Source organism: Cnephaeus nilssonii (genome assembly GCF_951640355.1).
Source record: "Cnephaeus nilssonii genome assembly, chromosome: 7".
In the NCBI taxonomy this organism is placed as follows: Eukaryota; Metazoa; Chordata; class Mammalia; order Chiroptera; family Vespertilionidae; genus Cnephaeus; species Cnephaeus nilssonii.
Genome location: NC_137078.1, coordinates 94,351,981 through 94,593,091, shown reverse-complemented (window position 1 = coordinate 94,593,091; position 241,111 = coordinate 94,351,981). Strand labels below are relative to the sequence as shown.

Here is a 241,111-nt window from a genome sequence, read left to right as displayed (position 1 = left end):
TGAGAGGGGAGACAGGTACCCCTGATTGGGGTCCTAGGAAGGCTGGCCATGCAGCCTGCAAACCCAGGGAGATGTTGCCGGCTGACCTGGGCTACCGCGCACAGCCACTAGAGGGCAGCATGGGCTAGCGAACTGGGCATGCTCCGGATGCAAGAAGGGAATACTTCCTGCTCGCCTACTGTGCGCGATTGCAATGAGGGTGAGAGAAGAAAACAAACTGGAAAACTGTGGCCTTGTTGCAACCAGAATACACCCTCTTGGAAGGAGACCTGTGTTGGTCTGTCACCCCTCCCCAGAGCCCCCTTACCTGAGGCCACACCCAGGTGTTCGAAGGTGTAGTTCACGCCAGCATGTGCCAGCCCGTCCCGTCCGTGGCAACTGAATGCTGCTCCCCACACTGCTAGGAACACAGGGGACGGCAATGAGGGCTTGATGGGGGGCACACGGGGGACAGGAGAAGGCTGGGCTGATCTGAAAATATCCCAGTGACCACATTGTCAAAGAAATGGTTAGTCTGACCCATTTAAAATACACTTCTCATGAGGTGAATAGCTGCTCGTTAAAAACATTCCCAGTCTGTGATGTAGGTACTGTTACTGTCCCAATTCAGAGGCAGGGACAGTGCACATCAGAAAAGTGGTGTAACTGCCCAGTGAAAACTACAGGCCTCTGCCACCAACGCAGGTCACCAACACACATACGTTCTGGAATGTTCCAGGTGCCAACATCCAGCTGAAAAAACATCCTAACCGCCTTGCACCCTTCCTCTTAAATGCTGATGTTTTCAGGCCGTAGGCCTCCCGCATGCCCGTGAGATGAACTTCCCCAATTCCTTCGGAGAGGACTTTGCATTCAGAGTGTGAGTCACCCTGATCTCGTGACCGGTCATCAGGTTAGAGACCACGGAGGGCACCCTCTTCATGACCTTCCTGCTGCCGAGGAAGCGTGCACACCGGTGGAAAACTACACGCTGTCCACAGCGCACCTTCCTGGGTGCTGGGCCCCAGCCTGGCGCTGCCTCTGAGCTATGTCACAATGTAAACTGCGGGCCGCTGGTCGGTTCTGTCCCGTCCGGTAAACAGTCCTTCTCGGCCCCTTGTGGAGAAATCACTCCCGTCCCCTTGGCACGTTCATTTTGATATTCCTGACCTGTACACATGCGTGTTATCTGTCGCCCTTTGGAGCTAGTCATTTATAACATGTCCACCCGGTTCCCCTGGGACAGGGGTGGGGAACTTTTTCCTGCCAAGGACCATTTGGATCCTTACAACATCGTTCTTTTTTTAACATTTTTTTCTTTTTTTTAAAATATATATTTTATTGATTTCAGAGAGGAAGGGAGAGGGAGAGAGGGAGATAGAAACATCCATGAGGAGAGAGAATCATGGATCGGCTGCCTCCTGCACGCCCCCTACTGGGGATGGAGCCCGCAACCCGGGCATGTGCCCTTGACCAGGAATTGAACCTGGGACCCTTTCGTCCACAGGCCGACGCTCTATCCACTGAGCCACACCAGCTAAGGCCGTTCTTTTAACATAATTCACTTAATGTTCATGTTTGCTGCGATGAAAAACGCTCCTAGCTTTATTGAATTTCGAGTCCCGCCTGTGGTTGCCTTGGCAGGGCCAGACCCAATGATTTCGAGGGTCTTATATGGCCCTCGGGCCGGACGTTCCCCACCCCTGTCTCAGGAGCAAAAGGAAATGTGCAATGCGTGTTGATTTTATATCTGTATGGGGGTCATGGCTTTACCTCTTTTTTGAAAAATGTAATGCTTCCTTCATCGGGTGTGTATGAACGGCTCCTTTAGGCCAGAAGAGGTGGTGTTTAGGAGCCTGAAGAGGCAGCAGGCAGCCCGGTGGGCGTGGCTCAGTGGGTGAGCGTCGTCGACCTATGAACCAGGAGGTCAGGATTCCATTCCCAGGTTGTGGACTCCATCCCCAGTTGTGGGGCGTGCAGGAGGCAGCCAATCAATGCTTCTCTTTCATCATTGATGTTTCTACCTTTCCCTCTCCCTTCCTCTCTGAAATCAATACAAATATATTAAAAATAAAAAAGAAGCAGCAGGCAGGTAGCAGCGCCTCCCCCCCCCCCCCCCAGCAAACAGTCTCTGAATGAGGGGGAGGGTGGCTGTGCTCAGGTGGATGGGACAAGGTCTTAGCACATCCTAGGCGCTCCCTCTGATTGAGCCTCTCACCAGCTACTTGACCTTCAGACAACCCTTTAGGCCTGAGGACAGTAGAAACTGACTTTTATTTCCTGAGTTCTTGTGTGGGGTGAGGCTAGAGAGGTCGGGTGATTGATTCTTCCTGACAAGGAGCAAGTTTCAGCAGGGTTAGGTAGCTTGCCCGTTCAGGTAACCGTACTGCCTGCCGGGGGAGGCCCGGGCGAGCGGGCGGAGATCTGCCTGCCCCTCAGGGGGCCACGAGGGCCACACTCACAGCTGCGGGGGGCTGGTCCCCGGCTTCTCCGTGCCTGTCCCCTGGAATCCTCCCAACACCTCTGCGTGGGAGGCTCTGATCATCCCCATCTTGCAGGTGAGGAAACTGAGGCTCAGGGAGAGGCTCTGACTTGCCCGCAGCCAGTGGCCACAGTGGGATGCACCCTGGGATTCCTAACGCTCAGTCTTCAGGGGCTGGTCAAAGCGAGGTCTGTAATGGCCCGTCCTGCTCCCCAGCGAAGGTGCCGGGACGGGGAGTGGTGGGGGCTCATTCAAACATAACCCCTAAGCGATCTGGGCTCCTTAGTCATGGTGATGCCGACAGCAATGACCACAGCGACCATTTCGGGGGCAGGGAGATGCCCAGAGACATGATCTCATGTAGTCCTTGAAGAAATTACTTCTGATCCACCCTTCAGGCAGGGAGATGAGGGCTCGAGGTCACACCCCTCGTGCCTCTGGCCCTAGCCGATGGCAAGGCCCTCACCTCCCAGGCTCTTTCCTTCATCTGAGATAATTACCATTATCAACACACGGAAAGAGATTAAGGAGCATCTGACTAAGTGCAGCTGTGGGTGTCCTGTGTCCTTATGTAAGATGTCCCGGAAGGGGAACTGTGGAAGGATGTTAGGAAACCCTGTGTGATCTTTTGCAACGTTTCTGTAAATCTAAGACTATTCCAAAATTAAAAGTTTATTTTAATAAAAAGTAACGGGATAAAGGGGAGAGCCTGTGATCTCCAGGAGACGCTGTCTCTCACTGATTCGAAGACACAGGACTAGAGGAGGCCATCAGACACTTATCTGCAAACTGGGACGCGGGAGAGAACATGTCTGGGAACGGGGGAGGGGTCCACGGATGGAGGAGAGGGCAGAGAAGGGGAGATGCGGGGCCCAGCCAGTTTCTGCGGATTCCTGACTGTTCCCGGGAACTGGAGCGAGCCCCTGGTGGCCCCGATGGCCAAGGTCAGGCTGCCAGTGTACACCAGAGCTTTGGGGCTGGTGTTCCCTGACCCCGGTGGCCTCCTGAGCGTGGGAATGCCGCGGTGGGGGAAGTGCTGGGGCTCCCCCCGCACCCCCGCAACCCACAGACAAATGCCAAATAGGGGGTGGGTGGTGAAAGGGCTCAGAAAATCAGGGTGACTTTTAGCCAGGGTAGCTGGCCACTTTTCTCCCCTCGGTAAACAGAGAAAGGATTCCTGGGGAGAACATAATGCAGCCCAGGAATCTGGAGCTGGCCCTTTAAGCAGTGGGATCTTGGACGCTTCAAGCCCACAGGGAGAGACTGGCCCAGCTGGAGAGAAACCCGAGAGCCCTCAGCCCGCAGGCCCGACCAGCAGGCGGTTGTGCGAGGCCAGCGAGGGTTAAGAAAGCTGTTTGGGGCCTGTGAGTCATGGGCCAGGCAGCCTGGGGCTGTGGCATGGCGGGAGCCCAGCTGGAACCTCCTAGGAAATCTACACCCCGCCCACCAGCACCCCCTCCTCCGGAGGGCAGAGCTCAGGGGTGGCCTCACACCAGGGCCCGCGTGCGGGAAGCAAACCAGGGCTCGCTCCAGCTAGCCTGGGAGCTTCCACTTGGTCATTCATTCATCATTTATTTATTGACCCCTTCTGTGTGCCGGGCCCAGTCCGTGGCACAGCGCGTGGTTGAATGAGGAAGAGGAACAAAACGGCCTCTGCTGGGGGCGCACACGGCTGGCAGGTCAGGTCGGAAGAGGAAGGCAGTGGGGAAAGTGACGTCTAAGCTGGGCCCCACGGAGGATAGCGCTCAGCCGGCTGATGCACCGCGTGGACAGCACGCCGGGCTGTGCGCTCGGAGCCGGCACAGCTGAACGCTGCTGGGGGTGCGGGAATCACCGGGGATGAGGTGCAGGTGTGGCAGCAGCAAACCATCCAGGGCCTCTTAGGCTGTGGGACTGTTTCCCAGAGGGTGATGCGAGGTGAGGAACCCCAAGCTCTGGTAGAATTCCAGAGCCGAGGAGCCAGTAGGACGGGGAGTCGGGCTGCACGTTCTTGGAGAAGTGGAGACTGGAGCCCAGAGAGGGTGTGAGACCTGCCAGGCTCACACAGCGGTTAGTAACCACGACCCAGGTGTCCTGCCTTCAGAGCAGGGCTTCTCCCACCCCTGCCGCTCTCTCTCTCTCTCTCTCTGGTTTTCCAAGACCTACTTGTAGGCTCGGCCACCTGCAAACATCTCAACAGGTCTACACGGAGGTGGCGGCGGAACAGAGGGCGGGGCGGGCGGGTGAATCAGGTCAGGGTTATGAATAGACAGACCCAGGTCGGATGGTCCCGCCTGGTGCGGAGGCCGCGGCCGGCTGCCTGCAGGGGTGAGAGGTGACTCGCCCCAGATGGAAGAAGTGAGTCACTGGGGCTCACACTTCCTCCTTCCTCTGGGCTTTGATCTCAGCTCCCTGAGGGGGGTGCAGCCTGGATTCCTGGGGGCAGCCGTCCTGCTCTGCTCAGACTGCCATGCTGGCTGGCTGCACCCCGAGAGCCTCCCCACTCCCTTTTGGAGGCCCGGGTAACTTTCCGTTTGGGCCCTGTGGTCTGACTCAGGCTCGGCCCATCACACGGGACACTGGCTGCAGGAAGTCATAAGCTGCCCTGTCTTACCGCTGAGCGTGGCCATGCGCTTCACTGCCCTGTGCCACGTCCCCTCCGCACCCCATATGGCAGAGAACCCGGGGCCGCCCAGCCAGGGAACAAAACGGGTGACCGCAGGGTGGGTCTCCTCGGAGACCAGGTCACCAGGGAGCCCCTGGACTGAGGACCTGACGTGATAGTCCCAGTGACTATCAGTGACTGAGGGCCTACTGTGTGCCCAGGGCTAATGCAGCCAACAGCCCCAGGGTGCAGAAACATTGCTGTCCCATTTTACAGAGAGGAGAAGGGCGTGCCGCGTGGGGAGAGGGAATGACTGTGACATCCGGGCAGCATTAAGGACCCACTCGAGACGCATGTCGTGAATTTAAAGTGAGACGGTGGGCAAGGTGGAGTGTTTTTCTCCAGCCACATCCGGCCACCCAGGTGCAGGGGGAGGGCTGGCTTTGACCAGTGTGGGGGTTTCGTCAGGTGAGACCGGGGGTGCCAGGTGCGAGGAGGGCTGTGGCAGCGGCGAGCGACTGGGTGGAAGGGCGGTGAGGAATGAGGGGCTGGCGGACAGTGACAGCAGTGGGCCCCTGATTGCTGGAGGCGAGGTAGTAGAGGGAAGGAAGGAGGTGAGGGTCAGAGGTCAGGCGGTGCAGGTACTGGTCGTGGGGCTCTGAATATTGGGGTGCCATTGCGCTGAGGATGTGAGTTGTTTGTTTCATGTTGCTTGTGACTCCAGTGCATGGGCTACACGAGGCCCTCAGTGAATGGAGTAAATGAATGGGAAATCTGGGGTGGGGTGACTTAACGGATGTTTTATTTTCTTTCTTTTTAAAAAAAAAAATAACTTTATGGAGATATAATTCACATACCACAAAATTCAGCCTTTAAATTTTTTTTTTTTTTTTACCAGTAGTTTTTGGTAAATTCATAGAGTTGTACAGTCATCACTATATCTAATTTTAGGACATTTTTATCGACTCAAACAGAAACTCTAAACCCATGAGCGTCACTCCCCAGTTCCCCTTCCCCCAGCCCCTGGCAATCACTAATGCACTTCCTGTTTCTATGGATTTGCCTATTCTGGACATTTTTAGAAATGGAATCATACAATACCTGGTCTTTCGTGGCTGGCTTCTTTCACTTAATGCCTTTTCAATGTTCATCCATGCTGTAGCTTGTATCAGCTCTCCATTCCCTTTCATCATTGAATTCTATCCCATTGTCTGAAGCATCTTGCTTATCCGTTTGTCAGCGGATGGGCCCTGGGTGGTTTCCATTTGGGGGCTATTGTGAATAATGCTGCTGTGAACACTCCTGCTCAGGTTTTTGTGTGGACATATTATTTCTCTTGGGTATGTCATAAGAGTGGAATTGTTGGGTCAATATTTACATTGTTATGAATTGGAATGAATTTTTTACAATTAGCACATAACTATTTTACAATACACCCATTTTCTAATAAGTAATTTTTCTGAAAGGATCAGCAGAATCCATAGAAAACAAATAATGGCCCAGATGTTGAGATAGGGAAGAATAAGGACCAGCTAGGAGCCGGGACGGAGGAGGCCAGCACCCGGTTGGTCTGTGACTTTAAGCAAATTACCACCCTTCTCAGAGCCCCACCTGGAAGTGGAGACGGGGCCGGGTGGGCAGGGCAGCCGCTGAGGGCTGAGCTGGAATGAAGACCACTCGGGCCCCTCCCAGCCCTGAGAGCTCAGGCTGTGCAGGCAGGTGGGTCCCACACCTGCTTAGGGAGGCAGATTAAGGACATGATCTTGTCTTCTCTCCCTGAAGGGTAAATACCATAATATTTGTTGTCTAGGCAACAAGGCCAAATTAAACCCAGAATGCTTTAGGTCACACCCTCTCCGATCCCTAATAGAGATGAATCGCTATTTAACTCCATGGGCCATGTATCTCTCTCTCTCCACCTAATAGGTGCACACAGAATCCCGGGCACCTTGTTAATATGCAAATGTTGAACCGATAGGTCTGAAGTGGGCCCTGAGATTCCGTGATTCTAACAGCTGCCCCGTGGCGTCAATGCTGCTGGTGCCCAGACCAGAAATTTAAATAGCAGGGCTCCAGCTTGCCTCCCCAGGGGGTCCCCAGTTGCTGCCATTGTTTCTGAGGGAAATCTGACCCTCTTGGATGTATCTGGATGGACCTCTCTTAGTTGTTTGATGAGTAGATGGACGAAGCATGTGAGGAGAGACAGGGTCACTTACTCCTTTCAGTAGTCCCGTGAGGTGAGAAGGCTGCCCCCATGTTGCACATGGCGGTGTTGTGGTGTGCTCTGCAGTCTGACCCCGAACCCGGTGCTCGAGGCCCTGCTGCTCAGGGGAGCCACCCCTCAGCCGTGGCCATGGCAACAGTTGCGAGCCCAGGTGGAAAAAGGGTGTCAGATAGCGAAGCCCTAAGATCTGCTCCTGTAGACATGCAAATTTACGTGACTAAGATGTTCCTCGGAGCATCACTTATGACGGAGAAAAGCTGGAAACCCCATGGCACGCCTTGGAATGACTAAAAGATGACATAAAGCCATACACGCCGCCTTCCTGTTAACTTTGGTCACCTGCCATTTCTGTCTTGGTTTTCATTACTAGTTGTTGGTTTGTTTCTCCTCTCTGTCTGTCTCCTCCACCTGCATGTCAATCCTTTGAAGGCAAGAACATGGCTGGGTCCTTATCTCCTGAGAGCACTGCATTTGAAAGAATGGACCCAGCCGAAACTGGTTTGGCTCAGTGGATGGAGCGTCGGCCTGCGGACTGAGGGGTTCCGGGTTCGATTCTGGTCAGGGCACGTGCCTTGGTTGCGGGCACATCCCCAGTGGGGGGTGTGCAGGAGGCAGCTGATCGGTGTTTCTCTCTCATCGATGTTTCTGGCTCTCTATTCCTCTCCCTTCCTCTCTGTGGAAAATCAATAAAATATATTTAAAAAACAAAAAACAAAAAAGAATGGACCCAAATATTCTGAGAGCGCGAGTGAAAAAGCAAATTGCAGAATGGCATATACATGGAATGATTCTGTTTTTGTTTAAAATGTTGGAATGCAGGTAGAAAAGAGTTTGTAAGACCAGCTATTGATTCTCTCGGGCATTGGGACTGTCGATCAGGTGTGGTGATTCCCATTTTTCATTGTTTCATTCTGACTTTTTTACTATGTGCATGCATTTCTTTAGAAATAATAAAAATAAATGCTTTAAAATTGTTAAATTGAGTTTAGAGAGAAACATTGATTTGTGGTTCTATTTATGCATTCATTGGTTGATTTTTAAAAAATATATTTTTATTGATTTTAGAGAGAGGGGAAGAGTGAGAGAGAGAGAGAGAGAAACATGAACGTGAGAAACAGCAATCAGTTGCCTTTCATATGTGTGTTCCCAACCTGGGACTGAACCTGCAGCCCAGGTATGTGTCCTGACCTGGAATCAAACCAGCAACTTTTTGGTGCACGGGGTGACGCTCAACCAACTGAGCCACACCAGCCAGGCATTGGTTGATTCTGGTATATGCCCTGCCTTGGGGTACAGGGATGACACTCTACCCAATTGAGCTATCCAACCAGGACAAAAAAATAAACGCGGTTTAATCATCCAGATTCCTTTTGATGTATGCAAGGATGGGTATAAAAGGATGTTTATTGCAGCACTACTTATAGAGGCAAAAATAATTGGAGATTACCATTTGCCCACTTTAAAATATGTTTTAAATTTTTTGCAATGAACATTGCAATGGACTGAATGTGGTTGTTTTTTTTAAAATATGTTTTATTGATTTTTTTACAGAGAGGAAGGGAGAGGGATAGAGAGTCAGAAACATCGATCAGCTGCCTCCTGCACACCTCCCACTGGGGATGTGCCCGCAACCAAGGTACATGCCCTTGACCGGAATGGAACCTGGGACCCTTCAGTACGCAGACCGACGCTCTATCCACTGAGCCAAACCGGCCAGCTGGACTGAATGTTTATGTCCCCAATTCATATGTTGAAATCCTAACCGTCCCCGACAAGGTGATGGCATTTGGAGGTGGGGCCTTTGGGAGGTGATTAGTCGTGAGGGCGGAGCCCTCACACCATTGGGATTCTGCTCTTCTAAAGCAGACTCCAGAGAGCTCCCTCACCCCTTCCACCAGGTGAGGAACCTGGTCAGGCACCGAATCTGCCAGAGCCTTGATCTTGGATCTCTCAGTGTCCAGAACTATGAGAAAATGACTTTGTTTATAAGCCACCCAGGCTACGGTATTTTTTAATAGCAGCCCGAAGGGACCGAGACAAACATGTATTTGTTTAAATGAAACAAAGACAACAGGGCAATGTGTAGGCTGGCTGGCTTACAACACAGAGCGGCCAGCTGCAGCCTCCCTCTGGCCCACGGTCCAGGTGCCACAGCACCTGGATGAGCCTACTTAGTCTTTTCTTCTCCTACCACGACACGTGAGCAGTGGAAACAGTATCTGACAACTGTGACCGGAAGTGGAAAATAGGTGATCTGCTTTGAAGACCAAATGCCCAACTCTAGCCCTGGCCGGGTAGCTCAGTTGGTAAGAGATATACCAAGGTTTCTGGTCTGATCCCCATTCAGGGCACATACAAGAATCAATCAATGGCCTGGCTGGTATAGCTCAGTGGTTGAGCATTGACCTATGAACCAGGAGGTCATGGTTTGATTCCCAGTCAGGGCACATGCCTCGGTTTCGAGCTTGATCCCCAGTGTGGGGTATGCAGGAGGCAGCCAATCAATGATTCTCTTTCAACATTGATGTTTCTATCTCTCCCTCTCCCTTTCTGAAATAAATAAAAAAATACATTTTTTTTAAAAAAAGAATCAACCAATGAATGCATAAATAAGCAGAACAACAAATCAATGTTTCTCTCTCTCCCTTCCTCTCTAAAATCAATCAATAAATTTAAAAATATTTTTCGTAGCCCTAGCCAGTTTGGCTCAGTGGAAAGAGCATCAGCCTGCGGACTGAAGAGTCCCAGGTTCTATTCCAGTCAAGGGCACATGCCTAGGTTGCAGGCTCCATCCCCAGTGTGGGGCATGCGGGAGGCAGCCGATCAATGATTCTCTTTCATCGTTGATGTTTCTATCTTTCTCTCCTTCTCACTTCCTCTCTGAAATAAATAAAAATATATATATTTTAAAAATTTTTCAATAAGAGAATCATTGGTCAGTTGCCTCCTGCATGCCCTTACTGGGGATCGAGCCTGCAACCTGGGCATATGCCCTTGACTGGAATCGAACCTGGGAACCTTCAGTCCGCAGGCTGACGCTCTATCCACTGAGCCAAATCAGCCAGGACTATCAGTATATTCTTTTTAGATGAATGGCTGTCTACGTTAGTAAAAACAGACAAAGCACTAGACTCTGAACCCTAAAGACCTGAGTTTGAGCGCTGGGTCTGCTGCCCTCAGACCTTACTGGAAGTCCTCTTTTACAAAGTTACGGTAATGCTGCTTCCGTCAAAAAGTTCTAATGAGCCCAAACTGGTTTGGCTCAGTTGGATAGAGCGTCAGCCTGCGGAATGAAGGGTCCCAGGTTCGATTCCGGTCAGGGGCATGTACCTTGGTTGCGGGCACATCCCCAGTAGGGGATGTGCGGGAGGCAGCTGATCAATGTTTCTAACTCTCTATCCCTCTCCCTTCCTCTCTGTAAAAAATCAATAAAATATATTAAAAGCCCTGACTGGTGTGGCTCAGTGGATAGAGCGTCGGCCTGCAGACTGAAAGGTCCCAGGTTCGATTCTGGTCAAGGGCATGTACCTTGGTTGCGGGCACATCCCTGGTGGGGGGTGTGCAGGAGGCAGCTGATCGAAGTTTCTAACTCTAACTCTCTATCCCTCTCCCTTCCTCTCTGTAAAAAATCAATAAAATGTATTAAAAAAAATAAAATATATTTTTAAAAAAAGTTCTAATGAGCTGGATATTGGAAAGGGCTTTGTAAGCTGCAAAGCTCCTGTCAAATGTTTGCTCTATGGATGTCTGCCTAGCCCTCTACATGAATGGCATCCCAAATGGTTACTCTCCAGGGTCTTTCCAAAGGGAGGAAAAAAGACATATTTGAGTTTAAGTTTTATAACTCACTTACCCTAAATAACACTGGGCTGAGTCACAACACATGAATTACAGCCTGGACATAGCCCGTTGGAAGCATTCCGCAACATTTTTAGCCAAAAAGTTGTTCATTCCTCAGTGTTCTCCCTCTTCTGCATCCCGCCCCCAGCCAAGGGCTGGCTCAGTCTTAAGGGAGAAGGAGCGTGAATCCAACAACCTAGTATTTAGCATCTTCTTACATTCTTTTTTTAAAAAATATGTTTTATTGATTTTTTACAGAGAAGAAGGGACAGGGATAGAGTGTTAGAAACATCGATGAGGGAGAAACATCCATCAGCTGCCTCCTGCACACCCCCTACTGGGGATGTACATGCCCTTGACTGGAATTGAACCTGGGACCCTTCAGTCTGCAGGCCGACGCTTTATCCACTGAGTCAAACCGGTCAGGGCATCTTCTTTTTTTTAAAGATATTTTTATTGATTTCAGAGAGGAAGGGAGAGATAGAAACATCAATGGTGAGAGAGAATCATTGATTGGCTGCCTCCTGCACACCCCCCACTGGGGATCAAGCCCGCAACCCTGGGCATGTGCCCTTGACTGGAATCGAACCCAGGACCCTTTGGTTCACAGGCTGACGCTCTATCCACTGAGCCAAACCAGCTAGGGCCAGGGCACCTTCTTACATTCTTGCACTGAGCCAGGTTTCTTTAGGGAGGGAGAGCCCCACCACTGGAGGTCTTCAAGTGACCCAATCAGAAGTTGTCAGAGATGTCCTAAGTGGGACTCAGGCGTGAGATGAGAGGTTGGACTAGATAAACACCAAGATCCTCCCTAGTGTGAAGTTCTGTGTGGAAAGCTCCCTGCCCCCGAGAAGTGTGCCATCTAGTTAGGAAGGTAGACGTGAACAACAGGGACACGTGTAGGAAAAAGGCCAAGATGAGTGACATCGAGAAAATGCTATAGGACCTCAGAGACCCGTGGGGCTGGAGAGGGATGCTTTCTTGGAGGTGAATCTTGGAGGCGGAGCTGGCGGGGTGAGTAGGATTGGAAGGGGGAAGGGGAAGAGAAAATACATTGTGGGAAGTGGCAACAGACAACATCAGCAGGGACTAGGGATTCAATGCAACAACCATTTCCTGAGAGCATCTCTGGGGCAGATTTCTCCTTTTCCTGAAGACGTTCTGAAATACCATCTTGGTGCCAGTCCAGCGACTTCCTTCAAGAGGAAACTGGCTGGTTCTAGGGGCAATGACGTGGGCTGTTCTTTGTTCCAGGGCCGTGAGCCCCTGCAGTAAGTGGGAAACCTGACCCACGGGCGGCCCGTCAGCATCGTGACAAGAGTGGGCTTTTGGGTTCGCTCTTCCTTTTGTTCCTCGAGCCTTTTCAACCCTTTTGCAATCGATTGTCTACAGAATATCCACTTCTGTTTGAACTACTTAGATTATATTCTGGTTTCCCTAACGGTTCTGACTAATATAGCATCTAACAAATGCATAATTGAACACGTATATTGCATGGTGATAGAAGTAGTGACTGGGCACCCTGAAGAGGCCCGGCCCTACCCCAGGCACCCCCATTGGGGTAGCACTGAGACTGGTCTGGCTGGGGGAGGGAGGTGGCGAAGCTGAGAGAGTGAAGGCTGGCGAGACTCACTGAACTGGGTGCCTATTGCCAGACCTTCTAGGCACTGGAGCCTACGTTTCAGTGTGAGATGTAGACAAAAACAAGGAAATAAGAGGTTGCAGGCAGAAATGAGTACAAGGGCAAAAATAAATAAATAAATAAATAAATAAATAAATAAATAAATAAATAAATAATAAAGCAAGTGAAAGAAATTACGGGGGGGGGTGTCTTTTTTTGAGGGGGAGGGTGTTCTTGATGGTCACAAAGAGCCTAAGGAAGTGCTATTTGAGATTTGATCAATGTCAAGAAGTCGTCCATGTGCAAATCCTTTGTTTGTTTAATTTTGTTGTTGTTAATCCTCACCCTAGGCTAATTTTTCCATGCCTTTGACTGTGAATCCAACTCTCAACTCTTCCCTGCAAGGGCTGCCACTCTAGCCATTGAGCAACACCAGCCAGGCGCTATGCAAATCTTGAGGCAAAGCATTCATTACAGGCAGAGGACACAGCAAAGACCAAGTCCTGTGGTGGGAATAAGCATTGCATATTTGAATTACATTGCACGGTATGGTGACTGGAATGAGGTATGTGGGTTTAACCCATTGAGGCACTCCCTTGGAGCTGACGGTCAGATATGTTGTTCCACTTATTTATGTATTCATTGGTTGATTCTTGTATGTGCCCTGACTGGGGATCGAACCTGCAACCTCGCATATCGGGACAATGCTCTAACTACCTGGCCAAGGTGAGGCAAGGTATCTTCTAATGCCCCTCACATCACACTAGATAAGCATATTCTGGTCATTTGCCAAGGAAAGTTAATGAAAAGAACCTACAGTTAAATCAACTTGTAAAATTGTAGAGGATTACGTTAGAAGGGTTCTCTGAAATTATCTAGCCCAGAAGTGAACCAACTTCAGCCCTAGGCCATACCTGGCTCACTGCCTGTTTTTTTCTATAGTGTGAGAGCTAAAAATGTGTTTTTTTTCATTTTTTAATGGTTTTAAAAAACTGATAGGAGAATAATGTTTCATGGCATATGACTATTATATGAAATTCAAAATTCAGTGTCTGTAATAACATTTTATTGGAACGCCTCCACACTCTCTTATTACATTCTGTCTGTGGCTGCGTTTGAGTTACAGCAGCAGAGTTGAGTGGTTGCCATAGAGACGATATGGCCCACCATGGCCAAAATAGTATTATCTGGCCTCTTAAAGAAAAAGTTGGCTGAAGCCTGGACCAGCTCCCATTCAATGGGGGAATTGAAGCACAAAGAGAAAATGTCCTGAGATCACAGTCAGCCAGCGGCTGAAATGAGAACTCTGTGGTGCCCTGTGAGTGCTCTTTTCACTACACTATTGCATAGAAGCAGATAAACAAGTTTCTCAGTGTGTCCTGACAATGACCGCTTGGTCCTTTAATATGCTTTATCTCTGCTCATTCTCACACACAGGCCTAGCCTAGGTTTCAGTATGGGCGGCTGCGTCTGTAACCTGCAGAGGGCAGCACTGACGCGGGTTGACTCCAGAGTGCAACCTCTTTATCCGAGAGACAACCAAGATAGAATCAATAGACATATTGTCCTGTCCTAAAAGAAGAAAAAGAAATAAAGGGCCTGAATTGCTTCTTTTTGTTTTCTTTTTAAATAAGAGAAAGTTTATTTAGAAAGTCACTGAGGTAGAAGTAGTGAGTCATATTAGAAATGGGCTCAAGAAACAAATGACAGAGGCAAAAGCAGGGCCATTGGAACTTAGGAGAAAGGTAAGGGGAAGGCACTTGGTGGAAAGAGAATGGGGTCGGGCACGCTCCGGAGAGAGAGAGTGCTGGGCCTGAATTGCTTTTGATGTTTTGATGATCTGTGTAAACACTAGTGTAGATGTAAGATACTTTCTTTTTTTTTTTTGGATGCCAAAGGTGAATTCAAGCACAAAGCATCCCCACATCTAGCTAGAATGGGAGGTACAGAAGCCAAATCGGCAACAAAGAAAGCTGGTCATTTAAGACAGAAGCACCCACACCTTTAAAAACACACCTCTTTTCTGAGTATTGGGAGAACACGGAGAGGAAATTAGTTCTCCCAGACGCTAGGGACCGTCTTAAGTAGGTGAACTGGAGCTGTGCTCATGACCCAGATTTGCCCTTGTTCTGCGTGGGCTGGAGAAGGGGGTTCCATCTCTTCAATTTGGGGTGTCTAATAATAAAACGGGGCTAGTGGAGCTTGCAGCCTAGTATCAATGAGGTGACTTCTGAAGTATAATTAACGTTTGCAATGGGCTTTTGAGATCCTTCAGATTAAAAGGTGCTCAGTGCAAGATGCAAGGTGGACTGGTGTTACTGCGAGGGCAGATGTATTTTGTGGGTGTCACCACTGTTGTTGTTTACTGAGTCAGTGGGGGGAGGGGAGGAGTAAGTAGGTTAAGACCAGGTGGCACAATCCTTCAACGTGACCTAGAACTGGGCCCCAGGAAACCTGTATAGGCAAACTATCACATCAGCCAGTGAAGAGAAATTTCTCTGAGAATGCATACACCCGCCCCAGGCACAATAGCTATGTGAACAAAAGGGGCCACATGCTAACCTGACAAGCTCAGGGGCAGCCTGCATGGTGGTCTTGCAAACTCAGAGACCTAAAGGAACCACAAAGGATGGTCTGAAATGAAACTTTAACTAAAAGCAGTGATGGTGGGTAGTCAGTCCTAGGCTGGTATCTTTACTGACAAGGTCAACCTTTACCTTAACTGAGCCTATCGGTCTTTTTGCATCTATGATAACACACCCCTTGAAATGTCTGGGTAACTTGTAACTTCCCTATTTCTGGACCCCTTGGGGCACAACCTAATGTGCCTGGGCTCCAGGACAGATAACACAAATTCCTTCATTGTTATGTTAATTGTCCCTGCACCCACCTAAGTGTGTGCCTATCATTTTACTTTTTATCCAATCCCAGGGGTTTCCCTGCTTTGCTTTCTCCTGTCTCTCTAGTCTATCACCAGTGGATTTCATGTAACCCACCTAAGTCCCTTTCCTTTGATTGCAATGTGTAAATATAGATGTAACCCGCCATTCTCCGGAGCATTATCTCAATTCATTGTGGTTCTGCTTCCCGGCATACGTTGACAGTTTGGCTCAAATAAACTCACAAAAATTCTTTACAAATTTCAATGTTTTTTTACGTTAACATTTAGCTTCATGACACGTAATCACGCCTAGAAGAAATCTTGTGGGCCTAATTAGAAAAACACATATGGCATTTCCGGCCTTACCAGGAAGGGCACTGGGTTGCATGACTCAGCAAATTTCTTTCCTCAGCTTGAGCTTGACTTCTGAGGTTTTCTGAGATCTGGGTATTTTTCCTAAGTAATCCTAAAAGACCTGGTGCTGGGTAGCAGCAGGAACTAGGCTGGTTGCCTAATTAAGCGTCCCCATACTGCAACACTTAAAAACACTTATGGGAATCCCAATGCGCTCCTAATGTATAATTCCTAAATTTAATCCTAAATTGCTCCACCGAATCCTCTTGTATGACCTTGGTTAATTATGTACTATCTAACTGCCAGTGATAATGATGAAAACTTGAAAATGATGGCATGAGTGAGTAGATTCACTTCCTGTAGATATTCCACCAGGTCCAAAGATAAAGGTTTCTCCTAGGAATAAAACCTCAGCATATTGGAAATTGCTTTCAAACTCGAGCAATTAACTATATTAATTACTTTAGTCCCTGGAATGCTAAGAAAATAGAAATGCACTGAATGGGGTTTTTTTTCTTTTCTTTTTTCTAAATATATTTTTATTGATTTCAGAGAGGAAGGGAGAGGGAGAGAAAGATAGAAATATCAATGATGAGAATCATTGATTGGCTGCCCAGCATGTGCCCTTGACAGAAATCGAACCCGGGACCTTTCAGTCCTCAGGCTGATGCTCTATCCACTGAGCCAAACCGGCCAGGGCAGGTTTTGTTTTTCTTAGTTATTTTTTTCAGCCAGAACTTTGGTCCAAATCAGTCCTATATTATGTGGGAATACCATGTAGATGTATCATGAATATAATCCAGTATATTTGGGGTATGTTAAGAACTCCTGTCTTTGGGACCTCCAGGGAGGTGTAAAGTCAGCTACTTCCTGGGGCCACCCAACAAGAGCTACAGAAGATGCAGGTGGCTAGCTACTTGTATTGGGCTTGGAAGTGCCCAGGCGAGGCCAAGCTGTGAAGCAAGGCAGGCTGGTGCTAGTGCCAGGTATTGGGCCTCTTATAGATAGGTGTGGGACACGTTGATGCCAACTGCTGCTTGTTTGAGAGACTTTAGGAAAGTCTAAAGCCTGAGCAAGAACAGGCCATTTACTAGTATATGGAAAAGCCACTGTAAACAGCTGGGGTGGCGGGGAGTGGGGGGGGGAGAATTCCTCAGCAGCCCAGTTGCTGTTGCTCAGTGGTTGAGCATCAACCTATGAACCAGGAAATCACGGTTCGATTTCAGTCAGGGCACATACCCGGGTTGCGGGCTTGATCCTCAGTAGGGGGCGTGCAAGAGACAGTCAATCAATGATTCTCTTTCATCATTGCTGTTTCTCTCTCTTCCTCTCCCTTCCTCTCTCAAATCAATAAAAATACTTTTTAAAATTAAAATTAAGCCGAAACTGGTTTGGCTCAGTGGATAGAGCGTCGGCCTGCGGACTCAAGGGTCCCAGGTTCAATTCCGGTCAAGGGCATGTACCTTGGTTGCGGGCACATCCCCAGTGGGGGTGTGTGCAAGAGGCAGCTGATCGATGTTTCTCTCTCATCGATGTTTCTAACTCTCTATCCCTCTCTCTTCCTCTCTGTAAAAAATCAATAAAATATATTTTTTTAAAAAGATAAGTAAGTTCAAATATTTAGAGGACTTCTCATCAAAAACGGACAAATAAACAAAACTGGTTCTATTTTTCTTCAAAAGGCAGAGCTATGACCAATGGTTATAAACATCCAGCATATTTGTATAAATAATTTCAATTTGCCCAAATCCAATATAATGGATGCTTCACTTTTTCAAAGTAAGGGAGAGGATATTTTCTTTCAAAATGTAGCATTCTTGGACCTCCCAAGGAAGCTGAATTTTCACCACACTGGTAATTGATACACTCATACCATCAGAAATACATCTCAAGTCAGCTACCTGGCTTGTTAAGGAAAAGGTCTTTTGTTCCTCAGCTATATATATATATATATATATATATATATATATATATATATATATATATATTTAATATATTTTTACTGATTTCAGGGAGGAAAGGAGAGGGAGAGAGAGAAAGAAACATCAATGATGAGAGAGAATCATTGATTGGATGCCTCCTGCATGCCCCCTACTGGGGATCAAACCTGGAACCCAGGTACGTGACCTGGACCAGGAATTGAACTCCCGAACCTCTTGTGTGTAGGCCGTGCACTAACCCCTCAGAACACCTGGCAGGGCTCTCCTGGACTTCTGATACTCCATTCTGGGGAGAGTCTTCCTCAATCCTCAAAGGAATCACTACCAGTAAGACAGAGTAACTGATGGAAGTATAGTGAGTATTGAGACAACGGAAAAAGTTAGAGACTAGTCTAAAATTAGCTGGAGAGAGCAATATTTCATGAGTAATTAAAGTATATAAACTTAACTACATAATATGCAAGGCTTCATCCAAGTTGATATATAAAACAAAAATTGTTTCCATGTTTCAAGATAAAATACACGAGATACTCTATCTGTATTTTATCACATGCTCCATAAAGAATAAAGTCATACAATTGAAGATAAAAACTCTAACTTCTACATCAGTACACAGGATTCGGAGGTGGAGCTTGAACCCAGGGTGATAAGTACATTTTCAAATGAAGTATATAGGCAAACTAGTTACCCGATGTTCACTGGGGATCGGTGGCACTAGACCAGGCTGATAGTGACAAGTAATAAAAACCCGTCAAAAGGAAACATCCGGGCTCTTCACTCTTAGGGCATTACCTTTCTTGTGATGGAGTCAGTTTGCCATTATTGTTCTAATACATATATGTATATATTTGAGGGGGGATAACATATATTTTTAAATTTTATTTGTGTGTGAGAGATTTATTGTTCCATTTATTTATACATTCATTGGTTTCTTGTATGTGCCCTGACTGGGGATGGAACCTGCAACCTTGGTGTATCGGGACAACGCTCTAACCAACTGCGCTACCCAGCCAGGGCCCATTGTTCTAATGTTTTTGTAGGAAGTCCAACAAAAGCTGCAAAGTCCTCAGTGGTTACGGAGGTGTACATTTGAGAAACCGGGACAAAGTCTGCTTTGCTGCCTCTCGAAGCACGGCATGCCTGGCTGAGTCACCTCAGACCACTGGTGAGCATTGAGGGTTATTTCAATTCCAGGAGAATCTTTGTACTAGATTCTTTGTCCTACTGACCAAATTCTTCCAAGTACTGACCAAATTCCAAGATCCGAATTTGCAGGTTTCATAGGAAGTAGTATTCTTTTCCAAAGAAATTGTCTATTATTCATGTCATTATGGAACAGATACAAGACTGAAACAGACCATATCCTGAGGGTGTAACAGTTCTTCCAAGAAGCCTAAAGGTTTCAAGTTCCTGATTCCTGCACTGATCCAGGAACTTTAAAATATTTTTTAAATTATTTATTTATTATAACGAACAACATAAACTGATGAACAAAAACAGATCCAGAGACAGAGAAGCATCGATCAGATGCTCAAACCTCAGAGGGAAGGTGGGGGAGGGTGGGGGTAAGGGGGAGAGATCAACCAAAAGAATTGTATGCATGCATATAAGCATAACCAATGGACAGAGACACCAGGGGGGTGAGGGCATGTACGGGAGTGGGGGGTGGGGTGGGCAATGGGAGGATAAGAACACATATGTAATACCTTAATCAATAAAAAACTAAAGAAAAAAAAAGGGGGGGGATTATTTATTTATTTTAGAGAGAGAGGAAGGGGGAGAAAGAAAAACATTGTTGTTCTACCCACTCAAGCATTCATTGGTTGATTCCTGTATGTGCCTTGAACGGATATCAAATCTGCAACATTGGCAAATCCAGATCATGATCTCACCAGCTGAGCTACTACCCCATCAGGGCTGATCCAGAAACTTTCTCTTTATTTTTATTTAATATATTTTATTGAATTTTTACAGAGAGGAAGGGAAAGGGAGAGGGATAGAGAGTTAGAAACATCGATCAGCTGCCTCCTGCACACTCCCTACTGGGGATGTGCCCGAAACCAAGGTACATGCCCTTGACCGGAATCGAACCTGGGACCCTTCAGTCCGCAGGCCGACGCTCTATCCACTGAGCCAAACCAGTTAGGGCTTCTCTTTCTTTTTTTAAAGTTTTTATTTATTTATTTATTGTTGTTGTTGTTAATTCTCTTGTGAGGATATTTTTCCCATTGCTTTTCAGAAAGACAGTGGAAGGGAGAGAGGGAGGAGGAGGAGAGAGAGAGAAACATCCATGTGAGAAAGACACATCAACTGGTTGCCTCCCATACAGGCCCTGACCGGGAGTGGGGAGCAAACCTACAACCCAGGTACATGCCCTTGACCGGGAAATGAGCCCGGGACCCTTCGGTGCTTGGGCTGATGCTCTAACCACTGAACCACTGGTCAGGGCTTTTTTTGTTTGTTTTTAATCCTCACCCCCTAAGGAGGAGTTGAGGATATTTTTTCCATTGATTTTTATGGAGAGTGGGAGGGAAGGGAGAGGGAGGGAGAGAGAAATATCGATGTGAGAGAGTTGTGTCTCTCTCACATCGATTGGTTGCTTCACAGACATGCCCTGACCACAGGGCAGGGATCGAACCTGCAACCCTGTATGTGCCCTTGACCTGGAATGGAACCTGAGACCCTCTGGTGCGCAGGCCGGCGCTCTAACCACTGGCAATGCTAGCCAGTGGGGCTGATCCAGGAACTTTTAAAAAAAAAACACTTTTTATGTATCTTTATTGATTTCAGAGGGGAAGGGAGAGGAAGATAGAAACATCAATGATGATAAAGAATCATTGATCGGCTGCCTCCTGCACGTTCCCTATGGGAGATCGAGCCCGCAACCTGGGCATGTGCCCTTGACTAGAATCAAACCTGGGACCCTTCAGTCCACAGGCCAACACTCTATCCACTGAGCAAACGAGCTGGGCTGGCCCAGGAACTTTTTAAAACTGAAGGTACTTTCTACCATTACAGTTCCTGGCATCTTCCTCTTCAACTCCACTTTTCCAAAGACTCACATGTTTTTCTTCCACCAAGTCCAACCAAGTTTTTGTCCCCATCCTCCACCAAACTGCTCTTGTCGAAGTCACCAGTGACCTCCATGTTGCTCCAACAGTCAATTCTCAGGCCTCATCTTAACCTCTCAGCAGCAGTCCACAGTCACTCCCTCCTCCTTCAAACAGGTTCTTCACTTGCCTTGAGACACTGCTTGGTTTTCCTCCTACCTAACTGGTTTGCTCTTTCTGTTGCTTTGCAAGTTCCTAACTTCTGAGATAGTGTAAGTGTGAAGTGCCTCAGGGTTTTCCTGGTTCTTTCCTTCTGTATCTACACTAACTCTCCTGGTGATCTCATTCAGTTTGGACTTTTATATGCTGACAACTCACACACTATATATATATCCTATATAATAAAAGTGTAGTATGCAAATTGTCCCCTTTACTGGGAGTTGTCCGGCAGTTCGACCACTGGGCAGGGCTGGTTGGGGGGGGGGGGCCAGGAGAGGGAGAGAGTACTGGCTAGCAGCCAGTACCCCCTAGGGACCTCGAATTTCATGCACCGGGCCTCTAGTGTATATATATAAATGACATAGTCTGTATATAAAAAATATGTACCTAGCCCTAGCCGGCTTGGCTCAGTGGATAGAGCGTCGGCCTGTGGACTGTAGGGTTTCAGGTTCAATTCTAGTCAAGGGCCCATGCCTGGATTGTGGCTCGATCCTCAGTAGGGGGTGTGCAGGAGGCAGCCGATCAATGATTCTCTCTCATCATTGATGTTTCTCTCTCTCTCTCTCCCTCTTCCTTTCTCTCTGAAATGAATAAAAATGTATTAAAAATAAATAAAAAGTAAAATAAAAATATGTATCTTCAGTACTTCCTCCTGAACTCAAGACTCAAATCCAACAGCCTACCTAGTGAAAATCTAATAAATATCTCCATTTGAATATTTAATATCTCAAACTGAACTTCTCAAATCCCCCTGGAAAACTGTTCTATCCAATGTTCCCTACTTGATTAAAAATCCATCTTCTAGTTGCCCAGGTCAAAAACCTTGGCTCATCCTTGGCTCCTCTTCTTATCAACTCTACACTCAATCCACCAGAAAGTCCTCTTGGATTTACCTTCAAAATAAATAGCCAGGATCCCTGAGTCATGGAAGCCATCTTATTTTCCATCTGGATTACTGAAACAGTCTCCCTCGCTGAGCGCCTGCTTCTATTCGTGGCCTCTTATTCTCAATACCTCTCAAAACCAAAGTAATTTCACATTAATACCTTCATGCCAATGAAAAGCCAAAGTCCTCCTGCTGTGGCCTACCAGTTTCTATAGATTACAGTTTACATTCAGTATTATGTGAAACCTGTAAGTTTATAATGTTGGCATCATGGTTTAAATGGCTAGACAGACAATACATTGTCTCCCACGCCCTTACCTGACATCCATTGTCTTCTGTATTTTCCCCCTTGCTCTGGTACACCACACTGGTTTCCCTACTAGTTTTCATGTGCCAGTCATGCTCCTATCTGAGGACCTTTGCACTTGCTGTTCCTTCTCCCTGCCACCTCTTCCCTAGATACCCAGTTTGTGCCCTTAGCTCCTTCAAGTCTTCAAATATCTTCTTAATGAGGTGTACCCTGACCACATTGCAACATGTTTCATCTCTCTTCTCTGTCTTTTCACTATAGCATTTACTCCTATTCATTTCCTTTTTATTATATTTATTGTCTCTTCTCCCTCTCCCATCACAAACCCTGCCCCCCACCTCCCACGAGATAAGCTCCATGAGAACAGGGAACTGTTTTATTCATCGGTGTATCCCAAGTACTTGGAATACGATCTTGGCACAAGCTGTACACCTGAAAATAATACTGAATGTAAACTGTAATTGAAAAATAACATTTTAAGTTCTTTTTAAATAAAATTCTTTTTTTCCAGAAAAAAAAAAAAAAAGATCTGGCACAAGGTTCATGCTCAAAAATTACTTGTTAAACATACAAAGATCTTTACTTTAAGAAGTCTTTTTAATGTATTGTCTATCTAGCCATTTAAACCATGATGCCAAAATTATAAACTTACAGGTTTCACATAATCTGCACAATTGTCAGGATTAAATTTTGTTTTCGGGTAGACCATTTGTACTCTGGCAGGACAAACAAATGTTGGGTTGTTCCAGGAGTATTTTTTATTTTTATAGGTGTTTCTATTTTTTCCAAGAAACACCATTGGCTGCAAGGATTTGTTTTTTGAACTCCAATACTTCTGAAGTGCTGAACTTCTGAGTTTGGCTCAAAGGGGAAAAGACTATTACAGCATGTGGGAGTGCTTAGCTGCTGCCAAAAATATTTTGAAGGACTTCCCATATTACTAAAGTCTCTAAGGGAGCTCATTTATCTTTACCAGGAAAAGGTTACTGTTATCATTAAATTCCCTCCTATTACAGGGTTTGGCATGAAAAGCTGTCCTTTCCTGGAACAATGGAAAGATATTTATGATTTCTGTATGTTGTTTGGAAAAGGTGCATATAAGCCTCACCAAACACCAAAAAACTAAACAAACAAAATCAAAGGCAATAAAGAAAGAAAAAACACACACCACACACAAGGAAATCAAAGGCATGAGCCAAAGGGGCCCAGCACGTACCACTTCTATTTCACACTGGCTGCCTTAAGAATCTGGTGATAATTAAAGGTTTGGGTTAATACCTAATCTTTTTCAGGGAACACAAACTGGTACAAATGAATTCAGAACCTCAGTTTTAGAATAAGAAAAACTACTGCTAATCTTGGAATTCACTAGTCCTGCCTGGCTTGACAAACTGAAGAGACCTAGGACTCCATATACAAAAGCATTTTCACATCTGGGACAAATCTGAGATTGTGGTTATTTCAAAATCTATTTATTTGAACGTGGCTCTCTGCACATCTAAAGTCCACCTGTTTAAGTGTTTCGGCTTTTGGCCTAGAAGCTGGAAAATGTTTTGAGGCCAACATTAGGCTGGGGGAGGTGGGTTATTTACAAATTTCTGTTCAACTAGTTTGCAAATGTATGGCACTGGTCATAAGGGAGAGGTGAACTATGCAAAATACCACCTACACTTAAGAAAATACATATTGCAGACATTTTTGTGCAAAAAAAATGGTGTGTTTTTTGTGTGTTAAATGTAATAAAGGTGTGAATTAAGTATGCATTTTATAAATAAAAACAAATGCTAGTAATTAGAATTGTTTAAACAGATCCTTCTCCATCTGTACACAGTAAAAGAAAGATTGTGCAATCCTCTGAATTTCAAATGCCTGGCTAACTAGGGGCAAAATATTTTGTCTGCATTAGAATAACATCTCCTAATTTCCCAATAAAACTAATAGTTTCATTTAATTTTGGTTGTGCAGGCAAAAAAAGCACCTTTCACAAACTTTCACCACTAAAAGAATGCACAGTATTGTGCTTTACAGAATCTTGGGAGAGTACAAATATTAAAACTATGCAGTGCTTTTAGTCCAACTGAACTAAAACAAAATTTGGACTCCAACAGCCACTCCTCAGATGTTTTATCTAGAAGTCATTAAATCCTGATGTGTCCTCAACAACAAATATTTTTACATTTACATCCTATCATTATGAGTGTAACCCCCTCCATTACTGACACAACCAACCCCCAATAATTACACATAGTAAAACACCCTCCAAAACACACACAAAAGGCTAGCTCAATTATGAACACATGCTGCTGTGAGGAAAAAAACTAAAACAAAACAAAACAAAACAAAAAACACAACTTAAAATACCTTGCACAGAAAGCAAGGCTGGAAGACAAATTTAGCGGCATTACTCTAGAATTTCCTGGCTTTGTTGATTCCAGCTGCAAAGTTAACATTAAAATGCCAAGATTCACATTTAAATATTTCCCCTGAAGTCGGGAAAACAATAGCTCTTTCAGGATTTGAAATGACACTGGAAGGCAAATAGAGATTTTATTGAGTCCATTTGCTATTTACACACTCATAAGGGAATTAAAAAAGAATTTAAACCGAAGTCGTCCTCAACAGACAGAAATAAGATATCCTCCACTATTGTTCCAGTTTACGGCCGATATAAATAATGGACTATCAAACCCTATCTGAAAATAGTGGCGCAGTGCGAGCTTCACAGCCAGCCAATGAGAAGCCACCGCCTGATTCTCCTAGGGCTGACAGCACTTCAAAGGCACCGCTTTTTTTTTTTCTTTTTAAAGGGACCGACCTCTCGGTCCCGCCAGTGTTTAGCACCTTTGTTGGTCTCCCGCGGGCGAAGCTGCTTAGTGTGACTTCGGTGCAGAGCGCCATCATGGCTCAAGGCAGAGGACACAAAGGGCTGTGCGACTCCCACCAGCGCAGGGCTCCAGAGCGCGCCTTCCTTCTCAGGGTGACATTCCAGCTTCCCACGGTTGAGTTCCGAGCCCTCCCCCATAAAATGTATTCCTTTCACACAACCAGGGTGGGGCGGACAAACCCCACTTTGGGAGGGCTCAGAGGACGGAGGAGGTGGGGGGCCGTGCGCACGCCTCTCTGCGGCTTTTCCGGGGTCCCACTAGCGCACCTCCCGGGCGGGCCGCGGTCCAGCCCGGAGGCGAAGAACAAAGGGGACGCGCTCGCCGGTGCGCTCGGGGAGGGGAGCCCGGGCGCGGCCGCCGCCCCTCCCCCGTCGCCCCTCCCCCCTCGGCGGCGCGAAATGGCGGCCACGCCACAAAATGGCAGCCGGGCACGGTCACGAGCGGGCGCTCGCCGAGACAAAACAGGCGCCGCGGGCTCCTTCCCCCGGCGCGGCCATGGCAGCCCGGGCTCCCTGGTGGCGGCCGTCAGGTGGCCTCCTCCGGCTCTGCGCACCGTCCCAGCTCCCCGGCCGTACTCGGCCTTCCCACACCAGCCCCTTCAGTTCGCAGTGCAGCGGGCGCTGCCTTTCCTCTTCCAAGCACCCCATGTCCAGGAGGGCGCTTGCGAGAAGGTTAAAACTGTAAAGAACTGAGCCCAGAACCTCCCGTCCAGGCGGAAAAGGCGTGCCTCCTTAGGATCCCCACAGTCGCAGCTCCAGGTCACCAAGAAGACAGGAAAGGGGGAATCAAATTATCTACCCAAGTTAGAGGAAAGAAAACGGGGTCCAAGAGCCCAAAGGCCAGTACTTCGGCAGCCGCGTGGAATCCCAACGTCCTGAGGCCCCCACTCGGCGCGGCCGGAGCGCTGTGGCCTGGGAGCGCGCAAGCAGCTCCCAAGGGCGGATGCCGGCATTCACTCCACGCAAACATCCAGGGGTCGTTTCAGGCCTTTCAGCGCCACCCTCCCATCACCAACGCCCTCTCCCGGGGCTGAGGGGCCTGGGTACGGACAAAAGGAGGAGCGGCTGCCGAGGTCCCCATGCTTTTCCCTGTGGCGTGAGGCTCTTGATGGGCTTGAACTTTGCTTGGACCCGGGCTGGATGGCTGGAGGCAGGGCGGTGGCGGGTGTACTTGGATTTTTCGCTTTCTCTCGCTCAAATGCTGCTTCCCTGCGCTGCCCATCCCCCAGCTTCCCTAGGGCTCCGTCTTTCTAGAAACTTGTCAGAGAAACTCAGCAAAAAGCCTCAAGCGCTCCGCCACCGCCTTCCTCCCAGAGCATGCGCGAGGGGACTGGGCGGCAAGCTCAGCGCGCGCGCGCGGGTGAGAGTGGTACGTGTGCGCGCGTGCGCGCTCGCCGTGAGGGGCGGGCGGTTTGGTCACAATGAAGGGAACAGGTTTTTCTCCCCTCCCCCAGCTTTCCGTCGTTGCGCAAGCGCACTGGGGCAACTCCCCTCGCCTTTGAGAGAAGCGGGGAGGGGCGGGCCCCAAGCGCCCGTCGTTTCTCCGCGCACCTGCGCACTAGGTTCGTCTTCGCCCGGCGGTCTTTTCCACGGTGTGTGCGGTAGCGTCTTCGATGTGCCGGGCGTCTGACCGTCTCCGTAGTTGCCCTAGTTATTGGTTCCTCATCTCCCACTCGCGCAATCTGCAGCTTCTCGAGGGGTGGCTCATTCTCCCGCGGGTTTCCTGGAGATGAGCCCGCCCTTTGTGCCTCAGGGCTGAGGTTGGACCGAGTCTCGCCGGCCCCCTTCCCCGCGTCATATTTGGAAGGCTCCTGGCGGGGTTCGGTGTCTGTCTGGACTCTGGAGTGTGGAGAAGCTTTCTCCTGTGGCCGAAGGACTGCGTGGTGGGGGCAAGGCTGGCTCCCGTGAGGCGTTGCCTGCAGCTCTCAGCCGAAAGAAAGGTGTCCTTTTTTTTTGGAAAGCTGCCCTTGGTCCTCCGCTCGGGTTGGCGGGGCTGGCCGCTGGGTTTGTCCTCAGTGTGTGGATGCGGACAAAGAAAGGGCCTCAGCGACCGTTCTGTCTCCCTTAGCAGAACTGAGCTTGAAGAGTGGTAACCATAGTAACCGTGTTTCCTCTTTTTTATTCCTCCTTCCTTCAGGGACTGCGGTGGGCATTATTGCCAGGGAGTGGGTTCTTATAACACCCCCCACCCCTTCCCCAAAGCTCTTTACCTTGCCAAGTAACTCACTGCTCTCCTACCCTGTTTGTGAAATGCAGCAGGTTAATTGAGGTTCCTTTGGCAGGGCACTGCAGCTGGCCTCTTCTCCAGTCTGAGCTTTGTTTCCTTGCCACCCTTCCTTTAAAAAAATAATAAAATATATATGGGTTGAGCCACTCCTAAGGAAGGGAGATCTTCCTGGTGGGAATTTTGAGTTGGTGCTCGATTCAGCAGGATCTCTCAGTATATAAAAAGCTATCTGGAGGCCGTTGAAGTACAAGCAAGCACTAGAATTCTCCCCCTGCCAACAGGACTATAATTTGAAGCTTGGAAATGACCATATCAACTGTTCCTTGAATTGACAGAATTTCTGTTAGAGAGTGTCTTAACAAATTATGGTTAACGAGAGTCTTTAAAGTCAAAGTTCCAACAGCAAGGATAACACTACTAGGTAAGGGAAAGAAAATATAGAGTGTGTACGTTTTATAATTTTGAATAGACATAAAATCAGAGTTCTTAAAAAAAAAAAAAGAAAAAAATCAGAGTTCTTATGTGCTAATAGACTCTATGGAAACTGATTTTGAGGGAAACAAATTGAAAATTATGAAGGACAAAAGTGTCCTGGCCTAAAGCCACTTTTTCAGTTGAATTTTTTTTAAGTAAAAGGTTTATGTTAGGGTGTGTTTATCTTGGGGGGGGGGAACAAATCCATCTCACCATGCCCCTCTCACCAGCTAACATTATATAGTGAATCTTTTTATTTTTATTTTATTTTTTAAAATATTTATTTATTTATTTATTTATTTATTACAGTGAGGAAGAGAGAGGGATAGAGAGTTAGAAACATCAATGAGAGTGAAACATCGACCAGCTGCCTCCTGCACACCTCCTACTGGGGATGTGCCCGTAACCAAGGTACATGCCCCTGACCGGAATCGAACCTGGGACCCTTCAGTCCGCAGGCCGACACTCTATCCACTGAGCCAAACCGGTTTCGGCAATATAGTGAATCTTTTTAAAAATATATATTTTATTGATTTTTTACAGAGAGGAAGGGAGAGGGATAGAGAGTTAGAAACATTGATGAGAGAGAAACATCGATCAGCTGCCTCCTGCACACCCCTCACTGGGGATGTGCCTGAAACCAAGGTACATGCCCTTGACTGGAATCGAACCTGGGACCCTTCAGTCCGCAGGCTGACGCTCCATCCACCGAGCCAAACCAGCTAGGGCTATAGTGAATCTTTAGTTATGACTTTTGCTGGTTTTGTTTTCTTAGAAAAACCATTTTAAGTTAATCCAGCATCTTTATAGAGAGTTATCTTGTGACAGTCTACCTTTTCAGCCAAAATATTTTCAAAATAGTGTAAGGGACATTCCCAACCCTTTGTAATATATGACATAAAAAAACTCTATCTCCTCTATCAAAATACTGAATTTAACTGCCTAAAGCCTTAAAAATAATTCCAGTATTTAATTCAGAAATGCATCATATTCTACATAGTCTTTAAATAAAATGTGGCTTTATTTTAAGCCAAAGGGTTCAAGTGTCTAATTATAGAGTATTATATAAAATTAGCCGCCGAAACCGGTTTGGCTCAGTGGATAGAGCGTCAGCCTGCGGACTGAAGGGTCCCAGGTTCGATTTCGGTCAAGGGCATGTACCTTGGTTGCGGGTACATCCCCAGTGGGGAGTGTGCAGGAGGCAGCTGATGGATGTTTCTCTCTCATCGATGTTTCTAACTCTCTATCCCTCTCCCTTCCTCTCTGTAAAAAAATCAATAAAATATATTTAAAAAAATAAAATTAGCCATCATTACTATCCTGAAGATTAATGTCAAATATTGAGGCAGTTATGTGATTTAAATAAGCATTACTGGCCGAGCCAGTGTGGCCCAGTGGTTTAGCATTGGCCCATGAACCTAGAGGTTGCTGGTCCAATTCCCATCAGGGCACAAGCCTGGTTTCTGGCTCTGTCCCCAGCAGGGGGCATGCAGGAAGCAGCCAATTGATGATGTTTCTCATGGATGTTTCTATCTATCTATTTGTCTTCCTTCCTCTCTCTCTAAAAAGCAATAAAAACATTTAAAAAAATAAAGAAGCATTACTATTAAATAGCAATAACTGAATTAAAATGGAGATAGTTTTAAAACATATTTCGAATGAGTACATAAATAATTTTTTGTTTGCATTTTCTACTTCAAACTAGAGCCAGGCCTTTGAAAGGAATGGTAGGGGAACTTAAAATTCTAAATCTTATTACACCATAATTGGTAGGAATAAAAGCAAAGTAACATAAATAAAAAAGAAAAAACTCTTAAATCTGAAAATTTCAATGCAAATGTAACAAGTTACCAAACAGATTCCATCAAGTGCACTTTGATAGTCTTCTCTGAATTAACCAGTAGCCTTGACTTATATTATTTATATTCTGCTTCCTGGTGTTTAAAAGTTATAATCATCAAAATAAAATAAAAGTTATAATCACCTAGACCTGGAATGTTTTGGCTAATGTATATGACTTAGAGTGAAGAGGTTTTTTTCACATGAGAATTAGCAATATAGTTTTAAAAGTTTCAATGAAATATCTGAGTTAACCTAGAGAATAATAACATTTTGTTCATGTGGGATCAGTTAACATAAATGTGCTAATTTAATGTAGTCAAGTAGCAACATTTCAAAGGAATCCTTAATTAAAGTAATGCAGATACTGACTTCTAAAAGTTACTTTATTATAACTTTTTCTAATTATAAAAGCAATCCATGTTAAAGAAAAGCTTAGAAAATACTGATGAATAAAAACTTTTAGCCCAGTCAGCGTGGCTGTGCCTCAGTGGTTGAGCATGGACCTGTGAACCAGGAGGTCGGTCACAGTTTGATTCTCAGTCAGGGCACATGCCTAGGTTGAGGGCTCGATCCCCAGTAGGCGGTGTGCAGGAGGCAGCCACTCAATGATTCTCTCTCATCATTGATGTTTCTATCTCTCTCTCCTTTTCCCTTCCTTTTTGAGATCAATTAAAAATATATATGTATTAAAAACTTAAAAAAATATATCTATATTCTCCCTGGCTGGTGTAACTCAGTTGGTGTGGCTCATTTGGTTGACCGGCCAGGGAGAGGCTTTGATCATTTTAGAACTAGTTAATATATTTTTACATAATGCCTTTAAGAGCAAGTGCCTATATTTTATTTTATTATTATTATTATTATTTTTGTTTAGGTGCCTATATTTTTAAGTATGTTTTCTCATGAAACAGCTTAATTTTAGTAGCGTGGGACTTGATCTGTAACCACATTCATGTTCAGTATTTGGTAATTATTCTCTTCTCCTGTTTAAATGGTGATATTGATTTATTTGCTCTATTGGCTAGGTTAGCATCCAAAGCCCGAGTTAGAGGCTCCAGTGCCGTCCCCAACTGGGCTTCCATCACCCATGACGGAACTCTAGCATGCTAAATATGGGAGCTCCTCACAGCCTGAAAATAAGACCTAACTAAAAGCACACGCACTTTAATTCTCCTTTGCAAATGGTTTTGCTTTAATGTCACCTTTCTGAGTTATCTTTAATACTCAAATGAGAAAATTCACTTCAACATCTATTTATAATAGATGGAAAAAAAGAGATCACACCCTACTTTTTTAATCTTTTTCAATTTATCTTTTAAAATTAAAAATCAGAGAATAACAGAGTTGCTTTTCTATTGGAAACATACAAAGATAAATGCTTATGAAGAAATTCTGCCCTTGTAAATATTTTTGTAACAAGGTCAGAAATAGAAAAAGCTTCTCCAGTATTTCCTGATACATTGCCAATAAAAATGAAAATCACTGAGAAAAATCAAACACTTGATTTGGGGCTGTGCAAAAAGCATATACTTTATAACCTTGTTGTTATTAAGACTAATAACTTGTTATTAAGAGCTTTGCAATAGAAGTAAGCAAAATTGCAAGAAACTGTATTTGACATGCAATCATTGCATACGAATTTGACCATAGAACCTGGTTATAATCGTGAAAATATTATAAATTGATAATGGTATGTTGTTGTTTTTTAATATACTTTTATTGATTTCAGAGAGGAAGGGAGAGGGGAGAGAGAGATAGAAACATTAGTGATGAGAGAGAATCATTGATTGGCTGCCTCCTGCACGTCCCCTACTGGGGATCAAACCCACAACCCAGGCATTTGCCCTTCACTGGAATTGAACCTGGGACCCTTCAGTTCGCAGGCTGAGGCTCTATCCACTAGAGCCAAACCAGCTAGGGCGATAATGGTATGTTTTTAATTTCAATGGATACTTTTGATATTAATATGAAATTAGTAGTCAACTTAATATTATTCATGATATTTTTATGGTGTTACTTCCAAATATTTTAACATATATTATCTTTTTTGAAAAATATTTTTAAAATTTATTTCAGAGAGAGAGAAAGGGAGAGGGAGAAATAGAAACATTCATGAGAGGGGCATTGATCTGCTACCCCCTCTGGGGACAGAGCCTGCAACCCAGCTTGTGTCCTGACCAGGGACCAGGAATTGAACCGGTATGGGTTGACCCTCAACCACTGAGCCATACCAGCTGGGCTACATATATTATCTTATTCAATACTTCTAGCAACCATACTAGGTAGAGAAAACAGATTTTTTATCCTCATTTTGCAGATAAGGATATTGAGACTTTGGGGGATTTAATTGATTTGCCTGGCCATATAGCCAGTGACAAAAGTGGAACTGGAATTTTTGACTCTTAACCCAGGGTTACTTCCATTATACTAAATGTTTTTCATTCCCACAGTTAGTGTTTTTCAGTGTCCCCCAAAGTTCAAGGACAAATAGTGTTTATTATGCTGAAAGAATCAGGAGGATGGACATTTTTTTTAACCTGCAAATATTATCCTTTATAGAGATGGATAGAATTCCCACCTGAATTGCTCTTTTGAACCCAGCATTTGTATGTGAGCTATTTTCAAATGAATCTGCTATAACAATATTAGAGTAATATTTTTTGGCATTATAGGAGCACATTAAGATTTGAACAGAAGTACATACTATTTGATTATTTTGTTCTAGTTTATCCTTTTATTGTTCCATGGGAGTCACAGACAGATACCAAATACCATATTTAACTATAACTCTAATTAGTCTCTCCTAATAATTTTGCTTCTAAAAGGATCCCCCCCCCCTTTTCTTCCCCCAGCTCTTGAGGTTTTTTTTCAGCATGATTTTAACTGACGGCTGCATTCAAGTGAGATTCACTCTTTATTTCTCTAACTGCAAGATATGTTTTTCTGGTCCTCTTTTGTCAGTTGCCCCTTTTAATGCAATTGAGCCGAGCCTCTTCTGTTCTTCATGGTGACATTTTGGTCTTTCCCAAATGGCTTCAGCTAATTCAGGTTTTAAATAAGTAATTTATATCATAATTTAAAATGTGTTTCATATCGTGGTTACTTATTTTGAAATTCATGCTGCCCAGCCAGATAGCTCAGTTGGTTAGCGCATCCTCTGGATATGCCAAAGTTTCGGGTCCATCCCCAGTCAGGGCACATACAAGAATCAACCAATGAATGCATAAATAATTGGAACAACAAATCCATGTGCTCTGACCAGGAATCAAACCAGTGATCTCCTGGTTCATGGGTTGACACTGAACCACTAAGCCACACCAGCCGTGCTGTGTTTCTGCCTCTTACTAGAGTTCTCAAAACAATTAAAAAAAAAAAAAGGTGTGTTGAAATGGATAGGATGAACATAAATGAGGAATACAGCATAGAATACAAACTAAATTACCTGGGTAAATTCAGAATCTATAATTTTTAGAAGTAACTTGTCAAAATCCCAAAAAGCATTTCAAAGGATGGTAAGATTACACATCTTGTACTGCAATTGTTACAACTGTCTAGGTTGGGGGCTTGCTTGGCCTTCTGAAAGTACTGAGAGAGGAGGAAAGAGAGAATCACAACTGATCAGATTTGCTGAGATCATTTATTAAGTACAGTGTAGAGACTATTAAACCAAATACAAGAAAAATTGATGTGACTCTCAGACTTACACAATCATTAAGAAACTTAACACAGACTATAATAGAAAACAAAAAACAAAAACTACTTGGAGCTTTACCACCTGCAACAAAAGGAACAATTATGCAGAGGTGATCCCATGTATTAGTGCTATTGATTATGGTGATCATATTTTCCAATTCAAGTTTGGTAAGATGATTTGTATTTAAGAGACAGTGAATGAGACCAAATGTTTAAAATATGGAAGCACCACACCTCTGCTATTTTATTTATATAGATAAAAAATGGAAAAGAAAATGGAGTTGCTGTTTTAAACAATTACATTTTTCTCAACTCAATACAGTTGTCTTAATTTTGTGTGTTTTCCCCAGGGTTCTGTAAACTAGCCTTTATATAAAAGTTCAACTGTAGGCTTTAAAAACCCTTAGGCCTGGAAAGACCAGAGGTCCAGTCCCTTACTCCGCTTAAATATTAAATTATAGTAAATCCTGAGGGGAACAATATTAAACATGTGACCGTCTCATTTCCCTTTTATTCCTGGTATACCATAATGACCAGCAAGATCTTGCAGAAAGTTTCGCAAGATCCTATGTCAAATAAAGTTGCTTAATATTCCAAGCTAATGATTCTTGGGAGGGATGGGTTTCTGCAGTCGTCATTGTTTAACTGGGCGGTGAGAAGGGCGGCCTTGTTCTGACACTTTCCCAAGCAGGCGGGGACCCAAGAGCCGGGGAACCGCCAGGAGCCGGCCTAAGGGGGAGCGGGGTAGGTGTCCTAGCTCCTCCAAGGAGAGAGGCCTGGCGGCCGCTTTGATACCTATTCCTGTCAAAACCAACCCCCTTTCTCTCTCTTCTTCTTCCAGCCCGGCGCCTGGGACCTCTGCTGGAGGGGCTGGAGGCCGCCTGTGCAGCTGCAGGGGCGGAGCCCAGGGCCTGACTGACTGAGCGCCCGCCTCGCGGCTGCGGCGGTCTCCTCACGCGTCTGCGCACTTGCGCCTCGGGCCCGAGCGCTCGAGCGTTCTTCCCTCCCTCGCGCGCCTGCGCGCCGGCTGAGAGGAACTCGGCGTCTCCGCCTCGGCCGGCGGGCGGACGCGCGCGTGCTCGCGGTAAGGAGGCGGGCCGCGCGCGCCGGTGGGAAGCGTCCGGCTGCCACAGCGCCAGCTCCGTCCTACTCGCTGCCGTCCGGGTCCCGCTCGCCCCTCCTCCCCACTCCCCCGCCCGCCGCCGCCCGGGCGCATGCGCCGCCGGAGCGCGAGGGTCGGCTTCGGGTGTGTGGTGGCGGCAGAGCGGAGCTGCGAGCCCGGAGAGTCAGAACCTGGGGGAGAGGGATGGTCTCTGCACGGGGAGGAGCCGGAGGAGCCGCCGCCGCTGCCGACGCCACCGCCGCAGCCGCCGCCGCCGCCGCCTCGGCGCCCGCCTCCCGGCGCTGACGGGCTCACACGAAGCCGGCGAGGGAGAACCCGCACCAGCGGTCGCCGGCACACCGCCCAGCATGGTCCGAGAAACCAGGCACCTCTGGGTGGGCAACTTACCGGAGAATGTGCGGGAAGAGAAGATCATCGAGCATTTCAAACGGTGAGTGACACGAGGCCCGGGCGCCGCTGCCCGCTCCGGCCCGTTGCCGGCCCCTCCTCGTGCGCGGAACTGGTGAGGGGACCCGGGCCAGACCCACGGACGGGCGCGGGGTCGCGCGGATGCCTGGCCGTCTCGGTCGGCGTCGGGCCTCGGCGGAGCGGGCGCGGCTGCTGCTGCTCTTCCTTCCCAATAAGGAGGAGGCTGTCGCTCGGCCTCCGCGAAGCCGGCGCTGGGAAGGTGCCCTCCCGCTGGCGAGGCAGCGGTGGGACGCGTCCTTGCGTGCCGCTGTCCCGGCTCCGAGGGGCTGGCGGGTCGGGCCCGGAACCCTACCCAGCCGCCAGCCCCTCACGGCCAGCGCCGGAGTTCCGCAGCAAGTCCCGCTCCTCAGCTCGGACGCTCGGAAATGTCGGACCTAGAGAGGGTTTTGTGCGAAAGGGCAGGTTCTACAAAAATAAGTCTTGGTAGGTGATGTCGGAACATCTTGGAACTGGGAAGACGCCAGATTCTAGGGGCCTCATGGAAGGTGTACAATGCACAGTTTTTGTTGTGCGAGGTTGGGTAGAGGACCGTGTCCGGTAACGAGTTGGTGCGCCCGTTTCGGCTCTTTCGCCTCCTTTCAGCTCCGGGTCTCTGGACGAGGCGGCTGGTGAGGACGGGAGCGTGCAGCGGCAGGTCCACCTCTAGTGGCCGGGTCCCCGCCTCGCAGGCGCTCGGGAGCCCGGGACCCCTGCTCCCGCGGCCGCGCCGGCACCACTGGGGGAGCCGCCTTTGAAGGAACGTTTTTCCCTCCCACCCAGAATTCGCTAGTGAATGGTTAGGAAAATGCAAGCCTTTTAAAATTAGAAGATGTGGCTTAAAACAAACAAACACTTGGCTAGAATATTTTTGTGTGTGTCTATGGAATGTTGGAATAAGTGTTGTTCTTGACACTTCTTAGTTGTTCAGTAGTATTTAGCGCTTGTCTTTGTGAAATATGTGCGTACCATAACAGTCTTAAATACAAAACGCCGAAATGACGTTTTACTTACACTTGGTGCACATTGAGAAGGACTGCAGCACATCTGTGATTGTCCTCCCAAATTGCCGTTTATTCCGATATTCAGGATCCTGAAAGGTTTTAAGTTTGTTTTACTCTTAAATCCTCTTACTATCTAGTCAGTGAAGGAAATTATGGAGCGCCCTTACTAGTGAGTCACCCTGGGAAAAATAGATTGCGTTGCTTGCTCGGGAGCAGCCTGCTGAAGGAAATGGAAGCGGCGGCGGCAGAGCTCCGCTGTCTTTTAAATGGAGGACCATTGATTCTGTTGGTGGTTGCTGTTACTGGGGCATTAAATCTTCACCTCTGGAGCGCGCGTCTGCGCGTGTCCGCGTGTGAAAAGGAGCCGGGAATAGTGAGGCCATTCATAACCTGCTGTCCTCGGCAGGACTGGGGGAGGCGCGCTTCCAGGGACTCTCCGGGTGTTTACTACGCTGTGCTGGGAAACCAGGCGAGGGAAGGCCGCTAGCGAAAGCTCGCCTCTGACCCTAGTGATAATGGAGATACCTCGGGCTCAGTAGAGAAGCAGATGGGAACTTTCCCTGGAGCTGCTCCGCCCCTTGCTTCCCCACCCTTCACTGTTTTGGTCGAAAAATAATTTAGGTGCAGATTGTTGGGAGTGGAAAAACCACGTAACGTGGTCACTTTATCTCTTTGTGGACGTTCTCTCTGCCTGGGAAATTTGTATGCACCGACGTGCAAACACGTGCATTGCAGCATTCACTTCGCAGTGTTCTGTGGCCAGAGGTGTCATTTTGCATTATGCAGATTCTAGAGACATTGCATGCCTATCGCGGGGAGTTTGACCCCTCTGCAAGATGAGATGTTAGGGAGAGGAAAGAGGAAATCGTCCAGGGGAATTTTGGAAGGTTTTAACTGGACGGTGCTGCGGTCCGGCTTGTGTGAATGACTTTCTAAAATGGCGGCCAGGACCCACTTTATGTGGGAATCAGCCGAGCAGATCTCAGAATGCACAGAGGGAGGAGGGGGCAGAGGAGGCGAGCTGCCTTGAAAAGCGGCGGTCTGGAGGAACGTTACTGTATTAAAGAGGGATTAGCTGGCACAGTGCTCACGACTGCACTTAAAGGAGTATTTTACCTTTTGCAGAGCTAAAGCAGATGCTACTGATAAAAGCAGATTATCTTAAAACTAAGCAGACCGTGTGTCCCTGAAACTCCTTTGTTTTAAAAGCGAGTTACAATTTTTTGAGTGGATAGTATATTCTTATGAGTTTAAAGAGTGTAACCCAGACACTAGGATTTCCATTTCCCATCCTCCCCTTCTCACCTCCACCCACAACAGGTAATCTCTATTTCTGGTTTCTTGTTTATCCTTAAACATGAACAAGAAATGTTTTTGCTGATCCAACTATGGAGCTAAATGGACCTTGTTTGGAGGAATTCATGGCCTTTTGTCTCTGTTGTAGAAAATGTTTTGTAAAACGTGTGATTGTTACTGGGCGGGCAACTAAACCTGAATAATTTAAGTGAAAGGGATAAAAATGTACTTGTACCAGAATGATAGCTGTGCAAGAAAATTTAAGGATAGTCACTTTTGGTGTCTTCTAGAAATCCGGATGAGAAAAACATGCAATATCTAAATTAAAGCTGAGGCTATATTGCCTACTTTTACCCTTTTCCCTAGTTGATTACATTAACTAATAACTGTTTTATAGGATTAAGAGGTGTACACTGGGAATACATTATTTAAAACGTTTTCAAAATGAATATTCTCATAACGGTGATTAGGCCTTTGTAGTAAGTATTTGGATTTTTTTTTTTTAAAAAAAGGTTAAACCAGACAGCTTTGGGAGCAGGGGCAGCTTAGAGGCATTTTGGTGTTAGGGTGGGGGTGGAAGGTCAGAGCCAGTTTTATTTATTTATTTATTTTTATTTTTTACTATTTGTATTTTGATTCGTGTTTTTGGTAGGAAATAGATTGAGGGAAGGATGCTGATTTGGCTTTTTCGTTTGTGCCAGAGAAAAAACAAATCTTTAAATCGTAATCAGAGTATTTCCAAAATTTGGCTTTACCTTCTTGCAATAAGAATTCATCTATTGTGTTCACTACCTTTACAGCTTTCAGTATGCCAGTTGAAAAAATTAAATGACAACTATTTCTGAATTAGATTTTATTTAACAAAGATCCATTTCAGCAACTGGATTTGCACAATAGAGAAAGTCCTTTCCTTTGTATGTAAGCTGGGTTTAAGGGGGAAGGGAGGAGTTATACAACAATTGCTTGCTGTCTTTTAGTTGTCAGAGGGAGAGAGGTGTGTGCAAAGGGGACTCCCTGTATTAGAATGAGTAAATGAATAGAACCCTCCAAAGAACATAAAATTGTCTGTATTTTATTTTCAGATTTTAAGTAAATCACATATTTAGGTTCTTCCCATACATTTCCCAGGTTGGAGAATAGGTTAAAGATTATGCAGAGGTTGAGCAAGGTAGCAGCTTGTGTAAAATTTTGTCAAAGAATGAGACCCATTTAAAAAATGTATTTTGTTTTTGCTAATTTTCAATGCCTTATTTCAGTGGTTTTCCTGAGTTTAAATACTTGGAATATACCTTATGTGTTACATGTATTTGGATATCGTTACTTTTGGAACACAATATAAAATATGGAGGAGTTTCCTTGTTCTTACATACTCTTATGACCAGAGATATTTTTAGACTTAAACAAAATTGACTCATAGTAGCCTACACCATTGCCACATCATTTCTTTTGAGCCCAGTCAGTTTCTATGTTTTGAAACCTCTGGTTTTGAATGTTACAATTTTGAATGTTTTCATGGTAGGCTTTTGTATACTTCAACAATAAAATTTAAAAAATTCAGTTATCTTGAAAAATAGCATTAAAAATTAATACAGATGCTTGAAATGTTATTTTATTTCCTGAGTAGAATGCCTCTGGCAAGCAGATTGGAGGAAAGCATAGGGCTCAGTGCCAGAAAGAAGGATGGTGTTTGACTTTTTGTGTAGCGGCCACCTATTCCCAGCTACCTTCATTGTGGACTCTTGATTATTGGAGCGTTGTGTTGTTTGGTACGCTTATGAGGAAATTTCAAGCTTGATTTATGAAACATTTTTAATCCTGCAAGCTAATGCTTTGGGAATACTTATTTTGAAATGGTAAAGATAGCAGTATTGTAAAAGTTATTTCAAATATTTCAAGTCTCACTTTCCCCTTCATTTGAAATTTTGCTTACATTAGAAAAAGTTTGCAATATTTTGTGAAAACTAGTATATTTAATTGGAGACTATATATTTCTCTGATTTTACTTTTAAGAAAGAATCTGTAGTGTTTGGTCTGTAGTTAACTAGTATACAGTATTTAGAGTAAACATTGTAGTCGGAAAATACCTTCAGTTTTATTAAAACTGGGCTCCTAAATTTCATTATTGGGTTATTTGAAATAAAAGTTCAGCACCTTGAAACAGACATGTAACCTGGTGAACAAGGAGACTAAATACAGTAACATTTTTCTATAGTTAAATTTCTAACTTTTACTATTTGTTTTCTTTATTTTTGTGTTTAATTATTATTTGCCTTATATCTACTCATAATTTGAATGAAAATGGCATATACTATTGTGGGAACCAATTAGAATGTTTAATCATTTTATTAGAAGCCATATACATTTTGTGTAATATCTAGCTAGTTTTAGTATGTGGAAATATGCTTTGAAATATTTTCTTGGTGTAATTTGAAAGTATTGCAATATTCAGATTTTCCCTTCTACATGTGTCTCTGTCTGCCAAGTTGAAAATTATAAACATATAAAAAAATCTCACAATAGAATGTCTATAAAACTGTAACTTAAATTTAGTGAATTTTTAGACTTGCTTACTTAAGATTTCATTTTGAGTGTAGAGATGAATTTAAATCTAGCATATTTAAGGTATTTATTATATAACAAACTGCTCCAGTTCTTTCAGTTAAGGGATATTTGTGGGAAAATTCAAAGGGGAAACAGTTATTGTTTGTCCTATATACCTGGTGCTAGGTTTTTAGTCCAGCATTAAACTCTGGGAGTATGTGTACCAATATGTTTTTGTGTCTATGTATTAGATGCTGAGTTTGGGTTACTTGAGAACATTGACAAATGAAATGAAGATTTTTCTCATTATATGTTATATTGACTTTGTTACATTTCTATCCTGTTTACACATAGTACATATACCTTTACATATAATACATTTATAGATTCTTAAAATAGGTTAAAAGTGATTTTTTTTAAAACATTCACCCATTATTTTATTCCTTTGATTTAAAAATTAGGACACTTGTACTTTTCTTTAAAACATTTTGTGTTTTACAAAACTACATGTGGCATATAGTGATTTGTGTCCTTTATAAATCAATAATTTGGTAGGTGGTAGATTTTTCTTGGGTCTCAACCATTAATTTTTACAAATTATGCTGTCTGCAGTAAAGGCTCTTTTGCATTCAATATTATTTTAAAATTCACCTTGGATTAAAATAAAGATGAAGAAGTTTATCACTTTATTATCTCAAAGGATGTTATAATCTCCAATGAAAATTATTTATAGTTAGACCAGAATTTAGGAGGAGATACTTAAACTTGGATAGGAAAATATTATATCATTATTTTCACTGACCTGTTATCAGTATTTCCTTCTATTACAAGATAGTAGTATCATGGTAGTACCAAAATGGTAGATAGTATGAGTAATACCTGTAATTTCATTATTAACACAAATCCAGATGTACTTTCATATTACAGTTGTTGCAATCTCATTTATGCTCATCACAATTTAGAAATTACAGTAATTTTTAATTCTGCTGCTAGATACTTTAATGCATTAATGAAGATGCATATACATATATTACTATGTGACTGATATTTGCTGTAGATATATTTTTAAAATTCTATCTCAGAGAATTCGCAAACGTAGAAAAAAAATAAATGAATTCTGTGTACCCATCATTTAGCTCCAACCACTATCAACCATGGCTGATCCTTTTATGTGAACAAAATAAAGCAAAGAAGGGGATAGAGAGTAATGGGGATAGGGGTGATGAGGAAGGCTTCTTTGAAAAGATGGTATTTGCTACCCCAGAATAAAGTCCTCTTCACACTTACAGACTCACTTCTTTCCTTCCTGTATTATGTTTTCTCCATTTAACATTAATTTTGAAATAGTTCAGGAATAGTACAAAGAATTTCCACATCCCCTTCACCCAAATTCCCCCATTAACATTTTGTCACATTTGCTCCATTACTCTGTCTTGTCTTTTTCTGCCATGGTGTCCTATTACCCTTAAAATTTCTAATGTATACCTTCCCGAAATGACCCTCTCCTGCAATATACTATAGAGTCTTCCCCGTCAAGAAATCAGCATTGCCACAACATTGCTACCCAATCCATAGACCCCTTTGATATGATGCCAAACATTCCAACAATGTCTCTTTTTTCCTTTTTGGTCTAGGATCCTAGCCAGTACCACATGTTGCCTTTGGTTGTTGTTTTTTATCAGTCTGGACAGTATTTCATTCTTACCCTAATTCTCGTGCATGTGCCGGATAGTCTTAAAGAGCATTGGTCTTTCATTTTGCAGGATGACCCTCCACCTGGGTCTGTCTAGTATTACCTCATGACTAGATCAGGTCATGTATTCTTGGCAAGAATACCACAGAGAGTATCATATAAGGAGGCAAACTAGATTGATACATTCTACTGCTGGTAATTTGAACTTTGATTGCTTCATCAAGTTTGTGTCTTCATTATTTCCCCCTTCAATTTGATTAGCATTTTATAGGGAGATATATTAATATTACACTGATAGTCTCTTACATCATCAAACCTACACCCACCAGCATTCATTGATAACTGTTGCCTGATTTATCTATTATTGCCAAATGATTGTCTATTATTGTTATTCCTTCTACATTCTATTGTAGATAAGAAATCTCATGATTTATATTTTTTTCTTTCTTTAAAAAATTGTCTTTAATCCTCACCCAAGGATATGTTTTTATTTTTATTTATTTTTTTATGATTATTTTTAAAAATATATTTTATTGATTTTTTGCAGAGAGGAAGGGAGAGGGATAGAGAGTTAGAAACATCGATGAGGGAGAAACATCGATCAGCTGCCTCCTGCACACCTCCTACTGGGGATGTGCCCGCAACCAAGGTATATGCCCTTGACCGGAATCGAACCTGGGACCCTTGAGTCCGCAGGCCGACGCTCTATCCACTGAGCCAAACCAGTTTTGGCTGTTTTTATTGATTTTAAAGAGAGAGGAAAGGAGAGAGAGAGAAACATCCATGTGGGAGAGAAACATCAATTGGCTGTCTCCTGCATGTGCCTCAACTTGTATCAAATTTACAATCTGGGCCTGTGCCCTGACTGGGAATCAAACCCGCGACCCTTTGGTGCACGGGATAACGTTCCAACCAATGAGCCACATCAGCCAGGGCTCTTTTTTCTTTTCTTTCTTTTTAAAAATTTATTGATTTTTAGGGAGAGAGAGTAATATCAACTTGTTCCACACATCCATGCACTCGTTTTCTTCTTGCATGTGCCCTGACCTGAGATCGAACCCTCAACCTTAGCATATCAGGTTGATGCTCTAACCAGTTGAGCTAGGGTGATTTCTAACTTTTTTTCAGTGGGCTTTAGTCCAGGTCTTATTTTGCATTGCAGACCATCCTGTCTCCCCATTATTCTTTAAGCATTTCTCTTTAAAAAAAACCCATATTTTTATTAATTTCAGAGAGGAAGGGAGAGGGAGAGATAGAAACATCAATGATGAGAGAATCATTGACTGGCTGCCTCCCACACGTCCCCCACTGTGGACGGAGCCCTCAACGCTCAGACTGAGAATTGAACGGTGACCTCCTAGTTCATAGGTCGATGTTCAACCACATTGGCTGGGCTAAGCATTTATTTATTTATGGCACAACATAGGCTCTCATATTGTGCTTTCCCTGCCCCACTCCTGCAATCAGCAGTTTTTGTAAGTCCTGGTTCCTTTTATTGTAGGATGGTATTTACAAACCAAAATCTGGGTGCTCAGTTTAGTCATTGCTACAAGCTAAGATATGTGGACACATGATATACATGTACCTCTATGTCATATATTTAAAAACTCAGCCCTAGCCGGTTTGGCTCAGTGGATAGAGCGTCGGCCTGCGGACTGAAGGGTCCCAGGTTCGATTCCAGTCAAGGGCATGTACCTTGGTTGCGGGCACATCCCCAGTAGGGAGTGTGCAAGAGTCAGCTGATTGATGTTTCTCTCTCATCGATGTTTCTAACTCTCTATCCCTCTCCCTTCCTCTCTGTAAAAAATCAATAAAATATGTTAAAAAAAATAAAAACTCGTGTTTGAATACATGAAGAGTCTCTATAACCTTTATTTCCATGTGTGTAAATCACTTCTTTGACTGAGAATTCTGACTCCCATTATTCAAATTGTATTTACTCATTTGCCCAGTCAGTTATGTTCTCAATGTAACTAATATCCCAACCTCTCTGCCTCCCCCACCTCTGAACACATTGTCCTGCTGCCTCTGTATCCAATCCCCTCCCTCTCAACTACTCTCTTATTTGGAAACCGGCAATCTGGGGCGAGGGAGGGCAGGCAAGGCAAGGAAAGGAAGGTGAGACTGGAAGTGATTTGCATGTTTTGCTTTTAATTTTTTCTCTCACAGGAGACAACTTTCGGATAAATGATCACTTATCTCTGGTGCAATTTTTTAAGCAGATTAAAGCTACCCCACTCTTAAAATTTTAGTTTTCGTTCTACTTCTACCACTGACTGTTGTGATCTGAGTTTCATTACTGGATCATTGTGATTGTTACATGCTGAGTCACACAGAAGAGAGGAGGTAATGAGAAGGGAGTTTGTTTCTTAGGAATAATATTAGGAATCATCATTGCTCCATTTGTTTGGGTTTCAGGTACTCACTTTATGTGGTATCTCAGCAAAAATTTGCCCTGGCCCTACCTTCTCCCAAACCTTATTGATCTCATCCTTATTTATTTTTTTTAAAAATACGTTTTTTTTTACATTAATTTGAGAGGAAGGGAGAGGAAGAGAGAGAGAAACATCAGTGATGAGAGAAAATAATTGATCGGCTGCCTCCTGCATGTTGCATCCCCATTGGGGATCAAGTCCTCAACCTGGGCATGTGCCCTGGCTGAGAATTGAACCGTGACCTCCTGGTTCATAGGTTGATAGATGCTCAACCACTGACCCATACTGGCTGGGCTATTTCTTCCTCTTAAAAAAAAATTTTTTTTTTAAATTAAGGTATTATATGTGTACATATCTTCCTCTTCCTCTTTATTTTTAAAAAATTATTTTTAATATTGACATATGATGTATTAGTTTCAGTTACACAACATGATTTAATATTTATATACTGCAAAGTGATCACCATAAGTCTAGTTAATATCTATCACCAGTTAACAAAAAAATTTTTTTCTCATAATGAGGACTTTGAAGATTTATTCTCAGCAACTTTCAGATATTGCAATACAGTATTATTAACTACTAGTAGCCCTGCGCACGCATCTGTGCACCAGTAACTCTCTGCGGGGCCTGGCCGCTCCACGCTGGCTGCCCAGAAGCTCTCCGCGGCCCAGAGACCCATCTGCAGCCGGGCTTGTCGCCGTGGGGACGAAGCAAGCATTCCGCCAGGCCGCTCATGCTGCCTGCTCTCAGTGGCCGCCCCCCCCCGGCGGGGGGGGGGGGACTCTGGTGGGGCTGAGAGGACTGGGTGCCGTCATCTTGTGGCCATGGGTGCCACCATCTTTGTGATGGAGTGATGGTTAATTTGCATATTACTCTTTATTAGATGGGATAGTCACCATGATGTACATTAAAATCCTCATGACTTACTGATTTTATAACTGGAAGTTTGTACCTTTTGATCCCCTTTCATCCATTTCACCCACACTCATCTCCAATCTGTTTCATGAGCTTTTTTTCCCCCTAAAGATTTCACATAGCCCTAGCTGGTTTGGCTCAGTGGATACAGCGTCGGCCTGCGGACTGAAGGGTCCCAGGTTCGATTCCAGTCAAGGACACATGCCTGGGTTGCGGGCTCAGTCCCCAGTGTGGGGGCGATCAGTGGTTCTCTCTCAACATTGATGTTTCTCCCCCTTCCTCTTTGAAATCAATAAAAATACATTAAAAAAAAAAGATTTCATATATAAGTGAGATCATATGATATTTGTTTTTCTCTGACTTATTTCACTTAACATAATGCCCTCAAGGTCCATCATGTGTTCACAATGGCAAGATTTCCTTCTTTTTTATGGCTGAATAATATTCCATTATATATCACATCTTTATCCATGCATACTAGTAAGTAGATGGACCACTTACATTGTTTTCATATCTTGGCTATTGTAAGTAATGCTGCAATGAATGAATATGGGAGGCATGTATTTTTTCCAAGTAGCATTTTCATTTTATTCAGATACTCAGAAGTGGGATTGCTGGATCATATAGTAGTACTATTTCCGATTAAAAAAAATATTTTATTGATTCTTTACAGAGAGGAAGGGAGAGGGATAGAGAGTTAGAAACATCGATGAGAGAGAAAGATCGATTAGCTGCCTCCTGCACACCCCCCACTGGGGATGTGCCCGCAACCCAGGTACATGCCCTTGACCGGAATCGAACCTGGGACCTTTCAGTCCGCAGGCCGACGCTCTATCCACTGAGCCAAACTGGTTTCGGCTGGCCGGTACTTCTGATGCACACTGACCGGGGGCAGATGCTTAACGCAGTAGCTGCCGTGCTGCAGTAACTTGGCAGCGGCGGTTCTCGGGTGATGCACCCTGGAACCAGAGAGGAGGGAACCCAATTCCTTGCGGGGCTGTGTGGTTCCACCTTTGGCCGTGGCGTGGGTTATGTTGTTGCTGGGGCACTGTCGGCCCCGAATCTGGTTTACTGCCAAGCTGCAGTGACCGCAGACACCCTTTGAGCCACAGTGCTGCCCCAGGTGCAGTCAGCCGGGGAGTGACTGTGGGAGGTTGGCTCCAGGGCGTGTCCGGCCCATCTCGCCCAGTCCCACCCCACTGTCCACCTTCTAGTTAATTTCCTTTCAATGTGCATGAATCTGTGCACCCAGCCACTAGTATTATCCATAATTATTCAGTATTTATCTCCAGATGACAAGCACCTTTTAAAGATATACCACAATGCAAAAAATGAATGTGAACATTATGATAATAAACTAGACACTAGACTTTCTCCAAAAAAAAAAAAAAGAAAAAAAGATATACCACAATACTGTGGTGTATCCTTATTTCAAATACCCAGTCAGTATTAAAGTTTGTAATTGTTTTAAGAATCTTTCATTTAAAAACCCAGACTCTAAATAAGGTACACAAATTGTAATTGGTGATATATATACATACATACATACATACATACATACACACACATATGTATGTATGTATGTTATATGTACATGTAAAGTTTTTATTGAGGTATAATTGCTTACAGTGAAATAAATGTGCCTATTTTAAGTTAGGTTTTGTTGAATTTTTAAAAATATAGGTTTTATATCTTTAAATTTTTAAATCTATAGGTTTTAAACACTCTCTCTCTGTTTTTCTCTCTCTCTCTCTATCTCTGTCCCCTTACAACTTAATTTGATTGTTCTATAGAGTTTCTCCTAGTATGGGTTTTGCTGATTATATTATTGTCCTGTGGCAATATTAACATTGCCTTTTGTCCTCTGTATTTCCTGTAAGTTAATAAGTAGATATATTTCTAAATATTTATTTATTTATTTATTTAAAATATATTTTATTGATTTTTTACAGAGAGGAAGAGAGAGGGATAGAGAGTTAGAAACATCGATGAGAGAGAAACATCGATCAGCTGCCTCTTGCACACCCCCTACTGGGGATGTGCCCGCAACCAAGGTACATGCCCTTGACCGGAATCGAACCTGGGACCCTTGAGTCCGCAGGCCGACGCTCTATCCACTGAGCCAAACCGGTTTCGGCTATTTCTAAATATTTAAAAATATTTTATTTATTTGAGAGTGAGTAAGAGAGAAATATCGATTTTTCTCCCACTTATTTGTGCATTTGTTGGTTGATTTTTGTATGTGCTCTGGCTGGGGATTGAACCCACAACCTTGTCATATCAGGATGACATTCTAAACAACTGAGGGCCCTATTTTAAAATATTTTTATAATTGTATTTCAGTATAATTAAGTTTTCTTTGTAATCCTGTATATTTTATTTTATTAATGGTATTCTTACAAAGGGTTTATAGGTTTCACCAGACTGTAATAGCAGTCTGTGGTATAAAAGGTAAAAAACCTTTGGTTTAGGCAAACCCTTAGGTTAAGAATAGAATGCTAGCAGCATATTTAAGTACTAATTTTAGCTTTGACATAAAAAGGTTGAGGTAAAAAAGTTAAAATTACCAAACTTTAAGACTAGAAAATACAACAAAGGTGGTGTCCTGTGACTCTCCTCCCCCCCACCCCTTTTTCCTTATTGTAAATTGACATGATTAGAACTGCTGTTTTTGTCATGGGGATTTTTTCTGTTTTTAGATTCCTTCCCTTTCCTCCAGTTTTATCCTAGAAATCATGGAATCTTTAGAATTTAAGGTTGTTTCTTTTAGTCTACTTGAATTTTTTAAAAATATATTTTTTATTGATTTCAGAGAGGAAAGGAGAGTGTGTAAGAGAGAGAAACATCAATGATGAAAGAGAATCATTGATCAGCTGCCTCCTGCATACCCCAGGCATGTGCCCTTGATCAGAATGGAACCCAGGACCCTTCTGTCTGTAGGCCGACGCTCTATCCACTGAGCAAAACTGGCTAGGGCTGCTTGAATTCTTGCAATGAAATGAATTTCAAGCACATCCATAATTAGAATTAAATGCCATAATGCATATTAATTTCGGTTATATAGGTGGGCCCAGGTTTAATCAAAGGAAACAAGATTTGTGAAAATCTCAAGTTTATAGAGAGCTCCTAAAATTCATTTACTATATGATGGTATATATAAAATATGACACTTTAACTCTTCAGGAGCACATTTATTATGTAAAGGGAGTAGATTTAATTTTTCCCATACATTGGGTTGGATTATAAGATTTCTAAGGTTTTTTCAGTTTAGGAAATCTTGTTAATAGCTATCATCCTTCATAGCACATAAAGATCATTGGAATGCTATGAAGATTTAAAAGTATATATTAATGATCAGTTGGATTATAAAAAAGCTTAACATGTAGACATACCATGTGTCCATTATAAAAAATATTGGTATATCAGTTACTTTGAAATGAAACATTCTGCTAATCATCTATGGTCTTCCATGAAAAATAGACTTCCTGGGTCAAGACTTATTTGTAAAGTTTCAAATAGTTTTTAAAATTATATTGCAGTTAATGTTTAAAAATGGTGTGTGCTTTGTTATACTAAGTGTGTAAGTATATAAAGTGTACAATTCAGCTGTTTTTTGTGTATTCGCAGAGTTTTGCAAACATCACCACTAATTTCAGAACATTTTCATCATTGCAGAATGAAACCCCCATACCCATTAGCTCTCCATTCTCTCTTCTCCCCAGCTTGTAGCAACCAGTAATTTGCTTTTTATTTCTGTGAATTTGCCTGTTTGGAACCTTTCATACATATGGAATTATATAATATGTGACTGGCTTCTTTCATTTAGCATAATAAAGGTTCATCCATGTTGTATAGCATATATTATTCATTCTTTTGTATTACTGAACAATTCCATTATATGGACATACCACATTTTAAAAATCCATTAATCAGTTGTTCATTTGGATTGTTTCCTTTTTTGGCTTTTATGAATAATGCTATGAGCATTTCTGTACCATTTTTATGTGGATGTACATTTTTAATTCTCTTGGGTATATATGTAGGAGTTGGAGTTGCTAGCTTATATGGTAATTTCTAAGTTTAACATTTTGAGGAACTGATAAACTGTTTTCTAAAGTGGCTGCACCACTTTGCAATCTCACCAGCAATGTATTAGGTTTAGATATTTCCTTATCCTCATCACTTACTATCTTTTTTTTATTTTCGCTATCCTAGTGGATGTGAAATGCTATGTCATTGTGGTTTTGGTTTGTATTTCCCTAAAGACTAAGTTGTTGAATAAATTTTCATATGCTTATTGGCCATTTGTATATTGTCTTTGGAGAAATGTGCATTTTTATCCTTTGCTCAGTTTTATTTTTATTTTTAAATATTTTTTTATTGATTTCAGAGAGTAAGGGAAAGGGAGAAAAAAGTAGAAAAATCAATGATGAGAGAGTATCGTTGATTGGTTGACTCTTGCATGCCCCACACTAGGGATGGAGCCTGCAACCTGGGCATTTGCCCTGACCGGGAATCAAACCGTGACCTCCTGGTTCATAGGTTGATGCTCAACCACTGAACTATGCTGGCGAGGCGATATCATTTGCTCATTTTAAAATTGCATTATATCTTTTTCATTGTTGAGTTGTAAAAGTTATCATTACATAATTTGCAAATATTTCCCCCAGTTTTCCATGGGTTTATATCAATTTTTGATATTTGTCTTTACATAAAATGAAACCGTTAACTTTTAATTTATCATTGTCATGCTAACAATTTAAATTTTAAATCCATCATTGCCATTCTAGATCAGTGATTTCCAACTGGTGTGCTGTGGTGCAAGAATTTTTAAAACATGTAATACCTGACTATTTAGTCAGGGGCCCTGATCTCTTTTTCCTTAGATTATATATTAAAAAAAAAAAAATGACAATAGCCACCACAACAGTAGCGGTCTGGTGAGAATGAATCAAAAGTATACCTTGGTGTGTTTTTTGTCAGATTGACAAAAAATATATTTTTTGGTGTGTCTCAGAATTTTAGTAATCTTATCTATATCATATAAGGCCTTAAGAACATCACAACCAAATGAGCAGCGGCTCTTGTGGTGGGCGGGGTGCCGGCAGTGTCCGTGGAGTGTGCGAGGCATCGCGGGGTGGCGGACATGGCCCTGATGGCAGGCTAGGCCTAGGGGACCCTAACATGTGCATGATTTAATTGTGCGCTAGGCCTCTAGTTCTATATAATATAGAGGTAATATGCAAATTGACCGCTACACCCTCACAAATGGCTGCCTACGACCAGGCGGGCAGGGGGGTTAGTGAGGGACAACCAAACGACTGAACAAGCAGGCTGCCTGTGGTGACCAGGCCAGCAGGGGGGGCAGTTTGGGGTGATTAGGCTGCAGGGGGGGGCAGTTAGGGGCGATCAGGCCAGCATGCAGAGGCAGTGAGGGGCGATCAGGTGTGGGGGAGCAATTAGGGGCAACCAGGCAGGCAGGCAGGTGAGCGATTAGGAGCCAGCAGTCCAGGATTGTGAGAGGGATGTCCGACTGCCGGTTTAGGCCTGATCCCTGGGATCGGGCCTAAATCGGCAGTTGGACACCCCCCGAGGGGGTCCCAAATTGGAGAGGGTGCAGGCTGGGCTGACCCCCCCCCCCATGCAGGAATTTCTACACCGGGCCTCGTGTGTGTGTGTGTGTGTGTGTGTGTGTGTGTGTGTGTGTGTAGCTAATATGCAAAGTGTCCCATCGGGAGTTAGACTGGGAGACCAGGAGTTCAGTTGCTCTCTATGACGTGTGCTGACCACTAGGGGGCAGCATGTAACGAAGGAAGGCCCCAGCCGGCAGTGAGGGAAGGAAGGCCCTGGTCGGCAGACAGAAGTCCCCAGCCGGCAGCTGGAAGTCCCCGATTGGCCCTGATCACTGGTCAGGCCTCGGGACCCTACCTGTGACGAATTTTGTGCACTGGGCCTCTAGTTAGTTTATGTGTGCCATGGGATGAAAAGGGTTGAAAAGCACTGTTGTAGATAATTGTTAATACTGAAGTTTAACTTTTGTTTTTAACATTTTAACAGTTATATTGAGACTTATGACATACTAGAGGCCCAGTGCACAAATTTGTGCATGGGTGGGATCCCTTGGCCTAAACTCCAATTGGGGTCTATCGAGGCCTTCTCGCCCAGTCCTGATCTGGGACGATCGGGGCCAGCTGGCCAGGGGGAGGGACTGTGGGAGGTTAATCGGCTGTGCGAGGTTGGCTGTGGGAGTGTACTGACCACCAGGGGGCAGCTCCTGCGTTTGAGTGTCTGCCCCTGGTGGTCAGTATGCGCCATAGCGACTGGTTGTTCAGTTGTTCGGTCGTTTGGTCATTTGGTTGCTTAGGCTTTTATATATAGAGATTACAAATATTGCCACCTTACTTGGTTATGTCCAAATCGTGAGAGTTTTGCAATCTATGTATCTGATTCTGCCTTTTAGCATATTTGAAGCATTTCTAGTTGCTGGTGTAGAAAGTAAAATAAAGGTCTGATACAAAGGAGAAGCCAGTTTGTTGATAGAAATGTAATGAGTGGGTTGATTTATTGGTAATTCTTTCATAAATTTTTTTTTGTATACAGAGTTAATTTAAGTGTTGATGTTGCTGCATTATTCCAGATAGTTTGGTGTTGTAATGGATACATTTATAATCTGTCTTGAGTTCAAAAATGAAATGATTTTAAGTACATTTATAATGTTATATAAGCATCACTATTTTTAGAATGTTTTTCATCTCATACAGAAATTCTGTACCCATTAAGCAGTAGCTACTCATTTCTCCCTACCCCAAACCCCTGGTAACCTATATTCTACTTAATGTCTCTGTGAATTTGCCTATTCTAAATAACACTTATAAGTGAAATCATAAACTGTCCTTTTGTGTCTGGATTTTCAAAATTTAGTATGATTTTTCAAGGTTTATCTATGTTGTAGCATGTATCAAAACTTCATTTCTTTTTTTTTAAAAAATATATTTTTTATTGATTTCAGAGAGGAAGGGAGGGAGAGAGAGATAGAAACATCAATGATGAGAATCACTGATCAGCTGCCTCTTGCATGCCCCACACTGGGAATTGAGCTTGCAACTTGGGCATATGCCCTGACCGGGAATTGAACCCTGACCTACTGGTTCATAGGTTGACGCTCAACCACTGAGCCACACCGGATGGGCAAAACTTCATTTCTTTTTATGTCTTTTTAAAAAATATATATTTTATTAATCTTTTACAGAGAGGAAGGGAGAGGGATAGAGAGTCAGAAACATCGATGAGAGAGACACATCGATCAGCTGCTTCCTGCACACCCCCCCACTGGGGATGTGCCTGCAACCAAGGTACATGCCCTTGACCGGAATCGAACCTGGGACCTTTCAGTCCGCAGGCCGACGCTCTATCCACTGAGCCAAACCGGTTTCGGCTCTTTTTTATGTCTTAGTATATAATATTCCATTTATGTATATACCACATTTTGTTTTATCTATTCATCTGTTAATGGACACTTGGGGTTTACGTCTTTTGGCAATTGGGAAATTGTGAATACTGCCACGAACATGGTGTTACATATATGTGTTTGAGTCCCAGTTTGCAGTTCTTTTGGGTATGTGCCTATGATTGGAATTGCTGGATCATATGGTAATTCTATGCTTAACTTTTTGAGAAAATGCCAACCCTTTCCACAGCGGCTGTACCATTTTTATAGTTCACAAGGTTTCAAATTTCTCCATATCCTAGCTAACACTTGTTCTTTTCTTTGTTTTCTCTTTTTCTGTAAATACTAGCCATCCTAGTGCCTGTGAAGTGGTATGTCATCTTGGTTTTGATTTGCATTTCCCTAACAGCTGATGATTTTGAGCATCTTTTCCTGTGCTTTATCTGCCATCTGTATATCTTTGGTGAAGTGTTTTGCCCATTAAAAAAAATTAAGTGGCTGTAAGATTTTTTGTATTCTAGATACAGATCCTTTGTCTGTATCTACATTGGAAGGTATTCTAGATACAGATCCTTTGTCTGTATCTACATTGAAAGGTATTTTTAATGTTTGTATGGAATGATCTATTTCAATTTCTGTCATCCCCCCCCCTCCAAGTTAAAAAGATTCTTTCATCAATTCATTTATACCAAATAATTTTGTTCCTTCTAGTTCAATTGCTTTTTGAAACTGGATTTTATGATTGTATTTTCCCTATGAGAGGAAATAATTTAAACTATATTAGAATATATAAAAAGAAAAGTTCTGTTTTCTGATAATGTCAGCTTTTTCAGATTAAGTGTAAAATTATGCTCTTCAATTGTCCAGGAATAAGAGGTCTGTATTTTTTTTAAAAATATATATATATTTTATTGATGTTTTTACAGAGAAGAAGGGAGAGGGAGAGAGAGTTAGAAACACTGATAAGAGAGAAACATCAATCAGCCACCTCCTCCACACCCCCTACTGGGGATGTGCCCACAACCAAGGTACATGCCCTCAACTGGAATCAAACCTGGGACCCTTCAGTCCACAGGTCGACACTCTATCCACTGAGCCAAACTGGTCAGGGCCCAAGAGGTCTGTATTTAAAAGTGCTATACCTACCGGATTGGTGTGGCTCAGTGGTTCAGCATCAACCTATGAATGAACCAGGAGGTAATGGTTCAATTCCAGGTCTGGGCACATGGAATTGCGGGCTCGGTCCCCAGTCGGGGGTGTGCAGGAGGCAGCCGATCAGTGATTTTCTTTCATCATTGATGTTTCTGTCTCTCTCCCTCTCACTTTCTCTCTGAAATCAATAAAATATATTTAAAAGATAATACAAGTGCTGTACCTGCCTTTCTAAAAGGCCAAATTGCAAGTAGATAAAATATAATTCACTCCTACTGAAATCTGTAGAATTTTCATGAATTTTTTATTCCAAATAATTATATTTCTTTCATAACATATATGCTTCAAAATATAAAAGGTGCCCTAAAATTTTTCTTTACACACATAGTAAGCAGTTTTTGGGAATAAAAATGGGAACATATGGTTAATCCAAAGATTTTCTTAGATTTATTAACTTATATGAAATAATTTTAATTATATCTAAATTATAAATTTTAGAAATTTTTTCTTTTAGCCCTTTGGAAAAGAAAATTAAATAGCAAAAAATTACATTAAAAGAATTAGACTGTCATTGGTAAATAGACATATAAAATATTTGGGTTATTTTGCCTTTAAGTAAGGAATATTTGAAATCACCTCACTTTTCAGTAAGATCATTTTCACTTAAAGAATTAAGTTAAAATGAAATCTGTAGAATAACTTATTTTTAGTTACAGGTTTCGTGTTTTTTTTTGTTGTTGTTGTTGTTAATCCTTACCCGGGGATATTTTTCTATTGATTTTTAGGGAGAGTGGAAGAGAGAGGGAAAGACAAAAACATTGATGTGAGAGAAACACATCGATTGGTTGCCTCCTGCATGCCCCGGGACAGGGCCTGGGCCATGGGAGGAGCCTGCAACCGAGGTATGTGCCCTTGACCGGAATCGAACCCGGGACCCATTGGTCCCCAGGCCAACAACCGGATGGGCTACAGTTTTTAATAAAAATCTCTTAAGGTTTCTAAGTTACTTTGATCAATGTTAGGTCCAATATCCCTTTGTAGAATGTACAACTTCCTAAAATCTTCTGAGAGATGTGTTTCAGCTAAGTGTTCTAGAAAGGTAAAAGGTAGTTTAGTAAATACTATATTTAAGGAGTGAGAGTAATAATGTGGTAAAAACATTTCTAAATATTTTCCCCAAGAAAAAAAAAAAGTGAGTGTAAAAGTCATTTAAAAAGTCACTTCGGTCCGGCTGGTGTGGTTCAGTGGTTGAGCATTGACCCATGAACAAGGATATCACAGTTCGATTCTCAGTCAGGTCTGGGCACATGCCCGGGTTGTGGGCTTGATTCCCAATGGGGGCATGCAGGAGGCAGCTGATTGATGATTCTCTCATCAATGATGTTTCTCTCTCCCTTCCTCTCTCTGAAAAAAAAAAAAAAAAAGTCAGTTTGTAACCTGCCCCCCTACATAAATAATGTAAATTTTCTAAAAATAAGAAACAAATTAAAAAACCTATTTTTGGAAAATAATTGATGTGCAACAATAATGTTGACTTTATTTTTTTTCCAGATATGGCCGCGTGGAAAGTGTCAAAATTCTCCCTAAAAGGGGATCTGAAGGAGGAGTGGCTGCCTTTGTGGATTTTGTGGACATCAAAAGTGCACAGAAAGCTCACAACTCAGTCAACAAAATGGGAGATAGAGACCTACGCACGGATTATAATGAACCAGGCACCATTCCAAGTGCTGCTCGGGGATTGGATGATACAGTTTCCATAACATCTCGTAGTAGAGAGGTTTCTGGGTTCAGAGGAGGTGGTGGAGGGCCTGCTTATGGCCCCCCACCATCACTTCATGCACGAGAAGGACGTTATGAGCGGAGACTTGATGGGTAAGTTCCAAGGTTTCTGTAGGCAGGTATTTTGTATTTGATATGGTGAGAAACAGAAACTCATATTTAGGGGCCCCAGATGGATTTAAAGTTTTGGGCATTCTCAATGTTTCCTATTTTGGGTTGGAAACGGAAGTAATTTCTATCCCAGTGGCTGGTATTATGGAATCGTAGAGGATATTTCCTGCAGCTGGTTGGATATCTACTCCTGAGATATGAAGTGGTGGAAGATTTTGTATGGCAGCATTTTTGGAGTTACCTGTCTTCTAGATTTAATTATTTCATTTCTTCTCTTGGATGATGATAAGGCCTTCCTTGGATATATTCCTTTTACCTGACGGAGCTATTTGGCTACAGATTTTGTGGTTATACTATATGGAATATTTCTGGAATATTAGAGCCTACAGATTCTTTTAGAAGTTAATATCTTCTCTCAATTTTCACTACATAAAGTGTACAAATGAATTGGATTGTCATCAAAAAACCTAGCACATCATAATGATTCAATCCCTTGGATTCTACAAACAATACTTTAACCTGGAAATGTGTAACTTGGAGGAAGAAGAATGAAGGCAATGTTTGATTTTCCCATTTTGGATCTACACAATTTCCATGTTGGAATTATACTCCTGGATGGAATGGGGAAAGTTTGAGATGATGGACGTTCTTAAATCCTGGAATATAGCCATTGTTTCCTAATTTCTGGAATCTATGGGATGTCATGCAGTCAGAATTCCATTAGCCCAGGAGAAGAGGATTACTATCTTCTTTTTGAAGCAAGTTGCTGCCCAATTAAAGGTACTTTAGTTTGAACACATGGTGATGATCAGTTGTGGATACTGCAATCAAAATTGACTGTGCTGGATGGCTACAAAGGTGAACTATTGGCAAGCAACTGTGCCTTCCTCATTTGGTGGAATCATTTCCTCTTCTGTCAGCTGCCTGATTCATACTTAGGGCCGGAAATTTTTATGAATGTGGATCAATTTATAATTGTCTACTATCTCAAGAAAGAAGTCTGGGGGTTTGAGAGTTACAGTTTGTCTGGGACAACTTGCTTCCAGTGGAATTATTTTATCTGATCACTAAGATTTTTTTTTCCTTGTGGTTCATCTAAATATCATTTGACACCCTTGCCCATTAAGAAGGTGGATTACCCCCATAAGAGGGGCCAAAATTGGGGAAGTTATGTTCACAATTCTCTCCCTAGATTTAATTGGGATTATAGGTCGTGTTTCCACACTTGGAAAAGGTTGGTATGTCCTGACCTGTGTATATTAGTCCCTCTCCTAACCCAAGTCAAACTCTCTCTTTTTCCCCCACTAACTCTAGAAGTATTTAGTACTAATAGATGAATCAAAAAATAGCTATTAGATTTCAGCTCTGCTAGCTCTTGTGCCTGCCTTCTGTATTTTCCTAATGGATAAGAACTTTGCATAGTTATAAACTATCAGCTGTAGCAGTAATTCTCCTAGAACTGTTGCTTATTATATCAGTAATAACAGCTCTCACTGATTAATATTTGATAGGGTACTAATAGAATTATTTATTAAATTTTCTCTTAAGTCTGAAAGGAAAGTCTCTTGTTTGTTAGACATTGAAATACAAGTTCCAGAAATGTAGTGAATAAAAAAGGAAAAAGTCATTTAAGTAGGAAAGATATTATTATTGAATTTTTTGTCATGCCAGTTGCTTTTCATATGGCTGCAAAAAACAAATGCAGCATAGGAAGGTATATTTGCTACTAAGTGAAATGGTGGATGAGATGAAGATTAGTGGAGGGATTTGGAATCCAGGCATGTAGTGGGGACATAGTATCGTAATATTTTTGCCAGATATTCTTCATTTGAGAGATTCTAATTCTTCTATATCTTTCATGATTCCTAATCTCTTTTGATAGAAAGTAGTTCCAAATATAACATTGAGAAGAAACTCAATCTTAAGTTGAAATTCAAGTGAAATGGTCTTTTTAGAGACTCAGGAAATGAGTTCTGGTTTCCTACCAAAGTAGAGAATATAAGATTTCTTTATAGGATTAGACTTAGTTTTAAGTACTAACACTTAATTGCATCTGTGTAATTATACATGCAACAATTTTTGCACTCTTAGGTTGACAGATATGTCCTACAGAAATTTTTTTTTTAAGTTAAACCCTTGCTAATAGTAACCTTAGAGACTCTTAAAATTCCAAAAGTGGCCTAATTTCATCATAGTCAAATTGAGTATAGCTAAAACTTAAGTGAACATATTTCCTGTAACCTTTAAGTACATATATTAACAAATTGAATCGTGGAATAGACATTTTAAAAATTATGTGGAATTTGATAGCACAAGGATGTAAAATATTCTTTAATTAGCTAAAATTACCATAGAATAGTATGTAGCAATCCAATATTTTAATATCCTAAGTATTGTTTTTTTTTAAAGAGTCCACTTTTTTAAAAATTAAATGTGATTGGGCACAGCAGTTTGTATAATCTTGTAATTTTTATAATTACCTAAGAAGTCGAAAGTTAATGAGAAAAAGTTATAGTTGAAGTTTTTTCTGGACTTCTTTGAAAATGCCCTCCTACAGCTGGGACATACATCACAATAGGGCTTTCATGACTGTGTTAGAAATGTGTCATGGAAATTCTGCCTAAAAAAAAATTTACATAGTAAATAAAAGTTTGGTATATATTTTAATGAGATGAAAGTATAGGAAACTTTCATATTAAAATGACAGTTTCTTCTTGTTCCATTAAACTTAAAATGAAAAGGAGATAGCATATGTCTATTTCTGTATATAAACCAGAAAATCCCTAATAAAAAGAGTAACTGACTTGCAGAACACTAGTCATGAAAGCCCAATATACAATTAAAACAATGATTACTCAGCTTTGAAAATAAGTTTTGGAGTCAAGTAAAATGTTAAGCTTGTTATTATTTGCTTTTAGTATTTGCTTAATAAGTAGGTTAATGTTGTTTAGAAAATGATCAGTTGTAAAGACAGACAATGTTGAAGTGAATGTTTGCATGACTTATTTTTAGTTTTGCTTGTCCCTTTCTGATTGATTAAATATTTTTCCCCCTCCTAAAATGCAGGGCTTCAGATAACAGGGAGCGTGCTTATGAACATAGTGCCTATGGACACCATGAACGGGGGACGGGAGGATTTGATCGGACAAGACATTACGATCAGGATTACTATAGAGATCCTCGCGAACGGACTTTACAACATGGGCTCTATTATTCTTCTCGAAGTCGAAGTCCAAACCGTTTTGATGCTCATGACCCCCGATACGAACCTAGGGCTCGGGAGCAGTTTACGCTGCCCAGTGTGGTACACAGGGATATCTACAGGGATGATATTACCCGGGAGGTACGAGGCAGAAGGCCTGAGCGGAATTACCAGCACAGCAGGAGTCGGTCACCACATTCATCCCAATCTAGAAATCAGTCTCCTCAGAGGCTGGCTAGCCAAGCATCTAGACTCACAAGGTCCCCTAGCGGCAGCGGCTCTAGGAGTAGATCCTCCAGTAGTGATTCAATCAGCAGCAGCAGTAGTACCAGCAGTGACAGGTAGGTTAACAGCCTTTTGTTACAATAGACGAGCTGTTGAATAAATTGTCATAAATTCTCCATGATCAATGCTAATGATTTTTAGAATAGTAATATTTTTAAAAGAGAATAATCTTGGATCATGTATATAATGAGTAAAGAAACTGATGCACCCGAAACTGATGATTTGCAAATACTGTTTTATCCTCCAGATGCTCAATATTAAAATTGCCAAAAAGGAAGAAAAGTGGCAAGTTTAGCTGTGTGAAGCAGATCTGGTGCCACTGAAAATTATTTCTTTTAAGTTTTTAATTTCCTAGGTATATAATATTAACCTACTTCTGTTCTGGTTCAAAATTTGTAAAAACTATTTTTAAAGGTGTATTGATGAAATATTATGGTTGACATTTATTATCAATGACTAAATCAATTTAAGAATACATTTCAACTAATTTTAACATAGGGAGGTAGCCAATTTATAAAGCAAGTAGGAAAGCTTTCTTTAAATGCAGGTTGTAACTTGGCTATTCACTAAGGCTGAGTAAACTGACTTCATTAGTTGGAAGTTTTTTTTTTACAAAGGCATTTTATTTTAAAGATGAAAATAATGTAGGTAGTCTTAACAGGAAATAGCTTAGAGGTTAGGTATTTGGGTTTTAAAAACACAGATCTGGGTAGACGGTATAGTTTGCTACTTTCATAATCTTGGAAAAGTTATTTAAGCTGTCTAGGCCTTAGCTTCCTCATCTTTTAAAAGACCATGCTTTATAAAGTTACTGTGAAGATGAAAATGAAAAAAAAAGTGTCATATGCTTAGCTTGATACCCATATGTGTTAAATAGACTGTCTTTAATAATTGCTAGCTATTATTATTACTACTTCAAATGTTGTAAGTCTTTGAGCATTTCCCATTTCTAGTCATTGTTATTTAACCTGTTAATCCTAGATATCCTAGTGTTAAATTTAGATGGTGTGTATTTTATGTTGATTTTAAAAAATTTATTTATCTTCATTGTTGAGGGTATTACAGATGTCCTCCATTGCCCCCCTCCACTGGGTTCCCACCCCACCCCAGGCCTTCACCACACACTGTGTCCATGGATTATGCATACAAATTCTTTGGTTATTCTCTGCCTGCCTCTCTCCCCTCTTCCCTTTGAGAACCCTCAGTCTCTGCCATGCTTTGATGGTGTGCATTTTAAAATTACAGGATACAGATTATTTGACCTGATTAAATGCTCAGATTAATTTAAAAAATATATATATTTTATTGATTTTTTACAGAGAGGAAGAGAGAGGGACAGAGAGTAAGAAACATCGATGAGAGAGAAACATCGATCAGCTGCCTCTTGCACACCCCCTACTGGGGATGTGCCCGCAACCAAGGTACATGCCCCTGACCGGAATCGAACCCGGGACCCCCGAGTCCCCAGGCCGACGACGCTCTATCCACTGAGCCAAACCGGCTTCGGCAATTTTTTTTTTTTTTTTTAATATTGCTTGCTTAGAATTAATTTAAGAAAAGTAAATGCCCAGCCAGTCGGTATGAATCAGTGGTTGAACGTTAACCCATGAACCTGGTGGTCATGGTTCGATTCCTGGTTAGGGCAGGACTCGATCTCCAGTTGGGGGGGTGTATACTGGTGGCAGCCGATCCATGATTCTCTCTCATCATTGATGTTCTATTTCTCCCTTTTCCTTTATATCTCCGGAAAAAAAAAAGGTAAATGATCATGTAATTGATGAATGCCTCCTTTTAGGCCTCCTAAATGTTTTAATTCAAAATAATAAATGGAAACATTTTATACATTTAACTATAGCTAATTAAAACATTTTTGAAGATACAGCATATTACAATGAAGCAAGCTCTTAGTTTATGAAATCAGGAGAGTTAGGTTCTGGCTTTAGCTTTGTAGCTCTGTGACATGGATGAGAATCCTCAACTACTCTTGATTTCAATTGGTATCTTGTCGAGACAAATGATTGACAAGCTTCATTTGAGCTCTATAAACTGATTATAAAATTTTGTTATGCCTCATTTTCTTCTACATAGAATTGTCTAAGATACTTAAGTTTTAGTCATTTTCCCCAAACCTACCTCATTAAAGAGATGCCACTGCATTCCATTGGATGAAAATTTATTGAAAAGCCCACATATTGTGGAGGTATTGAAGTTAGAGGAGAAACATGATACACAAGTCATTGTATTTGGGTGGGGAAGTTACCATGTTTTGGGATTTGGCCCTTAGCATTGTAGGCTCAAAAGTTTGAACCCACAGGTGATATGATGAATTGGATATGTCCTGTTCACATAATCAAAAGAATAGTTATATACCTTTTTTAATATTTACAGTCAGAAAGATAACTGCCACAAAGGCAAAGGTAGGATGAACTTAGAAAATCTACATGGGGACTAAAGAACTAAATTAAAGGATATTTCCTCTTCTGTCAGCTGCCTGATTCATACTTAGGTCTGGAAATTTTTCTGATTTAGGGCTATGGAAGATATGTAGGATTTTAGCAAAAAGAAAAAGGAGTTTTAGGCTAGACATTGGAACATTGTGGGTGGAAGGAACAACTTGAAGAGATACAAGTGAGTGGAAGAATGTTTTGAGAATAGCAGATAATTTAGAATGACTTAACCACACTAATGATTTTGGGTTTTATTCTTTATGCAGAGATGAACTGTTGAGGGATTTTGAGAAGGGAGATGACTTGTTGAGATCTGTGCTTTAGAAAAGGTATCTGGCCTGGCCGGCGTGACTCAGTGGTTGAATGTCGACCTATGAACCAGGAGGTCACGGTTTGATTCCTGGTCAAGGGCACATGCTGGGTTGTGGGCTCGATCCTGACAAAGCCGACCAGTGATTCTCTCTCATCATTGGTGTTTCTATCTCTCTTTCCCTCTCCTGTCTTCTCTGAAATCAATGAAAAATATATTTTGAAAAATAATAATGATAAAAAAGGCATAGAATAGGAAAGACAGAGATTCTGGTTAAGAGGCTATTTTAGTTCTTGGAGAAGGAAAACTTGGACTGTGAGAGTGCCTAACTAGGGACAGGTGGGAGAGACATGGTATTAAGAATCTGATGATGTTGACTTATGAAAACTAGAATGAACTTTAATGATGGGCATTTCAATACTACCCTGTAACAACAGGACCAGGTCTTGGCACATTGTCTTACTCAGAGTATATGTTCAACAAATAGTTGAAGTACTGAGATATGATTCTTAGTTAATATGAGGGATAAAGCAAAATTGATATAAATAGCTAAAAGATTTGGTCATGATATTGTGATTAAAGCAAGTGCATAGAAATATTCTTTGGCATTCAGAGCATATCCGTCATCCTTGGGGGTCAGCCTCCCTTTTATCAAGATGTCCTCTTTTCCTCTAATTATATTGACTTCAAAGTATATTTTGAGATGTCACGTAGATTCAGAATGTTCAATATCCTGTTGGAAGTAATAAGTTCCTTTTGTAATCTTTAAAACCTTATGATTGTGAAGCTGTCACATTCTAAGTCCTTTAAAATTGTTTAAAATTGTCTTGGCTGGTGCATTCAGTAGTTAGAGCATTGACCCCACATACTGAAGGTTCATGGTTTGATTCCCAGTCAAGGGTACATATCTGGGTTTCGGGTACATTCCCTGTCCCAGGATTGAGACTCGTGAGGGAGGCAGCCAGTCCATGTGTCTCTCTCACTTCGATGTTTCTCTTTCTTGCTCTCTCTCTTCCCCTTTATCCCCCTTCCTTCCTTTCACTCTTTCTGAAAAGCAATGGAAAAAATAATCCTCAGGTGAGGATTAACAAAGGAAAAAATGTTTAAAACTAACATTTTATAGTAGACAAAATATAGTTTGGTTTTATCTATAGAAACAAGTTTCTATACTGTCTGCAAGGACTGACTAGGAAATTAACGCGCCCCCCCCACCCCCTCAATTGTTACAGCTTTGGTGAATAGAATCCTAGCAATGCATTTCTTTCTTTTTTCTAGTATGTTTTTAGTGATTTCAGAGAGAGGAAGGGAGAAGGATAGAGATAGAAATGTCAATGACGAGAGAATCCTCAATCAGCTGCTACCACCAACCCTCCCCCTGCGTGTCCCCCACTGGAGATTGAGCCCACAACCCGGTCATGTGCCCTGACTGGGAATCAAACTCCAGGTTCATTGGTCAAATACTGGCCTGGCCTAGCAATGCATTTCAAATGAGTAAACATGGGATTAATGGCAGTCTAGTTTCGAAGTCCTTATACACTTACTATCTTTGCAAAACTATTCACAGTATTTGGTGAGAACTATTGCTTCATGAACTTTCCTGTGTACAGTCCTGTGTTGCTATATGTCTCTTTCTTTCTCTGTCATGGTCATTTAGGGAGTCACTTTCCTTTCAGCAGAAAAATTTAAATACATGAATTTCCCAAAAGCATTTATTTTAAAAGCCCTTGATTGAAGTTGAATGTACTTTATTTCTGTAGTTTTCTATCATTTGATCCCCTCCCCCCATTATGTTGTAAGACTTTTCTTTAATACAAGCCAAAAAAATTGGATGGAGGTTGTAAAGGGCATAGCGGGGATAAAAGGTGATAGAAATTTATAAACTTTCCTAATATCTCAAAGTAAAATTTTTTAAAAATATATTTTATTGATTTTTTACAGAGAGGAAGAGAGAGGGATAGAGAGTTAGAAACATCGATGAGAGAGAAACATCGATCAGCTGCCTCTTGCACACCCCCCACTGGGAATGTGCCCGCAACCAAGGTACATGCCCCTGACCGGAATCGAACCTGGGACCCTTGAGTCCGAAGGTCGACGCTCTATCCACTGAGCCAAACCGGTTTCGGCAAATTTTTTAAAAATATATATTTTATTGATTTTTTACAGAGAGGAAGGGAAAGGGATAGAGAGTTAGAAACATCAATGAGAGAGAAACATCAATCAGCTGCCTCCTGCACACCTACTGGGGATGTGCCTGCAACCAAGGTACATGCCCTTGACCGGAATCGAACCTGGGACCTTTCAGTCCGCAGGCCGACGCTCTATCCACTGAGCCAAACCGGTTAGGGCCAAAGTAAATTTTTTTAATGAGTTGGGCGGGAGTGGGGGGGCATTGACTTGTTATTCCACCAATCCATGTACTCTCATTGGTTGTTTCTTGTATGTGCCCTGACTGGGGATCGAATCAGCAACCATGGTGTATCAGGACAATGCTATAACCAACTGAGCTACCTGGTCAGAGCTCAAAGTACTTGAGACTGAGCTTTGTTTCCTAGTTGTTTACCTTGGTCACAGCCAAAGATGATTGGCTGTCTTAGAGTCTGAACTTGGATGGGGGGAAAATTATATCTTTTTCCTAACCTATAACTGAAATTAAGCATTGCCTCCCATTGTGAAAGTCGGCAAAACAAAACAGTAGTATTAACAGTGTGAGTTACTTTGTTACCAATCAGAATCCACAGGTAATTTATTATTGTTGCAGATATCTCAAAATTTGGCTTATATTAATCTTTACTGGGATATTGTTATTAAACTCAGTGGTAGGTGTTTTTATTTAATGTTAATAAAGACATTATATCACATAATTTAAATATTTTAACAATTGTGTCAATATAATTGGTTTCCTTTTATTCCTATATATTTTACTTTATGCTTTTAGAAACATTATTCTGAAAAGTGGTCCAGAGACTGCCAGATTGTTGAAAAGGATTTTTGGCACCTAAGTAGCTGCAGTTAGCCTTTGATTCTACATCCTGTGAAGGTTTCACTTAATGATGGGCGGGAGAGGTTTGAATAAAAGGGTAATAGGAAAGAGTTGAGATTTGGATGACCCCAAACCTTTTCTTGCTCCATCTCCTCCCCCTCAATAGATTACTTCCCTAAATCTCTTTTAAGGTAAAAGTTCACATTTAGCCATCTATTTAACAAATACCACTATTTTTGTGCACCAAATTTATGGAATAAGATAACATGCTGTACCCTGGCTGATGTTGTGTAGTGGTTAGAACAGCATCCGGGGCACGAAAAAGTTTTGTGTTAGATTCCTGGTCAAGGGCATGCACCTGGGTTGCAAGTCAATCCCCAGCCTGGATTGGGGCGGGTGTGAGAGGCAACCAATTGATGTCTCTCTCACACCGATGTTTCTTCCTCCCTCCCTCTCTTAAAAAACAAAAACAAAAACAATGGCCTGGCTGGTGTGGTTCAGTGGTTAAGCATCGGCCTATGAACCAGGACCATGGTCGGCAAACTGCAGCTCTCGAGCCACATGCGGCTCTTTGGCCCCTTGAGTGTGGCTCTTCCACAAAATACCACAGCCTGGGCGAGTCTATTTTGAAGAAGTGGCGTTAGAAGAAGTTTAAGTTTAAAAAATGTGGCTCTCAAAAGAAATTTCAATCGTTGTACTGTGGATATTTGGCTCTGTTGACTAATGAGTTTGCCGACCACTGAACCAGGAGGTCATGGTTAGATTCCCAGTCAGGGCACATGCCCTGGCTGTGGACTCGATCCCCAGTAGGGGGTGTGCAGGAGGCAGCCGATTAATGATTCTCTCTCATCATTGAAATTTCTCTCTCCCTTTTCCTTCGTGGAACCTGTGATCTATTTAAAAAATAAACCAATGGAAAAAATATCCAGTTTGGATTAAACATTGACTAATCCAAAATAGAAAATCTACATTGTCTAAGAGTTACCAAAAGGACAGTGCAATATAAATTCACTATCTGATATCATTGGTTTTCTTGGCTTTGTGCATGTTAAACCTGGTATTTTTATTGAGGCATTATTCCTATAGTTTCTTACTGTTCAGTTAGACATAATTAATCTTCAAAGGAACTAATGCTTGCCTTTTTCTAGAAAAAAAAGTTACCATGTAATTAAATTAATCTGGATATCTGTGGCTCGGTACATCTTTCCAGCTTTATTAAAGGCAGCCCCATCTTCTGCTTCCTTAAAATTTTGGGAGGCTTTTTAAAAAAAAATTGGGGGGAGGCTTTTGGTTAACCTTTTTTTTTTGTTTCTCTGAACCCTATTGGTTTGTCTAAAGAAAAATATATCAAGTAACTACAAACTTACTTTTATAAATCACAAAAATAGACATTTAGGTGAAAACTCTTAAAATGAATACAATAAGCAAGTATAACTGCATGAAAACAACTGTTATAGGTGACTTCTCATTGTATTTTGTCTCTGTGGCTTTCGGTAAACCATGTGGCCTTAAATGTGATTAGTTCACTGAAGAAATCAGAATTTTAGAGCAGTCTTTCTTCTTAAATATATTTTAAAAATTAAAATAAGATGCCTGGCCTGCATGGCGCAGTAGTTGAGCATTGACCTATGAACCAGGTCATTGTTTGAGTCTCAGTCAGGGCACATATCTGGGTTGTGGGCTTGATCCCCAGTGGTGGGTGTGCAGGAGGCAGCCGATCAATGATTCTCATCATTGATGTTTCTATCTTTCCCTCTCCCTTCCTCTCTGAAATCAGTAAAAAAATATTTTTTTAAAAATTGGAATAAGATTATTTAAATAATGTATTTGAGGAAATTTTCTTTGTATAGTTGTTACATTATTAGAATTATTTTTGAACTGTCATAAGTTGGAAGATACACAAGGAAGAAAATGGGGAATCAGTATGGGGAAAAGAGAGACACAAAGTCAATTCTGAAAACTGGAATATGAAGTAGACTTTGTGATGTTTGTTTACAGTAACAATGAAGCATATAGAACTTTGAGTAATTAGACTTTTCAACTCTGATGTTATATTAAGATATGGCATGCTTTTTGCCCCTTCCCTTGTCCAATGTTAGTTTTGCATTAGAATAATTCACTTTTTATTGAAAGGGAAATGAAAAAATGTTTCTTTTTTAAAAAAAATATATTTTATTGATTTTTTACAGAGAGGAAGAGAGAGGGATAGAGAGTTAGAAACATCGATGAGAGAGAATCATCGATCAGCTGCCTCTTGCACACCCCCTACTGGGGATGTGCCCGCAATCAAGGTACATGCCCTTGACCGGAATCGAACCTGGGACCTTTCAGTCTGCAGGCCGACGCTCTATCCACTGAGCCAAACCGGTTTTGGCGAAAAAATGTTTCTTACTAGAGGTCTAGTGCACGAGATTTGTGTACTGAGCGGGGGAGAGGGGTGCGGGGGTGGGGGGAGAGTCCCTCAGCCCAGCCCAGCCCTGTCATGGTCTGGCACCCCTCGGGGGATGTCCACCTGATATTCCTCTCGCAGTCCAGGACCCCTTACTCCTTACTGCCTGCCTGCAGTGGAGGTGGGAGAGGCTCCTGCCACCACCGCTGCACTTGCCAGCCATGAGCCCGGCTTCTGGCTGAGCCGCGCTCCCCCTGTGGGAACACACTGACCACCAGGGGGCAGCTCCTGCATTGAGCATCTGCACCCTGGTGGTCAGTGCGCATAATAGTGACCTATCGTTCTGCCATTCGGTTGATTTGCATATTACACTTTTATTATATAGGACTGTTGGTATTATTTTATACACACACACACACACACACACACACACACACACACACACTAGAGGCCCAGTGCATAATTGAATCATGCACGTGTATGGTCCCCTACACGCTTTCGCTTTCGATCACGGGGGAGCTGGGTGCCTGTCCGCTGGTGCACCAGGCCTTTCAGAAGCCTCCGGTGCGGCGAAGGCTTCTGAAAGGCCTGGTGCCTGAGCGGACAGGCACCCAGCTCCCCCGCTTTTGATGGTTCGTGGTGGGACATGAGCTCGTTGCCCCAGAGGCCCCTTCTGTGCTGCAGCACAGCCATGGCACAGAGGCTGAGCTCGAGCTGCTGCTGGCGACGCGAGCTCAGCATCCCGCCGGCCCAATCGGCCACCCCGAGTCCCGCCCCCCCATGCCTCCTGGCCAATCGCGGGCATAGCGAAGGTACGGTCGATTTGCATATTTGTCTATTATTAGGTAGGATACACACACACACACACACACACACACACACACACACACACACACACAATTGATTTCAGAGAGGAAGGAAGAGGGAGAGAGATAGAAACATCAATGATGAGAAAGAATCATTGATCAGCTGCCTCCTGCACACCCACTACTGGGGATTGAGCCTACAACCTGGGCATATGCTCTTGACTGGAATTGAAACAGGGACCCTTCAGTCTGCAGGCCGACACTCTTTCCACTGAGCCAAACCTGCTAGGGCTTATTGTTGGTATTATTTGTAGAACTTGTTTGTATATTTCTTTAAAATTTTTTTAATTTTATGTGCCCTGACTGGAGATCAAACCCACAATCTTGGCATATCCAGATGATGCTCTAACTCAGTGGTCGGCAAACTCATTAGCCAACAGAGCCAAATATCAACAGTACAACGATTGAAATTTCTTTTGAGAGCCACATTTTTTAAACTTAAACTTCTTCTAACGCCACTTCTTCAAAATAGACTCGCCCAGGCCGTGGTATTTTATGGAAGAGCCACACTCAAGGGGCCAAAGAGCCGCATGTGGCTCGCAAGCCACAGTTTGCCGACCATGGCTCTAACCAATTCAGCTACCTGACCAAGGCTATATATTTCATTTATTAATTATTAAATTTATTGGGGATGACATTGGTTAATGTTTTGAGTAAATTCTATCAAGGGCTTTCTATAACACTACTCATTTTTACTATTAGGAATTTTAAGATTATTTTGCCTAATTATAAATAGTAATTAGAATATTGAACAAATTCTGGATTTTTATAGCAGATACAGTTAAAAGGAATGTGACACTTTTAACTAATAAAGTATTAGCATGAGAGTTCCTAATCTAATAAGCATTTTTTATTCTTTTATTTATTTATTTTAAATAAGCATTTAAAAAAATAAAGACCAATTCTCCTAATCATTTTGTGAACAATCTAGATGGTATAGATTATAGTTTCTCAGAGGAGGAATTTTATTAAAATGTTCTTTGTGATTTGTTGAGGAACTTTTGCAATTTGTTTATTTTGGTTATGAGAGAGAATTCCTCTAGTCATGTAGGAAATTTTCCAGAATTGCTGTCATCTTGTAGCCTTGTGAAAGAATATGATGAGGCTGAAAAGGTGAGAAGGAAACCGCTGGGAATGGTGCTATTGTGTGTATCAAAGTGATTTTGACAGTGTACTTTTTTCCTCTTATTTTATAAGTATGCTCATTTAGAACGTTGATTGAAGAAAGAATGCTCATTTTGTTTTTATTTATTTATTTAAAAATATTTTTATTGATTTCAGAGAGGAGGGGAAAGGGAGCGAGAGATTGAAACATCAATGCTGAGAGAGAATCATTAATTGGATGCCTCCTGCACGCCCCCCACTTGGGATCGAGTCCAGAACCCAATCACGTGCCCTTGACCGGAACTGAACCTGGGACCCTTCAGTCTGCAGGCCGATGCTCTATCCACTGAGCCAAACAGGCTAGGGCAGAATGCTCATTTCATTAACTGGCTATACAATTTCCTATGACAATGTCAGATATGGCAGTAGTTTAAATACATATGTGAAGTAAAAGTTAGTTTCTTAAAATGTTAAAGTAATTAATAAAGGGTTTTTCGTGATTATTAACAATGTTTAATCATAAAAACGTTAGTCTGAATTTTTATCATCTACAGTGATCTTATCTATAGTATTGAATAGGCAGATAATTTCTGCATTCAGTTGGAGATAAAAAATTTTCATTTTGGGGACGAAATGGTTTGTATTCTTTTTTTATTTTTTAATCAGAAAAAAGTCTGATAAAATAATGCCTTTAGTTTCAGGACAAAAAGTTATAAGTGATATTAAACCATATTTAGGGAATTGGTGATTAGAAACCATGTTTTCTTTTTCCTCCCTCCTGGCTGTTCTGTTTGTAGCTGCATAGGATTGAAGTGAGAGTCTAAATTAATTATATTGTTTTTATTACATAATACCGACCTTTGTCTTCTTTGCCACTCTGTTTATACCTGTCATTTGATTTGGTGGGATAACAAGAAGTTTTGGGAGCCTTCAGGACTTTCAAGGAGGAACAGTAAAGGTTTATCTAAGCCTTTAAGAAGCCAAAGTTAAGGGTAATAAATACTCTTAAGGGTGTTTCTTTATCTTTTGCCCCTTATTTTCATTTAAAAGGGAAATATTTGAACTCTTTATTTTTTTAAAATATATTTTCATTGATTTCAGAGAGGAAGGGAGAGAGAGGGAGAGATAGAAACATCAATGCTGAGAGAGAATCATTGATTGGCTGCCTCCTGCACAACCCCCACGGGATTGAGCCCAGAACCCGATCATGTGCCCTTGACTGAAATTGAACCTGGGACCCTTCAGTCTGCAGGCCAACACTCTATCTACTGAGCCAAACCGGTTAGGGCCATGCTCTTATTTTAACCTAAGTAAAACATCATTTGTTGGTTTAAATAGCTAATTTATTATTTTTATTTGACAACCATTTTTTGCCTGTTTTATTAAAATTTTGTCCTGCCTCATTTTTACCATTTTAGATAGTTGAAATTATGCCGAAAATCAATATTATGAATAAAATGTATTAATTGTCCTGGACCTTTCTGGCTACTACATGAAGTTTTTTGTTTTTTTGTTTTTTAATATTTTTATTATTTCAGATAGAAAGGGAGAGAGAAACACCAATGATGAGAGAGAATCAATGATTGGCTGTCTCCTATACACCCCACACTGGGGATCAAGCCTGCAACCCAGGCATGTGCCCTGACCCAGATTCAAACTGTGACCTCCTGGTTCATAGGCTGACGCTCAACCACTGAGCCAGGCAGGCTGAAATTTGCAACTTTAAAAAATATATATATTTTATTGATTTTTTTTTACAGAGAGGAATTGAGAGGGATAGAGAGTTAGAAACATCGATGAGAGAGAAACATTGATCAGCTGCCTCCCGCACACCTCCCACTGGGGATGTGCCCGCAACCAAGGTACGTGCCCTTGACCGGAATCGAACCTGGGACCTTTCAGTCCGCAGGCCGACGCTCTATCCACTGAGCCAAACTGGTTTCGGCTGAAATTTGCAGCTTTTATTTGTGATGGAATTCAGTGAAAGCCAACTAGTGGTTTTATTGATTGAGTATTCTCTCTCCTTGAACTATTGGTATCTAAGTTTTTAAAAAAGTCACCTACTTGGAGGAAGAAGGGTTGGTGGAAAAAAAGAAAAACAGGCATATTAGTGTGTCTGCAATTCTGGAGAAAATGGTTAGATTTAAAATGCACATTAAGTTTACCTCCCTTTGAGTAGCTGCCTTATTAAATACCTATTACTGTCTCCCAAAATAAGCATTTGCTCATTCTCTCCTTAATGCAATTTAGTGCTTGTTTAGAAGCATGGAATAACTATTTAACAGTGTGTGCTTTGGAGAAAAGTACACCAAATATAAAAAATACATATTAAAAAATTTTATTAATATTTTTTCCATCCCCATCAGTAGCAGGCAAATTGCAGAGATCACTTGCAGAGCCTACATCTTTGAAACACATTCCTTTCTAGGCTGCTGTATAATTTGTTATTGGGCAATAAGCTACTAGTATACTCAACCTATAGACAAGCCTTTTTGTTCTAAATATGGAAAATGGAAGTGTTTGCTTCTTTAAAAACATTTTTTTTATCATTGATTTCATAGGGTAAGGGAGAGAGAGAAACATCAATGATAAGAGATAATCATTGATTGGCTGCCTCCTATGAGTCCCCTACTGGGGATAAGCCTGCAACCTGGGCATGTGCTCTGACTGGGAATTGAAATGTAACCTCCTGGTTCATAGGTTGATACTCAACCACTTAGCCACATGGGCCTGGCTGAAGTGTTTGCTTCTAATTGCTCTGGTGGACTTAACTTATATTATTGAGATCTATAAATAGATCAATTTCATTTATGGTTTTCCTTTTTTGTCAAGTATAGGTGTAGGTGTTATCAATGTTAGGGTTATATGGAATAGGCAGTCAGTTTTGGAAACAAGTGTTGGAGTCACCCATATTTACTCTTAAATTAGGAACCCTGCTTTCATTTAAGATTCTCTGCTGCTAGGGAGATGAGAACAAGGTAGACTTAGCTCTGAGAGCAAATGAGGAGAGTTCATTGTGTGCTGCCTGGGCAGCCAGGGTGTCTAAATATTGTGGGGAAAGCTAGGAACTGCTTGTTTGTGACTCAACCAGCCTAAACTGGAATCATCCAGTTTAAGTTGGCTGCTTGCCACATTCCAGAGGCTTTCTTATTCTGTCAGAGTTTCTGTCCCAGCTTCTCTGCTGTGACTGGGCAGCCTGCAGGGAGGAGCAGCTGGAATTAGCTGCCAGTTAATCCACGTTTGTTCCTAGGGAGGAGGCATTTCAGACACAGTAAGGAGCTGAAGACTAGAACGCTGGTGTGAATTCTCATTCTTTTCTTAAAAAATAAAAATAAAAATCCTTACATGAGGATATTTTTTCATTGCTTTTAGATAGAGTGGAAAGGAGCGGGGGGGGGGGGGGGGGGGGAAGGGGAGAAACATAGATGTGTGAGAGAGATACATCAATTGGTTGCTTCCCCCATGCGCCTGGACCAGGCTGGGGATCAAATCTGCAACCCAGGTACATGCCCCTGAGCGGGAATGGAACCTAAGACCCTTTGGTTTACGGGCCGACGCTCTCTAACAAATGAGCAACACTGGCCAGGGCAAATTCTCATTATTTTCCATATGTCTTTTCTTATTACTCACTTGCTTTAACTGTAACTTTTAATCTTCTGCCTTTTAGTACCTAAGGCTTGAAAACTAGCTTCTGCCATACCACTGTTTGGGTACATCACAACATGGTCTACATTCAGTGATAAAGAATTTGACCAGAATGTTATTTTGTTAATTAACTAGTAGCCCTGCGCTCTCCTCCTGTAACTCCCCAACCCCACCCCCCCTCATAGCTTGCTGCCCTGCCCCCTCCTGTAGCTCTCTGCTGCCCGCCCACTTGTAGCTTGTAGTTTGCTGCCCCACCCTCCTGCAGATCCGTGATCCAGTGGTTATGCCTCAGGGCTTAACGGATAATTAGCATATTCCTCTCTTATTATATAGGTTACCAAAGTTCCCCAAGAACTTGCTTATAGTTAAGTCAGTCTAAAGTAAAGAACTCTCTCTCTCATAGCCCTTTTCTTTCTTTATATGTGGGTTTTGCTGGGTTTATTTGATTTGATTGACAAGTAGAAGAAATAAAAATAGAGTAAACTTGTGACTGGTATCTTGTGGATTTTAATTAACATTTTTTTTAATTAAAAATTTTTTGACTGATTCTATTTTACTTTTTAAAAAATATTTTTATTCAGAGAGGAAGGGAGCAGGAGAGAGAGATTGAAACATCAATGATGACAGAGAATCATTCATCAGCTGCCTCCTGCACACCCCCTACTGGGGATCGAGCCCGCAATTGGGCCATGTGCCCTTGACTGGAATCAAACCCGGGACCCTTCAGTCCACAGGCCAACGTTCTATCCACTGAGCCAAACTGGCTAGGGTAATTTGTTTTTAAAATATATCTTTGTTGATTTCAGAGAGGAAGGGAAGAGGAAAAGAGAGATAGAAACATCAATGATGAGAGAGAATCATTGATTGGCTGCCACCTGCATGTCCCCTAATGGGAATCAAGCCCGAAACCCAGGCATGTGCCCTTGACTAGAATCGAACCTGGGACTCTAGTCCGAAGGCTGATGCTCTATCCACTGAGCCAAACCAGCTAGGGCTAGCTAGGGTAATTTTGACTGATTTCAGAGAGAGGAAGGGAGAGAAGAGAGAGAAACATCAGTGAGAGAGATAAACATAGATCCGTTGTCTCCCATACACATCCAGACTTGGGAATCGAACCCGAAACCTGGCTATGTGACCTGCCTGGGAATTGAATCAGCCACATTTTGGTGTATAGGACGATGCTCCAACTAACTGAGCCACACTGGCCAGGGCTAATTTAATCTTGATGTAATTTTTCTAAACATTGCTTTAAAAATTAACAAAAAGTAATCCAGATTAAAGCCTCAAATAACTTTTAAAATTAAAAATACTATGCCAAATTGCATTTGTTTGACTTGGAAATAAATTCTTAAAAAACAACAATATTGTGCCTTAATTACAAATTTTTAGCCTCTTTCTCAGTTTGCCTCTTTGAGAAAAAAGTGAGTTAAGTGATTAAACATGGCCTAATTCTTGATCTGAGAACACCCAGAAGTCACTAAGAAATATTAAAGCCACAGGTCCCAACCACTGAGGAGTGGTTAGAGTGTTAGCCTATACACCAAAGCAGTGGTCGGCAAACCGCAGCTCGCGAGCCACATGTGGCTCTTTGGCCCTTTGAGTGTGGCTCTTCCACAAAATACCATACGTACAGTGCGATTGAAACTTCGTGGCCCATGCGCAGAAGTCGGTTTTCGGCCTGGGCGAGTCTATTTTGAAGAAGTGGCGTTACAACACTCAAGGGGCCAAAGAGCCGCATGTGGCTCGCGAGCCGCGGTTTGCCGACACTGCACCAAAGGATCTCAGATTCCATTCTTTTTTTTTTTTTAATTTCTTTATTGACTAAGGTGTCACATATTTGTCCTCATCCCCCCCCCCCCCCCCCCCAGCCAGTTTGGCTCAGTAGATAGGCGTTGGCCTGCGGACTGAAGAGTCCCGGGTTCAATTCCAGTCAAGGGCACATACCCAGTGAGGGGTGTGCAGGAGGCAGCCAATCAATGACTCTAATCATTAGTATTTCTATCTCTCTCCCTGTCTCTCCTCTCTGAAATCAATAAAAATCTCTCTATATAAAAACCTAAGCAACCGGCTGGCTGACTGGCAGCCATGACGCACACTGACCACCAGGGGGCAGACGCTCAATGCAGGAGATGCCAAGCAACAGCGACTTTGCAGAGTGCCCTCTTGCACTCCGGGACCCCTCGGGGGATGTCAGACTGCCGGTTTTGCCCCGATCCACGAACCTTGCAGGCCAGGCCGAGGGACCCCACTGGTGCACAAATCCGTGCACTGGGCCTCTAGTGTATTTAAAATAAAAATAAAAAAAGAAAGAAATATTAAAGCTACAAATAAGTACATTTATTTTTTTGTCTTTCTGGATGCCAGGGTTATATAGAAAATGTAAATTTCTACAGCCTTGCTTATGTTTAAAATTTTTGGTATGAGATTGAAACCTCTGTTAGTATTTTTTACTTATGGTAAAAGTTTACTCAGCAATTTGAGTGATGATGCTCTTCTCTTTTATCTTGTTTGGGTTGTTTTTACTTGGAGGCTTTCTGTGGGCATTCTCAGAAGCTATGGTATCATTTTGCCCTGAATAAGGAATCATCTATGCACAGAAATCAAGGAAAATGTGGTATTTTTATTTTTTAATATTTTTAAATTGATTTATAGAGAGGGAGGAAGGGGAGAGAGATAGAAACATCAATGATGAAAGAGAATCATTGATTGGCTGCCTCCTGCACACCCCCACACTGGGGATCGATAGAGGTTTAAAATGTGTCTGGTAACATACAGTGGAATTCTGATGTTATAATTAGAATAAGAGACACATTTAATAGACACCTGGCTTCTAGACATGATTTTTATAACCAATATGATTCTTTGGATGTTATTTTCAATGGTGAAGGGAGGGTCAGACTACCCTGGTGAATGTTCTGTGTCATATGGTGGTTAGAACTATTTGGACTGTAGCTTTGTGTTTGTTTCTTTTGGAAGAAACTGCAAAGGAGTTGTTTAAGCAGAAGGATTTTAGGTTGGAGTTTCTTAGTAATTTGAAGTCTTTTACAAATAAATAAACAAGTTCACTACATAGTAGATGGCTTTAGACTTCCTTATAGGGAGTTTGTTGTCCTTATAACCTCTTGGGTCTGGCACTTCCTTAATAGAGAGTTCAGAAGTGGAAAATAGCAAACTTTTTAAAAACTCTGAATAGGAAGAAGATGAATTAGTACTAAAATTAAATTGGAAAAAGGCAAAACTCAAAGTTCAGATTTATTTTTGGGTTTGGTAAAGGCTATAGCAGTTGTAGGTAATCATTTGGAATAAAACACGTTTTCACTTGATCTGTATGCTTTCTTGGTTTAAGCCTTTTAAAAAAATTACTTTTTGTTAATCCTCACCTGAGGATATTTTTTTTCATTGATTTTTATTTATTTATTTATTTTTCATTGATTTTTAGAGAGAGTAGAAGGAAGGGGGGGGAGGCGGAGGAGAGAGTGAGAGAGGGAGGGAGAGGGAGAGGGAGGGAGCGCGAGAGAGAGGGCGAGAGAGCAGTGTGAAAGATACACATCAGTTGGTTGCCTCCCGCACTTGCCTCCACCAGGGGATGGGGCCTGCAACCCAAGTACATGCCCTTGACCCTTTGGTGCTCTGGCTGATGCTGTAACTACTGAGCCATGCCAGCCAGGGCGGTTTAAGTCTTTGAGACATTTTATTGTTCATACAAGAAATATATATGGTTTTGTATACCCTGTTCAGTTAAAGGAATGAGAAAATCTCACTGTGTTATAATTGACAGTTTAGTTTTCTCCTTAGTTTGTCCTTTGAGTAAGGCATCCCATAGATGTTCTAAAGGCTGTGCTGCTACACAGAAGGATTTCTTGTTCCTTAGGCAGAGTAGTTATATCTGCTTATTACTTTCAGAGAGCATGTGTGTTTGATGCTTTTTGCTTTGTGTTACTTGAGTAGCAGGTTTTCTGAGTCTTAGAGATTGCTAAGACTGTAATGACTCTGTGGGCCCAGGCTCTTTGGAATTTATACTAGAAGTACTCTGGGCTGTGCTTGCTTTGGCAGCACATATACTAAAATTGGAATGATACAGAGAAGATTAGTATACTAGGTAGCCCCTGTGCAGGAATGACATGCAAATATGTAAAGCATTCCATATTTAAAAAACAAATAAAAAATACAAGTACTCTGGGCCAAGGTTCTTTTGGATGAAGAATATGTAGAAAAATAATTTTTCACTATGAATTTTGTTCTTAGCAAATCAGTCTGTAGCAAAATCTGATCACATATCTGTTCCCCCAAAATTTGAACTTAAATGATAAGTAGCACTTTGTGACTAGGTCTCTCTTAGTTCATCATCCTATCATTCTTAAAGCTAACTAGGGAATTTTAGGGCTCCATAAAGCCCACCAGAAAATAAGCCTCAATATTCTTAGTAATAGATTAGCAAGAGCATAATCTCCTTTCATTTTTGCTATTGTTATTAGAATAATATGTTTTGAAACCACCAAATTGTGTTTTTAATGCTAAAACTTGTAAGGCTTCATTTAAAAAAAATTGTGACAAAATATATATAACAAAGAAATTACTATTTTTACTTTTTTTAAGTGTACAGTTAGTGACATTAAGTACATTTACTTTGTTGTCTAACTATCATTACCAGCTATTTCCAGAACTTTTTCATCTTCCTAGACTGACACTGCATTCATTAAACAATTTTCCATTCTTCTATCCCCCAGTTCCTGGTAGCCACCCCTTCTATGTTCTGTCTCTATGAACTTGACTACTATAGGTACATCATAAATGGAATTATACAATATTTGTCCTTTTGTGTCTGGCTTATTTTATTTAGCATAATCTTTTAAAGATTCATCCATGCTATAGCAAATGTCAGAATTCTTTTCCTTTTTTTTTTTAATCCTCACCTGAGGATATGTTTTTTTATTGATTTTAGAGAGAGGAAGGGAAGGTGGGAGGTCGGGGTGGGGGGGGGGGAGAGAGAGAGAGGGAGAAAGAGAAATATTGATGTGAGAGAGAAACATCCATCAGTTGCCTCCTGTATGCACCCTGACTGGGGATCAAATCCACAACTTGGGTGTGTGCCCTGATTGGAATTGAACCCGACACCTTTTGGTATATGGGATGACGCTCCAACCAACTGAGCCACATTGGCCAGGCAGAATTTTTTTTTTCTGTGTAAGACTGAATACTACTACTTAAGGTTTTGGGGTGTTGGCTTTAATTATCCAGCCGATCATCCTGTGGATTAACTATTTTCATATTCCTTTTTTTTAACCCCACCCAAAGACTGTAATAAGCTTAAAAACATAAACTGCACTGTAATTGCATCCCAAACAGTTACTTGTACTTAATCTTTTGTGAGGAAGTTAACTTTATGTAGCATATTTATGCTTAATTTTAATATTTTTATTCTTTATTTTTTGAAATATGTTTTTATTGATTTCAGAGAGGAAGGGAGAGGGTGAGAGAGAGAGAAACATTAATGGTGAGAGAGAATCATTTTTTTAAAACATATTTTATTGATTTTTTACAGAGAGGAAGGGAGAGAGATAGAGAGTTAGAAACATCCATCAGCTGCCTCTTGCACACCCCCTACTGGGGATGTGCCCGCAACCAAGGTACATGCCCTTGACCGGAATCGAACCTGGGACCTTTCAGTCCGCAGGCTGACACTCTATCCACTGAGCCAAACCGGTTTCAGCGAGAGAGAATCATTGATCGGCTGCCTCCTGCACACCCCACATGGGATCGAGCTGGCATGTGCCCTGACCGGAAGTCAAATCCAGATCTTGTGGTTCATAGGTTGATGCTCAACCACTGAGCCACATAGACTGGGCTTTAAGCTCAATTTTAATCGTTATTCTCTGTCAAAATAAGATACCCATTAAAAAGTAGTCTTTCCCTAGCCAGTTTGGCTCACTGGATAGAGCATCGACCTGTGGACTGAAGGGTCCTGGGTTTGATTCTGGTCAAGGGCACTTACCTCGGTTGCAGGCTACTTCCCAGCCCAGGCCCTGGTCAGGGCGCGTGCAGGAGGGCGCGTTCATGTGTTTCTCTCACATCGATTTTTCTCTCTGTCTTTTCCTCTTTCACTCTCTAAAAATCGATGGAAAAATATCCTTGGGTGAGGATTTAAAAATAAATAAACAAACAAACAAACAAAATAAATAATAGTCTTTAGCCCTGGCTGGTGTGGCTCAGTTGGTTGAGCATCATCCCATGCAACAAAAGATCATCAGTTCAATTCCCAGTCAGGGCACATGCCTGGGTTGTGGGCTCTATCCCCAGTAGGGGGCATGCAGGAGGCAACCAATCTATCAATGTTTCTCTGTGTTCCTTTCTCTCTCTAAAATCAATAAAAACATATTAAAAAAAATAATGTTTAGCCCGGCCAGCATGGCCCAGTGGTTGAGCATGGACCTATGAACCAGGAGGACGAGGTTCGGTTCCTGGTCAGGGCACATGCCTGGGTTGTGAGCTTGATCCTCAGTAGGGAGCGTACAGAAGGCAAGACAATCGGTGATTCTCTCATCATTGATGTTTCTCTCTCTCCCTGTCCCTTCCTCTTTGAAATGAATATACCTACACTAATAAAAGAGTAAGATGCAAATTGACCATACCTTTATGATGCCCACCAGCCAAGCAGGAGTGAATATGCAAATTAACCCAACAAATAGGCAAATTAACCCACGATATTTGTTGGGTTAATTTGCATATGCAGGTGCCTCTCTGGGCTTCTGGGCAGCATGGGAAGGCAGAAAGGCAGCTCAGGGCCAGAGCAAAGGTGGTGCCGGCAGCCAGGGGAAGGAAGGCCCATTCTTGTACTAATCTTCATGCATTGGGCCTTTTGTGTGTGTGTGTGTGTGTGTGTGTGTGTGTGTGTGTGTGTGTAATAAAAAAAGTAGTCTTTACTAATTTTGTTTTTCCCATTTATATAAACCATTGGGCTTCAGAATAGGAAGAGAAATAGAACCAACTATTTTAATTACTGTGGTTGAATTTACCACTACTTTGGTGACCATGAACACTAAACCTATTTTCTCTTAATCTTACCTAACTATAAAGTAGAGCCAGTACCTGTCTAAGGTTTAGAAATGTTTGATAATTTAAAATACTTATTAGGTGAAAGCTAGATGGAAATTAGGACTCAAGAAAAAGATAATTTCTGAAGTCTAGATTTTCTACTGTACTTAGAAATCCTTAGGAAATAAATTAATTTTGTATATCAGCAATAAAAGCTGATGACAGCAAAAAGAAAAATTATTGCTGATGGATTATGATTCTCTTTTCTGCTTCTACCTTTGTGTAAAAGAGAAAGCTTTTCTCTTTTGTCAGTTTCACTCTGTTAATTCAGTTAATTAATTTAAAAAAAAAAAGTTTCCTCCCTTCCTCCCTCCCTTCCTCACTCCTCACTCCTCACTCCTCACTCCTTTCTACTCTCTAAAAATCAATGGAAAAAATATCCTTGGGTAAGGATAACAACAATAACAAAAAAATAGATTTTAAAAAATCGATCTTTTCCATTAGAAGTCTTTGTAGTTTCTAATGATAGAAGAAATCTGTGGACCAAAACAAAATAGAAATTAAAGTACAGGGAATATAATAAAAATACATTTTTTCTTTTTAATACATTAATACAGTTTTTCTAGGTATACTAAATTTGAAGAATTTAGACCACTTTTCATTAACTTTGGCTCTGAAGATCTAATTTGTCATTTATACAGTTGAGTCCTATAGTGCTTTCCCATATCTTTTGCAATATTTGGAGAATCACCAGTTAGAGATGAATCATTTCTGAAGAACTTTTACCTGGGTAAATTGGGTTGAGAGACCCCTTGATTCAGTAGAACCTCATTGAGACAAAGCAGCAGGTAGCCTGTTACATTGACTGGTTTGGAATCTCTCATCTTTTCCTAAGGAACAAAGAATCACTCACTTTATATTTTGCATCTTAGGTCATCTTTGTGTGTATGTGTGTGTGTGTTAAAATAACACACAATTAACCATTTTTTAAGTATATAGTTCAGTGATTTTAAGTACATTCTCATTGTTGTGCAACCATCACCACCATCCGTCCCTAGAACCTTTTCATCTTTCCAAACTGATGCTGTCTGTATCCATTTAACAACTCTCCATTCTTTTCCCCAAACCCTTAGCAGCCAGCATTTGACTTTCTGTCTGTATAATTTGACTTCTTTAGTTACCTCATATAAATTGAATCATACAGTGTTTGTCCTTTTGTGATTGGCTTATTTCACTTAGCATAATATACTCAAGATTCATCCAACTTTTGTAGCATATGTCAGGATATCCTTCTACTTTTAATATTCCACTGTATGTTGATACCACATTTTGTTTATGCGGTCATCTGTTGATGGCTACTTGGGTTGTTTCTACCTTTTGGCTATTACACATGCTATGAATGTGGATGTGCAATTGTCTATTCCAGTTCCTGCTTTCAGTTCTTTTTGTTATATACTCAGAAATGGAATTACTGAATCATATGGTACTTCTAATTTTTTGAGGAGCTGCTATACTGTTTCCATTTTACTGTCCTGCCAGCAATGCACAAGGAATCCAGTTTCTTTACATACTTGTTATATTCTGTTTTTTGATAGTAGCCATCCTCAGTGTGAAATGGTATCTCGTGGTTTTTATTTAAATTTCCCTAACAAGTATTCATGTTGAGCATCTTTTTGTGTGTGTTTTGGGCCATTTGTATATTTTCTTTGGAGAAATGTCTATTCAAGTTCAAAGGTGCCCATTTGCATCTGGTTTTGTGTGTGTGTTTTTTTGGCTATTGAGTCATATATTCTTTTTTTAAAAAAATACCCAAGGATATGTGTGGTGTTTTTGTTGTTATTTAAAAAAAAAAATTGATTTGGGAGAAAATGAAAAGGAGGAGGGGGAGGGAGGGAGAGAGGGGCAGAGAGAAAGAGAAAAACATCACTGTTAGAAACATGAATCTGTTGCCTCCTGTACATGCCCCAACTGGGGATTTGAACCAGCAACATGGGTGTGTGTCCTGATCAAAATCGAAACCAAAACATTTTTGGTGTAAATTTAAAATGTCACAAACAAACAAAAAAACCCATTAAGCTCTTTTTGCAAAATAGAAGTTTTACTAATTTCTTCTAAACATGGTACTTTGGTGAGGAAAAATTTGTGATTCTAAACTACCACCTTAAATCCCTGTGTTGAGAGTAAAGAAAGCTGTTATTGTGCTAAGAACCACTTGAATATGAATGGAATACTTTTCATTGATGTAAACCTCACTAGAAGAGGAGTAGCATTACTGATTATTTCATCCATCATTTGTTGAAAATTATAAAACAGTTTTGTTCACAAGTACTTTGACCTTGCAATTGAAGTGGCGAAGCACACATGATAAAAAAGTTATTTGGTGTTTTCTTTTTTGCTGTGTTTTTCAAAATTGAGTGATACCAGAATGTTTCAGATTCCAGTTTCCTCTTGAGTGTAATTTTCACAAGTGGGTTTTTTTTCACTCTTTCCCCCTGAGTTTCAGAGTTATTCAAAGATTTTTATAAAGTGGTACATTACTAATAAGGAAGAACAGTCACTTTAAGGGTCTCATGTTTGAATTGCCACTTAAAATGAGCATGTTGGGTTTTCATGTTGGGAAAGCAGTCAAGGAAATAATGTAGGTGTCAACTTTGGCACTAATTGACATTTGAGGCCAGAGAATTCTTTGTTGTGAGGACTGTCCGGTACATTGTAGGATGTTTAGCAGCACCCCTGGCCTCTATTCACTAGATGGCAGTAAGCCTTATCCCCACTCACAGTTGTGACAGCCAAAAATGTCCATTGGGGAGCAATCACCCCTATTAAGAGCTACTGATGTAGGTATTCCAGTGATAGGATTTGTGAATGAAAGAGAATAGTGTATCCAAAGACTCTGGACTTGGTTAGACATTTAATTTGGGGGAGGAGGGGAGTGTATATATTTTAATTTTGCTTTTGCTTCCATCCTAGAAAATGGTTCTTTTTTGTTTTTGTTTGTGTGTTTAAATCCTCTTCCACAAAGTTCTAGATAACAGGATCCATGAAGTGATTTTGTTTTTATAGATATCTGATTATTTTAGTCAGCTTATTAATATGTCTGTTATAGTTCTAGAACCTTAGTTAGAAGTCATTATATTTCTTGATAATTAAGTAATTAAAGAAGAAATACTTTGCAGTTTTCATTTCATGCTTAGATACTGAGTTTAGTTGATACCTATTTTACTGAGCTTGGTGTACTTTTCAGGGCATTAATTTCAATTGCTTGCACAATTCAAATCAATAATTTTTTTGGAGGTATCTCCATTACATATCAGACACCCTATCAGCCTCTGTGTTTACAAAGATGAATCCAGTGTTGAGCTTTCAAATGAGTAGCTTTGATACAGAGTGAAGAGATTTGAGATAGACACTGTAGTAAATGAGGCTCAGGAATATATAGCTAAAAAACCAATGCATGCTGTAGGTGGGGTGTAGATGTCAGGAACAGCTACAGAACAGGAGGTTAACATTAGAACTAATTCCTTGAAGTTAAGGCAGGCAAGGATGGACAGAAAGATGCCTTCAACAGGAATAGGTTTGGACAAGAGCCCTCATGTTTGTTATATGCTAGGCAGGGTGCTAATAAGCATTTTACAATCATAACTCACCACAGCCCTTCACAAGTGGTAGGTGTTATCACCATTTACATATAAGAAAATTAAGGATTAGAGAGGAAGTAAATTTAACCAAGGACTTATATCTAATAACTAGAGGCCTGTTGCACGAAGATTCGTGCAATAGACCTTCCTTCCCCTGGCTGTTGGCACTGGTTTTCCTCCGGCACCTGGGACCCAGGCCTTCGCTCTGGCTGCCGCCTTCCATCTTCGCTCTGGCCGGAGCCTTCAGTTTTCTCCGCCCCTCACCCTCTCCCTCATAGCAGGTGCCTGTGTATGCAAATTAACCCGCCATCTTTGTTGGGTTAATTTGCATAATCACCCTGATTGGCTGGTGGGCATCATGGAGGCATGACCAATTTGCATATTTCTCTTTTATTAGTGTAGATTTTTAAAAAGGCACCTGATTAGAAACTGGTTTAATGTTCTTATGTGAATAGATGATTACATTAGTGGATAGGGTAACAGGGTCATGACAAAGGAATGAGAAGGAGCAGCTAGTAAATTAGTTTGGGGTTATGCTGTAAAAGATCTCTCTCGATGAGGAATGTGGATTTTATCCTATAAGTATGTACTTGAGAAATGGATGGTAGGTATGAGGTAGGTGGAGAGTCAGAGAACCCTAGAGTTAGCAGGACCTTTGAAGGAAGGTCATGAAATCTGGTAACCCACTAGGGAAATTAAGTTTAGAGAGGCAAAATGAGGTGCCTTACTAGACCACACAGTTGAGTATTTCCTTCTTCATTTTCTTATAAAACACAGAGCCTTAGTCCAGGTTACATCACAAGTGGCAGAGTTGAAAATGGAATTGGAATCACATCAGGCTGTCTACAAACTGGTGGTTTGCTTTGTAACTTTCTGGGCTCAGGACACTTATATTCTTAAATTATTGAGTTCTTGTTTATTTTAGGTAATATCTATTGACATTTACCATACTAGAAACTAAAACATAAAAAAAATTATTGATTTTTTTAGGGAGAGAAACATTGATTTGTTCTACTTATTTATGTATTCATTGATTGATTCTTTTTTTAAAAAATATATATTTCATTGAGTTTTTTACAGAGAGGAAGGGAGAGGGATAGAGAGTTAGAAACATTGATGAGAGAGAAACACCGATCAGCTGCCTTCAGCACAACCCCCCCACTGGGGATGTGCCCGCAACCAAGGTACATGCCCCCGACTGGAATCGAACCTGGGACCCTTCAGTCCGCAGTCTGACGCTCTATCCACTGAGCCAAACCGGTTTTGGCTGGTTGATTCTTGTATGTGCTTTGACCAGGGATGGAACCCTCAACCTTGGCGTATCAAAACAATACTCTAACCCAATGGTCGGCAAACTCAGTCAACAGAGCCAAATATCAACAGTACAATGATTGAAATTTCTTTTGAGAGCCAGATTTTTTAAACTTAAACTTCTTCTAACGCCACTTCAAAAATAGACTTGCCCAGGCTGTGATATTTTGTGCAAGAGCCACAGTCAAGGGGCCAAAGAGCCGCATGTGGCTCACGAGCCGCAGTTTGCCGACCACGGCTCTAACCAACTGAGCTACTTGGCCATAGCTAGAAATTAAAACTTTAAAAAAATATACATTTTTATTGATTTGAGAGAGAGAGGGAGAAAAGGAGAGGGGGAGAGAGAGAAACATCAATAACAGAACCATTGATCAGCTACCTCCTACAATCCCCCTACTGAGGATCGAGCCTACAACCCTGGAATGCTGACCTCTTTGTGCATGGGATGAAGCTCAACCAACTGAGCCACACCAGCCAGGCAGAAATTAAAACTGTTAGGTTGAAATTTTTATTTAATTTATTTGACATGACTCTTTCTTTTTTAAAATTTTAATAGTTTATTTGATCAAAACTTAATTTGAATTGGGCAGTGCCAAAGCAGAAGTGATTAGAATATTCTACCAACAGGATATAGGGATTAGAGTTTTATAGAGAAAAGGTGGAAGCAAAGCAAGAAAATTATTTGTTTGGTTATAGCATAAGTGGCTGCCTAATTTGAAAAGTTCTAATAAGCTGTTTGTGACTGGCTATCCATAGGTTTGATATCTTAACCTTGAGGCATTTACAGTCTTAGGTCTTGATTTGCTTACATAGGCTGCTAAGGTATTAGAACCACCTCAGTCTAATGGTCTCCTTGTTTAATTTAAGAACTCCCCTTTTTGGTCATCTTCTCATACGTGAAATAATAACTAAAAATTGATATTAGTGCCACTCTTGTTCACTATTAGTTAAGTTGTTGAAATTTTTGTCTTCTTGTGAAACTCATACCTTTGAGAGGATATAGCCCACCAGGCATACTACAGTGATGACTTATCAGTTGGATAATACCAAGAGACAAGTATGTTCCTTTGTCAGGGTTTCCTGTGAATCAAACCAGTTGGTATCAAATAAATCAAAGAATGTACGTGAAGGAGCATCAACCTGTTTTAGCTTGTTCATTAGTTTCTTGTTTGCTATAGTACCAAAGGTGTTGATTCGGGTATTTGCTTATGGCACAGATTTATGGCTTGTTCAGCCAATAAGTAATCTAAAGCAATTCTATTATTTAAAACCACTTTGGCAAGAAATTCTAGAGACTTTAGTTGTGCAGCTATGGCCTTAGTGGTAGGTTTAGTGACAGTTGCCAGAGTTAAGGAGCATTGTCTACCTGTGCATTAACAGAGAGAACAAGCAAGTAGTGAAAAGGCAAAAGGCATAAAAATTTCATATGGAGATGAAGATCTTCATCCATAATCTTGGGAGAGCTGTCCTTTTTAAGATGTTGTCTGCGTCTGGGGAGGAACTTTCCTAATCAATTTTAATTTTAGATCTCTAGCTGGTATGATATAACCATTTAAAAATATATTTTTATTGGTTTTTGAAGAGAAGAAGGGAGAAGGAGAGACGTGACATTGATGTGAGAGTGGAACATCAATTGGCTGCGTCCTGCATGCACACTACCAGGAATTGAGCCTACAACCCAGGCATGTGCCCTGGCCAGGAATCAAACTGGTGACCTCTTGGTGCATGGGTCAACATTCAATCAACTGAGCCACACTGGCCATGGCATATACTAGTATATAACTATTTTTTAAAACAAAAGATAATGAGATGAGTGGCATTATCTTGTCTTTTTTTTTTTTTGGCAAATCTCTTTAATGCCTGATTCAATAAGATACCTAGATTCTCATAACCACTGTTGTATTCACACTGTGATTATACGTGTGTGTGTGAAGTCTACACAGAAAATCTGACCTCACATAGATATGTAATTGAAATAAGAAGAACCTTACAGACCCCTTAAAATGATCTTATGCCCCCCACCCCCATAGGTCCTCAAACCACATTTAGAGAACTGCTGCACTAAAAAGATAAGATCGTCTTGAAAATTTGGACATGTAAAAGAATGGATGTAGAGAGATTCTTACCTGGGGTAGGGATACATTGCATTTATGAAATTACATGGTTTCCCCTCCACATTTGATGGAAGTACCAAGGGCAGTGGGCACATTTGGATTTGCCCAAACCTGATGGAAAATCTGCATTTTGCATCTTTTCCCTCTTGACTCAAGCTTACTATTGATTATGTAGAGATAAAAAAAATTATTAGCTGCCTGATGGAAGAGAAGAGAGGTTTTGGCAAATTGTCACTTGAGATTATATCTGATTTTCATAAATGGATCCTCTTAACTGTTTTAAATGCAAAGTTTTCTAGTTGTTTTAATTGCTCCTCTTAAAAAAAAAGCCATTTATGCCAGATTTTCCCCTACTTAATTAGAGTAGTTGCTTTTTAATCTTCCAGTTGTAAAAACCAACATAGCTCTGGCCAGTGTTCTCGGTGTTTAGTGTCAGCCTACACACCAAAGGGTTGTGGGTTCGATTCCTGGTCAAATGCATGTACCTGGGTTGCAGGCTCGATCCCTGGCCCTGGTTAGGGCGAGTTCAGGAGGCAACCAATTGATGTCTCTCTCTCACATCGATGTGTCTCTCTTTTCCCCCTTCTTTCCCACTCTCTCCCTCCCACTCTCTCAAAAAATGAATGGGAAAAATGTCCTCCGGTGAGGATAAAAAAGAATAAAGAAGAACAACAAAAACATCCTACCTAATAATAGACAAATATGCAAATTGACCGCACAGTTGCTATGCCCAAGCCACGCCCACCAACCAATCAGGAAGAGTATGCAAATCACCCCAACCAAGATGGCAGTTAATTTGCATATCAAGACAGCATAGAAAAGAAGCCAAGAGCTGCAGAAGGGAGCAAAGCTGCGGAGAAGCAAGCAAGCCCGGGGGGGGGGGGGGAGGAGAAGGGAGGAGCCGGGGCGGGGGCGGGGGCGGGGGAGAAGGGAGAAAAGCAGGCGGGGCGGGGTAGAGTGCAGCAGGAAACCCTATTGCAGGATTCTTCCTGCAACGGGAACGCTAGTATTTATCATAATCAAATGTTTATAAATATTATAGGGATACAGATACAGAAGTCAGCCATTGGATGCTACTCTTGTATGTGAACAAATTTAGTCCTGAATTATCTTATAACTAGAGGCCCAATGCATGAAATTTGTGCAAGAGTAGGCCTTCCTTCCCCTGGCTGCTGGCACCGGCTTCCCTCTGGCACCCAGGACCCAGGCTTCCTTTGCAGCTCCGGCTTCATCCGGAAGGATGTCCAGTCTAATTAGCATATTATGCTTTTATTCTTATAGATTAGTATACCCAGTGCCTTGACATTTTCCATGTTAAGAGTCAACTGTTCACTGTAGTTCTGTGTATAAAATGGCTGTAGGGACAGGAATAGTTGATTATTTAACACCATAATTGTGTTTAAGAGAGTCCTGGCATCCCATATTCCGTTTGATTATCAATAACTAGAGGCCCGGTGCATGAAATTTCAGCCCGGCCTGACCACCAGGGGGCAGCCCGGCCTGTGCCCTCTCGCTCCCCATGGGGAGCGGGCCTAAGCCGGCAGTCGGACATCCCTTTCATAGTCCAGGACCCCTTGCTCCTTACTGCCCTCCTGCAACAGAGGTGTGAGAGGCTCCTGCCACCACTGCTGCACTTGCCCGCCATGAGCCCAGCTTCTGGCTGAGCGGCGCTCCCCCTGTGGGAGTGCACTGACCACCAGGGGGCAGTTCCTGTGTTGAGCGTCTGCTCCCTGGTGGTCAGTGCGCGTCATAGTGACCAGTCGTTCTGTCATTCGGTCAATTGCAGATTAGCTTTTTATTATATAGGACTAGAGGCCCGGTGCATGAAAATTCATGCACTGGAGGGGGGGTCCCTCAGCCTGGCCTGCCCCCTCTCACAGTCCGGGAGCCCTCGGGCGGGAGGCGACCTGGTGATCAGGGGAAGGCGATGCCCTCATCACACCTCTGCTGCTGCCACTGCTGGCAGCGCAAGCCTCAGCCGGCCCTGGTTACCTGAGCCTCGGGTGGCCCTGGGCGGCTGGGCAGCTGCCATCTTGGGCACCGCCATCTTTGAGGGCATGGCAGTCAATTAGCATATTCCCTCCTTATTGGCTGTGGGCACCACCATCTTTGTGAGGGCATGATGGTTAATTAGCATATTCCCTCTATATTAGATAGAATAATTATGCAGCCTGGCCAGTGTGGCTCAGTGGTTGAATGTTGGGAGATTGAACCTGCAATCTTGGTGTATCAGGAGGACACTCTAACCAACTGAGCTACCTGGCCAGGGCTCAGTAGTTGTATATCATTTTATCATTTGGCAATTCATTTTAAAGCCTTTCCCCCTTTCTAGTTATCACTTTAGATTGGTCAGCAGATAATTCTACCAGTTAAGTCTTACATCTTGTTTCAAAATTGGTGTGGTAGCAGGGAATTCACCAAGATTGTGATGATATTTATAGCAAATCTATTATCTATGACAATTTTGTGTTGTTTTTTTAAATTTTTTTATTGATATCAGAGAGAGGAAGGGAGAGGGAGAGAGATAGAGACATCAGTGATGAGAGAGAATCATTGATCGGCTGTCTGCATGCCCCTGACTGGAGATTGAGCCTACAACTCAGGCATGTACCCTTGACTGGAATCAAACCCGGGACTCTTCAGTCCACAGGCTGATGCTTTACTCACTGAGCAAAACCAGCTAGGACTATGACAATTTTGTCCTCAAAAATTATTGTTATCGTTGATTGATCACCTTCCTCCATTACTTTTTGTTAATATATTTTTATTGATTTTAGAGAGGAAGGGGAGGGAGAGAGAGATGGAAACATCAGTAATGAGAGAGAATCATCGATTGGCTACCTCCTGCACGCCCCTTATTGAGGACTGAGCCCGCAACCTGGGCATGTGCTCTGACTGGGAATCGAAATGTGACCTTCTGATTCATAGGTTGACGCTCAACCACTGAGCCGCACAGGCCGGGCTTCCTCCATTTTTATATTACAGACTTTTACCGAACTTTGTTTTTGTTGTCTCATTAATCATATCAAAAGCCAGAAATTTTGCTCTTATTTGTTTGTTTATTTATCCACTATTGCTAAGGGATTTTGATGTATATAATATTGGTACCATTGTTATTAAAGAAATTTCCTTAATGGTTATTTTATTCATTGGAATTAAGTATAACATTCTATACTGTAGTCATTTGGTGGCCTTGTGAATAATCTTGTATTGGTTGAAGTACTTAGTACATATAACAAACATTTTCTCCTGTATTAAAACAGAATATTAATTTTGTTAACCTTTAATTTGAATGAAAATATAGTATTCTATTCACTTAGTACTAGTAACACTACTTTTGTTGAATGATCCAGGAAAAAAATTTTTTATATAGAAGGGAAAATTGAAGCCCTTTCATTTATAGGAGGCCTGTCAGTGATTTGTTCTATCTGGAGGCTTTTATTCCTAGTAGTTTGTATTTAGGAGCTCACATACCTCCTTTTGCCCTCACTGGCATAGGTTTATTTCCCTATGTTTCAAACTGCAGAAAGATCTGATAACCTCATTAAGTTTTTATTTTTATGTCTTAGCACGTGAAAGCTAAATAAAAATGCTATGTGAGTGCTCAGTTATAACACCTTGTGTTCTTAAAATATTTATTTTTTTAAAAAAGCAGTAGCAAATTTGTCTCAGATCCTAGGGTTGGATTTATTAATCAGACTGGCTTAAAGATGGTCTTGGATATGAGAGCTGTAGTCTTAGTACCAATGATAAAACTATCAAGTCTTTTCTCTACCAAGTGTGTTTAAGCACCTGGCTGGTATGACTCAGTGGTTGAGCGTCAACCCATGAACCCTGTTATTTTCTGGTCAGGGCACATGCCCGGGTTGCGGGCTTGATCCCTGGTGGGGGATGTACGGGAGGCAGCTGATCCATGTCTCTCTTTCATCAATGTTTCTATCTCTATATTCCTCTCTCTTCCTTTCTCTCTAAAATCAATATATTTGAAACCAAACATATTTTTAAGAAATGGGTTAACCTTTCAGAGTTATATAGAGATAAGTCTTCCACAACAGGAAGGTGTGAGTATGAAGCAAAATTTCAGAAACCTGTAAATAGCTTTTTATTAATCTATTTGAGAAGGCTATGAAAGAACTTAAAACCACTGCAGTCATGCACATCCAGCACTAAAGAGAATTTTATTATTTATTTATTTTAAATATATTTTTATTGATTTCAGAGAGCAGGGGAGAGGGAGAGAGAAACATCAATGATGAGAGTCATTGATCAGCTGCCTCCTGCCTACTGGGGATTGAGCCTGCAACCTGGGCATGTGCCCTTGACCAGAATCGAACCTAGGACCCTTCAGTCCACAGACTGACACTGTATCCACTGAGCCAAACTAGCTAGGGCCTAAAGAGAATTTTATATTCCTCATTTAGTTTTTAGGCATAATAAGCTTGCTTAAATAGCTCTCTCTTGATCTGACCATGTTGGTAATATTTTTTCTTTGTCTTTCAGTTGTCTTCCCATTTGAGGATTGTATTAAATTGAAGAGAGTAATCAATTTCATTGACTTTGATTTTTCACATTATTCACAAAGATCCTAAACTAGTAAGACTCAAGTAACTCACATAATATTTCTTTATTACACCTTCAAAAATTTTTAAAATTAAAATTACCTGGGAAATTATTTTGGATATTTTCCTAAAAATTAATTTATGCATGAGGTGTAGTGGTAGTAGTAATAGTAATAGAGCAGTGCTACTTCATTATTGAATGCTGTCATATTCCAAACTCTCTAAGCCTATGGGTTATTACTTTTATTTTATTTTTGTTAATCCTCACCCGAGGATATTTTTCCCATTGATTTTTATTTTTAGAAAGAGTGGAAAGGAGGGAGGGAGAGAGGGAGAGAGAGAGAGAAAGAGGGAGAGAGAGAAACATTGATGTGAGACACATCGATTGGTTGTCTCCAGTATGCACCCCAACTGGGGCTGAGGATGGAACCTGCAACCCAGCTATGTGCCCTTGCTTGTCTGGGAATCGAACCCAAGACCCTTTGTGTGTGTGCCGATGCTCTAACCACCGACCCATGCCAGCCAGGGCAACCTGTGGGTTATTTTATTTAATTCCTAACTATGAGATAGATACTATTATTATTATTTCTGTTTTACAGATGTGTAAACTGAGGCTTTAGTAAGAGCTTAAATGACTTGTCCAAGAGTACCTGCTGTATGTCTAAGCTAAGATTTGGAATTGATGTCTCTGAATCAATAACCCATATATCCCCTATTCTATTATTATTATGACGCTTAAGTGAATTGTGTTCATTAGTCTTATTTACTTGGAAAAATTATTCAAATTTTGCACTCAAGAATGAAACATTTGCCTTTAGGTGGCATGTGGTAGTGTAAAAGATTGTTTATTTTGCCTCCACATTGCCAGGCCACTGTTTGCTGTGTTCTGCTATCTCTGAAGGTACAGTATGAAATGGATGTGGATAAGGTAGGGCATCCTAAAGTCTCAGACCTAAAGTTTAGACCTTTTAATTGTTGCCACTTGTTGATTCTAAGAAGTTTTATATGCTACAGGATTTTGTTTCTCTTCTCACTGAAGTTTTTTTTGCCCTTCTGCAGCACTGATTCTAGCAGTAGTTCAAGTGATGACTCTCCAGCCCGGTCAGTTCAATCTGCAGCAGTCCCCGCACCCACTTCCCAGTTGCTTTCATCCCTGGAAAAAGATGAGCCCCGTAAAAGTTTTGGGATCAAAGTTCAGAATCTTCCAGTACGCTCTACAGGTAAAAACTATACTTTTCTCTCTGTTGCTGTTGGGGAATGAGAGACTAAGCAACTTGAATTCTATACTTCGTTGTGACAACAAGCTTTTTTTTTATGGTGGTTTTTTAAAAAATTGATTTCAGAGAGCGGAAGGGAGAGAGAGAGAGGGAGAAACATAAACGATGAGAGAGTATCTTTGATTGGCTGCCTCCTGCATGCCTCCTACCGGGGACTGTGCGAGAAACCCCAGCATGTGCCCTGACTGAGAATCATACATGACCTCCTGGTTCATGGGTCAGTGTGCAACCACTGAGCAACAATGGCCAGGCATAGCAAGCTTTTTAAAAAAATTTTGTTTTTCATCACCATTTATTTCCGCTATGCCCTCTTACTCCACTCCCCCCTCCCAATCATTACATTGTTGTCCATGTCCATGAGTTCTCTCTCTCTCTCTTTTTTTTTTTTTTTTACTTTGCTCCATCCCTCTAACTCTTCCCCTCCTGCACACAAGCTTTATTCTTGTGGTTCATTAACATCTAATGCCATGTAAGAAAAAGCAAGTGATTATTATAATTTTATGTAGTGTCTAGGTTGTTACATATTTAATCCAGCCTAGTGTCTAGGCTGGATTAAATATTTTAATATTAGGGGAAATTTGTTATGATGAAAATGTAGAAATACTATTTTTAGTTAGATTTATTATATTGCTCTGGAGTCCTATGTTATGTGAAATAACTTTAGACATAAAATTATGATAGGAAACCCATTTCAAAAAATTAAGAGTTTGCCTGGCTGGCATGGCTCAGTGATTGAGAGTCAACCTATGAACCAGGAAGTTACAGTTCAATTCTCGGTCAGCACATATGCCTGGGTTGCTGTCTTGATCCCCAGTAGGGGCGTGCAGGAGGCAGCCAATCAATGGTTCTCTCTCATCATCATCAATGTTTCTATCTCTCTGCCTCTCTCTTCCTCTCTGAAATCAACAAAAATATATTTTAAAAAATATTAAGAGTTTAAATGAGGAAAATCATGAATAATGGAAAAGTCTAGTGAAAAGCTATACTGTAGTCTTTCCTTTACTCCTGGTATTTTAAATTGACAATAATAATACTGTTACTCCTACATTAGGCATATTACCTATGTAAACAACATATGTATGGTCAAAACGAAAAAGACCAAACTAAGTATTTCTTGGCTAAGTGCATTTCAGTGATTACTTAAATTACTTATTAAAACAGCCTATAGCCCCACTGGTGTGGCTTAGTGTCGAACTATGAACCAGGTCGTCACAGTTCGATTCCTGGTCAGGTCATGTGCCTGGGTTGCTGGCTTGATCCCCAGTGTGGGCATGCATGAGGCAGCCAATCAGTGATTCTCTCTCATCATTATTGTTTCTATCTCTCTGTCCTCCTCCCTTCCTCTAAAAAATAAAATAAAATAAAACAGCCTATAAAATCTGCATACCAGGTTTGTGAATAGAGATATTGAGACACAAATGTTGATCTTTTGATTTAGATTACTTGGTAATTTAGGAATAGACAAGGATAAAATTGGCTTGTCTTTTTATATAATCTTGATTCTTCTGATGAAGCAAATTAACACAGGACCCCCAGATGGCATGATTCATCTGTAAAATGCCTGAAAGTTGTTTAGGATGTTGCATGCCACTTCCCACACATTTTTTATCATTGACACGATGCTTGGGAAGCTAGAAGTATGGTTTTCTTTTTAAAATCTTTAAAAGTTTTATATGTTGTTTTCATGTATGTAAAGTTTTTATTATGAAAGTTTTAAAAATATTTTTTATTGATTTCAGAGAGGGAGGGAGAAATAGATCAATGAGGAATGGAAAGGGAGAGAGAAATAGAAAGATCAATGATAAAAAAGAATCATTGCTTGGCTACCTCCTGTATGCACCCCACTGGGGATCGACCCTGCAACCCAGGCATGTGCCGTGAGTAGGAATTGAACTGTGACCTCCTGGCTCATAGGTTGATGCTCAATCACTGAGCCACACCAGCCGGGCGAAAGTTTTAAACATAACCAAAAGTAGGAGTAGCAAAATGAACTCTTCTTACACTATACTCCAGATTAAAAAAAAAAAAAATCTTCTAATACTCAGTTTATTTCAGAATTTTACAGTAATCTCCAAAATGCTTTTTAGAGTTATTGTGTTTGAAAACATAATGTTTTAATGCTAACAAAACTTAGGTTAAAAATCAGGCTAATAATTTAGTATCTTACTTAATGAGTTGTAACTAAATTAGAAAAATAAGCAACTTGTTTTTATTTGGGGATTTAGATACAAGCCTTAAAGATGGCCTTTTCCATGAATTTAAGAAATTTGGAAAGGTGACTTCAGTGCAAATACATGGAGCTTCAGAAGAGAGGTATGGCCTGGTATTCTTTCGACAGCAAGAGGACCAAGAAAAAGCATTGACTGCATCAAAAGGAAAACTTTTTTTTGGCATGCAGATTGAAGTAACAGCATGGATAGGGCCAGGTAAGAGAAAAGGAATTTGTGTAATTTGTATTCCAGCCCATGAAACAGCAGCATACTATCCTAAATGTGGATACTAATCCAGCTTTATTTATTGTTCAGCTTAATAAACTATGTTGTTTTAGTTAGGGAGGGTAAAAATTGTTGTTTCTATAAGGGAGGAATGCTGACTTAAATTTTTTTTTTTGGACTGATTTATTGGTTGCTTCTTGTATGTGCCCTGACCAGGGATTGAACCCACAATCTTGCATGTCAGGACAACGCTCTTACCAATTGAGCTAGCCAGCCAGGGCAGAAATGCTGACTTTTAACAGGAGTGACTGAAAGGCAGAGTTTAGCCCCTTATTGCGTCCTGCTTTCCCAAAAGGATTAACTTGATTGAGATAAGGAAATAGTTCCTAGGAGAATAACAACAGAATTATCCTAAATTAAATTTGAAAATAAACTACTTGTTGTATGGATTTGAGGGGCTAGTTAGACCAGTTTTATTTCCATTATGCCCAGCACAATTGGATCTGTTATTCTATCTTCCACGACCTTAAAGATAGTGACAGAAAAGCAGGGCTTAGTGTGACCCATTGAGAATTTCAAGGGGTCATTTTATTAGCTTGAACTTACCTGAAAGGCCTATTGTAGGGCAGGAAGTCTTCTCAGGCATGGCTGGGGCCAATGTTTCTCCAGTTTAGAATCACCTGCAGTGCTTGTTTAAAATGCAGACTCTTGGACCCTACACCAGCTTGCTGGTTCAGAATTCACATATGCATGTTTGGGAACCCCTAATTTAAGGCATCTTGTGAGTAAATTTGTAAAGGAATGAATAGAAATGTTAAAATTATACAGTCCTATTATGTAGCTGAGATGAACTTTAAGACTAAACTTTGAGCTTTGAATTTATAAGGTAAACATAGCTCATTTTCTTAGTTACTTACTTTATTAGACAATTAAGAGGAAAAATAATATTCCTGAAAAGAATGTTATTTGTGTATTAAAACAGGCACAGAGGTGTTAGAGTGAATAATGTAAAATGTGCATAATTTTGTGATAAAACACTAATTCAGAGGAATATTATCTTTTCAAGAGATTTATAGGTTATGTCTTCATGTTCCCACTTCTCTGCCAGTTTTGAGATACTGCCCTAAGTTATACTGGGTTAAGAGCAGTTCTTATTTAACACATTTGGAACTATATTTAGAATGTCATCTATTCTTGAGGAACTGACATATATAATTAGTGAGGATCTTATATAAGTAGTGAGGATCTAATTTAGGGTCATTATTGAGAGCTGATTAACTGATATCCAAGTGGTGGGACTGGCTCGAGATTTTTACAGTAAAAAAATATTTTATCTAAAACATTTACCTAAAACCCAGGATGTAATTGGGTTTTAATCACCTACCAGTGAAGATTTTGAGAAGTTTGGTTAATTTCAAGCATAGGAAAGCTGAAGCTACCTTTTCAAGATGGGACAACATGAAACACCTGTTTAATGGGATATTTGAAAGCAATCAAATTTGAGTATAGAGACTTGGTTGGAATTCTGCTGTTGGATGATTTGTCATAAATGTTTTGTATTGAAATGTATGGAGCTGATTTCTTCTTTAGGTCAAGCACCTCTTGGAATTGGACATTAAATAAGGGCTTTTGATCATAAGAAATAGAAACCTGAAGAGTCATTTAGTCTTTTTCTAGTTGTCATTGAGGTCTGTACAACACCAAAAGAAGATATTTCATAAGTGTTGTTTCAGTCCGTTACCATGCAAGTATTATTCTTGTATCTAAAATTTGCTGCATTGAGACAGGCATTTGGGTTGTGTTGATTATGATTAGTATGACAAATGTAAAATCTTAAGTATTTCATAAAATGTTGAAAGTAAATTAAATAATGAAGCTGGACTGATTTCAGCTGATTTTTATGTATAGTTTATACTCCACATTGAGAGCCTGCAACATAATTTTGGAACTTAAGATTAGGCTAAAATAATTATCATTTTTCCTGGGGTTTAAAATATATTTCTGTGTTAAGCGATTATTTTTTCAAACAAATCAACTTGCAGATTGAAATTCCGTCCACTTTCCTATTTGAAAAATCAAAGTGTTACTTCCCCCTACTTTTGGGACAAGTTCGTTAGCCTTTGTATTCTTCTTTTACTTTGGCGTTAATAAGAGCCATTTCTGAAGGTGTGTATAATTTTTCAGATTGTATGAGTACCCAAGCCCAATGTTTCAGAGATTTATTTTCTTAAATGTAGATTTCCCCCTATGATATATAAATACACATCAAAACACTCTCTTCTCTTTTTACTCTGCCCCCATCCCACTTATAGAAACAGAAAGTGAAAATGAATTTCGCCCTTTGGATGAAAGGATAGATGAATTTCATCCCAAAGCAACAAGAACCCTCTTTATTGGCAACCTTGAAAAAACCACTACTTACCATGATCTGCGAAACATCTTCCAGCGCTTTGGTGAAATTGTGGTATGTTGCTTTTTACAATAAAAACAGTTTTAGGTCTTTTTCATAAGACAAAGCAAAGTTACAGATTTATATTTGGAAAGATAATATTTAGATGGTGTAATGAATGTTTTTTTAATTTGTCCTATGTGTTTTTAACTCTTGCTAAAACATGATCTAGCAAAACCCATTGGAGAGTATTTATGTATGTATGTAAAAATGCGTAATGTATATTTCTCTTTATTTTGTTTACATATATATTTTCCTATCCAGTTTTTCTATCTTCCTTTTTCTATTGGGTGCTGTTTCAGTGTCATCTCTAGTCCTGTGGATTGAAAGGGAAATCTGGAAGAGAAAATATATTTGTAAGAAAGAATCAGAATAGTGTATGATTATTGTGTTACTACGGTGCTCATCAGAAAGTACCTTGGGATTACTAGAACATGGATATCATGCTGGAAGCTCATTTCTATTTTGAAATTTTAATTAGAATCACTTTTTATATTAGGCAAGTCATAGCTAGGTTTAGGAGTAGAAGGGTTTTTCTGTTCCCTATGGCTCAAAACTTGAGTCAGTTTATAGTGAAAATAGTTTGGCCTGGCTGGTGTGGCTCAGTGGTTGAGCATCGGCCCATGAACCAGGAGGTCACGGTTTGATTTGGTTTGATTTCCCGTCAGGACACATGCCTGGGTTTCGAGCTTGATCCCCAGTGTGGGGCGTGCAAGAGGCAGCTGATCAATGATTCTCTGTCATCATTGATGTTTCTATTTCTCTTTCCCTCTCCCTTCCTCTCTCTGAAATCAATAAAAACCTATTTTAAAAAAAATTTTGATTATTAAAAACATAGTTTGGTTACAGCTCTTGGGATATACTGTTTTTTGTTTTTAATTTTATTAAAAAATTTTAAAAATCTGCATTGTTTAAAGTATTACATATGTCCCTTTTTCCCCCCCATTGTTCCCTTATAGGGGGATGTACTTTTGTGTTTTGTGATTGAAAAAATAGGGAAGTTACTTCTAAAAATTTTTAGACTTTCTTTATATTAATAATAAAGAAGTTGCCCTAGTGTATTTGTACTTTGCAGAGTTTAAAAATGTTATAGGTAGGAATAGCTCTTACTGATCTTTCAGATGTGTGTGTGTCCTTTTGTCTGTCTATCCATCTATCTTATATACCAGCAATTTTTAACCTTTTTCATCTCATGGAATCCATAAACTAATTACTAAAATTCTGCAGCACACAAAAAAATAATTTTGATTCATTCACACCAAACAACTATTGTATTAGCTGTTGTCATTTTTTAATTTGACAATCTGAAGGAAAAGAGGTCAGTGCCGCTCACTAAATAGGCAGGTATTGCATGTTTTAAAAACTGTATGGCAGCCCTGGCCAGTGTGGCTCACTTGATTAAGTGTCCTCCCATGTACCAAAAGGTCACCGGTTGGATTCCTCACATGTTTGGGTCATGGGATAGAGATCTAGTAAGGGTTCGCTAGAGGCAGAATTGATGTTTCTCTCTCTCCCTTCCTCTCTCTCTCTCTCTCAAATCAATAAAAAACATATAAAAAAAATTCTTGCAGCACACTAATTGTGCCTCTTATAACACACCAATTGAAAAAATAACTGTTATACACTAATGCGCTAAGCAAAGGATCCATTTATTTACTTATTCATTCATTCATTCATTCATTTATTTTCCTCACCTGAAGATATTTTTTCCATTGATTTCTAGAGAGAGTGTGAGGGAGGTAGGAGAGGGAGAGAGAGAGAAACATCAATGTGAGAGAGATATATATCATTTGGCTGCCTCCTGCATATACCCCTACGGAGGCAACCGAGGTACATACCCTTGACTGGGAATGAAACCCACGGCTCTTCTGTCCACAGGCCAATGTTCTAACCACTGAGCAAATTGGCCAGAGGGAGGGGTCCCCCCTTTTTTTAAATGGCATAATCTAGTCCTGTGATTAAAACATTATTTGTGCCTATGGCTGATTTAAACCTCATTTTACTCGAGGTGAGGGGGTGGGGCAAGAGAATGAAGTGGTTGGTAGAAAGTAAAGAAAAAGCAGAGATAATATATTTAGAGAAATATGCCAGCAAAATATTCATCTTACTCTTTCTCTAAATTATTTTGATTTTTAAAGTTCTTTTATTTTTTTATGTGTGTAGTGTTGTACTCTAATTCTATTTCTATTGCCTATCTAGATGAGTGACTTGGAGTTCACATTCCTATCTGAACTTCAGCTTTTTCTGCCTTGGCATTCATGAGTCTATGAATTGATAAAGCTTTCAGATATACTTTTATTCAAATGTAGATGCTACTTTAAATTTTGGAGGGGTATAAAAACTTTTATTTGGACACATGGGCACATTTTTATCACCAAGGTTGCTAAAATTAGAATAGTTGTGTTTGAGAGCTATGCTTCTCACTAAGGAGGACATATCAGTATTCTTTTTGGAAACCATAATATCATCATGTTTGCAATTGCTCTTGGTTATCACTATTTTAATGAAACACAAACTTTGGGGAAATAGTCTGATAATAGATTATGCTATAGCCAGAAAGAACCTAGTAGTTAGTAAGTCTACCCACCATATTCTTTGGAGATTGTTTCTCTTCAATAGAGTTATCCTGGGTTATTATTGCATTCTACTTAATAGTGAAAATCAAAGTGAATGCTTACCATTACTTACAATGATTTTGAGTATAAATTATTGTGTGTTTTTTTTTTTTAAAGGACCCACCATACAGCTTTTAAATACATTCATTTTGCTGTTTCAGGTTTTGATTATTGATTTGTGACTGTTAAGGAGGCTTAGATAATCATAATACTTACTCTGCAATATATGGTCCAGGTGATTATTGTTTAAGTCAATGTTTTGCCCTCCAAGTGTCTGGTTTCTCTGGACCATTCTCCTGTGTAAGCTAGGTTCTTTTTCATTACCTTCTCTAGGCAGGATCAGTCTGAATGGGACTATAGGTTTTGAGCATTCCAAAGAGATGTGGTGTTCCTTTATAGAGTTTTTCTTTAATCCAGGGATGGTGTTCTGATGCATTTTCACAAAGTAATTTAGTTATTTATATATCTACTAGAGGCCCAGTGCACAAAATTCCTACATAGGGGTGGGGTGTGTGTGTCCCTCAGCCCAGCCTGCACCCTCTCCAGTCTGGGACCCCTTGAGGGATGTCTGACTGCCCGTTTAGGCCCAATCCCACCAGATTGGGCCTAAACGGGCAGTCAGACATCCCTCTTACAATCCAGGACTGCTGGCTCCCAACCGCTGTCTGCCTGATTATCCCTAACCACTTCTGCCTGCCAGCCTGATCAACACCTAACTGCTCCCCTGTCAGCCCGATTGCCCCTTACTGCCCTCCCTTGCCAGCCTGGTTGCCCCTAACTGCCCTCCCCTGCTGGCCTGGGTGCCCCCAACTGCCCTCCCCTGTAGGCCTGGTCTCCCCCCTGATTACCCCTCCCCTGCAGGCCTGGTCGCTCCCAACTTTCCTCCCCTGCTGGCCTGATTGCCCACAACTGCCCTCCCCTGCCGGCCATCTTGTGGCGGCCATCTTGTGTCCACATGGGGCGGCCATCTTTGACCACATGGGGGCGGCCTTCTTGTGTGTTGGAGTGATGGTTAATTTGCATATTATCTCTTTTTATATAGGATTCATATTGGATATGAGAGATCATTACCATATTTATCAATCACCAGGCTTGGTTCAGTGAGATATACTGATAGAATGAGACTTCTATTTTAGAATTGCATATTTTAAATCACTTTTGAAAACTTGATTTCTTTGTTATTTTTACTCTTCTCAAATATTATTAATATTATTTTAGCTTTTATTTTTATTTATTCCATCACCATTATCCCCTCTGTGCCCTCTTTCACCTCCATCACCCCTCTGCCTCTTCATCCCACAATCATCACACTGTTGTCCATGTCCATGAGTTCTCTCTTTTATTTTTTCCTTTTTTGCTCAATTCCTCCACCCACCCCCAACACAGATAGTATTTATTTATTTATTTAATATATATTGATTTTAGAGGAAGGGAGAGATAAAAACATCAATGATGAGAGAGAATCATTGATTGGCTTCCTCCTGCATGCCCCCCACTGGGGATCAAGCCCGCAACCTAGGCATGTGCCCTTGACCAGAATTGAACCTGTGACCCTTCAGTCCACAGGCTGATCCACTGAGCCAAACCAGCAAGGGCCAGATAGTATATTTTAAATGGCCTGTCCCTAGTAAGTCCTTCAGATACTGCAGAATTATTTTTTAGGTTTTCATAAAATAGGCTGACTTTTCTTCACTATCATACATTTTTCTTAAAACAGGTAGTATAAATTTCAAATTTTGAGTTGTAGTGCAGTTGGTCTTCTGCAGAGAGATTCATGGGAAAGATTTCGTGGTTTGTGATTACAAATGCTGTTATATAGGTTTTTAGACTAATTTATAGTTTCATGAAGATGTACAATTTTAACTAATAAAATTATTTTTGAGAATATGACTATTTAGAGAAATATATACCTCATATGGACTTGGTTTATTTTGATTTATTTTCTTGTTGAAAATAAATTTCTGATTACTTTTTTGTATTATTAAGTGGTATCCATTGGCCTTTTCAGGATATTGATATTAAAAAAGTTAATGGAGTTCCTCAGTATGCATTTTTGCAATACTGTGATATTGCCAGCGTTTGTAAGGCTATTAAGAAGATGGATGGGGAATACCTTGGAAATAACCGCCTTAAGGTAAAGAAATTTGCGTAAGTTATTGTACTGTTATGATTTTTAAGATTTGGAGGTGTTTTGGTTTTTTTGCATATGTCTCATTAAGTTTTCAGTAATACTGTTAGATAACCTAAAGGTGGTACATTTCTGCATTCTCATTCTGTTATACTATAATCTAAATTAAGACTTGCTTCTTTAGGCAGGATTACTTTTTTTGTAAGTTTTTACTTGATATAACCCAATGGTTTCCACTTGAGATGTTGCTTTGACGAGATTCCTACAGAAGACAGGTTTTCTCAGAATTCTGTAGTTGAATAATTGGTGACTTTACTGACAGAAATTTCGCCTTTTATATTCAGCTGGGTTTTGGAAAGAGCATGCCTACAAACTGCGTGTGGTTAGATGGGCTTTCTGCAAATGTGTCGGATCAATATTTAACACGACATTTCTGCCGATATGGGCCTGTGATAAAGGTAGGTGGGAGGTTTTGGTATGTAGTTTAAAGCTACTTCTGACTCTTTTTCTGGATTTTCTGTCCTTTCATTCTCAATTTCTAGTGCCAACTTTTTCTTTTCTTTAATAACTCATACATTAAAATTCTCTTTTCTAAAATTTGGCCTAGAAGGGCAGCTCATCTATATTAGCTTATGATATGAATATTTTGAAAAACTATTTTGAACCAGCTGAGATGATTAATTTTGAAACTAATGTACACACTACTGTTAAATAGAATGTTTCTTAGAGATTTTTATAATTTATCTCACAGTAAAATTAAGACAGTCTTTTTAAAAAAATATATTTTTATTGATTTCAGAGAGGAAGGGAAGGGAGAGAGAGCTAGAAACATCAATGATGAGAGAGAATCATTGATCGGCTGCCTCCTGCACGCCCCCCACTGGGGACTGAGCCTGCAACCCGGGCATGTGCCCTTGACCAAGAATCAAACCCGGGACCCTTCAGCCCATAGGCCGACGCTCTATCCACTGAGCCAAACCGTCTAGGGCTTTTTTTTTTTTTTTTTAATGTATATTTTTATTGATTTCAGAGAGGAATGGAGAGAGAGAGAAATGTCAATGAAGAGAGAGAATCATTGATCGGCTGCCTCCTGCATGACCCACACTGGGGATTGAGCCCACAACCTGGGCATGTTCCTTGATCAGGAATCGAACCGTGACTTCCTGGTTCATAGGTCAATGCTCAACCACTGACATTGCCAGCTGGGCAAAATTAGACAGTCTTATTACATAACTAGAGGCTCGGTGCACGAAATTCATGAATGCGTAGGGTCCCTAGGCCTGGCCTGCGATCAGGGCCAATCAGGGCCTTCCTTCCCCTGGCTGCTAGCTGGGGCCTTCCTTTGTTCCACGCTACCCCCTCGTGGTCAGCGCACGTCATAGCGAGTGGTTGAACTCCCGGTCAGTCAAACTCCCAAGAGGACAATTTGCATATTAGCTGTTTATTATATAGGATTGTTCATATTCACACTAATATGTAATTAGACTTGATTTTTTTTAAATGATGATAACTTTATCGAGACAGTCACACAACAGAATATTCATCTAATCAATGTTTATGTAACAGACCCACAAACAAAACAAGAAAACGATCTCTGGCCTCATTCCATTATGTAAAGGTAAAGCTTTTCAAAAAGCAGATTTACACTGTGGTGGACATGATGCATAATTTTGACATTTCTTTAAATGTAGCTTTTGTTGATTGGAGAAATACACGTTAAAGACTGCTAGTTTAAATAAAAATCCAACAGCTAAGATGGTAGTGGCACTTATGACTAAGAGTCACTAAAATTTTTTGTTGATCCAGTACTCTTTACATTTTTTTCTCTCTGCCAAGAGTATTGATATATTTTTTTGATTTTTTTTTTTTTAGCTAAAACTAGAATGCTTACTTAAATGTAGCAGGTTTTCAAATAACATTGTTTTGTTCCATGTCATTTCATTATAATGTTGATGAGATGATGTTGGAACTCTTGCTTAGCCTGTGGTAAAATTTGTTTTATTATATGTCATTTTGCTTAAAGTCACAGAATCTATAACGATGTTAAAGTGGACAGTATTCAGTCAATGTGGAAAATAAAGTAAAATACAGAAAAACAAAATAAAGGAATACCTCAAGCCACAGTAGCCATGATTCTACACAACTTCTTATTGTTTTCACAACAATATGCATCATCAGGAAAAGCCTGAAATTTTTTATAGAATAAAATGTGTATAAGTAGCCCTAGCTGGTTTGGTTCAGTGGATAGAACTTCAGCCTGCTGACTGAAGGATCCCAGGTTCAATTCAGGTCAAGAACATGTATCTTAGTTGCAGGCTTGATCCCCATGCACGAGGCAGCCAATCAATGTGTCTCTCTTTCTGTCTCTTCCCCTCCACTCTCTCTAAAAATCAATGGGAAAATATCATTGAGTGAGGATTAACAAATAAAATAAGTAAGTAAATAAAATGTATGTAAGTATATTTTATCTTGACAGTGTCCTTGTGACTTTAGGAGTTTGGGACTCATACTACGTCTAGTGGATGAGGCTCTTTTTTGTTGTGTTTTTTTTACAGGTGGTTTTTGACCGCTTAAAAGGCATGGCCCTGATTATCTACAATGAAATTGAATATGCACAAGCAGCTGTAAAAGAGACCAAGGGGAGGAAAATCGGTGGGAATAAAATTAAGGTATGCAGAAGGAAGGTAAACAGAAGCAAAACAAAGTCATATTCAGATCCTGCCCTCTTTTTTTGTTTTAAATGTCTTCTTTTTATTGATTTCAGAGAGAGGAAGGAAAAGGAAGAGATAGAAACATCAATGATGAGAGAGAATCATTGATGATAATTAGATTGAAATAAGTCTTTTCCAAATAATATATCGATTTAAAAAAAAGGTATTGATAGATGATGGATATTATATGCTTTTTAGTGACTCAGAGGCCCAGCTGTGAGTAAAGTTTAAATGTTCTTCCATAGTTTATTTTATATTCTTACTATGCTTCCAGCAAATTTATGCACAACAGAGATTGCTGGATTTAGTTGTTCTGATTATTTAATTGACAACCTAGAATCCTGCTAGGTATCATTTCAGTTTTTCATTTTGCTTATCCCGCTCCTTCTAGAACCTTATTATTCTTTATCAAGATTTATGTAGAATTTGAGAGATTTCAGAATAACAAAATACAGTTTGTTATGAGGGCTATTTCACTTAATTAAGAAAGATTGCTCTTTCTTGAAATAGTCTTGAGGACTATTTTGGGAAGAATTTAAAAATTTGGTAACACTTTTCATTTTTTAAATCTGAAACTTGCAGCATATACCTGCTGTTCTTTTTTCTTTAAGGTGGATTTTGCAAATCGGGAAAGTCAGCTGGCATTTTATCACTGTATGGAAAAATCTGGTCAAGATATCAGAGACTTTTATGAAATGTTAATGGAAAGAAGGTATGTTTTTTAAAGTTATCAGCATAGCTTGATTTTTAAAAATTTTAATACATAAAATTTAGATGGGATTAAATTTTATTTTTCATCTCTTATTTCTACTCTTATTCCAAGAAACCTTTTTCCTTCATACAGAAATGGGTTTATTTTTATGAATCCCGTTTTCATGTGGCTCATGGGAGTTGGGTAACCTATCTGTATTTCTCACTGACTACTCCTACCTTTTGCCACATTAGTATAGATCATCCTGCTGTATAGTTTTGAATTACATATAACAACATATTGAAGTACATTATAAATTATTAAATGCCCTGTATATTTAGAAATGAGAACATCCAGGTTGTCGACATACATGTGCTTATACAATTAATTTAAAAAAAAAAACTTTCAAAAGACTAAAGAGCTTTGTTTTAAATTCATATCTCTTAAATTATTTGTGAGTCAGTAATCTAAAATATATATAAACTAGAAGCCCAGTGCATGATTTAATCATGCACGTGTAAGCTGTCTGTCCGCTGGTCGGCAGCTCTGAAGTCCCTGGGCCCCTAGGGTGAGGCGGGGCGGGGCGTGGTCCTCCTGCGGCCGGAGCCCAGGCTGGGGTCTTGCCTTTGCCTCCCGCCCAGGAAGGCTGGGGCTGCCGCCACGTGCTCCTGCGGCCCAACTGCCGCCAGACTCCTCCCCGGGGAGCCGCCTCCGCCTCCAAACCTCCAAAACGCCAGCTCGCTGCCCCAGAGGCCTGTCTGTGCTGCAGCACAGCCATGGCGCAGACGCTGAGCTCGCGTCTCCGCTGGCAACGCGAGCTCAGTGTCCTGCCGGCCCAATCACCACCCCAGCCACCCCAAGTCCCGCCCCCTGTGTCTCCCACTGGCCCAATCATGGGCGTAGCGGAGTGATGGTAATTTAAATATTACCTTTTTATTATGTAAGATTGCTAACTTTAGCAATGTAAAAAATAAACCTTATTTCTCTCGTTAATTTTTTCAATCAATCATGGTATGTAGTTTTTGGTATTTTTTTCTGCTGCTTGTACGAACCAATACAGTTCAGAATAATTTAAGATCTTACTGTTTGAATCATGTTATTCCTGTTAGCTTAAAACTGCCCCCAAACGGATGATTCTTTTTTAGACTGACTGAATATATTAAAATATCCTAACGTAATGTCACCACATTCAATAGCTGATCATGTTTGAAATTGGAAGCTATCATCCATATGATCAAGCTGGTTGTCCAAACATGTCTATGAGATTAAGTCTTCTGGAATGTTACCACTAGATCTCCACCCCTATACATGTGTTAGACAAAAGGCTATGTGTGAAAAATGTCTTTAGACATTCTAGTTTAAGTATAAAAGGCTCTTTGACAAGAATGAGCCAAATCCTGATCAAGTGGCTAAAAACCTGTTGAATGCATTCTTTTTTTACTGTCTCTTGTCACTTCATTATTATTTAAATCATAGAAGGTATATATTTCTTTGAGTCATTTCCATGTGGAATATTGTGTAGTGGTCATTGAATAACTTGGAAAGTATTTCTTTTTTAAAATATATTTCTTTTGATTTCAGAGAGAAGGGAGAGGGAAAGAGAGAAACATCAATGATGAAAGGGAATCATTGATTGGTTGCCTCCTGCATTCCCCCTACTGGGGATCGAGCCTGCAATTCTAGCATGTGCCCTGACCAGAAATCGAACCGTGACCTCCTGGTTCATAGGTTGATGCTCCACCACTGAGTCACACCAGCCAGGCAACTTGGAAGGTTTTTAATCCTCACCCTAGGATATGTTTTTTTATTGGTTTTGTAGAGAGAGAGAAACATTGGTGTGAGAGAGAAACATTGATCGGTTGCCTCTTGTATGTGCCCCAACCAGGGATCAAACCTGCAACCTAGGTATGTGCAATTTTTTTGGTATATGGAACAATGCTCCAACCAACTGAACCACCCAGGTGGGGCCTTAACTTGGAAAGCTTTTAAATGCAAAATGTCTCCCACAGCCAAATTCCCAAAAGTTCAACCTTCTGCATGCCCTCTACCGGGGATTGAGTCCTCCACCTGGGCATATGCCCTGACCTGGAATTGAACCCATCACCTTCAGGGGCAAGGGACCATGCCCAACCAACTGAGCCACACCAGCCAGGGCAAAGCTTAACCTTCTTGATGGTTTTTCACTAGTAGTTTGGAATCTACATTCCAAAAGATAAAAAATCAACAGTCCTCCAGAACCTTAGTGTTGATACAACGCTTTTCTTTGTCAGGTGTGTGTGTGTGTGTGTGTGTGTGTGTGTGTGTGTGTGTGTGTGTGTGTGTGAGAGAGAGAGAGAGAGAGAGAGAGAGAGAGAGAGAGAGAGAGAGAGAGAGAGAGAAAACGCATAGGCACACACGCATGTATACATATGCAAGAGAATGTATGTATATGTAGAAACAGAGAAAAGTTTTTTATCCTGGCTCAGTTTGCAGTTATCATTAATACTTTAAGTTCTAACAGGGATTCTTACCCATAATTGAGTGGAAAGTGTTGGTGGTCTACTGGTACCTAACACACAAAAAAATCCATTAAGATCCTCTGTGTGTATATTAAATATTTTTCAAAGAACAGTATCTTTTGAGGTTGGATAATATTGTGTGGATGTTAATTTTTATTTTATTTTTAAAATATATTTTTATTGATTATAGAGAGGAAGGGAGAGGGAAAAGAGAGATAGAAACATCAATGATGAAAACCACTGATAGGCTGCCTCCTGCATGCCCCCCACTATGGATCGAGCCCATAACCCGGGCATGTGCCCTTGACCCGAATCGAACCCGAGTCCCTTCAGTCTGCTAGCTGACACTCTATCCACTGAGCCAAACCAGCTAGGACTGGATGTTAATTTTTATATATTACTACTTAAATTCACTTATTTTACTGATGATCTGATTCCAGCTTTTTTCTTTGATTCTTACCCATGGTTATTTAATCCCTGTTGAATGGAGTTTATAGTATCTACCAAAGTAGGAAATGGGAGGGTGTGGGACTTCACTGTGAACTAGTTTTGCCTCATTTGGTTTCAGATGGTAGTGCTTATGGAAAATTAGAAGTCAAGAAAAGTAGTCCACAGGTGGAGGATGCTTGAGTAGAACTTAGTGGTCTGCTTTTGCCATAGAGCTGAAGGTAGTCATCTCACTGAATAGTTGATGCATGAAATGAAAAAAATGCTTTACCTCTAATGATAGTTCAGCTCAGGAATGCAAATGACGTCCCATTTGCATAAGGGCTTGCAGTTTAAAATAGTATTTCATTTATTCCATCAAATACTATGTCAAAAACATAATGTATTTGTTTCTCAAGTTGTGGTAGGAATATCTTTTGGCAGAAAAGTAATTATAAAAGACTTAGAAATCTGGGGACGTGATACCCCTTAATGCTGGTGCTTATTAAAAGCCACAGTACCAAATACTAAAGGAGTAAAATGGGTTGAACTACTGCTATTCAATAGAAATATAATGTAAGCTACATCTGTGGTTTTAAATTTTCTAATAGCCACATTAAAAAGTAAAAAGTGAATTTTTATTTAACTCAGTATATCTAAAATATCATTTCAACATATAATCAAGTTAAAAATTACTGAAGTATCTTTTTTTTTTTTTTAAGCTAAATCTACCAATTCCAGTGTATATTTTACACTCCCATGTCAATTCAGGCTAGCCACATTCCAAGTTCTCAGTAGTCAGATGTGGCTAGTGCCTACAGTATTGGACATTCCAGGTCTAACGACTAAATAATGGCAAAGATTTTTAGAAGCATTTTTGTATTCTTATATGTATGATTTAATGTATAAATGACAAGGAAACAAAAGAATGAAATATTTTTTGTTTGTTTTTGCCAGAGAGGAACGAAGGGGATCTTATGATTATAGCCAAGATCGCACATATTATGAGAATGTTCGTACTCCAGGCACATATGCTGAGGACTCTAGACGGGACTATCCAGCTCGAGGGAGAGAATTTTATTCAGAATGGGAAACTTACCAAGGAGACTATTATGAATCTCGATATTATGATGATCCTCGGGAATACAGGGATTACAGAAGTGATCCTTATGAACAAGATATTCGGGAATACAGTTACAGGCAACGGGAACGAGAAAGAGAACGTGAAAGATTTGACCCTGACCGGGACAGAGACCATGAGAGGAGGCCAATTGAACGCAGTCAGAGTCCGGTGCACCTGCGGCGCCCACAGAGTCCTGGAACATCTCCCTCGCAGTCAGAGAGATTACCAAGTGATTCGGAGAGGAGGGTTTATAGCCGGTCCTCAGACCGGAGTGGAAGCTGTAGCTCACTTTCCCCTCCAAGATACGATAAACTTGACAAACCTCGTTTGGAACGCTATACAAAAAATGATAAGACAGATAAAGAACGAACTTTTGATCCTGAGAGAGTGGAAAGAGAGAGACGCTTAATAAGGAAGGAGAAAGTGGAAAAGGACAAAACTGACAAGCAGAAACGAAAAGGAAAAGTTCATTCCCCTAGTTCCCAGTCTTCAGAAACAGACCAAGAAAATGAAAGAGAACAGAGCCCTGAAAAATCAAGGAGTTTTAGTAAACTGAGCAGAGAGAAAGCTGACAAAGAAGGAATAGCAAAAAACCGCTTAGAACTCATGCCTTGTGTGGTTTTGACTCGAGTGAAAGAAAAAGAGGGGAAGGTGATTGACCACACTCCATTGGAAAAGCTGAAAGCCAAGCTTGATAATGACACTGTTAAGTCTTCTGCCGTAGATCAGAAACTGCAAGTTTCTCACATGGAGCCTGCAAAATCTGACTTATCTAAACTGGAATCTGTCAGAATGAAAGTGCCAAAGGAAAAGGCACTTTCAAGCCACATAGAAGTGGTAGATAAGGAATGCAGGCTTAAAACCAGGAAGCACCTAAAACCAGAGCAGTCTGCTGATGGGGTAAGTGCTGTGGATTTGGAGAAGCTGGAAGCAAGGAAAAGGCGTTTTGCAGATTCCAATTTGAAAGCAGAAAGGCAAAAATCAGAAGTCAAGAAAAGTAGTCCAGAGATGGAGGATGCTCGGGTACTTTTAAAAAAGCAGCCTGACATGCCATCTAAAGATGTCATTCTGCTGAGGGAAGGAGAGTCTGAGAGAAAGCCCATGAGGAAAGAAATTCTTAAAAGAGACTCTAAAAAGATCAAACTAGACAGACTTAATGCTGTTCCCAGCCCCAAAGACTGTCAGGAACTTGTCAGTATTTCTGTTGGGACTGGCTCAAGACCCATCTCAGACCTGCAAGCAAGGCTGGCAGAACCAGTAGGTGAATCTGCGGAAAACCAAGAAATCCAGTCAAAAAAACCTACTCCCTCCAAACCACAGCTCAAACAGCTGCAGTTATTAGATGAGCAAGGACCAGAGAGAGAAGATATTAGGAAAAACTATTGCAGTCTTCGTGATGAAGCACTTGAATGTAAATCAGGCCAAGAGAAACCACATTCAGTAAATACTGAAGAAAAAATTGGCATTGATATTGATTACACGCAGAGTTACCGAAAACAAATGGAGCAGAGTCGTAGAAAACAGCAGATGGAGATGGAAATAGCCAAGTCTGAGAAGTTTGGCAGTCCTAAAAAAGATGTAGATGACTATGAAAGGCGTAGTCTTGTTCATGAGGTAGGTAAACCCCCTCAAGATGTCACTGATGACTCTCCTCCCAGCAAAAAGAAAAGGATGGATCATGTTGATTTTGATATCTGCACCAAGAGAGAGAGGAATTACAGAAGTTCACGCCAAATCAGTGAAGATTCTGAAAGGACTGGTTGTTCTCCCAGTATCCGACATGGTTCCTTGCATGAGGAAGATGACCCCATAGGCTCTCCTAGGCTAATGTCAGTAAAAGGATCTCCTAAAGTAGATGAAAAGGGACTTCCTTATTCTAATATGACAGTCAGAGAAGAATCCTTAAAATTTAATCCTTACGATTCCAGCAAGAGAGAACAGATGGCAGACATGGCCAAAATAAAACTAACTGTCTTGAATTCTGAAGATGAACTAAATCAGTGGGACTCTCAAATGAAGCAAGATGCCAGCAGATTTGATGTGAGTTTCCCAAACAGCATAATTAAGAGGGACAGCCTTCGAAAGAGGTCTGTACGTGACTTGGAACCTGGTGAGGTGCCTTCTGATTCTGATGAAGATGTTGAACACAAATCCCACTCACCCAGAGCATCAGCTTTATATGAAAGTTCTCGATTATCTTTTTTATTGAGGGATAGAGAAGACAAACTACGGGAGCGAGATGAAAGACTCTCTAGTTCCTTAGAAAGGAACAAATTTTATTCTTTTGCATTGGATAAGACAATCACTCCAGACACTAAGGCTTTGCTTGAAAGAGCTAAATCCCTCTCTTCATCTCGAGAAGAAAATTGGTCCTTTCTCGATTGGGACTCTCGATTTGCTAATTTTCGAAACAACAAAGATAAAGAAAAAGTTGACTCTGCTCCAAGACCTATTCCATCTTGGTACATGAAAAAGAAGAAAATTCGGACTGATTCAGAAGGAAAAATTGATGATAAAAAAGATGATCATAAAGAAGAAGAACAGGAAAGGCAAGAATTATTTGCTTCTCGTTTTTTACACAGCTCAATCTTTGAACAAGATTCTAAGCGCTTGCAGCACCTAGAGAGAAAAGATGAGGAATCTGACTTCATTTCTGGTAGGTTATATGGGAGGCAGACATCTGATGGAGTGAACAGCACAACTGATTTGATTCAAGAGCCAGTAGTTCTTTTCCATAGCAAATTTATGGAACTCACACGAATGCAACAGAAAGAAAAAGAAAAAGAACAAAAACCTAAAGAGGCTGAGAAACAGGAAGATACAGAGGATCATCCGAAGACCCCAGAATCTGCTTCTGAGAATAAAGAGTCAGAACTGAAAACCCCATCTTCTATTGGGCCTCCTTGTGTCACTGTTTTAACTCCAGCGTCGGCATCATTACCACTGGAGAAGACAGCCGGTGATAAAACAGGAGAGCTGCTTTCGGTGACAGAAGAGAAGACCATGGAGCCAGCCTCTGTCTCAGAAGAAGCAAAACCTGCATCTGAACTGGCTCCCCTTGCTGTGGAACAACCTGAACAGGCAGACTTGCCCCCAGGAGTGGATGCCGAGAAGGATGCTGCCGGGACTCCTTTAGCTGTTGGAGAAAGTTCATCAGTTGACCAGCTGCCTTATCTGGATGCCAAGCCTCCAACTCCTGGGGCCTCATTTTCCCATGTAGAGATCAGTGGGGACCCAGAACCTGAAAATACCCAACCACTTTCAAAACTGACTCAGAAGCCTAAGGAAGCTGATGAGCCAAAAGTGGATAAGCCAGACCCAGATGCTAGTGTTGAGCCCATTGCAAATCAGAAAGCTGAAGTTGTTGCTGAGGTTCAGCCTCAAGCTTCCGAAGGTGTAGAGGTTGATCCTCCAGTTGCTACAAAAGATAAAAAGCCAAATAAAAGTAAACGTTCCAAGACCCCCATGCAGGCAGCTGCAGCAAGTATTGTGGAGAAGCCCGTCACAAGGAAGAGTGAGAGGATAGACCGGGAAAAACTCAAGCGGTCCAATTCTCCTCGGGGAGAAGCCCAGAAGCTCTTAGAGTTGAAGATGGAGGCCGAAAAGATTACAAGGGCTGCCTCTAAAAACTCAGCCACGGACACTGAACACCCTGAGCCAAGTTTGCCCCTCAGCCGAACCAGGCGCCGGAATGTAAGGAGTGTCTATGCAACCATGGGTGACCACGAAAGCCGCTCTCCAATCAAGGAGCCCATCGAGCAACCGAGAGTGACCAGAAAGAGACTGGAGCGGGAGCTTCAGGAGGCCGTGGCCGTTCCTACTACCCCTCGGAGGGGAAGGCCTCCAAAAACACGCCGTCGAGCTGAAGAAGAAGATGAGACCGAGGTGAAAGAGCCAGTTGAAACACTTAAACCAGCTGAGGGATGGAGATCCCCACGGTCCCAAAAATCAGTAGCTGCTAGTGGCCCACATGCGAAAAGGGGGAAAAATGAACCTAAAGTTGATGTTGAACGTCCTGAGACCACCACTGAGGTGAGCCCCCAAGTAAATGTGAAAGAAAATAATACAAAATCTAAGACTGATAAAGAAGCAGCAGGAAGTGAACCAAAAAGAGACAAAAAGGAAATGGGCACAGACAGAAACCCCCCTGAAACCCCCCCAGTTGAAGTGGTAGAGAAAAAAACACCCCCTGAAAAAAATTCCAAGTCAAAGAGAGGAAGATCTCGAAACGCTAGGTCAGCAGTGGACAAATCTGCAAATCTGAAAACCGCGGATGCCAGTGTTAGTCCCACTGTGGCTCTGGGCCCTGCAGCGCTGGCTGTGGAGAAAGAAGCTGGGGTTGTGGCAGTCTCCCCAGAAAAGAGCAGGACTCCACCAAAGGAGGGCCTTTCATCCCAGGTGAACAGTGATCCAGCTGGTCCCGACAAGGAGCCAGAGAAGGAAGACCTGTCTGCCTCTAAGGTGTCCCCAGAAGCAAACCAGTTAGCCAAGCAGATGGAGCTTGAGCAGGCCGTGGAGAACATCGAAAAGCTCACTGAAACCTCTGCCTCAGCGGCTTTCAAGGCAGCAGCCACAGATGCACCAGAGGGCCTTTCCACAGAGGACAGGGACAAGCCTGCACACCAAGCGAGTGAAACAGAACTGGCTGCGGCCATTGGCTCCATCATCAATGATATTTCTGGGGAGCCAGAAAACTTCCCAGCACCTCCACCTTACCCTGCAGAATCTCAGACAGATCTGCAGCCCCATTCACAAGGGCTGCAGACACCTGAGGAGGGAATGGAGCCTGAGACCAATGAGGCTGTGTCTGGCATCTTGGAGACTGAGGCTACTACAGAATCTTCTGGCCCACCAGTCAGTGCCCCTAACCCCTCAGCAGGCCCAGCAGATACCAAGGAAGCTGGAGGGAACAGCAGCGAAACCTCCCACCCAGTGCTGGAAACTAAGGGATCAAAAGAAGCTGAAGTGGCTCTCCCTCGGAAAGACAAAGGGCGCCATAAAACAACTAGATCACGCCGCAAACGGAATACAAACAAGAAAACGGGGGCTACTGCAGAGACCCGTGTCTCACAACCCAACCAAGTTCAAAGCAATAATCCTGCCACAAATGAGGGGACAATGGTACAACCCCCAGAAACTCCACAAGAAGAAAAGCAGAGTGAAAAACCCCAGGTCACTCCTCCGGAGACATGTGCTTCTGACCCAAGCGAGACTCCATCCAGGGAAAATTTGTCCCAAGAAACCAGTGTTGAAGAAAAGACTCCAACCAAAAGGACTGTGCTCCCAGACCCTCTCCCTCCCTCACAGCCAGTATTGGTGGACAATGAGCCCCAAGCCAGGTTCAAGGTGCATTCCATCATTGAAAGTGATCCAGTGACCCCACCCAGTGATTCAAGCATACCTACCCCCACAATTCCTTCTGTAACTCCAGCAAAGCTCCCACCCCCAATGACCTCTGGGGGGACTCCACACCAGAGTCCCCCTCCTAAGGTGACAGAGTGGATCACAAGACAGGAGGAACCTCTGGCTCAGTCCACCCCATCTCCAGCTCTTCCCCCAGACACAAAAGCCTCTGACATTGACACCAGCTCTAGTACGCTGAGAAAGATTCTCATGGACCCCAAATATGTATCTGCCACAGGCATCACTTCCACGAGTGTCACTGCTGCCATTGCAGAGCCTGTCAGTGCCGCCCCTTGTCTGCATGAGACACCAACCCCTCCAGCTGAACCTAAACAGCCTCTTTTAGAAGAAAAACCAGGAGCTCCAGTAACTAGTGCCTCTGACACACAGGCCTCAGAGGTTCCAGTAGCCACTGACAAAGAAAAGGTGGCTCCAGTTATTGCTCCCAAAATTACTTCTGTTATTAGCCGGATGCCTGTCAGCATTGATTTGGAGAATTCGCAAAAGATAACTCTGGCAAAACCGGCTCCTCAAACCCTGACTGGCCTGGTGAGCGCCCTGACCGGCCTGGTAAATGTCTCCTTGGTCCCAGTGAATGCACTGACTGGCCCAGTGAATGCCCTGAAAGGCCCCGTGAAGGGCTCAGTGACGACACTGAAAGGTTTGGTGAACACTCCTGCTGGCCCCGTCAACGTCCTAAAGGGGCCAGTAAATGTTCTGACAGGGCCAGTGAACGTTCTCACCACTCCGGTGAATGCTACTGTGGGCACAGTGAACACTGCCACAGGCGTGGTGAATGCAGCTTCGGCTGCAGTGAGCGCTACAGCGGCTGCAGTGAGTGCTTCAGCGGGTACAGTGACAGTCACAGCAGGTGCAGTGACTGCTGCATCTGGTGTTGTGACTGCCACAACAACAGGTGCATTGACTGTGGCGGGTGCAGTGATTGCACCACCAGCAAAGTGCAAGCAGAGATCAAGCACTAATGAAAACAGTCGGTTCCACCCAGGGTCTATGTCCGTGATTGACGAGCGTCCAGCAGACTCAGGCTCTGGAGCTGGGCTGCGTGTGAACACTTCTGAAGGAGTTGTGCTCCTGAGCTATTCGGGGCAGAAGACTGAAGGCCCACAGCGGATCAGCGCGAAGATTAGCCAGATTCCCCCAGCGAGTGCCATGGACATTGAATTTCAACAGTCGGTATCCAAGTCCCAGGTCAAACCTGATTCTGTTACACCATCACAGCCACCACCCAAAGGCCCTCAAACTCCTTCAGGCTATGCAAATGTGGCCACCCACTCTACTCTAGTGCTAACTGCCCAGACATATAATGCATCTCCGGTGATTTCATCTGTTAAAGCAGACCGTCCTTCCTTGGAGAAGCCTGAGCCCCTTCACCTCTCTGTGTCCACACCTGTCACGCAGGGTGGCACAGTGAAGGTTCTCACCCAGGGCATAAACACATCCCCAGTGCTGGTTCACAACCAGTTGGTTCTCACCCCCAGCATAGTTACCACTAATAAAAAGCTTGCTGACCCCGTCACTCTCAAAATAGAGACTAAGGTCCTTCAGCCGGCTAACCTGGGGTCTGCTCTCACTCCCCACCACCCTCCTGCTCTGCCCAGCAAACTGCCTGCAGAAGCAAACCACATCACCTCAGGGCCCAGCACCCCAACAGATCGAACTGTCTCCCATTTGGCAACCACAAAGCCAGACGCGCATTCTCCTCGACCCAGTGGGCCTGCTCCATCTCTTTTCCCAAGGGCATGCCACCCCAGCAGGACCACATCCACTGCGCTGTCCACTAATGCCACAGTCATGCTGGCTGCAGGCATTCCTGTGCCTCAGTTCATCTCCAGCATACACCCAGAGCAGTCTGTCATCATGCCACCCCACAGCATCACCCAGACTGTCTCCCTTAGTCATCTGTCCCAGGGTGAAGTGAGAATGAACACGCCCACACTGCCTAGCATCACCTACAGCATCCGGCCAGAGGCACTTCACTCACCTCGGGCCCCTCTGCAACCCCAGCAAATAGAGGTCAGGGCCCCACAGCGGGCAGGCACGCCCCAGCCAGCCACAGCTGGTGTGTCCTCCCTGGCCTCCCAACACGCTCCAGAGGAAGAAGTGCATTATCACCTCCCTGTTGCTCGAGCCGCAGCCCCTGTGCAGTCGGAAGTACTGGTCATGCAGTCAGAGTACCGACTGCACCCATACACTGTGCCCCGGGACGTGAGGATCATGGTGCACCCTCATGTGACAGCAGTCAGTGAGCAGCCCCGGGCAGCAGACGGTATAGTGAAGGTTTCACCAGCCAGCAAGGCCCCTCAGCAGCCAGGGAAAGAAGCTGCCAAGATGACAGATGCCAAAGCAGCCCCTGCCCCTGCCCCTCACAGCGAGGCCCGAATCCTTACAGTCACCCCCAGCAACCAGCTCCAGGGGCTGCCTCTGAGCCCGCCTGTGGTGGTGACCCATGGGGTGCAGATCGTACACTCCAGTGGCGGGGAGCTGTTTCAGGAGTACAGGTGCGGGGATATCCGCACCTACCACGGCCCGGCTCAGCTCACTCACACTCAGTTTCCTGCCACTGCCTCCATTGGCCTGCCTTCCCGGACCAAGGTTCCCACTCAGGTGAGAGCACTACAAATCAGCCTGCTAGTGCAAATAGTGATTGAGGTGCCAGTGTGGTTCCTAAAGTGTGTCATTCTTTTCGTGGGTTTAAAGAGAAACTACCTAAATTTCAGAGATCAGATCACAGCACAGAGCTTAAGGACATGGGAAGGAGCTCTTGGTCGGGAGGGAGGGAACATGTTACCTCCTCTTACCAGAACCCTCAATCTTGAGTCCCAGAATGCATCACCAACTGGTTAAAGTGCCTCCCCCCCCCGCCCCCTGCCCCGCCGGGGAGCGGCCTAGCTGAGAGATGCCCATAGGTGACTCTTGGTGGGGCCAAGGGCCAGTAAGTTGGGGGCTGGGTGTTGTTCATAACAGACTCTGACCATGTCCCTATCTCTTCCTGCCCAACTCTAGGGTCCCCCTCCTGAAAGTGAGCCTTTGCAGCCCACTCAACCTGTGCAGTCTACACAGCCTGCCCAGCAGCCCGTGCAGTCTACACAGCCTGTCCAGCCCACGCAGCCCTCACAGCTTAGCCAGCCACCAAGCAGCAAGATGCCTCAGGTCTCCCAAGAGGCAAAAGGGACCCAGACAGGAGTAGAACAGCCTCGCCTCCCAACCGTACCTGCAAACAGACCAGCTGAGCCTCATGTCCCGGTTCAGAGGACCCAGACAGAAACAAGCCAGATCTCCTATCCCTCCCCTGTATCTGTCTCCATGAAGCCTGACCTTCCAGGCGCTCTCCCTGCTCAGGCTGCCCCAAAGCAGCCATTGTTTGTCTCCACAACCTCGGGCCCTAGCACCCCTCCAGGATTGGCTCTGCTGCACACTGAAGCCCAGCCCTCCCCCAAACAAGATTCTTCTCCACACTTGACTTCCCAGAGACCTGTGGATATGGTTCAGCTTCTGAAGGTAAGTCTGGGAGGGGTCCCCCACTACTCGCCAAGCGTGGTGCCATTAAAATGTCCTAAGATCCCCACTTGATTTAGCACAGTAAGCCTGCTGCCTAGGGCCATGTCCAGTCATGAGCTCACTTCCTGTTTGTTTCCCCTTGAACAGAAGTACCCCATTGTGTGGCAGGGCCTCCTGGCCCTCAAGAACGACACAGCTGCTGTGCAGCTCCACTTTGTCTCTGGCAACAATGTCCTGGCCCATCGGTCTCTGCCCCTCTCGGAAGGAGGTCCCCCACTGAGGATCGCCCAGAGGATGCGGCTAGAGGCCTCACAGCTGGAAGGGGTTACCCGAAGGATGACGGTAAGATGGGGCCCAGGTGAGCAGCTGCCCCACCCAGGGATATAAGGTGTGGGTGGCCCCCAGCTGCCTATCTCCTTGTTATGGGCTGCAGCAATGGCATTCTTAGTGTGGATGACAATAGGCATGTTCTTTCCCCTCAGAGTGTAAAATGCCTCTAGACATAAAACGGCTTTTTTTTTTCATTCAACAAATTTAGGGGTGGACTTTGAGGTCATTTCAGAGGTAGGAGCTTTTGTGGATGTGGGAGCCAAACCCCCTGGGTTGGACAGGCCTCTGTGTTGTGAGGAGGCCCCTGACAGTTGCCTCTGTCCCAGGTGGAGTCAGAGTATTGTCTGCTGCTGGCTCTGCCCTGTGGCCGTGACCAAGAGGATGTCGTGAGCCAGACTGAATCCCTCCAGGCTGCCTTCATCACCTATCTACAGGCCAAGCAGGCGGCAGGGATCATCAATGTTCCCAACCCTGGCTCCAATCAGGTCAGCCCCCTGCCATGTCTTTCCTCAGTGCACACAGGTGGGGCTGGTCATGCAATTTGACTAATCTGGTGGCATGGCCCACTAGTGCAGGCAGAGCAGTTCAGGAGTTTCTTAGAGGTGGGCAAAGGGCATTCTGGGTAGAGGAAATAGGCAGTGTCTGGGTGGGGCCACCATTGCCCATCCTGGAGACAATCAGGGGACAGCTGATACAGCAGGCTTTTCTTTAGCCTAATGATAAAGAAGAGGGTCGCAGGAAATTGGTTCATGATAGTTTTCTGACAAAGCCACGGAGACTTAGCTGGTTGGGAAACTGACTCAACCTGGCTCTTTGCGTTGGGCCTGTTCAGAGGAATGGCAGTGGGGTTGGTGATGTGAAGACAAGGGGTCCCACTTATCGCTCGTCCTCTTCTCCAGCCCGCCTATGTGCTGCAGATCTTCCCACCCTGCGAGTTCTCGGAGAGTCACCTGTCCCGTCTGGCCCCTGACCTTCTGGCCAGCATTTCCAACATTTCTCCCCACCTCATGATTGTCATTGCCTCTGTGTGAGCCACTGGTCGGTCAACGACTCGGTGTATTTTCCCGAGGCTCTGCAGAAAAAACACACAGGACAACCCAGCCAAGTGGAGGAAGAAGCTGCCGAAGGGGACAGACTCCACTGCCAGACGGCCAGCCTTGCCCTCCTGGCCTGCCGGCCCAGCTCAGGCGGACAGACCCTTCTGGGCAGTGGTGCTGCTACTATGTATGTTTACAAGACATTTAGCCCAAGGACAGACCACCAACCGATGGACTTGCAGACACCTTGGGGCTGGGTTTCTCCTTTTTGGAGAAAAGGAACAGGGCAGTGGAATTAAATTTTTTTGTTTTTGTTTTTAAGAAACAAGAAAACAGAACTGCCTTTGCACTAAATTAGTGACTTGGACTTTTGCATAGTGAAGACAGGCTGTGGCACTCTGGACATCTTGGTGTATGTGAACACATGTCACAGACTCAACGCAGGACTTCAAACTGCTGCTGAAACCTTGGGGTCAAGGAACATTTCATTGGGTTTGTCCCCATCTCCTCCCTTCTCCTTGCTCATCTGGCTGTCATCTTGTCTTAATTCTCTTGCCACCACCATGATTCACCCAGGATGTACAGCTTACAATCGAAAAAAAAAAAGAGCAAACCGAAGGATTTTCTGTCGGTGGGATATGCAGAACTTGGGATGTGTGTATATATAAATATATAATATATATAAATATATATAATACTGACTTAAAAAATCAAATCCCCCTGACATACATTTTTTTTAATCTGTGCCAAAAATGTGTTTTAAGAGAAAATCTTATTTTCATACTCAGACTTTGTATTGTCACTCATTTGTATAAGTGCGCTTCGTTACGGCCCGGGCCCTGCCCCTGCAATCTGAAAGTGTGTCTGTCTCTCTCACTCTCTCTCTCTCTCTCACACACACACACAAACACACACACTGCAAAAAGACTGGCTTTCCTCTTCCTATGTGACCTTGACCTCTCCCCACAACTTCCTAACACTTATTAATTTATGAAACTGTTTTTCTCAGCGCAGTTTTGTTTTGTGTGTCCATTGGATTACAAACTTTATTAAAAAATACAAAACATGTCAAGTGTGGATGTAATTGTCACTTGGGTAGGAGGACCAAGTAAATGTCCTTGGCTTATGGGAGTAGCTAGCCCTCATCCCACTTTTGCTTTCTTTCCGTCTGTATAGGGGACCTATTTCTGATCTACCACTTAAACCCCCCCAAGGATCATTTATCTTGTATAAAACAGAGCTTTGTCACAGACCGAACTTTTCTCAATGCTGTGGTGCTGTAAAGACCTGGGATACTTCAAGGCTCTGATTGGTTCTTGGATAATGTGGAAGGCACTACAGGTAAAACCAACCCCATGCACACTCGGACATCTTGAGCAAGCTTTGGTGTCCTGATTCTTCACCCTTCCTCCTGGGTGTGGTGCAGGCCAGCCCTGCAGCAGCAGTGGCGCAGCCTGGTGGAACGGATTCCTGACAGGAAGATGGGGTGGTGGGCCAGGCTTCCCCTGCAGCTGGAAGTACAAGCTGAAGAATTGGGCAGGGACGGGAACACGGAACGCAGCGTTGGTGGTCTCACTTGCAATATCCCTGGGGCTCCTCCAAAGACCTATACTTTTGGTGCAAGAAGCTACTATCTCTGAGTAAGGGATTACGGCTGCTGGGGGAAAATGGTACGGAAAAGGGGCAGAGACGGCATCTCACATTCCCCTGCCCCACCAGCCTCTGCATCTGCTCCTAGTTTAAGCCCTGCTGTGTCTCCCATCTCCCCATCAAAGCTCCTAGCTGCTCATTGTCCCTCCAGGCCCTCACCTGGTGGGAGAGACTCCATTGATTCAAGGCAAGTAAATGTTCCCAAAAGATGGTACTGGCTTGGCCATGATCCTCAGGCCAAGGTTACTGTGAAATCAGTGTAGAGCCCTTCTGCTTCCCCAAACACAACAAGACGGGGATATGGCCTGTCGGGCCTGGTTCTCTCTGCCTACCTTGTTGCTCTGGCTAAATGGCCCCTGAGCTGGGTTCTCTGGGTTGCCTGGATCCTGGTAAGCAGTGTGGCCAGAGGCCCAGCTCCCAACCCCCAGGCAGAGGGGGAGCAGGGTCACAACAGCTCCATGGCAGAGAGGAGAGTTGGGGTCCTCATGGTGAATGGGTGAGAAGCCTCCAAAGAGAAGATTGGTTGAGGGGATGGGGTGTATGGAGCCCTGCACCCTGACTTGGGCAAAGCAGCCAGCTTGCTTCTAAACAGGTCCCAGGGCTCCAGTCCCATTCCGCAGAAGGGACAGCCTGGCTTTCCCAAGAAGCAGGTCTGTGCCGACTGGTTCTTGGGTAGAGCAGCTGCCAGCTCCCCACCCCACACCCCCACAGGGAGCTGTAGGCAGCATTAGAAAATAATCAAATTTATTCTCTCTAGGGAACGGGCCACCCATCCTTAAATAAACAGTCAGGAGGAGGGATGCCTGCTCACTCAGCAGGCGGTGGACATTCTGGGGCTGTGTGGGGTGTCTCTGCCAGAGCAGGCTGGCCATCAGCCCCATCCCGAGGGCGGAAGACCAGTTCCCCAGTCTGTAACACCTGCCCAGCCGGCCACGTGCTGCCTGACCCGTACTGCTGGTAGAAGTCCGTATCCGTCTGGAACATAACCAGTGCCTGTGCTGTGTGGATCCGCACATGCTGGGCCAGGCTGTTGGCATCCAGGAACTTGTCCCCGCAGGAGTCACAGGCATAGAGGATATGGGTGTTGGGGTCTGTGGGAGGTGGGGGCCACAGTCAGGCTGCGAAGGACCCTTGAGCTCCACCAGCTTTCACCCCTGGTCAGCCCTTCTCACTCACCTTCTTCCTGCACTTGCTTCACAGCTTTGCTGATCTCGGCTTTAAGCACTTCCGTCTCGTCAGCAGTCACTGCAGCCCCCACTGGTACCACTGTGGGCAGAATCAGCAGGGCCTAAGGCCAGAGGCACCTGCCCCTTCATTGCCACCCCAGAGGCAAGCTGCTTGTGACCACCCTCTGCTGCCCACAGCCCGCACCTGTGAGCTGAGTGACGGCTGTTGCCGCCAGTGCCTCGGTGGCCAGCGTAACCATGTCATCCACAGTGACTACGCTGACCTCACCACCCTCCTCTGGCTCCAGGATTTTGATGCCTGCCTTGCCCTGGTGCACAGTCTTCACATGGGAACGAAGGTTGTCCACCCGGTTGAAGCCGCGACCGCACTTGTCACAGAGGTAAGGCTTCTCTCCTGGGGGGGGAGGCAAGGTTCTCTCCTGCCATTGGGGGAGGGGGGAGGACCTCAGTGGCCTCCAGCTTCCCCAGCAGCCCTGCATTTTCCAGTAGGAAGTGCTCGGGGGCAGCCACCAGAGCTGCACAGGAGCCTCCAGTGGCCCCTGCACCTTCTAGAAGCTCTTAAGAAAATGGGGTCCTCACTTGAATTGAACTCCTTCACAGCCACCTGTTCCAAGTGCCAGTACCCAGGCTGCAATCTGGGGATACCCACCCCTTCCCCCAGCAAGATCGGCATGGGACAGGCCGGCCTGGCAGGCGGGCACACACTCACCAGTGTGGATGATGATGTGCTTGGATAGGTCCCCCACGTTCACGAAGGCCTTGCTGCACACGCTGCACTTGTGGGGGCGGATGTTGTCATGGTGGCGAATGTGATTGGCCAACTGGCTGGACTGGACAAATCTGCAGGGCCGCAGAGGGAGGGGCTGGCCTGAACTGCCCAAGCCTGGTCAGGGGAGCTGGGCTGGCCGCCTGCCTCTTTCTAGACTGGAGGGACCACTGGACTGGGCTCGGGCAGCAGCCAGCCCAGTTCGCAACTGAGCCCTAGTGTGTTTCCTGAACCCCTTCACCCTGCCAAGTGTGGGGACCCCAGAGCACCCTGGGCATGGGTGGGGCAGGACCTCTTGCCGCAGCGCTCGCAGACGTAGGGCTTCTCCCCAGTGTGCTGGCGCACGTGGGCGATGAGGGAGCTGGCCTGGGTGAAGGCTTTGCCGCACATCACGCACTGGCATGGCTTCTCGCCTGGGGACGGGCAGCAAAAGATGTTAGCGCCAACTTCTCCTCCTTCCTGTGTGCCCCCCAGCCCCCAGCCCCCAGCTCCCAGGCTCCCACCGCTGGGCTTGCTCACCCACCCGTGTGGATGCGGACGTGCCGCTGCAGAGCGCCGGGGTCAGCGAACTGCCGCTGGCAGTGGTTGCACACGTAGGGTTTCTCCCCGCTATGGATCCGAAGGTGCCGCTTTAGGTTCCCTGTGGAGATGGACAGAGGGCCTGGCATGAGGCATCAGGAGGTGGCTGAGGAGGGGAGGGTGTGGGGCAGCCAGGCAGCCTGGCCCTACCTGAGGTGGTGAACTGCTTCCCACACTCTCGGCACTTGAGGGGTCCGTCCGCGATGTGGATCTTTAGGTGGGCCTTCAGATTCCCCACCTGTGCCAGGCAGGGGTCAGCAAGGCCACCCCACACAACGTGGCCTTGGCCCCATCCGCAGCCCCTCCGCCAGGGAACAACTGATTCTGGGTCCTCCCAGGAGCCGGTGGATGGCTCCATCTTTGCTCAAGGCCAATGGAATGTCCCAGATCCTAGCAGTGAGAGGGAAGCCATGCCCACTCCACTTCTTTCTGGTCTGAACCCCATCCTGACTTCACCCGCCTTCTCACTTTCCCCGGCAGAGCTCTGTCCTGGGGAGTGTCACGCTCTACTCAGCACCTACTTTTCCCACTAAGCCTGTCTTCGAGGGCCCCAGCCCGAGGCGGGAGCTCCCTCAGCCCAGGGGCCCCCTCTGCCCGTCAGTGTGCAGGGTGGAGGCGCCCCAGGGGGTGCCCACACACCTGGTTGAACTTCTTGTCACAATGAGGGCACTTGTGCTCCTTGTCAGTGTCGTGAGTCTCCAGGTGGCGCATCTTGGAGGTGGGGTCGGAGAAGGAGCGGCCGCAGTAGTCGCACTGGTAGGGCTTCTCGCCGCTGTGCACCAGCTGGTGCCGCTTGAGGTTGCCGGACGTGGTGAAGAGCTTGCCGCAGTCCTCGCAGCGGTAGCGCGCCTCGCCCGAGTGCCGCTTCTTGTGCAGGTTCAGCAGGCTGATGAGCCGGTAGCTCTTGCCGCACTCCTCGCAGCCGTAGGGCTTCAGCGGGCTGGTGGTCAGAAGGGAGAGGAGGGGTCGCTGGGGTCCTACCAGGGCTGAGCCAGCGGGGACAAGCAGCAGGCCGGGCACTGCACCTGTGCGTCTTCTCGTGGGCCTTGCAGGCGGCTGGATCAGAGAAGGCCTTGCTGCACTCCCGGCACGAGAAGGGCTTCTCGCCTGTGTGGATGCGGATGTGCCGCTTGAAGTTCCCCGTGTGTGTGAACTCCTTCCCACAGTCCTGCAGGGCGCGGGAATCGGGTGTGAGGGGGGTGCTGGGTGGAGGATGGGGCTGGGCAGGGCAGGTGGTGCCACCTGTTGGCCGCACCTCGCATTTGTGGATGATGGAGCCATAGGCCTTGGACTCGGTACGGTCGCCATAGGTGCTTGGGCGCAGGCCCCGGGCCTCTGCGCCCAGCTCCTGGCCCGAGTCCGTGCTGGCCGACTCCTCACTCTCCTCGGGGGCGTCCCCCTTGTCCAGCTGCGGCCCTTCTTCCTTGACCCCAGAAGGCATGGCGTCCTCCTCTCCCTCTTCTCCTTTCCTGGCTGGCTCCACCTGCATTTCTGAGATGAGGAGGGCAGGCACTGAGGGGCCAGGGAGGCAGAGGGGCTCCCAAAGGGACGTGACCTCAGAGTTAGACAAATGCCAGGAGGCCGACCTGACGTTGGACCACAGGCCCCTCTCTCTGCCTGGGCACCTGGCAGAGCCTGGTAACGTCTGGGCACCACCAATAAATGGTCCCAGCCCGGGCCAAGGCAGCGCCAGGGGAGCTGCTGACCGGGACATTGGCTGCTTGGAGGATGGAGGCAGCCTCAGGGCATGGGCACCCTGGTGGGCTGCAGGGCAGCAAGGGCATTGTCAGCCAACAAGCACTGGGGGTTGTGGGGTGTGGGTATAAGGCTCCCCTTGGTGCTCGGCCCTGGGTGTCAGCAATGCTTCTGTCCCAGGGAAGCACAGCCAGGTAACACAACCAAGAGATTGATGTCCAAATTCAAGAATGAGAAAAGATGTCGCCCCAAAGCTGAAGTGGGTGGGAGGAGGAGAGGGACTGGGGGAACTGCATGAGAGGGAGGCGTGCGAGTGAAGGCAGGCCAGGCTGGGTGGCGGTACCTTGCTCTGAGCTCTCCGACAAGGCGGCCTCGGCCTCAGCAGCAGCCATGCCACCGGTGGGGTCGGGCTTGGGCTCTGCTGGCGGTGGCTCCCGGGGGGCATCGGCCTTCTCCGTCTGCTCTGCACCTGGGGGTGGGGAGGCGGGACTGAGACTCTATCCAGGGGACCAAATGGCTCCCCTGGACCAGGCCCCTGTAGTAGCTGTGGCTCAAGGGTGGGTGGGGTCTGGGCAGGGCCAGCACATCCAAGCTCAGGCTGTTTGGCCTCTGCTCTGGCTGGACCAGACACCCCAGATCAACAGTGGTTCCTTCGGGGTAACCTGAGCTCAAGGGTGCCACTCTATCCCAGCCCCAGGAGCCTCCTGAGGAAGCCCCTCACTGTCCAGGGGCCCAGGGAGATGGTGGAACAGTTGGCTTCAGCGTCACAACTCACCGCTGGCCGCACTCTCTGCCTGCCCGCCTCGCTCCTCCTTGGGCTCCCTGCCTGGGCCCCTGGGTGGACTGCCTCCAGCAGGGTTCAGCTCACTCAGCGTGGTGGCCACAGCCTTCTCTTTGGCTCTCCTGTCCCCTCCTGGAGATGGAACCAGATAGACCTGCTGTTTCCCATCAAGTGCCACCCCTTGGAGAGGTGAGGGTTCCCAGAACTCGCCAGCTCTTCTGGATCCTCCCTGGAGGTACATCTAAGTAGTGGTTTCTTCATTCAACAAATTATGCACAAGGCACCTACTGTGCACCTGGCTGCCAGCAGACCTGGACATACCAACCACAGCTGCTGCTTCTGGGGGCTCACAGACCGGCCGGGACACAGACCTCACAGGGGAAATATCAATGCTGCCAGAGTCAGTGGAGAGGAGCGGGTTCTCTGAAAGTGTCTCACCAGGGACCTGGCCCAAACCAGGTGTCGGGGCTTTTCTGAGAAGTGAGGGGAACAGAGGAAGGGCACGGAGAGGAGCGCGCCATGTGCGCGGCCTTGAACCAGGCCCACCGCCAGTTCTCAGCAGCAAAGCACAAGGGAAGCTGGAGGAAGGGGGGGCATGGTAGGTAAAGGGCGCCTCCGAGAGGCCTTTCTCAGACTTTACTGCAGCTAACCCTCACCAGCACCCCACAACACAGGCAAGGCCAGACGAGGAAACTGAGACCCAGAGAGGTGACGCAGAGGCAGAGCCCCCATCAGAAGCCACCTGCTCAGGAAAGCCTGCCGACAATCTTACCTTCCATGGCCACGGCCTCCGTATTCTCCCCAGGGCTGGTGGCCGGCTCGGCGAGTGACTTGAGGGCATGGCAGGCCGTGATGATGTCCTGCATCTGCAGGAAGCTGGCCACGGCCAGCACATCGTCCACATTCTCGGAGCTCAGGCTGAGCTTGGCCGTGTAAATAAACTCCAGTACCTGCCCCAGGCCTGCCAAGGACACAGACAGCCATCACAGACCCGCCTCCAGGCCTGGCACCAGCAGGTGCCACTCGGCGGCAGGATCCAGGGATTTGTAAAGAGCAAGGTGACAGGCCGTCCTCTCCCCATCTCCTGTGCTGGCAGAGAGGCAAGCAACTGGGGGAGTCTCAGCCCAGATAACAGCCTCCAAATGGAGGTACAACCAGAGGGCAGAGGGTGTGAACGCCCACCCTACACAGAAAACAGGTGTGACTACTCGCCCTACACCGAGGACAGAGGGTGGGAAAGCCCAGCCTGACAGAGGATTCAACAGAGGACAGAGGATGTGAACACCTGCCTTGCACAGAAGACAGGAGGTGTGAACGCCTGCTCTGCACAGAAGATAGAAGGTGTGAACACCTGCCCTGCATGAAGGACAGACGGTGTAAATGCCCACCCTGGACATACTCTACCCAGCCGCTACTCCTCACCGCCAGAAGGCAATCCAACCAAAGTGATAGTAATGACTTTCATCGGCGCTCTGCCACAAACTCTCTCGCTGACCTCCAGGCCAGTCACCTGACCTCTTTGGGTCTCAGTTTCCGCATCTATAAAATGGGGGAACATGACCTTGCCCTGACCTTCTCATAGCACATCATGCCATGCTGAGTTGGGAGACCAAATCTGACCAGTTCCTTCTTCAATCCCAAGGCCTTCCTGATCCCCTGCCCCAGCCCCCACCCTTGCCATCCTCCTCATGGTTAGCCCTGGAATAGGGGGTTCAGGACTCAGAGCCCACCTGTTGTCTGTGTTCACTCCGGCCTGGAGCTCATGGTGAGCCCTTCCTGCCAGTTCCCCCTCACCACCTGCTCCCAGTCTAAACAGGCCCCCAAAATGTGGTAGAAACTTGGTACCCACACACTCATGGGTCCTGTATGGGAGGCCTGGTGCACCCCACACCCTGAAGGTATTGCTCCCAGGAGGACAGGGACTGTGTTAGGAGGGCACAGAGTCAGCCAGAGCTTCTGGCCCTCAACAAACTTGCCCCTGGACCTAACAGGGTACCTGCTGCGTTACTGATGTCCAGTTGCACCACATCCTTCTGGTCCACGAAGAGCATCTTGAAGTACTCGCTGCAGGCGGCCAGCACTGCTTTATGGGCCTTAAAATCAACACCGTCCACCACAAAAGTGCAGTCACACAAAAGCCCCTGCTGCCGCTGCTGGTTCAGCTGCTCCAAGACGTGCTGGCTGTGCTGAGGGAAATCCATGGCTGGGGAGAGGCAAAGGGCCTTCATGTCAGTGTGGACAGAGGATGCCAAGCAGCCTCAGCACGGCCCGAAACTCCCAGGTGAGAAATGTGGGAGACGGAGAATTTAAACAAGTCCATGAAGGGCAAACAACTCCAGACGACCCGGGGTTCCTGGATTCCTGGGTTTACTGGCAGGAAAGTTTCAAAACCCAAAAAGTATCAGGGAACCAACAAGAAATAGCCACCTCGTGTCTTGCCAGGTAACGACTTTTTAAAAAGTAAAAAGACACACACAAAACACTGTCAGCATTGCAAAAAAAAGACAAGGTCAGTTTAATATTTTTTACAAACCTTAGCATAAAGGGCAGATGTTTCAAGTGGGTACACCTGCCTCTATGAAAACCGTTCGACTTTGCTCTAAGCTTTCTGTCTGTCATGCAAGGTGAACGTGTGGGAAGGCAGACGCTTCATCACCCAGGCTCTTGGGAATCGGCCCCTTCCCTGCTGCACCCACAGGGCTCTGCCAGCTCCCTCTGGGCCGCTCCCTGTCTCTCCCATTCATTCAGGGGCTCAGGGAACTACAGAAAGCTGGACAGTCCTCTGCCGCCAGAAACCTCCCCAGGCTGTCCCTGGAGAGAGAATAAACTCTGACCCTGACCCCAAGAGCTGCTGGTCTGGCTGCAGTTTCTCTGTCAAAGGCCTCACTTAATGCCTGGAAATCCCACAAGTGTCTCCAGTAAAAATGCTCAGAGCAATTCCATGGCCTGGTGCCAAGTGAGCCTGCACCGCACCAGCCATGACTAAATAAGTATCTAAACTTGCTCTCCTCTCCCTCAAGACCACACCAGTCGATTTCAAGATTAGCATTTTCTAGGGAAAATAAGCAGGTCCTCCTCTCAAGAAAGAACCAATTTGATACTAAAGTCAATGCCCACTCCTAGGACCACATTACAGAGAAGCGACAGGGCCAGGCCCAGAATCTGACAAGTGGCAGCGGCTTCTCTTCCGGCTCTTCTGGAACCCCTTCTCGGAGGCTAGTCTATGCAGAGCTGCCCCAGACTGTTTCTGGGCAGGTGACAGTAACACTCGGGGCTCTCAGCCCCCAGGGTTCAGCAGCCCTTCACTAGCTCTGGCTGTTCCCGTTCCATCAGCCTCTTGGGGGTGAGTCACCGGGCCACAGCCCTGGAGCTGCAGTGACCATGTATGGCTGTTTGGCTGTGATGAGCCACAACAAAAGCCACACCCCCAGCCCTTCACCCTTGGCTTAACCAGCAAATCCACCCACCCCGTGATGTCTGGAAACTTTCCACAAGTGGGGCTATGTGTTTGCTGAGCTGAGGGAAGTCACCTGGCAGGTGGGTGGGGCTCCATTCAGTAAGGGGGAATGTGGCATTGGCAACAGGCCCCGTGTCACAGGGCGCCAGCCTCTGAGCTGTAGTTCAGAGTTGCTGCTGACCCGGAAACACTCTTTCCCTCCCTCCAACATCCCCAGGGCTGTCCTTCGGTCCCGGCCTCCACCTACAAGCTCCCAGACAGAGGACAGCTTCTTGGATCTGTCAGTAATATCATAACTGCCTGTGACGAGAGCGCCTAAATGTAAGCAGGGAAGAGCCAGAAGCCAGCCCAGAGGCAAGAAGTGAGGTACGAGCGGAAGAGCCGGCTGCTGAGCCAAACCAGCCACAGCAGCACGGGCCGCACTGACACAGGAACTCCTGCTCCCACTTGTGACCCGAGGACTGTAAGCGAGAACTCTGGCCGCTCTGTTCCTGAGCTGGGAAAAGCTAAAGCAGAGCGGTGACTGGAGAAGAACTGATGGTCAGCCCAGGGGTTAAACACCCAGGCAGGCCTGGGATCGGAAGGGAGTGCACACCGGGCAGCGATGGAGCAAAGGCAGGTGGCAAGGAGAGGCCTGGGCCAGATCATCCCAGAGCCGTCTTCTCTGCTGTGGAAAAAGCCACACGAGCAAACAGGCGTGTGCATGTGTGCGTGGGCAGCCCGAATCCCAGTCACCAGTCACCCTCCGTGTCCGCGGGAGCCCCAGGTGAAATACCTCCCAAGCGCAGAAAGGGAGGAACCAGTAGGCCCACAGGGCCAAATCCTCCACCAGCTTCAGAATGAGCCCCTGCGAGACAGGTCCAAACCCTTCCCTCCTGGCGGTGGGTCTGACTCCCTCACCTTCACCAAGAGCCAACCCAAAAACTGAGCTGGGAGGACGTCTCTCCCAGGCTCAGAAACGACCAGAGAGCATCAGCTGGACCCCTCGAAGTACAGTTGTTCCCGGCCCTTGCAGGAGCCTGCAGAAAACAGAACCCTCCAGCCGGAAAGGGACCTGACTGCTGGGAAGACAAACGTGAGAAAAACTCCTGACCAACAGGGTGAAGGGGCCTGCCGGCCCACAGGTCAGGGGACTGGTTGGCCTTGCCTGCGACAAGCCTTGATGCTGCCCCCTACTCCAGAGCTTCCAGGGAAGGGCGGCAAAGCCCAGCTCCTCTGGGGCTGGACATATTGAGCGGCGGGGGTGGGGGTGGGGGAGGGAGGGGTGCTCTCATTTTCAGAGGCCTTGCAGGAAGGTGAAGGTCCCTGGGACGGCGTGGATGGTGGCCCAGCACCTCTAGTTCCCCACCCGCCCCCACACAGAGGAGAGCAGCTGTGTGCCATGAGTAATGTTCGCCACCCAATGCCAACCACCCTCTTCCGAAGCGAGATGCCTGCCCACAACTGGCCGCTCCCCAAGTGTGGGTGTCGTTGGAGAAAACCAGAGCCCCTGAATTCCTGAGGCAGCCTGCAAAGCTGTTCCAACAGAGAAATACTCCTAAGAGCATCTGTTCTGACAAATCTAAGACAGAAAACGGGGAGAGGATAAAGGGAAGGAGGGAGAAGCAAAGGGGAAGGAGAGGGGGAAAAAGAAAAAGGCGGAGCCTGTAAATAGCTAAACTGCACTTAAACATATGCTCAGGAGCCCAATCCTGTGATCAGCCCCAGGGAGTGTGAGTGCAGCCGCAGGGGTTTGCCAAGCTCTAAATGGTGTCCCCCACAGCAATGCTGCCAGTGTCGCTGTGGATTCGATGACTGCGCCCAGGCAGGGGCAGGTGGAGCTCAGAGGCCCCAGGCTGCCTTCTAGCTCTCACTGCACCAGCTGGCCGCGGGCTACAAAGCTCAGACTGCCCCTCTCCCCCCAGGATGCTGTGCTGAGCAGGGGAGGGGCCAGCTGGCTTGGTCCTCTCTCAGAGGGCTGAGCTAGAATTAGGCACTGCCCCCCTCCCAACCTATGTGAAATGCTTGGGAATGGCCACTGCAAAGGAGACTCCAACTGTCTCCTGTTTCCTCCTTCACAGCCACAGGAATCCACCAGGTTCCGGCCAAGCTTAGAGGAGGGGTCCAGGAAAATGATGCACCCGCCTGGGCTACCCAGTGGGACATGCGGTGCCTCAGGCAGGGAGGTGCGAACTGCCTGGTCTGCCTGCACACTGTCTGGGAGACTTGAAACCCTGTCATGAGATCAGCTTCTCCTGACCAAAGTGCTGTTCCCACCAGCCCATCACCCAAGCATAAGTGAGGGGTCCCTCCCTCCTTACTTCATCTTGCCTAAAGGATGATAAACGGGAGCCTTAAAGTTACTTCGACTTTAAGTGAGACCCTAAAAACTCAGAACTACAGAAAGAAACGGAACAAGACCGCACAGCCCACTGAACCCCAAGTCCTCGTGCCACATGCCAAAAATTAAAGCGCCAAACTGGCACAAGAGACAGGCCTGACCTTCCAACAGACTCCTGGCTGCAACCGGCACCTTCCCCGTGACAGCGCCAGGCGCTCGGCTGCTGCCCTGGATTAATGGGCCAGACCGCAGTGTCAGAGCTGGACTGCTCTCCTGATGGCCCTCAGCCTGGCTGGACACATGGCCTGGGCCCGCCTCACAAGAGATTCCTTTGGGAAAGAAGAAGTGAGGGACCTGGGCCCCCTGCAGTGTGGTTCAAACAGGCACAACTAAGCAATCTGGACATGGATGGCGTGGGTACCAGCCTCCAAGGCAGGCAGCCAACAGAGCCTCCCCTCCTGTCGGTGCTGACGGCAGCTGCTATGGGCTTCCAATGGGAACTGCGTGTCCCTGTAACAACTCTGATCGACCAGGCGCAGTGACTGGCCCGTACGATCTGGAAGATTATGCTTTGTTCCCTTGGAACCCAGCTGCCCTGCTTCAGGGGTGTCTAGGCCCTCCTGGTGGAGAGAGGGGACATGCGGAGGGCCCCGGAGGAGACCCTGACTGCAGAGGCCACGTGACGCAGCACCGCAGTGCCACTGCGGACAGCGCCCAGGCTCCGGGGTGACATGCTTTCTTGGACCTTCCAGCCCAGCTACCAGGTGAATGCTGTCACAGGAATGACCTCAACATCACACAGAGTCAACTGCCCAGTCAGCCCACAAAAATGGGAAAAATAATAAACTGCTGATGGTTTAAGCCCCGAAGCTTGGAGATGGCCTGCTTATAGCAAGAGAGAACTGGCACAAATGGTAAACTAGACAGAGAAAGGTACAAGGAACAAAAAATTCGGGATAATGGTTCTCTCTGGATGGGAGGAAGGGCAATCAGAATACTGGGAATGTTCTATTTCTTTACTTGGATATACCTAGATCGATTATTTAAACTAAATGTATACATTTCATATACTTTTGTAGGGGAACACTTCCCAAAATGTGTATTTATATCCTTTGCTCATTTTTAGAAAAAAATATATTTTATTGATTTTTTAGAGAGGAAGGGAAAGGGATAGAGAGTTAGAAACATGGATGAGAGAGAAACATCGATTCAGCTGCCTTCTGCACACCCCCTACTGGGTATGTGCCTGCAACCAAGGTACATGCCCTTGACCGGAATCGAACCTGGGACCCTTGAGTCTGCAGGCCGACGCTCTATCCACTGAGCCAAACCGGTTAGGGCTCCTTTGCTCATTTTTTAAAATATATTTTTATTGATTTCAGAGAGGAAGGGAGAAGGAGAAAGAGATTAGAAACATCAATGATGACAGAGAATCATTGATCAGCTGCCTCCTGCACACCCCACATTGGGGATCGAGCCTGCAACCCAGGCATGTGCCCTGTGACCTCCTGGTTCATAGGTCGACATTCAACCACTGAGCCATTTCCCAAAATTTGGCTAAATCCTATATAATAAAGAGGTAATATGAAAATTGACCCTCACGCCCTCACATCACAAGATGGCTGCCCCCACATTGTCACAAGATGGCCAGTGGGGGAGGGCAGTTGTGAGCGACCAAGCCTGCAGGGGAGGGCAGTTGGGAGCGACCAGGCCTGCAGGGGAGGGCAGTTGGGGGTGATCGGGCAGGCAGGGGAGCAGTTAGGTGTCAATCATGCCAGCAGGGGAGCAGTTAAGGTGTCAATCAGGCCGGCAGGAGAGTGGTTAGGGGGCAATCAGGCAGGCAGGCAGGCGAGTTGTTAGGAGCCAGCAGTCCCGGATTGTGAGAGGGCTGTCCCAGATTGGAGAGGGTGCAGGCTGGGCTGAGGGACAACCCCCCCACCCCGTGCACGATTTTCGTGCACTGGGCCTCCAGTTTTTAGTAAGAAAAAGTGAGTACAGGTGCCACACTCAATCCACGCAGACAGGTTGTTTCCAACATGCTCACCGCCACTCTTGCCAGGCTGGTGAGGCCCGGGCCACAGGCTTCAGTGGAGGTAAACAAGCCACACAGGCTCAAGAGGAGTGGGGTTTGGGGGAGAGGGGCCGGCCACCTCATTTGTTCTTCAGTTCCCAAACATCCATAAACACACTGCTGACAAAAGAAAGGCTTCTCCTTGGGTCATAAAAGCCACTCTGCTCAATTCAACAAAACCCAAACCCCAAGTCCCTCCAGTAACAATAAACAATGAAATGGCATTGACGGAGTCTCTTCAATATGCCAAGCAACATGGTGCCAGGCATGCGTGGCACAGCCCGATCACCTAAAAACTAAGAACATGGCTACTCTGGGCACCAAGTTTGCACTGCTGCTTCCAAGGTAGGGATTCGAGAGGCCGATCAGTACCGTGGGGGCAACAGAACCTCAGAGGTCAGCCCAGGGGGGACCTGAATCCAGGTTCTGCCACCTGCCATGCTAGCAGGTGAGCTCCAGCAAAGCTTCTCCTCTCGGGGAGTATTTGAGACCTTGATCTTGAGCATATGTCGTTAGTTTAGCTCAAATAAACTCTTATGAAAACCTAAGAAAAAGCACTCAAAAAACCTAAAAAAAGTTTGTCCTCTGGCAAAATGGGGCCAATGGGACTACTTGCCTCATCCGGAACAGGATTAAATTAGACACCGTATGTAAAGGGCCCACACAGTGCCTGGCACGTGGTAAGCACTCAACACACTACTGTTACCAGGAAACAGAGATGCAGATTAGTGTGGGTTTTTTTAGGCCAAAGATCGTATCAGACAGTTTCTAAATATCCTTTTATGCTGGGCACCTCGGATGCACTCAGTAACTATTTGGTGACTTGACCTTGTTAAGAAGTTGTAATCATAACCCATTATTCCTTCTAAATGCAGTCTGGAAAAACCCCAGAGCCCAACCAACATTCTGAGAGGGAGAGAGTGAAGGGAGGGGCACCGAGCGAGAATCAATCAGAGCGATTTTCTCTGCCAGGGAAGCACTTTATATTGAATAACTGTCCTGTTAAACCCCAAGGGTGCCCCCTGGTTAGGGCTGAAGCGTCTGCCCAGAGCTCTAAGTGGGCCCACAGAGACCTGCTCCATCTCAGAGTCAAATGGGCACTTGTCAAACATGAAATAGTTATTATTATCAGGTTATTAGCACGCACTCAACTGCAGGCATTTTCCAAGGCAGAATGACTGTGTCTACCACAAGGAGACACTGGGCATGACAAACAACACTCCCTGGCCCCCAGAACATGCTGCGCCCGCTACGGGCCTGGACATGACACAGCCACTGCCTGTCCAGGGGTCTTGTGTAACCCGAAGCAGGTGAGATGGAACACAATTTGGCTTCCACTGCTCAGAGTTCCTGATTTTCTAGAAATACAGGTGACTCTTGCATAGCTCAGCACACCTGAACTCAGGCCAAGGAAGTGGAAGTTCAGAGCAGGCCAGCCTTGCAGACAGAAACCTACCTACCCCACCCCTTTCAGTGCTATGTGGCAAGAGGCAAATATCAACAAGACCAGCCCTCCCAGCACTTTCTTCCTCACCCAGAAAACATAGTTCTTCTATTAAGCTTGTGTTTCTCAAACTTTTAAAATCCATTTCCCCTTTAGATAAACATACAAACCTGACTCGGCCCTTCCCAACAGCCCCAAATTCTGGCTTCATCTGTTTTTTATTTTTACTTATTATTTGAGAGAGAAACATCGAGTTGTTGTTCCACATATCTATGCATTCATTGACTGATTTTTGTATGTGCCCTGACTGGGGATCGAACCCATAACCTTGGCATATGAGGACGATGCTCTAACCAATTGAGCACCCAGCCAGGGCCTCTGACTTCATCTTCTACTGGACAGTAGCCCCCACACTGAAAGTCACGGCTACCACCTATATAATCTTACCAGCCAAGATCGGTAGTATTTTCTTTACTGAAGTTTGTGTGATAAAAAAATTATTATTTTTATTTTTTTTAATCTAAAAAGAATATGTAGCCCAACTGGTGTGGCTCAGTGGTTGAGCATCAACCTATGACCCAGGAGATCAAGGTTCGATTCCTGGTCAGGGCACATGCCTGGGTTGTGGGCTCCATCCCCAGTGGGGGAGGGGGGTACAGGAGACAGCCGATTGATGATTCTCTCTCATCATTGATGTTTCTATCTCACCCTCTTCCTTCCTCTAAAAAGATTTTTAAAAAAGAATATCTAAATATAAAGTTAAATTGTGATACTGAATTTGCTTTTCAAATTATACCACTTTCACTGCACTTCTGAAGAGGGAGAGGGCATCCCTGCCCCGGACCCCATGAACCCCACTGCTCTAGGAAGGTGGCCGAATGGGAAGGCTGGCGGCCCTGAGGAAGGCGCTGTCCTCATCCCCGCGCAACAGGCCAGTTTAGAATCCATTATGCCAAGACTTGCTCTGTGAGCTCTTGAAGTGTGACACAGGGTAAATTAAGGGCCTTGCTACCAAAAAGACAAAATCAGAACATGTGGGACTTGTGTGGTGTCTGATCATTCTCCCGACACCCTCCCAAACCCCATCTCAATACTTCTGAGCGGTGGCGGCAAACGGACACAGCCTGAAATTACACGGTAGGAGTCTACTAGGTGTACCGGTTAATAACGCGGATTATGTAATCAAAGGAAACAAGATGATTTCAAGAGAAACATCAAAAGTGCTCTATTCAAAGTAATGTCCATCGCTAGCTACACATTTCCCCCATCCTTCAGGTAATTTGTGGATACCGTCCCAATAGAACTTTTCTTGTTTTGAAGCAAACCAGAGTCCCAATTTTCCACTTCTTTGTACATTTTGAAGTGCTGCTCAGAAAGTGTGTGTGCCATCGATGGGAACAAGTGGTAATCCGAAGGAGCAAGGTCTGGTGAATACAGCGGGTGGGTTAATACTTCCCAGGTAAGATCTTTTAACGTGTCTTTATCTGGTTTTGAAGTGTGTGATGGTGCGTCATCATGAAGCAAAATTACTTTGCCGTGTTTTCTGGCACATTCTGGTCCTTTCACGATCAAAGCGTGGTTCAAATTGATTATTTGCTGTCGGTAGTGATCAGTATTAACGGTTTCACCTGGTTTTAGAAACTCATGATACACCACACCTTCCTGATCCCACCAAACACAGAGCATTGTCTTCTTTCCGAAGCAATTTGGTCTTGCAGTCGATGTTGATGGTTGACCTGGATCAACCCATGATTTTGTGCATTTGGGATTCTCAAAATAAATCCACTTTTAATCGCCAGTCACAATTCGATGCAAAAAAGACTTTCTTTCATGCCGCTGAAACAATGTTTTACTGATGACTTTTTGGTTTTCCATTTGTCTTTCATTCAGTTGATGTGGCACCCATTTTCTGTCCTTTAAAATCTTTCCCACTGCTTGTAAACGATCGGAAATTGTTTGCTGAGCAACGTTTAATCTTTCTGCAAGTTGTTTGTGAGTTTGACATGCATCTTCATCCAATAATGCTTGTAATTGTTGGTCTTCAAACTTTTTCGGGTGATCTGGACGTTTTTTGTCTTTCACATCGAAATTGTCACTTTTAAAGCGTTTAAACCAGCGTTCACAAGTATTTTGAGATGGAGCATGTTCACCATAAGCTTCCTGAAGTATATGATAACTTTTTCTTCAAAATAAAGTAATGAATTAAAACTTCCCGCAAATGCTCTTTTTTTGGCACGAAATTTGACATTTTTAAGCGTAAAAATATCTGTGATGTTAACACCTTCAGAAAATTTGACATATGAAGTTTTGAAGCTTGCTGTCAATACAACAAAATCGCATACATATCAAATCGCATATATATCAACATATTGTGTAGCTCCATCTATTGAAAAAATCCGCATTATTAACTGGTACACCTAGTATTAAGTCCTGCCAAGCTTAATAGACTCATTGCCTGTGGGTCTACTCGTTCCTTCTTCCTTACCGCTGCTCAAGGCACCTGCTCCAGGACCTTGCTCTCATACGGTCACAAATCAAGTTGGGGAACAAGCCTGGTACAGAGTGATGATTCCTGGCCTTATTGAATATGATTAACTCAAGGTCAAAATATTCTGTGGACCCTTACAAAATAATTGTACTTTTGGTGCTTATTAACTGAGAAAATAATAGACAAAGACCACTATGGAAAATGAACTTCATTCTATCAATCACAATAGCATCTATATTTACTTGAGAAACAACTCTGTACATGAATGAGAAATCTCCCCTAATACACAGAAACCTGTGGTGATGCAGCTGCAGACGACTCCTAATTACCCTAATTACTGCATTCCCCTCTGGGGTCCCCTGCCCATAAATCAGGAAGCAGGCGGAGAAGAGGCTAATGAACTTCACAAACATTAGTGAGTGCTCATTGTGTGCTGTCTCAGGTACTGAATTAGAGCTCTGAGCCTGGTGGAGAAGACATGTAATAAATCAACGTAATCCTCGATGTCAGGTAGTAAGTGCTGTGAAGAAAACTAAAGTAAGCGGGGAGACAGAGAGGCAGAGGCTAGCTGCTATTCGGGAAAAGACACCTGAAACCAATACAAAACAGCATTGAAAGTAAACTGTAATGGAAAAATAAATAAACAAAATGTAGGAAGAACTATTTAGGAGAAGGCTCAAAGAAGACCTATCTGAGGTGACATGTAAGAGAGACCTGACCTGAATGAAGTGCTAGAGTGACCCATGCCGCCCTAAGCCCCGGGATCAGGACAGACACACGGAAGAGCACGTGCAAAGGCCCAGAGCCAGCGTGACGTGGCCAAGGGGCCAGCGCGCCTCTAGGGGAGGACACGAGTGGAGCGTGAGGGTGGCCGAGCTGGCAGCGGCGATTCTGACATCGCTAGGGTCTCAGAGGTAAGCTAGGCGTTGGGGTTTCTCCTAAGTGCACTGGGACGCCCTAGGGGAGCTGAGAGCAGAGCAGGAGAGATTGGGGGGGGGGGGCGGGAGTGGACCCGGGGGCACCAGCAGAGAAGCGAGAGATGGAGGTGCCTCCACCACGGCGGGCGTGGGAAGGGCGGCAGACGCGGGAGTATTCTGCCGGCCATCACCGGTGATCAAAGTGTGGGCTGTGGGCAAAAGCAAGGAGTCCAGGATGACACCAACATCTCTTGTCTGAAAAACAGGCCGAGAGGTGGTGCCATTTATGTTTAGGGAGGTGAGGAATGACGGCGGGGCAGATTAGTGGGGGGAAGCTTTGGCCTATTCCAGCTGAGATGCCTGCAGCAGAACTGGGGATCAAGGCCACAGATGGGATGGGGTCTCCACAGGAGCGAATACGGGGTAAAGAAGAGGCAAGACCAATGGACTCAGATTCAAAGAACGTGATTTGAACCCTGGCTCCCACCTTACTGGGGTGGCCTCATGCAAGCTTCTCTGAGATTTAGACTGCTCACCCATTAAACAGGGAAACCACCGTATAAACAATGACTGTGCGGATTAAGAAGATAAATAACAGGAAGCATTGCACAAATACTGGCAAAAATGGAATTAGATATTAGTTCTCTAACACAAGTCACTAACCGATACCCGGTTGAACAGAAAGGGGAAATATGGAGTAATGAGAACAGGACAAAGCCGGTTACCCCAAGTGAGCCCCCTTCACCAGCGAAGCGCACGGCGCCTCTCCAGGCAGCAGGTCAGAGCCTCGGGCAGTCAGTCGGTGGAGACCGGAGGAGCCCCAGCCTGGTCCAACGTGACAAAAAGCACACGGACCGGTTCCCACCAGGCTCCGCACGTCTGCGGCCAGGCCTCTGCCACTGTGGACTTCCGGCACAAAGCCCAGGAAGCACTGCCCACTCGAGGTAAACACGAACGGATCTGGGGATCTAACCTTTGTATGCGGTGGGCTGAGGGGTAGTGTAGCGAACATGTACTTCAAAGTCAAGTGCAGAGCACTGCCTGGTGCAGGTGCCCTGTGGGACTGGCAGCTCCACTGGGAATAAGGCCAGGGAGAAAGGCCGAGACTCACTCCCCTCTGATGAGCAATGCAGAGGGGCCAGGCGGGGCCCAGCCCGCCACCCCAGGACTCAACGTTCATCCTCAGCAGGCCATGGTTAGGCGCACATTTCTGAAGGTTACTCGAACAGACTGAAAGGGGGAGCTCAGAAGCAGACAAATGTTAGGAGGTCCCACAGCACTGGACCCTCGGGGTGTGAAAAAGGGGACACTGTCACCCCTTGCTGGCCCTGGGAGGGTGAGCTGGTGCCCAGAATCCAATACACATGGATCTTTCTGCGCAGCCTGTGCAAGTGGCCCTCCCACTAAATATTGTAACATCCTCTGAAAGTTCCAAGTACCTCTTCTCAGAGTGGCCCAAAGTCCCTTAACACTCAGCACCTGACCCTCCCTAGGGAAGCTGGACTATGTTGTTTGTCCAAAACCATAAACAACAAAAAAAAAAGAAAAGAAAAAACCATAAACCCAGGCGGGGAATTCCTCTTACTCACATGTCTCTGGAGGAATGTACAAGACACTGGTTAGGGGACTCCTTTGGGAGAGGGGAAGGGGGAAAGAACTTATACTTTTCACTGTATATCCTTTCTGTGTGTGTGTGTATGCATATGTATGTCAATATATATGTGTATTTTAATATATATATATGTTTTTTTATTCATTTTTGGAGGGAAGAGAGAGGAAGGGAGAGGGAAAGACAGAAACATCAATGAGAGAGAAACATCGATTGGCTGCCTTCTGCACACATCCTACTGGGGATGGACCCCGCAACCTGGGCACGTGCCCTGCCCAGGAATCGAATCAGAGACCTTCTTCCTGATGCATAGGATGACCCTCAATCCACTGAGCCACAGCGGCCGGCTCCTTTCTGTATTTTTTGTTTTACCATTTGTAATATTATCTACTAAAAAATTAAAACAGAAAAAAAAGGAAGAAAATGTCCACAAAGTCAGAACACCTTTGTTTCTATTTACCATAAAACCTTTAAGACATTTTCCACAAGACTTGGTGACTAAGCACTTCTCAACAGGAAAGAAAAACTCACAAGGGAAATGGAAAATTATGGTAATTTCCAAAAAGAATGTGTCACTCGGGAAAACTTTATGAGCAAAAATTCCTTAAGGGGACAAAACTGAAAATCCCCTGGAAGAGCAGCTGGTAGCCCTCTGCAGAGAACCTCAGCCCTGGGGCGAAGCTGAACACCGCCCGGGGGGCCACCCAGCAGCTCCGCAGGCGACTTCAGGGAGTTCACTGGCTCCCCGGGCCCAGTTAAAACTCCTGCCTGGGAATGGAGCCAAGCTGGTGAAGTACTTTGGGCACAAGTACTTAAATCTCAGCACCTCAATGTCCTTTCTGTAAAACGGGGCTGGGCCTTCACCATTACTATTACATATTAACCCGTGCCAGCAATATGGGTAAGTTGGTGAAGAAAGGGGAACAGAATGCTCTAATCCTCGCCCTATCTTCTGAAAATAGATGCAAAAATCTCACCAATCACCCAAGCACCCATCACAGAAAAGCTTTCTACCTGAAAAAAGGCCAGGAAAGGCCCTGCAAACTGCAATGCTTACTCCACTCAACCACAGCTGTGCGAGTGCAAGGCAGAGGTAGGTGCTCATACTCGACGGCAAGAGCCACCTTCTTCCTACCCAGAACACAGCGCTTCTGAAGGAGCCATGAGAACGAAGGAAGAGTTAGCTATTGCGTGAGCCAAGCCAGATGAAAAGGTCCGCGGAGGCCAGCTGTCTGGAGGGGGCTGCATTCTGACTCAGTGCAGCACATGCTTTTCCCGTGACTTCTCCGCGTGTTTCCTCATGAGGATTAGTGACTGCGAGGGGCCCTTCTAGTGTTAAGATCTAATAACTGTTGAGTAAATGATTTAATTAACAAGACTGCTAGGTTACAAATGCATGCCCTTTAAGTATAATAGATACTGTGTGAACAACAATAAAAATGAGATATTCATCTAGCATTTAGCAGATTATTTTTTCATTTAAAACTTTCCCTATATTGAAAACCTTAAGATTTCCAAGTAGGAACATGAACTATGTTGGACATGAACATCAACTATGAATATATAAGAATATATGTAAACTACATAAGCCAACATCAGGTTATATATTTACTATTCCAAAAAGAACTAAACTAAAGTTAATATTTTGTAAAACTTTTTTAAAAAATATGTTTTTATTGATTCTTATAGAGGAAGGGAGAGGGAGATAGAAACATTGGTGAAAGAGACACATTGATGAAAGAGGCACATCGATTGGCTGCCTCCTACACACCCCCTACTGGGGATTGAGCCCGCAACCTGGGTATGTGCCCTGACCAAGAATCGAACCCGGGACCTCTTGGTCCATGGGATGACTCTCAATCCACTGAGCCACATCAGTGGGCCAATATTTTATAAAACTTGACTGGGAAAGACAAAATGAGCAAGAGGATATTTTAGAGGAATGTTTTGGGGGATCTCAAAAGCTTCCATTAGGCCCCGGATAAAGCATGGTCAAGAATACATGTCTCAGTTTCCACTGGTTTTTAAAAACTGTCAGGCTCGCCCTGGCTGGTCTGCCTCAGTGGATAGAGCCTCGGTGGACTAAAGGGTCTCAGGTTCGATTCCGGTCAGGGGCACATGCCAGGTTCGATCCCCAGTAGGGCATGTGCAGGAGGCAGCCAATTAATGATTCTCTCATCATTGATGTTTCTATCTCTCTGTCCCTCTCCCTTCCTCTCTGAAATCAAGAAAAATATCCTATATAATAAAAGGGTAATATGTAAATTGTCCCCTGAACCAGGAGTTGTTTGACCAGGCATTTGACCAGGCGGCGGGGCCGGCCCACCAACCACCCAGGGCCCCTCCCCCCACCCCCCCACCCCAGCCAGCCCCACCCCCAATTAGCCAGTACACCCGGATTGGGAGTGGGGCCAGCTGGCCAACCTCCCGCTTCCCCTCCCCATGACTGGCCTGGCTGAATCACACCCCCCCAATCGGGGCAGACCGGCCAGACCCCACCTGTGCACGAATTCATGCACCAGGCCTCTAGTTTTAAATAAATACATAAAATAAAAACTTTTGGGCTCCTGAGCCCAGGCCTGAGTGCTGCTCTAGAAGACAGCTTTGGCCAGCAGCCCTGGGATTAGGAGGCCTGAGCCCCAGCTTGCCTCCAAGAAGCAGTGCTGCCGACCTCCTGGCCCTCAAATCCCCTCCACCAGCCGGAGGGGCTTTCGCAGGGACCTTTTGCATCCTTGGCGGTTTTTCAGCCAGCCACTCTGAAGTACAAGCTTAGCTTCAAGAGAAACTTAGAAACCGCCCCAGGTGCTGCCTGGTTCCTTCCTGGTCCTAAGGCAGGCAGCCTGAGAGAAGCAGACGCAGAGGCACAGAGAGATGGACACAGAGACAGACACACAGAGACAGAGCCAGCACTTGCAACGCCATGACTGCTCTGCAGGTTCTGCAGGCCGGTCCCAAGGCCGATTAGGAGGGCCGTAGTGGGGAAGGGAGGGTCCACAAACTAAAGTCTTAGGGGTATGAAAGATTGGCCAGAAATATCAATGTTCTGTTTCATTCCTATTACCCTTATTTTCTCAATGCCCCAAATGCAAATACAAACTGGGGGGAAATATCTACAACCAAATGATAAATAAGAGCTACTAGTCCTGATATACAAAAGACTCTTTAAAAAGTAATCAACAATGAAAGTATGACACACAAAAGCTTGTAGACAAATGTTCATAGCAGCATTATTCATAACTAGAGGCCCAGTGCACGGATTTATGCACTAGTGGGGGTCCCTCGGCCTGGCTTGCAGGGATCGGGCTGAAACCAGCTCTCCGACATCCCCCGAGGGGTTCCGGATTGCAAGAGGGCACAGGCCAGGCCGAGGGACCCCCACCGGTGCATGATCGGGGAGGGACTGCAGGAGGGCTCCAGGGCATGTCCGGCCCGTCTCTCGCCCAATCCTGATCAGCTGGACCCCAGCAGCAAGCTAACCTACTGGTCGGAGCATTTGTCCCCTGGTGGTCAGTGCACATCAAAGCTACTGGTCAAATGGTTGCCTAGGCTTTTATAGATTGTTGAAAGGTGGAAACAACCCAAATGTCCATTAACTGAATAAATAAAGTGTGGTATGTCCATACAATAGAATATCATTTGACAATAAAAAAGTGTTCATACATTCTACAACATGAATGAACTTTAAAAGGGTGAATTATATGCTAAGTGAAAATCTTACCGAAGTTATTATAGAAATGAATCAATAGTCTCCCAACAGAAAAATGAGTCAAAGAAATGAACAAGCAGCAATTCACAAAAGAAGAAATACAATAAGTAAAAAAAGAAAGAAAGAAATACAAGTGGATATACTCTATACAGAAAAAAAAAAAAAAAAAAAGAAGATGTTTCCCCTGGCTGGCTGGGTAGCTTAGTTGGTTAGAGCATTATACCAATACGCCAAGGTTGCGAGTTCAATCCCCTGTCAGGGCACATGCAAGAATCAACCAAAGAATGCATAAATAAGAACTACAAATCAAAGAAAATAAAAAAATAAAAATAAAAAAAGAAAGAACTACAAATCAATGTTTCTCTCTCTCATTCAACCTCACTAATAGAGAAATCTTTTATAATAAAAGCCTAATATGCTAAGTGTCTGGCCATCCGGTTGTTCAACCAATCAAAACATGATATGCTAATGATATGCTAAGGAACTCAACTGCTCACTATGAAGTGCACTGACCACCAGGGTGCAGACGCTTGGACCGGTAGGTTAGCTTGCTGCTGGGGTCCGGCCGAACGAGACTGAGCTAGATGGGCCAGACATACCTTGGAGCCCTCCTACGGTCCCACCCCGGCTGGCCAACCTCCTATGTCCCTCCCCGGCCCCAATCATGCACCGGTGGGGTCCCTCAGCCTGGCCTGTGCCCTCTTGCAATCCGGGACCCCTCAGGGGATGTCGGAGAGCCAGTTTCAGCCCAATCCCGCAGGCCAGGCCGAGGGAACCCACTGGTGCACAAATTCATGCACCGGGGCTCTAGTATAAATATAAATAAGCACAAGGTACCACTTCCAGTATCAGACTGACAAAAAGTGGAAAGACGGCCAGTTTCCACTGTGGCCAGGACACGTCCCAGTGAGCAGGAGCAGAAAACGGTCCTCTCTGGACGGCATCCTGCCAACACTGAAGCAAATGTTTAATGCACTCACTGGCTGGGTAAAAATTAATGTTTGGAAGTGAGTAACTGGTCAGAGAGCCACGGAGCATATGCTGCAATTTCCCACTCTGACAGGGCATTTCACCAGCTGTAAGGAAACTGTGAGTCCTGGTAAAGGACTGTGCCCAGAGCAAACCCAGCCTTGCTAATAAGCTCTACATACTAAGCACTAAGCACTCGGTGGGGGGAGGGGGAGAAGAGGGTGCTGGCAAGAGAAATCATGGACTCGTTGTTTCCAGAGGGCAGAGGCACGTGGCATGACCACCACAGGGGCATGAGGTAAATAACTGAACAGCTCCTATGGCAACCTCCCTGCAAAGTCTGGTAACACCATTGTTGGGGGGACGTGAAGCAGAGTGAACTGTCAGTGAGTGTACACTGGGGAGACCACTTGGTCAAAATGAAAATGCACACGCCCTGTGAGTCAGTCCCACACCTGGGGGTGTATCCTGGACAGGCTGTGCCTGTGTGTCCCACAAACGCTGGCAGCACTGTTTGTCTCAGCAAAACATTGGAAACAAACCAAATGTCCACCAGCAATAGAAAGATCGATAAGTTCTCATACAATGGAACACAATTCATCAATGAAAAAGAAATACAACTATACACCATGGGTTAATAATCCCAAGAACAAATGTTAAGCCAAAACTTCAAGCCATTGAAGAAAACAGCATGACTATATATATCAAGTTCAAAAACCTGGAAAATTAAACAATACATTGTTTAGCAATGCAAACACGTGGTAAAACTATAAGACAGGCAAGAGAATAACAAAAGCTAAATTCAGTGATTATCTGGGGGGTCAGGAAGGTATCATTCCTTTTAGTAAACTGAGTGATGGGTACAAGTATGTTCCTTGAATCTTGTTCTTTACACTGTCTATACTTTATACTTTGTATCTACTCAATGTTTCCCAAATAAACTTTTACAAATTTCACAATGTTCTTTCTGACTTTAAAAAATGTTTTGAAGCATGAACTTGGGCAGTTGAGTGAATGACAGGAAACCAGGAAAGTCCCTGACGGGGCCCAGTCAGCCTGAGAGACTGAAATGAGAAGTGCTCACCCACCTGGCCGGTGAGCCGGGAGCAGCTTCCCACCGGCAGCCGGGCCTTGCACTCAGGACAGGAAAGAGACTGCGTATGAATAGTTCCAGGACAGGAAGTGCTAAGGGCGGGTGGGGAGGGCAGGTTCTGCTGCCAGACCCTTCGAAAGACCCGAAGTGGAATGTTTTTGATGTTACAGTGAGCCCACCAAGCCTGCTCTCTGGCCTGGTCCCCACTGTGCTGGAATGCCACCTCTGAGCCGCTGCTGTTTCAATGTGTGCGCAACCCTCAATTCCACCCATGCCCGCTGCTTCCTTCCTTTGAAGCTCAAGGCTTCTCTCCCTCCAATTTCCTAACAAGCGGGTTTGAATTCAAGAGCCCGAGCCCTGGTTTTCTGTGCGTGTTGGTGGTGATTACATTATTAAGGTCGACCTCAACTAGCTATTAATACCCAGGTGGACCTGAGAGAGTGCCAGGAACCTATGCAGACACTCAACACACACGCACACGCATGTACACACACACACACACACACACACACACACACACACACACACACCTGTAGCAAAGGCTGAAATCACTGTGCAGAAATGCTTACTTTTTGACCTCTATTGTTTCAATCATTATAAAACTGTAGCCAACAGCGGCCTCACACCCCCCCCCCCCCCCAGCACGCCCACGCCTTTCCCTTCCCCCTCCTCTTCCCCACAGGCCAGTTACCTCTACCTTTCTCTCTAAGCTCCCAGGGCCCCTTCTTGTGCCTCTGTACCTTTCTAAGTAAACTTTCTCATACAAAAAATAATAAAATAAAATTGTGCCCAGTAACAGAAGTAGACTACCTCATCAATCATTCCACCTATTAAAGTTATGTGCGAGGTCATCAATATCCCCCGTTTTACAACTGAGGAAACTGAGGCTTAAAGAGGTGGAGTACTTTGCCCAACGGCACACATCTGGTAAGCAAAAGGAAGCGAACACGCCCAGGTGTGTCTAACTTAGTTCTTGCTCTACCCCTAACCCTCCAGTGCAGTTCTTGGGTGGGGGCCATTTTGCCCCAGGAGATGTTTGGCAACGCTGGACCTTTTCGGTAGCCACAGCTGGAGTTTGGCAGGTACTGCTGGCATCTGTGTGCAGAGGGCAGCGATGCTGCTTAACATCCACAAGTGCACAGGGAGCCCCCCACAAACTTACCCAGTCCCCAATGTCAACAATGTCAAGGTTGAGAAACCCTGTTCTACTGGGAAAAGACAGACAGAGAAACTATCTTCTAACCTAAACTCTCACAGTTCTCCATGGTTACTTCCCATGTTACAGCCAGATACCAAATAAACCACCAGGTCCTCCCCTCTATTCAATCAACGGCATGCCAACCCCACACCACACACACCGCACTGAGGTTCTCTCCAACCCCAACTGCCAGTTCCTCTTCAGTCAATCAAAGCCAACATCCATCCATCCAACAGCGTTTACTGAGCACTAGCTATGTGCCAGGAAATGAGCTACACAGTGGGAACACCAGGAGAAGCCAGACCCTGTCCCTGCAGGGAAACCTATGATTATGACATGAGCATACTAAGAAGTCAGAGGAGGGGCTCCAAACTCAGCCGTGGTGGGGCTGGGCAGGGCTCAGGGAAGGTTTCCTAGAAGCCTTTGAGTTTGGAAGGAACCCTTGCCTTCCAAGTACCCCTCACCAGACTTTTCGGAGTATGGTCTCTGAGAAGCCACAGATTGACAACTATAATTTTTTAAAATTGATTTTATTTTTAAAAAACATTTTTATTGATTTCAGAGAGGAAGGGAGAGGGAGAGATAGAAACATCAATGATGAGAGAGAATTATTGATTGGCTGCCTCCTGCACGCCCCCTACTGGGGGTAGAGCCCGCAACCCAGGCATGTGCCCTTGACCGGAATCGAACTCGGGACCCTTCGGTCCACAGGCCGACGCTCTATCCACTGAGCCAAACCAGCTAGGACTTAAATTGATTTGAGATTTCTACAATGGAATACCACGCAGCTGTAAAAAAGAAAGAACTCTTACCACTTGGAGAGTATTATGTTAAGCGAAATAAGCCAGTCAGAGAAAGGTAAGTATCACATGATCTCACTCATATGTGGAATCTAATGAACAAAATGAACTGATGAATAAAATAGAACCAGAGACATAAAAAAGAGAATAAATTGATTTTAGGAAGAGAGAGAGAGAAACATCAATGTGAGAGAGAAACATCAATCGGTTACCTCATGAATATACCCCGACCCGGGATCGAACCCACAACCTGGATATGAGCCCTGACTGGGAATTGAACCCGCCATCTTTTGCTGTGGATGACACTCCAACCCACTGAGCCACACCAGCCAGGGCCAGATTGACAACATTAGGAAGCTCGGTGGGACTCCCGAGGAAACAGGGAGGGCAGTCCTTGTACAACCTGGATAATCCCTGCCTCCAGGGAGGTCAGCAACCTGGTTTCCCCATAGGATTAGCCCTTCTTCTATTGCACACCTAACTGCCCTCTCTGGCTTGGAACCACCCTGCACCTTGCAGCAGGAGGTAACTAACATTTGCACATCAGACCTTGTGAATTACATGCCTGACCTCACATAACTCTCAAAACAATTCTGAGGTAGAGATTGTTATCCCTATTTTACAGATGAAGAAACTGAGGCACAGGGATGAAGGAACTGGACCTTAGGACACAGCCACTAAACAGGGAAGCAAGGATTCACACCAATCAATACCTGAGTCACTGCTGCCTCTCTCCGAGGGGACTTTTACAGCTACCAATCCAAGACAGGCTGTTCACGAAATCCTCACCACCTCAGCAGAGCATTCCAACAGTCACCCTGTGCACCACTCACTTCTGAATATGGTGCTTCTAACAAATACTGTGATTATCCATATAGCTAAGAGTTCCAGTCTTCCCCAGGTCCACACCCCTGGCACCTAGCACAGTCTCTGACACGCTGGGCACAGAAAATGCTAAATGCAAAATCAAGCCTGGACTCCCTGGGCACAAGCAACATAAACCTACCCAAGCCAGACCAGCCTGCCTGGGAAGCATGCCCAGCCCTCTCTCACCAATGCAGTGGACTTCCCCGCAGGCTGGGCCCAAGACCCAAAGTCAGCAATCTAGTCACACAGGGGACCAAGCAGGTTCTCAGTATTGGAACAGTCATGAGTCATTCTTTGTACACAAGATGCTTATGTTTGGGGACATGTTGTTCACAAAGTATGTATCTTTAAACATCAGAACCGTAAAAGGAATGAGCGTGTGCTCCCCACTGTCTTGTCCTTTCTGCCAAAGGGAGTGCATGCCTGAAGCAGGAGCCGGAGCAGCCAGCTTAGACCATGAGATGGAAGCTCAGGTTTTAGGAAGGAGAGCCACATGACCAGTGGAACCCGGCTCCTGGATGACGTCACAAAACAGAGGGCGCTGCTCTACCAGCTCCGGACTCCCTACTTCCAGACGAATAAGGGGCAAGGAATAAATTTCCCTTTTGTTTCAGCCACTATATTCTGGGGTTGCTATGCTGCAGCTTTTTAAGAATTAAAACAAGGTGTGATCACTACCCCAATGCTGAGGCTGGTCTTTGTTGGTAAAACAACAATATCAATAATTTCCCCTAAACTAGGATTTTGTCGTTTGTATAACTTTAAAGAAAAGCCTATCTTGCCCTAGCTGATTTGGCTCAGTGGATAGACCGTCTTGACTGCGGACTGAAGGGTCCCAGGTTTGATCCCAGTCAAGGGCACATGCCCAGGTTGTGGGCTCGATCCCCAGTGGGTGCAGGAGGCAACCAATCAGTGATTCTCTCTCATCATTGATGTTTCTCTCTCTCTCTCTCTCTCTCTCTCTCTCTCTCTCTCTCTCTCTTCCTCTCAGAAATCAATAAAAATAATATATATTTAAAAAAATAGGTTATCTTGCCCTAACCATTTTGGCTCAGTGGATAGAGCGTCAGCCTTCAGACTCAAGGGTCTCAGGTTTGATTCCGGTCAAGGGCGTGTATCTTGGTTGCGGGGCACATCCCCGGTGGGGAGTGTGCAGGAGGCAGCTGATCGATGTTTCTAACTCTCTGTCCCTCTCCCTTCCTCTCTGTAAAAAAATCAATAAAAATATATATATTTAAAAAAATAGGCTGCCGAAACCGGTTTGGCTCAGTGGATAGAGCGTCGGCCTGCGGACTGAAAGGTCCCAGGTTCGATTCCGGTCAAGGGCATGTACCTTGGTTGTGGGCACATCCCCAGTAGGGGGTGTGCAGGAGGCAGCTGATCGATGTTTCTCTCTCATCGATGTTTCTAACTCTCTGTCCCTCTCCCTTCCTCTCTGTAAAAAAATCAATAATATATATATATATATATATATATATATATATATATATATATATATAAAAAATAGGCTATCTTGAAAGGGTGATCTCAATCACAATGAGCCTTGAGAAGGACACAAACCGGCCTGCTGGTTTTGTTCCGTCCTTGAGTAGTTCAGTCATACCTCCGATTTCCAAGTGGCCCAGGCTACCCTTAATGAGTCTGTCTGGGTAAACTCCAGCTTGACTCTCCTCCTCCCACTCATTACCTGAATCCAAGTCACCCACGTGCAAAATGTGATGGGAACCCAAAGGGTACCTGCTTCTTTAAGAGCTGCCCTTTCACCCACCCATCAAACAGGCAAAAGCAGAGCACTGGACACAGAGCCTGGCACAAAGGAAGTGCTCAATAAATGTTAGCTTGCGTCATTTTGGTCTGCTGTGGCCACGGGCACTTCTCACCTGAAATATTCTAGCAGACTCTTACCTGACCTCCAGGGTCACTCCCTTTAATACATTCTTCACATAGCCACAAATCTGATTCTTTTTTAAAAAAATATATTTTTTATTGACTTTAGATAGGAAGATAGAGGGAAAGAGAGATGGAAACATCAATGATGAGAGAGAATCATTGATTGGCTGCCTCCTGCATGCCCCACACTGGTGATTGAGCCCGAAACCTGGGCATGTGCGAACTGTGACCTCCTGGTTCATAGGTCAATGTCAACCACTGAGCCATGCCAGCCGGGCCACAAATCTGATTCTTAAACGACTTCCTGTCAACCTAAAATGTAAACTCCATAACTAGCTTTAAAAGGCCCCCCGGAGGGCAGACCATACCCTGCTTCCTTAGTCTTTTTTTTTTTTTTGTATTGGTTTCAGAGAGGGAGAGAGAGAGAGAAACACCAATGATGAGAGAGAATCATAGATAGGCTGCCTCCCGCATTGCATTCCCCACCCTGGAGAATGCGCCTGCAACCCAGACATGTGCCCTGACCTGAATCCAACCCGTGACCTCCTGGTTCATAGGTCAAGGCTCAACCACTGGGTCACGCGGCCGGTGGGCTTCCTTAGTCTTTCTTAACTCTCATCTTCACTCGAATCTCCGAGAGGAAGAACCTAACTTGCTTAAGGCCACGGTTGGCAAACACAGAGACGGAAGCCAGGCTGCCTGGCTCCCCCGTTCACTTTTAACCACTATGCCAGTCTTGGGTCACTCGCTCTCACGTCAGAGCCCATCGGGGGACGAACCACCGTCTGTGGAACGAATGAATGAATGAAGTAACTGTACCCAGGGACAGTCTCGCCGCCTACTCTGCCAGAACCTCCAGACCCCCGGCCGGCCTGCGCCTCTGCCCCAGCCGGAGAGAGTGAGCTGCCCCGGCACCCGCCACCTCGTGGCCACAGGACACCCACCCGCGGCGGCGCGGGGGCTCCGGGGGCGGTGACAGCTGCGCGGCGGGGGCGGAGATGCTACCAGCTGGGGTGACACCAGCCCGGGAGGCGACCCGCGCTCCCCAGCCGGGACTGCCGGCCCGCCCGCCCACGGCCGGCCCGCTCCCCACGCGGCGAACCCCGCCCCGCCGCCCCTCGGCTTCCTGCCCCGCGGGGTCCACTCGGGCCGGGTTCCCTGGCCACCCCACTGCCTCCCCTCCCCCACACAACCGTCCCGGCGCCCCGGCGCGCCCCGACTTCCGCCGCCTCCGCCCGGATCGCGGGGCTCCCCCGGCGCCCGGCGCCTGCGGACCCTCACCTGCCATGTCCCGGACCCCGCCGCTGAGGGAGGTGCATCACGACCGCGAGCAGGCCGGGGTCGGCACTTCCAGGCAGACAAAGGGCGCCGCCATGTTAGAGTCGGGCGGAACCGACCTCGCCGGCTTCCCGGCTGCCACTTCCGCCGCAAACACGGCGCCCGCGCCAGACCCGGCGGCGGCCCGGCGCATGCGCCCGGCTGCCCAGCGGTTGACCTGAACTTGTGCGATTAGAGGGGATCTCAGTGTACCCTTTCCTTGGCTTTCTGTCCCAAATTCGACAGTCACGGCTTTTACCGGCCCAGCGCTGACCGTGTGCCAGGCCCTGTGTTCCCTCACCAGCCTGAGCCAAGCATTTGTCTCCCCTTTCGGAGAAGGGAAAAGCCAGGCGCGGAGGGGCGGGCACAGGTGTGAACTCAGGGCGGTTCCGAAGCCACAGGTACCGGATTGTGTTCTGTCCGCTGAGCCGACCGGTACCCTCTCTCGCTCAGTTTCCTTCCTTAGCCTGGCTGCGATGACGGCGGCCTCTCCAACTTCCAGCACCTCCAGGCCACTGACTTCTCTATTTTCTCACAGTTCGTGGGCTTTCTCTTTTTTTCACTTCTTTTTTTAAAATATATTTTTATTGATTTCAGAAAGGAAGGAAGAGGGAGAGAGAGAGAGAAACATTCATGATGAAAACAACAACATTTGCCGAAACCGGTTTGGCTCAGTGGATAGAGCGTCAGCCTGCGGACTCAAGGGTCCCAGGTTCGATTCCGGTCAAGGGCATGTACCTTGGTTGCGGGCACATCCCCAGTAGGGGTTGTGCAAGAGGCAGCTGATCGATGTTTCTCTCTCATCAATGTTTCTAACTCTCCATCCCTCTCCCTTCCTCTCTGTAAAAAATCAATAAAATATATTTTAAAAAAACAACAACATTCATGATGAGAGAATCATGGATTGGCTTCCTCCTGCAAGTCCTCCACAGGGGATGGAGCCCACAACCCAGGCATGTATGTGCCCTTGACCGGAATCCAACCTGGGCCCTTTCAGTTCGCAGGCCGACGCTCTATCCACTGAGCCAAACCGGCTAAAAGGGCTCCTTTTTTCACTTCTGATCTTGTGTATGTTACATGATTCTTAATTTTAACAACACTCTTGCCACTAGTGCTGGGGGTGGAGGGGGGAGTGAACCTCAAACCCAGGAATGTGCCCTTGACTGGGAATCCAACCTGCGACCCTTCTGGGCGGGGCAACTCTGTTTTAGAATAGTAAGAAGCTAGGAAAATTCCAGGACAAGTGGAATGGGGAAGCTGAGACAGATAGTTAAACACCAGTTTGTGTCTTATCTACTAAATCCTATCTTCCTTAAACTAAGGACACTTAAAAGTAAATGGTTTGCATTTCTCCTCCCCAACCAGGGGGAAAACAGTTTAAATCACCCTATTCCCGGAGACAGATAACAGAAATCCAATTAAGTGCCATTTGCCAACCACACCCAAGGACAGACAGATTAAGAGAATAAATCTCATTTTGGTCCATCAGCATAAAGCTAATGAATATTTTTATCGATCTTCCCCTAAGACCTCTCCCAAATCTCGCTTTAAAACCCCCTGAAACCCAAGTTCCAAGCGCGCTCTCCACGCACCACACCTGTAACATTCCCTTTCCCTTCTCCTTCCCCCACAGGCATGTACCCCCTAACCTCTAAGGGACCCCAACAGACTCGAAACCAAGGGGTCAATGGACAGCGGGGATGATGCTCAACCGACTGAGCAACACTGGCCAGGGCCATCATCACCCCTCTTGCTAACCCAGCCAGGAAATGTTCTCAACTTTAAGGACTAGTGTGATTAGAGTATGCTCACCCAGATAATCCAGGATGATCTCCCCATGTCAATGTCCACACCTGTGATATTATGACTTATAATACATGTAAATATACGGTATATATTTGGTTCTTAGTCCAGGTTCCTGGCACCCTCAGAATTTCCAAATGAGAAGAGAGATCAAGGCATCTTTGTTATGTTAATGAAGTGGGTTTTGCCCCTAGGTCACCTGAGGATGGGGAACGGATAACCAATCAAGTGATTACTGAGTTGGAATTTTCCTCTGGGAGGACAGAGGGGCTAGGGATTGAGTTCAATCTGTGACCAATAATGTAATCAATAATTCCTTCAGGAAAACCCAAAGAAATGGGGTTCGGGAGCATCCAATTGGTGAACACGTAGAGAGTTGGGGAGAGCGGTGTGCTCAGAGCTTTGAAGCTCCTCGTCCCTTTGTTAGGGTCAAAAAATAGAATATTGGGGACTCGCCCTAATTGTAAGAAACATAAATCCTGCTCTGGTAACGGTGATTATTCTGATCAGAGAAAGCACATTCTCACCTGGCTGAGAGCTGTGCGCCCTGGGACCTGGGAGCTCACATCAGAATGCAGTCCATCCAAGATTTACAACCTCGTGGCTGAAATCGAGTCCCGGAGGCGCCCGCCCTCTGCACCCCCTCCCCCCAGCCCGCATGACTTGTAACCTTTAGCAGGGGTCCTCAAACTTTTTAAACAGGGGGCCAGTTCACTGTCCCTCAGACCGTTGGAGGGCCGGACTATAGTTTTAAAAAAACTATGAACAAATTCCTATGCACACTGCACATATCTTATTTTGAAGTAAAAAAACAAAACAGCAAAAACACCCGCATGTGGCCCGCAGGCCGTAGTTTGAGGACGCCTGCTTTAAGGATTGTACCCTGACTACTTTCCCAGGCCTGTAATTCCTACTCTCTCATGTAATCTTTGTTCTTCTACCCGATATTAGGATTTGGCTTATGGAGAGAGGCAGAGCGGATGTTTGTGGGTGACCTGCTGCTCCCCCATACTGCCGGCAGTATTGGAATAAACGCTCATGTCTGAGTCAACCCTGTCTCTGCTTAATTGGCTCCAGTAGTGACAGGCAGCACGGACCCCTGGGTTGTCCGGTTTTACCTTCCCACATACCTTGCCCTATGCATCTCTTTCATCCGGCTGGTCCCGAGTTACTAGTATATTCTTTGTCAAATCAAATCAGGAGGCTTTGGCTAGAAATGAATGACAAAGATTTAGTCAAGGGATGTGCAAATAGGAAACACAACTAGGCAATGCCCAGCGTGTTCCAAAGAACCAGGTCTGCATTCTCAGCCTCTGGATTGGTGTGAGGTGCTGATCTTCCAGAAGTCTGTGGTCTTTCCAGATAATAGATGTAGATGACCAGATCACCTTGTGGGTCTGATCATAAATTCCTAACTGGGCAGGTCATGGTGGGTAGTCAATCCCTAGGCCTATAACATTTTTTTAAAATATATTTTATTGATTTTTTACAGAGAGGAAGGGAGAGGGAGAGAGAGTTAGAAACATCAATGAGAGAGAAACATCAATGAGAGAGAAACATCAATCAGCTGCCTCCTGCACCCCCCCCCCCCCACACACACACACACACTGGGGATGTGCCCGCAACCAAGGTACATGCCCCTGACTGGAATCAAACCTGGGAGCCTCGAGTCCACAGGCCGACTCTCTATCCACTGAGCCAAACCGGTTTCGGCTAGGCCTATAACTTTTTAGTAAAAGGTTTATCTTGCCATAAGCAATCCCATTTGTCCATTGTTTCTGTGCATCTAGATTAACTCAACTTTGAAATAAACCGAAAGCACCCTTAAACAGGGCTGGTGTGGCTCAGTGGCTGAGCATTGACCTATGAACCAAAAGATCATGGTTCGATTCCTGGTGGCGGCACATGCAATGCCCGGGTTGCAGGCTCCGTCTCCAGTGTGGGGTGTGCAGGAGGCAGCCGATCAATGATTCTCTCTCATCATCGATGTTTCTCTCTCTCTCTCTCTCTCTCTCTCTCTCTCTCTCTCTCTCTCTCTCTGATGAAACCCAATCCCCACCCTGCTCTCTTCCATCTTCATGCATTCTTCCTTACATTCCCTTCTTAATTTCAAATGCATATAAGAAATTGCAAAACTGTTGTTCTCCGGAGCATTTGAGACCTTGCTCCCATGCATCTGTTGTCAGTTTGCCTCAAATAAACCGTTACAAAAATTCTCTACAGGTTTGGACGTTTCTTACGTCAACACGGGTGTCTGGTGGTGTGGACAAGAGACCATTCTTTCCTGATTCTTCAGAAGGTTGTCTATAGGATTTATATATCTCTCCAGTCATTGATGTACAGCTGAGAAGTTCAAAAGTTTAACTCCTCAGGCTCCTTAGAGTAAAATTAAATCTGTTCCTCATGCTTCAGCCCATTTGGTCTAAACTGGTTTTGTGAGCTTGACTATACAGACTCCATTTTCAGTCAGCTTAGCTGGACTGACTTCGTCTTGTTTTCTTACTCATTCTTCACCTTTAATAAGAAACTGGCCACCTAAGAAGTAACATGCTTCTCTGAATTCTGTGAGCTGCTCTAGCAAATTAATCGAGCCCAAGGAGAGGGTTGTGGGAACCTCTAAGCTATAGAAGCTCGATGACAACCTGGACTTTTTTTTTTTAATATATTTTTATTGATTTCAGAGAGGGAGAGAGATAGAAACACCAATGATGAGAGAAAATCATGGATCGGCAGCCTCCTACGCGCCCACTTGTGGGGATCAGGCCTGCGACCCAGGCTTGTGCCCTTGACCAGAATGATACCTGGCACCCTTCGTTCCTCAGGCTGACGTTCTATCCACTGAGCCAACCGGCTAGGGCACAACCTGGACTTTTGATTGGCATCTGCGGTGTGGGAGTGGGGGTGGGGGTAGTAGTCTTGTAGGAGAGCCCATAACCTATGGGGTCTGACACTGCCTCCAGGTCCTATCTCCAGGGAGACAGTGTCTGAACTGAGTTAATTGCTTGGTTGAGTGGGGGGAAAACACACCTCGAATTGATGTCAGAATCAGAATACAGTACTCTTTTTTTGCTTTTAATTGATTTTATTATTATTATTTTTTAAATTTCTTTATTGATTAAGGTGTCACATATTTGTCCTCATCCCCCCACTCCCATCCCACACCCCTCCCCACGGATGCCCCAACCCCCTGTTGAACTCAACCATTGGTTAGGCTCATATGCATGCACACAAGTCCTTTGGTTGATCTCTCCCCCCTCCCCCCACCCTCCCCTATCCTCCCTCTGAGGCCCGATAGTCTGATCGATGCCTCCTTGTTTCTGGTTCTGTTCTTGTTCATCAGTCTATGTTGTTCATCATTTCCCCTAGATGAGCGAGATCATGTGTCGCTAGAGATATACTTATATGAACTGAATGTGAGATGAGCAATAATAGTTATGCTGACAGGCAAATGAATCAGTCTGTAGTGAGTTTCTTTCTGGACCAACAGTTCTTTTGAGACCCAATATCAATGTCCACCAGTTCCTTATGTGTACATGTCAGCACTGACCCCTCAGCTCTGGATGGTGGACAAATGGTGGTAATGCAGGTCCGACTCCCTCTGGTTTGGTCTCGGCCGGACCCAGGGGCACGGCTTCATCCGGACCCAGGGGCACGTGGCCTCACCCGGACCCAGGGGGTGCGTGGCCTCACCTGGACCCAGGGGGTGCGTGGCCTCACCCGGACCCAGGTGCGCGCGGCTTCCCCCGGACCCGGGATCTAGCCTCACCCGGATCCAGGGGCACACAGCCTCGCCCGGACCCGGGATCTAGCTTCCCCTGGACCCAGGGGCGCGTGGCCTCACCCGGACCCAGGGGCGCGTGGCCTCTCCCAGACCCAGGGTCGCGTGGCCTCACCCGGATCCAGGGGCACACAGCCTCGCCCGGACCCGGGATCTAGCTTCCCCTGGACCCAGGGGCGCGTGGCCTCACCCGGACCCAGGGGCGCGTGGCCTCTCCCAGACCCAGGGTCGCGTGGCCTCACCCGGATCCAGGGGCCCACGGCCTCACCCGGACCCGGGACCCAGCCTCACCCGGATCCAGGGGCACACGGCCTCACCCGGACCCGGGATCTAGCTTCCCCCGGACCCAGGGGCGCGTGGCCTCACCCGGACCTAGGGGCGCATGGCCTCTGCTTTTAATTGATTTTAGAGAGAGAGAGAGGAAGGGAGAGGGGGAGAGAGAGAGACATCAATGGGCTGCCTCCTGCATGCCCCCTGCTGGGGATTGAGCCTGCAACCGGGCAAGTGCCCTGACCCCTGACGGAGAATCGAACCCGTGACCTTTGGTGCGTGGGATGATGCTTAACCAACTGAGCCACACCAGCAGAGTTACTTCTTACGCATAATAGTAACACTATTTCCATTTAATGAAACAATATCAATTTTCTTTGTTAAGTATTTTTCTTTTTCAGTTGATTGGACTTAAAGGATGCTGTAGACTGTGTCCTCCCCAAATTCCTATTCTGAAACCTGCCCCCAGTGTGATGATATTAGGTGTGTGTGTGTGGGGGGGTCTTTGGGAGGTGATCAGATCATGAGGTGGGAGCCTTATAACAGAGCCCCCCAAAGAGCCCCCTTGTCCCAGGAAAAGAAGACAAGAAGAAGCTTCTACAAACCAGTAAGCAGGTCTTCGCCAGAAACCAAATCTGCAGACGCCTTGACCTCGGACTTTCCAACATCCAGAACTGTGAGAAAAAAATGTTTTTGTTTAGGTCCCCCAGACCAAGGGCATGTTCCATAAATAGCTTTCCCTGAATGCTTCGGTAGGAAAAAACGTAACGCAGCAAAGCTGGTGGTGGGGACGGAGGCTTGGGAAGCGGAGGCCTGGATGAGGAGGTTCTAAGGCCTGTCCCGAGACAGGAAGCCGCTGCCGTCGGGAGAAATGGTGTCTGTTTGGTAGAAGGCCTGCCTCCCTCAGACCCAACAACCACCTTGTTGACATAACCCTGCGGATCAAAGTAATCCCCCAGCTGCCCCAGGCCAGTTCCTGTGGTTCCGGGAGCCAGGACATCACTCAGGCGATCCGGATCCGGTAAATAAGAAGGCCTGGTCCTTGGATGGGGAACGACATCCGGGAAGAGGCTGCCAGAAACGGCTCCTCCTGCCTCCGCTCAGCGACCAGGCTAGACCTGGTGCCGGGCAGCAGCGGTGGCCTCATCAGAAGACCCCATGGGCCGGAGAGCCAGCCCCGAAACCATGGGCCCCGGGACAGAGCTGGGCCCCAGTTCAGGTAAGAGGTGGCAGAGACTGCCTCGGCCCCGGAGGTGCTGGGAGGTGAGGGCAGAGCACAGCTACCCTCCCTTGGGGCTGCAGGATTTGCAAGCCAGGGGTGGACTTCACATTGTTTCTTGTATTAACCGACCGAGCCGCACGGAAGCTCCCTGTAGCCTGCGCCTGGCGACAAGCACACAGTTCAGACAGTGGCTGTGTTTATTAGGAGGGAAACTCTAAACATCACTGTTTGAAGAGCCCCGGCTTTTGCCTCAGAGTCACCTGCTCTGGCACCTGCTCCCCTGATACACGGACAGACGGGCTGGCTCACAGCTGCTCCTCCCTGCGCTGGGCTCTGAGTTGGGAGGGAAGCACAGAGGAGGAATCCTCGGGGCAAAGGGGCCGGGGCGCTAAAGGTGTTCTCTGAGGTTCTGGTCTGATGTGGGGACGGGGAGAGCCACAAGGTGCTCCCTGAGGGCCCCAGGCCCCACCCCAGGCCCACGCTTCCAGAATCGGCGTGTTGACAAGGTGCCGGGCCATCCGTGTGCCCAGGAAGGACGAGAAGCTCCCAGGACGTGGTCCCTGCTTCTGGGAGGCAGGTGGCCGAGCAGGGGAAGCAGGATGTGCGGTCCGGTCTCTCTGCGGCTGAGGTCCAGGCCCTGAGACCCTGCCCTTTCCACGTGTGGAATGAATGAGCACGTGGTTCAACCAATGAATGAACAGAACCACGTCCCTTGTGCTAACACAGCCTTTGGTCTGTGCCTTCCTTCTAGGTGGGAAGCCGGCCCACCGTCAGAAGGCCACGCCCACAGCTCACCTAACTTTCGTCATCGACTGTGCTAGTGGGAAACAGCTCTCCCTGGCAGCACCCGCTGTGCCACCCCAAGCCCCCGGTCCTTACCTAGGACTTGTCACCCCTCCAGTGAAGACCTATATCTTGTTCTGTGGGGACAGCCAGCCTCATCTGACTCAGGAGGCCTCCCTGGGCGGGGGGCCCCTTGCCCAGGCCAGGGGCACCCCGCCACCCTGCAGAGGGACTGTGGCCCCAGCTTCCTCCCCGCTCAGCCCACTGTGCGCCCAGGAGGCCCCTGAAGCCAAGGGGAGCCCCTTAAAGACAATGCCTGCAAGGTATTCAGCCTGGGAAACAGTCAGGGGCTCAAAGCTTTCTCCTCCTGTGCCTGTGGGCAGGCAGATTGACTGGAACAGCCTGATCATGGGAGGAGGGGGTTGGCCCATCAGTAGATGAGGGGATAGAAAAACTGTGGTACATTTACACCATGGAATTCTATGCGGCAGTAAAAAAAAGAAGAAGGATCTCTTACCCTTTGAGACAGCATGGAGGGACCTGGAGAGTATTACGCTAAGCGAAATAAGCCAGTCAGAGAAAGACAAGTATCACATGATCTCACTCATATGTGGAATCTAATGAACAAAATAAACGGATGAACAAAATAGATCCAGAGACGTAGAAGCATGGAACGGACTGCGGAATTTCAGAGGGAAGGCGGGGTGGGAAGGTGGATGGGAAGAGATCAACCAAAGAACTTGTATGTATATGTATAACCCACGGACACAGACAATAGGGTGGTGAAGGCCTGGGCGGGGCACTGGGTCCGTAGGGGGACGAGGGGGACATATGTAATACTTTCCACATTAAAGATGTAATTAAAAAATAAATAAAAAGTTCCCTAGCTGGTTTAGCTCAGTGGATAGAGCGTTGGCCTGCGGACTGAAGGGTCCTGGGTTTGGTTCCGGCCAAGGGCACATGCCCGAGTTGCGGGCCCGATCCCCAGTGGGGGGCATGCAGGAGGCAGCCAGTTAATGATTCTCTCTCATCATTGATGTTTCTCTCTCTCTCTCCCTCTCCCTTCCTCTCTGAAATCAATAAAGAAATATATTTTATAAACAAACAAACAAACAAACAAATAAATAAATAAAAAGTGGGAAGGAGCGAGCACTGTGAGCCACCCTCCCGGGGCCATTGCAGGGCAAACCAGAATGGCGTCAGGACGCCCCAGCACACACGCTGGCTGCTGCCGTCTCGGCTCACATGCAAGTGTATAGGTCACCCAAGGGCACGAGACCCAGCGGAACTGAGGTGGGATCTGGCCACCCAAGTGATAAAGGGAACTGGCTCCTCAAGAGGGAGCGGAAGTGTGCAGAAGGGAATAGAGTGTCCTATCTGAACAAATAAAATAAGAGATATTACTTATTGAGCATCTACTGCATGCCAGGTTCATGCGGCCCCCCTAGAAACACAAAAAGGGGGGCTTCTGCTCCATAGGGCAGTCAGGTTCCCCAGCGGGAAGTGTGGTCACAGGTGTGAGGGAGGGTGTATGTAGGTCTAAGAGATGCACAGTGTGTGCGAAACACTAAATCAACCCACCTGAGGAAGGTGTCAGGGCTCTCAGATTAAAGTTATTTATTCATTGACTGTTTTTACCAGGTTCCTACAAACATTAGTAGCCAACATGTATTGATCATTTGCTCTGTGCCAGGGAAACAACATCCTTGTTGTGCCAGTATGGGGACGCACTATTTTTGTACCCATTTCACAGATTAGGGAACTGAGGCACAGAAAGGTTGAGGCACCCACTTAAGTCCCCATGGACTAGTACAGTTGGGATTAGAACCTGTGTTTCTCTCTCTCTTCCTCTCCCTTCCTGTCTCTAGAATCAATAATTAATAATAATAATAATAACCCCAAAATTATACCAATTTAAAATAAAAAAGCCTGGTGCTCAAGTTCTTGCTCCTAACCATAGGGTCAATGGCCTCTCATCCTAGTAAGGTCTCTTAAGCCGAGGGGATTCAGAGAGAACAGACATAACCCTGTCTTTGAGCTCACAGCCTGGTGGGAAAGTTGAGAAAGGTGACTACTAATTGCCATAGCTCCTGACAAATGCAACAATAGGGCACACAGAATGCTGTTGGGGCTGGAGGAGGGTGCCCAGCTCACTTTGGGAGAGGAAATCAGGGAAGGCTTCCTGCAGGAAGTGACATCTAAGCTACAATCTGACCAGTGAGTGAAACATACAAAGGCAAGGTGGCAGGGGTGGGGAGTGTTCCAGGAAGAAGGACCTGGAACATACAATCAGTCTGGCTGGGGCATTCATTCATTCATTCACCAAGTATTTATTGGGCATCTACTGGGTGCCAGGCTCTGCTAGAAGCTGGGACGGAGCAGTGATAAAACAGATGGGGCCCCACCACCAAGGTGCTTATTCTCCAGCAAAGCACACACATGAAACGAGCAGACAGGCCAGAGAAGTGGCAGGGGCCACGTTATGTGGGTCCTTGCAGGTCACAATGAGGTCTTTCGATTTTATTCTGAGATGGGACACTGGAAATTGTGAGCAGAGTGACATGACCAGACCTACCTTTTAAAAAATGCCCTCTAGCCCCACCAGTGTGGCTCAGTGGTTTAGCGCTGACCCAGAAACCAAGAGGTCGCTGGTTCGATTACTGGTCAGGGCACATGCCCTGGTTGCAGGCTTGATCCCCAGTAGGGGGCATGTAAGGAGGCAGCCAATCTATGATGTTCCTCTCTCATCGATGTTTCTACCTCTCTATCCCTTCCCCTTCCCCTGTTTCTGAAAATCAATAAAAACATAGTTTAAAAATAAAAAATTGAATAAAAATTTCCTCTAGTTCTTGTGCTGGGATCAGAAGCTTGAGGAAGCTGCCCCTTAATTCAGGCAAGGAGGGGATGGTTTGACCTAGAGAGGTGGTGACAGAATAATCTGGACAACATAGGTGCCTTCCTCTCTTCTCCTCGCTAAGAACCAGTGGGCCAAAATAAAAGGAAACAAAGCAAAACAAAAACAACAAACAAGAATCACGGGGCTAGAAGAGCCCAAAGACAACTGACAAAAGGAATTTGAGGAAAAGCGTGCAGCCTTTGGCTGCACATCTACCTTTTCACCAGCAGGTGTCGCCCTATCATCAGACTGGAGGGCACCCTGGCCCTGTTTGGCTGGGGAAGGTGGGAAGGTGCTGGGCACGGAGCCAGAGCCCAGGGGCCAGTGGCTCAGTGGGGGGTCCATGTATTCAGAAGCCAAACTTTCATTCTAACCAATACCGCTTTCATCTGCAATAATGACTGCTGGTGTTTTTAGGTGCACCACCCGCCTCAAGTTCCTTTCACACCAGACCTGTGAGGTGGGTGCAATTTTTATTGCCATTATACAGATGAGGAAACTGAGGCACAGAGAGATGAAGTGATGTGCTCAAGGTCGCCGACTCAGAAAGAGGCAGAGCCCAAATCCAAACCCCAGGCAGTGTGACCACACACCTGTTGTCACAGTATCATAACCCCATGCTATGCTGTAGGCACTCGGTCCACATGTGTTGAATGAGCGAACGAAGGAAGAATGAAGAATTTCCAAGGACCCAGCCCAGGGCCTGGCAGCATGTAGGGAGTGTCTGGGAGGCTGAACAGGTGAGTGGGGCCCTCACTGAGATGGGGCACAGGGATGGAGGAGAAAAGCTCAGTTAGTCTCTTCAGCACAGTCCTATGAGGTGCTATACCATTTTACAGGTGAGGAAACTGAGGCTCTGGTAGGTTAATCAACTGGTCACACAGCTAGTAAGTGGCAGATCCAGGCTGGAAATGGAAGTAATTTGGACCTCAGAGCTTTAGCAACAGACCATACTGTATGGATTTACCGAAAACCTGTTGAGGGAATGAATCAATGAATTAATGATAGACTTTAACCCAGCCGGCGTGGCTCAGAGGTTGAGTATCAACCTATGAACCAGGAGGTCACAGTTTGGTTCTCCATCAGGGCACATGCCCAGGTTTTGGGCTCAATCCCCAATGTGGGGCGTGCAGGAGGCAGCTGGTCGGTGATTCTCTCTCATCATTGATGTTTCTATCTTTCCCTTTCTCTCTGAAATCATAAAAATATATTTAAAAAATAATAATAACCCTAACCGGTTTGGCTCAATGGATAGAGCGTCGGCCTGCGGATTCAAGGGTCCCAGGTTCGATTCCGGTCAAGGGCATGTACCTTGGTTTCGGGCACATCCCCAGTAGGGGGTGTGCAGGAGGCAGCTGACCGATGTTTCTCTCTCATCAATGTTTCTAACTCCCTATCCCTCTCCTTTCCTCTCTGTAAAAAAATCAATAAAATATATATTAAAAAAAAATAAATGATAGACTTTATTGAACCAATGAGTGAAAGGGTGAATAAGTGAATGTGTCCCTAGGTTGGCAGCCATGCTTAATTCAGGACCATGTCCCGTCAAAAAGAAATAAAGTAAATGAGGACATTTTATGTATGTATTTAGAGAATGTTTATAAGAGTTTATTTGAGCCAAACTGATGACATTGCTGAGAAGCAAGATCTCAAATGTTCCAATGAGATAATTTTATTGTTTAAAAGTATGTTTTTAAAAAAATAAAAGTATATTTTTATTGATTTATGGGGAGGGAGAGAGAGAAAAACATTGATGAGAGAGAATAATTGATTGGCTGCCTCCTACATGCCCCCTACTAGGGATCAAACCTGAAACCTGGACATGTGCCCTGCCCTGGAATCGAAATAAATACCTGTTGCCTCTCACTTCAAAAGGCCTTTTTAATTTAAGTTAGCAGTCCGCAGCCTTAACGTGCCTGGGGTGGTAGATGGTCAAGAGTTGTGTGAGAAGGGAGGGAGGGAGGAAAGAGCAGATCTACCATCCTGCCCTCTCTCTCTGGCTCCCTGGGGCCAGCAGCCCTGCTTTTGTCCTTCAGGGAGGCACCCAGAGGGCCCCCACCCAGTCGAGCAGCCCCCACGCTCTCCTGGAGGGCTGTCCCTGGATCCAGGCGCTGGGGGACTGGCCTGGCTGATGCTGGCAGTGAGCCCCGGGCCAGCTGTGCTGACAGTAAACAGCCCCCCTCCCCTGCCCAGGGCCCCTGGCCTTGCTCCCCCATCCAGCCGGCTGAAGACACCCAGCCCCTCAGGACCCTGCCGCGTTGGAGGGCAGAGCCAGTGTGGGTGGAACCTTTGATTTCCTTGTTGGGAAAACAACAATTTTAACAAGAGCTTAGCATTTATTGAGCTTATACTAAAACATCACCTCTCTCAGCTTCCTCACAGCTGCCCTGGGAGGGCGCCATCTGATCTTTGTTTATTGCTGAGAGGACTAAGGCTTGGGAGGTTCCCTCCCCACCTCCACACCTGCCCCTCCCCCCCCCCCCCCCCCCCCACACACACACACACAGGCTCTGTGAGAGGCCAGGGGACCTTTCCCTCTGCCCTCACCTGCTTTTCCTGGAGAGAAGACCCAGGTACTAGGGCAGCTCCTCTGACACCCGCCCCCCCCCCCCCGCCCCGCCCCGTCTTGGTCCCAATGGCACCAGGGAGAGTGTGGGTGAGACTGGGGATATAAGGATCCAAATCTCTATGAAATATGGGTATCTGCGCCCTACCGGGCCTTCCAGTGCATGGCATACGTGAGCTATGCCGCTACCAAGTGCCAAAGGTTTTACACGTGGACGAAAAGGGGCCCCGTGCTAACCTGACTGGCTCAGGAAAGGCCTGCATGGCGGCCTTGCAAACTCAGGAGACCTAAAGGAACCACAAAGCATGGTCTGAAATTAAAACCTTTAATCAACAAGCAGTGTCTATGGGTAGTCATGTCCTAGGCCAGTATCTTCCCTGACAAAGGCCAGGTTCCATCTTTACTGAGCCTACTGTTGTTTTGCGTCTGAGATAACATACCTGTGGAGTGTTAGGGCAACGGTAACTTCCCTTTTCCCGGACCCTCAGAGCACAGCCCTGGCTGAGCCCACAGATCCCTCTTGTTATTGTTACCGTGTTAATTGTTGACTGTTAACTATCTTATGCCCACCTGTGTAAAAGAAGCATGTACCTATCATTTTACTTTTTTTAAAAAAAACAAACACATATTTTTATTGATTTCATTGATTTCAGAGAGGAAGGAAGAGGGAGAGAGAGATAGAAACATCAATGATGAGAGAGAATCATTGATCAGCTGCCTCCTGCACGCCCCCCACTGGGGACCGAGCCTGCAACCCGGGCACGTGCCCTTGACCGGAATCAAACTTGGGACCCTTCAGTCCGTAGGCCAACGCTCTATCCACCGAGCCAAACTGGCTAGGGCTTACTTTTTATCCAATCCCAGAGGTTTCCCCAATTTGCTTTCTCCCACCTCCCTAATCTGTCACCAATGGATTTCATATAACCCACTTACGTCTTCTCCTTTGATGGTAATGTATAAAACAAGATGAAAAACTGCCCTTCTCCGGAGCACTATCTCAGTACCTTGAGATTCTGCTCCCTGGCAGTTGTCAACAGTTTGGCTCAAATAAACTGACAGAAATTCTTTACAGGTTTGAATGTTTTGTTGTTGTTGTTGTTGTTTTACATTAACACATGCATTACAAAACAATTCTAACAGGTAGACCCTATTAGCACCATTTTATTTCAGCACAGAGAGGTTAAGGTACTTGCTCAAGATCACACAGTTCAGAAAAAGTAGAGCCAAAATTTGACCCCAGGTCATGTGGCTCCAGAGTTTGTGACTGACCCTCCACTCTTTACTGAAGCTTGTTAGCTTTTTTAAAAATTTATTTAATATATTTTTATTGATTTCAGAGAGGAAGGGAGTGGGAGAGATAGAAACATCAATGATGAGAGAGAATCATTGATGGGCTGCCTCCTGCACCCCCCCACCCCCCACTGGGGATCAAGCCCACAACCTGGGCATGTGCCCTTGACCAGAATCAAACCTGGGACTTTCAGTCTGCAGGCCAAGGCTCTATCCATAAGCCAAACCAGCCAGGGCAAAAATATGTGTTTTATTGATTTTTTTAATATATGTTTTTTAAAAATATTTTTATTGATTTCAGAGAGGAAGGAAAAGGGAGAGAGAAACATCAATGATGAGAGAGAATCGATTGGCCACCTCTTGCACGCCCCCCACTGGGGATCAAGCCTGCAACCCAGGCATGTGCCCTTGACTAGAATCAAACCCAGGACCCTTCAGTCCGTAGGCCGATGCTCTATCCACTGAGCCAAACAAACTAGGGCTATTGGTTTTTCAGAGGGAGAGGGAGAGAGAGAGAAACATCAGTCAGCTGCCTCCTGCATGCCCTCTGCTGGGGATCAAGGAGGAGACTTGGGCATGTGCCTCAACCTGGGATCCACTGATGACCTCTCAGTGCATGGGGCAACATTCGACCAACTGAGCCACAGGGCCAGGCTGCAGAGGACTAGAGCCGCAGCCAAGGATTCAAATCCCGGCCATGCCACTTCCAAACTGGGTGACCTTGGGCCTGTTGCTTGACCTCTTTGAACCTGCCTGTCCTCCTTGGTACCCACCTGGCAGGGTTTTTGTAGGGATGAGCAGTGTGCTTGGCACACTCTGGGCTCTCAATGAATGGGGCTGCTATAATTATTCTGCGCAGGGTGGGGGGTGGGGCGCAGGGCCCTCAGCCAGGCCTATATTTAGCCTGGAAAGGGTGGGGGGCCCTAGGAGACAAAGGGTTGCCGCCAGTCCCGGGCCTAGGGGCGGAGCCGAGGGGCGGAGCCGATGAAAGTCCGCCGCCGGCATCCCCTCCTCCTGGCCCTCCTCTTCCATAGGGTCACCTTGGCTGGAAGGCTCCTCAGCCGGGGCGTGTCCTCGGCACGACCCTCATCCCCCAACCGCAGTCTGGGGAGGGGGCTGCTGGGGCCTGGGGGTTGGGGGTGGAAAGTATTCGGCCCCATTGGCCACAAGGAGAGCTGACCCCTTTTCCTGCCATGGCTGCCGGCGATGGCCCAGCTCACTCCAGCCCCACCCAAGATGCGGGGGGGGGGGGGGGGGGGGGGCTTTGCTGGGGTCCCCACACCAAGGTGAGCCTGACCCTGCAGGTGGGAGCTGAGGGAGGGTGGGGGCTGGTCGGGCTCCTCCCCCAAACCCCGGGCTGATGAGTGTCGGGGCTGCAAATAGCCCAGCGGAATCCGTGAGTCACCTCTGCTGGAAATACCGCGCCCACTCTCCCTCCCTCCTCCTGCTCGCAGCTCCAGCTGCAGGGGCCAGCGCCTGGCCGTGATTTCAGTATCACCTGGTAGGGTGTGGGGTGGGTAAGGCGGGCGTCTCTCCAGAGAGCACCCAGACTCCTCCACTAGCCAACACCCCAGCCAGGTTTCAGCTGTGTGACCCTGGGCCAGTCACTCAGCCTCTCTGGTCCTCCATGGCCATCTGGTACAAGAGAGGCTTCAAGAAGGCAGGGACTGCCGAAACCGGTTTGGCTCAGTGGATAGAGCGTCGGCCTGCGGATTCAAGGGTCCCAGGTTCGATTCCGGTCAAGGGCATGTACCTTGGTTGCGGGCACATCCCCAGTAGGAGGTGTGCAAGAGGCAGCTGATCGATGTTTCTAACTCTCTATCCCTCTCCCTCTCTGTAAAAAATCAATAAAAAATATATATAAAAAAAAAAAAAAAAAAAAAAAAAAAAAAGAAGGCAGGGACTCGGTGCAGCTGACCGGCCTCTGGTGTTCCTGCACCTGGGGCTGTGCCTGGCCCGAGCAGCGGGTGCTGGCTGGCAGTGGGAAGAGAAGGCACTACGGAAATAATGGCACCTCTTGCCCAGGTGGGTCTGGAAGCCAAGGGAGGAGGCCAAAGGGCACCCACATTTCTGGAAGGTCTCGAGCTTTGCTTGAGTTGCCACCCCCACCCCAACATTTCAAGGAAGGCATGCCGGTTTACCCTGGGGTTTCCCACCCCAGCTGCCTCCAAACCCTCCCCCAATGTGAGAACTTCAGGCAGGTGGTCTCCAGAAGTCTGTGATTCTGTCGTTTATTATGTGTGCAGGGTACAACGCCAGGACCCTCCCCTGCCCTTCTCCCCCCGAATTGTCCCCTAAAGACCCCAGAATGGCAGGGTGAGAGGCCACCCTACACTGTGAACCACCCTCCCCGGACCCCTGGTTTTGTGTGTGGAGACGGAGCCAGGGTCATCGCAGGCAGCGGAGGCTCCCCAAGATGAAGGCTGCCTGAGCCCCTCCCTGGCCTGGGGACTAGGAGGGACCTGGCTCGGGGGCTTTCTCCAGCAGAAAGGTGTGGGGACAGCGGCAAAGGCCAAGAGAGGCAGAGGGGGAACTACTTCCCGGCACCCAGAGGAGGGGGGGGGGGGGCGCTTTGAGAGTAGCCTTGGACTTCCTGGGTTCATGTTCATGGGCAAGTTGGGCAGTCACCTGCTCAGAGACTCAGTTTCCCCCCTGATGAATATGGAGATTGAGTCTGACTTTAGAATGGGCTGAATTTGGGCTCAACCAATGGTAATGCTTAGGGTTTGAAGGACGGCAGGTGTGTGTGTCCCCGGGCGGTAAACACACACCAAACCTGTAGATTCGTAGCTTGAAGAGGGGGAAGGACTGGCCGTGGCCAAGGTTGGCCAGACACTGTCTGACCTGGAGACCCACAGCCCCGCCCATGGTCTCTCTCCCACATGGGCTCGGTGATCCATCTGCATGGAGGCAGCCCCAGGAGGCCGGGCCTGGGGGCCGGGGGGAGGACCAGCCGCACCCCTCAGCCTGGCCTGGCCTGGGGACATGAGCAGGTAACAGATGGCAGGAGGGTCACACAGTTTGTCACGAACCAGCTGTATTGGAAAAACCCCGGCTGTATACAAACGCCACGTGGCCCTGCCCGGGCCCGGCTGGCTGGCTGGGGCTCCAGGTGGGCAGGCAGCTGGTTTGGGGCTTCGAGAGTGGAAAAGGGGAGGTTTCCATCCTGGCTGTCTCCTGGCCTCCCTCTGCGCCCGGGGACCTGCCTCTCCTGCTCCCCTTGCCCAGGGGGTGCCACCGCCCTCCCCGCCCCTGCCCCTGCCCGGCAGAGACCCCGTGGGGCAGCGGAGCTGCTCGGCCGGCCGTCTGTCCTGCAGATGACTTGCCCAGAGACCCTGCCCCTCCTCAGCTTCCTTCCCCAAGTGGGTTCTCTGGGTCTCCTTCCCCCACCCCCACCCCTTTGTTCTGCACGAAGCGAGAGGCCACCTCTGGAAAGAGAGGGGGCCCCTGGCCTGGCCTGGGCAGAGCAGAGGCCTCCGTTTTGGGGTGGGGATGACCCACCTGGGGTCTTGGGGGTGTCAGGGCTGGAACCCGGGCTGAGATGTCCTGGCAGCTGTTATGAGGGGTTAGGAAAAGTCTGGCAGGCCGGGGGGGGGGGGGGGGGGGGTGGGGGGGTGGGGCGGGAGGGGGAGGAGGGGAGGGCGGCCCTCAGATTTTGATCTCTGTCCGGAAGGTCTGCTGGACATGCTCTGTGTGCGGGTGTCGCCGCGCCCGGATGGTGAGGCTGCCGTCCTCCCTCAGGGCTGAGGTCACGGAGGTGGGGTCCACGTCCTCGGGCAGCTGGCATTTGTGAGCGAAGGTGTTCATGACCGTGCCATCAGCTGCCAGCTGGGGGGAGAGAGAGGGGTCAGGGCAGGCGCCCCTGCGCCCCTGTCCGGCTCATGCCAAGCCCCCGCCCCTTCTCCCCAATCCAAGTCCAGCGGGGCCCCTCCCGCTGAGGGGTCTGCGCTCAGGCTGGTGCGGGGTCTGGCCAGGATGATGGTGGCCACAGGCCCAGGGCTATGCAGGGACAGGTGCACAGGTAGGCAAGGGGCTTGGGGGGGGGTGTCAGAAACAGGGGGCTTGGTGGCAGAGTCAGGGGTTCCTGAGCACCGAGGAGGTGGCACAGAGCCGAGTCGAGCCCTCCGGGGCACCCAGAGGCATTGGGTCTCCACTGTCAGGGCTGGGCCGGTGGCCCTCCCCCCACGGCTTGGTCAGCACATAGTGTCCAGAGGAGCCTGGGCTGGCTGAGTCACTGGCGGGAGTGGCAGGGCTGGCACATGCTGCCCCCTGGTCCTGGTGCCCACAGGCCTTGGCTTCCCTGACAGGGTGCCCAGGCACCTAGCATCCTGTGCTCAGGGAGGGAGCCGGGCCCTGGGGGCTCTGGCAGAAGCCGCGGGCAGCCCCTCTCCTTTACGGGGCACCTGTGGCTGTGGCCCACTGGGGGCAGCATCCAGGTTCAGGTGGCGGCACACCCTCCTCCGAGGGCGAGCCTGCTGGGAGCTGGGACTCAGAGACCCTAGTGACCCAGTGACCCTGAGAGCCGCGGGTAGAGGGAGCGTGGGGTTTGGGGTGTGGGATCCTGAATGGCAGGGGCTCTAATTCAGGGGTCCCAGGTTGGAGCCCAGAGGGAAGAGGGCTTGAGGGGTGTCATGTGGGGGAACTCTTCCCGCAGCTGTCCAGGTGAGTCCCCACCTACCCACATGCCTGCCAACTCAGCTGTCCTCACTCAACCACCACCTCCCTCTCTCGCCTCACGGCTCAGGTGCCCCCTGCCTGCATCCCTCCGCCCTCCCATTCCCCTGTGGCCCTCTCAGCTGCCCAGGCTCCTGGAAAACGGATCTCGGGGCAGAGAGAGAGAGAGGCCGTAACGGGGATCCTGTGGCCCACGAGCTACAAGAGCAAGGTCTCCAATGTGCCCTGGGGACTTGGAGGGACGTTGGATAGAGTCTGGGGCCCCAGGATGAGACATGGGAGTAGGGACACGGGGCAGAGGGTACAGGTGCGGAACCTGGGGTCCGGGCGGGCGGGCGGCTCACCTTCTCAGCGCGCACCTCGATGTGGTTGTTGGACGTGGTGACGATGATGTCCTCGGGGGAGAAGTCGCTCACGTCCACGGCAAACTCATAGGCATCGCCAAGGGTCTTGATGTTGCCCGGCCCCCCAGTGCGGGCTGTGGGGAGCACAGAGCAGGCTTGCACCCAGAACTCAGGCTTCTGGCTCCTTCTCCTGGGGACAGGGGAGGCCCCCCAGGCCTGACTTCCCTCTCAGCTATTGCCCCTAACCTCCCTGCCCGCCCTCCTCACCTCTTGCAGCCTGCCTTTTCCGTGGCAGGGCTGGAGCCTCACCAGGCACAGGTGTGTGTGTGTGTGTGTGTGTGTGTGTGTGTGTGTGTGTGTAGCAACCTGCCTCACACCTAGAGTAGGGGGTGCATCCCCCGTCCTCAACCTCATGCAGCCCCTCAGAACTCCAGCTCCCTGTGTGGCCATCAGAACCATTGCTGACCCCTGGCCACACCTGTTCCTTGAAGGCCTGCCTGTTCCCATGGCCACATCTGTCCGGGTGGCCACATCTGTCCGGGTGGCCACATGTAGCTGCAGCCACAAAGCACCTGCTCCTGGCAGCTCGGCAGCCACAGCCACGTTCAGAGGTGCCCGGAGCAGGTGTCCCCGCCCGAGTGTCTCCCACCCCGCAGAGCCCTGAGCACTTGCCTGGGAAGGTCAGGGGCTCCGAGCGGGGCCGCATGAAGCTGCCAAAATCCTCGGAAAACATGCTCAAGGCCTTCTCCATGGGTGGGTCCTGGGCTGGGAGGGCTCGGGCGGCTGAGGAGGCCGAGGCCGAGGCCGAGGAGGAGGAGGAGTGGAAGCTTCTCTCGGCTCTGAAGCTGGAGGAGGTCCTGTGGCTCATCCACAGCGGGCAGCCGGGCCCGGCCAGGCGGCAGGGTGGACGCAGGGGTGTGGGCGGCAGGCTCTGGGGGAGTGTGCCGGGCCCGGCTGCCGGCGCTTTATAAGGCCCGGCCGTCCCGGGCGCGGGGCCAGCCCCTTGTCTACCGGCTAAATTTAGGCCTCGCCGCGGCCCAGAGGGGCTGGAAATCTTCTCCAGTGAGACGGTCCTGCTGACAGTCCAACGCACGCAGGCCCGTGAGGCTGAGCTCATAGCCTGGCATTCCAGGCCGATAACTCCAGCCCCGGGGCCGCACAGCAGCGGGGAGGGCGCCAGAGCTGTCCCCATGCCACTCAGACCCCGCGCCCAGGGCCTGTGTGTGTGTGTGTGTGGGGGGGTGTTGGGGGGGGCATGTCTCTGTCTTCCCCATCAGCCAGGGGCTCTTAAGGACTCTGCCTCCCCTGTTGGATTGCCTTCTCCTTGTGGCCCCGCTTTCCTATTTCCTGTCCCCTCTCCCCCGAAGGCGCAGCCGGGGTAAGAGGGGATCTGAGTGGTAAGGGATCACGGACCAGGAGATGCCTGGCCAGGAGGTCAGGGTGGCTGCAGGACCCCCACCTGCTGGACCCCTGTGTGAAGTGAGGGGCTCCTTCCCTTGGGGCAGACAATGTTTATAGCCGTCTCTTAGGGATGGGGGTTGGGGGGTGAGACTGTGCAGCTGTGCCCCTGCCAGCTCCCCCTGGGACCCAGACTTGGCCCTCCCCACCCCCCCACATACTCTGGAACATTTCGGGGGCCCCAAGAGGAGAAAGCTAGCAGCCTGAGGCAGGGCTGGGGGTTGGGCCCCACGCAGGGAATTGGTAATTGCCCCTAAAGATCTGGAGGTTGTATTTCTGCGAACTGCTTGACCTCCGCTTGAGGAGGCCTGGGACGGCAGCGGGCAGGCGTTCTGGAGGCAGAGAACCGGAGACAGTCCTTCTAGCTCCGGCTTCGGAGGCCTGCGGGATCCTGGGAGGAGCTTTCAGGAAGGTCCATTTGCTCCCCACTCAGCTCTGAAAGGAGGCGTCACCCCCATGTTATAGATGGGCAACAGCCGCTCAGGGCGGGCCATTTGCACAGGGCAAGCGGCACAGCTGGATTCAAACCCGGACATTTGTGATCCAAAGCCTCCTAGGAGGCCGGGTGACCTGAACACGCACGTGCGGAGATGGGCTGGCCCGGACGCCCCCAGAAGCCCCTGTCTGCTCCCTACAGCTCAGCAGAGCCAGGACTGACCTGGGGGGGAGGGGGGCCAAGGAAAGGCCATTCTGAGAAGGGAGTGGGCCCTTCGCATCTGCCCAGGCTGCAGTGTGGGGCCTCCGCTCTCCGCTCCAAGCCCTGCCTTCCTCCCCCACGGAGGCCTCTCTGATTGCTGCCGTCCACACGATGCCCACAGTGCCACCTGTCTGCCCACCCCAGCTCCTGGCAGTGTAGCCTGGCCGTCCTGGGTCTATGAGACTGACAGCTCCTCCAGGGCAGGGGTTCCTGGGGGTGGGGGCTGTTTCTCTTTTTTCTGGCTCCCACAGAACTTCCTTCTTGGGGGCTCCGTCTATAGGGGTGGTCCCTGAAGGTGGGCCAAGGCAGTGGCTGGGGAAAGAGGGGTCCTTCACTCCAGGGGAGATTCCTGCCTGGAATTCCTGCCCATGTCACCCATCCTGGCCCAGGGGGCTGCCAGGAAGTCGCCAGCACTGAGGCAAGATGGAAAGAAGGTGGGGGAGGGGTGGGGGGGCCCAGAAGCCTGCCGCCCGCCAGGGAAACAGGAGCCAGTGGCTAAATGCAGACACACTGTCATGTTGCTGAGGGCCTGAGTCACTGCTCCTGGACGTCAGATCTCATTCCCCACCCCTGCCCACCGTCCCTCCCCCCTCCCCCCTCCCCGAGGCATCGCCCACACATATACTGCATCCACTGGCTTCAGTGGCCAGGAGGGACCCTGAAGGTCATCGAGGCCATCGCCCTGTCTCTGGGCCTGCCTCTCCCTTCAGATCGCAGGGACAGAAGGAGCTTCAGAGATGATCAAATGCCCTGAATCCCAAGCCTGCCAGGGCATCCAATCACCTGAGGGGATTTTTGACAAACCCAGAGCCTTCACCTGCACCCCAAGATTCTAATTTGGGGCCCTGGGAAAGGACCAGGAATCTGTTCCCATCAGCTCTCCACACAGCCAGCCCACAGGCCAGTGCTTGGAAACCACCCACCACTCAGTAGGTTTATGGAACACCTACTATGTACCAGGCACTGTTCCAGGCTCTGGGGGGACTGGTGTGAATGAGGCAGAGGTAAGCCCCGCCCCACAGCTCCCAGGCTCCCCTGATTGGACAGAAGAGGAAACCCAGGCTCCGAGTGGTGGAGGACCAGTTGGGGGTGGAGGAGCTGCTGTGGCTTTAATTAAGCCCGTTCTCCCTCCACTGCTGCTGGGGCTCGATGAGGAACGGGGGGGAAGTTGAGGGGCTGGCATGTGGGGGTACAGAGCTTTGGGAGGGACTTGCCACAGCCACCCCCCCCCCCTCGCTGCCCTCTTCCCAGCTTCCTGGTGCTCACAGGCCAGGGGGTGAGGTGTGGACATGCGGGGCCTGCTGGCGGGCTGACCCTGGCTGTGAGGTTGTAGCCAGCGGCTGCTGGAGGCCAGAGATGGGTTTGGGATGTCGACGGGGCAGCCAGTCGACAGGGAGGGGGGGCCAAGGTGAGGGTGGGCCCCCACCCCACCTCCCACACACAACACACACAGGCTCCTGTTTTGGATTGACTTGACCCGGCATCTAGGGGCAGAGGGTGGCTCAGGCTCCCAGGATTTTAACAAGTCATTGAAGGGCCATCATGATTTTTGGGTGGCGGGGGGTGGGGGGGGGCTTTACCTGGGGGAGGGTGGGGGCAGTGGTTCCAGATCTCTTGCCTAAATCTCTCAAAAGTGGCATCAAGACAAAAATCCTCTGCTCTGTGCCCAAACCTTGCCCTGATTGTGTCAGTCACCGGAGTTTGAGGAGCTCCGGGTAGGGGAAAAGGCGCACAGTCTAGGTCTGGGCTCAGCCTCTGCTGTGTGACTTCAGGTGAGTGACTGCACCTCTCTGATCCTCCGTTTATCATCTGCAAAATGGTGGTGCTGTCCCGGAGTCACAGGGTAATGGGAGGATGAACTGAGTTGCAGACTTAAGGGCCTGGCACGTAGCCAGGGTGTAACATGTGCTTAGTCCCTCACCATGCCCCCCATGCCCTGGCTCCTACCCTCTGTTTGGGGTGCGACAAAGTCTGGGCATTTACCCAGAAGCCTTGTGGTTTGAGAGGCAGTTTTCTGAGACTGGAGGGGCTAGTCAGACACCAGGATCAAGTCTAAGTTCATCCCCAGGCCCTGGCCACTGGATTCACTACCCCTGCTCCCCTGTGGGCCTCCGCCCAGCTCTGAGCGAGGTGGGCTGTCAGGGCAGGACCATGGGGTGCTGTACAGGCTTTGGAGACAGGCAAACCTGGGGGGAGTCCCAGCTCTGCCCTTGGCCTCTGTGACCTTGACAGGCAGCCGCACCTCTTTGAGACTCCATTTGTTTAAATGGAAATAATGCCGCCCCCCTGGTTGGGTCCCAGGGGCACTCACTGATGGGGGGGGGGTTGTTGGCACACAGCAAGGGGGCAGCGATGACAGTGCCCTCTCCTTTGCCCCAGCCCTTCCTCCTGCTCTGCCGTCTTCCTCCCCTCACCTTTCTCTGCTCTTTCAGATTCCTTCCATACCCAGCTCTGAGAGTCCAGGGCCCGACCCTCAGCCCCACAGGTGACCCCTCACCGCCCCGCTGTGTGTGTGAGGTCCGCCACCAAAGCCCCGGATGCCCTTGCCTGCGGCACGGCTTCGTGGCTACGCAAGGTTGAGGGGAGTCCTGCTCCCGGCTCCTTTTGGCTGCTCCGGGCTGCACGGCCCAGCGGGCCTGGGCAGTTCCGGTCTGTTTGTCAAGGACATTCTTAATAGCCACAGCAAACCCCGGCAGGCGGGGTGGGGAGGGGGGGGGCAGGGTGCTGATTGGTGGAACACACACCTGTGCAGGGACACCTGCGCTGCAGGCAAAGGCGTCTCTGTTAGAGGGCCGTCCGGGGCCACAGCAGGGCGGACGGACACAGGTGAGGGGCTGCTGGGTGCAGAGCTGGGGATGGACTTGGATGGGGTTGGCCAGGCCCCGGTCAAGCCGGGCAGGAGCAGCAGGGTGGGGGGCAGGGAGCCAGCATCTCCTTGCGGCCTCTCCTTATGGGCCTGGGGTTTTGCTGCCTCTGTGGCCTGAGCCGAAGGGGAGGGGGCTCGGGGATGGGCTCAGGGAGTCAGAGCCGCCGGTGGGGAAGCAGACAAGTGTCCAGGGAGGGTAGGAGCGGTGGCCACGGGAGGGGGACGGGGCTCTGAGGCTCGGACACCTGCTTTGGCCAATCTGCTGCTGGACGCGAAGGGCACAGATAGGAACCCCACCTCACACTTGGCACACACACGCACACCCTCGCTGACGCCCCAGCACACGCTAGACTTACGTCCCTCCCGGTAGCTACACACACACACACACACACACACACACACACACACACACACACACGCAGGGGAACGCCACCTTTTCTCTGACAGGGAAGCAGCAATATTGGAAGGGCCGAGGGCCAGTGCGAGGGCATTGGGGCAGCTCACGAGGGTCCACCCGCCTGTCGGCTGCCTCAGGGACCGGATGGAGGAGCTGGTAGGGCTGCGAGAGGGCTCCTCGGGGAACCCTGTGACTCTGCAGGAGCTGTGGGGCCCGTGTCCCCGCCTCCGCCGACGCATCGGAGGTGAGAGCTGGGTCCCCTTCCCCTCCCCTTCAGGGGCCCCTCAGGACATCACCCCCTACCAGGCTGCACCTCCCGCCCACCTGAAAGCCCAGAGCTGCCCTCCCCCTTGATCTGCCCCAACAGCACTGCCAGCGCCTCCTGGTGGCAGGGAGGGAAGAGACCTGTCTGTCCATCTGTTTATGGGATTGCGGCCTTTTGGGATTGCAGCCCTGATGCCTGATCACTGTGCCAGGGGCTTGCTAAGGGCCCAGGGGGTGCTCTCTGGCCCAAAGCCAGCCCCGCAGGTCCTGGGACAACACAGGAGGGTTGCTAGACCCTCGTGCTGTCTAAGCTGCGGACCCTGTGGTGATTACAGAGAGAGCTGTAGCTCCCAGCACTGCTCCTCACCCCTGAGCCTTGATTGTTCTTCCAAAAGTACCCCAGTGTGGAGCAGGGGTGGGGGGCAGGCCCATCAGAGGCCCCTGCGCTGCCACCACCACCACCCCAAATCCCACTCCGCCCCACGTGAGGCAGTGCCCCGCAGGCGACCCTGGACTGGACCACCTCCCCAGCCCCACACTGCCCTACCCTTCCTGCCCTGAGGGGAAGGGCTGCTCATGCCCACCGGGCTCTGGGCTGTGACCCCGTGCCCCTGCGCCAGGTGGCTTGGAGTGGTTGAAGCAGAAGCTGTTCCGTGTGGGTGAGGACTGGTACTTCCTGACGACCCTCGGGGTGCTCATGGCCCTGATCAGCTACACCATGAGCTTCACCGTGGGGCGAGTGGTCCGAGGTAAGCCCTCCCTGGCACACACGCCTGCTCTGGACCCAGGGCGTCTGAGCGCGCTCTCAGGAGGCCAGATGCACCACCAGATGCAGCGGGGGTGGGGTGGGGGGTCTGGGTGGGGAGGAGACCTGGTCTGGTCCTGGCATTGCTCTTTTTGTTGTTGTTAATTCTCACCCGAGGACATTTTTCCATTGATTTTTACAGAAAGTGGAAAGGAGGGAGGAGCGGGGAGAGAGAGGGAGCTGTGGGGGGAGAGAAACATCAATGTGAGAGAGACACATTGATGGGTTGTCTCCCACATGTGCCCCAACCAAGGCTGGGGATTGAACCTGCAGCCCAGGTATGTGCCCTTGACCGGGGATTGAGCTCGAGACTCTTTGGTCTGAGGGCCAACGCTCTAACCACTGAGAGCACAGGCCAGGGCCTGGCATTGCTCTTGGCTTGCTGTGTGACCCTGGAAAGCTCCTGCCCGTCTCTGAGCATCCGTCTCCTCATCTGCACAAGGAGTGAGAGAGCCCTGAATGTTCTAGAGCCCTTTTGTCTGAGCCCTATGTTCCCCTCAGCCTGCTGCTGGGCTCCCTCTCCTCCCTCCCTCTTTGCTCTCAACTCAGTAGCTGGGGGAGGGCACTTGCTTAGACCATCATGGGTCAGCAGGCTCTCTCCACCCTGAGGGCTCCCTGGAAGAGGGGGCGGGGCAGGAAGAGGGTAACACCTTCTCTGGGAGACTTGCTCTGGTGCCATCTGAGCCCCTGCCCTGCACCAGACATCCATTGTCTGAGGAGCTTCACAATGACCTGTTGGGGAGGTACCATCTCTAGCCCATTTGACAGACAGGAAAACAGAGGCTCTGAGAGGTTGAGTCACTGGCCAAGGCCCCTCAGCGAGGGAGTAGCAAACCTGGGTGGGGACCCAGGGTCCGGCTCCTGCTCCTCTTGGGGATCGGCTGCTCCCTGGTGGCCTGGGCCTCCCCTCTCCAGGCCTGTGTTTCCTGGTCAGTAGGTGGGCACCCGAGGGCTGCAGAGCCTGTGGGTGCTCCCTGATCCCCGACTCCTGGCTGTCCCCAGCACACAAGTGGCTGTACCGGGAGATTGGAGACAGCCACCTGCTTCGGTATCTCTCCTGGACGGTGTACCCCATGGCCTTGGTCTCCTTCTCCTCGGGCTTCTCACAGAGCATCACGCCCTTCTCAGGAGGTGAGGCCAGCCTGGCATCGCAGTCCCCGCTGGTTCATCCCCTCAGGCTTCTGGTGGGTGGGGGCAGGAAGCAGTACCCCTACTTCATGGTCGGAGAAATCAGGCTCAGAGGAGTCGTGTCACTTGCCCCAAGTCACACAGCACGAAGACCAGGTCTTGACTCCTGGGTCGCTGACGGCTCCGGTCCCTTTCGGAGAGTTTTTCCGGGTGGTGATGGCAGGTTCTCCTGCAGGGCTGATGCCCAAGAGTATTCCCAGGCAGGGGCTGATGGGGGGCACAGCTCCCCTCCCCCCAGGTCTCTCAGCTCTGCCTCCAGCTCCCGGCCAGCCGGTGGGAACTCCAGGGGTGCATGCAGGGTGGCCAGGGGCCCCCCCAGTCTGCCACAGCCACCTGCCAGGCCCTGCTGGAAGGACATGGCTATTGGCGTCTCCTTTCTGATCCTCGGCTTCCTCCTCTGAAAAATGGGTTTATGAAACCTATTCCTAGGGCTTTAAAGGGCCCGACCAGAGGGAGGTGTGAAACGCTCTGCAGGGTCAGGTGTTTCCAAAGAGTTTAACCCAGAGTCTGTCCCTCCTGCTGCCAAGGTTCTGGACTCCCGGAGCTGAAGACCATCCTGTCCGGGGTGGTCTTGGAGGACTACCTGGACATCAAGAACTTCGGGGCCAAGGTGGTGGGCCTCACTTGCACCCTGGCCACCGGCAGCACCATCTTCCTGGGCAAAGTGGTATGAGCAAGCGAGAGAGCACCCCCCCTCCCTCCCTGCTCTCCCCACGCCTGCCTTTTCCCTACCACCCACCCACCCCAGCGGGGTCAGGCGGGACTCGGGCCAATGCCGGCCTTCTGGGGCTCAGTCTTGGGGAGGTGGCAGGCCGGGCCCCCAGAGTGTGACAAGGGGCTGGGGAGACGGAAGAGGTGGGTGTGGTGGGGCAACCAGGCTGTGTCTGGATGAGGTTCCCTCTGTCCCCCAACCCCGGGCCCTGAGGGGGAGGAGCAGGGGCCCGGCTCCCCTCAGAGGTCCCTGCTCCCCTCAGGGCCCCTTCGTGCACCTGAGTGTGATGATCGCTGCCTACCTGGGCCGCGTGCGCACCAAGACCATTGGGGAGCCCGAGGTAAGGGGCTCAGGGAGGGCCCCCCTTGGAGGGAATGAGAGGGAGGGGGCTGCCTCTGAGCCCAGGACTCGGGATCCCCCAGAACAAGAGCAAGCAAAACGAAATGCTGGTGGCGGCAGCGGCGGTGGGCGTGGCCACAGTCTTCGCAGCGCCCTTCAGCGGTGAGACCCCCCTTCACCCTCCCCTTGCACCCTGGGGCTCCCCACCGCCCTCCCGTCCCCTGGAGGGGCCCGGCTGAGGGGCCGGAGGAGGGATGGGGACTAATTTTGGTCTTGGCTCTTACAGCAGTCTTGCCCGCACAGGGTGGGGGTGAGTGAGTGGGTGTCAGGCGCTTTGGGGTCACCGTAGACAGACTTGGTGTGAGATCCAGCTGTCTGTGTGGCCCTCCCGGAGCCTCACTTCCTCATCTGTGCAATGGGACCATAGCAGTGCCGTCCCCCAGGGATGGAGGTGGCGGAGAGAGAGCCCGGGGCCTGTTCCCTGGAGGCGGAGTGCCTGCCCCCCCCCCATTTCCGCTCAGAACCAGAGAGAAGGGAGGCCCTGTCTCAGGCCAGGGGGGCAGGACCAGGGGTCAGGGTGCCAGGATGGTGGGCTCTGTCTGAGCTCAGCGCGCCCCCAGGCGTCCTGTTCAGCATCGAGGTCATGTCCTCCCACTTCTCCGTCTGGGATTACTGGCGGGGCTTCTTCGCTGCCACCTGCGGGGCCTTCATGTTCCGCCTCCTGGCCGTCTTCAACAGCGAGCAGGGTGAGTCCCAGGGCTCACCGCCCCCTCTCCTTCCTCCTCTTCCTCCTCCTCCTCCTCTTCTTCCTCCTCTCCTTCCTCTTCCTCCTCCTCTTCTTCCTCTTCCTTCTCCTCTTCTTCCTCTTCCTTCTCCTCTCCTTCCTCTTCCTCCTCCTCTTCTTCCTCTTCCTTCTCCTCTTCTTCCTCTTCCTTCTCCTCTCCTTCCTCTCCCTCTTTCCCTCCTTCCTCTCCCTCCTCCCCACTCTTCCTCCCATCCCCTCTCCTTCCTCTTCCATCCCCATCTCCTTCGAGGTGGGAGGAGGGAGCTGACCTGTATTGGCCGGGAAGGATGGGGCCCTGAGGGCAGAAGGGACAAAGCTGGGCCGGGAGCAGGGGCCAGGGCTGGGGTGTGAGTGCGACCCCCACGCCCCTCCCCCCAGAGACCATCACCTCCCTCTTCAAGACCAGCTTCCGGGTGGACGTCCCCTTCGACCTGCCCGAGATCTTCTTTTTCGTGGCGCTGGGGTGAGTGCCCCCTCGGGTCCCTGCAGCCCCACACGGGCTTCCCCGGGAGGAGCGGCTGCCCTCGGCTCACCCCAGCCCCCCGCAGGGCCATCTGTGGCGTCCTGAGCTGCGCTTACCTCTTCTGTCAGCGCAATTTCCTCATCTTCGTCAAGACGAACCCGCTCACCTCCAAACTCCTGGCCACCAGGTGGGCTCTGGGCCGCGGCTGGGGCCTCTCAGGGAGACCCCCACCCCCAGGGACTCAGCCTCCTGAGTCCACAACTCCTACTGACTGCACCCCATCTTCCTACTGAGCCTCCCAAACCTCCCTAGCCACCACCCCACTTAAGGAGCCCCCATTCCCTCATAACACCCCTCTCAGGTCCTCACTCCCTCACTGAACCCCACTCCCCCACGGAGCCCCAAGCCCGTTACTGAGCCCCCTCTCCTCGGCACCTCAAAGTCAGCCCCCATCTGCCCTTGACTGGCCACGCACTGGCCCCCCCCCGGGCCTGGCTGGCCTCAGTCCTGGTCCCAGCGGGCCTCTGTCCCAAACTCTCCCATCAGCCCTGCCCCTTGTCACACTGCGACTGGGGGACGGACCCTCGGCCTGTTCCTGCCTCAGTGCCAGCCCCCAGGGTGGTGGGGCCGTGAGGTGGGGGCGAAGGGGAGAGTGGCCCTGGAGCTTCCCCCCCTGCACCCCCCACAGCAAGCCTCTGTACTCTGCCCTGGCCGCCCTGATTCTCGCCTCCATCACCTACCCCCCTGGCGTGGGCCGCTTCATGGCTTCTCGGGTAAGGGGCCCTGAGCTGGGGCAGTGGGAGTGGGGACCCCGATTTGTTTCCACTTAGTTCCTGTCATCTCCCTTAATCCCCACGAAGGGGAGGTTCCGAGCAGCTCCAAGTCCCCTACACTGGGAAGTGGGGGGGAGGGTGGGAGGCAGGGTCAGGCAGTGGGGGGTGGGGGGACGGCTGCCTGGGAGGGGTGGCAGGGGCCCTCATGCAGATTTCTGAGCCCCCCACCCCCACCACCCGCTCCAGCTGTCCATGAAGCAGCACCTGGACACACTGTTTGACAACAACTCGTGGGCACTGATGACCCGGAACTCGTCCCCACCCTGGCCCGCTGAGCCCGACCCCCAGAACCTGTGGTTCGAGTGGTACCACCCACGGTTCACCATCTTTGGGACCCTTGCCTTCTTCCTGGTTATGAAGGTGGGCGCCCCGGGGGCCCCCACGGGTGTGCCTACAGCCGAGACCAGTCATGGGGGGGTTGGGGTGCCTCCCCCGGCACGCAGCACAGCACCTGGGCCTTCTGCCCACACCCCCTGGCCTGACCCTTGCCCGCTGTGTGTCCGAGCCTAGCCGCTCCGGCTCTCTGAGCCTTGGTTTCCCTGCCTTTAAAACGGGATAGTCATTGTGCCCACCTCAAAGGGAAGGTTGAGAGGGAAGGAAGGAGAGCCCCTGGAACACAGTAGGCACTTTGTCAGGGTCAGGCTCCTTCTGCTGGCCAACGCCTTCTCTGGCACCAGACCTCGGCAATGCGCCCGAGCACCCTCTTTCTCTCTGGGACACGCCCTGTCCCCAGTCCTGGCCCTCCCTTGCCCACTCTGGCCCAGCTGCCTCTAGCCTCTGCCCCTCTGGGTTCCCCGCCCGCAGTTCTGGATGCTGATCCTGGCCACCACCATCCCCATGCCCGCTGGCTACTTTATGCCCATATTCATCTTCGGTGAGTCTGGGGTCCTGAGGGTCTTAGTGGTTCAGGGTGATGGGGAGGCCATGGCTCCTGGTCCGCCCCTCCCTCCCCAGCGTGGTACTGAGGTTCGTCCCCAAGGATGGAGGGCTGAGGGGCCGGGTCAGCCCTGCTCACCCGAGTCTGTGGCTAGGAGCTGCTGTTGGGCGCCTCATCGGGGAGGCCCTCTCTGTTGCCTTCCCCGAGGGCATCGTGGCCGGAGGGGTCACCAACCCCATCATGCCTGGGGGGTATGCCCTGGCAGGTAAGTGGGCCAGGGCCCCACTGGGTGGGCTGGACCTGGAGGACCAGCCAGCGGTTCTGCAGGGCAGAGGGTGGTCTCAGAGCCCCCCAATGAGCCTCCACCCTTCCCTGTGCCCCCATTACCCTCTCCAGCGCCTGTCTTGTCCCTGATCCCCCACCCCCTCCCTCACTGCTCTCCCCCTCACCGAGCCCAGGCTGTGGGTGCTCCCACAGTGGCCAGGGTGTGGCCTCTGGACAACTGCCACCCAGCCCATGGCCACAGCCGCACCAGCCTCGCCCTCTGCGGGGAGCGGGCCCCCGGCCTGAGCCCCCTGCCCTGGCTCTGCCCCCTGCAGGGGCCGCGGCCTTCTCGGGGGCCGTGACCCACACCATCTCCACGGCGCTGCTGGCCTTCGAGCTGACCGGCCAGATCGTGCACGCGCTGCCCGTGCTGATGGCGGTGCTGGCGGCCAACGCCATTGCCCAGAGCTGCCAGCCCTCCTTCTACGACGGCACCATCATTGTCAAGAAGCTGCCGTATCTCCCGTGGATCCGGGGCCGGAAGATCAGGTGCGCGGCACCTGCCTCAGGCTGGCTCATAGGGTGGGGTTAAAAGCTCCCCCCAGTGCCTCACTGCGGCTGACCTTGGACCTGGGTGGTGTGGGAGGGGCCGACACACTGCTGCCTCTTGTCTCCGCTCTCCCCAGCTCCCTGCGTGACCCTGGGCAAGTCCTCGGCCTCCTGGGCCTCCGTGTCTTACTAGTCGTTAGTCTGTCTTCACAACTGGACAGATACCGCCCACGTGTTGGAAACGGGCTCAGGGAGGTGCCGTGTCTTGCTCCGGGTCACACAGAGTCAGCAGCAGGCCTGGGGGGCCCTGCCGCCCCCACAGTGCTGTGTGGAAGTGGTCCAAGCAGGCTTGGAGGTCCTCACGCAACCAGGCAGGACCAGAGCAGCCCTGCCCCCCACCCCCCCAGAGGCAGGACTGAGAGGCTGAGAGCGCAGGGTCCTGGGCCCAGCTCCAAATGCATGCACGCTGCCACCTTGTTCTAAACCTCAGTTCCCCCAGCTGTAAAATGGGGGTGTTTTCAAACTTTAAAGCTCCCCCCCCCCCCCCCCCCGTTTTTTGCCATCAAACTTTTCTTCAAATGACATTCTCTAAGGAAGGCTCCTCAGTGAAACAGCCCGCAGCTGGTCTGCGGGGAGCTAGGGGCCGGGGGACTGAGAATTCAGAGCCAGACCATAGGTGAGCCGATCCCCAGGTGCCTCTCGACCTCGGGGCTCCAGGAGTTGCTCATTCCGGGAACCTCTCAGTCGGTGCCCACACTGGAGAACCAGCGACTCTCCCTCTGGGGTTCCCCGCCTCGTGCCCTCACCCCAGGACCTGACGGGAGCACCCCTCTCTGCCTCCAGCTCTCACCGCGTCATTGTGGAGCACTTTATGAACTGTAGCATCACCGCGCTGGCCAAGGACATGCCCCTGGAGGAGGTGGTCAAGGTCATAACCTCCACCGACAAGGCGGAGTACCCCCTGGAGGAGAGCACAGGTGCTCAGCGGAAGGGGGAGGGGGAGGGGCCTTCCCTCTGCCTCCTGTTGGCAGGCGCAGGCCCAGGAGAGGGAAAGCGGGGCCCTGGCCCTACATCTGGATCCAGGCTCTGTAACTGGGTGCCTTTGGGGGAATCACTTCTATCTCTTGAGCCTGATTCCTCCTCGTCGTTAAGATGGAGAGTGTGACCAGCCTGCTGGGGGTGGTTTCTGTGCTTCCCTGAGAGATGAGAGGGCGCTTACGAAGCTCTCCCGGGCAGACCTGGGGGTGCTAGAGGCCAGGCCTGGTGTGCTGGGCGTGGGGGTAGGATGGTGGGGCGCTACCAGGGTCTCGAAGGGCTCCTTCATCAGCCTCCCCTTCAAAGATTGCCCCGCTGAGTCCCCGCCACAATCCCCGAGGCCATGACAAACAGCTTTGTCAAGAACAATGAATGGGGCCCTTGTTAAAAGACACAGAAGCGGAGTCTTGGGGAAGCCTCTGCCTAGAGCAGTGGTCGGCAAACCGCAGCTCGTGAGCCACATGCGGCTCTTTGGCCCCTGGAGTGTGGCTCTTCCACAAAATACCACGGCCTGGGCGAGTCTATTTTGAAGAAGTGGTGTTAGAAGAAGTTTAAGTTTAAAAAATGTGGCTCTCAAAAGAAATTTCAATCGTTGTACTGTTGATATTTGGCTCTGCAGACTAATGAGTTTGCCGACCACTGGGCTAGAGCATCGTTCTCCACGGGCAAGTGCAGTGAGTGGGGAAGGGAAGTGGGGGGAGTACAGCCATGTCCACCCACGGCCACGGTCACCTGTATGTCCCCCTGCACCTGAGGCATGGGGCACACCTGGCAGGCGTGGCACAGCTGGGCTTTGGTCCCCGCTTGTCCTTTGGGCAGGTACCTTATGGAGTGAGCAACCTGCACCACCATACGGGTCCTAACCGCCCCCGTAGCCACCCTAAGAGCCTCAGGCCACGGGTGAGCAGCAGCGCCGGGGGTACACCGAGCTACGGCCTGCGGTTTCCCCACCCAAACTGGGACAGCCCCCCATTATCCCACAGAACACGCCCAGGCCCCCCTCGAACATGTTTGCAGATGAGACCCCCTCCGAGAGGCCTCCCCTCCTGGGACAAAGACAGAACTGGCCTCCGGACAAAGTCCACTCCACCTTCAGAGCCACGGGAGGCAAAAGCTCCCAACCCGCAGCCCCGTGGGACCCTGCTGCTCACTCGAGAAACAGCTTTCAGCGTTTGTTTCTAGAGGGGAAGCACATACAGGCCTAGGTGTAAAGTTTTTACTTTACTGGGTAAGAGGCCAAAACATCAGGCTGTTGCCTCAAAACCGAGTGCCTGCCAAGTCCAGTGATAGCCTGGACTGAGACTTGCCAAGCCCCCGGCACACAGTAGGACCTCAGAACATGGTGGGCTCCCAGGTGAATGCCTTCACTGGGCTGAACCAGATGTGAATCTTCCTGGGGCGGGGGGGGGGGGGGGGACAAAACCCCGCCCTATGGCACAGGTGTCCCAAAGCTGCTCTTGCTTTGAGGCCTGCCACCTGGGGGGCCTCAGGGTGAGCAGACTCCCTCCTGGCCCCCAGCAGCCTCAGCCTCCTTTGGCTACCACACCTCCGTGTCAGAAGCTGAGTGACCTCGGGCGAGACAATTAGCCTCTTGGTGCTGCTGAGCCTCAGTTTCCTCGTCTATAAAATGGGTGATAATAGTTCCTGACCCACAGGCTGCTGTAGGTTCCTGAGAGACACAAGAACACCTAGCACAGTATTGGCACATAGTAGGTGCCCAGGAAATGCAAATTCCTTCCTCATAATTCATCTCTCTCTCTCTCTCTCTCTCTCTCTCCCTCGCCCTCTCTCTCTCTTTTTCTTTCTCTCTCTCTCCCCCTCTCCCTCTCCACTTGTCCAGAGTCTCAGATCCTGGTGGGCACCGTGCGAAGGGCCCACTTGCTGCAGGCCCTCCAGGCTGAGCCACCTTCCTGGGCTCCAGGACACCAAGTGGTACTCCTGTGGGGTGTTGGGGGAGTTGGGGAGTCAGCAGGGTGGGAGTGGAGGGGACAGCTGGTCTGTGGGAGAGGGAGGAGGATTGAGTGGGGCAGCCTGGGGGAGAGCACCCAAAACCCTTCCCTGTCCCCAGCGGTATCTCCAGGACGTCTTGGCTGGGGGCTGCCCCATGGAGCCAGTGACCCTGCAGCTGTCTCCAGAGACCTCCCTGCACGAGGTAATGGGGAGGATTCAGGCATGGGGCACAAGGCCCCGGGGGTAGGGCGGAAGACCGGAGAGGTTAACTTCAGCTCCACCTTCCCTGCACACAGCGTGGCTCTGTCCCTCCAGGGCCGCCTCCTTATCGGCAGAACGGGCAGAGCGGCTCCTGCCCTCTCCGAACCCCACGCCCGGAGTTGTTGGGATGATGCAGAGACCAGGGAAGCGAGAGGGTTTACACAATAGAAGCCTCTGGGTGGAGAGAGGCAGTGCTTACTAGTCAATTATGTCTTTGGGTTTCAATTTCAGATCCACTGCCTTCTCCCCGCGTGATCTTGGAATTATTTAATTATTTAATCACTTTGATTAAATCACCCTCCCTCTGCCCCACACAAGCACAGAGCCTGGAACACGGGGTCAGGGAGGGGAAGCAGCAGGTTGGGGATTTGGGGGTGGTCCCAACCCCTCTGTGACACTGTTGCTGGATAACAGGTTTTTCCCATTGGTTCCTTGTGTGGACTCTGGCGACCCCTCGTGGTCGTGCTGGACATTGCAGGCTCAGGTCCTGGTCTTCCACCCACCATCACATTTGTCCCTCAACCCCTGCCCGGGTGGGCGACATGGAAGCGTGGGTACCGCTCCTCCACCTCTGCTCAAAGCCTCAGGTCAGGGATACATTGAAGCCAGAGGGTGGTGTGGGTGCCCCCTGGCCTCCAGCATCTCCTACCAACCCCTCCTCCAGGCACACAACCTCTTCGAGCTGCTGAACCTTCAGTCCCTCTTCGTGACGTCCAGAGGCAGGGCCGTGGGCAGCGTGTCTTGGGTGGAGGTACCAGGGTCCCCAGGGTGGAGCAGAGTGGAGGGGCCACGCTCGAGCAGGCTGGGGAGGTGGAAGGCACCAATATTCTCCCATCCAGATTTGGAGGGGCCTCGTGGGATTCTGCTGAGCCCCACTTCCTGGCCCAAAGTGGCCACTGGGCCTGGCTACCCCTACCTTATTTTATGACCAGTGGCCAGCCCTGCCGGTCTCTAGGCCTCAGTGATCCCATCGGTGCAATGGGGAGGCACTGACTCGAACACTCACCCCGGAATCAACCCTTAGGGGAGTCAAACAACAATGGAGCCCCCATTCGCAACCTCCTCTACATCCTTCCCCCCCCAAACCCCTCTTTCTCTGTTTTAGTTGAAGAAAGCAATTTCCAACGTGACAAACCCACCGGCCCCAAAGTGAGCCAGCCTGGCAAGATGAACCGGGGCACCGCGTGCCCTGGCGAAGCAGATGGGGCAGGCATCCTGCCTCCCTGCCCCACCACAGCTCGCCCTCCCCCCAGCCCCGCTCAGCTCCTCAGCGAGACAGGCGGCTCTGACCTGCTCCTAAGAGGGCTCCATATTCTCCATGTCACATCCTGGATGGGAAACGTGCCACATGCCTTGAAGGACAAATCCCGCCGTGGACCGAGCTCAGAACGCAAGACAGCAGAAAACCAGCACACAGTGGGCACTCACTCTCGTCCGTCAAATTCGCCAATGACGGACGAGATGGATGTACGCTGTCACCAAGGGCAGGCAAGATCCCCTCTGGGGTCGACTCCCAACCAGAGGCTCCTGAGAGAAATAAAGCCATTTCCCAGAGCCGCCATGCGTCCCCCATCTCTGCTCCAAGGGCACTCACGTGGCACCTCAGCTTCCTCCCGTGCTGGCTCTGAGCAAGCTCTTGGGGCTGCTCGTGGTCAGGTGGGCAGTGCAGACCTGGGGTCCTGGTCTCCCACTCCTCATGCCCCCTCCTGGCAGGGAGATTTGGGGAGAGTGGGTCCCTCACCAAGTCTCATGCTGCTCATCCTCACGGATAAGCAGGACCCTGTGGCCCAGCTGCCTTCCTCCCAGCCCCCGCCTCCTCCTTGGCGGAGCCAGGGCTGCTAGCGCAGGCCCCAGGAGCGGCTCCTCGGGCAGTCTGCAGAACCTCGGCCTCTCCTGTGAGTGAGGACTCCCCCCGCTGGGGGGCAGAAACCTGACCAGCTGTATGTGTGTTGAGGGGCAGGGGCCCTCCCCCGAGTCCCTCTAGACCCTCGGCCCAGGAGCCCCAAGGACACGGTTTCCCCAGCAGAGACCAGGCCAAGTCCATCCAGGGTGAATCCGCCACTTTAATGTCTTCAGAGAGCTTTCAGGGAGATGGCAGGAGGGTGCCAGGAGGGGGAGCAGGGCCACCAGGGTCAGCGGGTGAGGGACAGACAGTCCAGGGAGACGGGTGTCCTCGGATAACCGCTTAGGAGCAGATGCTTAGCTACCAGAAGAGGCTACCCCACCTCTGTGGGGCAGAAGCACAGAGGGAGACGGGAGGGACTGGCTCTGGGACCAGGCAGGGTCCCCAGGCCCCACTGCAAGTGGGTCTCCCAGGCCCTTTGAGGTTGTCTGCCTGGGGCCTGCCCTGGTGTCTGCTGAGTCCTTGAGCTCGCGGGTGGCAGAACCCTGGGGGGGGGGGGGGGAGGGGCCCACATGAGCCGAGAAGGGCCAGAGGGATGATGGCGCCCACTGCGGGCAGGTCCGCGGAGGCACGGAAGTGGTCCACGCGAGTGCCAGCCCCGCCCCCTGCCTCCCCGCCCCGTGCCTGCCCTGAAGGGTCCAGAGGCCCAGCCTGACCCCACGTCCTGAGACGCCTGGGCTGCCCACAGGCGAGATGGCGGTGTGCTTGGGCCTCAGTTATAGAACACGTCGTCCTCCTCCTCCGAGAGGGAGCCGCTGTCCACCGAGGGGAGGGAGCCCTGCAGGCAGGCCCCACCCTCGGGCCCCGGGCCCCCGGGCAGCCGGGGCCGGTGCTGCTGCTGCTCAGGGCTGGGGGGCTGGGGGACAGCAGCTGTGATGGGGGGCTCCTCGGGTGAGGGCCAGCCGTCAGGGGAGAGGCCGGGGGAGGAGAAGGCCAGGAGACTATCGTCCTGCGAGGGGCCGCTCAGATGACTGTCCTGAAGGTAGATGCTGTCCAGGTCTGGAAAACCAAAGGGAGGTGGGGTGAGGGGCAGAGTCTGGGACCGCTCCTCAGCCTCCCCTGGTGTGTGAGTGTGGGCAAGAGGCGGAAGACCGGCCTCCAAATCCTGCTTTGTCACTGCCAAGCTGTGTGACCTTAGGCAAGGCACTGAACCTCTCTGAGCCCGTTTCTCACTGCGGCAGTGCGTGTAGTTGGGAGCAGGCTCTGCTTGAGTCCTGCGCTCTGAGAAATGGGATGACCAGTGTTCTCCCTGAGCCTCCCGCCCCTCCAGCCAGAGGAGGGTTAAATGAGATAACAGGTATGTTGGCTTCACCCAGGACCCAGGCTCATCGAAGCCCTCAGGAGTAACCCTGGGTTCTAGCACAGAAAGCTCTTAATTCCCATTACTTATTATTATTACTACTACTGTTTTCTCCTTTATGCTCATGGCACCCCTTGGCGATGGGCAGGGCAAGGATCCCCAACCCCATTTTTCAGATGAAGAAACTGAGACCGAGGGAAGAAAGGGCTTATCTGAGGTCACAGTGCATTTGGTGACAGGGCGGCATGCAGCGCCAACTCTGCCCCCGCCCCCCTTCCCTCCCCCCCGCCCCGTGCCCGCTCGGGCGGTACCCTGCAGCTGGATGACGTCCTGGGGGCTGTTCTCGGGGTGCAGCTCCTCGTCGTCCAGTGAGGACCAGGCGCTCAGGGTGGCCTCAGTGATGGCGAACTGCTCAGCGACCCCTGTGGGGACAGCGGGACCAGCTCAGAGAGGGCACAGCAGGAGGATGCGGAGGGGGGGGGGGCACTGCTTGGAAGGCCTGGCACCCACAGCCGGGCGGAGGGGGGCTGGGCTGTCCATGCAGGCCCTGGTGACCAGAGTGCCCACCGAATGCCCTGGCCACCCCAGGCCCCTGCTCTCCCTGCCCAGACAATGCCCCTGTGGTGACGCGGCGTCCCCTGAGGCCCAGAGCCCTGGCCAGTGCGGTCCGAGCTCCGCCCCCCACTGACCGGCGGCGAAGCGGGCCTCGCGCAGCTCGTCCGGGAGGCAGCAGTAGTGCTCGTCCTCGGCCGGGGACGGCTCCCAGCCCGAGCGCTGGGTCCTCCAGCCCTTCCACTCGATGAGGTGGGCCACGCGGCCACGCGCCATGGCCGTGGGCTTCGTGATGTGGTCCTTGATGCTCTGCACCACCCCTGGGGACAGGGAGAGCAGCCGAGTGACTGCCCAGCTCAGAGCCCCCCCCCAACACCCCCGGCCCCCCCAGCGCAGGCCCCTCCAATGCCCTGTACCCCACATCCACTCAATGCCTTGTACCCAACCAATGCTCGGCATCCTCAAAGCTCCATCCCCGCAACGCCCTGTACCTACCCGATTCCTATGCCCGGCCAGAGCCCGTGCCCCTCCCTGCCCACGCCCTCCCGGTGCCCTGCTCCCAGCCAGCGTCCCTGTCCACGGGGAGCTTCCTGCCCAGCCTTGCCACACCCCTCATTCTCTCTCCGACCAAGTTCAGACCCTTCTGCCCAAGATCTGCTCAAGGATGCACTCAAGACGCCCCCCCCCCAGCCCTCCCCCTTTCCATGAATAAAGTTCTGAGGGAGCATCCCTGTGCCTGGGCCAGTGCCAGCTCTGTGGCGGGTGAGACCTGTGTGGGGCGCAGCAGGCAGGGAAGGCTTCCTGGAAGAGGTGGACTGGATTGGGGCTTTGAAGGAGGTTGGGTTAGATGGACAGATCGAGGCTGTTTCAGAGATGAGATGATGAAGGCATGGAGGAGGCGGGTGTGGCTCCAGGGTTACCAGGACTGGGGTGGCAGAGAGGCTGGGGGGCCTACCAGGGGCCAGACTGGGGGCTGAGAGCCAGGCTGAGGGCACCGATGTCCTCCTGAGAGCAGCGAGGAGCCACAGCAGGGTGATGGGCAGGAGGGGAGCGGGTTAGATCTGGAGTCGAGGAAGAGCATCCTAATTATGGGCTTAGGGTCCCAGGGTGGAGACAGGGGGACATTAGGGGCCACTGAAGGGACCCAGCAGGAGACGGGACAAGGGCTGGGCAGATGGGAGAGCGGGGGAGGGCCTGTGGGGTTCCTAGGAGTAGACGTTGGATGTGGAAGCTGTCAGAGAGGGCTGTCAAGAATGATTCAGCATCTCCTTTAACCAAGGCCGACAATAGATCTGGGAGTCACCGGGCTCCAGGGCCATGACGTAAAGAACAGCAACACTTAAAAAAGACAGTGTCGCCCTAGCTGGTTTGGCTCAGTGGATAGAGCGTCGGCCTGCGGACTGAAGGGTCCCAGGTTCAATTCCGGTCAAGGGCACACGCCCAAGTTGTGGGCTTGATCCCCAGTGGGGGGCGTGCAAGAGGTGGCCAATCAACAATTCTCTCTCATCATTGATGTTTCTGTCTCTCTCTTCCTCTCCCTTCCTCTCTGAAGTCAATGAAAATATATTTTAAAAAAGACAATAATAAAAAAATAAAGACAGTATCCACAAAGGAAACAAGAGGAAAACCACAGGGAGGAGGGAGGGGGAGAGGGAGGGGAGAGCCCTCCCCCAAGTAGGGGAGTGTTGGCACCGAGGAGGCTGTGGGAGGAGGTGTCTAAGTGGCCCCTGAAGGGCAGGGGAGGTGGAGGGAAGGGGTTCAGGTGGAGGGAACAGCACAGGCTGATGTGTGTGTGTGTGGGGGGGGGGGGTTGAGGGGGAGGGCAGCAGGGGCCCGGGGGAGCCAGGGAGGCCTGAGGGAGGAGGGACTAATGAAAGGCTAGCGCAAGGTACACTGAGCAAAGTGGTGGGCAAGGAGAGCGCTGAGAATGGCCCAGAGGCTGTGCTGGGAGACAGGCAGGTGCTGGGATGGCCCTCTGAGACCCCTTTCCTGGCCTGCGTGCCCATCCCCCACTGGCACACTCTTCTCTGGAGACTCGCCCTTAGCTATGGCAGCTGCCCCACCCAGAGGTGCCCGAGGGGCAGGGTCCTCCCCAGGGGCAGCCGAGCCAGCCAACTGGCCTAAGTGCCAGACATTCTGCCTGCGATTCATGGTCCTGGGCTCCCATGGATGGGGCTGGGGGAGGGGAGACGCCTGCCACCAGGCTTTGCCAAGCTCCTCCCCTGCCCTGTCCCTGCCCTCACTCCTACAGGTTGCCCTAGAGCAAGTCCCTCCGTTAGCCACTCACACAGCAAGTCCTATCTCGGTGACAGGCAGACGTCATCCGCTGCAGGGCGGGCGGCGGGGAAGGCCACACCGGGCACACAGCTGAAAACCTGGGCGGTGCCCCCCGAGCTGCTGGAGGCCCCGACAATCCCACCCGTGGGGGCGGGAACCCCTCTCACTGCTCCCTGCAGACCCAGCTCTTGGAGCCCGGCATTTGGAAAGTGGTGAATCCATGGGGCCCAATCCTTCCAGCTGCAATTCAGCTTTGCCCTCCCCGCCCCGCCCGCCCCCCCTGCAAACACACACACAAACACACACACAAACACACAGCTGGTGTCGGGTGGGCCGTGCAAACTCCAAGGGCAGGGGAGGGCAGCTGCCGCCTACCCACAAGGGACGAGGTGGCCAGGGCTGCCACGTGGTAGCTGCTGGAGCAGGATCTGGAGTCGGACAGGTAGCCGTTGGTGGTCTGGAAGCATCTCTGCACGGGGGGGAGGGGGAGCAGGTGGGTAGAAGTCCCCCCACCACTACCACCCCCATTACCCACCTCCCCAGGGCTGCTGAGCAGTGGGCAGGGCCAGGGCGGTCCTGCCAACGCCCACAGGACCATCCACCCCAGCATTTTCATCGCCCTCCCCTCCCCCCGGCCCCAGGGATGGCAGAACCGAACGCCCACGCTGGGCCCCGTGGAAGGAGGGCAATAGCTAGACTGGGGGGTGAGCGAGTGCACTGACCTGCCAAGGATCCCAACAGAAATCCATCTGTTTGTCCTAAAACAAAAGGAGAAAGAGGATCAGGAGGGCCTGGCATGTTGCCAGCAGATGCCAGGCGTCCTAGAGCTCTGGATGGCGATGTGGGTCACCTTCTGGTGCTCCCTGAGGTGGGGGTCTGCCTACTCCTGTGTCGTGCCCTGCTGTCCCCTGGCATGCAGAGGAAGAAGTGTGTGTGTGTGTGGGGGGGGGGTGGGGGGGGCAGCGGTGGCTCTGCCAGGAGAGGCAGTTGGTGCAGGGGGTAGATCAGACCTGGCTTCGAGTTCTGGCTCTGCCCCTTAGCCTGGGCATCCTTAGACTAATGACATAACATCTCAGAACCTCAGTTCCTTCACCTGCAAAATGGGACGATGCCATGTACCCCTCGGTCGTGGGGCAGCAGAAATGAGATAATGTGCACGCGGTGCCTGGCACAGTGCTTAGCATGTGGTACGTGCTCAAACAACAACGAAAAGGTAGTTGTATCAATTGGTAAGTTCAAGGTCATGACCTCTGGGGCAAGGGCAGAAATTATGCACCAGGATGTGAGGCCCCTCACGAGATCTAAGAATCCTACCCCCTTTGTTCTTCCGTGGGCAGTGCAGGCTGCTGAGGTGTCCTGGGCTGGTAACAAAACTTGTTATTTGCAAGGCTGAGTTAATGGGGGGTAGGGGGGTCGGTGGGGTTGGGGGAGGAAGCCCTTCTGGGTGGGGCTCTCTATTCTAAAGAAGCCTGGTCCACGTTTGGCCGGGAGGGGAGGAGCTCCCTGTGGGAGCCGCAGGGATCAGCCCAGGGACCAGGGCGGAGGCAGGGGTGAAGGTGGGGTGATGCGTGACCAGTTTACCTTGCCAGTGACATAGTCCGGAATGAAGGTGGGTGGGCAGCTGGAGGGCAGTGGGCTCAGGGGGCCTGTGCCCGGGGGCATGGGGCAATCCTTGTGGACACCTGTGAAGAGATCTGGAAATAAGAGCGACAGGAGTGTCCTCCCAGAGGCCTGGTCAGGCCAGCCCTGAGAGGCGGGCGTGACTTTATCAGCACCATCGGCATTTTGTAGAAAACAGACCCAATGCCACAGCAGCCGGAGTCCGGCCTGGTCCCCGCAGTGGGAATTACTGGCCCGTCCGCTTGTGACTCCATTTCCCCTAATTCTACACCCACACGCTGGCATCTTTTGGCCGCAAGGAGACCTCCAATTCATGTACCTACTTCCACTGGCCCCATGGCCTACCTCTCTCCCGGCCCAGCTAAGACTCCCGCATAGCCTATGAGCTCTCCGTCAACGACGCCCTTGACCCCTCAACCCTCTGCCCTGCCCCTGCACCCGCTCTGGGCCTGCTCTTCCTCTTACGGGACTCTGCCCGGGAGTCCCCCCACGCGTCTCTAATTCCCGCCAGTCTGCTTCTCACCAGGTTGACCACCTCACCCTCCTTTCCTCCTCCAACCTCCGTCCCTGGCACCCACCTCCGTGGCCCTGCCTCGGGTTCTCTGTCCTGCCTCTCCGCTCCTTCTCCCCATTCCTTGCTGAGATCCAGAGCCTTCGAAAAGCACCACCCTCTCTTTTCACCTCGAAGGCCTGCCTGCATTGATGCTCACACCATCTGCTTTCCCTCCTGTGACAGAAACCTGTCCCTGCTCCCCGCGCCCCCGGGGGCTGGGTCCCGTCCCTGCCCGCACCCAGGGCTCTGCTCTCTCTCCGGTGTGGTTGTGTCTCCCACGCCATCGAATTGGTCCACCCGTGGGGCACCTGCTTGGCGCCTCCTGCTCAGGGACTCGGGCCAGCATTCCGACTCCTCTCCCTGCCTCACCCAGTCCCTCACCACGGGCCCGCCCCCAGCATCCTAGCAGCCCAAGCACTCCCATCCTTTAAAGACCTTCTTAGAGCGGCTTCCGTCCAGCGACTGCCCTCCCCCCCCCCCCCCCCCCCCAGGAAGCACTGTGTCCACCTCCACTTCCTGGCCTCCTGAGTCCCCTCCACTGTGCCAAGCAGCCTTGCATGGGCGGCCCTTTGCAAGGGCCAGCACCTCCATGTGGCCAAGCTCAGCAGTGGCTTCTCCCTGGCCTCAAGGGGCACCCAGGACACAGGCCATCCCTCCCTCGGAGCCGCACCCTCCTCCTGGCTCCCCTCCACCTCCCTGGCTGCTCCTCTCAGTCCTTCCTTGCTCCGCCCTGTGCCCCCGGCTCCATCCTGGGCCCTTCTCGCCTCCTGCCTCCCAGGACGGCCCAGGGGGTGCGGCTGAGCCACATTACACATCCAGCCCCACGCTGCTTGAGCTCTAACAGGATTCCCAGGTCCCTACACGGGTGCCCAAAAGGCACCGCGAGCAAACCAGGGCAAAATGGAAGCCGCAAACCCGCGTTCGTCCTTCTCCACAATTTCAGAAAATGACGCGACCGTCCTCCCAGCGGAACCGACAAAAACTCCAGGCATTGCGTGGAGTCCTGCCCTCCCTATGCCCTGCCCCCAACCCGTCTAAGCACCCAGCAAGTCCTCTGCTCTCCCACCTCCAGGAGATGGGGCCCTCGCTGGGAGGCGTCAGGCAACCCCAGAGACTGTGGGAGCGGCTGAGCTGAGGCTGAGACGCTTGCACTGGTGTGGACAGGGAGGGGCAGGGGTGGGCCTAGAGCCGGTGGGGGACCTTTTCTCTGCCCAGGGCCATTGGGATATTTATAACATCATTCGAGGGTCATTCAAAATCATCAACTTAAACATTAGCCTGCCGTATTTGGTCAGACATTTAATGAACTCACCCCTAAGGCCTTGCTAGGGCCAGACCAAATGACTTCAGAGCCTTATACGGCCCAGGGGCTGGACCTTCCCCTCCCCTGCCTAGGAGATAGTGTGGGTGCTCCAGCCGACCCCCGGATCCTTCTGGCTCTCTCTGCCGGGTTGTGCATCCACACGCTGCCCCCCGCCCCCCCCCCCCCCCCATGTGCTTTGCTTCCAAGGGGTAGCACCTGTTGCTCTTCCTAGGTGGGCTGCCCTCAGGCAACTGGAGCTGAAACTATCTGAGAATTGATGTCTTCCCCCCGCCCCCCCCCACCCCACCACCTGAGTGGCCCTTAGCCAGTGACTGGAAGTGCAGATCCCAGCACCTCTGTTTGGGGTCAGAACACTCTGCGGGCCCAGGATGAGGTCACCCCCTGCAGGATGACAGACACCCTTTCCTGGCTCCGGGTCCTCTGTCCTGCCTCTCCAGTCCTTCGTGTATCAGCTGTACCCAGATCCCCGTGCCAGGGTCTGCTCCAGAGAGAGCCGCGGAGGCTCCGGTGCCGCACTGCCCGGTTCAAATCCCAGCCCTGCCCTTTACCATCCGTGGGACCTTGAGCAAGTGCCTTTGGCTCTCCGAGCCTCTGTTTTCCTCATCTGTAAAATGGGCAGTTGAGGGAGCTTGTTCTAGAGAAATTGTCTACTAGGATCCCAAACGGATAACGAAGAGGCACTTTTCTGAAGAACGCCACTGTCGGGGTGGGGAACACAGACACCCTCCGCAAGGGCGCGGACGCAGGCTCTGCTGCCCCTGCCTCAACCACCCTTCTCACTCTGGCCACCTAATGGAACGAGGGCGGGGTCAGACACCTGCAGACATTTGGGATGCTTGCAAAGGAGAGGCCAGCCCGGCCAGCGTGGCTCAGTGGTTGAGCGTCAACCTATGAACCAGGAGGTCACGGTTCGATTCCCAATCAGGGCCTATGCCCCGGTTGCGGGCTCAACCCCCCAATGGGGGGCATGCAGGAGGCAGCCTATCAATGATTCTCTCTCATTGATGTTTCTCTCTCTCTCTCTTCCTCTCTGAAATCAATAAAAATATAGTTTAAAAAAAAACAAAGGAGCCCTAACAGGTTTGGCTCAGTGGATAGAGTGTCGGCCTGTGGACTCAAGGGTCCCAGGTTCGATTCCAATCAAGGGCATGTACCTTGGTTGCGGGCACATCCCCAGTAGGGGGTGTGCAGGAGGCAGCTGATTGATGTTTCTCTCTCATCGATGTTTCTAACTCTCCCTTCCTCTCTGTAAAAAATCAATAAAATATATTAAAAAACAAAGGAGAGGCCAGCTTCTCACCCTCCCCTCCCAACTCCCGTTGGATGTCCGCATAACTGGGGAGGGATGGCCGCAGCGGGGCTGGGCGGGGCTGAATACGGTAAGAACTTTCTCTGTGTATGAGGTCATGATGCAAAATATGTCTATTCTGATGGGTGCCAGTCACAAAGGTTAGAAAGTGACCTGCTTAAGGCTCCAGAGAGCACAAGCCGGGCTGCCAAGTGCAGTTCAAGGTGGCACTGCCTACAGGCGGCCCCGGGGACTCTGAAAGGGGCTGGAAGAGTGCTAGGCCCCCTGGCCATCGCCCGAGCCACAGACACGGGAGTAAGGGGGGCCGAGCACAGAGGAAGCTGGGAGGTGAGGTCCAAGGCCTGGAGGAGACACGACTTGAACAAGGTCATTCGTCAAGGAGGTGGTGGTGACGCGAAGGGCTCCGGCCCCCAGCCTCTCCCCAGCCTTCCTGCCCCCACCTGAGGTGAGGGGCGGGCGCCTCTGCCAAAGCTGCCATCTCCCCCTGAGGACTTTGGCCCCATGAGGGCACAGGCTGGTTGCCATGGAGACATCAGGTAATGAACCAGCCCAGGGTGAAATCACAGGCTGCTCATGGCCCAGCTGGGACCACGGCCACGTCACCACCGGCAACTGGAAAAACACAGCATTTCATGGGGGGTTGGGGGCTGGGGTTCTGCCTGAGGGGCCCCCAGCCACAGTTCTTGTGGGCACCTCTCTCCCCCAAGGGAGCGGTGGGAGGCACCTCCTTCCTTTCTCAGTCCACACCCTAGTCCCCTGACCTCCAGGTCTGAGGCCCCTTCGCAGGCCTGCTTCCTCCCCTACCTCCCCTGGCCACAGAAGTGACAGGCCTCTGGTTTCCATGGCAACCTGGAGGGGACCATTTTGATCCTTCAAGGAGAGGGGTGTCATGCAGATGTCTCCTTCAGAAGACGAGCCTCGCCTCGGCTCACTAAGGGTGCTTCCGGCCTCCCCACACCAGCACCTCATCTGCTTTGGAGTCCAACCACCCAGCCGGTTCCTCCTGCTGTCTAACCTAACCCTCTCCTGCTGCGAAGCTCCCAGCCTGGGTTTCTCTGCTTGTTTCTGTGGTGAGTGTGCACCATAACCGCTCAGACTCCTCACACCTGCTTCCGAGTCGCCCAGCCCCTTCAGCTGCTCGTTGGCACTCTGTGTTCGTGTCCCAGGTCCCAGCCCACTCATCACCGTGGCCGCCGTCCGCCCCACCACAGAGGGAGGGCAGGAGGCCCCTGGTGAACCCAGCAGCCCAGAGAGGGTAAACCTCTTCTTGAAACCACACAGTCACTGAGCCGGTGTGCAAAGCCCCTGGCGAAGCCCCTCCCCGGGCAGCCACTGGCTTCCCCTCTAAGCTGCTTGGGATCCCAGCAGCTGGCGGCATGGAGCAGTCCCTCCAGCCAGCCCCTGCCCAGGTGTGTACAGCGGGCTGTCCTGTGCCAGGCTCTGGCCTTGGCTCTGAAGAGAACACAGTGGGCCAGGCATTTCGTTCACAGCTCCTGCCCTGGGCTTAAGTCCCGGCTCTTCAGTGCCAGCTCCAGGGCGTGGGCTTATGGCACAGCCTCTGGGAGCCTCAGGGTTCCCGTCTGTGAAATGGGCACACTGACTCCTCTGGAAAGGGTGAGGCTGGGGCACCTGCCACGGACGCACTCTGTCCCTCCCCGCTCCAGACCTCACCTCCTCTGTCTGGACCAAGGAACGGATCTCGGTCACCACCAGGCCTCTGGTCCTGCCCCCAGGGCTGACGTGTGCCTTGGGGGCTCTGCAGAGGGAGGCCACCCAAGGTGAGCCCTCAGCCTCTCTGCCGGTGAGTCACTGCCTGGCAGCAGGCCATCCTCCAAGCTTGGCAGAGGCTCAGCCTCGAGTACACAGAGTGCCCCCCATCCCCCAGGACACTTATTTACGGGTCACCCGGGCCACCCTGGTAGCTTTCTCAGTGGGTTGGTGCAGCTCAGAGCTGCCGAAGGGGGTCCCTTTCCATGCCCAACCAAGGACAGAGAGAGCTAACAGGCTCCTCTCCAGGACCTTCTAGACACCCCAGTTCCTTTCTACTTCCGCTAACACTTACGAGTGCCTACTATGTGCCAGGTACTGGTCCCAGTGCCTGACATGAGTTAAGTCATTTAATCCTCTCCAGCAACCACAGGCCATCAAAACTGCTACTATCCCCACGTTAGAGACGCTAACACTGAGACGCACACACCAAGTTAGGAACTGCTGAGGTCACAGAGCTGGGTGTGTGAGCGAGGCTGGCCGGCCCCGGAGTCCGCACCCCTGACCTCTCTCTGCTGCCTGGTGCTGAGGGGGGCGGCTGTCCCAGGTGCGGCCTGTACCTGGGGTTTAGGGTTTGACTGGGGAGGTCCCAGCATGAGGCTCCAATCCCTGGCCTGGCTTCAGGCTGCACATCTGGCTCAGGGAAGGACTTGGAGTCAGAGGGCCGTTGTTAGCAGCTGGCGCAGGCGTGGAAACCAGGCTCTGGGGCGCCGAAGCCCGCGGAAGCAGGGCAGGTGCCGGCCCAGGACGGAGGGCTGGCGGGGTGGTGCAGAGCTAAGGGCCCAGGCTCTGGAGTCAGCCGGTCTGGATTCACATCCTGCCTCTGCCTCTGCTATTTCTTATACGCAGCCTCTGGGCAGGTCACTCAACGCCTCTCTGCTCAGTTTCCCCATCTGTAAAGTGGGAGCATGTGCTCCTCAAAAGTGTGTGGGGCCTGAAAGATCCCAACCGGTGCTTGGTACGCTGTAAGCACTCAGCATTAGTGACAAGCAGAGGGGTGCAAGGCCTCCACGCAGTGGCTCAGCCACCCAGCGTCTCTGGGACGATGGCTGAGGGTCCCCATCCCGTCGGAGGACCTGGGCCCCGTCCTGACGCTGCGTTGAGTGACCTTGGCAGGTGCCCCTTCTGCCCTGGCCTCTGAAGTGTGCTCAGCTGGTCTGCAGCTCATAGCAAGTGCCCAGCCTCTGACATGGGGTGGCCAAGTGGTGGGGAAGAGACAGTCACCAAGGAAAACACCAGATCCCAGATCCCCCAACACCCAGAGTAGGGGTTCTGGAGAGACATGGAGACCCTGTCATTCCTAAAGCACCCTAGACATTCCTCACTCCTAAAACCACCTTCTGACCGGACAGCGGGGCTCAGTGGTTGAGCATCGACCTATGAACCAGGAGGTCACGGTTGATTCCTGGTTGGGGCTCATGCCCGGGTTTCGGGCTCAATCCCCAGGGTGGGACGTGCAGGAGGCAGCCGATCAATGATTCTCTCTCATCGTTGATGTTTCTATCTCTCTCTCCTGCTCCCTTCCTCTCTGAAATAAATAAAAATAAATTTCAAAATAAAAAAACACCTTCCCGCTCTGGCCAGGCTGTAAGTGCTGTGCTTGTCAACACTGGATGCCCATGTGTGCACCGTGCCTGGCACACAGTAGGTGTCATGCTCGTATCAGCTTAATGATTAAGTGAATGACCCTCACACAGCCCAACCCCCACCATGACCCCAGCCCTGACACCCCCCTGAGACATCCTGAGCCTCTTACCTGAATGTCCCACGTGGACCGGTGAGCAGAGCCCCTGGGAGGCCACGGGATGAAGACAGAGGTGCTGTGTCCCCCAGACAAGGACAAGGCCCTCCCCAGGTCCTGTTTACCCCTCTGCACCTGGAAAAGCTACTGGGGGTGATGCACGGGTGGCAGCCCCAAGGCCCTGTGGTCGGGGTCAGTGGGTCTGGCCAGTCACCTCCACCCCAGCCCCGCCCCCTGCCCCTGTCGGGTGAAGGCCAGTGGTGGGCGAATGGCCCTGTAAACCGCTCCTGAAGTGCTGCCCAGCAGCTGTTGGAAAGCTGGTGGCAGGGAGGGTTCCAAAGGCCAACCTGCCACCCCCCAGGGAAGCTCACTCCCACTCCTGATGCCACCTCGGGAAGCAGGGGGCGAGGCACAGGCCGGGGAGCCAGGGGGCCCGCTCAGGGTGGCCTTTAAAGCTCAGAGACAGAGACAGGCCCAGGGGCTCCTGGGAACATCAGCTGCCTCTGTCCCTTCCCATCCCCTGACCAAGGATGGCGGTGGGGGTGCGGGTGAGGACCGAACCTTCTCTGTAACCTGTTCACCTCCATTACCCCTTGATGCCCGTGACCCTGAGACAGGGGCGTGGCAGAAGGGGACAGACGGGGTGCTGAGTTAGTAAGGCCTGTGTCTTGGGGGTGGGTGGGAGGGAGGGTGTTCTGGTGCCCCCAGCCCCGAAGTCCCTCCAGCACAGTCAGGAGCACCCAGACGCCTCCTGCCCCTTCCGGACACGCGGCGGGGGGTGTGTGGCTGCTGGGAAGAAAGCGACCCAGCTCCAGGCCACCTGCCGGGGTGTGGGTCCGAGCGGGGCTGGGGCTTGGGGACCTCCCAGCGCGCTCTCTCTATGCTGCACCCCATCCTCCCACGCCCTGTCCCCGGGGGGTTCGGGGGGCGAGTCTCCCGGGCTCAGCCGGGCTGGGGTGGGGATGCAGCTGGTCGGGATGTTTCCCGGGAGCGGCCCCAGGGAGTGTGCGCGCATCCTCGGCGCGGGGCCCGGACCCCTAACCCCCCAGCCCGCGGCCCCCTCACCTCGCGACACGCAGGAGCCCATCACGGGGCCGCGGGGCCGGGCCGCTGCGCCTCGGGTGCGTCGGGCCGCCGGGGGCTCATGTCTCCGCGGCCGGGGGGCTCACGCGGCGCGGGCGCAGCTGCAGGCGGGAGCGAAGGGGCCGGGGCTCCTGCGGGCTCTGCCGCCTCCGCCGGGTCGTCCCGCCGCCGCCGCCTCCACCGCCTCCACCGCCTCCACCGCCTCCGCCGCCGCCGCCGCCTCCCCCGCCAGCTCCGCCTGCACCGCGTTGGGGGCGGGGCCGGGCCGCTCGCCCCTCCCCGCGCCGCGCCGCCCCGCGCACCTGTTGCCGCAGCCCGGCAGGGGGTGGGCGGGAGGCGGGGTTGGGGCATTTGGGGCGCACGGGTGGGGGCACATCGGGCCCTCACCTCGCTCCGCCTGGTGACCCGGCTGAAGGTCAGGGAAGGGGCGTGGGGGCGGGGACATTCCCGGCATTCGGGGCACGAAGTGCACAGCCACGTTCATTCAACAGTCAGGCCAGACGCCGGGCTGAGCGCAGGGACAGCAGCTCCTGACATGCCCGTTCGCAGGGGAAGAAACGGGCTCACCGAAGCCAGACAGATGCCTGGCCTGAGGCCCCTTAGCGGCGAGGGGTGCGGGCCAGGGTGGAGGTGGGGGCGGGGGGGGGGGCGGCAGTGTGCTAGTGGCAACATTCCACGGGGTCTCCCGCAGCGCCGGGAGGGGGCGGCACCCGCCTCTCTGGACTTTGCTAGGACACTGGGGACCCAGGCCCAAGGGTGTTCTCAGCCCTGGTCTCCTGTCTGATGAGCGACAGTGTGAGTCTAATCACTCACCCTCACGTGCCTCCACACGGACACGCTCCCACACCTATACAGGCTCACACATGCGAATGCTTGCACACCCACACTCGTGTACACACGCACTAGCACACACCACACACTAACAGCCGTACTCTTTCTCACCTTTAGACAGTCGCACACCCAGCCCCGCAGCAAACCTCCCCGGCCCCCAGCTCGGCAGCGGCCACAGCTCTCTCTCTCCCACGCCCACCTTGTCTCTCTGCATCCTGGCACCTACCTGAGTGCCAGGAAGGGCCGGTAATTGCGTCCCTTTTACACAGGCAGGTGAGCAAGACGGGTTCGCTGGTTTCTTTAAAAAACATGGTGAGATGCCGAAACCGGTTTGGCTCAGTGGATAGAGCGTCGGCCTGTGGACTGAAGGGTCCCAGGTTTGATTCCGGCCAAGGACATGTACCTTGGTTGCGGGCACATACCCAGTAGGGGGTGTGCAGGAGGCAGCTGATCGATGTTTCTCTCTCATCGATGTTTCTAACTCTCTATCCCTCTCCCTTTCCCTCTGTAAAAAATCAATAAAAACATACTTAAAAAACAACAACAACAACAAAAACCTGGTGAGGAACCTGCAGGGTTTTGAAGGATGAATAGGGTTTGAGGCAGGGCCATGGGTTGGAGCTAAAGGCCTCTTCAGGGCAGGATCTGAACCCGTGGGGCTGCCGGGAGTGGAAGTGGGGTACGGGTCGGGGACGGGTGCTGCTCTTTTTCTCTTTCCGCAGGCCTGGTACCCTCCTGGAGTAAAGTCCAGGCGGAGAGTGGCTTTGGCCACCGGTGTCAGCAGACCTGGTATGAATGTGGACTCAGCTCACACAAGCTGTGTGTCCTTGGGCAAGTTGCTTCACCTCCCTGAGCCTCCCTGTTTTCATCTGTTAACTGGGGGCAAAAATCTCACCTCACAGGTTGCTGTAAGGATTAATATGCTTTAAAAAGATTGGCACAGCCCTAGCCGGTTTGGCTCAGTGGATAGAGCATCAGCTTGTGGACTGAAGTGTCTAGGTTTAATTCTGGTCAAGGGCACATGCCCGGGTTGCGGGCTCGATCCCCAGTAGGGGTCATGCAGGAGGCAGCTGATCAATGATTCTCTGTCATCACTGATGTTTCTCTCTCTCCCTCTTCTTTCCTCTCTGAAATAAATTTTAAAAATATATAAAATGATTGGCACATACTATGTACTTAACTTAGGGCTAAAAATAAATAATGGTGATTGAACAAGGTATGATGATTTATTACCTCACCCAGCTTCCCCACACCCATGGGAAACCTGAAGGAACTCCATTTAATGGATGTGTATGAAGCACCTACTATGTGCCCGTATGAGCAGGACAGATGTGCCAGTCCTGGAGTCAGTACCGTATTTAGCTGGGTGCTCAGGTACCCCCATGCTCCGTCCCCATCAGAGCAGCCCTGCCTCCTGCGTCTGGCTGGGGGAGGGGTGGTTCTGAGGGGACAGTCTGTCCTGATCACCATGGGTGCCCAGTGCCCTGCAGGGCCGGCCGTGTGCCTGCCTGGTGTGGAGGAGGAAAGACGGGTCTGCCTGTGGCCAGGCTCCGGGTCCTGGGCTGCGAACGCCCGGGCTGGGAGGCAGAGGTGGCCTTTCTCTCTTCCTTCAGTGGAGGAACTCGATCCGGCTTGGACGGAGGGCTCTGACTCACCATGACGCAGGGTGCTCGTCACAGCTGCCGAAGCTCCCAGCTGGCAGCCTGGCAGCTCTGGGGGCAGAGGGGACAGCGAGGGGGACCCCTGCAGAGAGGATGGGACAGGTCACAGGGGAGAGAGAGGATGCTGGGGAGCTCACTGTGCCCCCTTCAGCCTAACACAGGGACAGATGGATGAGGCTGGGCAGTGGCCCCACCCAGATCCACTTGGTCACCAACTCAGAGGGGTCCCTGGGGCAGGGTGAGGGGTTCCGGCAATCCCGGCCTCTGGCATTCGTGCTGGTCATTTCCACACGGACTCAAGTCTCTCATTGTCCGGACTGGCACTCAGAGAGGGACAGGGGCTTGCCCAAGGGCACACAGCAAATTGAGCGCAGAGTGGAGACTGAGCCCAGGTCTCCTGCCTGGCTGCCCGGCCCTGGCACTGGTTTGAGACTGGGCCATGCAGGGGTGGGCAGCTCCTCCTTGGATGCCCACAGTCACCTTCCCAGTCCTTGGAATTCTGCTGAAGCAGACGATTCCCAGATTCCCAGACAGCTCAAGATGTGTGGTTGTCTTCCCCCGGGCAGGCTGTCCTTCCCCAGCTCAGCCCATAGCCGATCTGCCCTGACCTTGCACCACCCTCCCCCAGCATGCTCCTTGCCCCACCCACCCATGGGGGACAGGAGAGAGAGGCCCTCTGGTGGGTGAAGGGGTCAGAGGAGAGAGTGCCCAGGCTGTGCCCTTCACACCCTAAATCCCATTCTCCTGTCATGATTTGGGGGATCCAGGCAGAGCCCCCAGTCCTGTGGTCTGCCCCCACTCTCCTACCCAATGGCAGACACTCGTCCTGAGTGCCCAGCCCCGAGCGGGGCACTGGAGCATGCAGAGCAGATGTTCGGCGTCTGATCGGAGAAAGATTAATCAACAGAGCCGTTCCAGTGAATCACACTCAGTCCTGCCCGGGCAGTCCTGGGAGGGGAGCAGTGTGGGGGAGCCCTGGTATAAGGAACTCGGGTCATGGCTGACAGCGGAGCCTCCCATGCCAGCCACATGCAGTGAGAGGAGAGTTGCTTCTGCTTCAAGACGATGGTGCCCCTGCAGTGGCATTTTGAAGGTTGAGTGGGATGTGCAGGCAGAGATGGTGGAGGGCTCCTCCTACACAGAGGTCGGAAGGCAGGGGGGTGGGGGGCACCAGGGGACTGGCATCTATGACTTCTGGGGGACCAGTGGGAGAGGACGAGACTTCAGACGGGGATTGCCACCTCCAGGCCTCTAGCATCTCCTCGGCACTGGCGCTCCCAGGAGAGGCAGAGCTGGGTGTGCAGGACAGGGTGGGAGCCAGACAGATCTGGGTTTGACTCCATACGTAGTAGACGCTCAATGAATATTTGTTGACTGAATGGAAGAAAGTGAGACGTGCCCAAGGTCACACATCTAGATAGTGGTTATAGCCAGGACTAACGGATTCAGTCTTTCATTCATCCAGCTAATGCTAATTGAGCACCCACTGTATGCCTGGCACTGAGACAGACAAGGTCCCCGGGGGAGGAAGGCATTAACCCAGCAATGGCCCAGGTAAGCTGAGAGTCACAGCCCTGAGAAGCACGGGAAAAGCACTGGGGAGTGTGGGAGAGAAGGCCTTGATCTGCTCTTGGGTGTGGAGGGAGCATCCAGGGGAAGTGACAATGACGGAGTCCACAGCTGACAGATGAGCGGGACTTGGCTTGGCAGAGAGAACAGCATGGCTGGGGTCTGGAGGTGGGAGGAAGGGATTAATTCCCAGGAGGAAGGGGGCCGAGATGGCCAGAGCACAGAGGACGAGAGGAAGGAGGTGGCAGCTGCAGTCTCTCATAGGCAAGCAGCTGGACTGGGGGGTTGGGGAGGGGGGAGACAGAGGGTGAGCCCCAGTCTGATGGAGGAGACACACCATGGTGATACACACAGGGGACCCTGAGGTAAGGCCAGCCCCTGCCCTGGGGAAGCGTCCAGCCTGGTGAGTAAGCAGGTGCATTGAGTTAGTCTCTAAAATGCCTGGCCAAAGAGACATATGAAAAAATGCTCCAAGTCACTGATCATCAGAGAGATGTAAATTAAAACGACAGTGAGGTATCACCTCACACCTGTCAGAATGGCTGCCATCAATCAATGACAAGTGCTGTTGAGGATGTGGAGAAAAAGGAACCCTCGTGCACTGCTGGTGGAATGCAGACTGGTGCAGCTATGATGGAAACCAGTATGGAGTTTCCTCAAAAAATGAAATATGGGACTGCCATTTGACCCAGTGATCCCACTTTTAGGAATATATCCTAAGAAACCCGAAACACCAATCAGAAAGAATGTACCTGGTATGCACCCCCTATGTTCATAGCGGCACAATTTACAATCGCTAAGATCTGGAAACAGCCCAAGTGCCCATCAGTAGATGAGGGGATAAAAAAGCTGTGGCACATTTGTACCATGGAATACTGTGCAGCAGTAAAAAAGAAGAATCTCTTATTCTTTGAGACAGCCTGGAGGGACCTGGAGAGTATCATGCTCAGTGAAATAAGTCCTCAGAGAAAGACAAGTATCACATGATCTCACTCATATGTGGAATTTAAGTAACAAAATAAACTGATGAACGGAGTGCATCCAGAGACATGGACTCATGGAACAAAGTGCGGAATCTCGGAGGGAGGGCGGGGCAGGGTGGGTGGGCAGGGGGTAATCCACCAAAGACCTTGTATGCATATATGCATAACCTATGGACACAGACAATAGGGTGCTGAAGGCCTGGGGAGGGAGGCAGGGTGGGCTGGAGGGGGTTAATGGCAGGGAGAAAAGAGGGACATATGTAATACTTTCAACAATAAAGATTTATTTTTAAAAAGTAAATAAAATAAAATGTTTCGCCAGGCCTGGTCCACTGTGGTTCTTCAGGACAGAATCCCCTTCTCAGGGTTCAGAGGCTGTATCCCTGGGCAGGGAGGAGACCCCCCTGCTAGGACTAAGGCACAGACACAAGTTAAGACTCACCTGAGCTGCTTTTCCTGAGCCGTGAGTGTCATGCAGCATCTGGCCACCAGGGGGCAGCCTGAGACAGCGCTATTCTTCACTGTTTTCCTTTTCCTTTCTCCCTCAGCCAAGTGACCCAGAAAGTACCATGCCACTGTTCTGGGCACTGAGAGACTAGGGAAGACCTGCCCCTGCTCCCTGCCCTGGGAAGCTGCCAGCTTGCTGAGCAAACAGGGGTGGGGTGTCCCCAGCACAGACAGAAATCTGCAGCTCCTCGAGGGGCAGGCTTTCTGGCGGTCACCATAGGCCCATCCTCAGCAGGGGAGAGCCCTCCTGGCCCAGTTGTGGCCATTGGTGGGGGGTTGGGGGGAAGTTTCAGGTGTTTGTGTTAAAAACAGCAACAATAATGATCATGGCAGCTGAGACCTTCCCATGTGCCAGCTGCTGAGCCGAGACCCATCCTGCCCTGTTTAATTCTCCCAGGAACCCGAGGACGTGGGCCCAACTGCTGGCCACACCGGGGCAGCCCTTAGTCTCCCAGCACCCCCTCTATCTTGACCTCTGGGGTGATGCTGAGCCTGGTCGCTCTGGGGACAGGCACATCGCTCCATTCCTGCCTCTGGCTGTTTGCACAGGCTGTGCACTCCCCCTCCATCCATCCACCTCACACGTGTCCCATGAGTCCCATCCACAGAGGTCCTCCCTGTTTCACTCCCTCATTCATCAAACATGGATGGAATCGGCCCCGCTGTGTGCTGTCTGCCCAAACAACGGGATACAGTTGAGAATAATCAGACAAGTCCCAGCTATCTTGGTAGTCAGAGTAGGTGGCAGCAAACTCTGACCCATGGGTCAAATCCAGACCTTAGCATGTTTTTGTAAATCAAGTTTTTAAAAAATATGTATTTTATTGATTTTTTTTTACAGAGAGGAAGGGAGAGGGATAGAGAGTTAGAAACATCGATGAGAAAGAAACATCAAACAGCTGCCTCCTGCACACTCCTTACTGGGGATGTGCCCGCAACCAAGCTACATGCCCTTGACCGGAATCGAACCTGGGACCCTTGAGTTGGCAGGCCAACGCTCTGTCCACTGAGCCAAACCGGTTAGGGCATGTAAATAAAGTTTTATTGAAACATATCCATGCTCATTTTTTTACTTACCGTCTCTGGCCACTTCACCTTCCAATGGCAGAGTTGTATAATTTCAACAGAAATAATATGGGCCTGAAGGATGAAAATATTTACGATCTCACCCTTGGCAAAAAAAAAAGTCTGCCAACACCTGGCTTCCAGTCAGTCAGAGAGAACACAGGTATTAACAAGTCACTGGAATAAATAAATGAATCAACAAATTGCGAGGAATGCCAGGAGGGAGGGACACGACAGCAAGCGGGAACTGAGACTTAGGGTTAGACTGGTCACCACTTCTTCTCACCTCCCACTCCTGAGCCTGACAACATGCTGGCCCATCTGGCCAGGCCCTGGGCTGGAGTGGCCTCCTGGGTTGTGTTCATGGCAGGCAGGGGTGAGGTCCTGCTGAAACCTGCGGCTTTGGCCACTGTTCTCATTCTCCCACTGCCTGACCGCACCTGGCTTCCCAGGTCCACCGTCTCCTAGCCCCCCGGGAGGCGGGCCTCGAGGAAAGTGCTTTTTACAGAAAGGACAACAGAGGCTCGTTGTGCTGACTGACGTGGCCAAGCCTTGCTGAGCTGCAGGCAGAGACCATGATGTCGTGGGAAAGCCCCAGATTGTATTTAGGACCCTACGGTTCAAGCCCAGGACTCATCTGAGCAAATCTGTTCCCCTCTGGGCCTCAGTGTGCTCATCGGTCACTGAGACGGTGGGAGGAACGGACCGGTAAACCCTTTTCTGGATCTGCCCGCACGCTGGGGCTCGCCCGTCTCTCTCCAGGCCTCAGGTTGGATCTGTAAAATGGGGAGAGAAATGCTCAGCCCTCCCACACTCCTGGGCCCCAGCCCAGGGAGATCACAGATGGGAACGCGCTTTGAGCTCCGTGGAAGAAAGTAGCTCTATAAACCCAGGGGATCATTAGGGTGATGAGGATCCAGGCTTGGGCTGATAGTCCGAAGGCCGGAGGGTGATGTTCTGTCTGACCAGCAGAGAGCACTGTGGGGAAGCTAAGGCCGGATCCTGAGCTGCAATCACTTTGTCCCTAAGACACAGACCCAGGCCCTACTGTGCACCAAGCCTTAGAGCTGGGAGTGGGGACGCGGTTGCAAGGAATGGGACCCGAGATGCTCCCAGTCTAGGGGTGGGGACATGGAACAAATAGGCCTAAACACAGATGAGAGCTATGGGGGTGGGGTGGCGGGCAGGGATGGCACCCCTTGGGGGAAAATCAGGAAGGAATGCCCGGCCTGCAGCTCAGGTCAGTGTTCTGGGCTGGAGAGCCAGGGGGTAACATGGACAAAGCGTGCGGCTGCCTGGCTTCCCGTCCTGACTGACCCCTATAGGCAGTGACTTCACCTCCCTGGGCCTCACGCTCCTCACCTGTAAAATGGGAATAACAATGACACTCACCTCCCAGCTGCCTCGAGGATTACTTAGCCCCTCTTGGGTAACAGCTCTGGAGCAGGGCCTGACCCGGACAAGTCCTTCCATGTTGCGACTGTGGCCGGAAGTCCATGGTTTGGACGTTGGCAGCTGGAGCCATGAAGGGTACAGGTCCACTTCGGGGGAGAGTGATGAGGACAGGACTGAGGTCGGGGCTGAGGGAGAAGACAAAGGAGGAGAGAGGGGCACAGCCTGAGAGGTCTGGGGGAGGGGAGCACAAAATTGGGAGTGGAGGGTGCAGTGAGGCGAGGGAGGGCGTTTGGAGGAGGAAAGAGCAGCCAGGCACCTGGTGTAGCCCAAATTAAACTCTGCTGAGTCACCTCCCCGCCCCTCTTCAGCTGTGTGACCTTGGGCTTGGCCCTGGGCCTCTCGGAGCCTCAGTCTCCTCCTCTCTATAATGGGGAAATAGCTCCTGCATCACAGGGCTCCAAGGTTCCTTAAGAGAGCCTGGCTCTGGGAGGTGTGTAAATGGCCCCCCATTGGAGCCCCCACTGCCACGAGGGGCTGGGGTGGCTCTGTCCCCACCATCACCCAGGCCTTTTGTTTAGAAAACCAGCCCAAGAGGAAAACCCCAAAAACAAACACACCCCAGCTGATCTCCGCCGCCCTGCCCGGCCCTGCCCGGCCCTGCCCAGCCCACTCTGCCTTCCCAGCCAGAGAAGTGGGTGGGGTGGGTGGGGGGAGAGATCAGCGCTCTGGGAAAGTGTTTTTCCCAGTGTGTGCGTGGGGGGACAGCAGCCAGGTCAGGGTGGGGCTGACAGAGGGCCCCCAGGACTCTCCTGAGGGTGAGATGTCCCTGTCCCAGCAGGCAGTGAAGACCCCATGGCGGGTCTGATGGGGAGGTCCAGCAATCGGCTTTGAGACCTGCTGGGAAGGGCAGAAGCCACTTTGAGGAAGGGGCTGGGCAGGGCCTGTCTGCGGATGGGGACACTTCAGCAGGCTGCGGAGGCGGCAGCCTTGGAAATAAGGAAGTCAGAGCAGGAGAGGTGAGGGGGTGGGGGGTGAGGGGTGAGGGGGAACAGGGACACAGACGGACGGCAGCAAATCCAGTTAAAAATAAACATCCTGCCGAAATCGGTTTGGCTCAGTGGATAGAGCGTCGGTCTGCAAACTGAAGGGTCCCAGGTTCCATTCCGGTCAAGGGCATGTACATTGGTTGCGGGCACATCCCCGGTGGGGGGTGTGCAGGAGGCAACTGGTCGATGTATCTCTCTCATCGATGTTTCTAGCTCTCTATCCCTCTCCCTTTCTCTCTGTGAAAAATCAATAAAATATATTTTTAAAAAAATGCAGGGGATTTGGCACACCTGAGCCACACAGGTGACGGGCAGCCAGCGGCTGACCCCGGCAGGCACTTCCACGTTCATCCACTTGGCCTCCTGCAGGCCCTGCTGCTGCCCCAGCTGCTCCCCTGTGACTTCCAGCTCCAGCCCAGCCCTTCCCAGCGGCCTCATCTGGGCACCGCCCACCCTGTGCCGAACCCTTCCCAGCTGAGTCCTCCCACGACTGAGTGCTCCCCTGCCGAGTCCTCCCACGGTGCCTCTTTGCCTCCCGAGAAGTCCCGACTGCTGCGCCTGGCACTCAGCGCCCTCCCTGCCTGCCCGGCCACACCAGGAGCCACCTGGGCCCGCGGGGCCTCCTCCTCACAACGGGCTCCCCGCCCCGGCCAGCCCGGGTCTAGAGTGAGGGACACAGTGGGCCCTGCTGAGTCCCCACGGAGAACTGAGGCTCAGAGCCTCCACCTGGCTGCACCCGCCTGCTGGTCCCCCCACACCTGGTTGCCCACCCAAATCCCGGTACCCCAGAGCTGATGAGCAGGCGGGCAGCCGATGCAAATCACCCCCACGTGCCAAGGTGCCCTTTGGCCCCGCTGCCCACCCATGTGGCCACTCTTGCCCGAGGGAGCCTTGTGCTGCTTGTCAGGGGAACAGTGAACCGACCAGCTGCCCCCTTGTTGCCCTGCAGCCGCCTCCTAGTCCTCCCAGTCCTCCCAGTCCTCCCAGTCCTCCCTCTCCAGGCAGGAGGTCTCCGCCCTGGTGCCCACCCCCTCGCTCTGCCCTGGTGCCCCAGCAGGTTGTTTTCCGGAGCTGGGCCTGGCTCAGCCTCCAGGGCCTGCCGGTCACGTAGCCAAACTCGTTCCTCTTCTCCCGCTGCCCAGGCTGCTGAGCACAGCGGTTTCCTGCTGGGAGAGCACAATGGGGCCTGCCCCAAGGGACCCACCCTGGGGAGGCGCCCGCCCCGCCGTCTGGAGTGCTGTGTGACTAGGGACAGGGCCCACGCCCTCTCTGAGCCTTGGTTTCCCCATAAGAGGTGAGGAGGTAAGACAAGGTCAGGTGAGGCCACTCGTCAGCAATGACAACAGCGAACTTTCCTTGAGCTCTAAGGACTTAGAGGTGCAGCACCCCAAATCCTCTCAGCTGCCCCAAGGTCGGGGCAGGGCCAGGCTCACTGGGCCACAGTGGAATCTCCCTTTTCTCTCCTACATCCCAGAGCTTCTTCCTTCCCGACCTCTGCTCTGAGATCTCCCCTTGCCGACCCCAACCTCGAGGCCCCCCGTCTTCCCCTCCTCCTCCCAGGAGGCTCTGGCCTGGGCTGGCGAGAACAAGTACGAGGAAGTGTTTAAAGGTCCAAATTAGCTCAGAGGCACCTGGGCCGAGTGGTCCAGGCCTGCAGATGGAGGTGGGGAGAGGGCTAGGCCAGTGGTCGGCAAACTCATTAGTCAACAGAGCCAAATACCAACAGTACAACGATTGAAATTTCTTTTGAGAGCCACATTTTTTAAACTTAAACTTCTTCTAACGCCACTTCTTCAAAATAGACTCGCTCAGGCCGTGGTCTTTTGTGGAAGAGCCACACTCAAGGGGCCAAAGAGCCGCATGTGGCTCTCGAGCTGCCGTTTGCCGACCACTGGTCTCTAGGGAGACGCGGGGATGAACGGGTGATGGGGAAAGGAGAGGTGTTGGGGAGCGAGACTGAGCCCTGAGAGGGACTGCGGGCTGGCCTGGAGGGAGGCAGCCAGTTTGGGATAAAAAATCAACTGACGAGCTCCGAGCAAGGGGGTTTCTGAGGCTGGGAACCTAGGGTCCTCCCCCTCCCCTCTCCCACACCAGGCCCCTCAGCCTGGACAGCCTCATATTCGTCTCCAAATTTGGACCAGGCAGTCCAACCCAAAGCCTGGAACTCAGGCCTGACCATGAACTGGATCTCCTCAGGGGTAGGGAGAAGGGAGGGGTGACACTTCCCCAGGACATAGCGACACTTTCCCAGGGGAGGCAGAGTTCTGGCCTGGACAGCAGGGGGGCAGGCGAGGAAGCTGGTCTCCCCAGCAGGTCCAGGGTGACCCCGTGCATTGGGGGGTGGCTGGCGCTGGGCAGAACCTCAGCCGGGGGGCCTGGATGCCAATCAGTGTGATTAGGGGAGCCAGCTGTGCAGCTTAAGGAAATGAAACAGGAAGGTGACTGGAAGAGAACATCCTGCCTGGATGGCAAGGACTCCCCTGTGTAGAAATAAGAAATGGAAACAATTTTTTAAAAAGTCCCCTGCAGTGGGGCCAGCTGCAGCCCTGAGCTTAGCTACGGGCCTTTGCAAGCTGCCGCACACCAGGCCTCCATCCCGACCTTGCCTCACTCTCTGCTCTCTGCTTCCCGGTCAGGCACATACCCCATGGAACGAATATTTCCCAGCTTACCACGTGTCTCCCTTGTACTCTCTGGGCTCAGTTTTCTCATCTGTAAAATGGGTACCTCAGAGGTCCAATATTTTTCCATTGATTTTTAGAGAGAGGGAAGGGTGGGGGAGATACACACAGAGAGAAACATCGATGTAAGAGAGACACATCGATTGGTTGCCTCCTGCACATGCCCCGACCAGGGCTGGGGAATGGACCTGCAATTGAGCTAAGTGCCCTTGACCGGAATTGAACCTGGAACCCTTCAGTCCACAGGCTGACACTCTATCCACTGAGCCAAACCGTCTAGGGCAGTGGTCAGCAAAGTCATTAGTCAACAGAGCCAAATATTAACAGTACAACGGTTGAAATTTCTTTTGAGAGCCAAATTTTTTAAACTTAAACTTCTTCTAACGCCACTTCTTCAAAATAGACTCGCCCAGGCCGTGGTATTTTATGGAAGAGCCACACTCAAGGGGCCAAGGAGCCACATGTGGCTCTCGAGCCGCAGTTTGCTAACCACGGGTCTAGAGTAAATCTTCCCCATTTTAGCTACAGCCTCTTTCCTCCCCTCCTGCCATTAGTCAGCCACCCTCACTGAGACACAACCCCAGGCCAGTGATATAAAAAAGAGAGGTCGGCCCTAGCTGGTTTGGCTCAATGGATAGAGCGTCAGCCTGCAGACTGAAAGGTCCCAGGTTCGATTCCAGCCAAGGGCACATGCCCGGGTTGCTGCCTCGATCCCCAGTAGGGGGCGTGCAAGAGGCAGCCAATCAATGATCCTCTCTCATTATTGATGTTTCTATCTCTCTCTCCCTCTCCCTTCCTCTCTGAAATCAATAAAAACATATTTAAAATAAAAATAAAAAAGAGAGGTCACGGCCCTGGCCGGGTCGCTCAGTTGGATGGAGCGTCATCCTGTACACCAAAAGGTTGCGGGTTTGATTCCCGGTCAGGGCACATACTTATGTTTCAGGTTTGATCCCCAGTCTGGGCGTGTATGGGAGGCAACTGATTGATGTCCCTCTCACATCAATCTCTCTCTCTCTCTTTCCCTTCCTGTCTCTCTAAAATCAAAAACATATCCTCAGGTGAGGACTAAAATTATTAAAAAAAAAAGAGAGAGAGAGAGGGGTCACCAGCCCCTTCTCCAGGGCAGTGTCCTCTCTGGCCCAGAGGAGCTGCTGTGGGCCCACGGGAGAAATCAGGCGGAGGAGGAAATCAGACGTCTGGTCCTGAGCAGGGGTCCGGAGTCACCCGTCCCCAGCGGTCCCTTCTGGTGCCCAAATCCAGCAGGGGCAGAGCCCTGAGTGCCGCCCGGAGCCGGGCAGGAGCCCGCCAGCCTCTCCTGGCACACCTGGCCGGCGAGCAGGCCGCGGAGCCAAGAGCCAGCTCATCGCCTGTGTGTACACAGCAGCCCAGTGGGAAGCTGGCAGCGCCTCCTCGGCCCTTTCCCCTGCCCCCTCCCCAGGAGCCCTGCCCAGAGAAAGAGGGTGCCCCAACTTGTTGGAGGAGTTTCCATCCCACACCTGTGCCCACTGGGTGAGCGTGTGGGGGTGACGGAAGGGGGCCCACAGAGAATCTTTGTCTCAGACCCCCCCCCCCCCACACACACACACTGGTGCTGGGAAGGCGCCAGGGTTCTTGGAATGTGAGGCCCCCATCTCGCCCTCCCCACCCAGATGCCTTTGCCACTCACTCCCAGGCCCACGTCAGCAGAGATGAGCCAGGGCAGCCTGGGCGCTGGCCGTGCCCTGAAGGGGGCCCTCCTGGCTCTTACTCCCACCCGCTGAGAAGAGGTGCAGCCCCAAGGTTCCAGGAGGAGGAACACCCGTTTCCACCCCGCACTTAACCCGATGCCCTGCACGGCCCAGTCATTACCCAGGAGGTGGGTATTGCCACCCGCTTTAAAGATGGGTAAACTAAGGCGAGACCAGCCGTTGAATGAGTGATTGGACTCTGTCTTGTTTGCCCCTGCCTCCTCAATGCCTGGCACACAGCGAGAGCTCAAGCTGCACTTGTGAAGTAGATGAGTGGGGTTCAGAGAGGGCAAGTGACCTGGCCAAGGTCACGTAGCCAGAAACTCATCCAACTGGGAAAGGGCCCAAGCCAGAGTGAATCCTAAACGCAGGCTGCTTCTGAGACCCACCACCAAAGCGTAGGGGCATCACATGGGCACACGTGAATGTGTACCCACCTTGTTGCCAGGGTCCTGCCACGATACACACACCAACATGCACAGCCCTCCGCCGAGAGCCCCCACCTGCCCCCACCGTGCCACCACCTCCCGCAGGTACACAAGCTTCTTTCTGTGCCGTCTCACGCCCTCCTGTCACCACCCCTCCTCCACGCCTGGAGAAAGCAGGATGGTGCATGCCTCTGCCACCCCCACAGCCCTGGCACCCTGTCGGCCTCCCCTGGCCCCAGGAGCCACATTGGCACCACCACGTTGGAGGCCAGGGAGCCACAGGCTGCCAGTGCTGGGAGGGCACCCCCAGCGCCCAGATGGTCAGATTTGGGCCGAGGAATGGGCAGTACCCGGGCCGTGGAGGTGGAGCTGGTACCTGGGCAGAGCCGGGGGCTCGGCCACCTGCAGGGCAGCTCCGACATGGGGGCCCCTCCCTGCTGTGTCACGCAGCTCAGCCACAGGAACAGCTGAAAGTCGAAGCGGAACCTCCGCGTGCTTTGTGCAACCGCGGTTGTGCCTGGGGACCAGCTGGGTCTCAGGCCTCTGGGCAGGCGGGCGGGGGACTCACACTCCAACGCAGGCTGCACCCTCCTGCCTCCCCGCGAATAAAGGGCCACAAGGCAGGGTGGTCAGGGCGGCAGGGCCCCCTGGGACCTATGGGTCAGCGATCCTGGGAGACAGGCACTTGCCCACGGCCCCCATCCCTAGCATTCGCTAGGTGTTTGCTCTGTGGATAAAGTTGCAAGCGGGGAGTGACTTGTCCCAGAGCATGCGCGGAGGGAGGACTGGAATCCAGGTCTGGCTCGGAAGCCTCTCAGCTTCCCTGCCTCAGCCGAGCTTCCTCTGCAGCCTCGGGGCCGACAGACAAGGCCCGGGGACCTGACCCTCACGCGCCCTGTGTGACGTGGCCCGCGCTCCGGGCTCCGCGCTGTTTCCTTTCAAACGGGGGAAGAGAAGGAGCCGCTCAGCGAGGCGTGTGCTCCCGTGGGGCACAGCAGTTTCACGGGTCCCCAACATCAGACAAGGCCACTCAGTGACCGTGACGGATCAGGGCAGAACACAAGACCGCTGTGCGATCCCGTCTGAACGCAGAGAAGCAATGAGCCTGGTCCAAACCACAAAGATGACCACACGTCCCTCTGCCCCGGCTCCGTGTGTGACAGCGGCTTCTTTGCCAATCACAGCTTCGGCTTCCATTCCTTCCTCTTCCCTTCTAGATTGAAATTGAGATATGCAATCACAGAATTACCCCTTCGTGATGCATCCAACCCGGGGCAACGCTCCTCTCCCGCGCCCTCCCCCATCGCCCGGCAGCAGCCCGCACCCCTCCCCGCCCCAGGCGTGCGCTGCCCCTCCCGCGGTGCACCCCGCTTTGCTCAGGTGTGTGCCTGGTGGTCTTTGGCTGGAAGGCGTTGACAAAGGCTTAGGGCAGCTGAACAAGGCGTGCTTTGTTCCGCCCATTTTGCTGATGCCCCCGGAGCCTCAGGCCAGGAAAGTGTCAGCCTCCCGTGAAGCGTGACGGGTGGGAGAGCTTTCATCTCCTCTGTTCCCAGGAGGCCGGGTTTCAGGCTCTGGGGCTGCAGAACGGTGAACTCCTTGGTCAGCTCTCGGCACCTGGCGGCCCACCCACCACAGCCCAATTGTGAGCCTTGAGCCCCCACCGCCACCACGGCTGGGCATCAGGTGTCCTCGGGGAGGAGTCAGGAGACCTGGGTTCAGGTCTTGCCTCTCTCATTTGCCCTGTGAGCTGAGCCTCAGTTTATCCATTGGTTCCATAGGGCAGGGGGGACTGAGTGGAATACATGAGCAAAAGACCCCCTCCCTCCCCAGATAGAATGACCTACCCAGCTCCCTGCCATCAACCTTTCAGGGGGCAGAACAGAAATGAACTCCTGGTCTGAGGACAAACTCATCTTCTCTTTTCTGGGTTGATGTTGGGGTGACCCGGGGAGCCGGTGAGGGGCCGGAGGTCCTACATGTCCCCAATCACTAGAATCCTGGCTGGGCAGAGAGCAGTGTTACTTAGGACTGTGCCTGAGGGTTCAGGCCTCGGTGCCTCTGCACCCCATCCCACCCCGTTCCCTCGACCAGGGACCACGTCCAAGCCAAACAGGACGGCGAGGACGGCGCTGCAGGAAGGGCCTCGGGGCCTGGACGGCGGACACTCTGGCAGGGGCAGTTCAAAAAGGCCGTCTCTGTAGCTTTATTCAGCTCCACATCCTGCTTCTCCTGCAGCAAGGGGATGTGGCCAGGCTCCGTTCTGCCCCAGGAAGGACGGGAGGAAGGAGGTGAAGCTGAGGGGCTGAGGCAGCCAAGGAGGGTGACCTTTACTGAAAGGAATTGTTTAACGCCGAAGGTCAAGGAAGTTTGCTTTCCCTCCAGTGCAGGGTCCTCATTTCCGTGTAGCCTCACCTTTAGGAGGGGAAAGGGGACGAGGAGAACCCGTCAAGTCAGACAGGGGTGCTGGATCCACCTCCCAGCGTCACCCCTCCGCCCCCTCCTCCCTCGGAGCGCCATTCTGATTCACCAGCTCCACTCGGTGCCTTCACAGATGATCCTCCCTCTGCCTGAAACGCCCTTCCCTCCCCCAGCCCCGTGTGCAGGGTAATTGCCACACGTCCTTCAAGCCTCGGCTTCAAGATGACTTCCTCTTGGAAGCTTCTTCTTGTTGGATCTCCTTGCAATGCACCCCATGGCTCCCTCCGCTTCCCCCTCCCAACCTTGATCCCACTGGATTGCAACCGTCTATCACCCTTCTTGAGGGTAAGGGGCAGCCTCTGTGTTGCACACAGGTGGTCCCCAGTGCCCGGGATGGACGTGGCATACTGAGGGACCACGTACATGTTTGATGGTGAGTCAATGCAGCAACGGAGATGTGTACTCTAGGGACCAGGGCTGAGAGCAAGGGACCTGCAGTTGAGAGAGCTTCCGCTGGCAAATCGCTATGAGCAGGGCTTTGAGCGTGTCTGAGATGAACAGAGAGGGGGTATATCCTGGCCTGGGCACAGTCTGGGCAAAGGCAGGGGAATGCCAATGGGAAATTATGGCTTTGCAGAGGCGTCTGCCTCCAGTGATGGTGGGATAGGGCATTTGGACCAGCCCTCTTGCTGAAAACAATGGAAGTCCCTAGATCCAATTTAAAAAGATCATCTTCTTGGGGCCGGCACGGCTCAGTGGTTGAGCATTGACCTATGAACCAGGAGGTCACGGTTCGATTCCCGGTCAAGGCACATGCTTGGGTTGCGAGCTCGATCCCCAGTGTGGGGCATGCAGGAGGCATCGATGAGAGAGAAACATCGATCAGCTGCCTCCTGCACGCCCCCCACTGGGGATGTGCCTGCAACCCATGTACGTGCCCTTGACCGGAATCGAAGCCGGGACCTTTCAGTCCACAGGCTGACGCTCTATCCACTGAGCCAAATAGGTTTCGGCGAAAAAGATCATTTTAAGACAATCAAACAGTTATGAAGGTGGTGAAGAATTCCCTAGTAAGAATGCAGGAGAAGGCCACATCCAGGGCGGAGAGCCCGTGTGGGAGGCCACATGTGTCCAAGGGCATTTGCCAAACTGGAAGAAACGGCTTCCAGCCTGAGCTGTGTTTTGATGGCCTCTTGGGGAGCTGGGGAGGAGGCGGGATAAAAGGTAAGCCCAGACTTTTGTCCAAGATAGGGACAGATCTTTGTCCAAGAGACCTCAGGTCTTTTTAAGCTAAGACATCCTCAGAATAAGGTTGAACCAGAAGAAAACCAGGCCTTGAGCATAGGGACCTGGGTGACTCAAGAAACTCAAGCCTTGAATTAAAGTATTTCTAGGTGCTTGGTAGTTGCAAACAAAAAACATGTCTGGAGGGAGGTGAGGTGTCATTATCTTAGGCCTCATATTCTTTTCACAAATAACTTTCAAATACAATGAGCAGAACTCAGTCAAAAATAACCTGGCACCTAAGAAAACAAGACGCCATGAGCAAGAATCAGCACAAAAGACAACAAAAGTAACAACTATGTCACATAGCATATTGCAATATATGAATGTGTTAAATCAACATGTGTACACTTTATATTACACAATGTTATAGATCAGTTATATTTCAATTTTTGAAAGATAACAGAAATAGACCACAGAAATAAACCACAATGACTTTAGGTATTGGAATTATCAAAAACCATGGCCTTAGAATCACAGGTTCAAAGATCCTCATGGACAAGCACATCCTAAAATGCATATAGAAACGTAAGGAACCTAGAATCCCAAAACAATCTTGAAAAGGAAGAACAAAGTTGGAGGACTCACACTGCCTAATTTCAAAACTTACCACAAAGCTATAGCAATCAAGACAGCATGGCACTGGCATAAGGAAAGACATAGATCAATGAAATAGAATGGAGAGTCCAGAAATAAACACATGCACCATGGTCGATTGAGTTCTGACAAGGGTGTCAAGAAAATTCAATTGGGAGAAATAGTCTTTTCAATAAATAATGTCGGGATAACTGGACTTTCACATGCAAATGAATGAAATTGGACCTTTATGGCACACCATTGTACACCACATATACCACTAACTCAAAATGGATCAAAGTGCTAAATCAAAGAGCTGAAATAACTATTAGAAGAAAACAGGTATATGGCTTTTGTGATCTTGGATTAGGCCAGGGTTTCTTTGATATGACATCTAAGCACAAGCAAAGAAAAAAATAGATAAATTGGACTTGATCAAAGTTCAAAACTTTTGTGTTTCAAAGGACACTATAAAAAAGTAAAAAGACACCCCACAGAATGGGGGAACATTTGCAACTCAAATATCTGATGAGGGCCTAGAATTCAGAATCTATAAAGAACTCTTTGCAGCTCAATACTGAAATGGCAACGCAGTTAAAAAATGGGCAAGGGATTTGAATAGGCGTTTCTGCAAAGATATATGAATGGCCAATAAGCACATGAAAAGATCCTCAACACCATTAGTCAATGGAAAATGCAAATCAAAACCACAATGAGATACCACTTCACACCCACAAAGATGGTTACAATAAAAAAGACACACATTAACAAGTGTTGGCAAGGTTGTGGAGGAATTGGAACCCTCACACCTTGCTGGTGGGAAGAGAAAATGGTGCAGCCACTTGGAAAAACAGTTTGGCAGTTTCTCAAGGAGCTAACCCTGGTGGCGGGTCCCAGCCTGTGCCCTGCGGCCTCGTCCCTGTGAGCGCTGCGCGGAGTGGAATGGGTGCCTCCTGCTCTTGCTGCCCCTCCTCCGCCTGCCGCTTGCCACTAGCATATGGGGTGCCAGGCTGCTCCCTTTGGGATCCCTGCCCGACCACCAGACCTCTCAGGGCCAAATTCCCTCGTGTGCTCCTGTTGGGCACAAAACTGCTGGCAGGTGTAGGAAGAAGTTTGGCTCTCTGGGTTTGACACTGGCCTGGCTCCACCCTGAGAGTGGCCCCCGCATTCACATGACCCACGTCTGCCCCACTTGGGGGGCTGGGGGAGAAGAAGCAGCGATTAGCTTCTGAAGGAGGCCCCTGGCCTTTGGGGTGACTTGTGGAGGTGCCCCTTTGCAGCCAGTATCTTCTGTCCAGTTCTCCGGGCCTCAGCCTCCTGTAACCTCTGATCCTATGAGATAAAGACTTCAAAGACCACAACTTATAATCAGGAGATTTTGTCCGTTGGAGAAGACTTCCATTAAAAACTCTCTCCCACTTTGTCGGAAGGGACCTTATCAGGTGCCTGACCGGGAATGGACATCTGCCCCGGTCTCGGACACTCACCTCCACCTACGGGGACATCCAAGACCCCTCGAGGATGAGAAGCCCCAATATCAGAGGTAAACAGCTTTCCCAAGACACTGAGAAGATCTGAACTTAAGAAGCCATTTATTTTGTTGTCTTAACCTGACTAATACTATTAGTCATAATAGTTATACTTGTTCTTTGGGCTTTTCTCAAAACTTGTTCTTATATAACCCAACTGTTAATGATTGCTGAAGGTGTATCAGATAACTTTTGTAATACCCATAATACTCTTTTTATGGTTTCTCCTTTTTTTTTTTTTTATGGTTTCTCTTTTGAAGTTTAGAAAGAATGTTATTGCAGAAGGAAGGAAAGAGGGGTGTGTGTGTGTGTCTGTGTTTTAGAGAAGTTAAAAGGAATTAGTTTGTCCTTATAAATTGACTATTTCTGAATGAGTAAAAAGAGACAAACTGAGAAGGGCAAAGGAAGTTGTAGAAAATTGGTGGGAAAGGAATCTTGAGAAATGAATTTGATGTACAAATGCTAGAACCCAATTATGGGAATGTGCTTACCCCCAGCCCAACAAGGACTATTAACCATGTTAATTCAGATGGAAGCCAAGTGGCTGTAAATAAAAAATGGCCCTCTCTCAGGCTGCTGAGGCACAGGACTTACTTATGAAACGCTTACCGTCCTCCTGGCCTCTGGAAATTTTTTATGGCTATTATAATAGTAGAGGCCCAGTGCACGAAATGCATGCACGGGGTGTTTGGGGGGTCCCTCAGCCCAGCCTGCACCCTCTCCAATCTGGGACCCCTCAGGGGATGTCTGACTGCCAGTTTAGGGCCTAAACCGGCAGTCAGACATCCCTCTCACAATCCGGGCCACTGGCTCCTAACTGCTCCCCTGCCAGCCTGATTGACGCTTAACTGCTCCCCTGCCGGCACAATCGCCCCCAACTGCCCTCCCCTGCCAGCCGATTGCCCACAATTGCCCTCCCCTGTCACGACCCGCCTCCTCCACCGGGACTGGTCTCCTCCATGCTGTGTGGAGCCACTGGACTCCCAGGCCTCACCATGCAGAGTGGCCACCGGGCCCCGCCTCCGCTGTGCACGTGGCCATCTTGTGGCGGCCATCTTATGACGACGTTGCGTGTGAGGGTCACCTAGGCTTTTATTAGTATAGATACACCATTGTGTTCTCAAAGCTTTGGGCCTGACTAAACCTTAAAGTTACAGTTCCCAATTGTACAGCTAGCAGGACTCAGATGAATAATGAGGGACACTGAGTGCTTTCAATGGGAAGTAGACGGGCCATAGTCAAGGGAAACCCATCTCACGGTCAGATTGTGAAAACCGAAGAGGTGGACGGTTGTGCCCTCAAACTATAGATGCAAAATACAGAAAAGTGAGACGGACAGTAAAACAGGGATCCTGATAGCTTGCAGGTCAGAACGATCCAGTGTTTCCCTTAATGAAGGCCCGTAAGACCCGCCTGCCTCCCATGTGCCTGCCTTTCCTTTCTGAGAAAAATTCAGTGTTGTCTTCCACCCAGGGCTGCGGTCTTGCCCCATCCCCAGTGGCCCACCCTTTCAGCAAGACAAATGCCGACACTGAGACTTCCTAGGAATGGGCCTTCTTAGCGCTGTGGGACCGCATTACCCAACCAAGCGGTTGGTCATCAGTGCATCCTTCGGAATGATTTAGGACCAAAAAGGGGAATTGCTGGTAAAAAAAAAAGGGGGCCACCTCCTAAACCCGACAAACTCAGGGGAGGCCTGCGTGGCAGCCCCTACAAACTCAGAGGGTAGCCCCATAGGATGGTCTGAACATAGAAATTCTCAACCAAACGTGGGTCATGGAGGCCTGTAGCTTCCTTGACAAAGGCCAGTCTTGAACTTCAGTGGACCTGTCTATGGTCTTTTGGCATCTAGGATAACAGACCTTTGGAATGTCAGAGGAATCCCCTTTCCAGACCCCTCAGGGCACAACCTCTGAACCAGGGCAGGAGACCACAGAACCCCGAATACCATCTCTATGTGCTGTAAATCAACTCTCCTGTAAAAAACACAGATGTAAAAGAAGTATGTGTTTCTCTATTTTGCCTTTTTATCCAATTCAAGCGTTTTCCTTGCTTTGCTTGCTCCCGCCCCCCACAATCTACCACCCATGGATCTCATGCAGCCCTCCTTGGATTCTAATGTATAAAATAAGCTGCAAAACTGCCATTCTCCAGGGCCTTTCCTCAATCCAGTTAGATTGTGCTTCTGAGCAACTGTCATCAGTTTGGCTCAAATAAACTCATAAAAATTCTCCAAAAAAAAAAAAAAAATTTAACACTGAAAAAAGCCTTATGAGAAGGTACTATTATATTATTCACATTTTACAGATGTGAATCATGGAAACCCAGGCAGTCTACTCCAGAACCTATGGTCTTAACCACTGTGTTAGAGCACTCTCCATACAATAATATAATTAGCAGGTCTATCTAAAATATATGTAAAGACTCATATAGCCAATAAGCAGAGAATACTCATGTTTTTCGAACACACTCAAATATTAACTGGCAAACCAGTACACCAAAAAACCTAACCAATTTTTTTTTTTAAAGAAGGAAACCATAGGTTAGGAAATTAAAAACCACAGTCTTAAATGACAGATGGTTAAAGTAGAAATCACAATAAAAAGTATTTAGAATTGAATGACAACATAATACAACAGATCAACATCGTTGAGATGCAACTAAAGTGCTCATGAAAATAAATGTATGAGTTAAAGTGAAAAGCCTTATATATCTGCATTTTAAATAACAAAGGTAAAAATAAACACTTAAATTTAGAAGTTGAAAGGAACAACAGAACAAAACTAAGAAATATTTAAAAGTAGAAGCTAAGTTCTGGCCTGTGTTGCTCAGTGGTAGAGCATCGGCCCATGTACCAAAGGGTCTTGGGTTCGATTCCCGGTCAAGGGCATGTACCTGGGCTGCAGCTTCATTCCCTGGCCGAGGTGGGGCATGTGCAGGAGACAACCAATCAATGTGTCTCTCTCATATTGATGTTTATCCCCTCACCCCTTCCTCCCTTCCACTCTCTCTGAAGGTCAATGGGGGGAAAAAAATCCTTGGGTGAGGATTAAAAAAAAGAGAGAGAGAAGCTAAGAAATATTTAAAATAGGGCCAGAAATTAATTAATAAAATAGAAGACAAAAAACTAGAAATGATCAAAACATGAGAGGCTGTTTCCTTGAAATAGACAAACTCATCTGAACAGATTATGAGAAAAAGAGAAGATACAGTACATAACATTGGAAATAAAAAATGAGTCATTGGTACAGAAACACTAGAGTAAAACGGTCGTTATGTTGTACACTAGAGTTAGATTTCCTTTATGTCATCTTTACCTTGATTGCAATTTCAATGGAAGAAAGTTTAGTTTAACCACCAAATATGATGATTAGAGTTTTTGAAGAGGTTGTTTTTTTCTTAGATTAAAGAAGTTACTGTATATTTCTAATTTTCTAAGAGTTGTTTATTCTTTGTTTGATAATGAATGGATATATAATTATATCAAATGCATCTATTGAGATGATCATATGATTTTTCTCCTTTTACTATAATAATTATTTTTTTTTAAAAAAAAGGCTAGACATGGAGTTCTCATATGATCTGGCAATTCCACGCCAAGGAAGGTGCCCAAGAAAATGAAAAGCATAGGTTCACACAAAAACGTATACTTGATTGTTCATAACAGCATTATTCATAACTAGAGGCTCGGTGCACAAAATTCATGTACTCCGGGGCAGGGGGGCTGTCCCTCAGCCTGGCCTGAGTCCTCTCACAGTCTGGGAGCCCTTGGGGGATGTCTGATGCAGGAGAGGCTCCCGCCACCGCCACTGTGCTCACCAGCCGTGAGCCTGGCTTCTGGCTGAGCAGTGCTCCCCCTGTGGGAGTGCACTGACCACCAGGGGGCAGCTCCTGCATTGAGTGTCTGCCCCCTGGTGGTCAGTGAACATCATAGCGACCGGTTATTCTGCCATTCGGTCTATTTGTATATTAGCCTTTTATTATATAGGATAGCCCCAAAGTGGAAACAACCCAATGGTTCGTCAACAAATATGGTACACCCATCCATACAATAGAATATTATTCAGCCATAAAAAGGAATTAAATACTAATAAATCACGGACAAACCTTTAAAACATTGTGCTAAGTGAAGGAAGCCAGACACAATACTGCATATTCCCTTTTATATGAACTGTTCAAACTAAGTAAAGCCCTAGAGACAGAAAGTAGATTAGTGGTTGCGGGGGTGGAGGGAGGATGGGGAGTGACTAATAGGCACAGGGTTTCATTTTGGGATGATGAAAATGATCTGGAATTAGATGGTGCTGATGGTTGAGGCAGGACAGTAAGAAGCTAGGAAAATTCCTGGGCAAGTAGAATGGGGAACTTGAGACAAGATAACTAAATAAGGCTAAATAATTTGACCAATTTACAGCCAGCTAGTGAATCGCAAGACTTTAAGTTCACTAACCAAGGACACTTGAGAGCAAATAGTTTATACCTCTCCTCCCTAACCAGAGAATACATAGCTTAAGTCACCCTGGTTGGGGAGATAGAGGACAGAGACCCAAGTAATGCCACTTGTGCCAGGCAAACCCAAGGATGGCTGAAGTCAGGGGAACAAATAACAAAAAACAAAAACACAAATAAAGCCAGACAGACCCAAGATAACAGTAAAATAGTAAAGCTGACCAAAGAATAATCCTAAACTCCCCAATATGCTCATTCTGATGGATCACCATATTAAAAATGTACCTAAAAGCTGATGAATATTCTACTGAAACCCTAAGAATCTCACCAAGAGAGATAAAAACCCTCAAGACAAAGACCCCACTCAGGCTCTCTCGGGGGCACACCCTGTCTGTTCTGGGGCACGAACTTTTCACTTTCGTTCTCCTGCACTCTAAGGGTCCCCTCGAGACTTGCAACCAGGGGAGCGGCGGGCAGCGGCAGCTCATCCCAGGCTTACCCCCTGAACCTGTCTCCAAGGTCCCCTTCTTCTCAGACTTTCCGATGAGCTGACAGCAGCCCCGCCCAGGCTCATTTCTTTCCTATAAGGTTTCTAGGGAGCCAGAGCCGAGGCTCTCTCCTGTTGCTTTTACCCTAAGCTCTTCCTTACGTTCGCTGTCCCCAGCTTTAATAAACGTGCTCTCAAAATCACCTGGACTCCTGCTGTGGAATCTTTCCTGCATGAAGTCAAGAACCCACACACTATGGACAGCCTGAGGCAGACCCGCTCCGGCCCGGTCCCCGTCCAGTAACATGGTCACACAATCTTGTGAGTAAACTAAAAGCGACTGGAGTGTATGTTTTAAAAGGGGGAGTTTTATGATATATAAATTATATCTCAGTTGGAAGAAAGATCCTCAGAGGTAATGTTAGCTAATAATAATGGCTAACACCTCTTGAGCATTGTGTATCAGACTCGTTCTAAGTGCTTTACACGCATTCATTCACTTCTTCCTCTCAGCATTCCTGTAGGTAGGTGCTTTTGTTATGAAAACTAAGACAGAGAGAGGTCACTTGCCTAAGGTCACCCAAGCCAACGGGTCATGGTTCAGACAGGGAGCCTGAGGTTCAGAGAGGGCCATTAACTTGCTCAGATCACACAGCAAACCAACCGCAAAGCCAGGACTGGAACCCTGGGCTCCTGCCTGGCTCGCATCAGGAGGCCTTCAGAATCAGGTCTTACTGGGGCTGCGGCTGCTAATACGCGTCTGTGCATCCCTAGAGGCCCCAGGGAACGTTTTGTGGAGAATTTTTTTAAAAAGGCTCCCTCGAGCCCTACCCGGTTTGGCTCAGTGGATAGAGCGTCGGCCTGTGGACTCAAGGGTCCCAGGTTCGATTCCGGTCAAGGGCATGTACCTTGGTTGCAGGCACATCCCCAGTAGGAGGTGTGCAGGAGGCAGCTGATCGATGTTTCTCTCTCATCGATGTTTCTAACTCTCTATCCCTCTCCCTTCCTCTCTGTAAAAAGTCAATAAAATGTATTTTAAAAAAATAAAAATTAATAAAAAGGCTCCCTCGAATTAAACACTCACTACAAACTGGGTGCTGTGCTCAACACTCTGCTTCCTCCCAGTGAAATCTCTAAAACCCCTACTTACCTTCTTCATCTTTTCTGTTGCAAAACGGGGGACTCAGAGGAATGGTGGGACTTGCCCTAGGTCACACAGCTGGCAAATGGTGAAGCAAAATATTAACCCAGCCATATAGACTAGCATGCATGCTCTAACCACCACACTGTGGGTGAATGAATGAATGAATGCATGCATGAGAATTGTGGAGTTCCCAGCAGATCCTAGGTCCAGGTTGTCACTTGATTGGCTCCACAGATGCTGGGAGAGAGGCCATGGCCAAGCAAAGAAGCTTTGGGGACACTGGGACAGGGCCATGCAGATGCTGGGTTAGTCGGGGGTACCATGCCTGGCAGAGAGGACTCCGGGATATGGAAGGAGGGTGGTCAGTGGGTTCTGGACTGGGAGGGGACTCTAGCCAGGAATCTGGGCAGCACATAGCTCCGGGAAGCCTTCCAAGTTCCTCTCCCATCCCCAGCTGGCAAGGGCACCCACAACTTCCTCCTGTGCCTGCTGCGAGGACCCCTCTTGGTTGTGGTTCTTCTTCAGGGGCTGCTGGTGCAGGAGGGAGGGGCCGCAGCGCAGCCCTCAGACTCACCCCGGCTCAGCCCACCCCGCCCTGCCAGGGAGGCACAAGGAAGGGGTGGGTCTCTGCCCCCGCGCCCAGGAGTGTCTGGGAAAGTCAACAGTGACTCAGGGCAGCCGTGGTGGCCTCGGTGCAGTGACTATGATGGGGGATCCCCAGGGTGAGGAGCCCTCATATCTGGGTCCCTGAGCCTCCTCCTTGTAGGGACCTGCCAACAAGGGCTTATCTCCCTGTGAACAACGTGGAGCAAATATAAGGAGCACCCCGACCTCTCTTTCTCAGATGCCTTAGCTCTACTGACAGCAGCACCCCAGTTCTAGGTGGGGGACGAGGAGGCCAGGGTAGGGAAGGCGGAGGCTCTCTCATGGAGAAAGACAGGGGTCTGTTGGTTGTCCACTCAACTCACATGCAGAGAGACTGTGGTGACTCAACTCACGTTTGCAGGGAGACTGCGATGTGGCACTGTCAAGGTCATGAACTCTGAAGCCAGGCTGCCTGGGTTTGAATTCGGGCTCAGGCACTGACTAGCCGTGTCACTTTGGACAAGTCACTTGACATCCTGAATCTCAGTTTCCCCATCTGTGAAATGGGCACAACAATGCCTATACCTCATAGGCCTGAAATGAGTTAATATGTGCAAAGTGTTCCCGGCAAAGTGTTTAAAAGAGCCCCTGGCTGTTCTGAGTAAGCCTTAATCTTAACACCAAGTGCTTAGCATCTGAATATTGCTGAGAACCAGAGCTCACAGCCAAGTGGAGGGTACAATAGGGATTTGAATAAATAAACAAGATTGTCCTGATGTGGAGATAAGTGCTGGGAGGGAAATAATCCTAGGTTTATGATGGAGAGTGAGGGAGGGATTATGGGTGTCAGGGAAAACTGCTCTAAAGAGGGGATATTTGAGCAGATTCTGGGAGAATGAGAAGGCAGAAGCTGTGTGATGATCTGAAGAAAGCACAGTCTAGGGAGGGCTAGCAGCAAGTGCAAAGGGCCTGAGGCAGGGAGAACTTGGCATGCTCTGGGGAAAGGAAGGCGGTGAGCATGCTGCATTCTGTAGGAGCTGTCCTACACCTTATAGGATGTTTAGCAACATCCCTGGCCTCGATCCTCTAGACACCAGAGCATACCTCTCCAACTAAGACAAATAAAATGGTCCCTACAGTTGAGAACCACTGGGTTGGGGAGAGCAGGGTGGGAGATGAGGCAGCAGGTGGCAGGGCTCTAAGCCACTGAAGGGGAGATGGATGATGGGAAGGTCACAGGGGCTGGGCCGTGGCTGGTGAGCATGGAGCCTGTCTGGGTGTGGGCCCTACCAGTTCTGTACTAGCTTCCTTGGACACAGCGGCCTCCGTGAGACCTCTCCATCTGAAGTCACCCTCCCTGCCTCCCCTCAACCCCCGTGCTCTCAGGGCATACCCCAGCACTACCCCCTGGGCTCTCCAGCCTCTGGGCTTTGGCTCTTTCAAGAAGACCTCACCCCTAGGAGGCACATGTAACAGGTCCTCAAAACATTGCCTTAGGGATGGGTGATCTCGGGTCCCCTGCCCAGGACAAAAAACACACATAAGGGGTCTCCCCTCAGCCCCCTGTCAAAGGGTGCCTGAGTAGGAAACCCCTCTTAGACCGAAGTCGCCTCCCCTCCAGGGCTGCCCCCGCCCTGCTCTCTGGCTCCCTCTTTCTCAAACCCCTGACCCTACGTCCTCCATCATCATGTCTGTCTGTCTGTCTGCCCCTGCCCCACCTTGTCCCTCTGTCTCTTTGTTTCTGTTTTTTGCTCTCTCTCTCCTCTCTGCCTTGGTCTCTTTCCCTCCCTCAGTCCCTGGCACTCCCCCTCCACCCCCCTGCAAGTCTGTCTCTCTTTCCCCCAGTGGCTCCAGTGGTTTGGACAAGCTCAGCTCCCTTCTGCCCAGATGACCTCACTTCCCCGCCGCACGCATGCGCACACACACTCCCTGTCACACTCAAGTACTCACACACACAGGTCTCTGGCTGGGCTTCATCCTGAATCTGAAGGGCCCTACCCCCAGCCCTGGTCTACCTGGCCAGGTCCCAGGGAGGGGAAGGCCCAGGCCAGGCTTGAAGAAGGCACACCGTGCCTGGTCTCTCCACGGCAGCTCCTCACCCCTTCCCATCACAGCCCTCCCATCTCCTGCTGGAGCTGAGGGTCCCCCTTCCCCTTCCACCAGCCATCACCACTGCCCCACCCTCCCCTCGGCCTTCTGCTAAGGCTGCAGCCCTGGCCTGGGAGCTGGGGACCTGGGTCCAGCTGGCTCAGCCACCAGCACCCTGGGTGACCTTGGGCTCTGGCCTCAGTTTCCTCCTCTGTGAAAGGGAATCTTGACGTCAGTCTAGCTGTTCTGCGGGGAGGGGTCAGATGGGCTCATTTAGCCTGGTGCCCGGCGTGCAGCAGGCACTTGGCAGTAACAGGCATGAAGAGTTTGTGGCTAGTCACCCGCCTGCCCAGCCCCTCAGGCCCCCCAGTCTGAGCCCTGGGCACCTCTGTAGTTAGCCCCCCACTGGCGGCCTGTCTCCAGGAGAACTTCCCGGCAGACTTGGGGGGTCAGAGGGAAGGGGGAGCCGGCCTCCTGCCTTCTAATTTAGATTCCTGGGTTTATGGCAGGAAGCGCAGCTCGGCGGACGCTGTAATTAAGGCGATTCCTGAGGCTGCGGGAGGAGGCCGGGAGCGGAGCCCACCGCAGGGCTGGCCCCGCTTCTCTGCCCTCTGCCGTCTCAGCCGCAGCCTCAGCAGCTCCTGCTCCGCTTCGCAGCCCGGGCAGCCAGAGCCGGGCCGTGGCATAACAAGGGTCACGTGGCAAGTAGGGACACATGCCTGAGCCACCCTTGGGGGCTCCCCTTTGCCAGCTGTGGTCCAGTCCAGGGGTGCAGGGAGAGTCCAGACACGTGGCTTTTTTGTCCCATCCACCCCTAGACCCCAGGTTCCATCATCCCTGAGTCACCCCCCTACATTCCTGAGGGGTCTGGGCGGAGTCTGGCCGGGGCTATGGCAGGAGGGGCAGATCCCGCCCAGGGGTCAAGACCAGGGCAGCAAGCAGCCTGGGCCTGAGCACTCCCCTCCAGGTGGCCAGGGAGGGGACCTGGGGGCTCAGCATTCCTGGGGACCCAGGGCTGACGCTCAAATCCATGCTCTGCTCCTCACTGGGCGACCTCGGTCTCTCCTCTCTGAGCCTCAGTGTTCTCATCTGTACACAGGGTACAACATCACCAGGAAGGCCACGGTCTCCCTGCCCCTGGCTAGGATCCAGTGAGATCCCACCAGAGCCCGTGCGTGCCCGACACCAGCCCCCGCCTCCCCCTGGAGCCAGCCCACGAGGCCCCGTGGCCCTGGGTGAGCCTCTGGCCACGCTGGGCCCGCACCGTCCTCTGCAAGAGTGAGGGGCTTGAGCAGCCAGGCTCGACTCTGCGACTGCACAGGCCACTATCCGTTCAAAAAGTGGGGCAGGTGTGGGTGGGGCTGTGACTCTTCGCTCTGCCAAGTTAGGATATTTTTACAAACACCCTCCAGCACCAAGTCACGAGAACAGCCCAGGTGAGGCAGGGCCCCGACTCTGCAGCTTCTCCCTTCCCAGCCGGCGGCCTCCGATGCTGGGCTGGGCTCAGGGCTGTGACCTGAGGGCTGTTTGCAGGACGCGTATGCATGTGTGCACATGTGTGTGCATGTGTGTGTGTGTGTGCCCATGTGCGTGTGGTGGGCAGGGGGAGTTACTGAGAGGCAGGGATGCACTGCCCCCCCCCCCTAAAGGGGCAGGGCTACCTTATAGGCTCAGGGCAGAGCCAGGGCCCAGCCCGGCCCCTCCCCCTGCAGTGAACACTGGGGGGTATTTGGGTCTGGGTAGCAGATATGGATCGGGGTCAGGGTGGGTGGGGGTGCCAGGCATTCCTCAAGCTGGGGAGAAAGGGGACTTTGTTGCCTGAAACGGAGCCACCCCCGGCCTCCTCGTATGCCCGGGCACTCTGCCAACGATGGAGAAACCCACTTGGGTGACAGTGGGGGTACCGAGGCCTTTTCTGAAGCGCCCCCCCCCCCACCTGGCTGTCCCCAGTCAGCTGAGCCTCCTCCCAGCCTCAACAGATCCTTCAAAGGAGCCCAAGAACAGATGGAGGTTGGGGTGGTGTTAGGACTGGGCAGACCCTGCCCCCACCCCCAGCTGGGATGGGGTGAGGGGTGGGCTAATGACTTGGAGCAGCATCGGGGGCCCCTCACACCATCTCGTTCAGCCCTCACAACAGTCCTGTGAGGGGCTACTGTTAATCCCGTTTTATGGACCAATAAACAGAGGCTCAGCGAGGGGAGGCCATGCAGGTTAGTGGCAAAGGAGGAACTGCAAATCAAGCCACCTGACCTCAGAGCCTGGGCCTTGGGGAGTCCTGCTCCCTCCTCCCTTAGGGACGCTGGGAGGAGAGGCCACCCAGCCATCCCTAAGCCAGGCCTCCCTCTGAGTGCCTGCCCAGCGTGGCCAGCTCTGGGGTTGCTGCAGGCCACCACCTTCCAGGTTTCAAGGATCCGACGGCCACAGCGTAGACCAGGTGGCTCTCAGGAGGCGTCTGATGCGCGCTCACTGACGCTTGGTGACAAGTCCTGTCCCTCTCTAGGCCTCGCCCATCGGCGCCCCGAGGCCTTTGCTCCCAGGTCTGTCTCTCAGGGCCTTTGCCTTCTCTGGTTCCTGCTGGGTCTGCCGCCTCCCCCAAGGCCCTTAGGTCTCCCGGGCCTCCCTTCCTCAGCTCACAGGCTGACGGTCGGTCCTACAGCGGATCCCGGAGGGTTCTGCCTGCCGCCCCTCATCACAGGAGCCTGCCCGTGATCTGAGGGTGACTGCAGGGGTGGGGAGTGGGAGGTGGGAGGTGGGCAAGGAGGGGGGAGCATGGTGCTTGGAGCCCTTTTATCTCTGTCGTCCCACTTGCTGGGAGCCCAGAGAGGAGGGCTGGGAACATGGGGGCAGTGACGGGTGGGCGCAGCAGGGTTTCCAGCCTGACCTAGGGCCCAGCTGGGGGAGGTGGCGGGCTCTGGAATGCACGACCTCTCGCTGTCCCCTCCCTCCGCCGCCTGTCATTCACTTCAGACAGGGTTAAAACACAAAGCGGCTGCCTTTGTCCCTAGCCCGAGCCTAACAGGATTGGGCGGGGGTGGGGAACGGGGCTCTGGTGGGGCACTTCCCGCTCCCAGGCCACAAAGGGGCCCTGTGACATCACGCTGCCCCCTGCTGTGATGTCAGAGGCCACCACAATGGGCCTTTCCAGACAGATGGCTGGGCCTGGGGTGGGTGGGGGCGGGGCAGGAGCACCTGCATCCTTGGTGGAGGGCCAGGCACGCAGTGGCTCGGTCTCCCAGATGGCTGGCAACACTCAGATAACACTGAGCGAATTAGAAGTCAACACGTAGATAACTTTTTTTTTTTTTTTACAAGGGGACAGCACAATTTTGCAAAAAATGAAAGTTGACGTTTTCTTGCCCACCCTCCCCTCCCCGTAGTGAAGACCCATTGAGCTGCCCCTGGTGCCCACCCTTAGGCTAAACATAAAATCCTCAGCCTTGCAACAAGGCCCTCTGGTTCAGACCCCTGCCGACCCCTGCAGCCTTGACCGCCCCTGCTGTCTGGGTCCTGCCCTCAAATCGGCAGCTACGCTGGCCTTCCTTCAGCTTCCAAGCTGAGCCCCCTTCCTCCTTCCCCCATCACCTCATCCTTCAAGTCAGCTCAGACACCACCTCCTCCAGGAAGCCTTCCCTGACCTGCCCAGGCTGAGTTGCTCTTTCTCTGGGCCCCACAGTCCTCATGCTGCTCAAGCCACAGCATTTATCTTCTGAGTAATCTCCATGTTCCCATGGGTCTCTCTCCCCGGCAGAATGGGCAATCGGTGAGGGCACCCCCTGGGTTCGCTCACTCCCACCCTCTCTCTGGCACCAAGCACCGTTCGTTGGTTCCATCTTCAAATATGTGGGGGCACCCCGTGTCAGGTCTGGGGGTCCAGGAGCCATGAAACAGGTCTGTGCTTGCCCTCAGGGAACTGGCCACCAGCAGAAGGTGGGTCAGGGACAGACAGTTATCACCTCACGTGAGCCATAGCTGCAAAGAGTCAAACGTGCACGAAGGACACATGGCAGGGTCAGGGGTGCCTTTAAGACGGGCGGTGGGCGGACCCCCTCAGGCTGTGACACAGCAGCTGAAAGGCAGGAGGAAGCTGGTGGGCTGTGCCAAGGGTGTGGGGGCCGTGGTGGCACACAGTAGGTCCTAGGGGCCTAGGCTCATCCACTCTGAAACCCATCCGTGTGGGGGAGGGCTCGGGCTAGGTGCCAGGTTCAAATCCTGCCTCTGCCTCTCTCCAGCTTCGGGGCTTTGGGGCAAGCCCTTCATTCTCTAGGCCTCCCGGGAGGGCGACCAAGTAAAATGCCATCCCAATTGGGACAGGGGGTGAAAGGGGACACTCTTACTAAGTATCCAGAACAATGGACTTAAACCAGGCACTGAGCCAATGGGGTACAGACACAGTCCCCCCAGCACCCGCCCATGGGATGGATGATAAGCATGCCAGTGCATAGAGTTCTATTTTCTTTTATTGTTATTGCTTTCAGAGAGGAAGGGAGAGGGGGAGAGAGAGAGAAACATCAATGATGAGAGTCATTGATCAGCTGCCTCCTGCACGCCCCCCTACCAGGGACCTAGCCCGCAACCCGGGCATGTGCCCTTGACCCGAATCGAACCTGGGACCCTTCAGTCCACAGGCCGACGCTCTATCCACTGAGGCAAACTGGCATGGGCCATAGAGTTCTTGAAGAAAGTTCTAGGGAGAAGAGGACTGGGGCTGCTCAGAGGAGCAGAGGGACAGACGGACACACCTCTGCTCCAGCCCTGAGGGTCCGTGTGCTGAAACGGGGGCATGGGGAGTGGGGCCGATTTTCCCAAACCCGTGGCAGCGGGGTGGTTCTGGGGGTTCTTGGAGGGTGGGAGGTCTGAGCTGGGCCTGGAAGGGTGAGTGTATTTTCTACAGGAGAACTGAGGGCGGGGGTGGGGGGTGGGAGGGCTCAGATGGGAAGTGAAGGCACGTTTTGGGGGGGCGGTCTAGATAGAACAAGAGTGAAATGGGAGGTGTGTGGATTTTGGGGCAGTGGGCAGGGTAGCTGTAACCCGGGGATTTGGGGGTGTAACTGCTCATGCCCAGATGCTGAGATTGGTCTGCCTGGCCCCCGAGGACTGGTCCTGGGGGGGGACCCCTCCCCCCAGCAGGAGACCTGGTCATGGGCTGCCTAGCTATGCCAGACCAATGTGGAAACTGCATCCGTCTGTCCAGGCTGCCGAGGCTGCTGGGGAATGTGATGAGGCTGCTGAAATGGGGTCCAGGCCCAGAGGGAGAGGGGCCCCCACCCCTGGCAGGGCGGGGTGCCCACAGCTTCTCAGAAACTCAGTCTTGTTCTGCCGACAGAGACCGGCCAACAAGGTTTGCCTGGAAACCAGACCCCGAGGGGCTAGAGTGGGGCCTGCTGCTGGGACGCCTGGGGAGAGGGCGTCAGGAGTGGGGAGCAGGCCCATCTGTGTGGGGGCAGGAGTCCCTCAGGCTGCCAGGATGGACTTCCCCGAGCCTCCATGTTACCAAGGGATACACTGAGAGCCAGAGACACCGAGGATCCCACAGCAAAGTCAACAGGAGGTACCCAAAAAGGCCTGCCCGTCTCCTCCAGCCCTAGGGTCTTCCTGCTGCCCTGCTTCCCAAGACCCCCCAGGACCCCCAAACGTCACAGCAGCAGGCAGAACTGCTTATCACCTCCCAGCGGTGGGATCTTGCTCTGATACCATAGCCACACAGCCTCAGTGTCCCCATCTGTAAAATGAGGATAAATCCATGTCTTGCAGGGTCATTATGATCCTTCAATAAGACAATGTGGGTGTCGGGCTTCGCACACTGGCCGGCACATAGTAGGTATTCAGAAACACTGGGTCCCTTCTCCCTCACTGTCTGTGGGGTGCCAGCCAGCCAGGGGGAGCCAGGTGTCTGCATAGCAAGTGCCCCCAACACCACCAGCGTCTTGGGATACTAAACAGTCTGGCTTCATGTGGCCCCACTGGGCCCTCAGGCTCCCCTCATTCATTTGTTTGTTGAGGGCCTACTGGGTGTCAGACACTGTTCTGGGGAAGAGGGCGATGGGGAGATGAAGCAGGCACCCGTTCATTCACCCTCTGCTCTAGCAGCACCCGCTGTGTGCCAGGCCTTATCCTCCCACCTGGGCCACAGCTAGGAGGGGGGAGGGGCAGGGGGCTTGCCCACTCCTCTGGGATTTGCTAATTAAATAGGAAATCCCAGAGGAGTGGGCTGCCTGGTGATACTGTTTTAACTTGCCACCCAGACTGGGAGCAGCGGATACAGGGGCGACTCCCGACCAGGCACCCTCCTAATTGCTGCCTTCCTCTCCTTCGGGGCTTTGTTGGTGCATCAAAGGGCCGCCAAGGGCCCCGCAGCTCAGAGCCCAGGACGGGCTGTGGGCTGCAGGCCCACTTCTCAGCCGAGAAAACTGAGGTCAGAGATGACGGTTCTGCTTGGGGTGGGAATGGGAGCAAGGCTGGTGTCATGGGGCTGCTCCTGACATGGCAGTCAGGACCAGGGCGGCTTTGGGCTTGTCCTGGTCCAACGGGGGGACTCAGGCCCTATCCACAGAGGTCTGGGGTACGGAGGGCAGGGACAGGCTCTTCTGGGGACTCCTCTCCCCTCACCTGGTGGACTCCCACTTGACTTAGGCCTCAGCTCAGGTGGCTCCTCTTCCTACAGGAAGCCCACCTGAACCTTCCAGGCTGAACCAGGTGTCCTCCTCTGGCTCCTATAACACCCTCCCCCTCTTAGCCTGGGCCCCGTTGCCACTCTCGCCCCCACCCACCTGAGAGCTCCAGGAGAGCAGAGAGAGCCTTCCTCGTCTCTGAGGCCCCCGTGCCCACCTGGCACGGAGCAGACGCCCACTGCGGAAAGGAGTGAAGCCGCAAACTCGCCTCCATCCTCTCCTCCCCGCTCCCCAATCCGGGGGCCTGGGTCGCGGGGCACTGTGGCATCTGGAGACCTCGGGCAGGTTCCATGGCCTTGGTTCCCCCAGAACCAGTGCTTCTCAGACCGCATCTACGGAGGCGTCCCGGAGAGAGGGGGCAGTGCGGCAGGTGGGAAACCATTGTGTTAGGGCCTCTGAGCTGGGGGGCTCTGTCCAGTTACTTAACCTCTGGGTGCCTCAGTGTTCAAACCTGTAGAATGTTAACATTGGTGCCCGCCTGGAAGGGCTGCTGGAAGGATTAAGTGAGTAAACACTTAGAACGGTGGGTGGCGTCCAGGAAGGCCTGTGTGAGTGTTTGCTGATACCTGATCTTCAATTCGAGCAACCCATTCCTGCTGCTCTGGGTGTGTTTGCTTGTTTTTTCCTTGTTTTTTTTTCATGTTAACTTGGTTACTGTGGTGTTGGCCAGGTTTCTCCAATGTGGAAAACACACACACACACACACACACACACACACACACACACACACACACTTTAACCCTTTCTGCGCTTCCTTTCTTCGGGAGGGTCTCGCTAGGCCCAGCCCACACTCGAAGCGGCGGGGAGTTCACCTGCTGCAGGGGGCAGCCCGTGGGTTATTTGGAATTGCTTTGAAAGGAAGACTTGTCTGGTCTCCCCATTTATTCATTTCTTCAGTCACTATGGATAGCAGTAAGGACGTGTGGCTATTTATTTCCTACTTTGGGTTATAATCTAATTCCGTGTCATCTGTTGTTCACTCTGGTCTAGGTGTGGCCATGTGGGATCGCTTCCAGGTTGCCTCATGTGTCTGACATCCCCCCATCGGCTTATTTTTTGAGTGTTTCCGTCCTCTCTAGAACTACAAGATGCTCTAGACTCCTTTTCTATTTCCCCTGCCTCGGTGGAAGGATCAGTCATTTCTCTAAGCCCTGGTTCCTTTTATGGAGAGGGGCGTTCAGGAACCAAGATCTGCTACCGGGGCGTCACTGCTTCTAGGGAACAGAGCTAGGTTTGTTTTATTTATTTATTTTTTAAATGAAGTTTCCCCTCTTGGCAATTGTGGGGTCTGTTGGAAGCTCCGGGCAGCCGCCCAGCCTTCGAATACAGACCCCGTCTACAGCCCACAGGCCCGAGCTATCTCACGTGCCCTAGGAGGGCCTTCTGGCTACCGGGGCTCTGAGGGAGGAGCACCTGAGGTCACCTTCCCCCGGCTGAGCCCCTGCCTGTGTCCACTCCTGCTCACAGGGGGGCCATGGGTGGCTGAGGTGCCTTGGGAAGGGGTCTCGGGCCTGCCCTCAGCACCTTGCAGCCCCGGTTGCTGTGGGACCGCAGGCTTGCTCCCTGCTGAAATGACAGCTGTCAGTGGTGGTGGCCGTAGCCACAGCCCGTCACAGAGCCACGGTCTCCCACGGGGCAGGCCCGGCAAGCTAGGGTCCCAGGAAGGCCTGACTCAGCCACATGCCCAGCGCACCCCTGTGGCCTGGCGAGCTGGTCCCTGCACTCCCCCACCGTCCCCACCTCCAGGCCTGCCCGACACTGCACGACTCATTGATGCTCAGCGGGCCAGGACCAGAGCTGGGACCCCAAAGCAAGCTGAGGGAGGGCCCAGCATGTCTCCTCTGTCTCCCCACAGGCTGGGAGTCCGGCTTCTACCAGTGACTTCTGTCTGGGGCACGGTAATGGTGCCTCACCCTGTTTAAAACCTTCCGTGGCTCCCCATTGCCCTCGGCTTAACAGTCCCGCTCCTAGATCTGCCGTACGAGGCCCTGGAGATCCCTTCGGCACCCACGTCTACTCTAATAATAACCAATTGTTTGTGCTTCCCTTGCACAATCACATGGTTTCACAGTGCCGTAATTTACTCTGCCTGCGTCGCCCTTTCTCCTGCTTCACTGGTTAATTCCTCGTTGTCCCCGAGGTCTCAGCTCTGGGTCACCTCCTCCAGGAAGCCTTCCTCCTGTGCCCCAGGTCATCTCCGCTCACCTGGCCGGGTCCCTGGTCACCTGTGGGCCACACCTTCCTAAGGTGTGAGCAACCTCTGGCATTCAGGGCAGCAACCTGGTGCCGTAGAGAGGGCTCAGGGTTTGACACCGGGTCTCTGGCTTCCCTCAAGGCCTCCGCTCCTTCCCGCTGTGTGATTAAAGCAAGTCACTGCACGTCTCTGAGCCTTCGTCTCCCCTTCTGCGAGAAAAGCCTCTAATTGGGATTTC

The 241,111-nt window shown here is 49.0% G+C and overlaps 6 protein-coding genes across 12 annotated transcripts; 3 read left to right on the top strand and 3 right to left on the bottom strand.

Moving 5' to 3' along the window:
* Positions 1 to 34,317: 34,317 nt before the first annotated feature.
* SPEN (spen family transcriptional repressor) lies at positions 34,318 to 120,743 on the top strand. Its single transcript, XM_079777530.1, has 15 exons — positions 34,318 to 35,043; positions 55,092 to 55,412; positions 58,497 to 58,973; positions 92,372 to 92,532; positions 94,815 to 95,015; positions 97,337 to 97,488; positions 102,097 to 102,222; positions 102,561 to 102,674; positions 104,772 to 104,885; positions 105,539 to 105,639; positions 109,500 to 117,693; positions 118,093 to 118,587; positions 118,735 to 118,929; positions 119,244 to 119,402; positions 119,817 to 120,743. The coding sequence occupies exons 1-15, from the start codon at positions 34,961 to 34,963 to the stop codon at positions 119,946 to 119,948; spliced, it is 11,025 nt and encodes a 3,674-aa protein (XP_079633656.1). The 5' UTR covers positions 34,318 to 34,960; the 3' UTR covers positions 119,949 to 120,743.
* A 147-nt stretch (positions 120,744 to 120,890) lies between these two features.
* On the bottom strand, positions 120,891 to 152,855 carry ZBTB17 (zinc finger and BTB domain containing 17). 3 transcript variants are annotated; one of them, XM_079777534.1, is made up of 16 exons: positions 152,723 to 152,855; positions 128,609 to 128,815; positions 128,035 to 128,151; positions 127,385 to 127,573; positions 126,607 to 126,744; positions 126,175 to 126,300; positions 125,392 to 125,627; positions 125,162 to 125,304; positions 124,776 to 125,076; positions 124,287 to 124,374; positions 124,081 to 124,197; positions 123,850 to 123,970; positions 123,501 to 123,631; positions 122,976 to 123,185; positions 122,781 to 122,870; positions 120,891 to 122,695 (listed from the first exon to the last, which is right to left on the bottom strand). In XM_079777534.1, exons 1-16 carry the CDS (start codon positions 152,727 to 152,729, stop codon positions 122,412 to 122,414), a joined length of 2,505 nt encoding a protein of 834 aa, XP_079633660.1. In that variant the 5' UTR covers positions 152,730 to 152,855; the 3' UTR covers positions 120,891 to 122,411. The 3 variants fall into 3 exon arrangements, with proteins under 3 accessions (XP_079633660.1, XP_079633661.1, XP_079633662.1); XM_079777535.1 differs by lacking the exon at positions 128,035 to 128,151; XM_079777536.1 differs by lacking the exons at positions 120,891 to 122,695; positions 122,781 to 122,870 and having other exon boundaries at positions 123,033 to 123,210.
* Positions 152,856 to 159,681: 6,826 nt separating this feature from the next.
* Positions 159,682 to 161,006, top strand: SRARP (steroid receptor associated and regulated protein; the record flags this gene model as incomplete). Its single annotated transcript, XM_079778036.1, is given in 3 exon segments — positions 159,682 to 159,828; positions 160,583 to 160,957; positions 160,960 to 161,006. Coding segments are annotated over 3 exon segments (483 nt in total). The 5' UTR covers positions 159,682 to 159,767.
* An 8,447-nt stretch (positions 161,007 to 169,453) lies between these two features.
* HSPB7 (heat shock protein family B (small) member 7) lies at positions 169,454 to 173,318 on the bottom strand. Its single transcript, XM_079777815.1, has 3 exons — positions 173,057 to 173,318; positions 172,385 to 172,518; positions 169,454 to 171,194 (listed from the first exon to the last, which is right to left on the bottom strand). Exons 1-3 carry the CDS (start codon positions 173,250 to 173,252, stop codon positions 171,015 to 171,017), a joined length of 510 nt encoding a protein of 169 aa, XP_079633941.1. The 5' UTR covers positions 173,253 to 173,318; the 3' UTR covers positions 169,454 to 171,014.
* A 4,540-nt stretch (positions 173,319 to 177,858) lies between these two features.
* CLCNKB (chloride voltage-gated channel Kb) lies at positions 177,859 to 189,645 on the top strand. Of its 3 annotated transcripts, none has more exons than XM_079777784.1 (19): positions 177,859 to 178,046; positions 178,687 to 178,815; positions 179,874 to 180,002; positions 180,587 to 180,726; positions 181,034 to 181,111; positions 181,194 to 181,272; positions 181,731 to 181,856; positions 182,273 to 182,357; positions 182,443 to 182,544; positions 183,046 to 183,130; positions 183,377 to 183,550; positions 183,995 to 184,064; positions 184,222 to 184,332; positions 184,667 to 184,880; positions 185,724 to 185,857; positions 187,756 to 187,844; positions 187,984 to 188,067; positions 188,791 to 188,877; positions 189,232 to 189,645. In XM_079777784.1, the coding sequence occupies exons 1-19, from the start codon at positions 177,947 to 177,949 to the stop codon at positions 189,277 to 189,279; spliced, it is 2,064 nt and encodes a 687-aa protein (XP_079633910.1). In that variant the 5' UTR covers positions 177,859 to 177,946; the 3' UTR covers positions 189,280 to 189,645. The 3 variants fall into 3 exon arrangements, with proteins under 3 accessions (XP_079633910.1, XP_079633909.1, XP_079633911.1); XM_079777783.1 differs by having other exon boundaries at positions 187,756 to 187,847; XM_079777785.1 differs by lacking the exon at positions 182,443 to 182,544 and having other exon boundaries at positions 187,756 to 187,847.
* A 582-nt stretch (positions 189,646 to 190,227) lies between these two features.
* FAM131C (family with sequence similarity 131 member C) lies at positions 190,228 to 203,712 on the bottom strand. Of its 3 annotated transcripts, none has more exons than XM_079778421.1 (7): positions 203,538 to 203,712; positions 195,740 to 195,852; positions 194,881 to 194,916; positions 194,534 to 194,627; positions 192,019 to 192,201; positions 191,641 to 191,751; positions 190,228 to 191,028 (listed from the first exon to the last, which is right to left on the bottom strand). In XM_079778421.1, the coding sequence occupies exons 1-7, from the start codon at positions 203,557 to 203,559 to the stop codon at positions 190,742 to 190,744; spliced, it is 846 nt and encodes a 281-aa protein (XP_079634547.1). In that variant the 5' UTR covers positions 203,560 to 203,712; the 3' UTR covers positions 190,228 to 190,741. The 3 variants fall into 3 exon arrangements, with proteins under 3 accessions (XP_079634547.1, XP_079634548.1, XP_079634549.1); XM_079778422.1 differs by having other exon boundaries at positions 195,740 to 195,840; XM_079778423.1 differs by lacking the exon at positions 203,538 to 203,712 and adding an exon at positions 202,488 to 202,667.
* Positions 203,713 to 241,111: the final 37,399 nt, after the last annotated feature.

Coding starts and splice junctions, on each gene's coding strand:
- HSPB7 (XM_079777815.1), bottom strand. CDS start 173,252: ATGAGCCACAGGACCTCCTCCAGCTTCAGAGCCGAGAGAAGCTTCCAC. Junction 172,519..173,056: donor GGAGCCCCTGACCTTCCCAG/GCAAGTGCTCAG, acceptor TGCTCCCCACAG/CCCGCACTGGGGGGCCGGGC. Junction 171,195..172,384: donor TCGAGGTGCGCGCTGAGAAG/GTGAGCCGCCCG, acceptor CTCTCCCCCCAG/CTGGCAGCTGATGGCACGGT.
- SPEN (XM_079777530.1), top strand. CDS start 34,961: ATGGTCCGAGAAACCAGGCACCTCTGGGTGGGCAACTTACCGGAGAAT. Junction 35,044..55,091: donor ATCATCGAGCATTTCAAACG/GTGAGTGACACG, acceptor TTTTTTTTCCAG/ATATGGCCGCGTGGAAAGTG. Junction 102,675..104,771: donor GATATGGGCCTGTGATAAAG/GTAGGTGGGAGG, acceptor TTTTTTTTACAG/GTGGTTTTTGACCGCTTAAA.
- CLCNKB (XM_079777783.1), top strand. CDS start 177,947: ATGGAGGAGCTGGTAGGGCTGCGAGAGGGCTCCTCGGGGAACCCTGTG. Junction 183,551..183,994: donor CCTTCTTCCTGGTTATGAAG/GTGGGCGCCCCG, acceptor CCCCGCCCGCAG/TTCTGGATGCTGATCCTGGC. Junction 185,858..187,755: donor CCCCCTGGAGGAGAGCACAG/GTGCTCAGCGGA, acceptor CCACTTGTCCAG/AGTCTCAGATCCTGGTGGGC.
- ZBTB17 (XM_079777534.1), bottom strand. Junction 128,152..128,608: donor GGACATCAGTAACGCAGCAG/GTACCCTGTTAG, acceptor CCCATTTTATAG/ATGCGGAAACTGAGACCCAA. Junction 125,628..126,174: donor GTCGGAGAGCTCAGAGCAAG/GTACCGCCACCC, acceptor TCCTCATCTCAG/AAATGCAGGTGGAGCCAGCC.
- FAM131C (XM_079778421.1), bottom strand. CDS start 203,559: ATGGGCTCCTGCGTGTCGCGAG. Junction 195,853..203,537: donor GGGCTCCTGCGTGTCGCGAG/GTGAGGGGGCCG, acceptor TCTTATTTCCAG/ATCTCTTCACAGGTGTCCAC. Junction 194,628..194,880: donor TCTGTTGGGATCCTTGGCAG/GTCAGTGCACTC, acceptor CCCCCCGTGCAG/AGATGCTTCCAGACCACCAA.